The sequence below is a fragment of the Haliotis cracherodii genome, unplaced genomic scaffold (assembly GCF_022045235.1).
Source record: "Haliotis cracherodii isolate W230 unplaced genomic scaffold, xgHalCrac1.p SCAF_14, whole genome shotgun sequence".
Classification (NCBI taxonomy): Eukaryota; Metazoa; Mollusca; class Gastropoda; order Lepetellida; family Haliotidae; genus Haliotis; species Haliotis cracherodii.
Genome location: NW_027266269.1, coordinates 2357734 through 2623651, shown reverse-complemented (window position 1 = coordinate 2623651; position 265918 = coordinate 2357734). Strand labels below are relative to the sequence as shown.

At 41.0% G+C, this 265918-nt stretch overlaps 6 protein-coding genes, 2 long non-coding RNA genes and 2 pseudogenes across 15 annotated transcripts; 2 read left to right on the top strand and 8 right to left on the bottom strand.

The window, feature by feature from the left end:
• Positions 1-22972: 22972 nt before the first annotated feature.
• On the top strand, positions 22973-49517 carry LOC139460935 (collagen alpha-1(XII) chain-like). The gene is made up of 5 exons (XM_071242411.1): positions 22973-23019; positions 25922-25976; positions 39865-40062; positions 41193-41336; positions 48936-49517. Exons 1-5 carry the CDS (start codon positions 23011-23013, stop codon positions 49478-49480), a joined length of 951 nt encoding a protein of 316 aa, XP_071098512.1. The 5' UTR covers positions 22973-23010; the 3' UTR covers positions 49481-49517.
• Positions 49518-56312: 6795 nt separating this feature from the next.
• On the bottom strand, positions 56313-59133 carry LOC139460943 (cell death abnormality protein 1-like). The gene is made up of 4 exons (XM_071242418.1): positions 59082-59133; positions 57552-57890; positions 57065-57185; positions 56313-56580 (listed from the first exon to the last, which is right to left on the bottom strand). The coding sequence occupies exons 1-4, from the start codon at positions 59131-59133 to the stop codon at positions 56313-56315; spliced, it is 780 nt and encodes a 259-aa protein (XP_071098519.1).
• A 3750-nt stretch (positions 59134-62883) lies between these two features.
• Positions 62884-147950, bottom strand: LOC139460911 (multiple epidermal growth factor-like domains protein 6). Of its 2 annotated transcripts, XM_071242391.1 has the most exons (6): positions 147899-147950; positions 147051-147392; positions 135784-136179; positions 67091-67426; positions 64432-64540; positions 62884-63505 (listed from the first exon to the last, which is right to left on the bottom strand). In XM_071242391.1, the coding sequence occupies exons 1-6, from the start codon at positions 147948-147950 to the stop codon at positions 63085-63087; spliced, it is 1656 nt and encodes a 551-aa protein (XP_071098492.1). In that variant the 3' UTR covers positions 62884-63084. The 2 variants fall into 2 exon arrangements, with proteins under 2 accessions (XP_071098492.1, XP_071098493.1); XM_071242392.1 differs by lacking the exons at positions 135784-136179; positions 147051-147392; positions 147899-147950 and adding exons at positions 68766-68831; positions 70250-70330.
• On the bottom strand, positions 78809-98465 carry LOC139460956 (uncharacterized; annotated as a pseudogene).
• Positions 85571-87983, bottom strand: LOC139460963 (uncharacterized). The gene is made up of 3 exons (XR_011652848.1): positions 87671-87983; positions 86911-87001; positions 85571-86226 (listed from the first exon to the last, which is right to left on the bottom strand). It is a non-coding gene; the product is annotated as an uncharacterized lncRNA (long non-coding RNA).
• LOC139460964 (uncharacterized) lies at positions 88062-93261 on the top strand. The gene is made up of 3 exons (XR_011652849.1): positions 88062-88177; positions 88475-88558; positions 92163-93261. It is a non-coding gene; the product is annotated as an uncharacterized lncRNA (long non-coding RNA).
• A 7438-nt stretch (positions 147951-155388) lies between the features above and the next one.
• On the bottom strand, positions 155389-160085 carry LOC139460945 (uncharacterized). Its single transcript, XM_071242420.1, has 5 exons — positions 160052-160085; positions 159435-159494; positions 156914-157246; positions 156370-156478; positions 155389-155711 (listed from the first exon to the last, which is right to left on the bottom strand). The coding sequence occupies exons 2-5, from the start codon at positions 159484-159486 to the stop codon at positions 155468-155470; spliced, it is 738 nt and encodes a 245-aa protein (XP_071098521.1). The 5' UTR covers positions 159487-159494; positions 160052-160085; the 3' UTR covers positions 155389-155467.
• A 4195-nt stretch (positions 160086-164280) lies between these two features.
• Positions 164281-181365, bottom strand: LOC139460906 (serine/threonine-protein phosphatase 6 regulatory ankyrin repeat subunit B-like). 7 transcript variants are annotated; one of them, XM_071242383.1, is made up of 10 exons: positions 181261-181365; positions 173450-173511; positions 172952-173236; positions 171028-171063; positions 170824-170938; positions 170094-170186; positions 169885-169904; positions 169334-169363; positions 168909-168959; positions 164281-168625 (listed from the first exon to the last, which is right to left on the bottom strand). In XM_071242383.1, exons 2-10 carry the CDS (start codon positions 173481-173483, stop codon positions 165075-165077), a joined length of 4215 nt encoding a protein of 1404 aa, XP_071098484.1. In that variant the 5' UTR covers positions 173484-173511; positions 181261-181365; the 3' UTR covers positions 164281-165074. The 7 variants fall into 7 exon arrangements, with proteins under 7 accessions (XP_071098484.1, XP_071098481.1, XP_071098485.1 ...); XM_071242380.1 differs by lacking the exon at positions 181261-181365 and adding an exon at positions 178745-179007; XM_071242384.1 differs by lacking the exon at positions 181261-181365 and adding an exon at positions 177043-177280.
• Positions 181366-196666: 15301 nt separating this feature from the next.
• On the bottom strand, positions 196667-200009 carry LOC139460938 (scavenger receptor class F member 1-like; annotated as a pseudogene).
• Positions 200010-209713: 9704 nt separating this feature from the next.
• On the bottom strand, positions 209714-229769 carry LOC139460951 (uncharacterized). Its single transcript, XM_071242426.1, has 8 exons — positions 229716-229769; positions 228687-228971; positions 227886-228024; positions 226784-226809; positions 223773-223817; positions 220958-221023; positions 212806-219527; positions 209714-212226 (listed from the first exon to the last, which is right to left on the bottom strand). Exons 1-8 carry the CDS (start codon positions 229765-229767, stop codon positions 211120-211122), a joined length of 8442 nt encoding a protein of 2813 aa, XP_071098527.1. The 5' UTR covers positions 229768-229769; the 3' UTR covers positions 209714-211119.
• Positions 229770-265918: the final 36149 nt, after the last annotated feature.

The window sequence follows — 265918 nt, the reverse complement described above, 5'->3', positions numbered from 1 at the left end:
GAATACTGTGTGACTGCCAACTGTTCACAACTGGTAAAGTAGGTACTTTAAAAAAACTCTCAAAGATACTCAGACATTTGAATGCTATATTTACTGTGACGTATGCTACAATATAGGTCATCAAGCTGTACATCTATTACTGTAGTTTGGGTTATTGAACAACTCATGTACCACCGATGGTTAATGTCGAGTAATAAGAGAGAGAGAGAGAGAGAGAGAGAGAGAGAGAGAGAGAGAGAGAGAGAGAGAGAGAGAGAGAGAGAGAGAGAGAGAGAGAGAGAGAGAAAATACCAAAAAGTCCCTGGGAAAACATTTGGTTTTCGCTTAAGCCAAAAACCACGAGTGAGCCTGCGCCGGACGAAGACGGATTTTCGTCGGGGAGCACCCGACGCGGGAGCGGCCGGCGAGGGAGCACCCGACCCGGCTTGGGTCCAATCACTCGGACGAGCGCCCGTCCGACAGCTAAGAACCTCGCCATTTCGGCTTGGGTCAAGCTGAAAGCGAATGAGTTAAAATTTGACGGCACGTCGGCATTATCAGGCGAAAAGATGACTGTTTAGCTTAAATTCTTCAAAATAATATTTCCTACTGGAAAGACACCAGAAGAATGGTTGGTTAAATGGGGTGTAATTAAGCCAATTTATAAGAAAGGTAAGCCATTGTTACCAAACAACTACAAACCACTTCCATTAACACTTGTAAGATGCTTGGGTATTTTTTTAACTTTTCTTGTTGACAATATATTCACTACTTTCATTGAAGTAAATGGATATTATTTTATTTGAAGTCTGAACTGGTTTCAGGAAGAACTACTTTGCAACTCTGAGAGTGCTGGCGCCAGCCTACGGGATGTCAACAACAACCACACCAAATCAGAATCAGTCGTTCGGCCATCAGCTTTCATAGAGTAAGATGAAATGTGGATTAAGAGATCTGGCAGCTGTGTTTGGATGATCTTGTGTGAGAATTGAAGATTTTGTCAAATGTAGAACTATTGAGTAAATTAAAAGTGTCCAAGTTTGTCCAATATATAGTGTTGTCTTTTTGAAAAGTATGATATATGCTATTTACTTTTCACTGATCATATTTCTAAACTTTTACTGTTTCTGGAACTGGTAAGCACAAACTACCAATAGAAACAGGCCGATGGAAAATTATATAACGAGAACAAAAGATATGAATACTGTGTGACTGCCAACTGTTCACAACTGGTAAAGTAGGTACTTTAAAAAAACTCTCAAAGATACTCAGACATTTGAATGCTATATTTACTGTGACGTATGCTACAATATAGGTCATCAAGCTGTACATCTATTACTGTAGTTTGGGTTATTGAACAACTCATGTACCACCGATGGTTAATGTCGAGTAATAAGAGAGAGAGAGAGAGAGAGAGAGAGAGAGAGAGAGATAGAGAGAGAGAGGAGAGAGAGAGAGAGAGAGAGAGAGAGAGAGAGAGAGAGAGAGAGAGAGAGAGAGAGAGAGAGAGAGAGAGAAAATACAAAAAAGTCCCTGGGAAAACATTTGGTTTTCGCTTAAGCCCAAACCACGAGTGAGCCTGCGCCGGACGAAGACGGATTTTCGTCGGGGAGCACCCGACGCGGGAGCGGCCGGCGAGGGAGCACCCGACCCGGCTTGGGTCCAATCACTCGGACGAGCGCCCGTCCGACAGCTAAGAACCTCGCCATTTCGGCTTGGGTCAAGCTGAAAGCGAATGAGTTAAAATTTGACGGCACGTCGGCATTATCAGGCGAAAAGATGACTGTTTAGCTTAAATTCTTCAAAATAATATTTCCTACTGGAAAGACACCAGAAGAATGGTTGGTTAAATGGGGTGTAATTAAGCCAATTTATAAGAAAGGTAAGCCATTGTTACCAAACAGCTACAAACCACTTCCATTAACACTTGTAAGATGCTTGGGTATTTTTATTACTTTTCTTGTTGACAATATATTCACTACTTTCATTGAAGTAAATGGATATTATTTTATCTGAAGTCTGAACTGGTTTCAGGAAAAACTACTTTGCAACTCTGAGAGTGCTGGCGCCAGCCTACGGGATGTCAACAACAACCACACCAAATCAGAATCAGTCGTTCGGCCATCAGCTTTCATAGAGTAAGATGAAATGTGGATTAAGAGATCTGGCAGCTGTGTTTGGATGATCTTGTGTGAGAATTGAAGATTTTGTCAAATGTACAACTACTGAGTGAATTAAAAGTGTCCAAGTTTGTCCAATATATAGTGTTGTCTTTTTGAAAAGTATGATATATACTATTTACTTTTCACTGATCATATTTCTAAACTTTTACTGTTTCTGGAACTGGTATGCGCAAACTACCAATAGAAACACCTTTATCTTTAGAAGCAGTTTTACCTATCATTTTATCATTTCCTAGTCTGCCATTACCAATAAATAGATTTATTTTTTTACTAATTTTAATAGGTTTAAAGCTTAAGTTATTTATTCTTGTTTTGTCCTGTGTTTTGTCCTGCTCTCATGCGTGGCAACCCAAGTTCGGATCTGATTTCATCAATATTCAAATGAAATGCTTCAATTATGTATTCGTGAAGAATTTCGTACTCCCATAGATTATATGTCCGAGCATTAAAGTCCCCAGTTAAAAAGGATTTTGTGTGAAGAAACCGTTCAATAATTTATGTAAATGCATTCTACATGTCCATACAATTTACACATGATATATTGACAAGGTCCCAGCCTGCAATCAAGAATTCTAAGAGCTTGCGGTTTCATCATAACTTCATCTGCGGCAAAGGCTTACCCTTTGTGCAAACACCTGGCATCATCATTGAATTTCAGCAATCCATTTAGATAGTTTGATTACCTATTACGCCATATGGAATCTGTTTCGTTTGAAAATCGAAACAGTTATTCTCTAGCATAGGCGTTTCATATTTCTACAACAATAGATGTTTACGATATGAATCTAGTTGATTACAACATCTGGTGTCACACAGCACAAAATAATAGTTGTATGCCTGTAATGTCTGGGTTACTTTGACATGGACATTTTACACCCCGGACCACACATTTAAGCTAGAGGTAAGCTAATGTTGTTTGGATAATAGTTTACTCAGGAAACAATAGGTAAAATTAGTTACCTGAACAGATGACTTAATAGTTATATGTCCCTTTAAAAGTATACGCGTTTCAACACACACAAATTCTTAACAAACAAAAGTTACCATTATATAATCTGGAAGTTAACTTAAGGAACCGACGTTTACTAAAATATCTGAAAAACTAATGGACCTACTCCAGTCAAAGTTGGTATGATATTATTAAACGGTCATACATAACTGGATATTACATTAAAAGACAATCGGTGCATGAATAGAAAATATGTCTATTTAGCTATCACTGTAATTCATCAACAAACAGACCTGTTCGTCACGTGTGGAACGAGCATTCATTGTAACAGATATCTGCATAATGCTACCCCTGCGTCACAGGGCCATATCACACAGTTGAACCAATCAACTCAACTCGAAAATTTACACGGGAATCACGCACGCACGAATACGGTGTTAGCACTAGATTTCATGATGCGAAAGGTTTCGTTGTTAAAATATTTGAATACTTTAAGGCTGAAAGTGAAAGACGTTCGCCCTTCTTTGACATTTAAAAGTACACGAACAGAACATTTCTTAAACAAACTGCAGTTACGATTTTAAACTCTCATGAAAAACACATGCTCCCCTGCACTTCCCTTAGGGGGCATCTCAAAACAGGATAGGAAATTAAAGTTATATTCCTTTGAAAAGAAAGTTGTCAGGGACGTGATTCTGTGGTCAACACGAGAAACTGAATTTATTTCAACATGAAAACTAAAACAATTTTTTTCTTAAAGAGCATGACTTAGATATTTCAAAATGGACAATTTGTAAACCCCTTTCAAATTTGGATATCAGTACAAAAAGACGAAACAGTCGAAACAAGCAATGTGTGAACGACCAGAAATCATTCGTTTGCGTATCAATTATTTGTGCACGAGAAGAAGGCTATGAGCCTGTCTATTTGGACGAAACCTTGGTTAACGCCTGACACACAGCAGCTTACCAATGGTCTCACCCAGAAACCAGAGAGCGCAAGATCCCCCCTGGTAAAGGGGAGCGCCTGATGGTCCTCCATGAAGGCGCCCACAGAGGTTTCCTCCCTGGGTGTGATCTAGTGTTCATATCCAGATCTACAGGTGGCCGAGACGAAAAGTCAGGTTTTCACTGCGTATGTTGAGGAGCAGCTCCTCTTAGCACTGCCTGATAAATCCTTGGTGGTTATGGACAATGCTCCCCATCACAGTTGTCGAGATCCTATTAACCGTTGTCCAACCTCAAATGCCACCAAAGGTGAGATATGTCAGTGGTTGGACAACAACCACATTGCTCGGCACCCGAAAGCCAAAAAAATTGACCACTACCAACTGGTTCTTCAGCACAAACCACCGCCCTCTTATTTGATTGACAACATGTGGAGAGAACAGGTCACGAATTGCTTAGACTTCCTCCTTACCATTGTGACTTGAATCCCATCTAAACTGGGGTGATTTTAAAAATATGGTCGCACAGCAAAATAAGACCTTCAAGCTTGCCGTGGTCAAGCAGATTGTCTTGAAAGGGATGGGAGAAATTACAAATGTACGTTGGGCAAACTGTGTCCAACATGTTATCAAAGTTGAGGAAGAGTATTGGAAACAAGACAGTATTCGACCAGATACTGTCCAGCCTGTTGTTGTTCATTAAGGTGACAGCACAGACTCTGAATCTGATGACGATGGCATTCATGAGAGCAAGAATAATGCAATACATATACCCCTGTTTCAATACGACATGTAATAGCCCGAATTACCACATGTATGAATTCTTACATATTCGTACATATTCTTAATCATTTCTTAAGAATCTTAAATACGTCTTACTTGATTCCCAAACAATCTTGTAGTTCGTAGGTTTCGTGAGAAAAAAAAAATCATCAAATAATTTCTAGCAATCGTCTACGAATTTCAGGTTTGTGGTTTGTAATACTTGTCTTAATCGGATCTTGTCCACTTTGTGCAATTCTTGGCTCAGAATTTGATTCTCGTTCACCCGAAACAGCCCCGAAAGTCTCGAATCATCTACAAAAATATTAAAATATCTCTTCGAAACCATAAAGCAATGTTGTGTCTAAATGATTAATTACGTATGATATATTACACCTAATAAAATGATGCATGAAATATAATAATGTGGCAAGGAATGATACATTCAGGTCAATAACACTGACCTGAAAAAGAATCCAAAAATAATTGGGTGAATATTATTAAATAACTGCTTGAGACGCCCAAAGCGAACACCGTATTCGTGCGTGCGTGATTCTGTGTAAACTTTCGAGTTGAGTTGATTGGTTCAAATGTGTCATGTGGCCTTGTGACGCAGGGTAGCATTATGCAGATGGCTGTTATAATGAATGATCGTTCCACACGTGACGAACAGGTCTGGTTGTTGATGAAATATAGTGATAGCTAAATAGACATATTTTTTTATTCATGCACCGATTGTCTTCCAATGTAATATCCAGTTATGTATGACCGTTTAATAATATCATACCAACTTTGACTGGAGTAGGTCCAATAGTTTTTTCAGATATTTTAGTAAACGTCGGTACCTTCAATTAACTTCCAGACTATACATGCCATGAGAGCCAGACGCGAATGGGTTTTAAATCGTCCATGCACCCGTCATATACGTGTAACATAGATAAATGTTATGTGCAGTGCTGTGTGGAATTGCATATGATATGTAAACAATGAACGTTTTCATCTGGTGAAACATTTCAAAACACTATGTAATATAAAGTGTTGAAGATATTCTTAAGTTGACCTCAAAATACAGTTTTTACACGTGCACACACCATTAGCTAAAATTTACATATATTTATTATTTTTTTATCTTAAAATACACATTTCGAAAATATATCAACGGACTCTAAAAACCCCTGCTAATCACTACATAAGGGACATCTCAAGATATTAGAGAGGCCGTCAAATCCCTAAGCAAAAGTAAACCTCCAGGTCTGGATAAGATTACAAATGAACATAATATTGATTCGTTATGTAGAACTACAACATGTACCCTATGACATGGAACTAGTCAGTATTTTCTTCAGTACATTCAGTACTACATACATAGGCAACTTGCAGTATAAGCTGCTTTCTCAAATAATGAAAAACAAAATTTCAAAGACTATTGCACGAAGAAGAATTGTTCAACCCACATGAACTGGGCATTAGAGGTAATATATGGGGATTACTAGATCTGTGTTATGCAAATACACTGGCCTAAAAGAAACACATAACAGAATAATCAGTGTTTCATTACATGTTTAATGAAATAGGATTACAAATAAATAATGAAGATACAACAACCAAATTTTACACAGGATGAGGCACATGTTTTTTTACACTACAAACAGTCTTTTAATGTTCTAAGGTGCGTCTATGTCAGTGATGGCACTCTGCCAAATTCAGAACCGGGTGTTACCACCACGAGCATCAATCACAGCTCTGCACCTCCTGGGCATGGACTGTATGAGTCGTCGAATCTGGCGTTGTGGAATCCTTCTCCACTCATCCTGCAATGCATGGTTCAGCTGTTGAAGCGTCTGTGTTTGAGGCTGTCGGTGTCGTACACGTCTGTCTAGCAGATCCCACAAATATTCAATGGGGTTTAGATCAGGCGATTTGGAGGGTCATGGCAGCACAGTAACATTGTTGTGGGCAAGATAATCCATGGTAACACGTGCAGTATGCGGTCTTGCGTTGTCTTCTGACGTCAATGGCGGGAATAAGATGACGTTGAAGGATTTCATCACGGTAGCGTACAGCAGCGAAAATTCCCTGCACGAGCATCAGATCTGTCCTACCATTCACGGATATGCCTTCCGACATCATGACACTTCTACCGCCGTATCGGTCGACTTCAGGACAGTGTCGAGTGTAGCGTTCATTTTTCCGTCTGTAGACACGCATCCTACCAACATTGCGATACGATATCCTTCTCCAATGGACTAGGGTCAATGGTCGAACATTTCTGCTCAATTGCAGACGTGCACGACGATGACGTTGCCGCAGAACGGGCTCTGTATATGGTCTCATTGGCCGTATCCCATGCTGTCTCAGACGATTTCTGATGGGTTGCGCTGAGACTCTATGAAGACCAGGAACATCGTTAGCTGTGTATGCTGCACCGATTGTCCGGTTGCGAAGAAGCAACACCCGGATGAAGCAGTCCTGTACCGCAGTTGTGACCCTGGGTCTTCCACTTCTCGGTCGATCTCTTGTAGAGTTGTGGTGTCTGTAGCACTGCCACAGATGAGAAATAGTACTCTGCCTCACGTTAAAGTGCCTGGCTACTGATGTCTGACTTTCTCCTGCTTCCAGACGTCCAATGGCTCTGTTTCTACAGTCTTCATTCAGTCTTTGCATCATGAGAGTCACGTATACAGAACATCGGAGAGTGATTCACACCAGGACTGCCAATTTTTCTGGTAGAAAACGTTTAACGTATAACTTGTCTTGTAAAACAAGAATTGAAAAGGACATTCCTAACACAAGGCAAAATGTTAACTCCCTAATATCTTTAGGATTAGATAGTTATGATCTTCATCTAATTTCAAGCGTGAAAATATGGCTCAGAATGATACACAAAACCAGCATTCATGGATGTGAATGACCTTTGACATCAAGGGTCTACATACCGATATATTTTACACGTACTGTACAGGATTCTGCTTCAGAATCCATTCTTGCGAACCTTGAACAATTACTGCATATAATGATAAATGCAAACTTTTATTTCTTGGTCGTTTATGCAACCTGAACTATAATAACTTTGCAACACTTATTTTTGTGTGCATCCATTTCCAGCCATGTCAAATCAATGACAATCTGTAAAGAACTTAAATCAACACTTGATAAATACAATTTGGGTAGCTACCTTTGTACATAAGTTCAATACAGCGCTTTCCCTGCAAAATTTAAATGGCTAAATCATTTTAATGAAAATATATGCATATACGAGGAACAATTATGGCTCACAAATGCATAAACAAATCTCTGGCATGTCCCGTTCTAAGATAATACAAACGAAATCAACATATCGTGTACTGTGGCAATTCGATGTTCTGTACCCAGAACACCGACCTGCCTAACAACTTGTTGTGAAAGTCTCATCATGCTGTAAACTTTCTCGAAAGAATGACAGAACTGACATTGGCATACGATCGACCATGACAACCACATTATTTAACATTGTTTAACACTTATTTCAGAAAGAAATGTGTTTTTCTCTTCTCTTTTTGACTCACTTGACGTTACAAAATATGTTCATTTCGAGACGAAACAGGTATGCTATAATGTTAATTTTGGACTGAAACCTAATTTACTCACAGTCTAGATCAACACATCTGTGAAGCTATCATACTTCAATTCGCCTCTTAGCATCTTTTGACATATATCTTTTAGAGGATATCTGTCTCCGTTTTGGTATTTGATTTTGATAAGTTGTGTGGAATTGTTAATATGTTATGCCTTTTTATTGTATTATGTTTGCCATGTGTAAGTGAATATACTTTCATTGTGATCTTCGAAAGGACCACTGGAGGTAGTGAAGAATCTCTCCCTCTCTCTTTAACATGTATTTTATGTATGGGCATACCCAGTTGTATCGACGCTTCTTATTATTTTCATGTGTCAAATATTGACATAACCCTCGTATTATCATTATGATTAGCCAACAGATTAAGGTTGAATCTAAGGGAGTTTTAGCTATTTTAGAGATCTGACACTTTTTAGTGTGCAACATATTTTCAGAATTGTAACAGGCGATCTGAATCTAACACGAATACGCAAAGTTATCTGAGCCTGGGATTAGAGTTATGGGCCGAGTAGAACAGAATGAACTGAACCTGTGCTGAAATGACCCTAGAATGAATTTTTAAGAGATTAATTTGATCCTGCTACACGGACGGGTACACCTCACTGTGCCCTCACCTCTTGTTCTGGGTAAAAGTGCAGTCAGTCATGGTAAATAGGGAGACAAGAGGGGGATTGACTATAGTACGTTTCTATAGGTAACAGGTATACATAAATTTTATTCATTTATACAAAGATTCAGGTAAAATACACAATAACATACATTGCAAGAAACATACTAAGACACTTATTCAACTAAAATCAATTTAATGAAAATGGTTATTGAATTAGTTAAAAAAAAATAACGGTCAACGTCTATACATACATCTACAAACATTGTACAACACATATTCGGGAATTCCCTATCACGAATACGTACAGAAGCGTTCTTTCTCATCATTTAGACCCTTTAATCTTGTACTAAGCGTTTTAGTATACATTGAGAAACATTAGATAGTTTGACTGCACGATCGTTCACGAATATCCTCGCTACGACCCATCCTAGTGAACAAAACGAAGAAATGCACATCCAAACTATGGTAGTATCGACTCGATCAGTGTCTAGGCTAACAGTGACAGTCTACGACAGTCAATGAGTTAACCCCAGCCTCTATTTGACACATCTTTTATCACCTTTCAATTATCTACCAATTGATCAATGGTGACTAAAACACGTAACCGCCATAGGTCCATTAGCAACTCCCCAAATCTCCCCCGTCACGTTTATCGTGTCGGCCATTTTGACGTCTCATACTTGATGTAAATGTATTACGACGCGCTATCATTGTGACTGACTTACTCAGGAAGTTCTAAACAGACCTTTCTCATCTAATGGTGATATCAAGTGTATACCTGTGTTTCCGTAAGATGTTTGTGAAGAGCAAGTTATGCATTCATCCGCACGCTCATGTCACCTCTTTTCTTTTTAACTATCTTATTCCGCGATATAATTGGTTGCTGTAGGGCTGTCAGTGTAAACATGAAGTCACATGTGCTCAATAAAATTGTTTATTACTTGCCCGTGAAGAAGGTTTGATAAACATACAGCTGTATTACACATTGTGTAATACCAAAACTCGTGTTTATGTACTCCCAGAACAAGTTTCACGAACAAATATTAAAAGTTCTTAACATCCCTTGGCTTATTCAATGGCATTGTGTGTGGAGATGATAAATCACTGAGAGGAGCTCACATGGCATTGTTTCGCCGTTCGATCTTGCAACAAAATTCCACAAATCACGTCATCGGGTAAACGTGACGTGATTGTAAACTTTGAGGTGCAAGGCCTCGTTCACATGGCGATTGTATGTGGCGGAACGACAGTAGTTGGTCTAAGTTAAAGTATGTGAGTTGCAATAACCTTAGCGCTCCGATAGTTTTGTGAACGGACGCCTGAATTCTAAAGGTGGACCGTTGTATGGTAATACATTCATAGGTTTTAACGTTTGGCGTGTTTGAAGTATTATTCTGTCAAACTCTATTAGATTGTGATGTGGATCGTGTAGGTATCGGCCTAGTCACACTCAACAGTATAATTCCCCCGTGTAAAACCAATTTTTTGAAACTCGTGAATAGTTGTGGTATCTGACGAGCTTTCGCTAGGTAGATATCAGAACTATTCACTCGTTTTCATTCACTCAGTATAGATCTTGGCCTGCATCCTTTGAGGTAAGAAATTGTGATGAAAGTAAATTGTTAAATAAAACAATAAACTGATAGGGCTAGAGTGGATATGTCATCTTTCATACTTATACAAACACTGAGGGAATAGAGCCAATCCAAGTAATTAACACTTTGTATCCAATCAAGCAAATGTTCATGATGTAGTCGGAGTCGGACAATCGACTCCACCACTGGCAGAGATTTCTTATAATTGGAAAATATTTTGTCGCTTATATTTCAATCATTATACATGGCACATGTACGGTCATATTTGTAAATATCAATCTCAACCTTCTAAACTTTATACTCTTTAGGTTAAATTATTTGTCATATTCAGTTTCATATATTTTATGCTTCTGTGAGTTGGTAGGTATATATAGAGAATCTCACCCGAGTGTCTTTTGGTATCAAATATATTAACACGACTTGATAACCCGACTTGTTTTCCTTTTTTTATCAATGAAAGTATATATATCTGATATCAAAAGAAACGCGGGTGAGATTATATTTATCATCCAACGTCATTCTTCCAACTTTTTCAGTTTGTAGACAGTAATAAGCTGTGTCTTGAATGTGTAAAAAATACTGCTAGCAGCTTCATTAGCAGAGCCATAAGTGATTGTTGTACTGCTTAAAACCCAATTAGGCACAAACACATAGCCCAAACGCATCGTTTGTGTACATTTATTTTTTACCGGCAATGCGCACGTGTTTTTCAGAAATGCGAAGAATGTGAAACCACGTGATGTCATTGCTAGTAGAAATCCACGTGTCACGTGGGTATATAATATGCTTAGTAGCAAGTCAAACATCCACATTGTAAACAACCCAACACATTTGAAATACCGAGACTATGTAAGCAAGCAAGTTGGATGGTCCAGATGGGGGACCACGCACGCCCACGTTGCAAGAACCTTTTGCTGTTCCCGTGTTGCCTTTGGAAACTTGTTGCAGCTTTTCAGACAGACAGGAAGGACATCGGACAGGGAGACTACAGTTCACTACACTGCAGGAAGTTCGGTATCTGCGAACGTTGCACCTCCGCAACCACTAGTGAAGATCCAGTGTAGAATAGGTCTTCAGCAGCCCATGCTTGCCGTAAAAAGCGACTATGCTTGTCGCAGGAATGGCCTCACGGGATCGGGTGGTCAGGCTTGCTGACTTGGTTGATGCATGTCATCGTATCCCAATTCCCTTGATCGATGGCCGTGATGTCAATCACTGGGTTGTCTGGTCCAGACTGGATTATTTACAGACCGCCGTCATATAACTGGAATATTGCTGAGTGCGGCGTTAAACAACAAACAATCAAAAACAATCATCCAACCTCTGCAACCACCACCTCGCAGTAACTTAAACGGCAGTGACTGCTTTGGGTCGGCGGTTGAGCACACAGTGTTACCAGTAGACTTCGGACAGCAGGTAACAGGGCCAAACGACCGTGGAGAGGACAGATGTTGACCGCTGAACTTCGACGGAGACGTCGTTCCTTACGGTGGAGGTGGCTTTGTGTGGGTTGGAATTAGTGGAGACCAGACAACGCCACTCGTCGTCATCAATGAAAACCTCAATGCACAACGCTATAGAGATGACATCATCCGTCCAGCAGTGCTGACCTACCTCCAGCATAAACCCCGATTGTTATGTACAAACACGACATGCCAGGCCCCAGTCGTAGTGGACTTCTTACCGTGAGCGCATACATGTGCTCCTGACTAATCCCCCACAGAACACCTGTGGAACGTCATTGAGAGGCGAGCTAGAGTCTGACCAGACCCTCCGGCAAACAGACAAGAGTTGATACAAGCTCTACAGGATGAATGGAACCACTTGCCACGTGACCTCATCAGACGTTTGACGTTTTCCGTCCGACGCAGTGTCTTTGCATGTATAGAATCACGGGTCGGCCACATTCGGCATTAAAGTGACATTTTTTGTTTGAACGAATTGCAGTGAAAATCTTGACAACTGCATTTTAAACTCCCACTGATTCTGTTTGTCTCGTGTCCGCTATTTAACCACAAGATGTCAAGTTTGAGTTGTTCAATACTTTATGGAATTGTTGCGTTATTAAATATACTTTACCTCAAACTTTTGCTATGTTTAGTTTTTGCAGTCACTTCAATCTGATGCAAAGTTTCTTTCGGCTTCCAGTTTAAGTCTTCGGCCTGACAGGATAAAGTATCAACTACTGGAGTTTTTCCCAAATGTTAATAACGGTGTTGTAAGACATTATTAGATAAAAAATAATATAACTCATTGAATTCGAACTCTTTGCAAACTATGTTCAAGGCTAGTGTGCTTCTGAAATAGAATTGATGGGACGTTCAAGAAGCTCGGATCTTTGACAATTGACCGGGGCGAGTGTTGCCTTTGTTATTTTCCCTCGTGGATACCCGGATGATATCCTTGAAACACATTTGTCGCTTTTATCGATATTCTAAGGGTTTATCAACACATTCACAAACGAAATGAAATATAGTTTGGTCTTGGATGGACATGTAGGAATCTTCAGACTTCGCATTGGTAATCCCATATGTTTTGCATAAAAATATTTAAATAACCTGAAATAATTAATGTTGATGGTATATCAGCAGATCTCAAATGGTAATGACTGAAATGAGTAAATCTATAGCAAGTGTGTTGATGATGCAGTTAAAGAATTCACTGTAATACTTTGTAAAATCGACGACGTGTATATGCCCAATACAATTATTACACAAGAAGTAAGGAAAATAATATACGTTATTTAATGCGTTAACGCAAATGCAAAAAAGTCTAGCCCACGGATTGGAATACGTTCAGACAATTTCGAAGTCAAGTTGTCACATATGTTAGAAAGATTTGCGAACCATAGATACTGCATAAATATAGATGAAACAAAAGATTAATTTCCAGGCTCCTGAGTTTGGAAAAACACTTAAAACATATTAATCAAGCTACTATATAAACTTTTGCAATATGTATCTCCGTCCTGTTATCTATAACATTTAACATGACACTTGTTGAAACGGTTTGATGGTGATCAATCAAACACATCACAAATGTTGTTTTAAACGGTAAAGAATCACAGTTAGAATCTGTCAATGTAGGTATTTCACAGGGATCAGTTCTAGGACCATTGGGGAGTGGTCGGGTAGCCTAGTGGTTAAAACGTTCACTCATTGCGACGAAGACCCAGGTTTGATTCCCGACATGTGTACAATGTATGAAGCCCATTTCTGGTGTCCCCCGCCGTGATATTGTTTGAATATTGCTAAAAGCGGTGTGAAAACATACTCACTCACTCACTCTTGGACCATTATATTTTTCATTTTTTTTATAAATGATCTTGTTGATGATACAGACAGTAACATATGCCTCTTTGCAGACTTTAAGTCGTTATTTATAATTGTCGATGATCCTAACCTAGCAGCATGTAATTTAAATGCTGCATAGAAAGGATCTCCATATGGATGTATGAATGGTAAGTAACGTTTAATCCAGACAGAGAACTGAAACAAAAGGTAAAATTAACCCAAGCCAAAAACCAGAAAGGTACTCAAATAACAGAGGTATCGAACAAACACCTTGGTCTAAGTTTACAGCAAGGTGGCTACTTGTCAAATCATATACATGTAGATAATATTGTACAGAAAGTAAGTCCCGTGATTATTGCTCCAATACTTTCAAATTCTGCTGTCAAGAAAAACGTTAGAGGATATATATTTAACATTTTTACTTACCAATATATCTAACTATTATGAGATAATGGGATAATTGCTCTCAAGAACGAACATGGGTATCGGAAAGGCCAAATGTAGACGAACTGAGAACACTATGTGGAGCTACTGTGGTACCAGTCACCTGTCTCTAGCCTATTTAACTAGCTTTACACCCTTATCCAAAAGATGGCAATATCAATATGTAATCATGTTTTTCCTAATGTCTCAGCGAGTGCTCATTTCAATTTACGAATTTCTTCATATTCATGAATCTACTACCTTGGTCTTGTGCTGGCATTCCCTGCTTCTCAACTTTCTTTGCAATTCGAAATTATCAGAAAAGATTATCAGTACTTCAGCATTGACATATTCACAACACTGACCCGTCTTGTTCCTGCGATCCTGTTGATCTCACGGCAATCAATCAAGTTCTGCTGTGAAAAGGAACAGAGGTCATCCTGGTTGAATCTAATTCAAATAAGAAGAACACTCATACAGTTATTAATGGTTTACTTTCTGGACAAGTTGCCAATACCGAATGCTCATCCTCTTCTCCATGTGCACAGGATATTGAAAACAGGATTAACAGGATCATCATAGGTCCTGAGACCGAACTGTTATCTTCTGGAAACTACTCAGTTGATTGGTCAGCCAGTATTGTTGGGCCTGTGGCTGAGAAATATCCTGTTCATAAGTAAATCTTCCCACGAACGAAAGGACCCCACTCAGAATACTGATGACGGTATAAAGTTCTAAACAACAAACGCTGACATGGTCACTGAAACTATTTGTCTCAAGCACTTATTGCTACAGAATTAATCTGATGATATTGTTTAAAATGAGATTTTCAGAGAAGTTCTGTGTCACTGATATCGCACCAGCATGAAATTTTCAATGATAAAAGGCAGGAACGTGGGGTGAGGTCTACAATTGTTGGGTTATTCATCAGTAACATTTTGCATGTGCGAATATTGCAGCAGAAGATGGTTGCAAGGTTATGGGCGATCAATTTTGGCCAGAGAGTATACATACACAGTTATCCCTTATTGAATATTGAACATATTTAACCAGTATACTGAAGTAAGCATAGGCTCTGTGATATTTGATATTATATCCTCAGACGTATTTTACGCTGGAGCATCACATGATAAAGGTACATGGCTAGATTTTGAAGACACGTACCGCTTCTTGCAGACATAAGAAGATATTTTTTTTCTTATCAGGGTAAAGGCTATACGTTTCCTTTGTACGTAGATGTATGTACGCAAAGCAAACTAATAGGAAGTGGTGTTCACCCTCAATATATCAATAATTGCAACATTAACATATCTACCAACAACTTTGAATTTCTTGATAGACATACAATCGAGGTACAGATCTGTTCCAAAAGTGAAGTACTGATAATCTTTTCTGATAATTTCGAATTGCAAAGAAAGTCACTGATATCGCACCAGCATGAAATGTTCAATGATAAAAGGCAGGAACGTGGGGTGAGGTCTACAATTGTTGGGTTATTCATCAGTAACATTTTGCATGTGTGAATATTGCAGCAGAAGATGGTTGCAAGGTTATGGACGATCAATTTTGGCCAGAGAGTATACATACACAGTTATCCCTTATTGAATCTTGAACATATTTAACCAGTATACTGAAGTAAGCATAGGCTCTGTGATATTTGATATTATATCCTCAGACGTATTTTACGCTGGAGCATCACATGATAAAGGTACATGGCTAGATTTTGAAGACACGTACCGCTTCTTGCAGACATAAGAAGATATTTTTTTTCTTATCAGGGTAAAGGCTATACGTTTCCTTTGTACGTAGATGTATGTACGCAAAGCAAACTAATAGGAAGTGGTGTTCACCCTCAATATATCAATAATTGCAACATTAACATATCTGGCAACAACTTTGAATTTCTTGATAGACATACAATCGAGGTACAGATCTGTTTAAAAAGTAATTTTAAAAATAAATATGTTTTAGTACCGTTTTTGAGCACGCTTTGCCAATCATGTTCATCAGTATATTTTATGCGTGACATGAATTAAGATTGTGGATGGTGAATACACTGCTGTTGCCATATATATCCGAAACCAAAGCTTTACAGGATATATTTACATTTCATTACATGTGTTTTGCCTTTATTAGATGCCTGTAACATCATCTTGTAACACTTTGTTTGGATAATGGGAGTCAGGCATAGAGATAAGTAACTAATACATGTTTTGTAAGCAGAAACAGATAATTGATATCGGCGGCAATCACTACGCACGATGTGTTTAGAAGCAGACATCTTAACACCAAGAAAGTGCTTACACGCCAACATATGTACACTACTGAACGCGGGGGTTCAACTGGTTGCACATGGGTGTGCTGCGCGTGTGCAATCCGTTACGCACGCATGGGTCACTTGTTTTTACATGCGTGTGCCATGTGTGTGATACAGAACATGGTTTCAGTTGAATTTGACAAATATATCAAAATGAATCGTGAGATAACAGTGAGATGTGAGATTGTGGCCCCATGTGCTAGAATATTTTCCTTTGCTCAAAACTCATGTTGTATCTACAAGCATCATGAAACATGATTCAACTCATTTAAACATAATTCAACTTATTTGTGGCGTTGTTAAAATATATCGCCCATGGGCAAGACCCATTGACGAATACATTTTCCTTTGCTGAAAACTCATGTTTTTCTTTTGCAAATATATAAAGGTATGTCTACAAGCATCATGGCATGAATTCGTATGATACACTATAAATACTTTTTGAGCTGTGAGGCCAGGTTCATAAAAGATCGTTACAATATGTACAAAAGGTAAAACTTGTAAAACTTCTATAAAGGTAACATCCAACCAAAGGCTCATTTCAAATAGTAATGTAATGATATAATATGAAGCATATTTCACATGATACAATATAGTTTGCACACAAGTAGTTACTGATTTAAGGAGACTGACAAAAACATGAGCGAAATATTTTAATACCGCCCTAGATTATTTGGTTTAAGTTAAAATCATTTGAGTTATGTGCCATGATGTTTGTAAACACACCTCTATATATTTGCAAAAGAAAAACATGAGCTTTCAGCAAAAGAAATTGTTCACGCCCTTGGGCCAAACCTTTTCGCCCCTAGGAGAAATATTATAATAACCCACAAATTAGTTGAATAAAGTTAACATGAGTTGAATCATGTGTCATGATGTTTGTAGACAAAACTTTATGTATTTGCAAAAGAACAACATGTGTTTTGAGCAAAGGAAAATATGCTCGTCCATGGGCGTGCCAATTGGTCAAACCTTTTTGCCAATGGGCGAAATATTTTAATAACGCCACAAACTGGCTGAACTAAGTTAAAATGAGTTGAATTATGTGTCATGATGTATTCGCTGAAGGCAAACATGAGTTTTCAGCAAAGGTAAATATTCTTGCCAATGGGCGAAATATTTTAATAACCCCACAAATTAGTTGATTTAAGTTACATGACACACCTTTATGTATCTGCAAAAGAAAAACATGAGTTTTAAGCAAGGAAAATATTATAGCCCATGGTCCAAACCTTTTCGCCCATAGGCCACATCTTTTGATAACGCCACAAATTAGTTGAAGTATGTGTCATGGTGCTTGTACACACACTTTTATATATCGGAAAAAGAAAAAACAAAAAATGAGTTCTGAGCAAAGGAACATATTCTCGCCCATTTGCGAAACATTTTCATAATGCCACAAATTGGTTTAATTATGTTAAAATGATTTGAATCATGTGTTATGATGCTTTTCGACAAACTTCTATGTATTTTCAAAAGAAAAACTTAAGTTTTGTGCTAAGGAAAATATGTTCGCCCACTCTTCGCCTATGAGCCACTCTTCGACCACTGGCCGACATACTAGTAGTTTAAATTTTGAGCTTTTATTACAGTTATTTCATTTTTATGCACACATGACAACAGCAGTTTTGAAAATACCTTTGACAGAGACTAGCTACAGCATGGAGAGATTAATGTTATCATTAATCTGAACACATGTAAATTGATATCAACAATAAGCAAATGAACAAGTCCATGGAAAATCCTTTGGTGCATGTTGATGTTTTTTTTATTTTCACTTTGACATATTACACTCTCCAAAACAATAGAAATTCACAGGTAGACCTTTAGTAAATTTATTATACCTCATCAAGTCGATATATTAAACTTAATATCATGGATTCAAATATGAATTTTTTGAGCGCGATTGTCACATGTTGTCTTCGTACAAATGCATTGAAAATTGTTCACTGTCTAGTCACATAAGCCCACAAGGTTGCGCTGAACTCAGTATCTCATGTGACCGCCCCGAGTAGCAATCACAGCCCAGTGCTTCTTCAGATTGTGAAAAGGTTTCCACTGAAGATAGATATCATGCCAAAATGGCCTCACGTTAAGCAGAAACATGTGACTTCTGTAACAACTGTACCAGTTATTTTGTCTAATGGAGGTAAACGCATCATTGTTAATGCCTTATTAGATGATGCTGGTACAAGATCGGACATTAATGCAGACATTGCAGCAGCAATGTGTTTGCAAGGTCAATTACAGAAAATGTTCTCAATGGCAAAGTTGAAACCTTTCAAACAAAACCAGTTGAGTTTACACTTAAAAGCTTAGATGTCAATTTGCAATGTGCAGCTCTTACAGCAAACAGACTTACAGGCAACATGACAACCATTGACTGACAGAAGTGCAATCATAAGTGGAGTCATTTGAAACACATTGAATTCCCTAGCACAGATTATGGATCCACTGTTGACTTGCTAATAGGCATTGATTACCTAAAACTCCATTGCTGTTATGAGGAAGTTTGTGGTAAACCTGGAGAGCCCATAGCAAGGAGGACACCTTTGGGCTGGACACATATTGGCAATATTGGAAAGCAAACACGTCTTCAGACATCTTTTGTAGATGTTTTTTTCACGCATGAGGCTGATATTGAACATGATCATTTGATGCAAACATTCTAGGAACTTGAAGGTATCAGATCTGACTTTCCCTCTACAGTTGATAGGTTGGCTGTAGACAAAGTCAAACGTACACTTATGTTTGATAAAGAGCATTACAAAATAGGAATCACTTGGAAAGGAAAAAGTAAATGTTTGCCTAACAACTATGACATCGCAGCCAGAGAAGAAGCTTTCCAAATGTTGCCACTGAATATGAAAATGTCATCCAACAGTATTTGTCTAAGGAATACATTCGCAAAGTAAATGTGGATGAAATATCTGAAGGAAAGTGATGGCGCAAGGTGCAAGAGTTAGTCAAACAGTTCTGTAAGAGGTGGATGCGAGAATGGATGCCAACATTGAACACAAGGAAGAAGTGGCCAAAACAGCAAAGGGATCTAAAGGAAAAGGACATGGTGTTGGTCATTTCTCCAAATGTACCTGGAGGAGAATGACAGCTTGGCCGTATCATAAAGACGTTTCCAGGGTCTGATGGGCATGTACGAGTTGCTGATGTTCAAGTGGGACAGTCTATTCTGTCCAGACCAAGCAGCAAAGTATGCCCATTGGAATGGAATGAAGAAGATGGACAGGATGAATCTAGCAGGCCATGAAAAGATTGGACATTAGAATTTCAGGACACATGGATTCAAGAAGAAACATATTCCATGACTCAGGGATTCCATGAAACAAATTCTAGGACTCAAGAATTCTATGAAACAGATTCCAGGACACAGGGATTCCATGAAACAGATTCCAGGACACAGGGATTCCATGAAACAGATTCAAGGACACAGGGATTCCATGAAACAGATTCAATGACTGAGGGATTCCATGAAACAGATTCAAAGGCACAGGGTTTCATGAAACAGATTCAAGGACACAGGGATTCCATGAAAGATCCCAGGATACAGAGATTCAAGGATACAGAATACAGGAGAGAGATTCCAGGAGATGGATCGTGAAGATTCAATGATTCAAGGATAATGTGTTTGTGGACTAACGACAGTGCTTTCGGATAGAAGAACTGTGATTTTGTAAGTACTGACACTAGATGTGACTGAAATGTATTTTGTATCAGAAATGAAACTATTTGTTCGCCAGGAATTTTTCTAATTTTAATGCGATGGTGTTTTGAATGTTATTGATCTTTTGAATTTGATGCAATTTGAAAATGTTGGTATTAGATATGTGAAATGAATTGATGCCTTTTTATTTTACTTGATAGACTAGAATCAATCAAGGAGAGGGGAAATGGGTTGGAGAACACCTGTTTCTGGAGTAGAAACAAGACTCTAAAACATAAAGTGCTTCCCGAAAAACGCACCTGAAATCCGCAATTCAAAGGCCAGCTGTGTCTTCCAAATCCATGCACTAATCAGTCGAGTCTGGGTTGTCAAAGGGGCAACATGCACATTGTTCCCAGTAACGGATGTTGTTGGGCTCGGCTGAAAGCTGATCTTGAGTAGGTCAGACTTGTCAAATGGGCAACAGGGGATACTAGTCCCAGTAAGGGACATTGAACTTATATTTAACAGAACCAACTGTCAGCAAAACTTAAAACATTTCTCCACTGTTTGGGAGACGTTTGTAAATAAATGTGTGTATACTTGTGGGTTCATTAAAGGCGTACAATTTAATTTGTCTTGTCATTTTGGATGGTGAATAAATCATCACTTCATTATTGGTTCTGAGCATATATCTTCAGAACTCGTGAACGTTATTATCTGTCTCCGTTAAGTCGAACCGTTCCAACAAATATAGCTGTATGTAAATCGTTTGCGCACCTGCCATTACCATTTGTGAAAACACATATTTATTTTGTAGGCTAAAAGTTCGGGTACTGACATTGATAAAACTACGTGTAACATATGTGGTGATTATTACCAATAATGATGACACTGTCATTCGAAAGAACTAAATACCTAAATATGTTCGTTGCTATTTTGTATGATACATGTTTTTGATTTTATGTCTTTGGATTTATCAAGCTTTAGAAGTTCTATGTAATCCCATTAAACCACCTTACAAAGTATCAATCGGCATGGCAGCAAATACCTTGTGCTAAAACTGTCGATCCTGATAACGTTATTTATTGTGCGTTACAGCTTCCAGCAGTTCCGACATTAAATCAAATACATGCTGTAAACAATTCACGGAATAGGGAATGCACAGAACGGAAACGTTGAGTAAGGTAGTATAAACTTCGTTCGGTAACAATACACGCAAGACCTGAACAACAGGTAGTGAATATCAATGATTGAGTGAGTGACCAAGACCCAAAAATATACAATATAACATATTTGTGCAAAACAAATTGCGTTTACATTGTAAATGAAACATTTCAAATTAAATGAATTTGTCAAAGATAAAAACAGATTCAAAGCAAATGTTTATTTATTTTATTTGTTTTCCAAATTTGTGCAATACAACGTTAATGCACAGGGCTCGGCATGACCAGCCGATTGATAGGACCGGGCCCATCCTACCACCCGTCTAGGCGAAGTAAGGGTCGAAGTGGTGTATTTGGCAAAGGAACGCTATTCCTGGAACCAGTGCCCTCAACCACCAGACTCCCGTCCTCCGCCGACACAGGGACGCAACCCACGGCAAACAGGTTGCCCACTTTGGTCGCCTCTTACGACCAGCAATGGGGTGCTGTGGAAATATTCTACCCCGGTTCCACACTGTGGAAGAGCTTATTAGCGCTACCCAGCACTCAACACGAGGAGGTTGCTCCTCACGAGTGCCTCAGACTTTTGAAAAATCTAGACTTGTTTCATCGAGGACAATTTCATTGCTATAAGGGCTAGGCGGACGTTTAGTAAAATATATGGTACTAGGACAAACATTACTGGTTCTGAGCATATCTGTTCAGAACTCGTGAACGTTTTTATCTGTCTCCGTTAAGGTGAACCGTTCCAACAAATATAGCGGTATGTAAATCGTTTGTGCATTTACCATTACCATTTGTGAAAACACATATTTATTTTGTAGGCTAAAAGTTCGGGTACTGACATTGATAAAACTAACATATGTGGTGATTATTACCAAGGATGATGATACTGTCATCCGAAAGAACTAAACACCTAAATATTATCGTTGCTATTTTGCATGATAAATATTTTTGATTTTATGTATTTGGTTTTATCAATATTTAGAAGTTCCACGTAATCCCATTCAATCGCCTTACAAAGTATCAACCGGCATGACAGCAAATCCCTTGTGCTAAAACTGTCGATCCTGGTTACGTTATTTAATGCACGTTACAGCTTCCAGCAGTTGCGACATTACATCAAATACTTGCCGTAAACAATTTACGAAATTGGGAATGCACAGAACGGAAACGTTGAGTAAGGTATGATAAACTCCGTCCTGTAACATAACACGCAAGACCTGATCAATGAAAGCCGAGAACGAGCAATACTGGTATAAGCTGGTTTACGCTGAAAAGGGAGGAGCTTGATAAAATCGTTCATTCGCATTAATGCCCATGTCAAATAACGACCTTATTTGGACAGAAATACAAAGCTTAGAAGGCGTCAATAAACGTCGTTTTTTTTCCAATGACCATATATGGAAAACTACCACGCCAAGCTATTTCAGAGGCTACACATGTTACACATCAACCATATAAAATCAGTCTGTCACCTGCAGCAGCACCACGCTGGGTACAACTCTTGACAATGGAGAAGGTAAGTTGTTTTCTGTATGTTATAAAGTTCTATGTAAGGTTCACTAAAATATATTCTGCAGGGGAACCTACACTATGTGTGAGTATTTTAGGAAACCCTGAGCCTAGAGCTGGAAAGGGGATGAGTATAGGCTACTGCAGTGGAGAAAGGTTAACAGTGGAATGGAGGTGAATGTTTTATTAAATATATGTTCTGGGATCTGTACGAGACACAATGTTTACCGTTACCCACATGCTTAAAATTTATACTTTGACTTAAATGTTGAATCTCCTTTCCTCACTCAACACATTGAAATTTCTTAACATTGCAGATTTTATTTTTACCTAGGTGTCTATCTTCTGTAATTATTTCAGTGGAATTTGTCTAAACCTGACTTTAACTAATCCGTATCCCAGCTAAATGAACGGCCCCGAATTAACTAAAATGCCGGGCACAAGAAAGTACACATCCTTGTTTGTGTGAATTAAATGAAACAAACAAGAAATGGATATACTCGATGGGGGTGTATTTTGATACGGGTAACATAGTCGTGTTTCGGGCCTTAAGTTGTCAGTGTTTTGACAACTTTATTTTCAGCCAGGTAACGTATTGATAACGTTTGTACTCCAATTTGAAGTATTTCCTTCTTTTGCCGTGTAGCTTACCTTCAATGATCACGAACTGAAATCTGCCTGATGCGGATTTCTTTTTTCTCTTAATTACTGATTGAAATTATGGAACATTTGTGTTATCGCTCGCAAATTCGGAATTAATGTTTATACTCCGTCGCACATCCGGTAGGCTGCTCATCAATATAGATTTAAGCCGACAGATGCCAAGACTCAAATGTAACATTATATTACGGTTATTGACTAATAGAGGAAATTAACTCTTTGTTTAAATCACATATACTCCAGTTTGTTTTATTTCTATCTGCTTGTTGGACTATATACCTACTTGTTAGCACATATACCTGCTTGTTGGAATATATACCTACTTGTTGGAATGTATACCTGTTTGGTGGAACAAACACACGCTTGTTGAAATATATACGTACTTGCTGGAAAATAAAAACTCTTCCAAAAAAGAAACACATAGTTAAAAAATAAGGATATTTATTAAGCGGATGTAAATGTATCTACACAGAATATGCGTGAACACAATCAAATGAAATTAGACACAGTGATCGACAAAAGCATTGTCGTCATTGTCAGCATTAATTCAGATCAGTCATTGCACATGTGTATCACGTTCATGTCGACGTCACTATACACGTTGTCTTCCATCCCTTCGTTGAAGAAGAAAACGTGACTCATCGCTGAACCAAACGCGTCGCCAGTTCCTGAGATCCCAAATCTGTACTCTGTTGCACCATAGGAAACGTAGTTGACGGTGTATACGTCCCAAGACAGGTCCAACTTTTGGTCGCCTCGCTCGAATTCCCACTTCCCTCAGACGATTTCTGATGGTTTGGTCGGAAATTCTTCACATACCAGACACTTGTCCTGCAGCGTCCGTTGCTGTAGCAAATCGATTCTGAAGGTGATGCAACCGGATGTACAGATCCTGAGCTGGGGTGGTCACTCTTGGTCTTCCACTCCTGGGATGATCTTTAGTCGAATTAGTGCGGGTATATCGATCCCATAGTCGGGATATGGTGCTTTGGTGAACGTTGAAGTGTCTTGCAACGGCAGATTGGGACTCCCCTGCTTCCAAACGTTCGGTCAGCTGCAGTTAATCTTGGCATTTATCGATCTCCGTTCACGTCAGAAAATATGTAATGAATTGATGAATTTTATAGTCAGTGTCTCTTCTCTTGCCTCCAAAACACTTTGCACGTGCATTGTGCTGAAAATCTTTTCTGAAAGCAATGTCCGTGCATCCTTTGCATTTTTGCTGATAAACATTTGCAAAAAACAAAAACAAAATAAACATTTTGTGATGTGTTTGCGCGCAATGCACAACAAACATGACATGATTAACGGGAATCAAACATAAAAAATGTCTTACTGACGATTACTTGGGAAAATATAAATCTACTTGGAATTCTCAAAACGCCTATCCGTTTCTTTTTTTGAAGAGTGTACCTACATTTTGGAATATATACCTACTTGTAGGCATATGTACCTACTTGTTCGAAATCATAATTTATGGATAACAACTTATCTAATACTGTAAAGGTGACGTTTCCGTATAGATCCTAATACCGTTGTCAAGCAAGACTGAATGAGGGGCATAGTACAGAATATTTACTATTAACAGTAACAACAATTGCAGACATGAGTTGGATAACATGAGTAAGTAATCATGATCATGAACTGAGGGGCAACAGAAACTGTGGTCATCAGCTGATTTCTTTATATGTTTGATTTATAATTGAAGAAATCTGATGTTAGCTATATGATATAAAAAAGGAACTGTACTGACGCATTATCAGCGCTGAAAGAATACTTGGAAATGGTTGTATTTAAACAATATTACATAATATAAACCTTTGAAAACTTAAAAAAAATAATTCGCATAATATACAACTGCTGATGGGTATCTTCGAAAGATTATCTTTGAAAATAAATATATTAAGATTTTTCGGCTCAAATGTACAACATTCAAACATGGTAGGGGTCATGTCGTTGCAAATTCATTGTGTAGCCTTGTCGTCTATATAATTTTACACAAAATTACCCAGCCACAGATTACATTTTACAAACTGTTGATCAAATAGACATGATCAACTTTGACAAAATGTCAATTACATAAAAAAAAAAAATTCCCCGTCAGTTAATGTGTTATATATCATTTTGGTTCGAATTTTCATATGCTACTGCTGCTGACAGGAAATAAATCTCACCACTTTTTCTTATAAAATATAATTGCAATTATTTTATAGCCGACTTTCAATTGTTTTAAATGTTGATTTTTCAAGGATCCGATAATACTGCTGCTTCTCCTGTTGATTTGTTCCTCGTGCTACAGCCAGTGTAAGTTGGTTACTGTCGCTCACTGGTATCAAATATATCTTGTCCTATTGACACTTTACATGCTATTCTATGGAATAACCAACACCAATTAGTTTGAATTAAATCATTAGCTCATCGAAGTAAGTTGGGTACGAAATATTGGCGTCCACATATTGAATCAGACGTGATCAAAGATCCGCATTATTATGAAAAATGAATGTTAATATAGACCTACTGTAATATCCCCATATCGAAACAACAATCGGATTCAAACCTCTTGAACACATTCAGGTGACATCATTGGTGTGAGGAAAATTGATCAGCTACATCGATCACGTGCCTTCTGAGGAGAAGAACATTACGATGGCAATCTCATTAAAACAGATCTAAGTTCTCGCCGCCACAAAACAAAGATCTGAGGATATCCCATTATAGGGCACATCAGAACGAACTTGCGCGAACTTTGACCAACGACTGAAATGACTAACAAGAAGTCGACATCAGTCGCAGCTTTCGAAGGCAGCTTTCTCGAGCTTTACGGCACTCGTTTCAACCTGGCGACTTCAAATTCTGTCTGCGCATAAAAAATATAATGACGCAGTTCTGGATTAACATTTCTAAAACTAAACAAGCGAACATTTTGGGATGTCTAATATATATGGTTGAGAGTGTATGGAAGTGCTTCCTACGTACTGTGCAACGTCTCCTCCTTTTCAAATGTTAGTAGTTGATAGCATCGTCCTGGAACCGTTCCTGCCTTCTAAATGGTCGGTTTCTGTGATTACGTTACTTCCGGTTTCGGTTTGACGTCATCAGAGGTCACGTGACCTGCGCAGGGCTTTGTGGGTTATGCGCGCTCATCCAAGATGGCGGCACTTCCGTTTCCGGTGGCGCGCGCATCCAAGATGACGGCATTTTCGTTTTCGGGAGGCGTGCGCCTTCAAGATGGCGTCACGTCCGCGTCCAAGGGGTCATCTCACAATCCAAGATGGCGGCTCGGCACCGCAAAGAGGGTGGGGAGGGAGAGGTGGTGTGGTGTGGCAGGGTTTGTGTGAAGATAGTGTGCGGAGATGATAGATCACTGAGACGAGCTTATACACAATCGATGACCCAGCAACTTTGTTGCTAGGCTGACGTCACATCGGCGAAGGATCTTGCAACAAAATTCAACAAATCATGTCATCGGGTATGATGATGTGATTGTAAACTTTGAGGTGCAAGGTCTCGTTCCACAAGGCGATCGTATTGTAGCGCAATGATTCGTTCGTCTAAGTGAAAGTAGTATAGTGAGAACTCATGTCGGTGCTATGCCGACGATCATAGCACTAGTGGCACCAGTTGACACTATGGTGAGTCAGTTATATTATCAAAGATAAGAGAATGGTCTGAAAGACGTCTACTTACTTTGAATGCTTGAAACTCGACTGTTTCCCTCATGGGCTCCCGGCTAGCTGATTGGCTGGGAGGATTTCCGGGTCCTGCTGCTTCCCGGGCACGGGCTGCGGCTCTCGGTTATCTTCGGCAGTAGTGGCGGACATGGCCAACCACCACACTCCCCCCTATTTACAGGAACCTGACGTCTTCTGGGACCTGCGGCGGGGTAGGACCCTATATTCTGCCCTGGTAGACCACCGGGATTTTCAGAGGCTATGACGTTTCATCTTCTATAGAGATATCCACCTCGTAGTCCCAAAGCTCTTCGGGACTAGTAACCACTCCTTGGATCTCCATTTTCAGCCTTAATTTTCCGACCTGGATTACTTCTCGGAAACCTTGGACGCTTCCCAAGTTTCTATTCTCAATGGAGGTCCTCCAACCAAGATCCTTGGACATCTTCCAAGTTGCCATTCTCAATGGGAGTCCTCCAACTAAGATCCCTGGACATCTTTCATGTTTCTATTCTCAATGGGGGTCCTCCAACCAAGATCCCTTGCCCTCTGTCCTGGACAGAACTCCATGCCTGTACGTTCATTTTTCTTGTGGCCCGGTACAAATACCGGGCCCCTGGATATTGCACCAGATGCCCAACAAAAATATCGGGCTAAGATGGCTGCTCACTGCCCAACAAAAATGTCGGGCTGACCTCATCCCTCAACTCTAGGGGATCCTGTAGATGGCCCTGGCGTTGCTGGTGGAGCAGCGCAGGACCTCCTCAACTGGGACCCCTTGGGCCTGGGCCACGAGCATGGCCACATCCCCAATCCTGTGGGGGGTATTGATACCCCCTCCCCCAGGGCTGAGATGAGGGGAGTCTGTCTCCAGGAGCAGTCGATTCCGAGGAATCGACCGGAGACCCTCCTTCTGCCACCGGTCAAACCCCTGCACCAGGGAGTTGACACTAAAGTAAGTGCTGGGGAACTCCGCCAGCCAGGCACTCACATCACTGGCTCTCCCCGTGAAGCTATGGAGATGAACCACCCGGGTGGGTGGTAACTTCTCCTTAACTAGCCTGAGGGCCAAACCTTGCACATCTGACCCGTAGGGGTCACCCTTACTCCCCCTTAGGTGCAGCATTAGGATTTGGTCGTCCGTGGGGATGGTGATGACCTTCCTCAGCACCTCTTCCTGGCGGGCCCACGTGTGCGATGGGGTCGTCCTGTCTAGCCCTACCTCTCCCAGGGCTCTGACATTTGGGGAGGACGTTAACAGGTCCACCAGTTGTCCCAATTGTTGGTGGTCAAAGTCCCCCGCGTTTTTGGGATGGACTCCCACGGCGACCTTCCACTTGGGGTCATTGTCGACCCGGCTGGGGTACGTGGCCGGGTCACAGAAGACTGTGACCCCCCCCACCAGCTGGACCGGCTTCTGGACGCCCTTTTTGGCTCTAGGGTGGTCCAGGAGATCATCGACCGAGAGGCCCCGCCGCTGCCCCAGCAGGTCCCTCCCAGTCCGGTCCAAGTGAAAATGGACATCAATGGCCTCTAGGCCCTGTTCCTCATCCGAGGTGGCCTCCACCTCCGAGCTAGCAGACCAGGTGACCACCCGGCCCGCTGCCTTTGGACTCTTGTCCCGTCCCCCCTCTTTCCGGCGCTGAAAGCGCAGGGTTTCCTGCCGACCCCTTTCACCCACCGGCTCCAACATGGTTCTAAACTCATTTCTCCTGGAGCCCTCCAGCTCAGACAGGAGTGCCACCAGGACACGCCAGTGGGCGAGGCAGGCCAGTGAGTTCACCGGCCGCAATTTGAATTCTCTGGGCACTGACCACTTTTGGTGATGGCACATGGTTCGTAAGTCCTCCGCAGCCTCGGGGGACACCTTACACTCCTCGGGGACCCGGCGACCGCGGTCCGCACGCACTTGAAGGTCTTCTAAGGTGGCCCCGGGACCGACAAGGAGCGACGCTAGGTGACGTAGGGCCCGGACTCTATCCTGGGCCTCTTCCCTGGTCAGCTTTCCACTCCCCGTGAAGTACAGGGGCAAGTGGGCCATCTGCACATGCTGCTTGAGCTTCCTTGATCTGCCAGCCTGGCACCGGACACGCTGAACAGCGGTCCCTGGTCACCCCACGGGAACGCGGGGTAACTCCAGAGGCGCCCGGCCGACGTTGGGAGGAGGAAGTTGCAGCGTTCCTGGGCTGTACGGGCACTTGGAACTCTGGTTCTTGCCGTGGGTGACTGTGTGAGCGGCGAGGGACAGCGGACCGCCGCCTGACGGAGGACCGCCGCCTTGAGGGCGACCATCCCCCTGTCACTTGGCGCTCCCCGCCCTCCGCTCCAGCAGGACAATAGACCTGTAACGCCTTCTTTCTCGCTCCGCCCCGGCTTCCTTCGTCCCACGACTCATTTGAGGAGCTCGCCCGGCCTCTCTTCCGGGCGATTCTCCCCACCTTCTCGACGTCCGTCATTGTTACCCCCTCTCCCCTGGGGTATCATTTGGGGTGGCTGGGAGAAATCAACCAGAGGGCCCTCCAGTGAACTGGCCCGGCCCATCGGTGACTTGGCCCGCCCACCGGTGACTCGGCCCGGTCCATTGGCGACTTTCCCCATTTCACCAGCACCGTCCTGGTTATGTACTTTTCAGGCACCGGAGCTCCATGGAGGAAGATGTCCTTAATGGTCACATTGACCTTCCCTTCGTAATATGGATCAAGGCCTGGGTCCTCCCTCTCACTGCTTGACATGATTTCTCTTTTTGGTGGGTAGTCGTTTTCCTGCTTGTCAGATTCGCGTTGAAAAACTGCCTGCAAGAGAAAGCATCTTGTTTACTTAACCTATCAACCTACAGGTTAAGCAAATTACGTTTTACCCCACCCTACAGGGTGGGCACTCATAGTGTTCCATGGTTTCAGCCTCTTCCAGCTTCACTCCGACACAGGCCCCATGAAACCACCCATCGCACTTATCGCACCCTATCATGAAGGACCCGTCATCTGGCCTCCGACACACACAGAACAGCTCTCTTTCGGGTGACTCTGGACTCGGCTCCTCATAGAGCCAGTCTAGCCCAAAGTCATCCACCGGCCTATCCGGTTTTCTTCTCTGGAGCCAGATGGGCAAGTCCCTGTCTCTACAGGGCTTAATACGATCATGATGTACCGTCATTTCCTTTCGAGGACCCTGGACCACAAACAAGTTGGCGGTCCGCTTCCTCACTATCAAGTAAGGCCCCTTCCACACTGGGCACAGTTTCTTGCATTTTCCCAACACGGTCGCAGAGTTCAGGATGTAGAGGGCATCACCTTTCTCGAAGGTTCGTGTAAGGGTCTTGAGATCATAGTCCTTTTTCATTTTCAACACTGCAGTTTTCAGCCGACTCCTTGCTAGGTCATGAGCTTCCTGCATAGCATATTTGAGGTCCCTTACATACTCGGAGAGCGCTGATTCTTCCTCCTCTGTGGGTTTCCCAAACATCAAATCAGCAGGAATGTTGATTTCTCGCCCTAACATCAGTCGGTTGTCCGTGAAGCCCGTATGTCGGTTAACTGAAGACCGGATGGCACTGGCTAGCTGTGACAAGTACTCATCCCATGAGGATTGGGACTTCCCGATGTGACATCGTACCATTTGCATGAGCGTTCTGTTGTACCTCTCCACCTGACCGTTGGAGGATGGTCGATATGGGGTAGTCTTCGACTTGGTTACTTGAAGTAACTCACAGATAGCCCGGAACAGTTTGCTTTCAAAATTTCTTCCTTGATCCGTGTGGATCTGGAATGGAAAACCGAACCTTCCAAAAAACTCATTAACCGCTGCCCTAGCCGTCCACCATCATGAGGATATACTCGTTTCCCTTTTGACTCTTTGGTAGTGGGCCCACGAAATCCAAGTGTACCCTCTCCATCGGGGCTCCTGCGTGAAAGCATTCCATTTTGGCTCTGACATGTTTGAGTGGCTTTTTGTTACAAGAACACTGTCTGCAGGTAGCAATGTACTCTCGCACATCTTGGGAGCTGCGATACCAAAAATATCTAGCTTTTAGTCGCTCTCTTGTCTTTGCTACCCCAAGGTGTCCAGCTGTAGGCACCTCAATGTCTCCCCCTGCAGTCCCTTAGGGATCATGAGCCTTTTTGGGGTCTGCTCGGTTGGGTCTTCTTTTGTTACCAGGAGACCATGTCTATCTTTTGTAAACATTTCCTTGTTGATCCAGTAAAACTTGGCTGCAGGGCTTGATAAATAGAGTTCCGCGTCTGTGGGGGCTTTTCCTTCTTCAATCCATTCTCGTACCCATCTTAAGTCTGTGTCTTCCTGTTGAGCATTGAATATTTCCTCCTGGGAATACCCAAACGAGCCTGAGGATTCCACATCTCCTTCCTGGGGCTCCTCGACTGACGATCTGACAGTCACACCCCCTCCCCCATCCACTTCGATGGCTACGGTTCCTACTCTTGGATTTGGGTCCTTAGTACTCTCCGCTTCTCCCTTTGAGAACTCCGCCAACAGATCTTCTGTGGTGCAGAAAACTCTGGACGTTACTCCGGGTGGGCACTCTGGTACTTCAAGTACTTGGTTTGATCGAACCCTTGGGGTCCAGCTGGCAAGCGGGATCGTGTAGTCTACCATTTCTATAAAGGTTCCCCAGTTCTGGTGGGCTTTCTGGCAGTATCTACACCCTCCACAGGGCAAGGATTCAATTTCCATTGTAGAGCGGTAGTGTTCACAGGAGTCTTCAACAGGAATCCTTGATAAGCTGTCTGCGTTTTGATGTTTTGCTCCCGGTCGGTGCTCTACCGTCATGTCATACTGGCTTAACTCTTCGAGCCACCTGGCTAATTGCCCTTCAGGAGCCTTGAAGTTCAGCAACCATCGCAAACTACTGTGGTCTGTTCGGACGGTGAAGGGACGGCCCAAAAGGTAATGTCGATACTGCCGGGTGAAACGGATAACGGCCAGCAGTTCCTTTTTTGTGGTGCAATACCGCCTTTGCTCTGGGGATAGTGTGAAGCTTCCATAGCTGATGGTGCGTTCCTTTTCATCTTGTACTTGGATAAGTTCTGCCCCAATGGCGTATTGGGAGGCATCAGTGTCTAGTATAAAACGACCTGTGTTTCTGGGGAGGCCCAGGACTGGTGGGGACATAAGGGCTTCTTTCAGCTCTTCAAAGGCCTCTTGCTGCTCACTCCCCCAGTTGAACGGTTTCTTTCCCGTAATGTTATAGAGGGGAACGGCCATTTTGGCATAGTCTTTTATGAACACCCTGTGGTAACTTGCTAATCCCAGGAAACTTTCCACTTCACTGGTAGTTCTGGGGATAGGCCAGTCTTTCACCACTGTCAGGTCCGCTTCGTTGATCTGGATCTGTCCGGGGCTAATGGTCCTGCCTAGAAATTCGATTTCCCTCTGGAATAGGACACATTTCTTGGGTTTTAGTTTCAAGTTGTAGTTCCGGAACCTCTCCAACACTGCCCTGAGATTGACAAAGTGCCCTGGTATTCCCGGACCGTTCACTACTGCATCGTCGAGGAAGGCCAGCACGATGTCCCAACTAAGTCCGCTCAAAATCAAGGACATTACTCTGGCGTATGTGGCCGGAGCATTGCAAAGGCCAAAGCCCATCCAGACGTGTTCGAACAACCCATACTTGGTAACAAAGGCAGTCTTCTTGCGATCTTCCTCTTTGATCTTTATCTGCCAGTAGGCTGAGTTAGCATCCAGCTTGGAGAACCACTGACTGTCGGCGAGAGTGTCGAGGCATTCATCTATCAGCGGCAGAGGGAACACATCCTTAGAACAAACAGAATTCAGCGATCTGTAGTCTACACACCAACGTACCCCTCCATCAGACTTGCGTATAAGCACTGGTGCTGCAGCCCATTCGGAAGTAGACGGTTGAATGACTCCTGCCTTCAGCAGTTTGGTGAGATGTGCTTCTTCCTCTTCCGCGAACCTGAGAGGTGTTCTTCGCATCCTCTGTTTGATTGGCTTAGCATCTCCTGTATCAATTGTGTGTTCTAGGGCTTTAAAGTTGCCTAGATCTAATTCATCTCGAGCAAACACATCTTGAAACTCGATCAGAAGATCGGCCAACTTCCTTCTGTCTGGTAATTTGAGATGGGTGGAAGAACGATGGTACAGGTCTTCCAGATGTGGTGGTGGACTAGGAAATGGAGTAGATGTGACACTTTCATCGTCTGTCTCTGAGTCAGCGTCCCCTTCATCCTGATGAGAGGTTTCACTCCAGCCCTGTCCTTGGGGATCCTCATCTGGGTTGATTTCCTCCACCTCCAAAGCTAAGCCTACCTCTTGTCCTTCACTTAGCTTGACGGTACTTTCGGAGGGATTTACCATGCATATGATGGGTTCCTTGCCTGGCCCGTGTAGTATTCGGGGGATAAGAACTCTTCCCAAGATGGTCTCGTCGGGTTCCGTCATATACTGACGGAGCTCCTCAGTGAGCGCACACTGGACCATTCGCACGGAGTTTCGGGGAATACTAGTCTTGGATGCCAGCCGGATCCCGCATACTGCGGGACCTCTTCGCGACTTGATCATCATGGGGACTTCCATTCCACCGACAACTAAGACCTGCTCCTCCAAGTTAATACTATTGCAATGGCGAAGGATGAAATCTGCTCCCAGCAACATGTCATCTTCTATTGGTGCCACACATATGGGCAATCGATAGATTTTCCCTTGAATCCTTATTCTAGTCATATCTGTTATGAAGCCTTTCATTTTGAGATCTCTTCCGGCATTCTTTAACACGACTTCTTGTACTGTGGGTGGTTGGTCCGTCAATTTACGGAACAGCTTGTCGGATATAACTGTCATCTCAGCTCCACTGTCAATCACAGCTTCTGTTGAGCAACCCTCTATCTCCAAGGTGATCATGATCGAGGCTTTGTGGGTCAAGGTGCTAATGTTAATCATTGGGAGGCCGGTTTCTTCATCGGTGTAGTACCCTACTTGTCTTATGGATTAGTCAGGAAGGCCCAGGTGTGATAACATTGTTGGATCCGCTGTCCATGGTGTGACTTGATCGGACCCCGCCATTCCTGTTCCCGTGTCAGGGGGGCGTGGTGGATTGCCCATGGTATCCCCTAAATGGTTGAGTGAACTCTGACCTGCTTCAGTCAGTCCTGTTCCCACTCCTTCCTTTTCTTCTTGGGTGAGTAGAAACGTTGGTTTCAGTTCAACTGTTGGGTCCGGGGGACGTGGTGGGTTGCTAAGGGTATCCTCCAAGTGGTTGAGCGTACTCTGGTCTTCCAAATTGGACAGGTGCCCCTCCGACTCTTTTAAGTGGGTGTATTCCGCCATGGGTTGCTTCAGCGACTGGTCCATTTCGACGTCAGGTGGTCTTGTATTCTGGCCTAATGGTGTGATTGGGGGTGAACTCAGGCCGTCTTGTTCATCCCCTGGAAGTTTGGGGAAACCGGTCGAGGAATCATGAAGTTGACTTTCTTCTCGGGGTTAGGACTTCTCTTCGGACAGTTGGCTTTAAAATGTCCCCGCTCGCCGCAGGCAAAGCATCCGTCAGTGCGCCCCGGACTGGGGGACCGGGAACGGACGCGGGCTCTTGATATATTCTCTGCCAACTTCGTCACCAAGTTTTTGATCTCTGTCACATCCTTCTTTGTTTCCTTGGTTTCTTTTTTAATTTCTTCCATGTCCCTCTCCACTTCCCCCATCCGTTGGTCGATGGAACGTCGTTCTCCCACCCGATTCAGGCTTGCCTGCTCCCCTTCCACCAGGACTTGCCTCATCTCTCGTCTGGGTTGGCGCCCGTACACGACTTGGGCATGATGCTGAAAGTGGCGAACTCTGTCTATGGCATCCTCTAGGGTATTTGGTCGCAGGTTGGCCACAAATTGGCTAGCCTCCTTATTTGAACATCCTTGGCAGAATTTGGTTATTACTTGTTGGTCCACATAATAGTCGGGCAGGCCTGGGAAGGCAATTACAGCGGTATTTACCAAGCGTTCGGACCAAGCTTCCAGTGATTCGTCAGACTCCTGGCGCATTGTTTGGAATTTAATCTGGGCTGTTTCGGGTAATTCCGACTTGTCAAACCGCTTCTTCAGTTTTGAAGCCATGGCCTCGAAGGATATGTCTGGTTGACGTCCCTTGCATATGGCGAAATAGCCCAAGGCCTCGTCCTTTAAGCAAAGACAGAGAGTGTCAAACTTTTGTTGGTCGGTCCATCGGTGATTCCTTGCCCAGGTATCTAATTGGACATGAAACGCACTCCAACTCCCCTTACCTCCATATGAAATGGGTGGCGTTTTCAGGCCCGTTCCCCAGTCGGGCCGATCCTGGCGAGGTCTTGGGTTCGCCTCACCTCGTTCACGTTCTTGACCCGACCTGTGCTCCACGCCTTGGGGAACTGTTCGGCCAGCTGTCTGCGCTTCTCTTATGACCTCCCTACTTCGGCCTATTTGTGGGGGTCTCTGTTGGTTGGCGTCGACCTTTCGGGTCCGGTAATCCACTCCAGGAATATCTGCTTCCATATTATCCACTCTATTTGGATGGACCACCTCATTGGCCTGTGTCGTCTCACTGCTCTCTGAATGTTCCATTCTTGGCGGATCAAATGGACTGTTGCGGGGGAACCTGGGTTGTGGCCCTGTATACCCCGATGGAGGTTGATGTACAAATTTGCCCGGTGGTCCTGCAGCCCTGCCTTCAAAGTTGGAGATGACATCATTGATCGAGTTCAACTCCCTCTCAAATCTCCGGTCCATGGTGAACTCCGGTCCAACGTCCACTCCTGGATGTAGATACTCCTCCTCCCTCTCTTGACGTTCTTGTTCCTGTCTTCGCGTGGCCATTTCCCACTGATATTGTTCTCTATATACCCTTTCCCATTCCCACTGCAGAACCTCCAGGTCCCTTGAGTACTTGGCCAAGGGCGAACCTGGAAATTCAGCCCTCTCTACCCTGTCCGTAAGAAAGGGGTGAGGTCTGCCGCCTAATAAGGGGGGTTGAGCGCTGGAGTAGCGCCCCGACGTTGAAGCTTCAAGGCTTGCTGGTAGGTCACGACGGTGGTAATCCGGATGGGGTGGATGGTGTGGGCTTGCCAAGCTGCGGCCCCGGGGGGCTGGTGAATACCCGCCCCGGGCAAGGTGCCCCTCGGACGGAGATGACGTGATGGTACTCCCCTTGCCCTTTATGGAGGCATGCGTCCGATTGATTGGTGACACAGAATCTGCTGAGGAGACACTAGCAGGCGAAGTGGGTCTACGAATGGCTGGCGTTTCCGGCGGTGTGTCCATGGTTATGTTGAAATCCTTCGCTACTTCAGTACCCGGTCTATGATGTCAGCTGACACAGTATATACTCCAACGTTTGTTTTTGCACTCTGCTGACTGGAATTGCCAGGCAATTGTAAATGCTTCTAATAGCAGAATTGGTATACTTCGTACTCAACATACACTTCGATGTATTAAAATCTGTGTTCCCACAGTATGTCGAATCGAAACATGCACAATAACTGTTCCTGTCACTGAACCTCACCTGTTGTAGCTTGCGTGAGCCAGTTGCACATAATATAACATTCAGCAATAAAAAGTCACTATTGATTAGTCCTTAATAATTGAGTGATAATCCGTTATGAATCCCAGAAATGCCAGCAATGTGAAACAAATCCCACACAATAGCTGGGTCGACGATCCTGGTAAGTCGGACAATCAATCGATAATCAATGTTCTTTGGAATTCCTCTGCAGAGTTGCTTGAAGACGAATTGCAGCGAGTCCGGCTCCAAACGATGCAGAAATCACACAGTATAATTTAGTTACATCTCACATGTTATTTCCAAACACATGAGTGGTTTGAAAATCCCGCGCCATGCCCGTATTACCACACTGACATGTCAGTGTAACCTGGGCTCGACGCACGTGGTCGGCAGTGTATACTAACACAGCCACGTGCGCCGATCGACAATCAGCGATTTTCGCTATTAATTCTCAATGACAGCTGCTCCGGGTGTGCGGAGCAGATGACGGGTGCAACTTAGAGACAAGGTGCGACAATATTTCACCTCAAAATCGTTTGAAATGAAGCTAAGAACTACTTATGTCACGTTTTTCAATCCAAGATGGCGGATGTGAAAAAATGACTGATGCGACGACCTGTTCCGTTCGTCGGACTTTTATTCCCGTTTTACGGATTTGTTCACAGCGCCATTATAGTGAGAACTCATGTCGGTGCTATGCCGACGATCATAGCACTAGTGGCACCAGTTGACACTATGGTGAGTCAGTTATATTATCAAAGATAAGAGAATGGTCTGAAAGACGTCTACTTACTTTGAATGCTTGAAACTCGACTGTTTCCCTCATGGGCTCCCGGCTAGCTGATTGGCTGGGAGGATTTCCAGGTCCTGCTGCTTCCCGGGCACGGGCTGCGGCTCTCGGTTATCTTCGGCAGTAGTGGCGGACATGGCCGACCACCACAGTAGGTTAGCGACGATCACCTTATCGCTGCGATCATGTTGTGGAACGGACGACTGAATTCGAAAGGTGAATCGACATGCACAGATATAAACGTGATGTAGGTATGACTACGTGATGTTTTTCGTGTCTCCATGCAAACGTGCTGCCACGCGTGACTACAAACAGACGTTTATAAATATGATTATGTCGTTGTCACTCATTCATCAACGCGTGTAATCCTACATGCGTACTGTCACGCGTCTCTTCAAACAGACGTTTATAAATATGATTATTTATCATATTTATATGGATAAGAATAGAGATATAGATCGATAGACATGCGTGACGTTGTCACTCGTTCATCCACGCCTAGGCGTTGGCACTCGTGTATGTCTAAATGTGTGCTACCATTCGTGTCTCCATGCAAACGTGGTGTCAAGCGTGTCTCCATGTAAACGTGGTGTCATGCGTGTCTTCAAACAGACGTTTATCAATATTATTATTCGTAATATTTATATTTATAAGGATAGAGAGAGCGAGCGAGTATGGTTTTACTCCGCTTTTAGCAATATTCCATCAATATCACGGCGGGGGACACCAGAAATGGGCTTCACACATTGTACCCATGTCGGGATTCGAACCCGGGTCTTCGGCGTGACGAGCGAACGCTTTAACCACTAGGCTACCCGACCGCCCCGGATAGAGAGAGATCGGTAAGCATACGTGGTGTTGTACTCGTGTCTCCATGCGAACGTGATGCGAACGTGATGCGAACGTGATGCGAAAGTGCCGCCATTTTGTGCCGCCATTTTGGATGCGCGCGCATGACCAACACTGCCCTGCGCAAACCGAAACCGGAAGTGACGTCATCACATAAACCGACCAATCAGAAGCCAGGAGCGGTTCCAGGACGATGCTATCAACTACTAATGTTTATCCCACGGATAATTATTCGTGACCAACTCGTGTTATTCCGGGACAAGCTGAATGGCGACTCGTGCCCCTTGCGTGTCTGTTTATAGTACCAGGTTCCGTCTTAGCGCAAACGGGCATACCCAAAACAATTGTAAACTCGTTGCGTAATGGTTCACATATATTTCCCCATATATTTTATATATTTCAGATGCAATTCAAATCACATCGGGACATACGGAATTATACAGAATGATTGAACACATTTATCTGTGTCTTGGGTATATTTTTAGATGCAAGACATACGTTAAATCAAAACTTATTCCTGAGGGATTCTTTGATGAAGAACTCGAAGTCTGATCGGTTTGTCGTATTTTCGCTCATAACATTCATAGATTGGGGGACGAGTCTTCTTGCAGGTTACGGAAAGAGGCGAGAGATGACGAATGCACGGAAGCGAGAGATAGACGATAATTTTGACGGAATCAGTCGTACGGGCCGTAACTGACGTTCGGAATAACGTTTTCGAGGTTGCATGACTACAATATACATTATGACTGTCACTTTCATGATCTGGTAAGCGACGCTTTGATTGGTCGGATGAAAGGTCGTTCTGACGTGTGGGATGTCATCAGATCTTTGTATAGAAATCCCATTGTTCGTGCCTTGAATACACTTGAAACTCTTTATGGCAGCAAACACCCACTGAGTCCACTGAGGCCAAGAAGCCAACCAGCACCTGAAGTTCACAAGATCGGTTCGACAATTGTACAGTTTGTGTATCGTAGTTGTTCCTCAAGACACATGTCCTGTTCGGATTCACCTGTGAAAAGGACAACGGACGAAATGTCGACAACGCCCGACCCACCAGTGGCGATTCTAATTTACCCACAGTTATTACTTAGCTCGCAAGTGTGTACGGACAGTGGAATACGTTGTATGCACTTTTCAACAACCCATGCGTGTCGTAAGAGGCGACTGGCGGGAGTGATGGTCAGCTTCGCTGACTTAGTTGACGCAGGTCATCTTACCCAATAGCACAGACCAGTGCTTTTGGTGTTAATTACTGGTATAAACAAACAAACAAACAAGCTCAAAACCAAATACACAAACATATTTCTGGGCACATCACTCCTTTTAAATCAGTAAACAGAACTGACTGATACTGGCTTGGACTATGTCCCGTTAGATGCAGATCCATGTGAAAACTTCACAGTACTTGACAACATCGAGTCTCGACACCCCACAACGACAGGAAATTCACTCACCATCGATGACAGAAATCTGTCCACTGGGTGGTATGCAGCCCCAAGGAAATGGAAGCTGCTCAGCCGAGACCCTGGAAAAGGAAGCATGTGTGGAAACTCAAGCCCGTTTTACAGAAAGAGTAAGCCATGTGGTTGCATGATGTGACGGTGTGTGACAACACAGTGGTGTGGTTACATGATGTGGTGGTGTGTGGTAGCTTAGAGTGACATGGTGTGACGGTGTGTGACAGCACAGTGGTGTGGTTACATGGTGTGGTGGCGTGTGGTAGCATAGAGTGACATGGTGTGACGGTATGTGACAACATAGTGGTGTGATTACATGATGTGGTGGTGTGTGATTGAATAGGATGACGTGGTTACATAGTGGGGAAGTGTGTTAGTTTGTGCTGTTGTGTTCTGATGTGTTCTGATGTGTGTAAGTTTGTGTTGATGTATGTTGAGGTGTGGTTATTGGTGGTGATGTGTTGTGATGTTTGGTGATAGGTGTTGACGTGTGTTGATGTGTGTGGATGTGTTGTGATGTGTCGTGACGCGTTGTGATGTGTTGCGATATGTTTTGTAGTATGCTGATATGTGGTTATTTGTGGTGATGAGTTGTTTTGCGATGTGTGTTAGTTTATGTTGATGTGTGTTGATGTACAGTGATGTATTGCGTTGTGTTGTGAAATATGGTGATGTGTTGGCGTGTGTGTTGATGTGTGAAGATGTGTGTTGATTAATGGATGTGTGTGGTGATGTGTAGTGATTTGTTGTGTTGTGTGTTGATGTGTGTTGATGCGTTGTAGTGTGTTGATGTCTGTTGATATGTGGGGGTGGTGTGCGGTAATATGTGTTGGTTGGTGTTGATGTGTTTGTTGGACTGTGTTAGTTTGTGTTGATGCGGTGTAGTGTGTTGATGTGTGTTTATGTGTCTGGTGGGTGTTGCCCCCTGGTTCATTGTGTGATGTGTGATGAAGTGTGCGATATGTGTTGATGTGTTGTGTATGTGTTGATGTATGATATGTGTGTTCATGTGTGATATGTGTGTTGATGTGTGTTGATAGGCGTGATGCGTGTTGAAGTTTGTTGATTTTTGTTGGTGTATGTTCATGTGTGTTGATAATTTTTCTGTTTGGTGTTTTGTGCTATCTGCATTCACTGTAGTTACATTATCAGGACACCATTACACGGCTTTCTGTATTTCATCAATATATTTAGTATACTGTATTTACTACTGTACAGAAAGTCATAACTGAGTGTTTGTTTCCAGCACAATTTGGGCCCTCGTCTTTAATGTGTCTTAGGACTTTTGATGGCGCTTGTACCTATGCAGATATGATCAGGACGAGGATGTGTGGCGGCAGAGAAATATATCGTCTCAAAACGATGTCAGTAAGGACAGCATATTGCTTTGGTAAGTCTTCGGGTACTACTTTACTTTGAATTGTCACCTATACTTGTTGGATAGTGCATAGATGATGTCAGCAGAGTAGTTAATCAAGAAAACAGAAACATAAATGCCATGAATTCATCATGCGTCCTATGCGTCCTGATCCTCACCTCCCAACCCCCCCCCCCCCCCCCACACACACACACACACACCCAACCCCATAAACTGTCATAGTGACCACACTTCTTTCCTCACTCCATCATCACTGTGCAATCACACCCTGATTCTCACCCCATCTGCACTGTTAAGGCAATGACGCCCTGATTCTCACCCCATCTGCACTGTTATGGCAATGACGCCCTGATTCTCACCCCATCTGCACTGTTATGGAAATGACACCCTGATTCACGGCCCCTAGAAACTGTCACAGTGACCACAGCCTGCTTTTCTCCACCTTGGAACTGTCATGGCAATCACAGCCTGATGCTAACCCCTCCAAACTGTCACAGCGACCACACCCTGATTCACAGCCCTTTTAGCTGTCACAGCGACCAAACGCTGTTTCCCAGCCCTCTTAACTGTAACAGCGACAACACGCTGTTTCCCAGCCCTCTTAACTGTCACAGCAACCACACCCTGATTCCCAGCCATCTTAACCATCACAGCGACCACATCCTGATTCCCAGCCCTCTTAACTGTCACAGCGACCACACCCTGATTCCCAGCCATCTTAACCATCACAGCGACCACATCCTGATTCCCAGCCATCTTAACCATCACAGCGACCACATCCTGATGCCCAGCCCTCTTAACTGTCACAGCGACCACACCCTGCTTCCCAGCCCTCTTAACTGTCACAACCACCACACCCTGATTCTTATTCCCTCTTAGCTGTCATCGTGACCACACCCTGATTCTCACACAATCTAAACTGTCATAGCTAACCACATCCTGATTTTCACATGACCAAACTGACATAGTACCCACACCCTGATTCCCAGCCCTCTTAACTGTCACAGCGACCACAACATGATTCCAAGCCCTCGTAGCTGTCACAGCGCCACAACCTGATTCCCAGCCCTCTTAACTGTCACAGTGACCACACCCTGATTCCGAGCCCTCTTAGCTGTCACAGCGACCACACCCTGATTCCCAGCCCTCTTAACTGTCACAGCGACCACACCCTGATTCCCAGCCCTCTTAACTGTCACAGCGACCACACCCTGATTTCCAGCCCTCTTAACTGTCACAGCGACCACACCCTGATTCCCAGCCCTCTTAATTGTCACAGCGACCACATCCTGATTCCCAGCCCTCTTAACTGTCACAGCGACCACATCCTGATTCCAAGCCCTCTTAACTGTCACAGCGACCACAACATGATTTCCACACCTTTGAAATTGTCATGGCAGCTAAACCCATATCTTCATCCCTGCGAAGCAGTCATTGCCACCACACACTGATGTTCAACCCTTCAATTGTCATGCTGTCCAGACACTGATGGTCAACCCTTCAACTGTCATGCTGTCCAGACACTGATGGTCAACCCTTCAACTCTCATGCTGTCCAGACACTGATGGTCAACCCTTCAACTCTCATGCTGTACACACACTGATAGTCAACCCTTCAACTGTCATGTTGTACAGACACTGATGGTCAACCCTTCAACTCTCATGTTGTACAGACACTGATGGGCAACCCTTCAACTGCAATGCTGTCCAGACACTGATGGTCAACCCTTCAACTGTCATGTTGTACAGACACTGATGGTCAACCTTTCAACTCTCATGTTGTACAGACACTGATGGTCAACCCTTCAACTTTCATGTTGTACAGACACTGATGGTCAACCCTTCAACTGTCATGCAGTACACACACTGATGGTCAACCCTTAAACTGTCATGATGTCCAGACACTGATGTTCAACCCTTCAACTGTCACGCAGTACAGATACTGATGGTCAACCCTTCAACTATCATGCAGTACAGACACTGATGGTCAACCCTTCAACTGTCATGATGTCGAGACACTGATGGTCAACCCTTCAACTGTCATGATGTACAGACACTGATGGCCAACCCTTCAACTGTCATGCTGTCCAGACACTGATGGTCAACCCTTTAACTCTCATGCTGTCCAGACACTGATGGTCAACCCTTTAACTCTCATGCTGTCCAGACACTGATGGTCAATCCTTCAACTGTCATGTTGTACAGATACTGATGGTCAACCCTTCATCTGCCATGCAGTACAGACACTGATGGTCAACCCTTCAACTGTCATGCTGTCCAGACACTGATGGTCAACCCTTCAACTGTCATGCTGTCCAGACACTGATGGTCACTCCATCAAATGTCATGCTGTCCAGACACTGATTGTCAACCCTTCATCTGCCATGCTGTTCAGACACTGATGGGCAACCCTTCAACTGTTATGCTGTACAGACACTGATGGTCAACCCTTCACCTGTCATGCTGTCCAGACACTGATGGTCAACCCTTCAACCGTAATGATGTCCAGACACCGATGGTCAACCCTTCAACTGTCACGATGTCCAAACACTGATGGTCAACCCTTCAACTGTCATTCTGTATAGACACTGATGGTCAACCCTTCAACTGTCATGATGTCCAGACACTGATTGTCAACCCGTCAACTGGCATGCTGTGCAGACACTGATAGTCAACCCTTCAACTGTCATAATGTCCAGACACTGATGGTCAACCTTTCAATTGTCATGCAATACAGACACTTATAGTCAACCCTTCAACAGTCATGATGTCTAGACACTGATGGTCAACCCTTCAACTGTTATGCAGTACAGACACTGATGGTCAACCCTTCAACTGTCACGCTGTCCAGACACTGATGGTCAACCCGTCAACTGGCATCCTGCCCAGACACTGATGGTTAACCCTTCAACTGTCATGCTGTGCAGACACTGATGGTCAACCCTTCAACTGTCATTCTGTATAGACACTGATGGTCAACCCTTCAACTGTCATGCTGTGCAGACACTGATGGTCAACCCTTCAACTGTCATGATGGACAGACACTGATGGTCAACACTTCAACTGTCACGCTGTACAGACACTGCTGTTCAACCCTTCAACTGCAATGCTGTCCAGACACTGATGGTCAACCCTTCAACTGTCACGCCGTAAAGAGACTGATGGTCAACCCTTCAACTGGCATGCTGTATAGACACTGATGGTCAACCCTTCAACTGGCATGCTGTATAGACACTGATGGTCAACCCTTCAACTGTCATGCTGTCCAGACACTGATTGTCAACCCGTCAACTGGCATGCTGTCCAGACACTGATAGTCAACCCTTCAACTGTCATAATGTCCAGACACTGATGGTAAACCCTTCAATTGTCATGCAGTACAGGCACTGATAGTCAACCCTTCAACTGTCATGATGTCCAGACACTGAATGTCAACCCTTCAATTGTCATGCAGTACAGACACTGATGGTCAACCCGTCAACTGGCATGCTGTCCAGACACTGATGGTCAACCCTTCAACTTTCATGATGTCCAGACACTGATGGTCAACCCTTCAACTGTCATGATGTCCAGACTCTGATGGTCAACCCTTCAACTGTTATGCTGTACAGACACTGATGGTCAACCCTTCAACTGTCATGCTGTCCAGACACTGATGGTCAACCCTTCAACTGTCATGCTGCCCAAACACTGAATGTCAACCCTTCATCCCTCATGCTGTACAGACACTGATGTTCAACCCTTCAACTGTCATGATGTCCAGACACTGATGGTTAAGCCTTCAACTCTCATGATGTCGAGACACTGATGGTCAACCCTTCAACTGTCATGATGTCCAGACACTGATTTTCAAAACTTCGAAATTATATAGGCAACTACAACTTGGATTTAATTCCCTCAAAACCGTATTTGCTATATAATTTTTGAAACTGTAACAGCGACAATATCTATATTTTCACCCCTTCAAAACTTCATGTTGTGCACACCGTGATCTTCACCTCTTAAAATTGTTTTTGTGTCCATAACGTGATTTCCACCCATTAGAAGCATTTATAGTGACCACGCCCTGATTCTCACACTTTCAAAACTCTCACAGTGACCGGACACTTATTTCCAACCCTTCAAAACTGTTTTTGCGTCCATGCCTTGATTTTCAAGCAATCGAAACTGTCATAGAGACAATACCCTGATTCTGACCCCTTCAAAATTATCCTGGAAACCACATTCTGATTTGCACCCCTTCAAAGATGTCATGGTAACCATATTCTGATTTATGCACCTTTATAATTGTCATTGTGGCTGCATCCTGATTTCCACCCCCGAGAAACTGTTAAGGTGATCACATAATTACCTTGACCCCCTCATTACTGTTTTAGCGTCCATACATTGGTTTACACCCATCCTAAACATTCACAGCGAACACATCCTGGATTTCACCCCCTTTAAAAATCAAATCCTGATTTGCACCTATTCGAAATATTCATAACGACCATATTCTGATTTGCTTCTATTCCAAACATTTATAACGACCATATCCTGATTTTGGTACTATTATGGCCACCACAACCTGATATACACCACTTTGAAACTGTCATGGTGAGCCAACCCGATTATCATCCTTTGAAAACTGTCATGTCGTTTGCACACTGATTACCATCTTTAAAAACTGGCATGGCGAACACACCTGCTTATCACCCTTTACAAACTGTCATGGCGTTCACACTTATTACAATCCTTAAATATTGTCATGGCGTTCACATACTTACTACCATCATTAAAAACTGGCATGCCGACCACACCTGCTTATCACCCTTTAAAAACTGTCGTGACGTTCACACACTTATTACAATCCTTAAATATTGTCATGGCGTTCACATACTACCTTTATTAAAACCTGGCACGGCGACCACACCTGCTTATCACCCTTTAAAAACTGTCGTGACGTTCACACAATAATTACCATCCTTATATATTGTCATGACGTTCACATACTTACTACCTTTATAATACTGGCACACCTGCTTATCACCATTTAAAAACTGTCATGGCGTAAACACACTGCTTACCAGCCAATAACAATTTTCATGGCGTTCACACACTTATTACCATCTTTAAAAAATGGCATGGTGACCCAATCTGATAATTACCCGAAACAAACTGTCATGACATTTACACACCTGCTTACCAGCCTTTAACAACTGCCAAGGCGTTCACAAACTAATTACCATCTTTAAAAACTGGCATGGCGTCCACACCTGCTTATTACCCTTTACAAGCGATCATGTCGTTTACACATTGATTACTATCTTCAAAAACTGTCATGGTGACCCAACCTGCTAACAAACAGTCATGTCGTTTACACACTGATTACCAGCCTTTAACATCTGTTGTGTCGTTTAAACATCGATCACCATCTTTAAAAAACTGGCATGGCGATCCAACTATCACCCTTTAAAAAGACTGACATGGCGACAACACCTGCTTATCACCCTTTACAATCTGTTTTGTGTTTCAATACTGATTACCAGCCTTTAACAACTGTCATGGCGTTCACACACTAATTACCATCTTCAAAAACTTTAAAGGCGACCACATCCTGATTATCGCGCTTTAAAAACTATTATGGCGACCACACTTTGATTATAAGAATAGAAAAAAACATGTCATGGCATTGCGATACTGATTAGCAACCTTCGAAAACTGTTATGTATTTGCATATATGCAATATAGATTGTTTTTGTTTGTTTGTATGTTTGCTGTATGACACCACACTCAGCAATTTTCAAGCTTGATTATCTCCATTTAAAAACTGACATGGCGTTCACACACTGACTATCACCACTTCGACACTGTCATACCAGCCACACCCTGAGATTCATCTTTTGGAAACATTCATGACGATGCCTTATTTCCATTATTCGGAACTGTTATGAAACCATGCCCTGATTTTCACCCCTTCGAAACTGTCATAGCGACCACAACCTGATTATCAAGCTTTAAGGACTGTCATGGCGTTCACAAACGAACTACCACCCTTCAAAAACTGCCAAACAAAACTGAACAGTTTTGACTTTTTATAAATTCAAAACTGTTACAGTGACCACATCAAGATTTGCAACCATTCGTAACTGTCATGGAAACCATCCACTGATTTTCACTCCTTCAAAACGTCATGTTGTGCAAACCCTGATCTTCACTTCATCAAAACGGTTTTTGCGTCCATATCTTGATGTCCGCCCATTCAAAACTTTCCTGGTGAACACAACCTGATTCTCAAAGCCTGCGGAACTCTCACAGCAACCTGACACTTATTTTCATCCTTTCAAAACCGTTTTGGCGTCCAAATCTTGATTTTCAAGAACTCGATACTGTCATAGAGACAATAACCTGAGTCAGACCCCTTCAAAACTATCCTGGTAACCATATTCAGAAATTCGCACCTTTGAAATTGTTATGCGACCACTTCCTGATTTTCAATCCTTCGAAAGGATTGTCCACACACTGATTTTCGCCCCCTGAAAACTGCGTTGGAGTCCATACTTAGATGTGCACCCATTCAAAACTCTACTCAGATGTTAACCCCTTCGGAACTGTCATGGTTGTCCACACCCTGATTATCCCCTACCCCACCCTCCACAAAACTGTTTTGGCGTCCATACCTTGATGTTTACCCATTCGAAACTCTCACAGTGACCACACCCTGATTTTCATACGTGAAGAACAATCATGGCGGATATACCCTGATGTTCAACCCATTGAAACTTTCATGGCGACGATGCCAATATTTTCGATCATTCGGAACTGTTATGGAAACCATATTCTGATTATCACCCCTTTGAAGCTGTCATAGCGACTACTACCTGATTATCACCTTTTACAACCCGTCTTGGTGTTCGCACACTAATAACCACTCTTTACAAACAGCCATTGCGTCCAAACACTGATTAAGAACCTTCGAAATATTTACGGTGTTCACACACTGTTTATAACACTTCAAAAACTGTCATGGCGTGCAGACACTGATTTCCACCCTTCTAAAACTGTCATGAAGACCACACATTGCCCTGATTATCACAATTAAAAACAACTTTCGCAATTGTCGCCTCTATTAAAAGTTTTTCAGTAACACTAGTCATAGGAAGTGCACTCTTTACGATTGAGAACTTATTTTGGTAGCAGACGTAGGGGTAATTGCAGCAGCAGCATATGTGGAAGATGCTCAATACATTTAGTGTCAATAATAATTATAAACTCCAAAATGGTCATATCAAGGAAAACCTTCGGTCAAAATATAGATGTAGACTAAACAAAATCGGGAGTTTAGAGCTGAATGGTCGCCATGAAGTAAAAGCCACAAATACTTATGCTGTACTTTCGTATTCTTTTGGCGTTATTCATTAGACAAAACAAGAAATTCACGGTATTGACACCCTCACACGGATAATCATGTCAGACAATATAGCCAACCATCCTCATTCTCCTTAGTCGCTTATATTTACAAATCTATCTATCTATTTATCTATCCATATATGTGTAACATTGTAACAAACAACAAAGTTCCTTCATCTTCCAGCTAGGAACAATCTTTACACATTGTACGTTTGTTTTCCAGTCTCCAAGCTAGACATCCTGATTGTAGAAGATGTGTCGCGCTCCATCGGCAAACCCAACTTTGACGAAATGAAACGATTTCAAGAGAGTATGGTAAACTCAACCATCATAGGCCGTGATGCCGTTAACGTTGCATTGATAGCGTTTTCTTCAAACGCTAGAGTGGTATTCAGATTCACTGAATATAGCAACAACAAGTCGGGGGTTCTGGCAGCTCTCCAGCAGCAAACATACGAAGAGGGTCCCTCTACGAACATTGGAGATGCCATCAAGCTGGCTACAAGTACAATTATAAATGGCGACCGCAATGACGCTGACAGCAAGGTCATCATGTTTACCGATGGGTGCACCACAATGGAGGACCGGGAGGCCATTGCTGCCAGTATTGGTTCTCTGAAAGCCAAAGCTGAGGTATTTGTCGTTGCTATCTCGGAAGTAGATGCCAATTCTACAATCCATCTAATTGCTTCGGGACCTTCCAACGTCATCCAGATTGGCTCCCCTGATGCAGCCAGTGCTGTGGTACAGAAGATGATGGCTCCATAAGGGGAGATGAAATAGCTGCACTAAATGTTATTTCGTAACCAATAAATGATCTGCATATGCTGCGAGTTTGTTGTTTCGCGAGTGATAAGGGGAAGCGTGTGTCAGGGATTCCACGTGTCACAACAACCGTCTTCCCACGATGTTTATCTTATAAACAAATTCTACTGCAGAATAAACCCCACCATTCATTACTGACTGTTTAGTAAAGCAACACCAACAGCAGAGACACTACTGACTGTTAAGTGAAGCACAGCCAACAGTGGCATTACTGACTATTTAGTGAAGCACAGCCAACAATGGCATTACTGACTGGTTAGAGAAGCACAGCCAACTGTGGCATTACTGACTGTTAAGTGAAGCACAGCCAACAATGGCATTACTGACTGTTTAGAGAAGCACAGCCAACAGTGGCATTACTGACTGTTTAGTGAAGCACATCCAACAGTGGCATTACTGACTGTTTAGTGAAGCACAACCAACAGTGACATTTCTGACTGTTTAGTGAAGCATGAACAAAGTGGGAACGTGTTATATCAACCACAAGGGCATGGCTATAGTCGGAACATGGTACACCAACCATAGGACCATGGTTATAGTCGGAAAGTGCTATATCAACCATTAGGGCATGATTGTAGTCGGAACGTGTGATATCAAACATAGGGGCATAGTAATAGTCGGAACGTGTTATATCAACCATAGCGTCATAGTGATAGTCGGAACGAGTTAAATCAACCATAGGAGCATAGTTTTTGTCGGAACGTGTTACATCAACCAGAGGGGCATGGTTATAGTCGGAACGTGTCATATCAACCATAGCGTCATAGTCATTGTCGAAACGTGTTATATCAACCATAGCGTCATAGTTATAGTCGGAACGTGTTATATCAACCATAGGGGCATGGTTATAGTCGGAACGTGTTATATCAACAATAGGAGCATAGTTTTTGACGGAACGTGTTATATTAACCATAGGGGCATGGTTATAGTCGGAACGTGTTATATCAAACATAGGGGCATAGTAATAGTCAGAATGTGTTATATCAACCATAGCGTCATAGTTATAGTCGGAACGTGTTATATCAACCATAAGGGCATGGTTATAGTCTGAACGTGTTATATCAACCATAGGGGCATAGTAATAGTCGGAACGTGTTATATCAACCATAGGGGCATGGGTATAGTCGTTATGTTTTACATCAACCATAGGGGCATGAGTGTAGTCGGAACGTGTTATGTCAACCATTGGGGCATGGTTATAGTCGGAACGTGTTATATAAACCATTGGGGGCATGGTTATAATCGGACAGTGTTATATCAACCATTGGGGCATGATTATAGTCGGCACGTGGTATATAAACCATAAGGGCATGGTTGTAGTCGGAACGTGTTATATAAACCATAGGGGTATGGTTATAGTCGGAACGTGTTATATCAACCATAAATGCATGGTTATAGTGCAAACGAACATGTTATATCAACCAAAGGTGCTTGCGTATAGTGCAAACGTGTTATATCAACCATAGGGACATGGTTATAGTCGGAACGTGTTATATGAACCATAGGGGCATGGTTATAATCGAAACGTGTTATATGAACCATAGGGGCATAGTTATAGTCAGAACGTGTTATATCAACCATATGGGCATGGCTATAGTCAGAACGTGTTATATCAACCATAGGGGCATGGTTATAGTCAGAACGTGTTATATCAACCATAGGGGCATGGTTATAGTCAGAACCTGTTATATCAACCATAGGGGCATTGTTATAGTCAGAACGTGTTATATTAATCATAGGGGCATGGTTATAGTCCGAACGTGGTACATCAACCATAGGGGCATGGTTATAGTCCGAACGTGTTATATCAACCATAGGGGCATAGTTATAGTCGGATTGGTTATATCAACCAATGGGGCATGGTTATTGTCGGAACGTGTTATGTCAACCATAGGGGCATGGTTATAATCGAAACGTGTTATATGAACCATAGGGGCATAGTTATAGTCAGAACGTGTTATATCAACCAATGGGGCATGGTTATAGTCAGAACGTGTTATATCAACCATAGGGGCATGGTTATAGTCAGAACGTGTTATATCAACCAATGGGGCATGGTTATAGTCAGAACGTGTTATATCAATCATAGGGGCAAAGTTATAGTCAGAACGTGTTATATCAACCATTGAGGACATGGCTATTGTCGGAACGTGGTATGTCAAGCCATGGGGCATAGTTATAGTCGGAACGTGTTGTATCATCCATTGAAGACATGGTTATTGTCGGAACGTGTTATGTGAACCAATGGGGCATAGTTATAGTCGGAACGTGTTATATCAATCATAGGGGCATAGTTATAGTCAGAACGTGTTGTATCATCCATTGAGGACATAGTTATAGTCAGAACGTGGTATGTCAAGCCATGGGGCATAGTTTTAGTCGGAACGTGTTACATCTATCTAATTGTTCTCGACTCAGTGAGTTAAAGTACGCCTTCATACAGGGGGATCACTGCTGAGTGCACCATGAAACAACAACAACAGCAGTATTATAAGTGCTGTAGGTACTTAAGGTACTTACTAAGTCAAACTGTGAAGGATGTGGCCTCCACCCTGAACACCTTGCACGCTCACAGCTTGCACTGAATCACATAAACATTACTAGGTATTCTTGGTTGATATAAATATACTGAACCGCAAAAGAAACGTCACCATGGATAGATATATGAGAAACCGTATTTGTCCAAACACAGTAACTATACTTTGAGACATTTTAAAAAGATGAAACTTGGTGCCCGTGGGAATGCCTACTTCTATAAAGTGCTGCCTACTTAATGTCCGACTCCCATATAGTATATGTTACCAATGAGGATACCCAGCGTTTCACATACTATTTTCTCAGTAAAGCTCACTAAATTGACCCGAACATCTGAGGATATATATGTAACTATGTCTACGGTCACCACGGTTTGTCACTAAACCCCATAGATCAAGGAATGATGTTTGTCCTTATCTTTGTCATGTGGGATATGAGTAAAGTGTACTTTCGCTTTCTTTACAATCTGTATACCTGTACTCTATTATTCCTGGTGTAGTGTACTTTAACGACTGTGCTAGCAGTTACATCCTAAACGTATATCTGATTGTGCAAGGTGCACTCCTCATCATCTTTTCTATCCTGATGTGCACTGCGTTATGCTGTGGCCCTCGTATGAGGGACGTATACTACTACACTGTAAGTGTCACGGCAGGACTTCTGTGTATACTACTACACTGTATGTGTCACGGCAGGACTTCTGTGTATACTTCTACTCTGTATGTGTCACGGCAGGACTTATGTGTATACTACTATACTGTATGTGTCACGGCAGGACTTCTGTGTATACTTATACACTGTATGTGTCACGGCAGGACTTATGTGTATACTACTACACTGTATGTGTCACGGCAGGACTTCTGTGTATACTTCTACACTGTATGTGTCACGGCAGGACTTCTGTGTATACTACTACACTGTATGTGTCACGGCAGGACTTCTGTGTATACTACTACACTGTATGTGTCACGGCAGGACTTCTGTGTATACTTCTACACTGTATGTGTCACGGCAGGACTTCTGTGTATACTACTACACTGTATGTGTCACGGCAGGACTTCTGTGTATACTTCTACACTGTATGTGTCACGGCAGGACTTCTGTGTATACTACTACACTGTATGTGTCACGGCAGGACTTATGTGTATACTTCTACACTGTATGTGTCACGGCAGGACTTCTGTGTATACTACTGCACTGTATGTGTCACGGCAGGACTTCTGTGTATACTACTACACTGTATGTGTCACGGCAGGACTTCTGTGTATACTACTACACTGTATGTGTCACGGCAGGACTTCTGTGTATACTACTACACTGTATGTGTCACGGCAGGACTTATGTGTATACTTCTAAACTGTATGTGTCACGGCAGGACTTCTGTGTATACTTCTACACTGTATGTGTCACGGCAGGACTTCTGTGTATACTACTACACTGTATGTGTCACGGCAGGACTTCTGTGTATACTTCTACACTGTATGTGTCACGGCAGGACTTATGTGTATACTACTACACTGTATGTGTCACGGCAGGACTTCTGTGTATACTACTATACTGTATGTATCACGGCAGGACTTCTGTGCACTGGCTGGTTGATCGCAGGTTTGTCTATGACGTGGTAGACTTGTAAACAATAGAGTCACGTACGTATAAAAGCGGCCTTAACAACAAGGAGATGTTGAGGTCATATTCTGACAGAACTGCTTGAAACTAACATTTTTATCCAACTTAGTAGTCATAGACGGCCTTATATCATGAGAATAGAATTGGATGAACTTCGGTCATTTGCATTTTAGAAAATGCAATTGAACGTCATATCAGAAATAAATAAAACACCAATATATGAAGATGAAAAGTTATCTTAACTTTTATAACATTAATTGTTTTGACATGCTCTGTTATGCAAATATATCACAATTAGGACATTTTGAAGAACAACTTAGGAACAATTATGTTCAAGAGTATAAGGTCTAAAATCATATGGCAAATGTTTTCTGTTTTCAGGAAGTCACTGGCACGATGTAAGTGAGTGCAGGTCGTCTACGTTATACAAGATTTCCCTCGGGCCCTTGTGGCCACCTGGCTGATGAATGGTGCCTTCTTGGTTTTGGCAAAACAACCATGTCCATCGTTACTGAACAAAATGACTATACATGTACAATTCTGACATATTTTTTATGTATTAAAACAAACACCATTGCGTTTTGTCGTGTTGTCATCGACCCTCCATGAAAGGGTCAAAATCTGGAATGACAACCCATGTACGTGCGTGGCGCTATTGCGTGAGACAAGGACAAACTGTAGGATTAGGTGTCACTCAAACCAGGTCAAAATGAAAACAACAAATTGTTTAATACATGTGTTAAACATATTAAATCCAGGGTAGAGTTACCAGCATTCAAAGCAATAACACCTTACTGAGGAGTATGGGGACTTACCTGCTACTGCTCCCTGCTTGATTCCCCTGCAGGATTTATGCCATCACTTTGGACACGAGTGATAATATGGAATGCTATCCATTATACAAAAACATCACAAACTATAATCAAAGATCTAAAACACTAGTCGATATTATATACTGTCATGAGTGGCAATAATTGTATACTACTTTACCATGTGGACCCGTGTTTTAACACGAAACTTGGTCACCTTGTAGGCATCCTAACCAGGGAAAAGACATATGCGCTTTGGAAGCCGATTACGGAGCGTGTGATTTCAGCACTTTCACCTGGCCATTTAAATACGATCTACGAATATCATGGATGTTTCTCATGGACAGTAACTAAAACTGTGAAGGAAAATTAATATTCGAAACAAAATCGCAATCATTTATTTGCACTCTATTTGCCCTTGACCTGAACACCACTGATTACCGAGCTGGTATCATTCTCGGGAGAGATCAGCACTTTAAACCACGGAAACAGTTTACAACTATTTGTACCATTGACACAATGGGTGAATTGTTCACTGTCTCTACACCTTGTCACTGGGGTATTGCTACAGACCGCGAGACACAGTAGTTCCAGTTTCCTTCACGTTTAATACATTTGCCTGTCAGGTTTGCTGGTGTCATAAGGATGATAGTCGTTATGCGCCGGAATCTTATCTTAGGAAATATTTCCCGATTGTTCAAAACAATGACTTAGTTTCACATAGGTTAAGCTATACGATCTGGCATGTAGTGAGAATCGCATGAAACATTATTGCAGACCAGCCAACATATTGATATTGTATTTTCTATAGATACACGTGACAAAGACCGATGATAGTGGGTTCGAATCCCATATTTGGCCTGATTATGCCTCTAGATTTGTTAGCACCAAACCATGGTAAACGTCTATCAGTGAAGTGCTGCCCACTACTGATTGAAACAAAACTCGCTCATCAATATGTGAGTGAGTGAGTGAGTGAGCGCCGCTTTTAGCAATATTCCAGCAATATCAGGGAAAGGGACGCCAGAAATGGGCTTCACACATTGTACCCATGTCGGGAATTGAACCCGGGTCTTCGGTGTGTCGAGCGAGTGTAACCACTAGGTTACCCGACCACCCCTCGTCCATATATAAGCCAAGTTACGTGGGCCAATGGTATGCATATCAAAGAGCGTGGCACTGGTTGTGGAGAAATGATATAACCGAGCATGACCAATGATATTGGCTCAATGTGTAACACCTATATATGATGTGTCTGGGTTATTACTGCACACGGTGTAACACTCTCATCTGTTCAGGCATATAAAGGGGAAATTAGATTTTCTATGTTGCATAGAGTAATGCAGAGCAGGCGGAAACAGGTTAGGACTATTTGTAACCTTGACACAATGAGTGAATTGTTCAATGTCTACACCATGTCACTGGGGTGTTGCTACAGACCGCAGAACACAGCAGCTCCAGTTTCCTTCAGCTTTACATGCAGCTATAAAAGGCTCGTCTTTGCTTCTAACATATGCAGATATTGGCCTTGTATTGTCAGCACGATGTTCGCGCTCGTTGAATCACAAGGTATTTAAGGCCTCTAGATCCTTGACTAAAATCTAAAATAATATGATCCAACGTGATGCAGCAATAGTTTCATCCTGCGTTCGGTTGACAATTTTGGGTTTTATCTAAACAAGTTGAACAAACTAGAACGGTGGTCGCTCGCAGCATCTCAATATGTTGCCATTGTGAAACTTGATGCGTAGGTGCAAATCTGCAACTGGTACATCTTCATCCTCTACTTCTATAACGTCATGATTTTAAACACACGACGTAGCACCTACACGCCCACAGATCACTGATGAGGTTCCTGGTTCAGCTGTCTCAGCATGTTCCAGATCACGTGATGTGGTGGTATGCTGCACCGACCTCAGCCCCACATACCCGGAACGACTGTCACAGCCTGCTTGGCCCTCACCAGTGAGCGCATCATACATCTTTACTTCGTCAACAACATCATATTGAGGAGCATCATTGACCCCTGTTGGAGCATGCATGCCGTGGGTAGGCGTGACGTACAACTGAAAGCTGAAAGGTGAACTGATTGGTTAGCTTACTCACGTGATCTTAAAAGTAATTGCATGCAAGATTTCTTCACTGAAGATAAATCATGTTACGAGGAAACAATGGAGCTATAAGTCTCCTGACGGAAAACGAGACTGAGAATATGATGTTTGTTTCTGATATATTTCATTTGTTGTTGTTTTAACCCCATGCTCCGCAAAATCCAACTATATGGCTAAATCGAGTCTGGATCCGACGATTCAGGCAATGATTACCATCATAAGTATCGATCTATGCAATTTGGCTACGATGACATGCATCAACCAAGTCACGAACCTACCACCCGATCCTGTAAGTTGCCTCTTACGACAAGCATAGTCGCCTTTTACGTCAAGTGTGGTTTGCTGGTGACCTATCAAGATCTTACATTGACTTGAATGAGAGATTAAAGTCACATTTGAGTTCAGAATTTGAGTTTTACAACATCATGTCTGTGTCACTCACTCACCTGTCGTTCATCAAGCTTTGACAATAACTGCAGCACCAAGCCACGACAACCATCACAATGAAAACCGCAGATGCTGTAGCTAGCCCTGTAGATAGTGATATTGTCAGTTCCACGTTATCACCTAACAAAGAACAAAGTTAATTTGTAAATGCAGTAGCAGGGGCTTCTTGAACAACTTGGCCCAACCAGGAAAATCGTTAGTATACAAGTGGCAGCTGTAGATAGTGATATCGTCAGTTCCACGTTATCACCCAACAAAGAACAAAGTTAATTTGTAAATGCAGTAGCAGGGGCTTCTTGAACAACTTGGCCCAACCAGGAAAATCGTTACGATACAAGTGACAGCTCCTGTCGACTGTCCGACATTACCACTGTACATGAATATGAACTCTACAATCACACACAATTCAAAGAACCCTTGGGGGAATATACAATATAGACTTGGGGATAGTATTAGTATTGACCTTGTTATATGTCATCCACCTACCAGATTCACAGTCGGTCCCGAAGTAGGAGTCTACACATCCAGACACACAGGAGGAGCCCAGCTGACAATATCCTCCATCACAACCACTTGGACATGCTGTACAGTTACCTCCTGGACTGTCACATGGTATGTTGCATCTCCTGCCTTGATATCCTGGGATACATCCCTCGGTACAACGTCCACCACCGTCGTCTGACTGAGTACACAGGTTATATTTACAATAACCGTCACAAACAGACAAACATTTCTGATCAAAATACCCAGAGTCACACTCAGTGAGGCAATGTCCCGTCGTAATGTTGCAGTCTGAACAGTGTTGATTGTCCATACAGGGGCCAGCTAAAAGTTAAGACGTAATAATTCCGTGAATAGGATTTAGTAGATACTAAGTATGATGTTTATTAAGACTACGGGAAGAAGCTTACAAGGATGATTATTCCTAAAACAAAATATATCAATGTCTTAGATAAAGATGCAGAACTGACTTAACCTAGATAATTGAAACAAGACTAGCTACACCTTAGCACATCCGTGTTCATATCGATAGTTCAGTGAGTGCCGGTTAATGAGATCGGATAATCAGGTTCACTGATTTGGTTGATGAATGCCATTGTATGTCTGTTGCCAAGCTCGATGCCAATGATGATAATCACTGCATTGTCCGGTCCAGATTGGAATATTGCTTAGTGATGCGTTAAACCACAAACGAATGGTTGTTCAGTAGTGAGTACAAATGATTGCATACAATTGAGAAATTTGATGAATGTTTCAGGACTTAGTATATACCTAAGTGTATATACTTTATTCCCGAATAAAAGATCGGGCTTAGGACAGAAATATTTAGAAATTTCAAGTCGACGTTTATGTACATATACTTGTACCTTTATCAAGCGAGTGACACATCACAATGAAAAAACAAAACAAATGCATTTGACATTCATAGGACTATCATTAACTGTGTGTTGTGGGCCCGGAGAACGCAAGGTCGGTGATTTGGTCCCAAGCAACGCCATACCAAAATATATCAAAATACGGTACATACTCTTATCTGCCTGGCACTCGGCATTAAGCCGACAAAACATGTAATGGTCGTTTGGGAGTCAATATAATGTCTCTGAGAGGTTCATTGATGTTAAGGCAATCGGGTAGCTTAGTGGTTAACGCGTTCGCTAGTCACGCCGAAGAACCGGGTTCGATTCCCGACATGGGTACAATGCGTGAAGCCCATTTCTGGAGTCCCCCTCAGTGATATTGCTGGAATATTGCAAAAAGCTGCGTGAAACCATACTTACTCACTCACTCATTAATGTTAAACTGGAGCATGGTTAAAGAACTTGAACACATCTGGACCAGTAAGACAGCCACGCTCAAACATGCTGCTAAACAAGTGAAATTATGTTTCACCCCATCTCCTAAGAAAATCCAGTCTTCATTGATATTACAATATCTGAATGCCATCTACGTATACTAACGTATGCATATTATCAAATAAAAGAGTAGATGAACACTTTTAAGAACACGACGTTTTACCTTCAGTAGCAATTACTATGCATGCCATCCACAACAGCAGCGAGACGACCATCCCGTTGACCTAAACTGCTAAAGAAGACGTAAGTGAGAAATACACATTGCCCATTAATACACAGGGTGAAACAACAATTGCTGATGCAAGGACTTAGGACATGAACGTGCAATGGCTGTACAGAAAACAAGCGAGTTGGTCCAGCAGAGTGTTGTACATGTATACAATCCCCTTTCTTGGAATATACAGAAGATGCACGTTGTTAGGAGATCAATGCTGTATTATGTGCCTGGCATCAGTCATAAGTAGCACACACACGCACACATACACGTACGAACACGCACACACACGCACGCACGCACGCACGCACGCACGCACGCACGCACGCACGCACACACTCCACACACACACACCACACACACACACATCTGCATGCTCGTAGCATACACGTTCAATCACCTCTAGTGCGACATGAAACCCCTTTACACCTCACATATAACCAAAGCATGTACTCACATCACAGTTCGACTGATATACAAATGTTTCCCATTGGTAGACTATGCAGACCAGCTGTATGTGATCAAATGAGGTTCTGTGTCACACAGGCGTCAGGTGGCTGTTGATGGATGTGTTGCACATATAACACCCTTCTTTCACAAACACAGACATGCATGTCTCCCGTTGACGGCTTTATGTCCCCCTTCACAAGGAAGATAAAAATTAATAATGTCACAAACAAATAAGGAAATATTACCCCGTGAATACATAAAACATAAGATTAATCATTATATTAATAACCTGTTTAAAAAATTACTTTTACACAACCTTTCAGTTCCTTGTATTTTGTTTATGTAAAAGATCATATATCAGATAGACACAAAAAGGTGCAAGGTTGAGACAAAGTTTTCAAATTAAACGTTGGAACAGGTCATACCACCTTTCAACTTCATCCCCCTGGTCCCCGACCTGAAACCCCTAAACCAGGTCCACCAGTGAGTGGATCAGTGTATGTTTCATATTGGCTTAATCAGTGTTTCAGTTATACAAAAAATTCATTTCCATAACCACAAACAGCTCTCATAAATGCAGTGTACCTTGTACGATTGATTCTATCTCATAAACATGTGTCCCCGATTCTCGCTGCAGGTTTGTCAGCGTTCCACTGAAGTAAACGTCTAAGACACGCCCACATAGCCTTTCACGCATGTCAAGTTAACGACCCATGACGTTACTGAAATACCGTTTATTATTTCATGAAACTAAAACACGCTAACTCACTGGTGTATGTTGCTTTAGTTAAGGGTTTTAGAGACTGAAGTGGTGGGGGTTTTAGACGTGTACGACCTCAGTGCAAACCTCACAAACTGAGAAACATTATCCTTGAGGAACAGGTTAGGTTGGAAGAAACAAAAATAGGTTCATGGTATGACCCAGGGTGGCAAAGGGATATGGCACTCCCGAGAGCTACAATTGTGCATTGGTTTTTTTTGCCATAGAACACTGGGCTACCCGTGACTTCTCCATACAGAGAGTGAGTGAGTGAGTATGGTTTTACGCCGCTTTTAGCAATATTCCAGCAATACCACGATGGGGGACACCAGAAATGGGCTTCACACATCGAACCCGGGTCTTTGGCGTGACGAGCGAACGCTTTTAACCACTAGGACACTCGACCGCCCCACTTCTCCTTACAACTGAGCGTATCTACTTGACTGTAGATGTACAAGGTACACAACGTGTACAGAAGGAAGTTGTTAGACACTGCAGAACAAAGGATTTGACGATACTGGTAGAAGTAAACCAATATTTAAATCATCGAATGATTTGAATACATTGAACCATGGGTTTATACACTGTACAATTATACTTCCTGGAATAGTTGTGTGTTTTTCTTGATACGTTTTCCCCGCTCTACCGCTGATCACCAAGGCAGTAATCCTGACGAGGTGTGAGTATGAAGTAAACATGTATCAAACACACAACCCCAATGCGCCCCCACTTTGCAATGATTCCTGATAAGACATGATCTCCCAATAAGCTGTGCTCGTTGTGAGACGTTACTAAGGGGATCGGTTGTTTATCACACAATAAATTCAACATCATGACGTGATCAGCCAATAAGCTGTGCTCGTTGTGAGACGTTACTAAGGGGATCGGGTGTTTATCACACAATTAATTCAACTTCCTGCTCAATCTGAATGATGTTTGTTCAGTGAAGTAACAGTTCAACAACGCCATTAGCAGGAGCATAACGCTCTGCCGAAAAAAAGGATACACTTACTCAATACAAGAAGTGTTGCTCCCGTCTGCTCCTCAGAAGATATGAAAGTGTGCAATGTCATATTTTGACATTTGTATTAAGTTAGTTGAAGGGAAAGGCTTATAGCATGGCTTCATCCCTTTTGTTCTGACTGCTGTAAGTATAGCATCGCCTCAAGCCACATGTGTCAGTAAACTGTAGTGATGATTGTTCTGACTGCCGTACGTATAGGATCGCAGCAAGCCACATGTGTCAATTTACTGTAGTGATGATTGTTCTGTCTGCTGTAAGTATAGTTTTGCCTCAGACCATATGTGTCAATGTACTGTAGTGATGATTGTTCTGACTGCCATGAGTATAGCATCGCCTCAAGCCACATGTGTCATTGTACTGTAGTGGTGATTGCTTTGACTGCCGTAAGTACAGGATCGCCTCAAGCCATATGTGTCAATGTACTGCAGTGATGATTGTTCGGACTGCTGTTAGTCTCCGGTAAGTACTGACTAGCCTCAAGACATTTATGTGTCAATGTACTGTAGTGGTGATTGTTTTGTCTGCGGTAAGTATAGCATCGCCTCAAGCAACATGTGTCAATGTACTGTAGTGATTATTGTTCTGTCTGCGGTAATACTGACTCGCCTCAAGACATATGTGTCAATGTACTGTAGTGATGATTGTTCCGCCTGCTCTAAGTATAGCATCGCCTCAAGCAACATGTGTCAATGTACTGTAGTGATGATTGTTCGGACTGCTGTTAGTATAGGATCGCCTCAAGCCACATGTGTCAATGTACTGTAGTGATAATTGTTCTGTCTGCGATAAGTACAGGATCGCATCAAATCTGGACCTGATATAAACATCTGTGACAGTTTAACGCTGCAGGTACTCCATATTGCAGCTACCCCGGTATTGACCTGTCACGCCATTTACAGAAATCACGAGCAAGGATCAAAGTATTTCAATCAAGATGACAAGATGACAATCAGCAATCAGTCACAGAGCGTGACCATCTGATCTCCAGTTAAGTTGTCCCTATGGCATCCATGATGTGATTGTGATCTATTCTAACTACAAAATGGCATATTGAACACTACCTTTGAATTAAGATATTTATTTTGTCAAATTGGTCTCAATCAACACGTCCACTGTTGAAGTACTTAATCAATATTTATAACAAACAGGAAACGAAAATGCTGGATATTCATGCATTTTAATATTTACAAATATTACAATATTTACAAACATCATGGCATATCTTCCGATATGCAATCTGATCAAACTACAGTGAGGTGAGCTGGGTGTATTGGCTCGCTCACGACAGTTGACCACAGATATGTCAAGCCACAGTTTAACACGGGTACCTCACTGAAGCACGGTCACCTAACTCCGAGCCCTGTCTTAATGCGGATGACAAGGCAGGGACACAACATGAACCATGTGTTAACTTCACTTGACATGTATGACATGTATGACACGTATGATACGTATGACAGGAATGCCACGTATGACACGTATGACACGTATGACACGTATGACACGAATGACACGTATGACAGGAATGACACGTATGGTACGTATGACATGTATGACACGTATGACACGTTTGACACGTATGACACGGCCAAGGGACTGAACCACCAACCTTGTGCTCTTCGTACAGATGCTCGATCAATTTGACCTCATATGCCTCAAACTAAGAACAACGCAATGAACAAACAGTCAACAAACGATATTTAAGAAATACTTGATTTCTAAGCATGGGATATTTTGGAATAGATATTGCCGATAACACCAGCACGTTCCCGTTTGCCTCCATCTGCAACGTCATACACAGCATCCTCCACACCACCAGCTTCACCTCCACCTCCACAGTTCCCACCAGGTGACTCACGATCCATGGCCATGTCTTTCAGTGGGATGTCAGTATACCATTCTAGTTCATAGACAGGGGCATCGCCCATCTCGGCAACAGAGTCGCGCACAACGTCCTCTGTCTGTGGGGTGTCAGTATACCATTCTAGTTCATAGACAGGGGCATCGCCCATCTCGGCACCAGAGTCGCGCACAACGTCCTCTGTCTGTGGGGTGTCAGTATACCATTCTAGTTCATAGACAGGGGCATCGCCCATCTCGGCAACAGAATCGCGCACAACATGCTCTTCCTGGGTGACACTGTGAAATAAAAAATAAAATTGATGTCATAACTTGTGGATCCACATTTAAGCAAATAAACCGTGCAACAATATTTGCAACACTATTTGCAACAATATTTGCTTCAATATTTGCAACAGTACTCGTTTCTCAGAGTGTACAGCTACACAACGGCATATCACTTCAATTGTCACTGAAAGGAACCCTCCAATCGAAGTGCACTAAACATTTCAGGATTGAAACAAGCTTCCTTATCACAATGCACTGCTCGGATTGTTGTGTACTATTACAACTGGGGTCGCCTTGTAGCTTAATTACTTCCGTCCTCCTGGCTTTGTGGATAACAATGTCATTGTTCAAATTATTCTATTAATTTCAATATAGAGCTCTGTCCAACTAACTCTTGTTGAGTTAATTTCATTTATTTACTAACAGAACAGTTTGGTACTTCATAGCTACAGTTTATTTATTATAATAGAATTATGATAGTGCGTTGCTCGGTAGAGGATACCTAATAATTCACATGCAACTTCATCCATTCATTCAAATATTTCATCACATGTCCCTTTTATCAAATTTATATATTAGCGTTACTGTTGAAGGCTTAAAATAACCAGTAATATGCCCCTACTATTTTTTTGTAGTTTTACAAAATTACTTTATTTTATAGAACAGTTCGATGATGACAACAACAATCGCCAAGGCGTACATTTAACTGCTATATTTCAGCTGCATCAATCACAGCAGCCTGTACTACTAGAACATGGGCCTTGGAACCATTCGGCTTATGATATGACCAACATCTCACGACGTGGGGGCATGATGAGACAGTCATCCACGTCACACTGACTGACTACCTCATTGATCTCCATCAGTTCTTGCGTCCATAATGGTATGAGGTCCAATTGTGAACCCGAATTTTGGAATATTATGTCTCTCTCACTCACCTAATTCGCCTCAAGTGTTTACTACACTTGCAGTACACTGCCAGGAAGATCAACACGATGATACTGACAGCTGTTGTGGACAGCCCTACAGCTAGTCCCACTGTACCACCTGACAAATGATAACGGTAAAGTAGAGGGATAACGTAGTTCATATCATCAACATGCATCTAGAGACAGCTGCACATACAGAGTTATTAACGTGTATATTGTATTAAACAACATAAGTGCCTGTGACGCCAATATTTTAGTGTATTTTGCAAACAAGTAAAGTTTGGTTTTCAATATTGTAGTACATGTATGTGTAGCCGGGGTAGTGGTATTTATCCGGCTCGGGCCGTTGGGAAACAGACACAGGCAGATGGTGAAAATGGATTGATTGCAAGCGGGTGGCTGCTGTTGAAGAACTACCTGAAGAAAAGAAAGTGTCCTTCCTCCTCAACAGCAGCACATGAAGTCATATATTTGCAAGTTTACAGGTATTATTTATCTTAAATATATAAGTACAAAAGCCATTGATAACCTATAATAAACTAACTTTAATATTATATTACTGTTGTATGTTCATGATAGGATACTTGAAAAGCACATGGGCCAAAATGGACCATGTGGTTAATTATTTTACAAGCAAGTTTTATAATATCAATATTCCATTTACTAATTTAATATTACTTTAAATGATATTATATATATATTATTCAATTTAAGTCAGCACCCTAATATAGATATTAATTTCTGACAGAAGCAGATGAAAACAGATTGAAATATGGCCATTCCATACCTGAAGAAAAGAAAATGTCCTTCCTCCTCAACAGCTGCACATGAAGTGATGAGGAAGTCAGGTATGGAAGGAAGCTACCTGTAGAGGACCAGGGTGGCCAATTAGAAGACAGATTGCATTAAGCATCAAAGGAAGTGCTTAATGCAAGATATAAATAGACTGAGGGAAACCCTACAGGTGTGAAAAATGTCTAAAGATAGACAGAAGGTTGAAGGGGAAGATCTGGTGAGAGATTCCCAGAGACTGGAAAGAAGGGTGTTGAGTTGTTTAAAGAGTTAGATACTAATATTCAACTGTAGACAAGACAAACATTGAACATATAGATGATTATGATGATGATGTATGAATAATGATATAACTATAGGAAGAATATAAGGTACCCTGCTACATATGGAATCAAGTCTCAAAAACGCAACTGCTACAGAAAAGCACGCATTCCATGCATTATTTGACTTTTATGCAAGCCCCGTGCATTTCACTACCCAAGAATGGATACAAAAACACGTGCGTTAACGGGATTCCATATGCATTATTTACCATGGTGCTGACAACAACCACTCAGAAAAAAAACAAAATGACGCAATTATTCAACATTACGAAATTTAGCATCTGCGAGCCATTTGTATGATTGAAGCAGGATCGCAGGCCACGCGTAACCAACAATCGACCATGCAACTTGATTCGAACAACACACCTACGAAATCGATTCCAGCCAGCACGATGACTGCATGAAGCATCCTTGGCCTTCGACGAATATCTTCACAAACCGTACGTCGCCGCCTCAGATGTGCAATGATTGTCGCCAGAATGTTCGCTAGACGTCCCATTGTGACAGGAAACCACCGTCAACCACGTCTACAGTGGTGCAGACAGCGTCTACGCTTGACGGTCATGCAGTGGGGACACGTTCTATTCACTGACAAGTTTCGTTTTCACCTCAGCCACAGCGATGGATGGATTCGAGTGTACCGACGTCGAGGTGAACGTTACGTCAACAATTGTATCATGGAAGAAGATTGGTTCGGGGGCGGCAGCGTTATGGTATGGGGTGGGGTTACAGCAAGACAGAGGACTCGTTGGTTAGTGGTAGAGGGAAATCTCAATGGACAGCGCTACTGCGGCGAGATCATTGGCCCTGTTGTTCTACCGTTTTTGCGTCGTCATTGCCCAGGCATTACCTTTCAACATGACAACGCCCGGCCTTATATTGCTCGACTTGTTCAGGATTCAACAAAACAACGTGAATGCCATACCCTAGCCGGCTCGCTCCCCTGATCTCTCACCAATCGAGCACATGTGGGATCAGATGGATCGGCGCCTTCGATGTCAACCACGTGTTCCACGGACACTCCAGGAACGTCGAAACATGCTCCAGCAGATATGGGCAGATATCTCACATGACTTTGTGCGACGCCTGGTGCAGTCCATGAGACGAAGATGTGTTGCTGGCATTGCAACCAGAGGTGGACACACACGCTATTGGTTTGTAAATTGACCTTAGGCATGTTCATGTGTTTTTTTTATGAAATCACACATTTTTTTAAGTCAGTATGGCAAATTAAACCATTTGAACACTTACAGGAGTCTGTTATCTGTTGCAAACCGAAATTGTTTCAGATTTGGTAAAACAACATAACTTTGCATTTAATCTTATTCAATGTCACAGAAACGCTTGTTGTACTGATATTAATGACGGTATATGACTTGTCTGCAAGTGACAAAGGTGGCGTGCTTGCATGCGTGCGTCAGGGTAGGTGCGGGGAGTCCAATTATTACGCCCGCTAATGAATCAGTGATGTATCAGAAGTTATTTGCAGCTCCCTCGGGTGTATACACTATAGACTTGAGGAGACTAATAATACTGACCTAGTCAATACTTACCAGATTCACAATCTGTCCCGAAGTAGGAGTCTACACATCCAGACACACAGGAGGAGCCCAGCTGACAATATCCTCCATCACAACCACCTGGACATGCTGTACAGTTACCTGGACTGTCACATGGTATGTTGCATCTCCTGCCTTGATATCCTGGGATACATCCCTCGGTACAACGTCCACCACCGTCGTCTGACTGAGTACACAGGTTATATTTACAATAACCATCGCAAACAGACAAACATTTCAGATCAAAATACCCAGAGTCACACTCAGTGAGGCAATGTCCCGTCGTGTTGTCACAGTCTGAACAGTGTTGGTTATCCTTACATTGACCAGCTGAAAGTTAAGATGTAGGTATTCATTAATGTATTTTTGAACATTATGTTATGGATAATAAGCACAATGTTTAACATAATTGAAACATGCCTAACTGTGGTAAATAGATTATGCGACTGATTATTCATTAGCAGTACTATTCTGTTGACTTTGATTTTGAGAAAAAAAATTAATAAATATGGAAATGTAATTATTATTTACAAATGACTATATATTTGAAGTAATACTATACTTTACAACCTACATGTTAATATTGATAGTTTAGTGAGTGTAAACTAGTGAATGGAAACTTAGATATCGAATTATATATCATGAAGTAGAAAACAAGTAGTTAGACAAACTCTCATGTAACTGTTGGTGTATTATAATGACTGTTGTCACAATGGGGTCTGCAACACTCAGCCACCGAGGCCTCCACAAAAATGAATGTCCGACAAAAGCCCCGGTTGCTGAGTGGGTTAGATCGCTGACTTTGTGTGCAGGCGATTAGGTGCCTCACTCTGGCAGTGTGGGTTCGAATCCCGGATGGGACTCCCCCCAACCCCCTGCAAGTCGGAGGGTGTGCACTGACAATGTTGAGACAGGAATAACAGATTAAAATTATAAAAGAGAGGGATTGTAGAAGTTTTGAGATTACCATCGTGTTCCGCGATGCCCTTCAGCTGTTACGTTCATTGCGCAGAAACCTTGTAATAACAGGCTTAGAAACACCAACAGTTACCTGATGGTTTGCTGCACAATATCTTCTCTACTTCATGACAATGTCTGAAACTATGTTGACGAGTTGGGATGTAGAAATAAACAACGTTCATGCCATTTAGGACGAATTGACGTTTTCTGATTTAAATCTCTATTTTACATTTCATGTGTACGATTTCGCAGCAAACGGAATATAGTAACTTTATTAGGTAGGTGATATGTTAGGTTGAAATAATATTTGACATTCACACAACGTCAGCTGAAGGTCGTTCATGCAATTGCCTGACCGCGTCATACCAAAATACATAAAGGGGGCACATGCTGTTACCTTCCGCTCGGCATTAAGTCGATAAAACAAGGACTGGTCAGCTTGTATTCAGTATGCAGTGTCGGAGTGGGGTATCGATGTGATATTGTGACATGGTACCTCAGTGAACTTGGATTACAAAACGAAGTCTGGGCTAGTGCATACACACGTATACACGTTGCTATTTAAATGAAATAGTCTTGAACACGACGATAAACACAATTTAACCTTATCTCGTTAGACAAGCCTGTTTTCAAAAATATCATATACTGATGTAAGGGTAGTACAAATAATAAAGACTGGATTTGCAAAGTTAACAATACAATGTTTTACCTTCAGCAGCAATGACCAAGCATGTCATCCATATCAACAGCGAGGCGACCATTATGATGACAGAATCTGATGCGATAGAACAATGACGTAATCAAGAACACAACAATGAACATACACAACAAAACAACACGTGTTTGATGCCGAAACGTAAACAATAATTGGGTATGCAGACACCAAAGAGTTGCGGAGTTAGGCCAGAAGAGGGTGGCACTTTGTGTACTCACTAGTCTGAGAATATACACAGGGTGGCCATTGCAAGGAGCCGAACGCCTTATCAATACTCATCAGTATCACATTGTTTAGTAGCACTTGTTGAAAGATGGTACCTGCTGTTTCCAATGGCATAAAGGGGATAACACAAGGTCGGCATTAAACCTCATTCCACAATACATATAAATAACACAGACATACTTAGAGTACAACACTTACTTCTAGTACATCATATACTTACAGTACAGCATATACTTACAGTACAGCCTATACTCACAGTGCAGCATATACTTACAGTACAGCCTATACTTACAGTACAGCCTATATTTACAGTACAGCACATGTGTACAGTACAAGCATATACTTACAATACAGCATATACTTACAATACAACATATACTTACAGTACAGCCTATACTTACAGTACATCCTATATTTACAGTACAACATATACTTACAGTACAGCCTATACTTACAGTTCAACATATACTTACAGTACAGCCTATACTCACAGTGCAGCATATATTTACTGTACAGCCTATACTTACAGTACAACATATACTTACAGTACAGCCTTTACTTACAATACAACATATACTTACAGTACAACATATACTTACAGTACAGCCTATACTTACAATACAACATATACTTACAGTACAGCATATACTAACAGCACATCACACATTTACAGTACATCATATATTTACAGTACACCATATGCGTACAGTACAACATATACTTACAGTACAGCCTATACTTACAGCACAGCCTATACTTACATTACAGCATATATTTACAGTACACTATATACTTACATCACAACACATATTTACAGTACATCATATACTTACAGTACAGCATATACTTACAGTACAGCATATACTTACAGTACCAGCATATACTTACATTACATCATATACTTACATTACATCATATACTTACAGTACCAGCATATACTTACAGTACCAGCATATACTTACATTACATCATATACTTACAGTACCAGCATATACTTACAACACAGCATATACTTACAGTACAACATATTCTTACAGTAAAGCGTATACTTACAGTACAGCATATACTTACAACACAGCATATACTTACAGTACCAGCATATACTTACATTACAACATATACTTACAGTGCAGCATATACTTACATTACAGCATATACTTACAGCACAGCATATACTTACATTACATCATATACTTACAGTGCAGCATATACTTACAACACAGCATATACTTACAGTACCAGCATATACTTACAGTACCAGCATATACATACACGGACAGTCTTTGTTGATACAGCATGCAGGCCCGCTGAGTGTGACCCAATAGTCATGTGTATCACACGTGTCTGAGGGGGCTGCTGACTGATGTGTTACACAGGAAACACAGTTTCTGCACCAACACATGGATCAATGGCTCCTGTTGGTGTTACTGTCCTCCTTACCAGGAAGATGAAAATCAACACTGGCACGTGCAGGAAAAGGAAATAATTCCATGCAAATGTTGGATTCTAGACTCTTGTCACAGACATACAATCGTCAACAATCACCAGGAAGTTGAGAATATAACAGGATGGGCACTGATCATGTCATATTGCGTTGAGTCTAGTGGGAAACAATAGCCCAATAATCGTCCGTTCCACACTTGTGTCAGAGGGGCTGGCGATCTATGTTCTGTTACACAACTAGCACATTTCTTTCCTAATCACATTTTACATCCTATTGAAAGTAACACTTACCTCCTAGCCAGGCGGCGGATATACACCACTGTCACGTGAAGAACAGGACATATTTCCATGCATTTGTGTCTAAACAATTTATTATGAACATGATGTATATCATATCAATGGTCTATTTCACAATCATTTACCACAAACAAAATATTCAGGAAGATAATATATTTTTTTTCGTGTAATAATACATGTTTTTTCTTTGCTAAGATTCCATCCTTTTACCACCATGAATATTTCTAATTTAACTCTTCAATCGAGACTAATCATTTTGCAAAGATCAGTTTTATTGTCACTAGACAGACTTCCTTCGTTTCCGGCAACGGTCTCGTGGGTTAGAGAATATGTTTCGTGAAGTTGATTTTGTATATAATGGTATGAAAATGTATGATACAGAATTTTAGTGACATCACATTTTTGGTACACACCTCCTCATCTCTACACCCGCACCTCGCCATCTCTACACCCGCACCTCTCCATCTCTACACCCGCACGTCCCCATCTCTATACCTGCACCTCCCCACCTCTACACACACACACACATCTCTACACATGCCCTTCCCATCTCTACACCCGCACCCCCCCCCCCCCCCCCCCCCCCACATCCCCCCATCTCTACATCCGCAAACATCCCCATCTCTATACATGCCCTTTCCATCTCTACACCCGCACTTCACACCCCACCCCACCCCACCCCACCCCACCCCCCACCCCACCCCCCACCCCACTCCCACCCACCCATCTCTACACCCGCACCCACCCACCCCATCTCTACATCCGCACACCCGCACCTGGCAGAGATGAGGAGATGTGTGGGCGTAGAGATGCACTAACACCTCCTCATCTCCACACCCGTACCTCCCAATATCTACACCCGCTCCTCCTCATCTCAAAATGAACCAGATTGTGGAAGGTGTGAGGATTATGCCCTCTAACTATAGAATACTAAACGAGCTCCCGTCTAATACCAATTTTAGGAAACGAGTGTAATACCTAGTTTAGGTCACGAGTTTCATAAAATTTGTTTTACAAGGGAGCGAGTTTAGTTTTTAATTTATTACTTGCCATTTATAACGTTTTTCGAATAATACTGTTGAGTGTGAATAGGCTGACACCTACACGATCCATAAATCAATTGAGCTTAAAAGAATAATACTTCAAACAAGTCAGAAGTTGAAACGCATGATTTTAATACCATACAACGATCCACCTTTAAGCACTATTCACACTGGCTGTAGTTATCCTTAGATATATTAACGTAGCCAAAATAACACTAACGTGTCGAAATATGTAAAAAAAAACTTGACTACGTGGAACAACGTTTCTATATCGAAGTGTTACCAGGAAAAAGTCCGTCAAAATACCAATATGTACGTTGTACTAGAGTCAACAACATTGAAGTACGAAAAGGGTGCTACACGTCATCTACGTTTTCCTACGTTAAGCTACTTTAGACGACAGTAAAGTACAGTAGCTAGTACATTCAGGTATGCTAAACTACATTTAAAAACGTTACATTACGTTAAACTAGGGTAAACAACGCTCATCTCGCACAAAGTACAGTAGCTAGTACATTCAGGTATGCTGAACTACATTTAAAAGCGTTACATTACGTTAAACTAGGGTAAACAACGCTCATCTCGCACAAAGTACAGGGTATATAAAGAGACATGTGGTGTTCATAATTCTTTCACTTTTGAATTCCTGACAAAACACATATATATTGCATTCCTTTCGTCATTTTGGTCTTGGTTAGGGTTAGGTTAACTAAACTCTAGCTATGAGGAAAACAAGAAACAAGAGAGGTCAAACCCCAGCTTCTAACATTGCTGAGGTTACTGAGGTTCATGAGAATACTGAGGTTCCTGATGTTTCTGGGGTTGCTGAGGATCCGATCTATGAAGACTTGCAGGACAATTTCATTAGCATCAGACCTCAGTTCTCGCTACCGCTAAACAAAAATCTGAGGACATCCCATTAGGCGTCACGTCAGAGCGACCTTTCATCCGACCAATCAGAGCGTCGTTTACCAGATTTTGAAAGTGACAGTCAGACAGTGATTTCTAATAATCCAACCTCAAAAACTTAAAAACGGGGTATTCCGAACGATAGTTACGGGTTTAACGACTGAATCCATACAATCTAGACCATCTTTTAGCCATTCAAGAATATTCTTTTGTTCAGGTTTCAAATTTGTAACAGAGAATTTGTCTAAATAGGTTTCGAAGCGTAGTCGCCAATTTGAAATTAGTGCCGTAAAGCACGAGAAAGCTGCCTTCTGATTGGTCATTCCATTAGTCAGTTTAAGTTCGCGCAAGGCCGTTCTGATGTGCCCCGTAATGGGATGTCCTGTGATATTTGTTTAGCGGTAGTGAGAACTATGATCTGATTTTAATGAGATTGACTTGTAGGATATTGATAAAGTTGATGCCACTCCCCCAGACCCAGAAAGCTCTCAGAGTTGCAATGTCCAGGAAGAGGCAGCTGGCTCAAGCAAAGGCACATGTACATCAGCAATAGTCCTAACCTCATCCACATCTGCTATCACAGACGCAAGCACAGCATCAGCAGCCAAACATTGCGGTTTCACAGCAGCAACAGTGCCCAACGAGATGGATGCCGCCCTGATAGCGTGTTTATCAAACGCAGCACCTGCAGCAGGGACAGACAGAGCGGCCTTCAAGTGCACCTCCAGCACACTCTCTACAGGACTTCCTTCAATTCTAGAATGGAGGTTTTGAGGAGTATATTGACCTTTGTTCCTGTTTGGCAACCATTGTCACCACTGCCTGGAGGATCAAAGACTGTTGATGCTTCCCTGTATTTTTATTTTGTATGTGTGTTTGTATTTTTAACATAAAGACGAAATACAAATACAAATGTGACGCTGTTGATATGATATGATATGAAAACAGCCAAAATATTAACTAAAAGACTTTGTGCTAACAAACCAAAACAACTTGCTTGTTCCTATTAAAAGGCCATTCGAAACAAATTCTGTAAATGTAGTCCTATTTTCAAATATAGATATAATGTAAATTGAAAATATATGTTAGAAGACCCTCACTCAGTTATAGGCAACGCTTAATATAGTTAACGCTGCTTCACTGTATTGAATCGGTCAAATCTTACCCTTTAAAGATTTTCCATCGTTTTGATAGAAACATCTTTGTTTAGTATTCACGCAAAATCTGAGATCATTTTGTCGAAAAATAAGGGGTGAAAAGGAGGGTCAGAACTATTGGGTCGTACTCTACATCTTGGCTGCAAAGATTTAATAGCACGTGCAACAATGGAATGGTTTCATTAGCCAACTCTGCATGGCAACGGCATCATCTGCAATGATGTAATAAGGTTTATCAACATCATCAACTGTAAAGGCTCTGCATCTGGTATACCAAATATTCCCTGTTGTATTGTTTGGTGGAGGGCACAGTGGTTCCATATTTGGCTATCGGAGCTGGACCCAACATCACCAACCTGAATCCATCGGAATTTGTAATCTGCATCAACCAGGCCCATTAATACAATGGATCAGAACCCCTTGTAGTTATAATAGGAAGAGCCTGAATTCGATTTTTCTTTCATGGCGGTATGTTTGCCATCAAAAGCACCCTAGACAGGTGGAAATTGCCATCTTCCTTGAAATCGCTCTGCCACTTGTAACCAATTTTAGGGTTCGATAGGAGTCTTCATAACCTCAGCTTCCATGACATCCAAAAAAGCCTTAAACACGGAAACATTAATCCCTGAGATGGTATTGTGAGCAAGTCTTAAATTATACATCAGTGAGGGGTATGAGTCTCGAGTAGCCAAGAACCTTAATGTCACAGCCAGCTTGAGTCCAGGAGACACAGGATCACGCCATCGGGTCCTATTCTTGGTGAGACGGTCCTTCACCCTTGCTAACAGTTCATGGAATGTCCAAGCGCAGAAAGTTCAGGAAAGCTTCAAGATCCTCAAGTAATTCTTCCATCAGGGCGTCATACTGACCATGGATTGATCTGCGCAGAAGCCAGTCACGAGCCCACCATCTTCTCTGTTTTCTCTGCCTCCCTTCGTCCTCGTCAAATTGCATAAGAAACTGGGCATATCATAGCAGCTCTTTGTTGACAACAGCCCAGAACAGACTCATATTTACTCTTCTATCACTCATGTTGTGTCTGCAGAGTTCAGACAACAAATGATCAGACTGATGTCATCATGTGTAATAAATATCACGTGTATCAACCCATACTTGCTACCTAGTTATCTGTAGTTTATCTTAGTTTAACTTATTTAAACGTATTTTAACTTACTTTAACTTGCATGTGTTAAGAGCACACCTAGCAAGACGTGATATAGCATTTTCAAAACGCAGATTACTGTACAAATACTTAGTTCACTGAAATGAAACGTTCTTTAATGTCAATAAAGTAAATGTAGTGTAGTGTAGTATAACCGGGTCATGTGAAGTTAAACAAAGTTAGACGGACTTGTGCCCCTACTAAGATATAGTTTACCGTAGTTGTTTGCAGATATTTTATGCCTTGATAACTACGATGTTCGTTACGTTTGGCTACAGTATGCCATGGATAAAACTACGGCAAACTACATCTAACTACATCAAAATAAGTTGTTACTACGTTAACAAAAATGTCAGCTTACGTGGCTATCTGTTGTGCATGCACAACAGATAAATCCCTAAGTACGTCTTTTTCACGTTAATGGCTACGTCATGAACATGACGTATTGTTGGGGTCATCGAGTGTGCATAAGCTCCTCTCAGTGATCTATCACCTCCAGAAGCAATGTCGCTGAATAAGCCAAGGGATGTTGAGAGCTTTCAATATTTGTTTGTGAAACGTGTTCCTAGAGTACATAAGCACGTGTTTTGGAATTACACACTGCGTAATACAGCTGTATATTTATTAAACGGGTGATCTCTTCACGGGAAAGTAATAATGTCAAATGTTTTACAGTGGAAGAATAGACTGTTGGATACAATAATGTAGTCAATTGCACTGGAGCCTGAGTGACGATGTATAAGTATAATCACCTATATCTAAATCCCTACCACAGCGACCATTTAGAATAGACATGTCGAGAGCTGCAGACATATTTACAATATATTTTCCGGGATTGTTTACAATGATATCACATGACATTGCATCTATGTTGAAACTCTAATCCAACACCTCTCCATCGCTACACTCGCACTTCCCCACCTCCACACCCAAAATCTCGCAATTTCCACACCCATACCTCCCCATCGCTACACTCGCACTTCCCCACCTCCACACCCAAAATCTCGCCATTTCCACACCCATACCTCCCCATCGCTACACTCGCACTTCCCCACCTCCACACCCAAAATCTCGCCATTTCCACACCCATACCTCCCCATCACTACACTCGCACTTCCCCACCTCCACACCCAAAATCTCGCAATTTCCACACCCATACCTCCCCATCGCTACACTCGCACTTCCCCACCTCCACACCCAAAATCTCGCAATTTCCACACCCACACCTCCCCGTCGCTACACTCTCACTTCCCCTCCTCCACACCCAAACTCTCACCATTTCTACGCCCACACCTCCCCATCTCTACACTCATACCTCCGCAACTCCACCCCTTCCTATCTCTACACCAACAACATCCTTCAGCCTCTGTTGTGTGGTAGTGCCATGGCCTTTCACTGTCTTATCTTTAGTCATGGTCGTCCTTTTGTTGTTTTGTTAAAAAAAGGCAACTTGTTGATGGCGTGTATTGTCAGGTCGAATATTTACACCCAGTCGTCATATTGATTGACAAGTTATGTGTGTGGCGTTAAACAACAAACAGACAAATTATCATCTCACCCACCTCACCCATTACCAATAACATAGTGCATTCGCCTATACATCGCTCAAAACATTGAAATTAGCCTTGTGTAAAAAGGGAGACAACCCTGTACGCCATACTTGAGAGTCCTTGTTTGATTGATGCAGAAAGTCTACCTGACCTTGTTTCTGATAATGTCTGTTTTTTTCCCTGGAACACTTTGTACTATGTGATACACTGAAAAGTGGGGTATGTGCCTTTCCTAAAATACACCATCTCCTAGCTTGTTTGATGCACATTTCTAGAAAGACTATGCAACGGCTTTCCTCACAGAACGTCGTTGTTGTGTAGTAGTGATAACATAAGACAGGTGACCAGGGGGTATGGGATATAGAAGAAAGAAAGAAATGGCATTTACACAACCAATCCAAATCTACAGAGACACGACAAGGACGATAATGATTATGTAATGTACATTGAATTGAACTCATTTTAATTTTTTGAAAATGTTGACAAAACAAATGATAATATACAATCAACTATCTGTATGGTATTGATCCACATACAAAGATACATTATTCTACAATAGGCAATAAGCAATAGAGGTACACTTCATTAAGATAGTGAAAAGGAATTCTTATGAAATGTATTATCTTAATAATAATGTCAGTTTCCATAACTTATTTAGATTGACTGCAACGGAGGTTACAATACAACATGAATTAAATGTACATAATATAGAATTAATTGAATGTAATATATTTCTGTAGTATATAGATACATTTATAACATAAACAGTTTTCATGTCTCAGGCTAAAATGTATATACACCATGCCCTGTGCTTGTCGAGAGGGTCAATAGAATAATATCAGTTCGACCAGCTCGATGAAGTGGTTGATTCCATGGCATTACACACCATCTGCGTGGTGCCATGCTCCTACAATAAATCACTGGATTGGCTGGTCCAGACTCGAGTATTTACTGACCATCGTTATTTAGCCGGAACATTGCTGAGGCGTTAAACGTCAAATACTGCATTACATGTCTTGTGTTCTCTGCCATGAAATAAATAAACACTTTGAGTAAAATCAGTCATATCCCTGATTATTTCATTCAAGTCTACAGTTACAGTAGTAATATTAGTACATGTTTGATGTTGTCAAGATGAAGAAAAACACTCTGAATCAGTGGTACTTCTCACTGACTTCTTGATCGGTCACGTCTCTACTGTCTCTCATCCTGTTATTAAATCACTCTTTATGTTTTCTAAGCTAATCACTTGATTTATTACTTTTGTCAGATTGTTAGAGATTATCACGTGTGTGTGTTTGCGGATGATAATTATCGTGTATTAAGAATAAACATTGTATTTAGATGATACCAGGTGTTCCCTTACATATTTCAGCCAACATATATAAGTAATATGCTATAGGTATAAGATGGTCGGGATGAAAGCATCTCTGAAGAATAACGTGCCTGTGTACTGTCTACAGTTGTTTACACGCAATTGATATACATTCGTATATACAAAGGTTGCTCAAATCAATGCCTACATAACTATGTTTAAGATAAAATGTAAAATCAAGAATGACCTATGAATATTGGTATTGTATTCTAAGAGGACCAGTTTAAAAAACAACAAAAACAAACAAAAACAGGAGTATTAATCTCCTCAAGTAACATAGTTGCAAACTGGCATGGATGAAGTTTGGTGTTTGTTTAGTAACTGTTGAAAACGACTTAATATATGTTAGAAACGACCAAGTATTAGTTTTTTGGACTAGACACTGATATTGAAAGAATGAGTATAACAACTGTGATGGCTCTCCTCAAGACAATAAAGACTCAACACCTGATGTGTGCTGAACAAAATATAAACTTTCTACACATGACTGTGAAGGTCACAAATTTAACTGAAAAGAGTCTACATGTTCAAGTGAAAACTGATCTCGTGCATGTAGTAGAGTATGTTTTACAGAATAGTTTGTCCTGATATTTTGAACACACTGACATTGAGCTCGTCTGTCCCTCTCGTCCCTACTTCTACAATTTATGGATTTGTTTTTTAGATTGTTGAAGGATGGTAGCCCTCATCATTACAGAATGTGATTGTCATGCAAATGGCCAGGGTTCGTTTCCCCAAATGGAAACAATGTGTAGGATTATATACATTGTACCCCTTTGATAAAAAAACCCAACTCATTTAAACTGGTTACTGTGATGTTTAAACAGGATATTGCAATTTTGTACTGTGTTAACAAGGTACTCAAAAGTCCTTTGGGCGAGATAATAGTTTATTTCAACCAAAATATACATCTTATTGTTCTTTCTAATCAATGCATGGAGATATTCGGCTTTCATAGTGAATGTGTACCCAACAGGAATGTGTCAAGGAAACTTTGGGAACATTTTCTTATAAACGCTTCAGTTTCCAGGCACGTGAAGAAAACTGATACAATATTACTTAAAACACATCTGGCACAACGTCAGAGTTAACAAAAATCAATTTTCTTTTAGTAAACAATTATTTTCGTTCAAATAATTCAAAAGTAGGTAGTACCGACATCAAAACGCACAAGGGATACATTGAAATTTATTTGACAAATACAGGATACCGAGTATATGTACATGTCACTTTTACAGTACACATATCAATCAACGTGAACAATTGAAGGTGCATTGGACGAGAAAATAGATACTCACATACATAGGTTATGTGCAGTAATAGTTACATGTATTGAAACAACATTTCTTCTCCGTCAATTGTATCCGGTTAAATATCCATTTATGATTTTATGTATCAAAGGGGGGATATTTAAATTCATGAGTAAATTCAATGTTAATACATTATTTTCTTTTCTTAGAAACAAATATTAAGTGATTATTTCTCTGCCATCGCCTGCTGAACAAGAATGACGATATCGTTTGTCAAACACCTGTAGCAGTAAGGCATGCAGTCCCTTTACCACCAGTGTCTAGTCACACCAGCCACGAACATCTAGTATCAGATGTCTTCTGGACATGCCACATGTAGTAATGTGTCTCCTTGCTTTAGGACATGATCATAGCTGTTGGTTCTGTTTTTCAGGTTGTGCACTAGCCCTCTCACAGATGACTTCTGAGTAGAACTGGTGGGGCTGCATTGCCTTCTTATCAGGGACAGACACTTTACCAACACACGGATTCATCGCCGCAGACAATCGTCTGACCTTCCTGTCTGCCTCCAGTATTTCTATGATTTGTCTGCATCCTACTTTATGAGCGTGATCCAAAGAGATATTCCCTGCATTGTCAACAAGTGACAAGTCTGCCTCCCTTCCTCGAAGATATTCGAACGTAGCAACTTTGCCATATAATACTGACGTCATGACAGGTGTCAAGCCAGCCTTGTCTTTAGCATTGATGTCAAACGAGTCTATGATGTATTTCACCATATGAAGCTGACCATGCTGAGTAGCAAGATGTAGAAGAGAGTGTCCATCCTTGTCCACCAGAGTTTGGTCAGCTCCACGGGACACTAAGAACCGGAACACAGCAATATGTCCTCCACACACTGCCCTCATTAGTGGTGTCTGGTCATTCCTGCCTCTGATGTTGATGTCAAAGGTCTTTTTCTTGAAGAAAGATTCCTTTATGTGTGTTGCTGTATCATGGTCTTTAGTGGCGACATCATTCTTTAACGGTAGATATTCCACTATGGAACTAATTCCACCCTGACATGCTAAATGGAACACAGAATCGCCATGGTTATCCTTCATGGAAACATCTGCTCCCTGGGACAAAAGCAGGTGAAACACACTCCTTCTTCCATAAGCAACTGCATTCATAAGTGGTGTCCAGCCATCTTTTCCATGTACGTTAATGACGAACTTAGGCAGGAGGTTCTTTACGATGGAACGATTCCCACCCTGACATGCAAGGTGAAGTGCATTGTTCCCGTACTCATCAGTCAGGGTGAGATCCGCTTTTCTAGACACAAGTAAGTTGAACACATTCTCCTGTCCTGCCCTCGCTGCATGCATTGCTGGTGTCCGGTCGTTCCTTCCCCGAAGATCGACATCAAATATTGTCAACAGATATTCTACAATAGCTGTGTTCCCTCCCTGGCATGCCATATGTAGAACATTGTCTTTGTATTCATCAGTCGAAGTGAGATCAGCTTTCTGACTCACAAGCAAAAAAAACATATCCTTCCTACCAGACCTTGCTGCATTCATAACTGCTTTCCGGCCATGTCTTCCGGGAGCATTGATGTCAAACTGTGGCATGAGATTTTTCACAACAGATTGGTTTCCACCCTGACACGCAATGTGCAAGACCGTGTCATTATAATCATCAGTCAGTGTGGTATCAGCCTTCTTTGACAACAGTAGTTTAAACAGAGTTGGTTTTGCAAGCAGAGCTGCAATCATTATAGCTGTTATCCCGTGGTTTCCCAGACAATTGATGTCTGTCCCTGACAGTAGATGTTTCACTATGGAAATATTTCCACCCTCACATGCTAAATGGAATACATGATTGTTGTAGACATCCCTCAGTGTGAGATCAGCCCCCTGTGACACAAGCAGTTGGAAAACACTCTCGACTCCACTGACAGCTGCACACATCACTGGCGTCCATCCGTTGTATCCCCGACTGTTGATGTCAAACTGTGGCAGTAGTAACATCACAATGGAGACATTTCCCCCATGACATGCAAGATGAAGGATATTGTTGTTGGTGTCATCTGTTAGTTTCAGGTCAACATTAAGCGTATCCAGGAAGAGTCGAAATAGATCCGCCTTTCCATTTACAGCTGCAGTCATGACTGGCGTCCATCCATGTTTTCCCTGAATGTTAATGTCAAACTTAGGCATTATTTGCACTACAAGGGACATATCATCAACATGGCAAGCCACATGAATGAGGCTGTTGTTGTCATCATCTGTCAATGTGATATCAGCATTGTGTGAAACAAGAAGGTCGAGAGTTTCCTTTGTCTCAGACAATAATGCACACATCACTGGCGTCTGTCCATTGTTGCCACGTGTATTTACATCTGTGTTGGGGAGCAGACTTTCTACAATTGATGTATGTCCATACCGACATGCAAGATGAAGAGGTGTGTTGTTTTTGCTATCTCTTAATGTTAAATCTACTTTTGTTTGGATAAGATAGTCTAAAACATCCTTCTTGCCAGAGAGCACTGCACACATAACTGGGGTCCAGTCATGTCTTTCTCGAGCATTAAGATACAAATCAGACCGAAGTTTCTTGAGTACCATGCTTATGTGTTTTACAGTGGGCAAAGATCCATGCTGACAGGCCAAATGCAGTAAATTGTAGTTGTTGCTATCACATAACGTAATGTCAGCTTTTCTATTCACAAGGATGTCAAAACAACCCATCTGCCCTAAGACAACTGCATACATTAATGGTGTCCAACCATACAGGTCATGCCTATCAATATAACAGTAGGGAACAAGTCGTTCCAAGATATTCTTGCTCCCAGTGATACAGGCATATTGTAGAATGTTGTGCTTAGCAACATCAGACAGGGCAGCTGCTTCTTTGATCATTTCACATAGGCTGTCAGCTATTTCGTTTTCCTTTAACGTGAGATACATTATGTATTTACTGAATGCACCACTAACAATAGCATCAGCCATCCTCTTAGCAATTATTCCACTGTAGGCCCCTGATAAAGGAATGCTGAGCTGGTGTTCATTAAGAGGAGTGTCCATGGCTTGCTGGTCTTGTACATGCTCAAAGAGGAACGTAATACTGCAATGTTTAAGAGTAAACTCTGGGTCAATACTGAATAAAACAGAAGCACAGACATCATAAATCACAGAATGTGAAAATGTTTTGTGTTTCCTTCCGTACAGACTGTGCCACAGAAAGTTCTGATAGCTTTCACAACATCCTTTCTTGCTGCCGTCTTCACAATACTTGAAACAGCCTTGAAGTGAGCCTCTATGCCGGGGTCAGATGCAGCCTCCAGCTGGCTGATGTTCAGCTGTCCTTCGCACAGCAGCAGCAGGATAAGAGCAGCTGACTTGTCGTCCAATAGGCTGATAATCGTATGAAGTTCATGTTTAATATAAAAATGAGGGTCCTCGAAAAAACGTTCACTGGATGTTTGAAAACCAGTATATCTGGAGAAAAGTTTACATGCTAGAGGAAATCCGACAGTTGTTTCCATGAATGCAATAATTTTGTTCACATCAACATCTGTTCTACATTTGTACTGACGTTTGTGTTTCAACCATATTGCTTTCCTCTCCTCGTGTGTATAGCAAAGAGGTGTAGTCTTTGTCAGGATGATCTCTGAAACGGGTTTGAATAACCGCTGGTCTTCTAGCATTGACAGTGCATGCTCAAGGTTGTTAGTTTCAGAAGTAAATATACAATAGATGTTTGAATAAATCATAACTCTCTGTTCCGCTCTTGATTCCTGCCTCAGACTCTCATATCTTCTCTCAGACTTGGACTTACACTGTTCTAGGAGCACAAGCAGGTCATACAGAAAGTGTGTAAGACGAGGCACATCCGTGTATGATCTGAATGTCTTAAACATGTCGTCAAATATGACACACACATCTCTGTCTTTATCTAGAAAATCAGACAACTGCACTTTATCTACATCTTCAACCAGTACCAGCTCATACCCCTGCCTCCTGTATTCACCTCCCAGCATCAGGGCCATGGATGTTTTACCAGATCCTGGAGCACCGCTTATTGTCACATGGCCAACTATCTGCAATCTTTCTTTCACATCTTCAAAGGCCTCAGTTTTAACAAAGACCCTTTGAATATCCCGTATCTTCTGTTCGTGCGTTTCTGTAAAGGTAGATACACACGTTTAAATAATAAGAAACAAAGTGAAAAATTCAGCATTACCAGTTATAAATATGCAAGATACGGATATATACACATGCACACGTTCATAATTATTGTCTCACTAGATATTGGGACCGTGGGTTAGCCGAGTGTTTAAAACTCAATTCCAACATGAATGCAATAGGTGAAGCAAATTTGGGGTGTCCCCAGCTGTGATACTGTTAGAGTATTGCTAAAAGCGGTGTAAATCATACTCACACTCGCTCACTCCCTACATGTATGCATATTACTATTTGGTTACTATTATTATGAGCATGACATATGAGCGTATATTGTACAGTTACATCGCCAGAGCACTGCCTCGTGTGTTACGTAATACACTCAATTTGTTTTCAATAACGCACGTTCAAACACAGCAAAAAAAATGCAGTTTCCGGTATCCGGATACCTGCCGGATACCATCGGACACTTACCCAAAACGCGTCCGGGTATCCGGTGGCAGATACCAAGCCGGATACCAGATCCGTGGTATCCGGCATGGACACCTCACCTGAAAGTATGCAACCTGGAATCCGGGTATCCGGCAGCGGATACCTCACCGGATACCTCAATCTGGGTGTCCAAGGATCCGGCACCGGATACCTCATTCTGAGTTTCCAAAAACGTGTCAAAATTTGGGGATGCATTTTGTTCAATTAAGTGTGAAACACCTAAATATATATTGGAAACTAGCCATGAAAATTGAACATTGCTGAAGGAATCCGGCAGGTATCCGGATGCAATCCTGGTAAATGATGTTAGCCTGGGCATATCAGATAGCTGTAGTAACATTCTGTGTCATTTTAGTTGTAAATATCCCCTTAAAGTTGAGATCTATGGGCATGTACTTTTGGAGAAGACAATTTTTTCAATCTTTTTAGATGTTAAGCTGTTTAATGAACAAACATCAGTTCTAATACGTGTATGATGATATCCTTAAATTTCATGTTCAGACTTCCAGATTGTTCTGAGTGAAAGTATAAACTCATCGACTGTGTGCTCACTTGGGCCTTTGGTCCTAGTGAGATGATAATATGATTATTTGTAAAGGTACAAGTACTTGTTACGAGCATACCAGCTTCATTTAAGTTTGAAACACAATATGCCTCACTCTGAGGGTGACATGTACCAGATTTCATCACACTACAGAGAGCTGTTCCTCAGTTACTGTGAACATTTTTACTGAAAGACATTGAAAGCTAATCTGACCTTCAATATCAGTTGCGACTATTTCAAAAACAATTGTAAATTGCTTCATTCAGTATAACATTGACAAACATATGACAATGATATACAACTATATGAGTAAGAGTTATTTAGACTTCTGCAGGAAAAGGCACATTAGAGAACAAGAGTCATCAGAAAGATGACATAACCCCCCGGCAGATGTCTGTAAAGTAACCACTAGTAAATGTGCATTTCTGTATGTAATGAGTCAACAGTTTAAAGTTCTTTAAGAAGCATACATTGTTTATCCACAAAAGATCCACCATGGTCGCATCCATATGAATGCCAAGTTTTGATCAAATACATTGAATGGTTTTCGAATTCTGCCCCAGAAACGAACCTCATCCCCAATTGAGTCTATGTCCAACTTCATTCCATAAAAATTTAAAAAAATAAAAATTAGAAAAATCCCAAAATATCAAAAGGCAACACTTCAGTATGTGCCTGATAGCTTTGCCAAGTTTCGATCAAATACACTGAATGGTTTTTGAATTCTGCCCCGGAAACGAACCCCATCCCCAATTGAGTCTATGTCCAACGTCATTCCATAAAAAAAAAAATATTTTTTTTTTAGAAAAATCCCAAAATACCAAAAGGCACCACTTCAGTATGTGCCTGATAGATTTGCCAAGTTTCGATCAAATACACTGAATGGTTTGGGAATCCTTCCCCTGGAAAAGGAAATGATTACGGATGGACAGACAGACTGGCTGATCGCTATATCACCCCGTATTATATGCCGGTGGGGTGGGTGGGGGGGGGGTAAAAAGTAAGTGTATGACCTGTTGCCAACTTCTATCCCTGCCCTAAGGAAGAGTTTGGCCATTAACAATTTTTTTGTCTGGCTATGACATTGACCTTTGACATAGCAGATCAATGTGTTATTCCAAAGATGTCCAAGCAATGCATGGTTTCATCCGATAACTGTGGCTATCAAACTGAGGCAAAATATTGGAAAATCCCCATTTACACACCTGGCTAAAGAAACATAAACAACAAACAAATTATCAATTTCTTTTATTTATATGCCTATATCACACACTGAACATTGTTCACATGATGGTTCCTGATGCAGTATGCAATTTCCTCCTATTCTTCAATACTCATAACAGAGTGGGATAACTGTTCGCTTGAAAGCATAAGCAGACCATGCTCACCAGTTCAGAGTTACTTGCCCTCAAATATCCTTTCCCTTCTATATTGCCATGGAAAAACAGGAACCAGGATGAGGGGAGGCCAGATCGGCTCTATCCCTGTTGCATTGTGTTAGTAGAATTGTGAACATTCTATTTGGTGTTTGGGTCCACATTTATAGACAAGTAGTCGCAAACATCATTCCTTTCAAGTGATTACCACATGGCCAAAGACAATAATTTCTTCAACGTCCTTGAAGGGTCCCACTCCGACTTGGCATTGGTTGGTCTTCTCACATTAGCCAGACCAGCCTTTGTGAGTGTGTCCCAGTGTCAATTGGGATATAACTTCTTGGTAGGCCCCCATTGAAATAACAGGATTCTCCTCATCACTGTCTGCCTATCACTTCTGATATCTGGAAGGGTCCTTCCAGACTGTCAACCAGTCATCCGGGTATCTCAAGCTGGACTTCAGTTTCTGCAAAATTATGTATAAAGATTGTAGCAATAGAAAAGAATTGTTGCAACATGTACTTACAGATAAAAGGCAGCAAATTCACTTAATTTATCATCTTTGAGTTTTGTTATATACCAAACATTTGAGATATATATTGTTCCATGCTGATGAGTTGAAACAATCATTAACTGACATCTCTTAAAAATGCTTCCCATACAAGCCAAAGTAATAGATGAGGTAGCAAGTGGGCTCATTGATCGCTCGTAATCGTACCCAATAACGTGGGATGTTGTCCATAACAGTCATCATCGGTGCGTCTGGATCGAGCTCATAACATTACTCACTGGTTTGCCTAGTTGGGATTTGAGATTTGATTATTTATAATCCTTGTCATTTAGCTGAAGTATTGTTGGATGTGGTGTTAAATGAGTGAAATGGGAAGAGAGCCCGAAGTGATGCAGGTCTTACATGTTTACCACTTTGATGAAACCCACAAGCAAGTGTATGATGCTACCCTCGATTCAAACCCACGACCATTGGTTTCTGTCAAGCCCAAGAGATGCAACTATGCACAGCAAGTTGTGGTGCCTTTGATAATTAGGCCATCCATGCCAACAGGTGATAAAGAACAAGCAAACTGAAAAAATATTTGCAGAATAGCTACATGAACATGATGAACCAAACAGAATAATTTCAAATATTTACCACTCACTGCTACTCTTCTCTTGTTCCTCATTGCTTCCCTTTTTCCATTGATGCTGTGCAGATGACTGACTCATTCATTCATCCAGACATTCTGCAAAAATAAGTAGCATTCACATTACAGAATTATCCAAACTGTACATGCTGTACATTGAATTCAATTGAAAAGGCCCCAGTTGAGTTTCCAACTTAGAACTGTCCTTATTAAAATATTTCATCCCAAACATTCAGAGATAAAACATAATCCCATATTTAACAACTGTCAAACAATTATTGGGTCATTCAACATACACTTTACATAGGGAATCACTTGTTGCAAAAAAGATCCTCGCCAAGGTCAGAGTCATTCCATGAAATATTGAATTATTTAGTTATGAAGCTTATACAAAACAAGGACATAACAGTGTAATTATAAAAATATGTTAAGCGTAAAAAAAGTAAAGTCTTTGGTGGCCATTATTGTAAATTATAGTCTGTATTAGCATCCCACAAAAGTTTAGAGTTAATAATCGTTCCTAGATCTTTGTACATTTCTTCATTATCTATAAAAAGCGGATCTAATTTGGATCATCTTGTTTTGACCACAAATCCATTACGCCCCTTATGCAAATCCTTGTCGTCATAACAAACAGTTGACCATAATACTAAAAAAAGGACCCTTGGCGTTTACGGTAAAGTATGTAGAGCAGGAAAATATCAAAATCAATCCGTTCCATAAGATCTCTGCACGGAAATCATAAGGTCACGAAGCCCTGCTACGTACCTGGCATCCGCATTTGCTGCCAATCGCCTTTCCAAATACTGTTGACTTCCGCGTTGTGGATGGCTCAGAGGAACTTCGGCCGGCATTTCCGTGGTGGAGGTGAATGAGAACAATGTATCGATACACGAGGTAAGCTTATCGTAATCAAGCATGACAGTGTATATCGATACACGAGGTTTGTTTACGTCCATGTTCTAAAATGGCGCCCTGGACCGCAGGGGAATATGGGTAAATTGGCTTGTTCCGGGTTAACACAAAGCTGGGCCCCCGTCTCTAATATCACAATATTGTTTGGCGCAAGTTGGCGATGCGCATAGGGAGCCCGGAACCAGTTTAACACGACATAAGCTGGTTCCCGGCTCTCTATGCGCGTCGTCAACTTGCGCCAAGTTATATTAAAGACGAGGCCCAGCTTATACACTGAAAACGATCGGTCATTTCGTCAAAATTGGCCAAATATTGAGATTGCAGCTGAGGTAATGCTGGCAGCTGAAGTGACACATTAAGGTAAGGAATATGTGAATATTACAATGATCACGTATTAAAGTAATTTACCACATGTAAGTCTGTCACATGTGACACATTAACTTTCATAGCCAACATGTAAGTAAATGTATCAGGATATAATTATATTTTTATATAACAAGTAGCCTGTCTATCATATGTTAGTATTTGCTTATGTATATAATGAAGAAATATGTTTACTTTAACTGGATAATTTGTATGCTAATGTGACTCACTGTCTTATTTCATATACTCCCTTTACTCTGTGAGATGATTAATAGCCTCAACATATTTTTCCAGATGTGAAGAATCAAGAACAGCTTTAATGACAGGGAAGTTTTGTATCAGAGATCATCGTGATGTGGAAGATAAGACATTTTAAGGGTATGAACATTTTCACTTGAACTAGCTGAACAATAACCATGATGACAACTTTATCATGGGGGAATTTTGGGTGGTGGGGTAGCCTAGTGGTTGAAGCGTTCACTCTTCGTGCTGAAGACCCATGCAGGTTTGATTCCTGCCACATAGCTGCGATATTGCTGAGTGTGGCGTTAAACATCAAACAAAGCTAACAGCCGCATACATACTCACATGGGGATTCCAGGTTGAAGTTAGTCCCCATCAACATGATCAACCTATGCTAGTTGTAAGAGATAACTTAATGGATCGGCTGATCAGGCTCGCTGACTTGGTTGATCCATGTCATTGTATCCCAATTGTGTGGATGGATGCTCGTGATGTCAATCACTGGATAGTCTGGTCCAGACTTGATTATTTACAGACCACCGTCATTTAGCTGGAATATGGCTGAGTGCAGAGTTAAACAACAAACACCAACATGATTCTACAACCTGCTCTTGTGGATACCATTTTGAGGATCCTACACATAACTTCTTTTCGGGTCTTAACTATTGCAATATGTTCTACTACATGTGTTTTAAACATATATTTTTTTCATTGGCTTATCTAAATGATGCTCAAATACAAAATAATTAATAATATAATACTAATTCTATACTATTGCAAACTATCAGTTGAGCAATAATGTAATCATCTGATTATAATTAGATAATGAAGGAGAAGTCCATATTGATTAAATCTATTCTGAGATAAATGCATGTATTGATTGATTTATTTCAATGTTTTCCTGTACATAATTTTCAACAATTCCATATAAAGCTTTCTTATATCCATGCTGTATAATAATAATACCTATTATTTCTAATAATAGCATAATTTGGACACACAAATAAGTAATGAATGGTATTTTTATAACAGGTGCCACACATGCGGGATAGGTCATTTCACATGAATCATTTTTATGTGAATTTAAATCACTAATATCCATGCTGTATAATAATAATACCTATTATTTCTAATAATAGCATAATTTGTCACACACATATAAGTAATGAATGGTATTTTTATAACAGGTGCCACACATGCGGGATAGGTCATTTCACATGAATCATTTTTATGTGAATTTAAATCACTACAAGCTGATCTGAGTCCTGAAAGGATATGCCTTCGATTCTGTGAAAATGGAAATGCTTAAACATCTCCCAATATTAACCATGCTATTACAGAATCTGTTCACTTGTTTGTGTATGTAAAATATTTTTGAACCATTACATCCATCTAATGATTGTTTGTATGTGTGATGTGCCAGGAGAGGTATATATGTACAAGCATGTGCATACGCGTATAAAAAATATGTATGTTTGGCTAGGTACCAGTATAGGAATTAGTTGTTTTGTGCGACTTGTATATTAGCATCATCATAGTTTCAACAGACAGTTTATGTATATCAAATGTTAAATGTCTTTGAAGGGAGAATTGCATATCAAAACTGACATTATTTTATTACTTATGAGTAGAACTTTTTAAGTATCTGGCAAGATACATTTCCTTGGTCCACAGAAACATGTTACTAGTAAACTGTAAACTGACTTGTCAGTGTGGTTGGAAACTAACTAAGCTGTCACTACTCAATTAAGTAATTAACAGATAATTGAAAGTGATAATACCCACCTGACACTAATTGCCCTGTTAATCCCTAATCCACCATGAGTTGACATTGAGTTCATCTTGCTAATGAGCTGTTGTGAGCGTAACAAGATGATAAACATCAAAGGTGGGGCAGGCTTTGATCAAGTGTTCTGTAGAAGAGATTATGTCATTTGTTTAATGTTTATTTAGGATTAGCTACATCCCTTGATCCTACCAAGACCATACTTGAGATTATCAGACAGTTTTTCTGGATACAACCTGATGTCTCAACTGTATTGGATTCTGCCTTGTAGCAAACTATGTGTGTGACAAGGACTTTGACCACTCTGTGCAGATGCATAACAATGCACTTGGGGTATGATTCAATTGGGGTATGATTCAATTATGTCACACAAGTCAAAGATGGGTTCCACTGTATTTAGAAACAGACGATAGATGCAATACTGTGTAACTTTATAACAATCAAACGAGTATTCAAATAGGAATACACATATTTTTACAATGACCCTTGAAAAGTTCCAAAACCAAATAGAACTACTTAAATAATGATTACACTTGACCAATATATTTGGCAGTTTTTCCCGTTATTGTTAATCTTAATTAAAGATAGGATAAATGATAAAAATATGATAATGATTTTACTCATGACTAATCATGGGCAGATACAGCTTTTTTTACAGCTACAGTATTTATTGTCTTTGGTGGTAATTTATACAGAAATAAAGATTTATTTTCGAAATAAAAAGGGGGGTGCGCACCACAGCACCCCCCCTCTGTATCCGCCCATGCTATTGCCAGCAAGGTCCCCAAAATGTAATATACATATTTTTTAGTCGATTGTTCAGGTGGTTCTTTTCAGTTGATTTTTTTGCATCAGTGTCTATTTTGGCCTACCAATTAATGGTAGATATTAATTATCAATAATAAGTGAGATAATTATTTTCAATGTGGCTCCCATTGCAACTGAAGCAAGGAACGATTCAAATTAAGCCTGATTCAGCTGCTACATTTATATGTTCTTGCTTCTCTAATCAGTAATTCAATCAGTTGTATAGTGACTTGATATTTGGTGAAAATATCTGTTGTATGAAATCCTAATGTTACTTACTTTTGTATTTGAGATGATATTTGTATTTGGTAGCCTAGTGGGTAATGCGTTCTCCGAAGCACTGGGTTCTGTTCCCCACATGGGTACTGTGTGAAAAGCCCATTTCTGGTGTCCCCGCAGATATATTGCTGGAATATTGCTAAAAGCTGTGTGAAACTATACTAACTTGCACACTCATTATATAATATTTTGAGATCACTTACATGACTTGTGTGATTGAAAGTTTTGATAATTATGAATACCGTATTCGACAGAATAAGCGCCCAGGCGCTCTCAAAATTTTGTGCTTTATGCTGGCAGCCTGAAATGTTAATGTACGACAAATATATTTTTCCAGAATGAAATTCCCCATAATTAAGGGTGCATATCACACACGAATGTGTATTATATGCAAATAAATAAGCGTTGTATACATTGATCAATTGGAAAGGGTGCTAATTGGGATTGTTAACTAGCCAATATATTAGCAAATATTCCCGTGGGCGCTTATTAGAGCGAGGCACTTATTACATCAAATACGGTAGTTCTGTTTTTATGTATAAGAACCTATTTTATTGCATTGCATTGCCTTGTTTACCCTTCCTTATGTTTTGATGTAATGCAAACATTTGAGAAAAATTCAGGGGAGCCTGCCTTATGGCACTACAGGAATTGTTTTCAGAAGATCAATTACAATTTTGTATTTTCTGTAAAATTTACTGTTTGCTATGGCTTTTTTACATTGGTTAACATGGTTTGGTTAACAGTTGCTTGATAAACTGTCATTACCTTACTCATTGAGAAACCAACTTTTTACCCTTTGTCAATATATGTGTGTTTCTTATATTTTTAATAACAAGATTTTAAAGATGTTATAAATTGTTTCAGGCACCTGGATTTCACAATGACACCAAATCAGACAAGTCATACAAAGGACTCTCAGGGTGATGAATAATCCTCCCCAGAACAACTAGCAGGTTCACCTCAGAAAGTGATGATTCTGAATGAATAATGCCACATCAGTGTGATTCTGTAGGTTGTTTTATTACGACATTAATCAAGTCTAAAGGAATTAATACCACAGCAGTGAGACTATGTTTATGTGGTGTACACTGACGCTGACTATACACATCTGAATGACTTTTGTGGTTTACTGCACAAACATAATTGACTTTAGATATTCTTCTCCCTTGAAATTCTTCTGAGATTTGACCGATTTGTTTATTTAGAAAATGGCATTGAAGCATCTGTTTCTGTTTTTGAATGTTCTTGCAAACACCTTTGGTTACTGAACCAATGAAATGTCATAAAATCAATAAATATGATTTGTTATCTTAACAACTTTTTTTGTTTTGCTTCTTTAAAGAAATATGATATTGATCATTCATAACATAGGTGCTAACATATATCAAATATACTAATGCCCTGAATGTTTTCCTACAATTAATACAGCTCACTGAATGAAGTTTTTAGTTCCATGTCAGTAGAAAAATTACATTGATATTTTTATGTACCGGTACTTTATTAGGTGTTTTCTGTGGATGCACCCATTTGGGTTAATGATATTCTGTTTCAAACTTCAATGAAACTCGTCTGTCAAGATGTAACAAGTACTGATACAGTTCCAAAATAATCTTTTAATCTCACCAGGAACAAATGCCCAAGTGAGCACATAGCCAATGACTTTCATTTGTTTTGTCAGAGTGAATATGGTGTTATGTCACTTTATGAGCAAAATTCCAACAATATAATGATGGGTGACACCAAGCAATGTACCGATGTGGTGAATCGAGCGCTTCAACCACGAGAAGCTAGAACAAACTGGGAATATGAAGATGAAATGTAAGGATACCATCATACCAGGACTGAATGCTTTTCATTTAATACGCTGAACATCTAAAATGAAATATATATGAATTTGAAAAATGTTTTCACCAAAAGTACCTGCCCATAGATCTCAACTTTAAGGGGATATTTACAACCCAAATAACACAGAATATACACTACAGCTATCTACTATGCCCAGGCTAACATTATTTACTAGGAGAAAGACATCTCGAAAAATTGCATCCGGATACCTGCCGGATACCTGCCGGATACCTTCAGCAATGTTCAATTTTCATGGTTAGTTTCCAATATATTTTTAGGTGTTTCACACTTAATTGAACAAAATGCACCCCCCAAATTGTGACATGTTTTGGGAAACTCAGAATGAGGTATCCGGTGCCGGATCCCTGGACACCCAGATTGAGGTATCCGGTGAGGTATCCGGTGCCGGATACCCGGATTCCAGGTGACATACTTTCAGGTGAGGTGTCCATGCCAGATACCACAGATCTGGTATCCGGCAAGGTTTCTGCCACCGGATACCCGGACGCGTTTTGGGTAAGTGTCCGGTGGTATCCGGCAGGTATCCGGATACCGGAAACTGCATTTTTTTTGCTGTGAAAAATACTTGTTTGAAGGCAATTATATTTTTTCAAGGTTACTGATTCATCTAATTCCTCATGATGCAGTTGTGATACATAGACGTATCAATGCACGAAGAAATACTTGAATAATCAGTTTCGATAAAGGTATCATGTTCTTACCAGACAGCAGGTTTACATCATCCACAAAACTGCCGGAGAAACCATCGTCTCTCTTTACTGCTGGTGAGATAATTGCAATAAGTGGATTATATAGATGTTTTCTGGTTGTTGTTTTTTAACAATTGTACTATATATACACATTAGCATAATTCACTGCACAATACAATGATGTAGACGAATTTTGAAAACATAGCAATTGCAGCATTTTAAGATATCCATTGTGTTCCATGTATTGGGTTACAGATTATGGAACACGATATCTATTCAATTACTTGTACCTAAGACTCTTGGTCAAAAGATCCAAATCCATTAAACAGTCACCTTTCAAAATGCTGGCAAACCTTGCTCCTCCTTGCTTTGCCACGAAGGGTTCTAAACATAATAAATATGACTGTTGGATCAAACATCTGCAACCTAAGCTTGATTGTCAATTTTTAGTTTGCATAATATGTTGTACATTGTTCTGAAAAAAAGATCATTTCGACAACATTTGTAAGACAGACGGTATTGAAGCTTGCGTCAGAATGTTCAACAATCATGAAGACAAATTCTCAATATTTACTTGTCAGTCTCTTATCAAGATTTTTGTTCTAGCCAAAAGCTAATGAAGTCATACTTTTTTTTTTTTAAGGCAATAAGTGCATATGATCAGACTTATTTTTTACTTTGAGTAATTATAAATCGCCTATATAAACACAAATAATAATACACTCTCGCTTTTAGTAGAATTATATAACTGTGTATGCTCACCATATTCACCAATCCTGTAAGCAGAGAATACAAAAAATCAAAACATTTATAAATCAACTGATCAGCATTAATATATTCAGGAATGAGACGATCATCATTGCATATTTGCGCTTATAGTATATGTTGTTTCTATGTCTTTTGATGATTGACCGTACAAATGCGTATTTAGTGACGATGATGATGATGATGCTGATGATGATGATGACGATAATGCTACTGCTGATGATGATGATGACGATAATGCCACTGCTGATGATGATGATGGCGATAATGCTACTGCTGCTGCCGATGGAAATGATGATAAAGAAGAAGACACACTGCCTCACGTTCTATTTCTGTATAATCTTTTAGCTGTAGTGGTTCTTCTCCAGCATGGAATTATAGCTGTCACTGCATTGGTATTCCGCCAAGATTCTCCTCTTTTCCGTTTTCGTCTATAAAGAATGCTGAAGATACACCGACAACTAGTGTTGGTTACCAAAGGATACGTAAACTGTAAAATGTAAACTGTTTTGTTGCAATTCAAAAGAGCAGCTCACCTCAAAATGGTTAATACTTACTACATTCACGAGAATGCGGTAATCTTTACAATACTCTCTTATTATAACCAAAATATTGTAATATCTATGTCGAATGACCTGCATCTAGGGAGCAGAATGAACACTTGGACGTCGACTTACTCAAGAGCTGTCAGCATATGTAATGTTTTCTACAAACAAACAAAAACCCGACAGAATGTTGTGCATTAGTTAATAATCTCGACCTTTAAAATATTTTGCCAGGCAAACACTTACAGTATTAACACTACGACAGCAAGGGCAACCAGGATGAGAAAAACAGGGACAAGTATCGCAGCCAGGTCCGGTGCTGTCTCTGGCCAGGATTCATTCGGTGCTATTGACGATGTGCCTGTGACCCAGGCTTAGGTGAGAAACATAAACAAACAACAAAAAGACATACACTATCATCATCATTCTTCACGTATCCCATAGTTTGTGATTATGTAAAAAATATATAAAGACATTTAGGCAAGAAGTAGGTATCCCCATGGGCACCAACTGTGCTACCCTTCTTGCAGATTCGTGTTTGTTATGCATATGAATAGAGAATTTCTTCTCAGAATGGCCAAGTTGAATCAATGTAATTTAACTTAAGCTTCTGTCAGCAAGTATATCGAAGACCTGATGTCATTTAAAACATCAAATAGCCAATTCCCTTCCACTGATTTAGCCTCTTGAACTAGTGATTAAGGTGACCAATGAGACCTCCCCATCTCTTTAATATTTAGATATATGGATATCAAGTCAGAAAACACTCATCTTGAGATTGTATGACAAGAGGGGTGAGTTCAACATTCCAACAGTCAAATGTGGTGTTTACATTTCACAACGTTTGAGGACAAACGAGTATGTTCTTTCTGACAAGATTACAAAGACCGTGATACGACCCTTGCTCAGAAGTTGTTGAGTAAGGTCACAACATGCAGTGACTCAAACAAATTACAAAAGCTGTGAAAACGTTTTGTGGTAGCTATGTGGAGGACATTTCCAAATTTGTCGCACAAATGTCATAAAATCATCCACCTTATGTTTCCGGGTTTTTTTTGTTTCAAGTAAACAATTGATTTGCTGCATTTGCATGTGTTTGTGATGGGTGCCAACTGTGGAGCTGGATATACTCACCTTTCAAAAACACAGTGATTCAGTAACACATGCTCATAATATAGGCTCACTTTCTTTTGATAAAGGAAAGGGTTTTGTAGCGATTATTTATTGTACTCACGTGTTTTGTATTCCCAGGGAGGCGTTGCCGCCGTCACTGTGACATAAATGAAGTTTGCATTATACATATTCACAGAAACACCACTACCGCAAGTATATGTATGTATGTATGCCATGTTGTTTCACTCCATCAAATTCTTATTGTTTGATTCGCTCGTCACGGCGAAGACCCGTGTTCGATTCCCGACATGGGTACAATGTGAGAAGCCCATTTCTGGTGTCCCCCGCCGTGATATTTATGCTAGTTTGTAAGTTGTTTAACACGGCACTAAGCAGTATTCCAGCTTTATCACGACTGTTTGTAAATACTTCAGTATTTGACATCATGATGAGCATCGCTCTAGTCAAGGATAATGGTACATGCATCAATTAAATCAACGAATCTGACCACCCGACAATCCTGGGTTGTTGAAGATCTATTTTGGCCAGATTCTTCACGGTGAAGATGACTGCAACATGGCCAATGCTGCATTAGGTGTTTTGTGTTTATATGTGGCATTAATATTCCAATACAGCAACAGTCTGTTGTTAATACACATCACCATGCACTATTACAGGTTTAAACATTTAATTTGTTGTCACACCTGGAGTAATGTTGCAATAGTCTCCTGTGTAGTTTCCACTACATCCAAACGCGCAGATGCCATTTTGGCGATTACAGATGTTTCTCAAGCAGTTCTTGCTGCAGGCGTGGTCACAGAGATCTTCAAACCACCCAGGCACACACCCCTCCGAGCACCTCCCTGTCTCCTTGTTGCAGTGCCTGAGGTTTTTTACTGGATGAGAGATACAGTTCAGAGGACATTCTTTGTCGCACTTGTCTCCATAGTTCCCCCATCCACAGCTGTCTTCTCCATATGCCTCAAATACTAAATGTTGAAATAGAAGAACTTTTAAATGTTTCCATTCTCTGAGGTAAAATCGGAAGCTACAGTTCAGTAATTTAAGGTTGACTGAGCTTCAATTTAAGTTAATCAATATAATGGTAAAACAAAAGTATAGCTTTGCCATTTACCATGTCCAACAGTGTTTCATTAGTATTATCTGTATACTGAATACTTACGTTTGCTATACTTTACCTTCCCGGTTCGCCCCGATTATGGTTCTAGGTTTGTCAGCACAATACCTGTGCTCGTGGGTTTCACCGAAGTGGTAAACGTCAGAGACCTGCATCACTTCGGGCTTTCCTCCCACATTAAGCTGACACGCTGTGATATAACTGAAATACTGTTAAAAGCGGCATTAAACCCAACTCACTCACTCACTCACTCTTCTTTACCTCACAAGGATAAGTAAAGAAACCAATGAATCAGTTTCTTCTGATACTGCCATGGTGAATGGTGCATCTACCCCTCTCTGGTGCTCAAGCCTTCCATCTACATAGGGGAATGTAATCTCGTTGCAAGAGGACAACGCCTGTTGACTCCCAGATTCTACCATTATATTGATCATAGTTTTATTGAATGATTCCCTGATGTTATTGTTCTTTTCGATTCCCAAAACGAGCAACGGTGTCATGTTGTACATCTCAGTCATGATGACAGCTAGTTATGCAAGTACATAAGACTGAATGAGTTACAGAGACGATTCACAGAACTGGTATTAAGCCTTATGAAACTATTGTGCAGGTGTAGGGATTTATGAAAACAAATATATACGTTCTATTCATTTTAATTTGGTTTCAGTTGACATGAAATTGATATGAAGAAGTTGAGAGCTGTTTATCATAGGAATTTGAGAGAAAGCCTTTTTAGGCTTTTAAATGTATCAGTAGACCTACACTAAACTCAATATCACACTGAATTGTTTATGTTAAATGGCATTATATTATAATTATTTCAGTAGAATCATATTTAAAGTCCGTATTCACAAAACTGTGAGGCGTCGTCCTTTTAGCGAACACTCGTTGTCATCTCTGATTTTCATTTACACTATCTAATAATTTGTATTACTAATGTGTCTTTCACGCCCAATGGGATACTGGTGTTGACGTTTTGAATTCCAATACTCACTCAATATCAGCAGAACTTGGTAAATCATCTGCATGGCTTCAGGGGACTCGATGTAGTAGCTCCTGCAAGCAGTTACGTTGTTTGCATTTTCAGACTGTGATACAAATACGTCAAAACATTATGCTATCTAGTTTTGTTATGCGGCTTTTTTCTGCCATTAGAGTGAAACAAATTTATGAAATGTGTATACTTTGTCATCCAGCAAATTCTACGAAATGCCTATCAAACGATTCAAAAGCTTTTCCTTTCGAACCATATTATGGTAAAACAATAAAAACTTTAACCAACCACGTATGCTTTACATTAATGTCTCAAATCAGCCAGCATCGTCGGGATACATTTGCCTCACACTCAGTTAACCTTGATTAACCAGATTGCCTTGTTTTGTTGTTTTTTAAAGGGTTTAGAAATGACTTGCTAACATTTGGTTTGATATACTAAACCCCACTAATCTCCAAGTTATACATGTATTAGGAAGTACTGATTCTACTTGATTTATCTTCCTATTCGCGGGATGATTGAAAACAGTGATAGGGAAGTCATTTCTACAACTTTTTCAACCTCGCCCATGACTATATCTATCCACATGTATCCTGCCACACATGAAATGCTTTTTCACATTGTACGAGGGGTGTTCATTATAGATTTCCCCTAAACAATTTAGGGATATCATATTTAGTATAAATTTCACATGTGTAATGATACATGTATCTATGTGTCATGTCTAAATTTGTAGCACCGAACTATTAATCTTACCACTTTTACAACTGTTATGATCGAGTAGGGTGTGACAATGGAGCCAGTAGAATACCGAGCAGTGATTAGGTTTTTATATTTTAAAGGTCGCACACCAAAAGATACTTTCGATTAAATGAAAGCAACTTATGGGGAAGATGCCCCATCATATGACGTTGTTAAACACAGGCATCACCAGTTCAAGTGTGGTCGGACATCTGTGGAAACAGCTGCCATTCCTTGTCGCCCCCATTCAGCCATTGATGAGGACACTAACCATCAAGTGGAGACCGCCATTTGGGCAGACCGACGTATAACTGTTCGCCAGTTAGCACAAGATGTCAAGATCAGTGTAGGGCCTGTGGAAATATCATCCATGACAATTTGAACATGCATAAGGTGTCTGCACGATGGATTCCCAAGTTGTTCACACCTTTCCAAAAGCAGGAACGAGTCAATTGCTCTAAGGATGTTTTGGACATGTGCCCCCCCCAAAAAAAAGGCAGACTTTTTTGACAGACTTATCACACAGGATGAAACATAGGTCCATCACTATGATCCTGAGACTAAAGTTCAGTCGATGCAATTGAAGCATGTGGAGTCACCACCCCAAAATAAGGCACGTGTCCAACCCTCTGCAGGCAAGGTCATGCTCACGGTGTTTTGGGACCAGCACGGAGTAGTGATGATGGATTTCTCGCCAAAGGGTACCACAATTACAGGAGCGTATTGTGCTTCACTGCCGCGGAAATTGCGGAACGCTATCAAGCTTAAGAGGCGTGGCATGCTGACCAAGGGTGTCCGTCTCCTGCAAGACAATGCTCCAGTACACAACCTTCATGTTGCCCAGACATAAGCGCGGCCCTGTGGGTAGGAAATCCTTCCACATCCTCCTTACTCTCCTGACCTTTCACCATCTGACTTCCACCTCTTTCCAACCATGAAGTCATTTTTGAAGGGAAAACATTTCACAGATGATGAAACACTGATTTCTGAAGTCAAGTCCTGTTTTGAGACACAAAATGAGGGCTTTTACAAGCGAGGTATCCATAGTTGCATAAAACGATGGGAGAATTGTGTAACTCTTGGTGGCTACTTTGTGGACACTGACTAATACCTATGCCAAGTTTCATTCCACTAGGTCCATCGGAACTGGGTCAGGGGAAATCTTTATTGAACACCCCTCGTATCAATACGATGTTCTTTAGGGTCCTTCATAGTGTGAAAATAAGTCATGCACTCTGATTATTTAGAGATAATACAAGAGCAAGAACCCGTGTGTCTCATTATCCGCATATATTAAATTAGGAATATCAAAGCTCGCTTAAATAAACTTAATATTTCACTCATTATTTATATATTTACTTTCTAAGTTACTTTCATGCAATTCAATTTTATTCTGTATCAATAGCCTCGACATGCCATCTTTTGTTCCAGACATTAATGGTCCTTTATATCATATCATATCATATCATATCATATCATATCATATCATATCATATCATATCATATCATATCATATCATATCATATCATATCATATCATATCATATCATATCATATCAAGTCTATGTATTTTAGGGGGCGGTCATGTAGCCTTGTGGTTAAAGCGTTCGCCCATATTGCTGAAGACCCGGGTCCGAATCCCAACATGAGTACAATGTGTGAAGCCCATTTCTTGTGTCCCCCGCCGTGATATTGATGGAATATTGTTAAAAGCGCCCTAAAACCATACTCACTCACTCACTCTATGTAATTTAATTTAATTTAATTTAATTTAATTTAATTTAATTTAATTTAATTTAATTTAATTTATGATAAAGACACTGCACTGTTGCGACATGACTAACGGTAAGGGTTCCTACTCAAAGTACATTTTCGTATATCGCCAGGATGTGTTCTGATATAATTAGACTGACCAGTCGGTTTGTGCCTTTTGTGTTTAACCAGCTATTACTCGTATCGATACTTGAAAATAAGAGGATTTATTTGTTTGAATTGGTTTTATTTGTTTTCATTTATGTCCTTGTACCTTGCTTACTGTGAATGTGATAGAACAAATGCTTAGCTTTTGATTTGTCATATACTCACACGCAAAAGAAGTCGAGTATGCAGTATACATGTTATTTATTTTCAACAGTAAAGACAAGAAATACTAATAGGGCAAGACTGACAAAAAAAATGACTGAAGACAGTTTAATGGCTTACACAGTTTCGGGTCAATACCCAAAATGTCAGTCAATACCTGGTGTGACCACCATTAGCATTGATCACTGCCACACATCTCCAGTGCAGAAAGGCCATGGTAGCTCTGGCAACATGAGGACGAGCGTTGTCCTGCTCAAAAATGTGTTGTTGATGTTGTGCAAAAAATGGAACAATGTGGGGTCTGATCACTTGGTCGATATGCCGTTGAGCAGTGACGCCGTGTCCCCGACCTTGACAAACATTCAGAAAGCACATGGGTCCAAGTCTCGTATTAAGTCTAATCCCTGCCCATATCATGATGCTAGGTCCACCCCATAGATCCCTTTCCACAACGTTTCTGTCAGCAAAACAATCACCTTGACGCCGCCAAATTCTGACCCTTCCGTCTGCATGGGAGACACAAATGCGACTTTCATCAGATAATATGACACGCCTCCACTCACGATGACGCCAACTGTGATGACCCTGTGACCACTGGAGTCGTGCTTGTCGATGCCGTGGTTGGAGAACAGGACGACGTGCTGGTCGGCGGGATCTGAGGTTGTTGGAACGGAGACGTCGGATCAGTGTCCCGGCTAATGTGTCGATTATGTGTTCCTATGGTCTGTCGAGCACTTTCACTTGCAGTTAGGAACGGATGTTGCTGGTGTTGACGGGTAATCTGCCGATCTTGTCGAGGTGTGGTGATCCTAGGACGACCGCTCTGAGGAAGGTCATCTGTGGTCTGTGTAGCATTGTATCGATGCAGGAGACGGTAAATTGTAGTTATGTTAAGGTTGAAATGATAGGCAACATCTTGGACAGACTCTCCAGCTTCCAAACATCCGATAGCCTGGTTTCTCTGAATGTGAGTTTGGACTGGTAGGTCTAAGAATCGGCCACAGTTTTATACCCACTACAGTTCGTGACAAGTCGTGCATTTTCGATTTCCTGAGAAATTGGTACATGATAACCACATATTCATTGAAATGGTGCGCTTTGGCGATTGTGTTTTATGTTGCGTTTTTACTCGGGGCTTCCAAAATGCAACCAAAAATATTGATAACCCCATCAGGCTTCAATACATGCTAAAACTCAATTTGTGGTTCCGTGTTTGTTACCTATTTGCTTAAAACCACTTGCGTTTCTTTTGCGTGTGAGTATATATATATTTTAGTTCAGGGATGAGATCATCTCAGCGGGTGTAATTCCGCTTGATTTGTACAGGATTTCCAGCATTCTGTTTTTTAGAACAAGACTCTTAAGTTCCTGACAGCATTAGCGTTGACTATGAATAACAATTAACAAGTTTACTTAGTAAGCTTTGTTAATCTTTCAAACATTTTAAAAGGGATTAAATATCATTTTACAGGATACAGAGAAAAGTCCTCGCTATTTGCTAATGAATATTGGATATGCCTTTATGTAAGATTTAAAAATCCTCTACATATTGCATACCTACAATAGCTGAAACAGAACGCATACGAGCAAGTGGTGATGATTTGTAAACGAGTCATGTGCAGCGTCATAGCAGATTGTGAATAGATGTATTATTAGAACACTTTATGTTTGGGGTGACGAAAGGGGGAAGGGGAGGGGTCCAGCATCTGTACTTATGACAATTATCCAGAACCTTTGAAGATAGAGATGTAGCCATGTGCATAGTCAAACTGACACATGCACGACTACTACTTGTCATACTTAGGGAAATGCATTCCAGCTTGTGAGTTTCGGCATAGTGAGAAATAACCATTGTTATCAGTCACATAATTTGAGCATTTCTCGCAATATTCTCACGTGTCTGTTGCACATGTATTCCCCTTAACCATTCCCACTAATCGCCACCTCATCACAGCACCCGACAATATTCCTTTAACTTTGATTATTATTGTCTGTGTATTCGATTTTGGACTCGTCTGAACATGTGCGATTTCGCCTCAAACTATGTTTGTCTGTCTGTCTATCGACTATAATTAATACAAGCCATTAATACATGATACTAGTTCAACATTGTTAGTTTACTCCAGCGTATGGACACCAATTTATGTCCACGAACGAATCTAATCAGTAACCCGTATGTTCATTACAATTTAGGTATGCATGCTTTCCACGGGAATAACATTACCAGCTGAAGGTGTCATACACCTGTTGTCACACATGCACAGCAATAAACTTGCCTTTCCCTTCAACACTAGCAATGACCCAGTTTCCAGTTCAAGAGGACAACTATGACACATAGCCATGAATCATATTCTACGCAGTATATCATTTCATTAAGAAAACATCACAGCTCCTGGCGCTGTCGTCATTAGTGCTGGAACGTCTCGGTACAAAGCTTAGAAACATCTGTCCATGCATTAGGTTACTCCATAGCGCTGAGAAGAACAAGCAGTATGTTGTGAAAAGATGCCTAGAAGACGTGCATAGCACAAGCATATTTTATGTCAATGTTCTAGATGTGAAGTCAGTAATGACACTCATTAAATGTATGTACTAGATACAAACATTGGTTCAAGCGAAATATTGATACAATTGCACACTCACAAATCCACCATCATGAAAAGTATTATTATCAACGTCCTCTTGAGTATATATATATATCAGCCTTTAGGCACCTAATATAAGGAATGGACAAGTAGCAGTGTGACCCTCACTAACTATGCAGAGTTTTCTTTATTTATTTCTTTTTTTTAAAATGTTTTCATTGTAATTCAGTAGACATGAATGTAACATTGGTACATGAGGTATATACATGTAACAATTCATAGAATATGCAGAGTTAAGAGTGTTGGTCTGTCAAGTTGCCAGTACTGCATCTGGTCTCATCGTGACATGCTTATGAACAGGCGATGATTTAAGTACGCTTACACTGCATTATCATCTATTAAAACTGTACTAACTCTATAATTGGAAGAGTTTCCACCACAGGTGATTGTTTTCATTGTAAGATATATTTGGTTCTTTTTTTATAAACCAGCATATATGCCACGAGAATATCCAATGGCAAGGAAAGGGTCGAAGAACGCATTTTAGAAATCAGTAGTTTCAAGAGAACTATATAAAACTGTGTGCATACTTTCTTTGATATGGTTTCTGTTACATTTCTAACGTTTTTAGTTTTGCTCTCAGTCATGATGAAAGCATCACTATATAGCTCTGTGACATCCTTCGTCCTTAATCCCCTTAGAGTTTATAATGCGCAGATATGACTCTGTCACACTACAACGTTTTAGAGAAACTGGCACTTAGCGGGAAAAGGGCAGTTTGTACGCTGTCATTTCATCGAAAAACCATGATTGTGGCGTATCCATAGCGTATACATAACAAGCTCACCGTATATGTAGCCCATGTCTAAAGCATTAGCAGCATATACATAGCTTATACATAACTTATGACAGCATATAAAAACGTATTTCCAGCGTGTGTCTGGCGTGTTCAACTGCTGGCCAGCGTATGCCCAGCGTATGAGAAAAGTTTGACCATACTATAACGTATACCAGCGTGCTTTTTACGCAATACAACTTATCCCTTATCCCAAGCGTGTTTCAACGTTGTCGGCAAAAATGCTCATAAGTCGCCATACGTTACTGGGGGCACGGGTGGCCCAGTCGTCCAAGGCGCCGCGATTTGCTGTGCAGAGTTGCGTCCCTTAGGCACGCCAGAAGCCTATGATTGTTGATTCGAATCCCGGTTCGCCCCGATTATGTTTCTAGGTTTGACAGTACCATACCCGTGCACGTGGGTTTCACCGAAGTGGTAAACGTCTGAGACCTGCATCGCTTCGGGCTTTCCTCCCACATTACGCTGACACGCCGCGATATAAGAGGAATATTGTTAAAAGTGGCGTTAACCCCTACTCACTCACTTACTCCTATATGTTACTGCTATACGTTGTAGTGAGACAGGGCCAATAACGATGATTGGAAGGAAAGCGTAACTGGATCATATTCTCACAAGGCCGGTGTTTCTTTTAAGAAGGATTCGTTGAACTCTGATGCGCAAAACGAATTTCTTCAAAAGTAACAATCACTTGACCAGTCTTGTATTTAATCTTGTGTCAATGGACTGAAGATGGATACTTTTTGTACACGTATTTGTACATAAACACATCACTTCATAATGCATGATTTATTATGCCTGTCAATATGATCAATGCTCTGTATTAATAACATAACGTCCAGATGTATTGTTGTATGTATTCGTTCACTTACATGGCTTTACGCGACGCACAAATGTACGTCCAGTATGCACAAATGTAGATAATTAAGTTCAGAAATAATGAATTATTGGGGTTCACTTTGTCCGTCAATGTGATACCCTCGTTTAAGTATATTTGTTATATGTTCCCAACGGAAAGCTATATAACGGCTGTGAACCTGTGAAAATGTGGAACATCGCTATGAGTGAGTGAGTATGGTTTTACGCCGCTTTTAGCAATATTCCAGCAATATCACGGCGGGGGACACCATAAATGGGCTTCACACATTGTACCCATGTCGATAAGCTAACCCGTGTCTTCGGCGTGACGAACGACGCTTTAACCACTAGGCTACCCGACCGCCCCGGAACAATGACAATAGATTAATTGTTAAACTAAGGAGGCACATACTTACCCAAAAATAAGAGATTGTGTACGCAATGTAATTCAAATTCAGTTGATGGCGAATATCACTATTTTGTATATGTGTTACATATAATGGCGTGATAAAAATACACCTATAACGGGACTATTGTGTTCATTCAAAAGAAGATAAATGTTTGTAATTAATGTAGATTTGCAATGCCCTGTTAAAAAGAGAAAGTAAGTTGTGTGCACAAACTATGTATATTCAAATGCCTTTTAGTATTGAGAATAAACAGATTGATGATGTACCACGTGGAGCTGTTTTCGAGTTTCGATTTGATTCGCATGTCACGGTGTCGATTAATCAGACGTAACAGTGTTGATGTATACGTAGATTGCATGTCAGGTTGATTATGGGTATTGTGAAAGTCGAGAGGAAGATATTGGCCAGCGTTATCAACTGCCAACCAGGAGGAAAAGCCCTACTGACATGTTAAGTAAAATGTTTGTCATCATCACTTGTCAATGCTGGAGGGAGCCAGCTGCGTCAACAGAGACATACATATACGTGTAGGCTATATTGATTAGTTGCATTTGACTGTGCAGCACTCGTTTAGTGATAACATATCAACATTGTCAAGCTGACATGTCGACCTGGTTTCCCAGTAAAGCATCCCTTACTCAAGGCGTAAAACTCAGTTTACGATCTGACGAACTGTGCCCAGCGACACAATAACATGGAGCATGCACATACAGTCGTGCCCCGCTTATACAGACTTCAGATATCCGGAAACCATGGTTCCCGGACGATTTTCATTCAAAACGAAATAATTACTATATAAATTTACCCGTATATCCGGAAATTCAGTTTCCGGAACCGGACGGTCATTTTCATACACAAAACACTGAAATGCACTCAACATTGTCTCACTTATCCGGACAGTACACTTCCGCTGGTGGTAATATCTTTGATTCGTGAGAAGTCAATTAAACAATTGACACTGAGTTACGTTTGAGACGAGCTTGTTTATTGTACATGTAATCCCCTTCGATAAATATGGCGTCTGTGGAGGTCAGAGGTCAAAGTTGAACTTTATTACGTATTACGAGAACATTACGAGGCACTGTTTTATATCTAGGGATTACCTAGTGTATTTTCTCGTAAACTAAGCCGGAAACAGCAATCAGCTGTACACACGTTTTCTTGGAATCGACCGGTGATTAGGTAAAGACACACCCAATGATATAACTTTATAGGATTTTAAATGCAAGGATCGACAATTGTATCTGAAACTATTTTTTTTATCAGGTGTATATTCCATTATTTTCTTAATTATATGCAGCCTTTACTAAACATATTTAAAATAATAATAATCCTAAGCGAAGCAGCTGATCGCTATTCTCGGGTATTATTTTTTACATGGAACCAGTCTGACCAGTCACCGCCAAGGCTCACGCGCACGTGATCGCGTGATCGTGAGAATTTCATGTTGACATAGAATCGTCAAACAAAAACAAATATGACTTTTAACGAGTCAAAGTATGTCATTTATGATATATGTATCCATTCTCTGTCAACTAAAGTTCGTTTCAAGGCGTCAATAGCGGTATTCTGACCGTGGTTGCTGTTAATAACGGTGAGTTGTGCGATCTTCCGATCGCTTCACACACGATTTCGCCGAAATTAATAAAAACAATATGTATAAGGAATTTTGTCATGAGTTGCATAATTGAAGGGAAGTAACTCTTCCAGTAAGAAGCTGGTTTCAGTTATACGGAAATTCGTTTGTCCGTATAAACGAGGCACGACTGTAATATGTTTAAGATTTTTCAGACACACTAAAAGCAGTGTAGATTAGGAAGGAGGGGCATATTTCGGCATTAACATTTACAGTTAACTGAAGAAAACGTCCACATGTTATACAATATAAACGTTAAATAATGTTCTATGAATTATATCAAATTTATATATGTGTGTGTCCTACTTTGTATCACACGAAGAACATACCATTACAATTATATGTCATTTTGAGAACATTTATCACGAAAATGTTTGATATGGTGAATATCAACCAAGTACTAGTTAGTCGGTTAACCAGACACAATGTTTGTATGCCCAAATATAAATATATATTTGAGTATTTGCATGTTTATATATGATGAATCACCAAGCAAAGTCAGTAAAATACTCCGGTCTTGTAGATGTGTGCATAAAACCACACAATTAAGTATACCATGATCATCCAAAACGTGAATGCTTAACCTTATGAGGGCAGATCATTCAAAGTTAATTGATTCAAGACATAGTTTCCGTTACTGCAACAACTATTAAAAGCAGAACATTTCAGGATTATCATATGCCAGCTAGATGTGATGTTTTCCAAGTTCATTTTCAGCACTATACATGTGTTACAAAATCACCTCCTCTGAAGCTGCAAATCAATATAGCTCTCTACAAATGGTCTCTGGATAACCATATCATATCTGTCGTTCAAAATGCCCGACAAAGTCGCTTTGAGGCGGCCATATTGGATTCGATTTCTTATCTCTTTTCTCAATTTTTCCCCGACATTTTCCAATATGATGGATATACAGTATGTTATGTGGCAGTGCTTTATTGATGTACAGTGATTGCAACTGTGTTACATTCTTTCTGTTGATATTCGGTAGACGTCAATGACATTGTGTCTGGACAGTGATTTGTTGTTAGAAATGTAGCACTATTTAATGTTAGAATTTTTAAGGAAGTTACTATATTTAGATGCAAGTTTCATATGTAAACTTCCAGTATACCGTGGACTGATGTGGAACATTACGTAATATTCTAGTGCTGCACGACTGGAAAGGGCACTATGTAGAAATATCCAGTAGCTAGTTAGAATGTGTTTAAGGGGACAAGACCGTCTTACGTATCTTACATCAGGACCAGCTTTCGTGTGATCACTCATCATCCCTGATCCCATGTTTTGGCCCATCTCGGAAGCCTGACTGCTGTCGTCACCAGGTGAATATGTATATATATAATCACTGACTTTAGCTATCCCCACTGTATTTCATATTTGATACTCACCATTGCAATTAATCATATACTGTCATTGAATATTGTACTACCACTCCATTGTGTACTGTACTCCAATGTAATTGTGTTGTATTGTTTTGTAAACCTAGATGTTTTTGTAATACATTTGTATACCACTTGTTGGTTGTTTGTTGGATTCACACTAAGTTATTTTATGTACAAATTACTGGGTAAACATATTGTTTCAATTTGGGAATCAACAGGGAACAATTATTAAAGGAATGATTTGTTTCAGAATTGCTCCCGGAACTGTAACGTGGAAACTGACATGACAAAAGTTAGCTGGACAAACCCGCCAGCCAGCCATTTCAGCCATTTTGACCAATAAAGCTGTGTCAGTAGCAAAACACAAATCCTTTTGATCGTAGACAAGCTGGATACAGTCTTAATTGTTACAGGTACATTCAAGACTTGTTGTTCCACAAATCCTACAGTTTGTCATACATCTTCAAACAAGCACTGAACGTGTATGTCGGGCGTTCGACGTTTTACTCACCAGAATTATATAGAGTCGACAGCTGGTTCCACGTTTACACCAAACTTCTCGATGAATTCAAGTTATGTCCCCCTATTTCGACATGGAGAAAACAGCTTTCACCTTCAATTCCTCAGGTACTAGCTTTCCCTGTTTTAACCCTAGACATCAAGGTATCCTGTTGCTCAGCAGTGAAGTCTATTTTGCAAATGTAACACATCAATACTGCGTCGCAGGTGTCGCATGATATATAAGCATCGTATCGTCCTGTATGAATAGCGACATCAGGTCAGAGTGAACTAAAAGTTAGTTGGGCCTGCATGATGTAATATACTTATAATTACTTGTGGAAAATATGGTGTATGCAGTAATCCTACAAACCTGCAGGTAAATGTATTATTGTAAACGTTATGGTGTCATGATTCTTGTGACGTCAGAATAACACTATTTTATTTATGACAACATTATCATACATTATAACATGTAGTATAAAAAATTAATACCCAACCCCTCCACCGTCCAGTAAATCCCTTGTCGCATCTGTAATTGCAAACCTGGTGACTTTACAGAATGCCAGTCCGATTCTCTCAGTGGATCCCTTTGCTGTGCTTGTAACGTTTTAAAATGCACTTTCTTCTCAATACTACGGAACAGAAAAATAAACACAAAATAAGACAATTGACCTTTGGATAAATCTAAATAAATAGTCATTTCAATAACGCCCCAAAACAAAACAAAGCCAACAACACAAATCGGTCTGTCATAGTGCAAACGATTATTGTCAACCAAGGAATCACCACTGCTTCGGCAATCAGAATGTGTCCATCTGACGGATGACATTCACCAGGCACCTCTTCATGCTGCTGATCAAAGGTTTTATGTTCAAAACGTTGATCACCTGTCCTTCAAGATGCAGTGCCTGGGTCAATGTAACAAAGGAAGGTCTATAGCTTCCACCTGGCAGCCAAAGTAATCCATAAGGTATATGTGTTTTGGGAATCGGATTTTGGTGCTTAATTAATGTCCATGTGTACATGTAACCTGTGAGAATGAACATTTATTACTATTCCTTAATGGATCACAAATACTGCAGTACAATTTACTTATAACAATTTCCGATAAGCTCATGTACATTACTCAAGGGGCGATGGGGTAGCCTTGTGGTTATATTGTTCTCTTGTTACACCGAAAACCCGGCTTCGATTCTCCTTCCGTGTCTGTGGAATGGCGACAGGACAGATGTGCGACAGTTCCTGCAAGGCTGTGCACTTGATCAGCTGTTTTGTCGGATATGAGTGCATGCACATATGGAATAGTACAGATTGTGTATATGGTGTATTTTGGAGAAGGAAAATGGACGAATGTGTCAGGAGTATGTGACACCAGTTTGTAATGTCGACTCGAGACATCAAGACAGATTTGACGGATCGGTTATTATGTCGAGTGCCATCACTTTGACTGACCAAGCCCCATATTGTGCAAGGAATGTTCAATGGACAGTACTGCGTTGTCCCATTTGCAAGACGTGTGTGTGGACGTTTTGTCTTCAGGGCAACAACGACAGAGCTCACGAATCAGCAGCACAACATCCTTAGAATACCATGACCAACAATGAGCCCAGACTTTTTTCCAGTTGAACACGTCTGGTATACGATAGTAAGAGGCCGCCGACTACGTGAGATGAACTTGGCCAGGTGCTGCAAGAGACATAGAACAGACTGCCTCGAATTGCCACTAGAATCATACGCAATATTCACGGTAGAGTGAATGAATCATGGCTGTATCTACTACTGATCCACAAAACGTCAACATTGAAATTTCAAGACGTGCCCCCATCGTCCTTCAAGGTCGGTGGCGGTCATCACATCTACTGTCATCTTTCACTACCGGTTGTAATGTATTTACAATTCTTTCATTATCATTATTTGTATACAACTATAGCTAAAAAGTATATGTACTGCTCAAAAAAAGAAACACAAAGCCAGATTTGTATGCGGTAGGAAAACGCAATTTTACGAGGAACCGTACAAGGTATTGAAAACGTTGATGAGCGAATACTTGGTGATTGTAGTCATCTCAGTTATCGGTACATAGGAAAAGTCCAATGGTGAAATCAGCTACCATCAATAACACGTATGTTGGAATCTATAGCGGCCTGACATCTTATGCCCATGGAAGAGACGAGTATGTGAATCACATCCTGGGAAAAGGTTGCCCACTCATCCTGCAACGCAAAAGTCAACAGGTGCAACGTCTGGTGTTGTGGTTGACGTCGGCGTAGCCGTCTATCCAATTCATCCCACAGGTGATCTATGGTGTTCAAATCCGGGGATCTGGAGGGCCAGGGAGAACATGAACGTTGTGTGTAGACAGGCTCTTGTGATCCGTGTTGTATGCGGTCGAGCGCTGTTTTGCTGGAAAACACCGTTGCCGTTGGCTGAAATTGGAAATATTTGTTGAGTAGAATTTCGTTGATGTATCGATGAGCTGAAAGATTGCCCTGGATATGAATCGAACCTCTCCTGCTTTCCGACTATTCCCTATTTTTTCACACAGATCACACAAAAAAGCAAAGAGACACTGGCAAAACAGTGTTATTTGGCCTCCCACAGAATATCAAATTTCATAATTATACTGGTACACATGTTGCAACCGTTTATTGCGGCCTGGTATATCAAGTGTTAGAGACAACACAGCTTGAACCACGTGATATTGGAAAATGTATTAAGGTATACCAAGGTGAGGATGACTCACAGTGATGAGGATGACTCACATTGACGGGGATGACTCATATTGATGGGGATGACTCACAGTTATTGGGATGACTTACAGTGATGGGGATGACTCACATTGATGAGGATGACTCACATTGATGGGGATGACTCACAGTGATGAGGAATACTCACAGTGATGAGGATGACTCACACTGATGAGGATGACTCACATTGATGGGGATGATTCACAGTGATGAGGATGACTCACAGTGATGGGGATGACTCACGGTGATGGGGATGACTCACAGTGATGGGGATGACTCACAGTGATTGGGATGACTCACAGTGATTGGGACGACTCACAGTGATGGGGATGACTCACAGTGATGGGGATGACTCACAGTGATGAGGATGGCTCACAGGGATGAGGATGACTCACTGTGATGGGGATGGCTCACATTGATGAGGATGACTCACATTGATGAGGATGACCTGTAGTGATGGGGATGACTCACAATATGTTTCAAGTAAAGATGTAGTTATTTATCCGTGACACAACTGACAAAAACACATTACATTAAAACTGAGGATGAAAAGAATACAAAGCACCAAATTGCTGATAAAACGATCAATATATCAAAGTCACAGATCAAAGAATCACATATCCCACGAGTTAAGAAGCGTAAATTTGTACGTTTTCTATATAAACATATTCCTTAAATCGTAATGAGTGGTTTACACTTGAATGTCATCATACATTGATTGCGTGCATCGCTGCTCATAATATCAATCACTGATTTGTCTGGCTCACGGTTGATTTGTACTAGTGCGGGTCGTATACCTAGAATATGGGTGGGTCGTTAAAACATCAGGCAACCCTAAGCCACAGAAACTCCCAAACCCACCCATCACCGATATCATACTGCACGCGCTTCTGTATTGATCTGAACACCGACTTCAGGCTGAGTGTTAGACCAACATGTACTGGTATGCCACGCCACATGCAAACTGAGGGTGTAATGGGAGACAACTATGTATGTCCTACTTGACAGGTCTTGTAAGACTGACTGACACACACCAATGGGTGGTTTCATCGAGGAAAGAAAAACACGTATTTAAATATGTGAATGTCGTCCCATTATAGAACGCCGTTGTTATGTAACAGTGAAACCGCGTGACTGTGGGGATAGGAGGAAGGCAAGTTTGTAAATTCAAACACTCTGACTCCTGAGTAATGTGCATATATATGCCTTAAACTAAAAATGACCTGTTTTCTTGCCTTGAATCAAATCAGTCACGTGTCTGGGTGGTTCTGTCAAGTGAGCCCGGCACATAGTAACCTGCACTAGTTCAGTTGTATCGTTGATTGACAGCTTCATGGTGACAATCTGACAGGCTGAGGTCTACACCCATGTGACTGGTATGCCACACGCTAACTGACTGTGTAATGGGAGACAACTATGTGTGTCCTACTTGACAGATATTGTAAGATTGACTGATGCACACCGATGGGTGGTATCACCAAGGGAATAGAAACATGTATGCAAATGTGTTAATGTCGTCCCATTATAGAACGTCGTTGTTAGGATTGCCAGCTTCATGGTGACGCAAGTTGTACACGTTTACCTCGGTGAAACACACGGTTACAGGCATGGTGCCTACATTACAAGGATGATGACAAACATAGACATTCGTACCCATCAAACGTAGATATACTACACTATACCTTCACAACATAACACCTGCCATATCTCATCCTTAGACATCCACCTCCCTGCACTTACTCATCACTACAGCCAAGAGCCCCACCTCGAATACTCACGTCTCTCTACACCCTGAAAAAGAACAAAAACAAAACGCAAGCAAACCAACAACAGACGAAGGCATCAACAACGAAAAGAAACAAAACATACAAAAACACAAACAAACAAAAAGCAAAAAGACAAAACAGAAAAACACAAATTACACACATGCACTTATGCACACCATACACGCTTGAGCACGCGCGCACGCACGCACGCACGCACGCACGCACGCACGCACGCACGCACGCACACACACACACATGTTTTCATCAACACGCATGCACTTTTCCATCTCCACACCAACACATCCCATCTCCACACCCACACACCCTGACCTCAACACACATATTTCCTGCTACGTGTAGGAGTAAGATTGCTGCATACGTTGTAAGTATCACAGCTGCAAAGTGTCACCTCAACATATGCGTACCGCGTTTCCCCGAGAATTACCGAGTGGGCAGCCCCGTCAGTTGTTGGAGCTCTTTGTACATATATATGTGCATCTTCACAGAGTGAAAGTAGGACCCGGAAGCAAATTAAGTAGTTTGTATGTGTTATGTTGTGTGTAGGACACCGCATCATAATTGAGCTCTACAGGTTTCTGTTGTAGATATCACTTCTCCACTAATCTACCTTTATGAAAGCAGTCGTAGATTCAGGCTGATTATATCCTGAGTGGATGAAGTCAAGTTAATATAATGTCAGTTGTCATGAATTGTATGTGATGAATGACAGAGATATGAGGCGGAACATTTTGTCCATGAATACTTTGTAAAAAATGAATTTACGATAACACAAACTTGACAAATATTTCCTTGTTCAGCCTATGTTGTGTGTTGGTGACTTCGTGCATGCCGTCTACCCGCAGTCAGTCACTGTCAACACACGGCGTGTACACAAGGAGGTCAAACAAACAGGTCGTTTTAGCACAGCTGGGACGTGAATATGACTATGTATGTAATAATAATGACACAGTATACATATAGAGTTGTTTTATTAAACGTGTATAATGTAATATAAAAAATGCATTCAATGATTAAGATGTACCTGTTGTGTATGTAAAATAAATTTATTTTCTGGGATGTCATGTTTTTCAAAATGCACGTGTTCTTTATACCTTACGGAAACGATAAATATTGACTCAAATGTTGATGGTTATACCGTGTGAATGTTTAGCTGAGTGAGCGACTTTGGTTTAACAGTGTATTATTTCAGTTACAACACGCGAGGAAAGCTCAGTGGTCATTTTGTAAGAGGTTATTTCCAATGTGAAATACAAACGTTAACACAGAAATCTTTACATAACTGTCGCATAAATAGTCATGCGTATTACAGCAGGAAAATAATAGGGAAACAGTACATGACATTCATCAATGGGGATGAATGTAACTTGTTTCAAGTGACTTGTCACAATACTTACTAAACAGATAATATGCATGTTCATACCATGTGAATCATATCACATGAAACGCAGTGACAATACTTTAATTACTTCATGTTTTGTGGGTATATATTTTGATTCATATAGTAATATGCTTTTACAAGGTGAATCACATTTTCGTGTTACCGTAACAGTCCGAAGTAAGTTCTATTGAAAGTGATGTCTGAACTTATTCAGCTACGTTGGGCCATGGCATTTCATACACACATTACAAACAACTTCAACCAATGTCCTTGTAACACAGTTCGGGCAGAGATACAAGTGAGGCCTGGTGAAGGCGAAATATTGCAAACAATTTCCGTTTCCTCGTGACCCTCACGTGACATGTTATAGACGCCAAATGTTGGTAGATATTAACCATCTATGTATGAACCCATGTCAATGTCATTGAACTCACTATATGTGTCATTCGTGTCGCAAAATGAATCAGATATATCCGACTTCTTTCCTATCCCTTTCACTTCCTCATTAATATATCCGCACAGCCCTACCTCCATACCGCACACTCCATTTCGCCCACCTGCATAATCATGTATGTACACCCATAAATCCCCCTCACCCATTTTCACCTCTCTATCTGCTCATCTGCACCCGCCAGTGTCTACCCTATGTCTCCTCATCACTTAATCCGCACCGCCGCTACCCCCTCCCCCTCCAAATGATACACATGCGCGTACTCTCTCTCTCTCTCTCTCTCTCTCTCTCTCTCTCTCTCTCTCTCACACACACACACACACACACACACACACACACACACACACACACACACACACACACACACACACACTCACACACACACACACACTCACACACACACACACACACACACACACACACACACATTCTCCACGTCTCCATTGCCTATGTCCACATCCGTTCCTTTCCATCTCTTCTTAGGTACATCCCCACCAATACATCAGCACCTTTCTCTACACCCGCACCTCCTAACCCCCACACACATACTGCCTGCTTCGTGCAGGAGTGAAATTACTGTATATGTTAAATGTGTCTCACAATTGCGACAAGTCACCAGTAGGACCAACTGTAATTTTTATGGTGTGTGTGAGACGTCTCAGCACAGCCGACCTGTACATGTTTCGGTTGTGTTTCGAGTACTACAGTTTCACCAATATCAGAGCAGTTGTAGATTTGGACTTTTACCTCACAGCATTATTTAAATCGAAGAGTGGATAAAAACAGATGTCGTCAGGCTACAATACAACGGGAGATAGTTTTCATGGCTAAGATAGAATCACAGTTAACAGAGACCTCGAACAGCGTCAATACAAGACTTGGACTTGATGTCAATCGCATTGAGCTAACGATGCGAGGCTGCCTAAACAAATTAACTGTTTCTTCGGGCACATTTTTTATCACAAAATTGAGGATGTCGACAGGGCTTTATAGAAATAAAATCTATAAATAAATCTAACTATTCTCTTCCTTCTGTCAGAATCTGTTGTGGTGCCTACATCATAAATGTTCAATCAGGCACATACTAATAATCAGCATAATAAAGTCATTTCTCCGATGTTGGTAACTGGTATTGACCTATCACAACTGCACACATCATGCATTATACAGAAGCAAAGGGGAAGGGAAATATCATGTGATATGTATTAACATATATGAATAACATTAGTTTCAAACTTTCTCGCAATTTGTGGCTCACAATTTTCCCCAAAATATACCAGGCACATTCTTACAACACTATTGAAATTAGATGTAACACAGTTAGTAATACTCTCGGTATGGCAGGTAGTTTAGTACAGTCGAGGGGGAAATATCGTTCAACTATTAACTGTTGCTGACATCATATGCATCAAGTTAACTGCAGAGTTAGAATCATCATTTGTAGTGTAGTGATTGAGTGAGTATGGTTTCACGCCGCTTTTAGCAATATTCCAGCAATATCACGGTGGAGGGCACCTGAAATGGGCTTCACACATTGTACCCATGTCGGGAATAGAACCCGGGTCTTCGGCGTGACGAGCGAACGCTATAACCATAAGGCTACCCGACCGCCCCCATTTGTAGTGTAATATATATGATGATGTTATTTTTATAGATCTCTCTCTATCCCTCTCCCTCTCTCTCTCTCTCTCTCTCTCTCTCTCTCTCTCTCTCTCTCTGTATATATATATATATATATATATATATATATATTAGGTAAACTGCGGTAATAACGAAGTCAAACCGAAGTTTGTTATGAGCTTACTTACAGCATATATATAGCATATGGCTGGGACTAAAGATAAAGTTCGCTATATCCATCAGTTCATTAAAAGCTTGTTATTTTCAAACGTAGTCTTCTGTAAACTGAACAGCAAAAGAAACGAAATTGTAGGTTATGGTAGATAAGACACTGCAATGTGAACATATTGCAGAAATGCAGCAGTGTCATATCCTTTTGCAAATGTTGCACGTGTAAAGTTACACAAATGTAAATCACGTCTAAGTGTTGTGCGTTACCGAAAACTGCGACTGTCCAAGGTTAAGTCCAGTTTCGATGCGCTTATGTTGGCCCATACATAATATTTAGCACTGCCAGCAACGCCTTTAGTCGTACTTACAACAATAACGTTGGCGACGTACCCAGTGACGTCAAATCGTCTCAGATGAATGTAGATGGAAGCATGCGTGTATGGAAACGTCGAAACTAGCATTATGCTGACTGGTGCGTTCCAATTGATGATGAGGATATAGTTTCATGGTGTGGGTGGATTTAGTTTTCATCACACAGCCTAGGCTACACATCATCCATCAATATATGACTTCAATGTTCTGCAAGGATAACGCCTGTCCCCACACAGCTAGGGTTTGCATGGAATCTCTGAGTCATGACATGGTCTTCTCTGTCTCCATTAAAACATGCCTAGGATGACATTGGACATCAACTTGAAGCTGCTTTGGTACAGTAGTGGCACCAGGCTCCACGGACTACACATGAACTGAATGAGTGCGTGCATGAGTATGGGTTCACGCCAGTTTTAGCAGTATTCCAGCAATATCGGGGCGGGGAACATTAGAAATGACCTTCACAATTTTACCGATGTCGGGAATCAAACCCTGGTCTTCGGCGTGACGAGGGAACACTTTAACCACTAGACTGCACGACCGCCCCCAACTAAATGAGGCTTCTCCGGAATGTCATACGCGTTAATGTGGCTTCAAGACGCTTGTCATATTGAGCATTACCTTTAGCATTCACACAATAACATGTTCTCAAAGTTGTTAACAACCACTTGACCTATCGGATAATTAATTAAAAATGAATAGATTCATTTATATTTAAAGCCTCAATGTGTTTCCAATAAAACTTGTGTTTACTTTGCTGTTTAGTATTATATTATGTGACAGGAGTCATTATACACTCGGCGGAACTCCGCACAAGTTCCAGTTTCCTTCCTATTGTATCAAAAGAAGATTACAACATCAAGTATTAGGTTTCCACTCTGTTTGTCAGCTGTTTCTTTTCAGACTGACCAAAGTTTTATATTCCTGTATGTGAAGCCTGACAGGAGAAATATAAACCAATTCACCCGTTTTAATTTTGCTTCCGTCTGACACTTTCATATCATTTGAACATATTTCCATGAAATCTTGACTTAGGCTGCTTGCCACAAGAGTAAGAAGTATACAGTAAACTACGTCTATAACGAACTCAAAGGGACCTTAATTCTAGTTCGTTATAACAGTAGCTCATAACAAGCATGTGTACAATATTTCCACACAAAATTGATGTGACCCAAAAAGACAGTTCGTTTCATCCTTCAGCTTGTTAAACGTGTGCTCGTCGTTTACTGTATTTCAAAATTTCTCACTAAACTAAGAATATAAACTAATGTATGGCCAAAGCTTTATTTAAATGTTACTTTTATGTTTTGAGCAATATTCCCCTCGACCTCTTGACATCATCATCATCATCATAGCTAAGTGCTCACTGCTGCTACACAAACTTAATACATAATAGTCTTAAAATTCCATTTCAGAAAAACAGGTGTTCAGCCATTGCCTGTTGGCAAACATGGATGAGCTGATTGAACTCTCAGCAGCTTTTCCAAAATCTAGCAACTGAGAGAGCACTGGTGAGTGGATTATATTTATTTTCATGTATTAAGTATGGGAAATTTACTCCAAGTTTTATACATATTGGAGATCTGATAGATTAGGTCTTCAGCAACCCATGCTTGCCGTAAAAGGCGACTATGCTTGTCATAAAAGGCAACTAAAGGGATCGGGTGGTCAGACTCGCTGACTTGGTTGATGCATGTCATCGATCCCAATTGCCTGGATCGATGCTCATTATGTAAATCACTGGATTGTGTTGTCCAGACTCGATTATTTACAGACCGCCGTCATATAGCTGGAATATTACTGAGTGAGGGATTAAACAACAAACCAAACCACCCGATACATGTTTCTGATTGAAATATTTATAAGCATATATTAATATCATGTTTGCCCTATCAAGGGCCCCTGACACTTAATATGGTAATCTTCCAAATGGAATTTCATGCTGACTTACTTTTGATGGACATACAAGAGAGATTGCACACCTAAAACTGTTCTCCAGCAAGATTGGGGGAGGGGGGTTATCATGTGGTTATTTGGGATGTTTATTGGGCTAAATAAATAGGGTGCTATGTCAGTTATAAAATATTTTGTATTGACATAAGAAACAGATTAGGGACCTATACCATCCAATATTGGGAGTTGTTATGTTATTTGCATATATAATTACACATAATTCAATTTATTTATTTACACATATTATAAATTTATCAATTTACTTACTGTGATTCCAATACTTTTAGGGTGGGGCCTTCTGCTTTTAGCCCTTACATTTGGAAAAAGGCCCACATTTTCAAATACAATGGGGCATTTTAACACTGTGCTGTATGGGCAAGTGCGGGTGTAACTAGGGAATATATGAAATTGTCACATAAAGAGCCCATGTCAGAAGATTCCTTGAGTGAACCCTATATATATTAACAGGTGTCAAGGCTTAAAATAATAATATACTCACAGATGTAAGGTGGTGCACGTGAACAGGGTATTGCTTATTCTATTATTCCATTATGTTATCAATAACTTGTTTTGACACACTCGCGAAGTCCATTACTTGTATATGTGAGAGTGCATGCAATGACTTATAATATGCACACTGACATGTTTTGCAATCATTTGTAAACAGAAGGTGAGGAAGAAGCCTGCAGCTGGGCTCTTACAAGCCACTGACAAGTACATGGTGACCGGTGTAAAATAATGGATTCGAGTTCCAGGAGCAAGGCTTAGAAATGGCACAAGGAAAACGCGTACTGAAAAACAGAGGTGTAGATAGAGAATCTGCAAACAAAAGTGCTGAATTGTAACAGAACAAAGAAATAAAAAAAGTTGGTGTTGACAACACATTTTTCACAGGGTTATGAGTCCTTTGTTTTTGAACTTGGTACATATACTGCCCGGTTCTCTTGGACACTACTGAAGTTAATACATGAAACTGTCCGTTCTTATCTAAGATACAAACTCCAAAAGATGGTTTTAAGAACATATTTTGTATGAAGTTATGGCCTTTGCTTCATGCTTTTTTAACTTGATGGTATGGGGAAAAAAGTTTGTCTCGCAAACGAACTTGACGCCACATAAATGGAATTTTGCAGGCCAATATGAGGGGTATATGTTTAGACTGAGTTTTAAATTTGGATTTGAGAATATAAGTTTCACATCCGTCTTGTTGCAGGAAGTAACACTGTTTTCTTGTAATTAATAATAAGGCTCATTATTCTATTTTGCTCTTTGTGTTTAACAATAAGTATTAACTACACATGTATAAGGGTACATAAAAAATAGTACTGTAACAAGTGTAAGCATTTTGATTGTTTTGTTCAGCTAGAAGTATTCATATTACTGACAGTTGGTTTTCAAAGTATTAACTATGATAAAAAAAAATTATTTTTTAACAATTTTGTATTTTTTTTCAGTATTTTTTTCAGTTTTACCTTTTATCTTTGTAACTTTATCATCAGAGCTAACTGCAGCTTTTAGAACTGTTTAGTTTTATGTACCCCAACACTACACTTGGAAAAGGTCTATTGTGGCATATTAAGATGAGATGTTGTCAGTAATGATTTCTGCAGGCAACTACTTAAGATGACATCAGCCTATTTAAGACAGTGGCAGATGAAAAAAACAACATAACATTAACAATTTAAGTTTGGATGTTTTTGACTATTTTTGAAGATATCAATAATTCTAAATGATTATTGCAAATTGTTAGCCATTTGTTTCACACTGAATCTATTTATTTTGAAGAAAATCAAAAACTGCCATCAAATATAATGAAAGATGAAAATACTGAACATGCCATTGTAAATGGGCGAAGAAGAGAAAGGGTGATGAAGTCAGACAAGGCTGATTCTAAACCTGTAATTACTGTCAGGCCAATGTCAACCTAATGCTGTGCCGTTGATTATTGTCGACGTTGGGCCGATGTCCACCCGATGCTGATTCGATAACCTTTGCCTATGTCTGGCCGATGGTGGCCAGATAATTATTTACAATGCTTGGCCGATGTCGATCCGATGAGCAAAACTTCATCGGCCCTACGATGTTTGCTGACCTTGGGCCAATGCTGGGCCGGTGCATTCCCGATGCAGGGCCGATGAAGTTTGCCGACGTTGGGCTGATGTTGATCCGATGAGCAAAACTTCATCGAACCGATGCAGTTTGCCTACGTTGGGCCGATGGTGTAGCCAACGTTGGGCCGATGCAGGGCTGATGATGGCCTGCTAGCTGGGATGCGTCATTATGTATAGATTTGATTAAAAACACAGTAAAGCTAGGACAGTTTCAAATCAATTTATTTGTCTATGACAAAGATACTTTAAAAAAAAAAGACATAGGAAAATACACAAATAATTAAGATTGTGTAACCTATGTACATCAATAATGTATTTATATTGCAGATCATCTGCAGGTAATATGGAACTAAGAATTATATATTTAAAAGTATAAATTAAGTTCATCCAAATAACCGAAAAAATGTCATTGGTTAATTGGTTAACACTGATGTTATACCAAATGTGTTGATGTCTATTTACCATGCTATGTTGGTCAGCAATACAATTAACAAACTCCAGAAATGCTGCATGCAATGGGCCTGTGGCTTCACAGTTTTCTTTGGAAGAATTATCTTTCTAACAAAAGGAGAGGTAATTCAATTTCACCAAGTGCTCTTCATATTTGTTACAAGTGCATACTGAGAAATTCATAACACAAGCAGTAAAGAACGTTCATGAATGAAGCTTACAGACATTGAATGAGCAGTTCACGAACGGAGAGAAGCATATCAATTCATTTTTTTTTATGTGCAGCATATCAGAGAGACAAGAGGCATACACACAAGCATTATGTATAGTTCACAACTGAGCACAGTTTCAATTCCATAATTGACATCTATGCTTGGTATGCACAAACACATAAGTAAACGTGTATTTATTGCTATTCCTCTATACCGTCATCTCGTATTTATACCACACTTCAGCTACTTCTTCATTTTGTGTTTTGCCCCCGTAAAAGTAATTTCACTTCCTTGTAGCCAGGTCATCTGGATGGTTGATATATATCTATCACATCATGTCCAGAACAACTGGCAGTGAGTGCACATCAATCACATCATATTCTAGGCATGTGCATCCGACCTCAGCTCCACATAGCCGGCTCCAGAGGCCTGTTGTCCCTCATCAGTGAGTGCATCATACATCTTTGCTTCATCAACCTCATCATATACTGGAACACCAATGGCCTCTGGTGACAAATGCATGTCCTGGGTAGGCATGATGTACTCCTGGGACCTACAATTCGTTTTGTTTTTTATTGTCTTGCTAATGCGCATTTATGTTGATATCATCTCTCGTATTTGTTTAAAAGATGCATGTTGGCTATAGTTATAGTTCTCCAATTATTTACTTGCTTTCTTAGAATAAATTTAATATGTTTATTGTAGTCATCGTACACTGAATACATTCTAGTAAGCCAAACATGTAAGGAATTATGTCACACAACCAGCACTATTCTATGAGATAGTCATTATCGTAAAGATTTACATCAAAATTTATGTAACGAGACAAGAATCCATGATCTGTGGTTTGGAAGTAGTAGGTGCAATACGTGTTGAAAAAAACCAAACAGAATCGTGACCAAACGAAGAGAGCAAAATGTGTTCCTGGTGAGTTTCAAATGATGATTTTGATTTTAAATTGATTAGACACACTGTCATTTGTAGATATCATTAGCAAAATGAAATATTACATACTCACCGTTTTTTATTCAAACACATGATGAAAGCTGTAAAACCTGTCACCAAGACGCAAAATACTGTAAACAGCGATGACGCCACTATTACAACGCGGACATACCTCGCGTTTTCATCTGAAAACAACAAGAGCTGATGGTTTGTTTTCATACATGTATCAAGATGTTTTATGCAACTTTCCAATACTTTTATCAAAACACATAGACCAATGCAACTTTCCCCGCGATTAAGAAGGTTCAATAGCTTAAATCATTTTACATCATTCCATCATGTTTTGCCATGGGCGAGGTCGCTATTGTCACATCATCATTCAAAATCTGACAACACATATTTTCTGTACAAATTTGAATGTTAACCCTCCAAAGATTTTACATGTGAACATTAATCGGAATGTGGGAGAATTGGGAGTGGTGTCTAAGAGATAGCGAAAATGACAGTTTTAAGAAAAAAAGGGATTGGTAGCCTTCAGAGATAGGGGGAGCGTTAGGTCTAGTATATCGTGGAAGTGGTAGGTCAAAGAGATAGGATAGTTACAGGTTTTTGAGTTGGGGGAGTTGCAGGTTTAAGTTAGTGGGGAATGAGTAGGCCATGAGATGGATGTAACAGTAGGTCTCAGATATAGGATAATTGCAGATTTGTGCAGTATATGAGTCGGAAATCTGTGTGATAAGGCGAGTGATAGGTCTAAGAAATAAGGATAGCGGTAGGTCTAAGAGATGTGGGATTTTAGAAATGTTTGTGAAATGAGAGGGCTATATCTTAGATACACGGGAGTGGTAGGCCTAAAAGACAAGGGGAGTTGCAGATCTAGGAACTTGGGAGAGTAGTATCTTCATAAAGAAGGGGAGCGGTTGGTCTAAGACATAAGGGTGATCAGAGTGATAGGGTGAGGGGTAGTTCTAACAGATGGGGGACTGGTAGGTGAAAGGCATTAGGGGAGTAATAAATCTAAAAGGCAGAGGGGTAGGTTTAAGAACTACATTTTCATAAATCTGTTCAGTTATTTTTCTTTTTTTTTGTGTATGTGTGTGATATCTTAATGCAAATGTTTCTGTGATCAACATGTCACGATATACAGACGAGCGCAAGCGGCATGTGGAGAACACAGCCTATACGTTTATAGGTTTCCAAATTAAATGTTGAAACAGATCATACCATCCTTTAACTGTTTGTTCCTTTGTTTGTTTGTTATTTAACGCCTCACTCAGCAATATTCCAGCTATATGACGGCGGTCTGTAAATAATCGAATCTGGACCAGACAGGGATTACAGTTCGTAGGGTTGGAATTATGGCAATGAAGATGTGGGTTGGAGCTTTGTAGGTGTAGGATTGAGGGTTGCCAGAACTGGGAAGGGTAACAGCTGATAAGGCGTGGTATATGGGGGTAGGGGTGGGGGTGATACATATTGGAAGGCATGGGGTTTTGCGGTTGACATTTAAGCTACAGCTGATAAAGTGTTGTGTCTGGCGAGTGGTGAGCAGGTTTTAAGTAGGGCACGAAATGTGGGGTAGGTAAGAACAATTACATTCTGGTAGGTGTGGGATATGGCGGAGGATGCGAGGGCTGGACCTGTGTGGTCGTGGGATATTGCAGTGGATGTGTGAGCAAAAGGTGGGAAGGTGTGGATATGACAACTAAGGATTAGAGATTGAAAGGTGTGATGTTTGGCGGTGGTTGGTTTGGTCCAAAGTTGGTAAGGTCGGGGATGCGGCAGGGGAGGCGAGCATTAGAGCTGATAAGGTGTGAGCTATTGTGAGGGGATAGGGTTGTGATGATGTGGAGTATGGCGGTGATGATGTTTGCTAGACCTGGTAAGATGTGGATACGGTGGAAAGTATTGAGGGTTGTGATGATGTGGAGTATAGCGGGGGTGATGTTGGCTAGACCTGGTAAGATGTGGATAAGGTGGAAAGTAACGTAAAGTGGTGGATGGTGTGGATTACGGTGGTTGCAGTGGGAGGTAGAGCTGCGAAGGAGTGCACATGACAATAGATAAAAGCTGGAAAGTTGTGAGATGTGGTTGTGAAGATGTAGGCTACAGCTGGGTCCTTTGAGATATGTTTGTATACGAGGGTTACAGCTGTAGATGTGGGATATGGCGGTGGCGATTGATGTATTCTGCTGCAGAATAACGTCGGGGTTAGACGTGACTCGTCCTTTTTTAGCTGCAACTTCTTTGTGTGTCATGACATTTTAGGTTATATCTACTTTTATTTGTATTCTTTTCAAAGTTTCTGTGAACATTTTAAGAGCACCTATACTTTCGCGATGGTCTAGTTTCTGCTGTAATTTTGTCTTTCTGCATTTCAGTTGTTCTATATCTATTAAATGTTCGACACATTTCCCATGTTTTGCCGAAGTGTCTCAGCTCACCCACCTTAACAGCATTGATGGATGAATGGCCTACCGCTATAGAATATCTAGTATGTAGCAGCGAAAGCACGTGAAACCTGCCTGTGGATAAAGCAGTAAGACAAGCATGATTATACAAACACTTCGCCACCTTAGCAATGGCATGTCAATAATGTTCAAACAGACACAAGGCAAGGTGTTGCATATACCCTGCATGCAATTTACCACATTATCATTATTCAGGAATGTTGACATGAAAATGGGAGAAAGCAAATAACATAAGCTGTGTCTTTTTGACTTCAAATAGACCGTGAGTAGGATATTACATGTGTCTGTCTGAGTGCGTCTTTCAAGTGGTTCAAACACACAAGACAATGCAACAGTAGAGGAAGAAAAACACAAAGTTAACAACACTATACCAGTTATATCACTGCCTGCCAACTATCGCTGCCAGAAATGGACTTCACATGTTGTACCAATGTCGAGAATCGAACCCGGGTCGTCGGCGTGACGAGCGAATGCTTTAACCACTAGGCTACCCGACCAACCCAAACACATAAGTATACAAGGATCACATTACAAGGATCTTGACACGAACAAAATAATGAAGTGTGGATGTCTAGTGGGCCACCATGCCATGAAATAACAACAGCCTGCTGGAGTTTCTGTCAATTCTGACATTGATGATGTTAATATATACATATGTGTTTAACATAGCGCCCAGTGAGCAAACGCTGCAATTTCTTTAATGGGGTGGCACTCTCAACTGGTCTTTCCTAATCTGTTGAGAAGTGCACCAGTCGCTCTGTGTCCATGCGCATAATATCATTACAATTCCTTGTATCGACAAATGCTTCTCTCCAGGTCTACACTACCACCCTCCTATTTTGTATTCTCGCACTCCCACTTTCTCTCTCTCTCACATACAGACACACGCACGCACACACACACACTCTCTTTCTCTCTCTCACACATACACACACGCGCACTCACACACATACACACACGCACACGCACACGCACGCACGCACAAACACAATCACACACATACACAATATTTTTATCTTTCTCACATACACACACGCGCCCGCACACACACATACACACACGCAGACATGCACACACACGACACACATATACACACACGCATACACACACCCATACACACAAACACACAAACACAGACACATACACACAGACACACCACCCCAATGCACTCCCACATACATACATCCACCCACGTCATCATCACCCTACTGTGACGTCTGCACACTCACACTTCCCTACCTCGACACCTGCATTGCTCAAGTTGTTAAATGTGTCTTACAAATGCAATAAATGGCTGAACTACCTCAAAATATGCTAATCTTTCCTTCCCGATAATACAGTATGAGCGACCCAGTTAGCTGTTGGAGCACTCCTTTATTGAAACAATAGTAATACTTTCGTAAAGTGAAATGAATTTCCTTGATCCAAGCCATGTACTTGAAGTAAGGCCAACTGCATTCAATGTTTTGTGTGTAGGCCACCTCAAAACGAGGGACTTCCACGTCTTTTCGTTTTGATTATGTGGTTTGTTCTTCCGTAAAGCCAGTGTAGGCCGAGTGATAAAAAGTTATTTCTCATCAGTCCATATTAAAAGGCGACAGTTAGACTGAGATAAAATCATATTTAATGTATTTAGGATTTTTGTTAGAAACATGCAGTTGTTTCATTTGCTGTGCGTATGTACATATGTACATGTTTGTACCGATAGGAGAATCGAGGGATACCATGACAAACAGACAAGGAAGAAGAACATAACTTTATTTCTATATCTACCTGTAAACACAAAAGACTAAAGCTCACTACTTCCGGAAATTGAATACATGACATTGTGCAAATATATACAAACAGTGTATTAACCACGGCACAGGAGCAACTGGTCATGTGTCATTATTCAACTGTAAGCAACATTCTGTTCCTTGTGAGTTCTCCTCTATACTGAATAATATACAAACAAGCACATTTGATAAACCATTGATCTAGTGAGTCACCGCCATTACGTGCACAACGAGAGGCGGATTTGGTGCCTATATCTTGCAGGCTCAGTTATAACCATATTAGTATTATTCAAAATAGAATCATTTCCCAATTGTTGATTAACTGATATGGCCTTATCACAACAAACACACACCACGTATTATACAGCACAGAAATGACAGGTGAACATCGTATGATATACATCAACAGGAAGGAGTGAGTAAGTTTCAAACTGATTTATGTCTCAAACAACAGTATGCGAATTCATACCATGTCACTCATATCAGATAACATACTTTAAGTTATACTTTGGATCTACCAGGTGGTTTTGCACAGTTGAAGGAAGGTTTATCATTAAACCAGCATATGCATAATGTTTCTGACAACACCACATTGTCACAATCTAGTTTCAAATATAGAACCAGTACGTAAAGGAGTGTAAATATACTTGACTATAACGTGCACGCTTTTGAAACGCTATCATCCCCAATTAAAGTGTATTGATATGAACTTTTCGAGTTGTTTTCCATTTCTGTAACTTCAGCTACAATTTAGCAAATGTTAATGATCAGCCATGCGACTTTGGGTTAACACTGTAATATTTCAGCGAAGAAGGCCCAATACCAGTGTGTGTTACGAGGTGAAAGGTTCTGAACTAAATCGTAAAATAATATATCAATGCATTATATTCAAATACACCCTTTAGGTTTATAATCAAAAGCCAATACAAATGATTCAATTAAGTGGCAGCAGCTATAAGTAGCATGGGCCTTAGAATGTTCATACTTGTGTTACTGTTGTCAGCCTCAAAACATGCCATGTCTCTGTTATTACACCCTGAAGAGTGTTGGACGGTGGCAGTAAGTCAGTCTTCACTAAAGGTATCCAACACGTGAGTAGGTCTGTCTTCCCTAAAGGTATCCACCCCTTGGGTAGGTCAGTCTTCCCTAAAGGTATCCACCCCTTGAGAGTAGGTCAGTCTTCCCTAAAGGTATCAACCCTTTGAGTAGGTCTGTCTTCCCTAAAGGTATCCACCCCTTGAGAGTAGGTCAGTCGTCCCTAAAGGTATCCACCCTTTGAGTAGGTCAGTCTTACCTAAAGGTATCCACCCCTTCAGAGTAGGTCAGTCTTCCCTAAAGGTATCCACCCCTTGAGTAGGTCAGTCTTCCCTAAAAGTATCCACCCTGTGAGTAGGTCAGTCTTCCCTAAAGGTATCCACTTCTTGAGTAGGTCAGTCTTCCCTACAGGTATGCACCCCTTGAGTAGGTCAGTCTTCCCTAAAGGTATCCACCCTTTGAGTAGGTCAGTCTTCCCTAAAGGTATCCACCCCTTGAGTAAGTCAGTCTTCCCTACAGATGTCCACCCCTTGAGTAGATCAGTCTTCCCTAAATGTATCAACCCTTTGAGTAGATCAGTCTTCTCTAAAGGTATCCACCCCTTGAGTAGGTCAGTCTTCACTAAATGTATCCACCCTGTGAGTATGTCAGTCTTGCCTAAAGATATCCACCCCTTGAGTAGGTCAGTCTTTCCTAGAGGTATCCACCTCTTGAGTAGGTCAATTTTCCCTACAGGTATCCACTCCTTGAGTAGGTATATCTTCCCTAAAGGTATCCACCCTTTGACTAGGTCAGTCTTACCTAAAGGTATCCACCCCTTGAGAGTAGGTAAGTCTTACCTAAAGGTATCCACCCCTTGAGAGTAGGTCAGTCTTTCCTTAAGGTATCCACCCCTTGAGTAGGTCAGTCTTCCCTAAAATTATCCACCCTGTGAGTAGGTCAGTCTTCCCTAAAGGTATCCACTTCTTGAGTAGGTCAGTCTTCCCTAAAGGTATCCACCCCTTGAGTAGGTCAGTCTTCCCTAAAAGTGTCTACCCTGTGAGAAGGTCTCTCTTCCCTAAAGGTATGCACACCTTGAGTAGGTCAGTATTCCCTAAACGTATCCACCCCTTTGAGTAGGTCAGTCTTTCCTAGAGGTATCCACCTCTTGAGTAGGTCAATCTTCCCTAAAAGTATCCACCCCTTGAGTCGGTCAGTCTTCCCTAAATGTATCCACCCTTTGAGAAAGTCAGTCTTCCCTAAAGGTATCCACACCTTGAGTAGGTCAGTCTTCCCTACAGGTATCCAACCCTTGAGTAGGTCATTCTTCCCTAAAGGTATCCACCACTTGAGTAGGTCAATCTTCCCTACAGGTATCCACCCCTTGAGTAGGTCAGTCTTCCCTAAAGGTATCCACCCCTTGAGTAGGTCAGTCTTACCTAAAGGTATCCACCCTGTGAGTAGGTCAGTCTTCCCTAAAGGTATCCACCCCTTGAGTAGGTCTGTCTTCCCTAAAGGTATCCACCCCTTGAGTAGGTCAGTCTTCCCTAAAGGTATCCACCCCTTCAGAGTAGGTCAGTCTTCCCTAAAGGTATCCACCCTTTGAGTAGGTCAGTCTTGCCTAAAGGTATCCACCCCTTGAGTAGGTCAGTCTTTCCTAGAGGTATCCATCTCTTGAGTAGGTCAATCTTCCCTACATGTATCCACCCCTTGAGTAGGTCAGTCTTCCCTAAAGGTATCCTCCCTGTGAGTAGGTCAGTCTTCCCTAAAGGTGTCTACCCCTTGAGTAAGTCAGTCTTCCCTAAAGGTATCTACCCTGTGAGTAGGTCAGTCTTTCCTAAAGGTATCCACCCCTTGTGTAGGTCAGTTTTCCCTTAATGTATCCACCCTTTGAGCAGGTCAGTCTTCCCTCCAGGTATCCACCCTTTGAGCAGGTCAGTCTTTCCTTGAGTCTTCCCTCAAGGTATCCACCCTTTGAGTAGATCAGTCTTCCCTAAAGATATCCACCCCTGTGAGTAGGTCAGGCTTCCCTAAAGGTATCCACCCCTTGAGTAGGTCAGGCTTCCCTAAAGGTATCCACCCCTGTGAGTAGGTCAGGCTTCCCTAAAGATATCCACCCTGTGAGTAGGTCAGTCTTCCCTACAGGTATCCACCCCTTGAGTAGGTCAGTCTTCCCTAAATGTATCCACCCTTTGAGAAAGTCAGTCTTCCCTAAAGGTATCCACACCTTGAGTAGGTCAGTCTTCCCTAAAGGTATCCACCCCTTGAGTAGGTCAGTCTTCCCTAAAGGTATCCACCCCTTGGGTAGATCAGTCTTCCCTACACGTATCCACCCCTTGAGTAGGTCAGTCTTCCCTAAAGGTATCCACCTCTTGAGCAGGCCAGTCTTCCCTAAAGGTATCCACCCTGTTAGTAGGTCAGTCTGCCCTAAAGGTATCAACCCCTTGAGTAGGTATGTCTTCCCTAAAGGTATCCACCCCTGGAGCAGGTCAGTCTTACCTACAGGTATCCACCCCTCGAGTAGGTCAGTCTTCCTAAAAGTATCCATCCCTTGAGAAGGTCAGGCGTCCCTACAGGTATCCACCCCTTGAGAAGGTAACACGCAAGTCAGGTCGAAAAAAGGCCTCAAATCGCCATCTTCACTCTCAGCCAGGCTTCTAGAAACTGTCCCATCTCGAACATCCGCAAGCGACAACCAGGGGCAGATACCTCTAACAACACGCTTCCTCTCACTGGGATCCACATTTCACTCGCATTTAAATCATATATTGTCAGCGACAATGACATATTAACAACAGCACAGTCCGTCACATGGCGCAGCATTTGAGTTATATATTAGGTTATTGACGCCCAGTGCTTCTGTAAAACGTGTAATGCTAATATTCATACTAACCCCAAAACATCTTTTTTTCAGATGTACATAAACTGATATGAACTTATTACAACAAACACATGTCATGTAGTATACAGGAAGAAAAAAAAAGGAAACATATGATATAGAAAAAAGGGAAGGTATGAAACTGGTTTCACACTGACTCAAACTCATAGCTCATAATAGTATGCATTTAATCCATATCAGATGAAACTCAATGAGTAATACTTTTAATCTGACGGATACATTTGACGGAAACATTATCTATAAACGAGTAATCATATGCTTATATGCTAATAAGCAAATACGGATTTTAACCAGTGATAAGCATAACGATCTAAAAATTTAGTTATATCGAAACTGAACAAGTCAAATTTATTTTCATTTCTCAAAGTTCAGATACTTTAATACGTGTGAGGCAAACACATACAATAATGACACATGTTACAAAGAAAGCTGATAAAGTCCGAGCTGAGACGCGTATAAGGCTTGGCGAAGGCGAAATGACACCGCCAATTTCAGTTGCTATATCGCCCCTCCAGGAACACCACAACTGAACCCATGTCACTTTCATTGACTTCACTGTACATTGCATTCGAGTGTCGAAATGCATCAGGTGCAACTCTCTCCTCCGCCAGTGCATTTGGCAGATAGTCATCTTCATCTTCCTGATGTGTTTCCTCTCTGCAACAGAAACATTTAAAACATGTTGACACTTGTGGCCAATACCAATGTATCTATCACACTTTTAGGATGCTTTCAGTTAGAATGTGCATGTATGCATTCATGAAACAATATATGTATTCTGAACAACTTATATCGATATCTCACTCCTATAGTGAATGAACACTTTCAGCCTATTTCAATGACAGATAATGCTTATAACGTTAAGAAAATATATAATGTGTCTTTTAAATAACATGATTATTTCGTCTCATGACAACTCCTAAAGATATCACCTTTATCTGGTTAGTTGATGAGAAGTAAACATGCCATTTGACAATGGGATTCAAACATCCTGTTGGAGCACGGGTGGCCCAGTCGTCTGAGGCGCGGCGATTCGCTGTGCAGAGTTGCGTCCCTTGGGCACGTCAGAAACCTATGATTGTGGGTTCGAGTCTCGGCTCGCCCCGATTATGTTTCTATTTTTGTCAGCACCATGCCCGTGCTCGTGGATTTCAACGAAGTTACTGTACTGTAAGCTTGTTTTATTTGTTATAGTCATTGTATATTGAAATCAATCTGATTAACCTGGTTAGATAAACATGTTACACACTATGTTGCAGAAAAAGCTATGTTACGTTGGTATTGTATCAATTAACATCATTCGGAATTTTGCTAGACTAGAATACATTATCTGTTGTTTGGAAATAGCATGGTGTTTACAAAAACAGGAATCAGTGAGTACCAACGTTTACAAGCAAAATCACATATTACATACTCACCGATTTCTATTCAAATATTTGGTGAAAGATGTATAAATTGTCACAAAGACGCAAAATACTAAGAACAACGATGCTGCCAGTAATCCAATGCGGACATACTTCCCACTTATATCTGGAAATAACAAGAACTGACGTTGTTTGTTTTTTTCTTGCATGTGTCATGATGCAACATGCAACTGTTGACCATTTTTAAGGCAAAACTCACGGACCTACGAAGTGTCCAATGATGGGACATTTTCACACCATTCTATCATGTCTTTTCCATAGCGAGGTCGACTATTATACGTACTTGGTCACATCATTCCTCGCTGACGACATATGTAGTGTCTGTCCGAATTTTAGATAATTCACTTAAATCCACGGGTGCACTTATTGAAATGTGGAGTCAATATTGTGTAGACATGAACACTTGTTCTTGCTAACACTTCGTTCCGGGAGCACGGGTGGCGCAGGCGTTAAAGGCGCCTTGATTCGCTGTGCAGAGTTGCGTCCCTTGGGCACGCCACAAACCTGTGATTGTTGATTCGAATCCCGGTTCGCCCCGATTATGTTTCTAGGTTTGTCAGCACCATACCATGGGTTTCGAGACCTGCATCACTTCAGACTGTTCTCCTACATTAAGCTGATACAACTGGAAAACTGTTAAAAACTGTTAAAAACGGCGTTCACTACTGTTCGTTCCTGACAAATATTCACTCGTCTTAACAGCAGATTGAAAGTCACATATGTGTTATACGTGTTTTATAATTCGAGCATATTATGCATCGAAAAGCATCTCAAGTACCCGAATGTATGTACCTGCACCTACAGTGTTACTAAGGGGGCTGTAGGTCAAATAAGTTTGAGGAGCGGTAGGTGCAAGATAGGGGACATGGTTGGTCTTTGTGATAGTGAGAATGGTTGGATTAAGTGCGAGTGGAAGCGGTCAAAGAGTCATGTGGAGTAATGGTGGTCTACGAAATACGGAGCATGGTAGATCAAATATATATTGGGAATTGTAGTTTTAAGCGATAAGGAGAGTTGTATGTCTAACAGATGGAAGGGATGGTAGCTCTAATATATAGGGGGAACGGTAGGTCTAAGAGATGATGGAGTGGTTGGTCTGAGAAATAGGATAGTGTTAAGTTTCTTAGTTAAGATATGATAGGTAGTAGTGATTCTAAGAAATAGGGGGAGGGGTTTGATTTAGTGATAGATGGAGTTGTAGCACTATGATATAAAGAAGGTCTGGAAAAAAGAAGTTGCTGTTCCACCAATAATTGGGCGAGTGGTTGATTTAAGTGATAGGGTGAAGTTGGTCTTAGTGAAGGGGTAGAGTTAGGTCCAAAATATAGGGCGTGATAATGATAATACGGGAGCTCTTGGTCTGATCGAAATGGGGTGGTGGTAGATCCAAAAGATGGGTGTTTTGTAGGTCGTAGGCACATGGTGATCTGTAGGCATAATGAACAGAGGAGGTGATGGTGGTCTACGAAATACGGGGCCAGATACTGTAGATATGTAAGATTAAGATATGAAGAAGGTCTAGAAAAAAGTAGATGCTCTACGTCAAATAATCGAGTCTGGACCAGACAATCAAGTGATTGATAGCATGAACATCTACGCATTTGGGATACGATGACATGCTTACCCATGTGGGAAATTGAAACCTGGTCTTCGGCACGTAGAGGAAACGTTTGGCTAGAAGGGGATCTAAGACATGGGGTAGTAGGAGATCTAATACATGCACAGACACTCTGAAACACTGGCAGGGGTGAATTGGTCGGGATCAGAGAAAGGGGTCGAAACTTGTGTAACAGGAGCATTTTGAAGGAGGACTAATGGTTGTCAAGTGCCCGACATGAGAGGTATCGGTTGTGGCTACAGAAACATGTTGAATGAGGGTAAGAGGCCCGGAAGGATTGATGAGGTGGCCCAAGTATAAGATAGATGTGGTGACAAATAGAAACATTTTGAAGGAGGAGTAGTGATTGGTAGGAGTTTTGAAACTTGTTTTCGTGGTTGGTGTAAAATGAACATGTTGAAGAGGGACTTAGCAGGTTTCTTTGTTTATGATTATGGACGTAATTTCTGTCACTTTAACTTCTAAAGTTAAGTCCTATGAAAATACTTCCTATGTGAGGCACCTTCTCGCATAACGTGTAATGCATACCATCATATAAAGGTATCTTGTTGAGCGCATAATCTGACTGACACGTGCACACACCTTATTACAACCAGGCATAAGATCATACCTACCCCGACCGCATCCGTGGTCTAGTGGAAGAGGGTCCGCCTGGAGAGCGGAAGGTTTGGGGTTCGATCCCCGGCCGCGTCATAACAAAAGGGGCTCAAGGGGCTAAAACAAGGACTGGTCGGCTCGGAGTCAGTATACTGTGTCAGAGTGGGGTATTCATGTTAAACTGCGGCATGGTATCTCAGTGAGCTAGCACTATAAATCGGCATCAGTCCGGACTAGTACAAGCAGCCACACAAACACACACACGTACATTCACGTCGCAATAATCTTGGACGCGACGTTAAACTCAATTTCACGTCACCTCATACCTACCCGGTTTTTCATCACAAGTTCCTGTCGTCCTGTTGCACGGCGTACATCCACTTGAACAGCTCTTACATCCAGTCCCGTAGTAGGAGTCTACACATCCAGACACACAGGAGGAGCCCAGCTGACAATATCCTCCATCACACCCACCTGGACATGCTGTACAGTTACCTCCTGGGTTGTAACATGGCTTGCCACACCCCGGACCTTGATACCCTGGGACACATCCCTCAGTGCAATTGCCACTGCCAGTGTTGGAACTTATGCATGTGTTATTTCTGCAGTTATCGCTGCACACAGACATGCATTTCATATCGTAGTATCCAACTTCACAGCCTGTGATGCAGTGTCCTGTTATGTTGTCACACTCTGAACAGTGTTGGTTGCCCTGGCACTGGGTTGCTGAAATATAGACACTATGTACTAATGCTTTGGACACATGTCACATGCAAAAGTAAAAGCAGTAAGCATTTCACACGTGAACCAAACCTACAAGTCACATTTACAATGTCCTCCATAGCAAGCACCTGTTGTAGTGCTACATCCAGCAATGGCCTGATGTTGATGAGCCAAGGATCACTATCGGAGCGGACCAATCATTTAAATCATGGAATCGCAGTTCTGGCGGAAAGGAGGAATGCAATTCTACGAAATTAAAACCTTTGAAAACCTGACAGCACAGGCCCACCTTACTTGTATCCCTATGTAACCTGGAATTGACATTCGAAGCAGCAAATAATGTAACACGAATAGATATTGAAAGTCCATCTGACAGCATAATACATACGTTTAACACCCTGACCAGCAGAATAGATGGTCAAGCAGCCAAAGCAGGTCATCGTCAACAAGCCCATAGTGTTCTGAATAATAGAATAAACAACAGTTTCATGGTACATATACACTTTATGCAAGTCGCCTGAAACAATATATTAAAACAAACAAGCCCTACACCAAAATTATGATTTTGACTGATGTGATACCTCCATGAATGCTGATATGATCTTAGGATTTGCATGGCTACGATTGGTGGATTGATTCCTTAGGAGAGCTATCAGACAAGACACATAAATAACGAGTGTACATGATTTTTATTATATTTTTCTTTCCCTTCGTATGATCTATTTAAACCGAAAGCGCAGGTATCCCAAATCACCGCTAACAATATACAGAGCAATGTGTATACTTACTGCTGTTAGGATGATGGCCATCTTGTAAAATCAGATTAGATAAATGAACACACTCATAACCAGTCTGAAACTAAAACTTAAACATGTTGACGACGAACATAGCTGCATTATAATATAGGGAAGATGATATTGGATCAATATGATTTTGCTACAGAAGGAAATATTTTCTCGGGGCAAAAATATTTCAGTAGCGTATACAGGGTTCAAACATGGCAAACATATTTTTGTTAATACAACCAAGGTTCATAGGAGATAATTAATATAGTAACCTAGTTGACCTTGTATACACCATGTCCATAGCCATGTACGTTGTAGCCTGCAACCTCGGGGTATCGCAGTACTTGTTATGTACGCTAAACGGAACCAAATTTCCCGCGAAACATTTATGATTGTTCGTGTTCTTTATATCAGATGCCATTTATTTTATCTAAATATGCATATCTTTCAGATAAAAGTTCGTTTATTTAAGTACAACCGAGTAAAGGCCGGGCCTCGCGCTCAGTTTGATATGGGAGAAAACTCCATCGTATCGCGGTACAGGGTAAAGCTGTGTATGGAGGTCCCAAGTGATCAGCTTCCATGTTCCCTGTAGTACATTACTACAGGGAAACATTGATATTAATTAAATAGTTTCATTGTTTTGGTCCTCCCCCAAAATGCATAGTAACATGTACAAACATAGAGTCACGACACACATGCAACGCCCGTGTCATGTCAGGGGAATATACAATAACAAAACAGCAATACTTAAACTGGAGGGAACAATTATACCAAAAAAGTAAACCGTGGTAAAAGGACGTGTATGGTGGTTAAAAGAAAACAATTATTGAACTTCATGACTTGCTCAAACATCTTTGACACCTTCACTTGGCGATTTCAAAATATTTCCTCATACGTTTGTTTCTGGGTAATTTACTGACCCAAGTGAATGGCATTTGTTTTGTGAAGAGTGAGTGAGTGAGTATGGTGTTACGATGCGTTAAGCAATATTCCAGCAATATCACGGTGGGCGACACCAGAAATGGGCTTCACACATTGTACCCATGTCGGGAATCGAACCCGGATCTTCGGCGTGACGAGCGAACCCTTTAACCACTAGGCTACCCGACCACCCCGTTTTGTGAAGAGATAGCAATAGTGCTTTTTGAATTATTTAAGTATTACCAGCCGTTGATGTCATATGTTGAAATACTGTCACACTGGTTGTGTAACTTTTTGTCTTAATCTTTGTTTCTTCAAAATATACCACACTTGCCTTTTGACTATATTTAAACCACAACGGACGCATTCGTTTGAGAGAGTGGAAATGTTAAAAGAAAAAGAAAACATATGTTTGAAATCGTCATATTCAACACATCTAGTCGCAGTGTCCTGATTCATCTGAAAGTAAAAACAATCACCTCTCATTTACGCAAGGTAGTTGGGTATAATTTAAAACCATTAGTTTCGTTCCAACTTTCTTCATCCTTGATAGTAAAGCTAATCTTAAGGGAAATGCAAGCCTATAAATATGATATTTGAACAAATGCATAAGTCATGCCTTATGATACTCATTTATATGATGACGCGTGTCATATTTAATGTAAACACGCCTAAAATGTATACAACATACATCCTCGAACAGATAACTGTACACGCATTATGATATTAAATACATTGCAATAGAACAAAAATGATAAGTGGATTTTCAAAGTAAACTGCCCACAATATATACTGTTACTGCAGGGGCGGTCCGGTAGTCTACTGGTTTAGGCGTTCGCTCGTAACGCCGAAGACCCGGGTTGGAATCCTGACATGGGTACAATGTGTGAACCCCATTTCTGGTATCCCCTGCAGCTATATTTGCTGAAAAGTGGTGTAAAGCACTCGATCCTGAGGATCGCTCAAAGCTGAGAAACTTGGCTCAGGTGAAGATGGGTGATGTTTTAAACCTGCGTTTTTAGTGCTAAGTGTTTGGGAAATCCTCACTGACTTGATCAAACAATCACCCACTCTCCTAAGTTGTGTAAATGTCAAAATGTCAATAGAAATGTGAGGTAAAATTTAACTTCAGCAAATCCTTGATTACAAATCTAATATTTCAACCGAGTAACTGAAAAGTATATTAAGATAATGTAGTTAGTCTGCACCACATACGCTGATTTATATTGTTGTCTCCTATAGAAATATTGTGATCGCAATCACACTATGTGTGCTCACTTGACATAGTTTCAATGTGATAGTTATTTACGGTCATGTTTTGTTGTGAAATGTATTTCACCTTCCTTCTCACGGGGAAGTCTGCCTCCACGCTTAGATCCAGCTATCTCTCTTGTGCCCGCCTCATGTATAAAACATCTCGAAACAAGCTGTTTTGAATACATGAATTTTATTGCCAAAGGCACAAATAATATATTACAATAGTATTGATCAGGCTACACGTTGTTTACATGTTATACATAACTTCACATATGTTAGCAGGATGGCACCTGTCTGGTTACAGTACGTGAAGTGAATAGTTAATCAAGCGATGGCTTATATTACATATATCACAGCATACACATTACAATGTAACATTACACGTTTAGATATTGTAAACATATAAAAAGTAATATAATATATACACTATAATAATATCATATAATGAAGCTTATCAAACATTATTCTGAAATCAAAACTATCTCTGGGTGATAGATGAAACATCATGGATTGTTTAGAAGTTTCAGTACATAAATCAAAACAAGCTAACATCAGCAGAGATACCTTTGCACGATGGCTTGCAATGGTACACAGTACTACCCCCTTGTCTGCCACTCAGTATTAGGTACATCTAATATAAGTCTCACATTGTATGCTTCCACGACTGTTGATATCACCCCGCCGGCCGGACAGGCTCACCTGTATGACGAGTGCCCCCGCCGGGCCGGATATGCTCACCTGTATGACGGGTGCCCCCGCCGGGCCGGACACGCTCACCTGTATGACGGGTGCCCCTGCCTGGCCGGACACGCTCACCTGTATGACGGGTGCCCCTGCCTGGCCGGATACGCTCACCTGTATGACGGGTGCCCCCGCCGGGCCGGACACGCTCACCTGTATGACGGGTACCCCCGCCGGGCCGGACACGCCCAACTGTATGACGGGTGCCCCCGCCGGGCCGGACACGCTTACCTGTATGACGGGTGCCCCCGCCGGGCCGGACACGCTCACCTGTATGACGGGTGCCCCCGCCGGCCGGACACGCTCGGGTATCATCACCATTTCATGAGCTATTCATAAATATACTTATGTTATAGTCGGAATAGCATAACGATAGTTTCTTATGAAAGTGTAAACGATGTTGTGGCTTTCATGTGTGTGAACTATGTAGAATTAAATAGTTTATTACATTTTTTTGTTCTGTTTTAATATGCCCACACCTGCAAGGTTGGTGCTTATTACTGAATATTGTTCACTCGAGTAGCATACATTTTCAGTGACCTTTACCCAACTGTATCCAAGCCGTAATAAGGCGGGTCTGTTTAAGCTGATTAAAGGTAACAGACGTATTATTTGTTAAATCTTTGGGGCTGTTGCCGTGAAAGTCGTAGACTATCTGACCACAAGTAGCACTGTGCCCATGTGTAGACGTGCTTTACATTTTACATTGTATAACACTTACATACATGCTGGTTGTGCAGATTGTCTGTTTCGCAGAGGATTGCGCGTCACATCAAATACTATTCGCAACATTTGAATGTGTTAAACCCCCCATATTTGTTCTAAATAGTGGTCGAAGCAGCGTAGATACTCCTCACTCGCTGGGTCAAATATGGGCAGTATAATTATCACATGGCATAGCCGTTGTTAGTGGGTACCTGTTGCATCATTCACGCTGTTGATATGAAGTTATACTGGGCATCTTGCCGTACAATTCTGCTGGCTCTGTCGTCGTCATAACTTTACTGCTCTACACGCCGTCCAATGTCACCACTACCTGTCTTTGCGGCCTGCCATTCATTATTTTTGGGGAGGGTTGGTTGGTTGGTTGGTTTGTTGTTTAACGCCTCACTCAGCAATATTCCAGCTATAAGACAGCGGTCTGTAAATAATCGAGTCTGGACCGGACAATCAAATGATATTAATATCATGAGCATCGATCCACACAATTGGGATCGATGTCATGCATCAACCAAGTCAGCGAGCCTGACCCGATCCCGATCCTGTTAGTCGCCTTTTACGACAAGCATGGGTTGCTGAAGACCTATTCTACCCCGGAATCTTCACGGGTCTTTAGGGGAGGGTGTGGGTGGAGTAGGTGGGGTGTATGTGTTATATTGCTAGATATAAAATGAATTGCCAACTTGTTGTAAGGCATATTTCAGAAAAAAAAATGTGCCAAATAGTTTTAAAAAGAATTATGAGCTGTGAGTGAAATATGGCATGATGAGTTGTTTCCTTTAAACATATCTCACAGTGCTACCAACCATGGGTGCATGGGTCAGCTGACAGTAGTTTGTTATCACAGCGATAAGAAAGCTGTCGTTATGAGCTCATATATTTCTTCGACACGCCTGAATCATCTCTACGAAGGTAGCTTTTGATCTACGATTAGGCATTGCAGTGCTCCAGACACACGATGAACAGTTGTCAAGATTTATTTGTAAGAAAGCAACAGTGCTTCATATAAAGTTCAATAAAACTAACATATTTATTCTGAAATGCAAATAATGCACCTTTCAATACATATTCATGGTCGTGATACACAATTTACATGTGCATGCTCAGCCACTTTTCATAATTTGTTTGTTGGGAGCATGAAACTCGCATACGTGTTATTTAGTGTGAACATCACAGAATGATGTCTAACTATCAGGTGCTCATAAGGTGCTCTTCTTTAACCGTACACAATATTTACATAATGCCACCGCTGGCTGAGAATCGCCATCTACATTATCAACGCACATCACTTTGGAGACGTTATCTACAGCAGGGCAACAGTCAGGCTGGTCGTCCACATGTGACATCTCGTCAAACAAGACAGCCATATCAATATATAACCTTATCATACCCGATATATATCTCACATTTGGACAATACTAGTTTTCTCCATAGTCCCTTATCCCACAACTACAGGGATATAGCCTTCTCTTGCCCGACATATATCTCACATCTAGACAATACTAGCTTTCTCCTTGGTCCCTTATCCCACAACTACACGGATATAGCCTTATCTTACCCGACATATATCTCACATCTAGACAATACTAGCTTTCTCCATAGTCCCTTATCCCACAACTACAGGGATATAGCCTTCTCTTGCCCGACATATATCTCACATCTAGACAATACTAACTTTCTCCTTGGTCCCTTATCCCACAACTACAGGGATATAGCCTTATCTTACCCGACATATATCTCACATCTAGACAGCACTAGCTTTCTCCTCGCTCCCTTATCCAAAAATACACGGATATAGCCTTCTCTTGCCAAATGTATATCTCAAATCTAGACAGCACTAAATCTCTCCTTTGTCCCTTATCCCACAACTACATGGATATAGCCTTATCTTGCCTGATATATATCTCATACCTACACAACACTAGTCTTCTCCTTAGTCCCTTATCCCACATAAACCCAGCTTTAGCTTTCTCTTTCCAAATGTCTTTCTTACCAACAGCCTTCCGACAAGATATGGCGCTGTATATGCTTTAAGCAATTTATTTACACCATAATACGACATTCGCACATATGACACGCACAGAAATCATATAGGCAGAGTTACTGTGAAAGCTAACATGAAGTGGGTAACATAAAGTGACCTGAGCAAGTTTTGTGCAAAGCTGTCATTCCAAGCCGCACGTCACCACTATGACGTCATGTCGCTCGTTATGACACAACAGGTATGACGTCACAGACGTTTACGCTAAAGCCCCCAAATTCAAGTTATCTGGAGTCCTCAGAGCTTAAATACATTATCTTTGGAGAATGCTGCAGTGTTTTCTGCACGAAATGTGTTGCCACACATTTTCTTACAAAAATGTTGTAACGGCAATTAAGCATATTGTTGAACGTGAAGATCTAAATAATTACATATGCCTACCGACAATGACTGAAAAAAGAGTTACTTTTGAATATTACAAGCTTCCACGGTTATGCGGCCCTCAAACCCGCAATTCAATCAGAGGGTTTTATTGTGATTTGACATCCAAAATAGAGTAATTCCCAAATTCATGGACGAATTAATATTAATATTCCTTTCTTCATTAATCTTTATGTTTAAATAAACGTAATGTCATGTACGAGTCCAATGTTTCCGTCACATACCTGAGATAATCGCGGATAATGAGGTCCAGTGTCCTTTTGTCATTACTCACTACACACGCTCTTGTTGATTGAGTGAGTGAGTATGGTTATAGGCCGCTTTTAGCAATATTCCAGCAATATCACGGCGGGGGACACCAGAAATGGGCTTCACACATTGTACCCATGTTGGGAATCGAACCCGGGTCCTCGGTGTGACGAGCGAACGCTTTGACCACTAGGCTATCCAACCGCCCCCACTTGTTGATTGACTGGAAAAGCTGACACTGTGTCTGATAGAGAGCGAAGGCTTAATTGCCCATGCACCTATTTGGGATGTTCCTACCTGTCTTCCCTTCCCATAATACACTAATGAAACCTGCTTATACAGGATCAGTACCCCATCAGTACATGTAACTCACACTCAACCTGGGCTGATATACATAATACTATGTGTATATACGTGCAAGTATAATTTGATGGAGTTGTGAAGGGAGATGGCGTGCTTCACTGTCACTGAACAAACACTGATTGCCTGAGATTGTTTTCTGAAATCATTCGCGTTCAAGATCATACATTTGCACCACACGAACATGACGGAAATAGTTAATGAATATTTGTAACATGGACACAATGGGTACGATGATCAGTGTCTCAGCACCATGTGACTGGGGTATCGCTACAAGCGGAAGCGGCAGTAGTTCCTTTTGCTTGACATGCAGTTGCCTGTCAGGTTTCCTGGTGTCACGAGGATGATATTCACTTTGCAAAACATTCTACATAATACTGAAATATTTCATGAATAACCATGACTAAGTTTCACAGCGTTTGGGCAAGACGACCTGGTTGTGGTGATTATCCCGTGGGACATTATTGCAGGCTAGACAACGGACATATATTTCATTTTGAATTACATTGTCCCTTTGCGTGACAGAAACCTGCGACAGTGGGTCCGAATCCATGATTTGTCCAGGTTATGTCTTCAGGTTTGTCAGAACATCATCTTCAGAACCATACCCATGCTAAACATCTGTCACTGAAGAAGTATTGTCCAATGCGGCGCTAAAACAAACACACTCACTAGTAAATGGGGGACAAAAACACGTGTGTCATACAGTTGCCTGTCAGGTTTCCTGGTGTCACGAGGATGATGTTCACTTTGCAAAACATTCTGCATAATATGGAAATATTTCATAATTAACCATGAATAAGTTTCACAGCCTACCACATTGTCCCTCAGACGTGACAGAAACCTGCGACAGTGGGTCCGGATCCATGATTTGTCCAGGTTATGTCTTCAGGTTTGTCAGACCCATACCCGTGCTAAACATCTGTCACTGAAGAAGCATTGTCCAATGCGGCGCCAAAACAAACTCACTAACTCGTCGTTGGGGGACAAAAACACGTGTGTCAACAAGATTGAATGTTATTAGAGTCGAGCCACACACATGGAACAGAATATTCATCGTGAAATCATTTTCCAACACATGTCATCTATATTTGCATGTTCCAGGTCACGAGATAATAATGTTCTAACCTCATTGCCAGCTGGCACAGGTTGGTTATCCGCCATCCGTGAGTGCATCGCACATCCCTTGCTTCATCAATAAACTCACCATCATCCAGGAACAATGCATCCCTTGCATTTTCATCAATTGCGTGTGAAACGAATATACATTGCAACATGTGCATCTACTTATGTCATGAACTTAAACACTTGATATGCCACTTTCACGCTCAATGGTCACTGAGGTGGTTCCTGGTTCATCTTGGCCTGCGTGTTCCAGGTCACGTGATATGTTAGAATGATGTACTGACCTCAGCCCTGCATAGCCAGAACGCCTGGCACAGGCTGGTTGTTCTCCACCAGTCCGTACATCTTTGCTTCATCAACGACATCATATTGCGGGACATCAATGGCCTCTGGCGACACATGCATGTCCTGGGTGGGAGTGACATACAGCTGAAACCTGCAAGTTGATTATTTGGTCAGAAGAAGTCGATGTGTATGTGTGTATGAGGGTATATGTGTTGGCGTGTGTGTGTGTGCGTTTGTTAGTGTGTGTTCCGAACAATTATCATTACTGTCCTGGCTGCAAGTAAGAGTCTTGGAATGATTTATGTTTTATCTTTAAAAACTATATACTATGCGGTTCAATATAGGCTTTAGATTGACTTTCATGAGAGGCTGCAAAGCAAAGTATTTCAGTTCAAAACATCATGTCACTTTAATTACAGGGAAGGATGCAGACAAATAAATATTAGTCCGTGCATTAATTCACGTGTGTTTATCTTAAAGGACGTACTGGTTGATGCAACTGGACTATTGCTGACTGTGGATCACTCACTCACCTGTCATTTCTTAAGGCTTGGCAACACCAGCACATAGCCAGGGTGATCGTTACAATGATAAGAACAGTTGCTGCAGCTAGTCCCACAAGCAGTCCAACAATTCCTCCTGACAAACAACAAGATTGATTTATACATACAGTTTCAGGATGTGTTTGCAAAACATGTGACACAACACGATTTATGTCACTCCGTTGCATAACCAAACACAGGCTAGCCGAATGTGTATACGTAAGTGTGTGACTAGTCTATGAATAGTTTCCATATGCATAGAAAAAAAAGGGGTAGGAATACAGGTCTTGGCCAGGTGTGTTTTTGACAGAGGTGAGGACAGGGGCAGGGCTCAGTGGAAGGTGTAGGAGGGTCAGGGTCTGGTTGGAAGTAGTGGTAAGTGCTGAAGGGTAGGTGCAGGTATGAACGATGTGGGTCGATGTGCGTAGAAAGGTGAGAGCGGTAGGTGTAGCAGATGGTGTGTGTTGGTTTTAAGACCTGGGGTAGTGATCTTTTTATGACATGGGGAAGTGATCTGTCTACGACACGGAGAGCAGGCGATGTAAAGGACAGTAGGAGGTGCAAGAGATAATGACAGGAAGACAGGTAGTGGAAGACAAGGGTGTAGTCATGTGTTTAAGACATGGGGTAGTGATCTGTCTATGACACAGGGAAGTGATCTGTCTACGACACGGGGACCAGGAGATGTAAAGGACAGTAAGAGGTGCAAGAGTTAAGGAGAGGAAGACAGGTAGTGGCAGACATGGGTGTAGTCATGTGTTTAAGACATGGGGAAGTGATCTGTCTATGACACGGGGAGCAGGAGATGTGAAGGACTGCAGGAGGTGCAAGAGATAAGGGGAGGAAGACAGGTAGTGGAAGGCAGTCGTGTAGGTAGTGGTAGATATAAAAAATATATGAGCTAAAAGTAAAATCAATCGGCAGTTGTTCACCCATATTGTAATGTATGCTATAATATGATATGTTGTCAACAAATGACACATGCATAACCAGTAATCAACGACATATCCATAAAAAATAGTTTGTTCAAGGCAATAACCCCATTCCTGTTATCATTTACCAAAGTTATGAAGCTTGACTATTTACAGTGCCCCAGTGTGTCCACTCCTTTACTTAGCCAGCAGTCTACCAATATATTTAACCACAATGTTATCCGTAGTGGTAAAATGCTGCAGGCAAGAACGACTTCGACACAGGTGGACTTACAGGGCAGGGACAAAAAAGGACATGGGTCAGTGATGTACTGTTAGTTGTAGTGGCTGTGGTGGGTCCAACAAAATGAACCAATGGAGGTGTCGGATCAGGACACGCTCACCATAGAGCGAACACCTCATGCCATAATTATTTGATACTTCTTCATAAATACATGCTTATGATATAATCGGAATCGAGTATAATCCAATACACATCGATACACACACTACAGCAAAGTTTTGATATCACAACCAGACAGATCATGCCTACCTGACTTCTCATTACAGCCAGTCCCGTAGTAGGATTTTACACATCCAGACACACAGAAGGAGCCCAGCTGACAATATCCTCCATCACAACCACCTGGACATGCTGTACAGTTACCTCCTGGACTGTCACATGGTATGTTGCAGCCGATGCCTTGGTATCCTGGGACACACCCGTCATTGCAGTTATCACTACCATAGCTTGAGATCACACATGTGTTTTTCCTACAGTTCTTGCTGCAGGTAGACCTGCAATGCCGATCGTAATACCCAGTGTCACACTCAGTGAGGCAATTCCCGGACTTGGCACAGTCTGAGCAGTGATGGGTTTTCTTGCATGGAGTAGCTGAAAGTTATAGCATAGGTATAATTTAATTGTTTTGAGAATAAAAACAGGTGTGTTATATAACAAGAATAGAACATGCACAACTGTCGTAAATGTGTTCAAAACTGTTTATCTATGACCACCTACATGTACATGCTGATGACACTTCCCATGAAGATAAATATGACTGAAAATATGCGAAGAAAGTTTGTAAAAGATAACCAAAACTGATTATAACCTAACAGCTATGTAGTGATGGGTATGACGTTGACATAAAATAAAGCCTTCTTCTGCTTATGACATGTGGTGATTATTGCCCTATTTTTACTCATAGTATTATTGCAGTGTTGACTTGTAGAGCAGGTAGCCTTACACTTCCCCAGCAGGAGATGCGTCACACTGACATAATGAGGAAGTAGAAACCTGTCTTCACTGATACTACGGTGTAAAAATGCCACGATGTAAATACTAATCATTTAACCATCTGTAAACTCTAGATCAGAAATTATAACATCACATCGCTTTACCTTCAGTAGCAATTACGAAGAAGGTCACCCATATCATCACAGAGGTGGCCATACCGTTTACTGAAACTGATAAGAAAGTTACAAATAGCATACCATACACAAGAAAACAACAATTGTTGGATGCAAAGACGACCCAGAACATGAATGTGCAACATATATGAAGAATACAAAGTGTTACACGGATCAGGAGTGGCATACATGTGCATACTCCCCAGGAAGTTGAAAGTACCAAAAAAAAGATGGAGATTGAAAATGTCACATTGTATTGAATCTTGCGCGGTATTAATACTCTTATATCATTTTATCAACAGTGTGTACTTTAAAATGCAAACTTTACATAATATACATAATATACAGCCTTACCGTTTGTAGCAAGTGTCAACGCCCATACAGTTTAGCCCTCAATCTATGAAGGCTCAATCTATTGTAATGAAACCACACAAAGTACACTATCATCAACATGTTCAATTCCAGCAAATACTTACAGAAGGTCGGGCTCCTACATGGAAGTTTCCTGATGACACATCACACATCACACATCACACCTGCACGTGAAACAAGGATGTTCCGTGTCACACACGTGTCAGAGGGGCTCGTGTTGGGCGTCTCGTTCCACCTTCAGCATCCTACTGTCTGGTGGGGCAGGTGGGACGAGCCAGGATCACCATAGTGATCCGGTCTGATACTTTTCATACAATCTTGCATTTTAACCTCGATATAATATGTTTCGTTGATAAATTGAGACTAGTTATTCTCTGCCGTTAAAGTGTTATGGTCATAATCACGTATGGCTTCCTGTTGAATGTCTAACTTTCTGCCTCATCAGGAAGATGAAAATCAACAGTGTTACAGGAGTAGAAGGAAATATTACCAACAAATGACGTAATAATTATTAGGTTGAACATTATGTCAGTCAACTGTTTATTACACTCATCGTTTCAGCAAATTCTATGTTCATGTTTTAAGTAAAATTTTAATGCAAATACTTATGTGAATTAAGAAAGTTCCTTTGAAATTAACTGTATATATTCTGAATTTGATTATGTTCATGTTGTTTTTACTTTCGTTTGAATAATGTTTAAAGTTCAGCAACTCTCTAACATTGCTAAAGTGGTGCCAAAATGTGTCAGTATGCATGTTACACAATGCAAGTCTTAAAACATCAACAACAACAAAATCATGCTCGTTTATTAATTGAAATTAAAATTTAAACCATATTTATATTAACCCACGATTTCAGAAACAATTTCTAAAATCACTATTTACAACAATATGTCTTTATTTGACTACGTTTTCTTCCTCATTCGACAATCAAAGCAAACTTTATTTGCTCCATCAAAGTCGACAAAGCTCGGGGTAACCAACGACAGCGTGCTTGCCCTCCATGAAAGTATGACTGAAAAGTGACGGGTGACCGCCGCACGCCTTTGCACGTCCATGCTGTATGTGCGCCACATGCGAATGTCTAAAAGAATATCATTCGCGCGAATGTTTTCAGTGTTTGGGCCTGGTTCAAATCCTTCTGTATAATACATCATATCGAAAGTTCATACATTCATGATTACAAGAAGGGAAGCATGCCAGAAAACTATTTTCGTGTGATCGAATCCCAGTTTTTCCGAATTGTGGTTCAATGGTTGTCAGCACAATGTCAGTGCTAGTTAAAAACCCATCAGGACCTGCATTAATTCACACAAACCAGGTTTTCACTGAAATATTGTTTATTCCGACATTGAACCATAACGCCACTCACTGGCGTACCTGACTTTGGCGTTGCAGTGTCGGTCTGTAAACATGTGAGGTGAGGTGAGGTGAAATTCCAAGATTATTACACTTATATAGCGACGCGCATGTACGCGTATTTGTTTGTGTGGCTGCTTGTACTAGTCCGGACTGATGCCGATTTATAGTGCTAGCTCTCTGAGATACCATGCTGCAGTTTAACATGAATACCCCACTCAGACACAGTATATTGACTCCGAGCCGACCAGTCCCTGTTGTAGCCCCTTAATGCCGAACGCCAGACAGAGTAACAACAAGTACCATATTTTAACGTCTTTTGGTATGACGCGGCCGGGGATCAAACCCCGAACATTCCGCTCTCCGGGCGGACGGTCTACCACTAGACCAGGGAGGCTGTAAACATGTGATTTTCTAATGTCACCATGTCGATGCAGTTAAGAAATAGAATGCCTCGATGTGTGATGTGGAAACATGTTGGCGATCTTCCACATGCCACTTGCACTTGTGTGTACTTTCTGAAACTATCGTGATCATTGGACTTTCAGGATGCTCTCTCATTCTCCCTGATGATGACTGATCTAGTAAGTGAGTTGTGTTACACTGCTTTGAGTCGTGTATCAGTATTTACAAGGAACTAATGGGGGAGGAAAGCCCATGGTGATGGTGATGCCGGTCTTAGATGTTAACAGGGAACTAATGGGGGAGGAAAGCCCATGGTGATGGTGATGCCGGTCTTAGATGTTAACAAGGAACTAATGGGGGAGGAAAGCCCTGGTGATGGTGATGCCGGTCTCAGATGTTAACAGGGAACTAATGGGGGAGGAAAGCTCATGGTGATGGTGATGCCGGTCTTAGATGTTAACAGGGAACTAATTGGGGAGGAAAGCCCATGGTGATGGTGATGCCCGTCTTTGATGTTAACAAGGAACTAATGGTGGAGGAAAGCCCTTGGTGATGGTGATGCCGGTCTTCGATGTTACAAGGAACTAATGGGGGAGGAAAGCCCATGGTGATGGTGATGCCGGTCTTAGATGTTAACAGGGAACTAATGGTGGAGGAAAGCCCATGGTGATGGTGATGCCGGTCTTAGATGTTAGAAAGGCACTATGGGGGGAGGAAGGTAATGGTGATGGTGATGCTGGTCTTAGATGTTAACAGGGAACTAATGGGGGAGGAAAGCCCATGGTGATGGTGATGCCGGTCTTAGATGTTAACAGGGAACTAATTGGGGAGGAAAGCCTTGGTGATGGTGATGCCGGTCTTAGATGTAAACAGGGAACTAATGGGGGAGGAAAGCCCCTGGTGATAGGGACGCCAGTCTTAGATGTTAACAGGGAACTAATGGGGGAGGAAAGCCCATGGTGATGGTGATGCCGGTCTTAGATGTTAACAGTGAACTAATGGGGGATGAAAGCCCATGGTGATGGTGATGCTGGTCTTAGATGTTAACAAGAAACTAATGGGGGAGGAAAGCCCATGGTGATGCCGGTCTTAGATGTTAACAATTAACTAATGGAGGAGGAAAGTCCATGGTGATGGTGATGCCGGTCTTAGATGTTAACAATTAACTAATGGAGGAGGAAAGTCCATGGTGATGGTGATGCCGGTCTTAGATGTTAACAGGGAACTAATGAAGGAGGAAAGCCCATGGTGATGCCGGTCTTAGATGTTAACAAGGAACTAATGGGGGAGGGAAGCCCATGGTGTTGGTGATGCCGGCCTTCAAAGCTAACAAAGAACTAATTGGGGAGGAAAGCCCATGGTGATGGTGATGCCTGTCTTAGATGTTAACAGGGAACTAACGGGGGAGGAAAGCCCATGGTGATGGTGATGGTGATGCCAGTCTTAGATGTTAACAGGGAACTAATGGGGGAGGAAAGCCCATGGTGATGGTGATGCCGGTCTTAGATGTTAAAAAGGCACTAATGGGGGAGGAAAGCCCATGGTGATGGTGATGCCGGTCTTAGATGTTAACAAGGAACTAATGGGGGAGGAAAGCCCATGGTGATGGTGATGCCGGTCTTAGATGTTAACAAGGAACTAATTGGGGAGGAAAGTCCATGTTGATGGTGATGCCGGTCTTAGATGTTAACAGGGAACTAATGGTGGAGGAAAGCCCATGGTGATGGTGATGCCGGTCTTAGATGTTAACAAGGAACTAATGGGGGAGGAAAGTCCATGTTGATGGTGACGCCGGTCTTAGATGTTAACAGGGAACTAATCGTGGAGGAAAGCCCATGGTGATGGTGATGCCGGTCTTAGATGTTAACAGGGAACTAATGGGGGAGGAATGTCCATGGTGATGGTGATGCCGGTCTTAGATGTTAACAAGGAACTAATGCGATGAGGGGGTGTAATCCCAAGGTGATGTCGAATTTAGTTGTGTTTACAACAACCTGGCGGGATGCCCCATGTGATGTCGGTCTTTGACGTTAACAAGGAACAAATGCGGGACAAACGTGGGAGGTGATGTCCGTCTTTAACATTAACAAGGAACAAATAAGGGACAAACCAGGGAGGTGATGCCCGTCTTTGACGTTAACAAGGAACAAATGAGGGACGAACGTGGGAGGTGATGTCCGTCTTTGACGTTAACAAGGAACAAATGAGGGACGAACGTGGGAGGTGATGTCCGTCTTTGACGTTAACAAGGAACAAATGAGGGACGAACGTGGGAGGTGATGTCCGTCTTTGACATTAACTCGGAACAAATAAGGGACAAACGTGGGAGGTGATGTCCGTCTTTGACGTTAACAAGGAACAAATGAGGGACGAACGTGGGAGGTGATGTCCGTCTTTGATGTTAACAAGGAACAAATAAGGGACAAACGTGGGAGGTGATGTCCGTCTTTGACGTTAACAAGGAACAAATGAGGGACGAACGTGGGAGGTGATGTCCGTCTTTGAAGTTAACTAGGAACAAACGAGAGACGAATGTGGGAGGTGATGCCAGCCTTTGACGTTAAGAGGGAACTAATGTGGGTCGAACTTTGAAGGGGATGTTGATGTTAGATGTAAATAATGAACTAATATAGGACGAACGTGAAAGTTTATGTTGGTCTTTGATGTAAACAAGTACTTAATTGGGTAGAAACGTACGAGGAGATATCGGTTTACAGGAACATAATGTTTGTTTGATTGTTTGTTGTTTACATCAATCTGCGCAATTACATGCATCAACCAAGTCAGCGAGCCTGACCACCCGATCCCGGAAGACCTAATGTTTACAAGGACTGAATGAGGTAGAAACGTACAAGGTGATGTCGGGTTTAGATGCTAACAAGGACCGAATGAGGTAGAAACGTACAAGGTGATGTCGGGTTTAGATGTTTACAAGAACTGAATGAGGTAGAAACGTACAAGGTGATGTCGGGTTTAGATGTTTACAAGGACTGAATGAGGTACATATAGAAACGTACAAGGTGATGTCGGGTTTAGATGCTAACAAGGACTGAATGAGGTAGAAACGTGCAAGGTGATGTCGGGTTTAGATGCTAACAAGGACTGAATGACGTAGAAACGTACAAGGTGATGTCGGGTTTTGATGCTAACAAGGACTGAATGAGGTAGAAACGCACAAGGTGATGTCGGGTTTAGATGCTAACAAGGACTGAATGAGGTAGAAACGTACAAGGCGATGTCGGGTTTAGATGCTAACAAGGACCGAATGAGGTAGAAAGGTACAAGGTGATGTCGGGTTTAGATGCTAACAAGGACTGAATGAGGTAGGAACGTACAGGGTGATGTCGGGTTTAGATGTTTACAAGGACTGAATGAGGTAGAAACGTACAAGGTGATGTCGGGTTTAGATGCTAACAAGGACCGAGTGAGGTAGAAACGTACAAGGTGATGTCGGGTTTAGATGTTTACAAGGACTGAATGAGGTAGAAACGTACAAGGTGATGTCGGGTTTAGATGTTTACAAGGACTGAATGAGGTAGAAACGTACAAGGTGATGTCGGGTTTAGATGTTTACAAGGACTGAATGAGGTAGAAACGTACAAGGTGATGTCGGGTTTAGATGCTAACAAGGACCGAATGAGGTAGAAACGTACAAGGTGATGTCGACTTTAGATGTTTACAAGGACCTAATGACGTAGAAACGTACAAGGTGATGTCGGGTTTAGATGCTAACAAGGACTGAATGAGGTAGAAACGTACAAGGTGATGTCTGTTTAGATGCTAACAAAAACCTAATGAGGAAGAAACGTACAAGGTGATGTCGGGTTTAGATGCTAACAAGGACCTAATGAGGTAGAAACGTACAAGGTGATGTCGGGTTTAGATGTTTACAAGGACTGAATGAAGTAGGAACGTACAAGGTGATGTCGGGTTTAGATGTTTACAAGGACCTAATGAGGTAGAAACGTACAAGGTGATGTCGGGTTTAGATGTTTACAAGGACTGAATGAAGTAGGAACGTACAAGGTGATGTCGGGTTTAGATGTTTACAAGGACCGAATGAGGTAGAAACGTACAAGGTGATATGCGGGGAGTGCTCATTTGATACTAACTACCATAGCTACTCTTAGGGCTGTGATCACCTACACGAGAAGAATTACGTCTCCAACATTGTTCCAAGGAATGTTTTTCAAGGATAACAGTTATTAATAATGTACAAGCAAATAGTAACATGCTAACTGTTGTATAGTTATCTCTTTATTTCGATTACTGTAGCCAATGCATCTAGTTAAACCATGAGTATTTCATTGGCAGCAAATAATTGAAGTCAAATGTCGAGTGCTGTCGGTGGCAGAGAGCGTTTAGAGTTGTGCACCACTAGCTGCTGTCTGCAAACATCACAGACTTGATCATTCGAGATATTTGGGGAAGCATCAGTTTCTAGAAGACTGGCTGGCCGCTCCAATTGTACACCCCATATTAACTTGAGGGACTGTTTAACGTTGCAGCTATTCCAGCAACTCTGGTACTAAACCGTCAGGGCACGCAGAAACCTATGATTGTTGGTTCGAATCCCGGTTTCCCCCGATTACGAGTCTATGTTTGCCAGCACCATACCCGTGCTCGTGGGTTTCACCGAACTGGTAAACGTCTGAGACCTTCATCACTTCGGGCTTTCCTCCCACATTAAGCTGAACGCCGTGTTATAACTGGAATACTGTTAAAAGTGGCGTTAAACCCAACTAACTCACTCACTCACTCACTGAACCGTCACACCGTTTATTGAAATCACGAGCAACGGCCGTGGCCTTTGATTCAAAATGACAATCAACAATTAATCACATAGCGTGAACATCTCATCTCCATCTTGTTGGCATGCAAGGCATCACTGTGACCAATTCTGAATACAGAACGACGTAGTGGAAGGTAACTTTATTGAACACAACTTCACTGTTCATGTAAATAACATCATTCCATATCGAAACACACGAACAAACAAAAGGCTGGATATGGTTCCATATTTATAGTTATGTAAATAATAATTACACACATCATACTATATTCTACAATAGGCAATATCTTTTCAAAATAAGCTGAGGTAAAAAATGGTTTTACTTTCAAGATATTTGCACTTATATCGCGATGTGCATGCATATGTCCCGAGCTATTCCAGTTTTATAGCGCGAACTCATTAAGATGCCATGCCGCAGTTAAGCACTGGCATTGCAGCCTCAGAGACAATATACTGAATCCCAGTACTTTTCCTCGTAATGCTGAATGCTTGTGTCGAACAACCAACATTCCACAATCGGGGCAGATACTCTATCCACTTTATCACCGAGGGGAAAGATCAATGAAAGAATTGTCATACTGAATAGACAGTGTCATTAGTTACCGAAAGACCTTTGCAAAGCAAAATAGATACTAAGCATGTGACAATTTTGAGTAAATATTGCCAACGACACCAGCAAATTCCCGATTGCCTTCATCTGCAACGTCATAAACATCATCCGCTCCACCACCAGCTGTACTTCCTCTTCCATTAGATGACCCACAATGCTTGGCCATGTCTTTCAGTGGTATCTCAGAATACCATTCCAGCTCCACAACAGAGGCATCGCCCTTCTCGTCAACAGTGTCGCACACAACATCCTCTGTCTTGGTAACACTGTAAAAGTAAAAACAATGTACTTTGATGACATTAACAGTAGGCCCACCTTTACTCATATCAGCCATGCGTCCATATTTGCAAAGTTATACATGTTTAGATAATAATAATAATAATGGTGAACTATATTTGATACATGACTGATTTAATTGTAGGGGTTATTAGCTGTAAAACGACTTGATTTTTTTCGGGAATTTTCTGCCACAAAACATACATTGTTGCTGGGTTTTTGTTGTTGTAATATTTAGGCTCATATTTTTAATTAGGAAAATACAGCCAAGGACTTTTTAGCGTCCATCAAACATGCTTGTCAGGCACCCCATGTCACAGTAACCACGGATATTTAGAAGTTGGAATGCTAAGTAAAGATATATGGATGAACAACTTCTTTATTACAATTAGGAGCGGCGTTTCGGTGTAGGTTCAACTACAGAGTACAGATGACAAGTATATATATATATATATATATATATATATATATATATATATATATATATATATATATATATATATATATATATATATATATATATATATAAAAACAGGTTATGTACACAGAAGGGTAGAAAATATATTGACCGTCCGGTCACGCAAGCATGCATGCACCCACCCACCTACTCACTCACTCACTCACACACTCATGCACTCACTCACTCACCTGTCCTTTCTCAAGCGGTGACGGTACTTGCAGCACACAACCAGGAAGATGACTGTCATGAAACCGAAAGCTGCTGTGGCAAGCCTTACATATAGTCCCACTTTAGCACCTGACAAAGAACAATGTTGATGTGAAAGTTTGATTCATTTCCTTACATCAAGTGCGTGAAGAACAGCCAGCCACTGATAACTGATCATGTGATATTCTGAACTTGTATATTATTACTTTTACTGCAGGGATAAGACGCATGTGCTAAACATGTCAATATAATTATACTATGGATGAGGTATAAAGTAATATGAATACACGTTCGTGACTGATGACATTGACCATTGTTGTCAATATGTTCTTCACTGGTGATGTCCTTTGAATAGGTTTCTTTAAAGGGACACCTTCTCTCATGATGTTAAATACATATCATCGCGTCAAGCTATGTTAATGTTAACAAAATGGCCATGTTTGGATATATACTTAAACGCCTAAAGCATCCCTTAGGAAAGTCATGATATTACAGCCAGACGTACGAAAATACCCGATTTCTCACCACAGTCAGACCCGTAGTAGGAGTCTACACATCCAGACACACAGGAGGAGCCCAGCTGACAATATCCTCCATCACAACCACCTGGACATGCAGTACAGTTACCTCCTGGACTGTCACATGGTATGTTGCAGCCAATGCCGTGGTATCCTGGCACACACCCGTCAGTGCAGTTAGCACTACCAATGCTTGAGATCACACATGTGTTTTTCCTACAGTTCTTGCTGCAGGTAGACTTGCATTTACGTCCGTAATACCCAGTGTAACAGTCAGTGAGGCAATCCCCGGACTCTCTGTTACAGTCTGGACAGTGATAGGTTTCCTTGCACGAACTGGCTGAAAGTTATATCACAGTCGTTATTTGATGGTTTCACGCACTGGAAAATAAGTTCCCTGTTTAGCAAAACTAGGAGATACCTAAGTGACATGAGTATGTATTCCTGAGCACCTACATGTATATTCTGGGGGTTCTTCCAAGGAAAGATCAACAGAACGTTATGCACCTACATGTATATTCTGGGGATTCTCTCTATGAAAGATCAACAGAACGTTAAGCACCTACATGTATATTCTGGGGGTTCTTCCTATGAAAGATCAACAGAACGTTATGCACCTACATGTATATTCTGGGGGTTCTTCCTATGAAAGATCAACAGAACGTTATGCACCTACATGTATATTCTGGGGATTCTTCCAAGGAAACATCAACAGAACGTTAAGCACCTACATGTATATTCTGGGGGTTCTTCCTATGAAAGATCAACAGAACGTTATGCACCTACATGTATATTCTGGGGGTTCTTCCAAGGAAACATCAACAGAATGTTAAGCACCTACAAGTATATTCTGGGGATTCTTCCTATGAAACATCAAGAGAACGTTAAGCACCTACATGTATATTCTGGGGGTTCTTCCAAGGAAAGATCAACAGAACGTTATGCACCTACATGTATATTCTGGGGATTCTCTCTATGAAAGATCAACAGAACGTTAAGCACCTACATGTATATTCTGGGGGTTCTTCCTATGAAAGATCAACAGAACGTTATGCACCTACATGTATATTCTGGGGGTTCTTCCTATGAAAGATCAACAGAACGTTATGCACCTACATGTATATTCTGGGGATTCTTCCAAGGAAACATCAACAGAACGTTAAGCACCTACATGTATATTCTGGGGGTTCTTCCAAGGAAACATCAACAGAATGTTAAGCACCTACATGTATATTCTGGGGGTTCTTCCAAGGAAACATCAACAGAACGTTAAGCACCTACAAGTATATTCTGGGGGTTCTTCCTATGAAAGATCAACAGAACGTTATGCACCTACATGTATATTCTGGGGGTTCTTCCAAGGAAACATCAACAGAACGTTAAGTACCTACATGTATATTCTGGGGGTTCTTCCTATGAAAGATCAACCGAGCGTTATGCACCTACATGTATATTCTGGGGGTTCTTCCAAGGAAACATCAACAGAACGTTAAGCACCTACATGTATATTCTGGGGGTTCTTCCAAGGAAAGATCAATAGAACGTTAAGCACCTGCATGTATATTCTGGGGGTTCTTCCAAGGAAAGATCAACAGAACGTTAAGCACCTGCATGTATATGGAATATAACTGATTAAATCTGAACAGCTAAATACAAAAGGATGAGACGCTAAAAAATAGCGAACACTTATACTACCTAAACAACGTTGTACTGACTTATTTGGCTTTGATACACAAGACAGTTGATATGACCTAAACAAATAAATGATAAATGTGATGGTTGTATGTAAGTGATTGAGCGAGTGAGTTTGGTTTTACGCCGCTTTTTAGCAATATTCCAGCAATATCACGGCGGGGGACACCAGAAATGGGCTTCACACATTGTTCACATGTCGGGATTCGAACCCGGGTCTTCGGCGTGACGTGCGAACGCTTAAACCACTAGGCCACCCGACCGCCCTGTATGTAAGATTAACATAGGACCTTGATGCAGATGGGATAAAGTATGAAATTATGCATGTAATATCTATTAATCATACGTCCAGTATACTCACTAGATCAGCAATATTTACAATACAATGACAACCCCCTTTCACCTCACAACACCATATTCATCAATACAATATCTAAACGGTATTCTAACGTATTGACGTAGCACTCATAGACTAAAAATTGAAGTAGGAAGACATATAAATATAGCTAGATAATTGAGAATATGAGAGCAATGTAATTTAAATGTGAGAGGAGATGAGTTTCATTTCCTGTTAGTTGGTCCTAACTGCGAGTACGAACTACATATATAGAACTGACTTTGTATGTACACCCCACTCAACATAAACCATAAATCATGTCAAACACTGATGATTGTACTCCTACAAGAAACACTGTCAATATGCATTTGTCATGCGGCGACATTAGAATATGATCTGTTAGACATATTTGCAACCACTCCCGAAAATCATGTTTTATGAGCCTGCGTCCTGTCAGTGTGGAATAAAACTTATCCCTATCGAGAGCTCTTTGATTTACCTCCAGTGGCAACTACCAAGTATGCTATCCATATCATCACCAAGGAAACCATTGTGCTGACTGAAACAGATATGAAAGTGAAACAATATTAAGTGATAATGTGAGGCAGTATTTCAGCCATTTCATAACTATCAATGTTATAAATAACAAATGCATTTAAACTATAAAAGCCTATCAACATGGGCCAGTTAAATAACAAGCATATCACAAATTGTTAATTAAAACTAGCATATACAAATGTATCACTATATTTCACAATGATAAGAAAGGGTTGTAGATCGCCAGCAACTGAAGGTACATCACCTTCCTAAAACCACGGGGACTTGCATTACTTTTGCTTCCTCTATGGACTTAAGTGACAAACATTACTCATTACTATACACAATGAAACAACAATTGTCTGATGCAACGCCTGGAGGGATCCAATAGGAATTCAGAAATCAAAGAGTTGTGGACTTTGGCCGTCAGAAAGGCGTGCATGCTATACTCCCCACACTGCTGATCATGCTAGAAAGAGGGATAGCACACAGTTCATTGTGGAATCCAGCACATTTTAAAACCAAAATTACTTCAACATATTTATATGATAAATATTAATATCAGGAGCAGATACTTACGCTATGTTAGGACTTGATGTTTTCCGATGATTTGTGTGTAAACCATGAACCATCTGTATCATACATGTGTCACAGGGGGTTGTGATCCATGTGTTGTCACACGACCAGCAGTCTTCTTTCATACTCACATTCCGCTTCCTGTTGATAGTATTGCCTTCCCCCTACCCCCACACGCACCATCCCCCCCCTAGACCCAACCCCCCTACATCCACCCCACTCTCATCCCCTTTTGTTACAAGGAAGACGAAAATGAAGACTGACACATATAATATTAACATCCATTGGTGATTCACATTATAATTAAAAAATAAAGGTGTCCAGTCTGAAGTTAATGAGCTGCTTCAAAATAACTTTGCACAAAACAGCTATTTCAGAAGTGTGATTGTTATATTTTAATGCAAACATCGAGGACGTTAAGACAACACCAGTTATGATTATAAAGGTTTTTGTTCGGTTTGTTGTTTAACGCTGCACTCAGCAATAGTCCAGCTATATGACGGTGGTCTGTAAATAATCGATTCTGGGCCAGACAATCCAGTGATTGACATTATGAGCATCGATCCACGGAATTGGGAAACGATGACATGCTTCAACCAAGTCAGCGAGCCTGACCACCTGATCCCGTTAGTCGCCTCTTACGACAAGCATAGTCGTCTTTTATGGCATGGCATGGGTTGCTGAAGACCTATTCTACCTCGGATCTTCACAGGTATGAACGTAGAGGAGAAACAGTCATATTTGTTTCAAAATGAACAAAGTAAGAGATATATTCTGAATATTCAGGTGACGTTTTTCAGCTAATACTTGAATAGTTTTGACAATTTGATTAATAAAACAAATATTTGACTTCTAAAAATATATGTAAACGTGTCCGAGGATATCAATATACATTAACATTTGATAGTTTCTCTGTGCTCAGGGTCACAAGAAGGGTCACGGGTTACCAAGGCGTCTAAAGCAGAATTGCGTGCCTCAGGTATGCCAGAAACCTGTAATCTTAGGTTTGAAAAGCAGATTCTCCCGGATGATGTTTCTAGGATTGTTAGCACCACCCCCGTGCTCGTGGTAATTATGTAAGACTTCCGTCACTTCTGACGTTCACAATTGTCGATACTGTAAAATACTGTTTGATCCAGCTTTGGGGGTTGTAATGTCGGCCTGTAAACGTATGGGCCTCTCACGCCAGCAGGTCGATGCAGTAATGAGTTGTGGGGATCTGCTTCAATCATTAATTTAGAAACAGAGGGTGACCATACTCAGGATGTTCAGGACCTCGCCAGTCGGGATGCGCTCACGTTATGTCACACAACACTTGTTCGTTGCTGCTACAAGGAAGATGTTAGCGAAAAGGTGCGCAATTCTGAGCTAGGATAACTGGCGGAAAAAATGCCTATAACTGGCCTCATCCCTCTGTCAAAATGTCAATCTTTCTTTCAAAGACCTCCATTTTACTCTCGATATTTATGTTGTACCTAGTTATACATTGCTGCAATTGCATGTCGATCCATAAGGTTCGTGTACACATGATTGCTGTGTCCAGGCTCATAGGGAAGTTGTAGAAAAGTACATCGGGACGTTGTATCTAGGTACACATGAATGTTGTCGTATCTAGGTATACATGAATGTTGTTGTATCTAGTTACACATGCATGTTGTTGTATCTAGGTACACATGAATGTTGTTGTATCTAGGTACACATGACTGTTGTCGTGTCTAGGTACACATGAATGTTGTCATATCTAGGTATGAATGAATGTTGTTGTATCTAGGTACACATGAATGTTGTTGTATCTAGGTACACATGACTGTTGTTGTATCTAGGTACACATGAATGTTGTTGTATCTAGGTACACATGAATGTTGTTGTATCTAGGTACACATGACTGTTGTTGTATCTAGGTACACATGACTGTTGTTGTATCTAGGTACACATGAATGTTGTTGTATCTAGGTACAAATTAATATTGCTGGACCTTTTTTTATGAAACTCGTGAAATGTCCATAACTTACACTAATGCTTCAAATCAATGTTGTATTTAGGTACATATGAATATTGTTGCGCACAGACTCGTATCTATACTGTTGTACCGAGGTACGCATGCATGTTGTATCTAGATTCATATGGATGTATTGTATATCGGGATGTCGTATCTAGGTACACATGAATGTCGTTGAATCTTGGTATACATGGATGTCGTTGTGTCTATATTCACATCAATATTCATGTCGCTGTGCCTATGTGCACATACATGTTCTTGTATCTAGATGAATATGGAAGTTATTGTATAAAGGTACATCGAGATGTACCGAGGTACACATGCTTGTTGTTGTCTGTAGATTCATAATACGGTTTCTTGTGCACATGAAAGCTGCATCTAGATTCATTTCCTTTGGGATGTCGTATCCAGGTAAACATGGATGGTGTTTCCTCCAGACACAAGTAGGTTTTGTTACACATATAGGAACATAGCGTCGGTGTAAGTACATACTGTGACGCTCTTTGTGTCGAGCGTCGGCGCGGGGTATTGCACACGTGGAAATAAACATGCCTAAACCTGAACTGTGTGATCTTTAGTTTTTTTTTCTCGGAGCACATGGCGTATGACATAAAACAAACTGGAGTTATCTCCCTTGCCTGACAAACATTAAAAGCCCGAAGAAACTCCGGAAGTACTACTCCTGACAGGTGCACACACTCTTTACATTTAAGGTTATTGGACGGATGGGTACACCAGTAACAATACATGTCGATGTTATTGTATAAAGTCACATGTGAATGGCGTATCTAGGAACACTAGATTGTCAGATTGCCTTCGGCCCTTAGCGTACGGCAGAACTGTTGCTTTGAAATGGTACACGAACATAAGCTCATTATAATTAAGTTTTGTCAACCAACCAGTTACCTTACGCAAGTTAACTACAATAACATAGCATTACATAAAACACGTGTGTTCAGTAAGAGGAGTAGGAACACATCAGATTCCCGTTGGCATCAGAGATGCATGGAGATACAATGGTTAAAAAAACGTGGTCACTTAATTAGTTATTTTTACGTATAAGATGTGTTGTTTTGGTCAGAGGAAAGTTGGGTGTAACGAGATTTACCTTAACTTACATCAAAATACTAGCTTCTGATTAATTTCATTGAAGCCCCCTCACTGTCTCCTTCAATTGACTTAGATACGACTGAGTATCATGTTTTACAGATGTAATCATCTATTTCGCGGGACGGAAACCAACGAGTCGAGGCATGCTATTTTCCCTTCATCAGGTGAAAGAAGGAATATCACCAAACTACTTCAACTGCATGAGTGGATACGCTGTTGATATGGATAATATTTCTAGATCTGGCATAGAGGTCGTTTTGAGATGATAGGGTAACTTAAACATGAAATCGTTGGTTCGTTTTGCAGAATGTCCAGGTTTGATTACTCATCGTTCATTACTAATCCTTCACCACATTTCATAGTAGGTTGGCCAAACTTGATACGATGTTGTTTAAGCTATTACAGACGTCGTTTGAGCGAGACGATAATTTGTTAAAATGAAACTATTAGTCGTTCAAACGGGTGGCGTGAATTTAACCAAGACATACAGAATACTAAACGACCTTCCATATTATACCAAGTTTATAGAACAAAACATATTGAATATTTCTGATGTCTGACGAAGGAGAGCGAGTCTGTCACTAGAACTATTCAAGAGTTTTTGCAAATCGATATTACATGACGTAAGTTCAGAGTTTTATTTATTATTTGCCATTAAAGACTTTTTTTTAAAATGTTTTCACTGTCGCGATCTTATAGCAAAATCAAAATGTTAAACAGAATAATATTTCAAATACAGTAAGAGTTGATGCGTATTAACCCAATACACAGGCTTACGGCTGTCGTTGCGATACGGTTATTTTTTGGAACGGGGCCCTGTACCACAAAGTTTACATTCACCCGACGATGTATGGAATTTTGTTCGAATATACACCGGGAAAACAATGCCATATGACGTCATCCTATCAACAGGGGTGCCAGAGTCATCGAGTGTGCATAATCTCCCATCAGTGAACTGTCATCTCCACACGCAATATCATTGAATAAACCCAGGGGTTTGGGGAGTTTTACATATTGTATTTGTGAAACAATATGTACTTAGGCCCTGTAGGACATAACCACGTGCTTTGTTTTTTTACACAGTGTAAGACCTGCTTATTAATGTTAAACAGGGGCATCATTAGTTGTTGTCCCTTTTCAGAGTGCGTAGTACTGCACACTTACTGGCACTCCTGGGGGATAAGACATGCTAAGTCGTGTCCTTTGGGAGTGATAGATTAGAAACACATGTGTCACAATGTCCTTGAAAAACTATGTCAATTGTATCATATTATATTTGAACTCATCTAAAACAAATACAACATATGTTCAACAGATTCAGTGTTATGTGTAAGTAACAGTGACAGTAGTTATGCTGTACAAGTGAAACATTGAATCCTATCTGCAAAATATAAGATTCATACACTAAAGATAAATGGATGTCCTGTACACACACACACACACACACACACACACACACACACACACACACACACACACACACACACACACACATCCATCAAATATTTTTCAATATATTCACGAGAGGATGCGATTTAGGATAAATTGCATACATCTTTACAAAAGTAGTTTTCAGTTTCATAGTGATACATCATAAGATCAGTAACACATGATTTCTTCCAATTGAGCTTATATACACAATTTGGGTCAATCATTTGTAATACATAGACGGATAGGCAGGTGGTCTGAGAGAGTATATGGTATATCAGTACCAATGGTATAAAAACAATAAAACTATTCTAAATGCAACATCATTCACTGGCATCTGATTTCGGCCATTGATGGGAGCAGACAATGTATACAGTATGAGCCAAATGTAATGCTGTGTATCCAGACTCATCTCTGGGGTACAAGTCAGGACGACAGTTGTTGTATGTTTTCAGATTGCACAGGTTCTCTCAACAGTGACGTTTGAGCTCATTCAGTTGTGCGATTCTTCTTGGATTTAAAAAAACCTGAAAGCCTCTGTCCAGATGATCGTTTCATAGGTTTGGATGGTGGTAAATGTTCTATGATTTTGCTGCATCCTATTTTATGCGCAAGAGTCGCCACATCCTCCCCTGCATTGTTCGCTACTGTCAAATCTGCTCCTTGTTTTCTGAGAAATTCAAAAACATCAACTCTCTCATGCAACACTGATGTCATGACAGGTGTCAAACCAACATTGTTTATGGCGTTGATATCAACCGAGTCTATGATGCATTTCACCATATCAAGCTGACCATGCTTAGTAGCAAGATGTAGAAGAGTCTGTCTATTCTTGTCCACCAGAGTTTGGTCGGCACCACAGGACACCAAGAAAATATACACGTCCATATGGCCACCACACACTGCCCTCATTAGTGGAGTCTGATCATCCCTGCCTCTGACGTCGATGTCAAAGTAGCCACTCTCTTGTTTCACAATGGCTCCCTTCCCACTTTGACCGACTACAAAGGTAGCATTATCATTCTCCAATGAAGTCGATGATTGTATGACATCCTTCGGTGCATTACCATCCAGAGGATCGTTTTGTCCACTGAACACTGATCTCGCTGCATGCATTGATTTTGGCGAGTTGTTCTTTCCCCGACGATTTACGTCACGGAGTTTCACAAGACATTCGACAATAGCTGTGCTCCCACCCTGACATGCTGAATGTAGAACATTGTCATTGTAGTCATCAGTCAAAGTGAGGTCAGCATTCTGGTTCACAAGCAAATCGAACACGACCTTCCTTCCCGCCCATGCCGCAAACATGACTGGTGTCCAGCCGTGTTTTCCAGAAGTATTGATGTCAATCTTTGATATCAGAATGTTCACAATGGAATAGTTCCCACCCTGACAGGCATGGTGTAAGACAGTGTTATTATCATCATCAGTCAGTGTGATATTGGCCTTCTTTGACAAAAGTAGTTTAAACAGGGCTGGTTCTGCAATCAAGGCTGCGATCATTATTGCTGTTCTCCCGTGGCTTCCCAGACAGTTGATATCAGTGCCTCGGCGTGCCAACAAATCTTTCACAATGAAAATATTTCCACCAAAACATGCTAAATGTAATACAGAATTGTTCTTGTCATCCCTTAATCTAATATCAGCCCCCTTTGACACAAGTAACTTGAAGACGCTCTCCACTCCTTTGTCAACTGCAAACATCACTGACGTCCACCCGTAGTTTCCCCGAATGTTGATGTCGAACTTTGGCAGTAACAGTTCCACAATGGAGAGATTTCCTCCATGACATGCAAGATGGAGGAGGTTGTTGTTGTTGTCATCTTTCAGCGTGAAGTCCACTGTGTGTAGGAAAAGCGGAAATACATCCATATGTCCATGTACAGCTGCCTTCATCAATGGTGTCCAGCCATGTTTTCCCCGACTATTACATTCAAACTTTGGCACTAGTTGTAGTAACAGAGATGCATCACTAACGCGAGAAGCCACATGAAGGAGACTGTTGTTGTCATCATCAGTCAATGTGATATCAGCCTTTTTTGACATGAGAAGGTCGAAAATGTCCTTCCTCCCAGACAATAGTGCACACATAACCGGTGTCTGTCCATTGTTGCCTCGTGTATTGATATCTGTGTGGGGGAGCAGACATTCTACCATGGTCTTGTTTCCATACCAACATGCAAGATGAAGCACAGTGTTTTTGTGGGCATCTGATAATTTGAAATCAATTTTGTTTTGTTTTATCCTTTCAAATGGCTTCCCTTTTTTGGTAAGATAATCTAAGATATCCTCCTTCCCAAATGCCACTACACACAAAACTGGTGACCAGCCATTTACTCCTCGTCCATTAATATACTGATTCAGATACAAATCCGGAGAAAGATGTTTCTTGAGCGCTTTTTTTACATGTTTTACGGTGGACTTATGTCCATGTTGGCATGCCAAATGCAGTAAATTGTAGTTGTTGATGTCACATAAAGTGATGTCTGCTTTGTTTTTCAAAAGGATGTCAAAACATTCCTCCTGTCCAGAGACAACTGCATACATCACTGGTGTCCAGCCGTTCAACCCAGGCCTATTGATGTCACAGTGAGGAAGAAGTCGCTCAAGGATATTCTTGTTCCCAATGAAACAGGCATACTGGAGAATGTTATGCTTGATATCATCAGACAAGGAAGTTGGATCTGTGAACATATGATTTAATGTGTCAGATATTTCACTTCGTTTCCATATGTGATGCCAGATGTACATACTGAAAGCACCACTGACAATAGCATCTGCCATTCTGTCAGCAATTATTCCATTGTAGGCCTCTGAGAAAGGAATCATGAGCTGGTGTTCATTAACAGGAATACCATCGTCTTGCTGATCCTGTACGTGCTCAAGGAGGAACTTTATACCGCAATGTTTAATAACAAACACTGGTTTAATATTGAATAAGACCAAAGCACAGACATCATACATGATTGAATGGGAATATGCTGTTGTGTTTCCTTCTGTCAAAAATGTTCGAGAGAAGCTCCGGACAGCTGTAGCGACACCCTGTCTGGTTGATGTCTTCACAAGAGTTGTAACTGCCAAGAGGTGAGCCTCTAGGTCTTGGCGGGCATCTTCAGATTCAAGTTGATTGTCTGTACTGGCACCTTTTGTCTTGAGTTGACTGATTGGGCGGGCACATTCCGTATCCAGTTGATTCGCTGGGCGGATATCTTCAGTTTCCAGTTGATTGATGTTTATCTGACCTTCACACAGTACGATCAGAATGAGGGCAGCTGACTTGTCATCCAATGAGCTAATAATCTTTCGAAGTTGATTTGTGATGTAAAACATAGGTTTCTCGAAAAAACTCTCATGGTGCATTTGAAAGCCACAACAACTGGAGAAAAGTTTGCATTCTAGAGGAAAACCGACAGTCGTTTCCTCATAAGCAAAAACATTCTTCACATCCATTTTACACTTATAGCGAAGTTTGTATGTCTGCCACAATGCTTTCTTCTCCTCCATGGTATAAGTCAGTTTGACATCTGATGAACTTTTGAAAATATGTTGACCTCCTAGAGTTGACATTGCACTCTCAAGAGTGTTAGTTTCTGCAGTGAATATAACACAGATGTTTGGTTGATTCAGCTTTCTTTGTTCCTCTCTTTGTTCTTGCTGCAGACGCTGGTATCTTCTTTCTGATCTGGACTCGCACTGTTCCAGGTGCACGTGGAGGTCGTACAAAAAGTGCTCAAGACCGGTCAGATCCATATATGATCTGAATGTCTTAAACATGTCATCAAATATGACACACACGTCTTTGCCTTTTTCTAGATAATCAGACAACTGGACTTTATAAGCATCTTCAACCAGTACCAGCTCATACCCCTGCTTCCTGTATTCAGCTCCCAGCATCAGGGCCATGGATGTTTTACCTTCCCCTGGAACACCGCTTATCGTAACATGGCCAAACGTCTCCAACTTTTCTTTAGCCTTCTTAAAGCTCTCAGTTTTAACAAACACACTTTGGACATCCTTAATCTTCTGTTCCAGTGAACCTGTAAACGTTCATAAATAGTTGTAAACAAATCAAAACGAAGTGTGAAATTCAGCATCACCAGTTCAACTCGTTTGACTCTAATTTCATAGTTTGATAAAGATAAATTGTTTAGTTATAGTATAAGAGTGTCATCTCTGCATCAAATAGTATATTTATTATTATCTAAACAAAAGACCTCAGGTTACCTTTGTGGTACGTACGCGTGCATGTAATCATGCATGAAGGACATACCAGACCAATACTTCTCATTACTAATGTTGATAAAGGTATTCAGTTCTTACCAGACGGCAAGAGCACAAAACTGCAGGGTGAATCAGCACCTCTCTCCAAAGCTGGTCAGGAAATAAAAGTATATGAATATGCTTCCACAACTGAAATGCATATGTTGCAAAGACTTATATGCGAAGATAATATTAATTTGTTAACATATCGTTGTTATTGTTGTTCAGGGTATTCGGCTTACAGTCATATATTCTGAAACATGTGTTCTGCACATATTCCACTCAAAAGGTTAGGGTAATTACATCACCAGTGAACATATTAATTATTAATACACAAGACCTTTAACCAGCATTATATTTACCATGAGATAATGTAAAGTTTACACGGAAAACAAATTAAACAATTGACATTCACTTTGTATTAGCTCACATGACAACATTCATTCATAGATACATACTTTATTTTATATGTATCCCATACTTACTGGCTTCACCTTCCTCTGCCATGAAAGGTTCTGAAACATATTAGATGTGATGGTTAGATGAAGCATGTTTATCCCCCTCTGGATTGTGTAATCTCCATTTCGATATCTAAAGTACAACAAGTAATAGAACCAATACAAACACGCTAAACACCATGTTCAATATACCGAGCTTGTATTGCTAATGTTATTGATGTAACTTAGCTGCGTAGATCACATACCAATACACACATAAGACACACGACAATGTCTCTTTCCAAGTCTATAGTGTCGTAAGCCCATAACTAGGAAACAGTTGATGTTTCTCAGGATTTACAATCTGCTGTTTCTTTCAATCAATGCTTGTGGTAGCAGACAATTTATCTGGAAATGCTGAATATTTATATTCCCTGTCTGAGATGAAGATAAATCAGCCCAACAAACATAATTATGATTTAGTTTCTTCTATCACAATTATTTTTAATGTATGTCAAAAAATATCTCGTTTATACAAACCCAATGATAATACAGTGTCACCTTAAGTAGAATTAATGAGTTACGAGATGTATACTCACCATCTTCACCAGCTCTGTACCTGAAATAAACAAAATCGAGATTATGACAAATGTATGAATCAGCATGTCCGAATTGATAGTTTTAGAAATCAGGGGATTGCCACTTCATATGTGTACTTCGTTGTATTTAGATATATAATTTACTGCACATAGACGTAAGTGATGGTGATGAAGAAGACGTCCTGCCTCAGGTTATATTTCTGTATTACCTGGCAGTTGTTCTCCAGCATGGAAGTATCCCTGTCACTGCATCGAAAATCCCTGTGGTTTCTCCTCTTTTCCGTTTTTGTTTGTAAAGAAATCTGAAAATATGGTCGGTTATTGAGAAATATATGAACTGTAATATGTAAACGCTGTCATGTTGCAGCCCAATATATCAGTCCTCCTAACCTCCTTAAAACTAACCTAACACTTTATCTCACAATGCAAACAAAATAGTATTGAGTTTGCTGAGGTGAGGTGAAATGGAGTTTAACATCACGTTCAATATTACTGCACTTATATAGCGACGTGCATGCACGTGTGCATGCCGATTTAATAGTGCTAGACTACGAAGACAACATGCCGCAGTTTAACATGAATACCCAACCCAGACACACTCCGAGCCATCAAGTCCTTGTTTAGCCCCTTAATTTTGAAGCGCCTGGCAGGGTATAACAAGAACCTCAACATATTTTGGTATTACGCGACCGGGGATCAAAGCCCGTTCCTTCTGCTGTCTGGAAGGATGCTCCGCCACAAGCCCATGTTGTACAGATTCAGACTTCACCAATAAGTTCACAATACTGTTTTAATTTGTAATACACACATTTAGCAATAATCTGGACTCCATCTCCTTGGGTTAGGTACACACTTACAGTATGAACACCACCACAGCGAAGGTTAGGTACACACTTACAGTATGATCACCACCACAGCGAGGGTTAGGTACACACTTACAGTATGAACACCACCACAGCGATGACAACCAGGATGACGAACACAGGGACAAGTATCGCAGCCGGGTCCGGTGTTTTCTCTGCGTTGGATTCACTCGGTGTTGTCGACGATGTGTCTGTGACAAAATACCGTCACGTAATATAAAGCATTAATATTTGCACATTTTCTTAACATATATGAGTCTTAGGTTGTATTTGTACTTACATGTGCTGGATTCCCCGGGAGGTGACGCCGTCGTCCCTGTACAGACATAAATACAGACAACGTCGTCATGTATTCCAAACACTACTACAGTAAAGATGACTAGTCCATCTTGATACACTCATGTTCTAGCTTGATTGTTTTAGAAAATCAGTACATGAATATACTTGTATCTTATATCACATCATATTTATATCCAACTGCAGACACAGATAAAATACAGTAAAACATTGCATAACAGTGTTTATGAGTGTACAGCCCTGTTATATTTGCCTGATTGAAATGGAAACGACAAGACCCTTTCCATATTCAGTAGAAATATCTGCTACAAGCAGAGTCGGTTGTACAGTTCTTACTATATCAGGAGCATGTGTTTATGCATCACTATCAAATACTGATGAAGCCAGGTGGCCGCAAAAAGGTGGGCGTATCCTGCCCCACCAGTGGCAAATGTACCAGAAAACCCGTACACGAGTAAGGCTAAAATCCACACTCCTTTTGTTTATCTTTTGTTTACTCTTGAGATATAATCCAAACTTTAGCCACAATCAGCAATATTCCAGGTACATGACAGTGTTCTGTATATAATCGAGTCTGGACCAGACACACCAGTGTTTGACGATGATCCACGCACTTGGGTTACGATAACATGCATCAACCAAGTTTGCAAGCGGTTTGTTGTCTTGAACAACACGGGTTGCTGAAGATCTTTTTTTTTCAAATCCTCATGGGTTTAAGAGCTAAGCAATCAGTAGGTTTGCATATTCACTAAAAAGTTAAGAAACATCCTTAAAACCGAAATATAACTACCATACCTTCAGAAAGACCAAACAATGAATAACAAAGTGTTTTATTGATTCAGACCAAGTTCAATCACGCCGAGTTACCACCCTTGGCAGCATAAAACAGTCTAAAAGTCAGTCTCCATTTGGTGAACCACCCACAGTCAGTCAGAATCACATCATAAACAGACTATCAATGTAAAACCTCGATTCCGATGTCATGAATGTTCACAGCAATGTCAGTATCGAATGTAGCCTCCACAAGCTCTAATCACGGCCTGACACAAGTGAAGATTTGAAAGAGGTTACTGAAAGCAGCTTGAGGAATTCGTTGCCATTCATCTGAAGGGCCCAAACTATGGATATCGCCATTTAACTAACACTGTTTTTTGTGTCAGAAAATATTAGTGGTCCCTAACTGATTTTGTTGAGCATTACAATAGCAAAACAATACAAAACCATTTTAGATATATCTCCCACAGCAGATCAGCATCAACTATCACTAATTTGAATTAACTTGCTCTACCTGCTTCTGTAATAGAGAGATGTGCCGACCTGGCATTTTGCTTCTATCAGTTGCGTAAACTTCAGAGAAGTCTAACGCCGGGGGCGGTCGGGTAGCCTAGTGGTTAAAGCGTCCGCTCGTCACACCGAAGACCCGGGTTCGCTTCCCGACATGGATACAAGGTGTGAAGCCCATTTCTGGTGTCCCCCGCCGTGATATTGCTGGAATATTGCTAAAAGCGGCGTAAAACCATACTCACTCACTCATTCTAACACCGTTGTTACACCACACCCGTTAAAGGCAGAAACGTCCACACAAAAGTACACCATGAATATCATGCTGGGCATGCCCTCTCACATAATGCACGTGCATCACGTGACGTTTCATAAGCTTTTTGAAGGGCCAAACCATCAAACTATGTATATCTTGTTGGGCTATCATTACATAACTAACCCTGTTTTTGTGTGAGAGAAAATATTAGTGGTCCTTACCTGTTTTTGTTGAGTATAAAATTGCCTGATTTGGAAGCAAGACAATATCATTAAACCGTTTTATATGTGAGAACTATATCCCACAGCAGACTGTTGTTAGTGCAGATGAGCACCATCTATCACACATTTGAAAAAACTTGTTTTCAAACCTCTAATACTGTTGCAAAAGTCCCCTGTGTAGTCTCCATCACAACCAAAGGTGCAGATGCCATTTTGGCGATTACAGGTGTTTCTCAAGCAGTTCTTGCTGCAGTGTTGATCACAGAGATCCTCAAACCACCCCGGCACACACCCCTCAGAGCACTTCCCTGTCTCCTTGTGGCAGTGTTTGAGGTTTCGCACTGGGTCAGGGATACAAGTCGAAGAACAATTTTTGCTGCAGTTTTCGCCATACCTCCCCCATTCACAGTGACTCTGGCCATGTGTTTCCAATACTGAAAGATTGAAAAATACGCAGTGAGGATAACGAAAGGAAGGAAACCGGACAGTATTATTTCACCTCAACTGATCAATGTTTTGGTACAGGGTAATGACAAAGAACAGTAGAATTTCAAGTACTGTACTCTACCGTGTGAAAAGAATGTATTGAGTTGGGAGATATGTTCAAATATGTGACAGCCGAAAAAAAACGTGTTCTCATTACTCACTGACTATCATCAGAATGGGGTAGAGTAGCTGCATGGCTCTGGTGGACGAGGAGTTGGAGCCTCTGCAAAGGAAATATATGGTTTTGTGATACAAACACCAGTATACATCAAGCAGCTTTTAGTTGTGACGATTTATGCTGTTTTATACGTTTTTGTTTAAAACACATATTGTGCTTAAACGTTTACCAAATGTTTGCTCCACGTCATTTGACACGGATGACAGAAATGGTTTTACTAGGTGGTCATCAAGTCAAATGCAGAAATTATGAAAAATAAATATATGTAATGTGTTAAAGGTCATGCATCTCACTTCTTCGGCAATATCATTGGAATACTACTCTCTACTCCTTTTCTTCTTTCAAATAACATTTGCGATATAAAACTCCCATTTTCAATTATATACCGTATTCGACACAATAAGCGCCAAAGGCGCTCTCTAAAAATAGAAATTTAGAATATTATTTTGGTTGAAAGATCGTAAATTTCATGGTTTATACTGACAGCCTGAAATGTTTATATACAACAGATATATTTTTTCCAGAATTTAATTTCCCATCATTATGAATGCATATAATATACGTATTATACATGAATAAATAAGTCCTGTGTACATTGATCAAATTGAAGGGGTGCTAATTGGGATTGCTCACTAGCCAATATATTAGAAAATATCGCCGTGGAGCGGGGCGCTGATTACGTTGAATACATTCATACACACACACGCATCAACACATATCCACAGCGTCCTTGCCCCTGATCCCACAAACAAACACACATTTGTGTCTACTCCGACGCTTTGATGCCTCACAGATAATTAATCTTAACACAAGATAACTCTGGTAGAAATCTCTAACTTCAGTGCATACGAGTGCGTCCAGCTGGGCATGCAAAGGCTGTCTGTTAATCTTTGTAAACAGGTGTCGTGGTACTTTATACCTAACAGTGTCTAGTTTTGATAACCTCTGTGTATTTCATCCAGGTTGATTGTATATTAGAACTGACTAGTAAGTATCAGTGCTGCTAGCATGTGTAGATGCGACTGTTTAGATATACTGACGCTGTATGAGTCTACTTTTAGTAGCCTTGATATTATTACAGCGCATGTATTGCTTGATACTTTTAATAATTTTCACAAATTGTCCTGAAAAAATGACATCCTTACATTGCAAGATGCTGGGCACATTATAGCTCATTTATCACAACACCAGTCAAACGCAGCGGTATGCCCTTATCATACGCAATCACGTGAACCTTGAATTGCCTTGCCATCGATAACGCAAGGTGCATCCATGTCGACACGACCTTTCCTCTCTTGGTTGAGCGTCGTTAAGTCGTCCCACCCAAGCCTGTTTAACCGTCTTCCGAACAATAATACGATCACTTTATCAAAGCTGTCTTAATACTTTAGTCCTTTGAAACCTGACTCAGCAACATATGATTGTGGCATGCAAATAATCGAGTATAGACCATACAATCCATTGATGGACATCGTGAGCATCGATCTATGTATTCGGAACACGATGACATACATCAACCAAGTCAGCGAGCCTGATCACCCGGCCCCATTAGTCGCCTCTTACAACAAGCAGTTCCCTTTTTGGGGGCTGCTGAAGATTTATCTTATCCCGGAACTCACGCATCGAATCAAAACGTAATAGTATATACATGACATGTACATTGTTCAGAAGTGAAGGTGTCTCTCAAGTTTCACCTCGGCGAAACTCACGCGCACGGGTATGGTGCTCACATAACTAGAGAGGTGATTCGAACCCTCGATCATAGGTATCTGGCGTGCCAAAGGGACGCCACTCTGCACAGCGTTGTGGTGCATATTCAGACGAGTGAGGTGTCTCGCACTGTGCAAGTATGGCTGTGAGCAATAGGGACAGTAACACATTCTCCGTCACAGGGCACCTCGACCTCGATATCGTTCCCCTGCAGGTATAACACCGCTGTAACCACAACACATCAACAACGAGTTGCCGTCCTAAACTAAGCCTCCACTCTCGCTGTGAATATCAAGTTGAATGCTCGCACATTGACATTGCATCTATATGTTCAAACAGGCAACTGTAAATGCTCGTGCCATGTATGATACGATGTGTAGTTTACTTACCGATACAACAACGAATGAAGTGCTTCTTCCACGGCTACATGCCGGATCCAGGTCAGACACTCTGCTATTTTAAGTACAACCTATTTCAACCTACATGTATTATACATCAGTATAACCCGTTTGCGTGACATGACTAGCCTGAGCGCTCAAAGAAGTTTATATTCTTTGTGTGTTTGTTGTTAACACACACTCGGCTATATTCAAGCAACATGCGGCAATCTGTAAAGAGTCGAGTCTGGACCAAACAATTCGGAGGTTGACATCATGAGCATCTACGAATGTGCTATGATATTCGCACCTCCCCGTCTCAACCCCGCACCCCCTTCCTCAACCCCGCACTCCCTACCTCACCCCCCCCCCCCCCCCCCACCCATACAAACACACACACACCTCCCTACCTCAACCCCTCACCTCCTGCCTCAGCCCCGCAGCCCCTGCCTCAACCCCGCACCTTCTGCCTCAACTCCACTCCTGCCTTCCTCAACCCTGCACTCCCTACCTCAACCCCTCCCCTTCCACACACACACACACACACCTCCCTACCTCAACCCCCCCCCCCCCCTCCACACACACACACACACCTCCCTCCCTACCTCAACCTCGCACCTCCCTACCTCAACCCAGCACCTCCCTACCTAAACCCAGCACCTCCCTACCTCAACCCCGCAACTCCTGCCTCAGCACCACACCTCCCTACCTCAACCCCACACCTCCCTACCCCAACCCCGCACCTCCCTACCTCAACCCCGCACCTCCCTACCTCAACCCCGCACCTCCCTACCCCAACCCCGCACCTCCCCTCAACCCCGCACCTCCCTACCTCTACCCCGCACCCCCTACCTCAACCCCGCACCCCCTGCCTCAACCTCGCATCCCCCGCACCCCCTCCCTCAACCCTGCACCCCCTACATCAACCCCGCACCCCCTGCCTCAACCCCGCACCTCCCTACCTCAAACCCGCACAACCAGCCTCTACCCCGCACCTCCGTACCGCAACCCCGCACAACCAGCCTCTACCCCGCACCTTCCCCCGCACCCCCTGCCTCAACCCCGCACCTCCCTACCTCAACCCCGCACCTCCCCCCGCACCTCCCTACCTCAACCCCGCACCTCCCTACCTCAACCCCGCGCCTCCCTACCCCAACCCCGCTCCCCCTACATCAACCCCGCACCTCCCTACCTCAACCTCGCACCCCCTACCTCAACCCCGCACCCGTCTCAACCTTGCACATTTACATACTTCCTCAAACGGCGCCTCCCAACTTCAACCCCGCACCCCAACCCCGCGACCCAACCTCAACCCCTACTTCAACCCCGCAACCCCCAACCTGAACCCGCACCTGCCTGCCTCTGCACTTCCACATTTCCATACTTCCTCAAACGGCACTAACCCAACTCAACCCCGCACCCCCCCCCCCCACCCCCCCCCCCCCCCCACACACACACACACACACACACACACACCGCACATCGCTACCTTCACCCCGCACAGTGCACCTCAGTACCCAGATCTTGTCCACGCTGTCGTGTGTTTTTCCCACTCTTATTTAACTGCAGCATTCTCAAGGGGATTCACACATTCATGTTTTGAGTTACCGAGTTACCCTTCCACAGAATATCAACACAGATATCTCAGTTTTTCCAGGTCAGGCGCTTTTCTCGAGAATAGAGCGTGAGCGTAACCTACTGTATGTAGGGGACCCGGCTAGCTTCAATCAGGGAACACTATCAGTTACTGTCACATATATCAGTATTGATGTTCCACGCTAATGATAGATGTAATGGATATTGATAAACACATCTGTAGGATTCAAAATTGTCGCTCTTTTTTAACACAATCGTCAATGTCTGACTACCTTTCACCCCTCTGGGCGATTCTACTCCTTCCTGAGGAGCGACTTGGTCTGGCCAACGATACAACCGTGTACGACAGTCTACTTATAATGTCTCGTCAGGTGACATGAATGAGTGCGTTCTTTTAAACCACTTGCCCCAGATAGCAAAATAGCATAGTCGGTACATATATATGTAGACGGGCGTGGAATCATACCACAGATGACATCCTTACCTTGTCAACTTGCTGACGGGGTTACCCTCTTTGGTCATGTGGACAAGGCGTCTGACCCCGGATCAGAAGGTCCGTGGTTCGAATCCCATCAAGGGACTCGGAAATTTTATGGCCGCTACATATACATCTGTGGTTTGTGGGGGTTCGAGTGGCCCAGTCGTCAAAGGCACCTCGATTCCCTGTGCAGAGTTGCTTCCCTTGGGAACGCCAGAAACCTACGATTGTGGGCTCGAATCCCAGTTCGCCAGAATTATGTTTCTAGGTTTGTCAACACCATACCCGTGCTCGTGGGTTTCACCGAAGTCTGAGACCTGCATCACTTGGTGCTTTCCTCCCACATTAAGCTTTCACGCCGTGATATAACTGCAATACTCACACTCACTACTGGTGTTCATGATTGTGATTATCATTGTAAGATATTATGGTTTTGTAAGGTTTTGGATAGTAATGGTCGTTCATTCCTGATCATGGAACGTCGCAGGTCCATATTTTTCGTGGTTATTTTTTTCTGCTCAATTACAGTACTATCTCAACAATGTAACTAAACACTTAAGCAAACAAATGTAAGACGTTGATGTATTTATCTGTATCTAAAGCTGTTTATCATCCACCCTTATCAAATCTATGTGGCTATCTAATAAAGTGACTGTCGATACACTCAGATCTTGTGTTGTTGTGTGGGTTGTCGTGTACAGTGGTACCTCTATTAAGCAAGCTGATGCCCCTCACTAGCTGTTAATAAATTAACATATTAAACATTTGTATCATTCTATGTGTGTTCATTAGTCAATCCAACACAAGACATTTAATTATCTACCACAGGCTTGACGCGAATGACACCCTGTTGCTGGACAGATATGCTAGCAAAACCATAGTGTGCTTATTTACTTGCTTGGTGTGCCGATGGTAGAGGTCACGTGACATGAAGGCCGACCATACTGATAACAGTCCAGTTGAATGTCGGGTTTCTGTCTGCATTTCACCTTTACCATGCGCCGACAACATACAATAATATACACGGCTCGGTCTATATGAATGTTTCAGTAAGTGTAACATCAGCTGATATATGTCGTAATGGCCGGCAACTTAAATCGTTTAGAGATTTACGTACCTCAACGATGTTGATACCATCGCCTACGCTGCAGCCATGGTGTCCCGCACATTCATTCACCTCTCAGCTCTGTGCAGTGGGGCCGTGGGCCATGTTGCTGTGTGCCCCACATTATGTCAACACTGGCTTGCACGTCACAGTCGCCTCACTGTCGGTCCGAGAATAATTACCTTAGCTTTAGGTTTCCTTGAAAACTTGTTCGCAGCTATGCCCGTGGTTCGAATTATCCGTTCAGATGTACTTTTAGTCTGAATATATTCAGACCTATTGGGACGATGATTTCCCTCTTTTCTTAACAGTGAGGTGAGGTGAGGTGAAATGGGGTTTAACGTCGCGTCCAAGGTTATTGCACTTATATAGCGACGTGCATGTACGTGTGTGTGTTTGTGTGGCGGTTTGTACTAGTCCGGACTGATGCCGATTTATAGTGCTAGCTCACTGAGATACCACGCCGCAGTTAAACATAAATATCCCACTCAGACACAGTATACTGACTCCGAGCCGACCAGTCCTTGTTTTAGCCCCTTAATGCCGAGCGCCAGAGAGGGTAACTACAAGTACCATCGCTTAACGTCTTTTGGTATGACGAGGCCGGGGATCGAATTTCGGACCTTCCGCAGTATTCCAGCTATATGACAGCGGTCAGTGGGTAATCGAGTCCGGACCAGACAGTGATCATCGATCAACGCAATTGGGATCGATGACATGTATCAACCTAGTCAACGAGCCTGACCACCTCCCGTTAGTCGCCTCTTATGAAAAGCATAGTCGCATTTTAGGGCAAGCATGGGTTGCTGAAGACCTATTCTACCCCGGATCTTCACGGGTCTCGATAATAGGCAATGTACGCCTGAGAAAATGTAGCATATGCACCAAAGATTCTAAAGATATACATATATTTATGTTTCGGGGAACAGGGAGAGCACCATGAACAGATGCGACCACCCGATCCCGTTATTAATTATATATGTATATATGTGTATTTGTTGATAATATAGGGGCGGTCGGGTAGCCTTGTGGTTAAAGCGTTTGCTCGTCACGCCGAAGACCCGGGTTCGATTCCCGACATGGGTACAATGTGTGAAGCCCATTTCTGGTGTTCCCCGCCGTGATATTGCTGTAATATTGCTAAAAGCGGCGTAAAACCATACTCAATCAGTCAGTGTTGATAATATATTTCAGGGAAATTTGTTGTAAGGACCAATATCCCCGATGTGTGCTTTTGTTGAGTTCTGGTTGTTGTTTTTGCTATATGCTAAAGCATACATATCCCGGTTGTCTGGATTTAGAAACATGGCAAAGAAATGGACACCAGCTAATGCTAGTTGTTGGATTCGGGACACGTCACTTACTGTATAACAAAACTGAACTCATGCGTGGGATATATGGAGGAAGATCAACGGTCATCAATGACTCTGTGCATATGCGATATGATGAATAAGGTTGGCGGGTTTAACGCAGCTTTGAAGGGCATTCCAGTTAGATCACTGCGATAAAGCCAACGAGCACACGTTTGGTGCTGGAAAACCTAGAAACATCATCGTTGCACTTCGGGATTGGTATCATCAATCATAGGTTCCTGGTGTTCCCAAGGGAGGCAACTCCACACAACGAATTGTGGCGCCTTTGACGACAGGGCCACTCGTGACACAGTATAATAAGGGGTATGACGACTTCATGTAAATGTACCGGTACCCATGGGACGCAACTCTGCACAGCGAATCCCGGCGCCTTAGAAGACTGGGCCACCCGTGCCCCCTTGTACTCAAGCATCAACTAAGTAGTAGTAAGAAGTCTGGTATGCGAGTTGTGTATTTCTCTTTGTCTGTAGGACATATGTTTGTCTGTAAGACAACAACATCTGTTCCTGGTGATCACATAATGTCATATGATATATGTCGACATATATTTTCCAGGTCCAAATGCACGTTCGAGACTGAACTGCGCCACCCGAATAAACAATACACACTGAACGTGGACGTGGAACGCAGTACACAACTACAGCGACGACGACCAAGGACAACGTGACCTGAACTTCGATTTGTGACAGGTATAAATTCCTTATGTGAATTATTTATAGTAAGGTTGGGTGTCAGGTTTCTGTCTATGGTTTATGTCATTGGTTTTATACCACGGAGTCATAGACAAATAAAACCAAGATACATGTCAAAGGCTAATGTGCACCAAACCGAATGTACAACACACCTTTAAGACGGAAGTGAAATGCAGTACACAAACATGTCGTGTGCTGGACATGACGAGCGATAATACTGATACCCTAGAACCACATGTGAAATATGGATATCACGTTGCGTGTCGGGTGTCTGTGAATAACATAACATTATTGTAAACAAATAACATAACCTATGAGGCTGTATTTATCCTTTCCACGTCTCGGAATGTAAATATTAATCAGTGCATTCCGGTGTTTGTGCTTCCCGACCCTGTTTCAGAAGGTGAATTGAGATGAAATATCGCTTGTGTGGTTCATTATAGTAAATGCAGATTTTACTTACCACTGTGATGCTGAAATTTATCCTTTAATCTTTCACCGTGATGTCCCAGGCCTTTCCTCCATACTACTGTGTCCTGGAGTCGCGAGATGTGTCCCAGGTCCTCCATACTACTGTGTCCTGGTGTCACGAGATATGTCCCAGCATGCTCTAGTTCGGCTCTGTTGTTGTGTTGTAGCAATAGAGGATATAACAACATTGAGAGTGACTACTTGTCAACTGTAGTGCGTTTTTGAGGAGATATCTTTATCTCATGCAGACCGAAGGATTAAGCCGTGCTGTTCACTTTAAGTCGTTGTCCTTCAGGTGACATATATATGCTAGTATTCCTCCATAGGGGGGCACGGGTTGCCCAGTCGTCTAAGGCGCCGCGATTCGCTGTGTAGAGTTGCGTACCATGGGCACGCCAGGAACCTATGATTGTGGGTTCGAATCCCGGTTCGCCCAGATTATGCTTCTAGGTTTGTCAGCACCATACACGTGCTCGTGGGTTTCACCGGGCTTTCCTCCCACATTAAGCTGACACGCCGCAATATAACTGGAACACTGTTAAAAGCGAGGTTTATCCCAACTCACTCACTCACTCACTATTCCTTCAGGTGACACATACAGTAAACTACGGTTATAACGAACACGGTTATAACGAACTGACGGATATAACGAACTAGTTTTGGGCCTGTCTGTTTGCTGTAAATATTCCGTACATTTGCTGATAACGAACTACGGTTGTAACGAATTAAAATTAGTGATCCATTTCAGTTCGTTATAACTGTAATTTACTTCATATGCTTTTATTCCTCCATAGGAGAGTACAAAACATGTTATAAGTTAACAGGGAAGAGGAGATATTTTACATGGGTTGTGAGTCACTTTGGAAGTTGAACATATCATACAGTCTGGTTATCACAGATATTTGGACCAGAATGAACTGGTGCATGAAACACACTCCATCATATCAACTGTCAAGAGAGACATCGTGGACATTCACGTAGAACACGTTCAACTGTGTCTGAATGCATTTGACGCATCTCTATTAATTGCGGACGTCCTCTCCTGTTTCAGCATAACCTACCCTGATTAAGCCACTACCCACTAACCCTCTTTTCCCTACCCTCTTCCTTCACACCACGAAACAGTCACCCACAAACTGTATTAACCTCCACACGTTGTACCCGTCAAACACCAGCTCAATCTGTCCTCCCCGCTGTAACCCCACACTTGTCATCTCCCGACCCACCACGTTTCAAACTTCTTACATGTACACAAAACACACAGCCATGTCTGTACAACAGCTTTGAAGATCAATCAATCAATTCAATCCCAACCAGGTCAGTCAGCCTTGTGAAGCCGCCTTCGTCGGGAATGCAACATGGGTGAGTCTACTATGTGTAGGGGAATCAGCATGTGTCAATCAGGGAATAATGTGTCTATTTACAGGAACTAGTTGACCAATATCGTGAACAAAGTTAATATGTATAAATATGACTATAAAAACATGAATGATTTGTTTGTGTTTTTCTGTTTTCTTTTGTTACCAACTACCTTGGGCCCCTTTAGGGTATTGTACATATTTCCGAGAAATGATATGACACGCCAGGCTTGATCTGGTAGTGACATGTCAGCGAGCGACCTTGCACACAGTGATTGGAGCCTGACAGATATATAGAGTCAGGTCACATTTCCCTGCACCAGAGTTGCGTTAATGTCACTTCACATGCCCCAGATAACAAGTGCATTTGGTTGTTCGTTGATAGCTGAGAGCGATTGTCGAGATGTGAAAGGGTGGCTGTTCTGTTTGTGTGTTATTTACCGCCACACTAAACAATATTCCAGCTGTATGACGGCGGCCTGTAATCTACGTATATACGGAATATTAAGATCAACAAAGTCAGCGAACCTAACTACCCGGTTCTGTTAATCACCTATTGTGGAATGGTTGCTGGAGACCTATATTCCTACTGGAATCACCTGGGATGCTGTGACTGTAGTTCAGTGAAAAGGTGCAGTATCACTGATGTTTCATGACTCAATATTGTGCAGAGTTTGCGATCGAACCTTGGGTTTTCCTGGACGTGTTCGGTGGGCATATATTGTTGATCTTGTACAGAAAGGCTTCCATACAGCCTTATCGTGCGATAAAAGTTCGCTGTCCCAGACTATACCCTTACACTGTACATACCATTCGTGACCCTTGAAGATCCAGGGTAGAATAGGTCTTCAGCAACCCATGCTTGCCGTAAAATGCGACTATGCTCGTCGTAAGAGGCGACTAACGAGAGGGTGGTCAGGCTCCCTGAATTGGTTGATGCATGTCATCGATCTCAATTGCGCGGATCGATGCTCATGATATCACTCACTGGATTGTCTGGTCAAGTCCTGAACGCCGTTGTACTAGCTTAGTACGTGCACTGGGGTGGCATATTATACAGGGATGTCGGCAATATCTCTTCCTCTACTTTGATGCAACACATGATAAACGATCGATAAATGCCAGATACGCAATGAAGTTTAGATTCCTCGGTTCGGATACAAGTACAAGTAAAGTTTTAAATGGTTTCTGGAGATGTGTATATTTAATTATGTTAATGCTTCTTTAGATGTCAATAAACAAATAACGCATCATACAAATACATGTTACAGGGGTCGCATCGTGATGGTTAACAAGTAACGACCTTACATAAATCGCCGCAATTAGCTGTACCTAAGAAGAAACGGTTGACTGCTGTAGCTCCAGATTCCTCAGTCGACAAATACACACCATGTAATAGTCTGTGGTGCAAAGTTACATGAATGATTAAAGTCACCGTGTCAGTGTGCCCCTACAAGTACAGGGTGGCAGGGTTTCCCGCTCTGATAGGGAAGGGCAATGTTATATTCATGGCGACCTTGATACAACCTAGCACGTAAACATTATGTGTATCACAAGGGAATGCTGACGGGCTAATCCTACAGCACGTAAAGTGGGCGTTTTTTACAACCGGTTTTGCAATTATTTCCGTACTGCTTTTATTCAATTCAACCTCTGCCTCAGTAACAAAGAGTGTGCCGAACACGCCACCTATAATATACGACACTCAAAACAACAGACACATATGTCAGTGGATATTTAAAGGTGTTCTAATGTACACGAGGCATGACAAGAAACTGGGCATCTATCTTATCACTGTAACTTCTATTGGGCCTAGGGGCGGTTGAGAAACCTAGTGGTTAAAGCGTTCGCTCGTTATGCCGAAGACCCGGGTTCGATTCCCGACATGGGTACAATGTGTGAAGCCCATTTGTTGTGTCCCCCGACGTGATGTTGCAGACATATTGCCAAAAGCGGCGCAAAAAACATACTCACTCACTCACTGTATTGGATTGGGTATAGTATAAGCATGTGTTGTTAGGGTATGTCTGAAGCAGTAGCTGTTGTATGCATTTACCCCAACGACAATAACGCAAGTACCACGTGTTGCAGGCAATCTCCGTATGCAGCTTCGTTGTCAACATTCCACTTGTCGGGACAGCTCCAGGTGACCTGCTGTTTCTCTGCCTGTATCTATTGTACACACGTTGTCAACATTCCACTTGTCGGGACAGCTCAAGGTGACCTGCTGTTTCTCTGCCTGTATCTATTGTACACACGTTGTCAACATTCCACTTGTCAGGACAGCTCCAGGTGACCTGCTGTGTCACTGCATGTATCTATTGTACACACGTTGTCAACATTCCACTTGTCGGGACAGCTCAAGGTGACCTGCTGTTTCTCTGCCTGTATCTATTGTACACACGTTGTCAACATTCCACTTGTCAGGACAGCTCCAGGTGACCTGCTGTGTCACTGCATGTATCTATTGTACACACGTTGTCAACATTCCACTTGTCAGGACAGCTCCAGGTGACCTGCTGTTTCACTGCATGTATCTATTGTACACACGTTGTCAACATTCCACTTGTCTGGACAGCTCCAGGTGACCTCCTGTTTCACTGCATGTATCTATTGTACACACGTTGTTAACATTCCACTTGTCAGGACAGCTCCAGGTGACTTGCTGTTTCACTGCATGTATCTATTGTACACACGTTGTCATCATTCCACTTGTCTGGACAGCTCCAGGTGACCTGCTGTGTCACTGCATGTATCTATTGTACACACGTTGTCAACATTCCACTTGTCAGGACAGCTCAAGGTGACCTGCTGTTTCACTGCATGTATCTATTGTACACACGTTCTCAACATTCCACTTGTCAGGACAGCACCAAGTGATTTGCTGTTTCACTGCATGTATCTATTGTACACACGTTGTCAACATTCAACTTGTCAGGACAGCTCCAGGTGACCTGCTGTTTCACTGCATGTATCTATTGTACACACGTTGTCAACATACACTCTTGTCAGGACAGCTCCAGGTGACCTGCTGTTTCACTGCATGTATCTATTGTACACACGTTGTCAATATTCCACTTGTCGGGACAGCTCAAGGCGACCTGCTGTGTCACTGCATGTATCTATTGTACACACGTTGTCAACATTCCACTTGTCAGGACAGCTCCAGGTGACCTGCTGTGTCACTGCATGTATCTATTGTACACACGTTGTCAACATTCCACTTGTCAGGACAGCTCAAGGTGACCTGCTGTGTCACTGCATCTATCGGTTGTACACACGTTGTCAACATTCCACTTGTCGGGACAGCTCCAGGTGACTTGCTGTTTCACTGCATGTATCTATTGTACATACGTTGTCAACATACACTCTTGTCAGGACAGCTCCAGGTGACTTGCTGTTTCACTGCATGTATCTATTGTACACACGTTGTCAATATTCCACTTGTCGGGACAGCTCAAGGCGACCTGCTGTTTCTCTGCATGTATCTATTGTACACACGTTGTCAACATTCCACTTGTCGGGAGAGCTCCAGGTGACCTGCTGTTTCACCGCATGTAATTATTGTACACACGTTGTCAACATTCCACTTGTCAGGACAGCTCAAGGTGACCTGCTGTTTCACTGCATGTATCTATTGTACACACGTTGTCAACATTCCACTTGTCAGGACAGCTCAAGGTGACCTGCTGTTTCACTGCATGTATCTATTGTACACACGTTGTCAACATTCCACTTGTCAGGACAGCTCAATGTGACCTGCTGTTTCACTGCATGTATCTATTGTACACACGTTGTCAACATTCCACTTGTCGGGACAGCTCCAGGTCACCTGCTGTGTCACTGCATGTATGTATTGTACACACGTTGTCAACATTCCACTTGTCAGGACAGCTCCAAGTGATTTGCTGTTTCACTGCATGTATCTATTGTACACACGTTGTCAACATTCCACTTGTCAGGACAGCTCAAGGTGACCTGCTGTGTCACTGCATGTATCTATTGTACACACGTTGACAACATTCCACTTGTCAGGACAGCTTCAGGTGACTTGCTGTTTCACTGCATGTATCTATTGTACATAAGTTGTCAACATTCCACTTGTCGGGACAGCTCCAGGTGACCTGCTGTTTCACTGCATGTATCTATTGTACACACGTTGTCAACATTCCACTTGTCAGGACAGCTCAAGCCGACCTGCTGTTTCACTGCATGTATCTATTGTACACACGTTGTCAACATTCCACTTGTCAGGACAGCTCCAGGTGTCCTGCTGTTTCACTGCATGTATCTATTGTACACACGTTGTCAACATTCCACTTGTCAGGACAGCTCCAGGTGACTTGCTGTTTCACTGCATGTATCTATTGTACATACGTTGTCAACATACACTCTTGTCAGCACAGCTCCAGGTGACTTGCTGTTTCACTGCATGTATCTATTGTACCCACGTTGTCAACATTCCAGTTGTCAGGACAGCTCAAGGCGACCTGCTGTTTCACTGCATGTATCTATTGTACACACGTTGTCAACATTCCACTTGTCAGGACAGCTCCAGGTGACCTGCTGTTTCACTGCATGTATCTATTGTACACACGTTGTCAACATTCCACTTGTCAGGACAGCTCCAGGTGACTTGCTGTTTCACTGCATGTATCTATTGTACATACGTTGTCAACATGCACTCTTGTCAGCACAGCTCCAGGTGACTTGCTGTTTCACTGCATGTATCTATTGTACCCACGTTGTCAACATTCCACTTGTCAGGACAGCTCAAGGCGACCTGATGTTTCTCTGCATGTATCTATTGTACACGTTGTCAACATTCCACTTGTCGGGACAGCTCCAGGTGACCTGCTGTTTCACTGCATGTATCTATTGTACACACGTTGTCAACATTCCACTTGTCAGGACAGATCAAGGTGACCTGCTGTGTCACTGCATGTATCTATTGTACACACGTTGTCAACATTCCACTTGTCAGGACAGCTCAAGGTGACCTGCTGTTTCACTGCATGTATCTATTGTACACACGTTGTCAACATTCCACTTGTCGGGACAGCTCCAGGTCACCTGCTGTGTCACTGCATGTATCTATTGTACACACGTTGTCAACATTCCACTTGTCAGGACAGCTCCAAGTGATTTGCTGTTTCACTGCATGTATCTATTGTACACACGTTGTCAACATTCCACTTGTCGGGACAGCTCCATGTGACCTGCTGTGTCACTGCATGTATCTATTGTACACACGTTGTCAACATTCCACTTGTCAGGACAGCTCAAGGTGACCTGCTGTTTCACTGCATGTATCTATTGTACACACGTTGTCAACATTCCACTTGTCAGGAGAGTTCCAGGTGACCTGCTGTTTCACTGCATGTATCTATTGTACACACGTTGACAACATTCCACTTGTCAGGACAGCTCCAGATGACCTGCTGTGTCACTGCATGTATCTATTGTACACACGTTGTCAACATTCAACTTGTCAGGACAGCTCCAGGTGATCTGCTGTGTCACTGCATGTATCTATTGTACACACGTTGTCAACATTCCACTTGTCAGGACAGCTCCAGGTGACCTGCTGTGTCACTGCATGTATCTATTGTACACACGTTGTCAACATTCCACTTGTCAGGACAGCTCAAGGTGACCTGCTGTGTCACTGCATCTATCGGTTGTACACACGTTGTCAACATTCCACTTGTCGGGACAGCTCCAGGTGACTTGCTGTTTCACTGCATGTATCAATTGTACACACGTTGTCAACATTCCACTTGTCGGGACAGCTCAAGGTGACCTGCTGTGTCACTGCATGTATCGGTTGTACATACGTTGTCAACATTCCACTTGTCAGGACAGCTCCAGGTGACCTGCTGTTTCACTGCATGTATCTATTGTACACACGTTGTCAACATTCCACTTGTCAGGACAGCTTCAGGTGACTTGCTGTTTCACTGCATGTATCTATTGTACACACGTTGTCAACATTCCACTTGTCGGGACAGCTCCAGGTGACCTGCTGTTTCACTGCATGTATCTATTGTACACACGTTGTCAACATTCCACTTGTCAGGACAGCTCAAGGCGACCTGCTGTTTCACTGCATGTATCTATTGTACACACGTTGTCAACATTCCATTTGTAAGGACAGCTCCAGGTGACCTGCTGTTTCACTGCATGTATTTATTGTACACACGTTGTCAACATTCCACTTGTCAGGACAGCTACAGGTGACCTGCTGTGTCACTGCATGTATCTATTGTACACACGTTGTCAACATTCCACTTGTCAGGACAGCTCAAGGTGACCTGCTGTTTCACTGCATGTATCTATTGTACACACGTTGTCAACATTCCACTTGTCGGGACAGCTCCAGGTCACCTGCTGTGTCACTGCATGTATCTATTGTACACACGTTGTCAACATTCCACTTGTCAGGACAGCTCCAAGTGATTTGCTGTTTCACTGCATGTATCTATTGTACACACGTTGTCAACATTCCACTTGTCGGGACAGCTCCATGTGACCTGCTGTGTCACTGCATGTATCTATTGTACACACGTTGTCAACATTCCACTTGTCAGGACAGCTCAAGGTGACCTGCTGTTTCACTGCATGTATCTATTGTACACACGTTGTCAACATTCCACTTGTCAGGAGAGTTCCAGGTGACCTGCTGTTTCACTGCATGTATCTATTGTACACACGTTGACAACATTCCACTTGTCAGGACAGCTCCAGATGACCTGCTGTGTCACTGCATGTATCTATTGTACACACGTTGTCAACATTCAACTTTTCAGGACAGCTCCAGGTGACCTGCTGTGTCACTGCATGTATCTATTGTACACACGTTGTCAACATTCCACTTGTCAGGACAGCTCCAGGTGACTTGCTGTGTCACTGCATGTATCTATTGTACACACGTTGTCAACATTCCACTTGTCAGGACAGCTCAAGGTGACCTGCTGTGTCACTGCATCTATCGGTTGTACACACGTTGTCAACATTCCACTTGTCGGGACAGCTCCAGGTGACTTGCTGTTTCACTGCATGTATCAATTGTACACACGTTGTCAACATTCCACTTGTCGGGACAGCTCAAGGTGACCTGCTGTGTCACTGCATGTATCGGTTGTACATACGTTGTCAACATTCCACTTGTCAGGACAGCTCCAGGTGACCTGCTGTTTCACTGCATGTATCTATTGTACACACGTTGTCAACATTCCACTTGTCAGGACAGCTTCAGGTGACTTGCTGTTTCACTGCATGTATCTATTGTACACACGTTGTCAACATTCCACTTGTCGGGACAGCTCCAGGTGACCTGCTGTTTCACTGCATGTATCTATTGTACACACGTTGTCAACATTCCACTTGTCAGGACAGCTCAAGGCGACCTGCTGTTTCACTGCATGTATCTATTGTACACACGTTGTCAACATTCCATTTGTAAGGACAGCTCCAGGTGACCTGCTGTTTCACTGCATGTATTTATTGTACACACGTTGTCAACATTCCACTTGTCAGGACAGCTACAGGTGACTTGCTGTTTCACTGCATGTATCTATTGTACCCACGTTGTCAACATACACTCTTGTCAGCACAGCTCCAGGTGACTTGCTGTTTCACTACATGTATCTATTGTACCCACGTTGTCAACATTCCACATGTCAGGACAGCTCAAGGCGACCTGCTGTTTCTCTGCATGTATCTATTGTACACGTTGTCAACATTCCACTTGTCGGGACAGCTCCAGGTGACCTGCTGTTTCACTGCATGTATCTATTGTACACACGTTGTCAACATTCCACTTGTCAGGACAGCTCAAGGTGACCTGCTGTGTCACTGCATCTATCAGTTGTACACACGTTGTTAACATTCAACTTGTCAGGACAGCTCAAGGTGACCTGCTGTTTCACTGCATGTATCTATTGTACACACGTTGTCAACATTCCACTTGTCGGGACAGCTCCAGGTGACCTGCTGTGTCACTGCATGTATATATTGTACACACGTTGTTAACATTCCACTTGTCAGGACAGCTCCAAGTGATTTGCTGTTTCACTTCATGTATCTATTGTACACACGTTGTCAACATTCCACTTGTCAGGACAGCTCCAGGTGACCTGCTGTGTCACTGCATGTATCTATTGTACACACGTTGTCAAGATTCCACTTGTCAGGACAGCTCCAGGTGACCTGCTGTTTCACTGCATGTATCTATTGTACACACGTTGTCAACATTCCACTTTTGAGGACAGCTCCAGATGACCTGCTGTTTCACTGCATGTATCTATTGTACACATGTTGTCAACATTCCACTTGTCAGGACAGCTCCAGGTGACTTGCTGTTTCACTGCATGTATCTATTGTACATACGTTGTCATCATACACTCTTGTCAGGACAGCTCCATGTGACCTGCTGTGTCACTGCATGTATCTATTGTACCCAGGTTGTCAACATTCCACTTGTCGGGACAGCTCAAGGCGACCTGCTGTTTCACTGCATGTATCTATTGTACACACGTTGTCAACATTCCACTTGTCGGGACAGCTCAAGGTGACCTGCTGTGTCACTGCATGTATCTATTGTACACACGTTGTCAACATTCCACTTGTCAGGATAGCTCCAGGTGACCTGCTGTTTCACTGCATGTATGTATTGTACACACGTTGTCAACATTCCACTTGTCAGGACAGCTTCAGGTGACTTGCTGTTTCACTGCATGTATCTATTGTACATACGTTGTCAACATTCCACTTGTCGGGACAGCTCCAGGTGACCTGCTGTTTCACTGCATGTATCTATTGTACACACGTTGTCAACATTCCACTTGTCAGGACTGCTCAAGGCGACCTGCTGTTTCACTGCATGTATCTATTGTACACACGTTGTCAACATTCCACTTGTCAGGACAGCTCCAGGTGACCTGCTGTTTCACTGCATGTATCTATTGTACACACGTTGTCAACATTCCACTTGTCAGGACAGCTCCAGGTGACTTGCTGTTTCACTGCATGTATCTATTGTACATACGTTGTCAACATACACTCTTGTCAGCACAGCTCTAGGTGACTTGCTGTTTCACTGCATGTATCTATTGTACCCACGTTGTCAACATTGCACTTGGCTGGACAGCTCAAGGCGACCTGCTGTTTCTCTGCATGTATCTATTGTACACGTTGTCAACATTCCACTTGTCGGGACAGCTCCAGGTGACCTGCTGTTTCACTGCATGTATCTATTGTACACACGTTGTCAACATTCCACTTGTCAGGACAGCTCAAGGTGACCTGCTGTGTCACTGCATCTATCGGTTGTACACACGTTGTCAACATTCCACTTGTCAGGACAGCTCAAGGTGACCTGCTGTTTCACTGCATGTATCTATTGTACACACGTTGTCAACATTCCACTGGTCGGGACAGCTCCAGGTGACCTGCTGTGTCACTGCATGTATCTATTGTACACACGTTGTCAACATTCTACTTGTCAGGACAGCTCCAAGTGATTTGCTGTTTCACTGCATGTATCTATTGTACACACGTTGTCAACATTCCACTTGTCAGGACAGCTCCAGGTGACCTGCTGTGTCACTGCATGTATCTATTGTACACACGTTGTCAACGTTCCACTTGTCAGGACAGCTCCAGGTGACCTGCTGTTTCACTGCATGTATCTATTGTACACACGTTGTCAACATTCCACTTGTCAGGACAGCTCCAGGTGACTTGCTGTTTCACTGCATGTATCTATTGTATATACGTTGTCAACATACACTCTTGTCAGGACAGCTCCAGGTGACCTGCTGTGTCACTGCATGTATCTATTGTACACACGTTGTCAACATTCCACTTGTCGGGACAGCTCAAGGTGACCTGCTGTGTCACTGCATGTATCTATTGTACACACGTTGTCAACATTCCACTTGTCGGGACAGCTCAAAACGACCTGCTGTTTCTCTGCATGTATCTATTGTACACGTTGTCAACATTCCACTTGTCGGGACAGCTCCAGGTGTCCTGCTGTTTCACTGCATGTATCTATTGTACACACGTTGTCAACATTCCACTTGTCAGGACAGCTCCAGGTGACCTGCTGTTTCACTGCATGTATCTATTGTACACACGTTGTCAACATTCCACTTGTCAGGACAGCTCAAGGTGACCTGCTGTTTCACTGCATGTATCTATTGTACACACGTTGTCAACATTCCACTTGTCAGGACAGCTCCAGGTGACCTGCTGTGTCACTGCATGTATCTATTGTACACACGTTGTCAACATTCCACTTGTCAGGACAGCTCCAGGTGACCTGCTGTGTCACTGCATCTATCGGTTGTACACACGTTGTCAACATTCCACTTGTCAGGACAGCTTCAGGTGACCTGCTGTTTCACTGCATGTATCTATTGTACACACGTTGTCAACATTCCACTTGTCAGGAAAGCTCCAGGTGACCTGCTGTGTCACTGCATGTATCTATTGTACACACGTTGTCAATATTCCACTTGTCGGGACAGCTCAAGGTGACCTGCTGTGTCACTGCATGTATCTATTGTACACACGTTGTCAACATTCCACTTGTCAGGACAGCACCAGGTGACCTGCTGTTTCACTGCATGTATCTATTGTACACACGTTGTCAACATTCCACTGGTCAGGACAGCTGAAGGCGACCTGCTGTTTCACTGCATGTATCTATTGTACACACGTTGTCAACATTCCACTTTTTAGGACAGCTCCAGATGACCTGCTGTTTCACTGCATGTATCTATTGTACACATGTTGTCAACATTCCACTTGTCAGGACAGCTCCAGGTGACTTGCTGTTTCACTGCATGTATCTATTGTACATACGTTGTCAACATACACTCTTGTCAGGACAGCTCCATGTGACCTGCTGTGTTTCTGCATGTATCTATTGTACCCACGTTGTCAACATTCCACTTGTCGGGACAGCTCAAGGCGACCTGCTGTTTCACTGCCTGTATCTATTGTACACACGTTGTCAACATTCCACTTGTCAGCACAGCTCAAGATGACCTGCTGTGTCACTGCATGTACCTATTGTACACACGTTGTCAACACTACGCTTGTCGGGACAGCTCCAGGTGACCTGCTGTTTCACTGCATGTATCTATTGTACACACGTTGTCAACATTCCACTTGTCGGGACAGCTCAAGGTGACCTGCTGTTTCACTGCATGTATCTATTGTACACACGTTGTCAACATTCCACTTGTCAGGACAGCTTAAGGCGACCTGCTGTGTCACTGCATGTATCTATTGTACACACGTTGTCAACATTCCACTTGTCGGGACAGCTCCAGGTGACCTGCTGTTTCACTGCATGTATCTATTGTACACACGTTGTCAACATTCCACTTGTTAGGACAGCTCCAGGTGACCTGCTGTGTCACTGCCTGTATCTATTGTACACACGTTGTCAACATTCCACTTGTCTGGACAGCTCCAGATGACCTGCTGTTTCACTGCATGTATCTATTGTACACAAGGCAGAAGGTTAAGCGGAGTTTTTCTGTTAATTCTCGCCACGTTGAGATACGGTCTTTCCATTGTCCTATTGTTTTACACCCGCCGTGCTCGGTGACGCCAACCTTCAGTAACAATGCAACTCGGGCAGGAACAATTCCAGTGACATCACTCGTTATTAACAGAAGCATTCTTGTGACTAAATACATATGTTTCTGGCTGAGCGGGTTAGGATTTACTAGTCCACTGTCTTACCAGGTGAAATATTAAGGGGTTATGGAAACTAGACGATTGGGTCCGATCAATTCTAACCCAGGACATGTAAATGTATAATATTGTTGAGTTGATGACTCTGTTGCGTTTGTACCGGATGAACTATGTGCAGTTTTCCTTCAACAAATCATTAAATCAAACTCGCAGTAGAACGAAACAGGCACAGTTCTACCCGGAGATACAACCTATTGTGTTGGGCTTTCAAATCGACAAATGTATCCGTTGTCCCTCCCTTGTGCTTGTTAACGCCTTTGATAGAAGCATGTCATTGCTACCAATAACTTGGACCGATGTTCATGATGTCAACCACTGGATATTCTGTTGCAGACTTGCATCAACCTTCATTGTCACATTATGCATGAACATATACGAGAGCATACCGGCATCCAGACACTGTTGTGTTAATGTCTGTACACCATGTGCAATATATTACACTATTAGGAACATCGTTGAAGACTGTGCCAAATAGTTCTCACTTTTGTTTCCAGAATTAACTTCCTACCCGTATAGGGCTAGAATACATTGGAGTGTATTATCTTCTTAAGTTACTTTGTTGGTCACATCACCTTTCAAAACAAGTAAGTAGACGTACCACACAACAATGATATTAGTTGTGTTGGTTTAATGGATACACCTGTTTTTCATCAAAGTTAAAAGAGAAATTATAACAAACAGCAGCATGTGTACAGTGTCGAAAGTTTATTACTATAATGTACAAATATATCACACCTGATTTTTTTCAACCTTTTAAGAAAATAAAGAATTAGTGTGCACTTCTTGCAAATTTAAGGCACATTAGTACAAACACACACATCATTGAGCCGAAGCGACACAAGTCCCTTTTCAGTAAGGTGCTGCAGCCATGATGCTTCTCGTCTTTCGTGTATTCTATACACGTTACATGATTACAACGACTTTGGTTTCGTATAAACATTGCTAATAGACACACGTATTGTCAGCTGGTAGTAAAGACGTATACTGTATAGGGTTGTGGCATGAACGTTCATGGCATCATCATCGATGTGAAGCTCACCATATATACGTCACGTGTGTTTGACGTTGTTGTTGTAGTATAGTGCCGTATACTTTGGGAATAGGGTCAGCTAAATGAGGGCGGAATGACAAACAGAAGATCACCACTGATAAAACCGACGCGGGTGTGCTGGCAAAACAACGACATCAACACCTAGCGGGACCTGGCGATTGGAAAAAAAAGAACTGACAGCTCAATAGACAGTGAACAGTTGTGTATAGATAAGTCATACAACATAAAAGAGGTTACATAAAACCAGCGGTCACAGAAAAACGTACATAAAAGAGGTTACATATAATCAGCGGTTACAGGAACACATACAACATAAAATAGGTTACATATAACCAGCGGTCACAGGAACACATACAACATAAAATAGGTTACATATAACCAGCGGTCACAGGAACACATACAACATACAATAGGTTACATATAACCAGCGGTCACAGGAACACATACAACATAAACTAGGTTACATACAATCAGCGGTCACCTGGAACACATACAACATAAAAGAGGTTACATATAACCAGCGGTCACAGGAACACATACAACATACAATAGGTTACATATAACCAGCGGTCACAGGAACACATACAACATAAAAGAGGTTACATACAATCAGCGGTCACAGGAACACATACAACATAAACTAGGTTACATACAATCAGCGGTCACAGGAACACATACAACATAAAATAGGTTACATACAATCAGCGGTCACAGGAACACATACAACATAAAAGAGGTCACATACAATCAGCGGTCACAGGAACACATACAACATAAAATAGGTTACATACAATCAGCGGTCACAGGAACACATACAACATAAAATAGGTTACATACAATCAGCGGTCACAGGAACACATACAACATAAAAGAGGTTACATATAACCAGCGGTCACTGGAACACATACAACATAAAAGAGGTTACATATAACCAGCGGTCACAGGAACACATACAACATACAATAGGTTACATATAACCAGCGGTCACTGGAACACATACAACATACAATAGGTTACATATAACCAGCGGTCACAGGAACACATACAACATACAATAGGTTACATATAACCAGCGGTCACTGGAACACATACAACATAAAAGAGGTTACATATAACCAGCGGTCACAGGAACACATACAACATAAAAGAGGTTACATACAATCAGCGGTCACAGGAACACATACAACATAAAAGAGGTTACATATAACCAGCGGTCACAGGAACCCAATGGCGGGACCCTTCTCGCCATCGATAACGTCATAATAGGCATGATTCGAATGACGGTTAGTATTAAGTATATATCCCTGTACTGTAGGTAAGTACTGCAGATACTCCACCTCATCTTGCCGCATCTGATCCTGGTGCCCCTCCTGTTCCCTGCAACATGGAGATATGTATATATTTAGGATATTTGTGCATAAACTACATTTTCTCATGCGTACATGACCTATTGTCGTTTGGTCACCAGAGACCTGCGAAGACCCGGGGTAGAGTGGGTCCTCAGCAACCCATTTGCCATACAAGGTGGCTATGCTTGTCATAAGAGACGACTAACAGGATCGAGTGGTCAGGTTCGATGACTTGGTTGATGCATGTGATCCATCCCAATTGCATGGATCGATGCTCATGATATTAATCACTGGATTGTCTGGTCCTTACTCGGTTATTTACAGACCACCGTCATATAGCTGGAATATTTCTGACTTCGTCATTAAACAACAAACAAACAAACAAACAAGTGAATATTGCACAATAATTACCCCGTTGGGGAGTTAACTATCTTCTAATAGCTATGATAACCATTTCCTCCATTGAACATTAAATTACGTTGATTTGATAAGTGGAAAAATGAAGATTTGACGTGCATGAATTACCAGCATATCATGACAAGACCTCAAAAAAAGTCAAAACAAGTAGTAAATATGGTTTGAAGCATGAGTCAATTGGTTAGCCCCAAGTACAATAAACATACTACACACTACAAGGGTCGTGTAGTGACTGTTACCATAATACTGCGACAACTTCACCTTTGTTTGGGGAAACGCTTGCAGTAACAGAGACAGAGTATCAGCAAGATGCCCGACACAAGGAGTAGCAGTGATGGCAACACACACACCTTTGTTTGGGGAAACGCTTGCAGTAACAGAGACAGAGTGTCAGCAAGATGCCCGACACAAGGAGTAGTAGTGATGGCAACACACTCACCTTTGTTTGGGGAAACGCTTGCAGTAACAGAGGCAGAGTGTCAGCAAGATGCCAGACACAAGGAGAAGCAGTGATGCCATCAGCCTGTCATGCACACTAGATCAGCTCTTGTTCCATGTCCTTGAGCAAATAACTAGCGGATGTATCAGGTTCACCTCGATACAGAGCATGGTCATACAGCGCCAGGAACAAGTTTACACTTCAAAATATTAAGGTACATTACACATGTGCGTGGCTCACATGTAGATAATGTGTCTGTGTGGTGTGTTTTTTTAACGTCGCACTAAGCAATGTTCCCATTGTAAAACGACGGCATGCACGCAAACAGTGATTTGTCATGTGTTACTCTCTGTATACCATGACAGACTGGCTTTCGAGCCTGACATCGCGATCCATTTAGGTGTCCTTACTTCCAGCATACGTTGCCGGGGACACATGCATAGTGATGTACTGTATTGAGGAAGTAAATGAGTTAAGCAGTTTTACAAGCGTGACATTAGAAACTGAGTGTTTTGAACAAATTTATTTATACATTCATCTATCCAGCAGGTGTCTGTATAAGGGGAATGTACACCTACGTAGTGTCGCGGTACACGCCCTTGTCATCTGATCAGACAAACAAGAACATCCAGACATACTACACGTGTGTGGTTGTAGTTTTGTCGTAACATCCAGGTGTACAACCATGCATACAATCCCAGGTAGCCACGTGTCTTACATGTTTAGAGATACATAAGGAGGAACATTCAGGTGTACAACCATGCATACAATCCCGGGTAGCCACCTGTCTTACATGTTTAGAGATACATAAGGAGGAACATCTTGGAGTGTGAGTGAGTGAATTGGGTTTTACGCCGCTTTTAGCAGTATTCCAGTTATATCACGGTCTGTCAGCTTTATGTGGGAGGAAAGCCCGAAGTGATGCAGGTTTCAGACATTTATCACTTCGTAGAAACCAAAGTGCATGAGGATGGTGCTGACAAACCTTGAAGCATAATCGGGGCGAACCAGCATTCGAAACCACAATCATAGGTTTCTGGCATACCCAAGGGACGCAACTCTGCACAGTGCATCGCAACGCCTTAGACGACTGGACGACCCGTGCCCCCAGGAACACCTTGGATGAAATGGACACTGTTCAAGGGTAATTCATATGTGAAGGGTTATTATGGACATTTACCTACATTTATATCAAAGCTTAGCACACAAGATTGGTTACAGATATACTCACACGATGCGTGTTTACAGCTGCAATCTTCATCAGTTCCATTGCAGGGGGGACATTCGCACTTCGGACCAACGTATGGAGCGTGACACTCAGTACATTCACCTGTCGTCCTGTTGCAGGACTTGCACCTACTTGAACACGTCTTGCAGCCAGTCCCATAGTAGGAGTCTACACATCCAGACACACAGGAGGAGCCCAGCTGACAATATCCTCCACCACAACCCCGTGGACATGTTGTGCAGGTACCTCCTGGGTTGTAGCATGGTATTTCACAGTCGGTACCCTGGTATCCAGATACGCAACCGACAGTGCAGTTGCCATTGTCATTGCTTGAAAGTACGCATTTCTTTTGCAGACAATTATCATTGCAAAGAGAACTGCATCTTTTACCATCATATCCAGCAGTACACTACAGGCAATGTCCCGTCGTGCTGTCACACTGTGGACAACGTTGGTTTTCCTTGCATAGTTGGGCTGGAGAAACGGACCTTGTATTCATCGGTGAGAATGGAATTTAACCACTTGAGTTTGTAATCACGATACATTCAAATATATTACATAATGACTGAAATAAGTTTATCTGTCGACATTGAAATTAATCTGTAAAACATCAAACGTCAAACTTTCATAGAGACAAACAGAAAAGAAAAACGGAAACGACTGACTCTGTCACTGCCCATGGTCGATGCCGCACGGATGGCCTAGTCGCCTAAGGCGCTGCGTTTCGCTGTGCAGAGATACGTCCCTTGGACACGCCAGAAACCTATGATTGGGGGTTCGAATCCCAGGTTCTAGATTTGTCAGCACCATACCCGTGCTCATGGGTTTCAAGTGGTTAACGTTTTAGACCTACATCACTTGAGCTTCCTCCCACATTAAGCTGACACGTCGCGATATTACTGAAATACTGTTAAAAATGGCGTTAAACCCAACTCACTCACTCACTCACCTTATACAACCTACTAACATTACATTGAGGCCTACTGCAGGTCTAATGAGGTAAACTATCCTCCGTCATTCTCACCTTGTGCAGAAACAAGAGTCGACATCAAGAATAGCATCATTAACTCGGTCATACATGTTCTGAAGAAATAGATGTGATCATGCATATATACAATAAACATGTTTCATTACATTCATGCTGCTAGCTAAGATAACAAACATTTTTTTATGCCACACAATTTAAATATGACACAGCTGCATGTAATGCTACTTACTTGAACCCCGAATAGCCCTTGGATGGGAGAAAACAGACAGCGTAGTTTGTTCGTTGCCCGAGCTTATTCGTGTGACTTGAAATTTCATCGAATTAGTTGGATTCACTTTTTCATTCCTTATTTACAAAAAATTCTTACAGTACGCTTTTGTTGAAATATTTATTGCATTTGAATAAACCCATGCGATCGACATGTCCGTGTTTGTATTTAAAGGTATCCTAACCACCCAGATTCGTCATTAAGGAACAATGTCAGTGCACAGTTAAAATATGAAATGAAGTATATCACTTGTTGGCTGTTTAACGACACACCCGTCAATATTGCACCTTCATGACGGTGATCTGTACATAGTCGAGTCTGCACCAGACAATCCTGTGATTACATCATGCACATCAATTCATGACATTCGGAGTCGATGATATGGAAGGAACCAGGTCAGCGAGTTTTACCACACGATCCAGACCGACATGTTGATAGCCTCAATGTGACATCTGTGTTTTGTGATTGTATATGTGGCATGTATGCTATGTCATGCGGCATGTGGAATGAGATGCTTGATATGTGATATGTGGCATGTGCCATATGATATGTGATGTGTACATTGTGGCATGAAATATTTGGTATTTGAAATTTGGCATGGGATATATGAAATGTGGCATGTGATATGTGGCATGTGATATGTGGTATGTGATATGTTAAATGTGACATGTGATATGTGGCATGTGATATCTGGTATTTGAAATGTGAAATGTGAAATGTGAACTGTGACATTTGGTATCTGGTATTTGAAATATGGCATGTGGTATCTGGTATATGAAATGTTGAATATGATATGTGATGTGTAAAACATGGCACGTGATATCTGATATTTGATATGTGGAATATGATATGTGATGTGTGAAATATGGCATGTGATATCTAGTATTTGAAATGCGGATAGTGATATGTACATGTGAAATGTTGCATGTGATATGAGGCATGCGAAATGTGAAGTGTTGCATGTGAAATGTGGCACGTCAAATGTAAAATATGATGTTTGCCATGTGGCATGTGCTATGTGATATATGAAATTGTGGCATATGAAATGTGGCATGTGACGTGTGATATGTCAACTGTGATATCTGGGTTTTTTTTAAATATGGTATTTGAAATGTTATCTGTGCAATGTGTTATGCCATAGCTGTTATATATGTGATGTATCATGTGGCATATAAGTGTTGCGTGATATGTGGCACGTGATATGTGGAACGTGATATGTCTTATGGCATGTGTTTCAGTTCAGTTAAACGTTCAATTCGAAGTTGTTAAATATACATGCAACAAGCACCATGGTGCCATTCCTGATTTCCAGTGATCCATTCAAGTGAGAGTCATTACCATTTTAACTTTTACACCCAATGCAATATGTTTTGGCGGACTATCAAAACTGGATATTCTCTGGCGTTGATTGATATTTACACCTCTGAGATGGATCGGCAACATACACTGTCATGTATTGTCTATTTCCTGGTCATTCATGTTGAACTGCGCCGTGGTGTTTCAATGGAGGGAGAGAGAGAGAGAGAGAGAGAGAGAGAGAGAGAGAGAGAGAGAGAGAGAGAGAGAGAGAGAGAGAGAGAGTGTGTGTGTGTGTGTTTTGTCAGGGTTACCATATAAGGAATACGACCCTAGACTGTGCAAAGACCTGGTGATTGTGGATTCGAACCCAAATTTAAGCCGTGTTATGATTACTGTTTGTCGGCACAATATGCGTAGTGGTTGCTACATCAAAATACTAAGAGTTGTTCTTGTTGCAAAATAACCCCTAAGTCGTTATAAAAAAAATAATAAAAAAACAATATTATTTTTGTAACAATTGTTGTTGATAACTAGAAAATGAATTAAACGAATAGAACACGTGTCTATTATATCAAGTTAAAAAAAGGAAGTTATCAACAACATGATTTGCCATTTCATATTACCAACAGATGTGACAAACATATTATGGCTCATTTCGGAAGCGAAACATATTTCGTTAAACTGAACATACACACCATATAACGCATGGTGACTGACCACAAGGAAATATCTCCTTCTGAAACCGCAAACATCCCCTGACTGGGACCCTGGCTTGTTTACAGGCCATACATTTATTGTTATCTTCGACTAAGGGTATGGATGGTGTGTTTGTGTGTGATATCTTCAGAAGGCAATATACTACTCTGTATCATGGAGTATTGTACACTACGGCTCGGTGTATGCATGGCGTGTTTGTCTGTGATATCTCCTGGAGTCCATGTCCTGCTCCCTGTATCATGGTGTATTGTACACTACGTCTCGGTGTATGCATGGCGTATTTGTCAGTGATATCTCCTGGAGTCCATGTCCTGCTCTCTGTATCATGGTCTATTGTACACTGCGTCTCGGTGTGTGCATGGTGTGTTTGTCTGTGATATCTACAGAAGCCTATACCCTATTCTCTGCATCATGGTTTATTGTACACTACGTCTCAGTGTATGTCTGTGATATCTTCTGGAGTTCACGTCCTGCTCCCTGCTCATCAAAACCAACCGTACTGTTGAATGTGTGATGTTTCAGCATGGCTTTTTACTTTATTTATATTGCTGTACTCTTCAATTGCAATTCTTCCACCAGGCGAACCTTAAAAGTATATATGTTAAGACAGACGGGAATTCCCATTGGAAATACACGTTCATAAGCTCACCGGGATATAGTTCCACCACGACCCACTAGTCAATGTTGTCCTTCAGGTTGACCATGTTAATGCACGCTATGTTTATCAACTTAGTCAAGGCGAGGAGAGGTGAAACCAGCACTCATACAAGTAAAATACCAACTGCAGTCATTGGGATGGAATTGGGCTAGCTTTGTCAGCATCAATCACGGTACACACCAGTCACATAATGCGGGGTAAAGTTGACTGTTAGGTGCACACCTTGTCCTATCTTATCCTCTTGATCATCTTATTTAGATATCTGTAAACGAGCTAAGTATTTCCATTATTCAAAGTGAGAACAGTAGACCTCTCATTTGACAAACCCTCAATATGTTTAATCTCAGGTTCGGAAGTTCTTGCGGTCATACATGTTATTAAAACACATGTTCCCTAGTGTTTGAGTTCCTACAAGCAATTTCTATAGTTTTCTATGCATTTGTTGTTAAACGCCGCACTCAGCAATATTCCAGTTATATGACGGCATTTCCTATTGAGTTCACTTGCTTGCACATATAATTATGGTGAACGTGTTAAAAGTAAAACCGTCGGTGCACGCGCCTTGTTCCACTATGGGTTACACGGCTGAGACAAATAAATATAAATAGTCAACCAATACTCGTTATTCATATCAGTAGTATATTGAAGATTACAATGTGCATGTACATGTGTGACTGTTTGTTCTAGTCCGGACTCAAGCCTCTTATGTGATAGCTCACTGAGACACCATGCCACATTTTATACCCGTACACATGTCACAGACTCGAGCTGACCAGTCCTTTTATTCATCTTTTGTCATGAGGCAGCACATGGATAGAACCAATGACATTGCACTCTCTCAGTATACGCTCGATCACTACAGCACGGAGGTGGGTGAAGATTACAGCTGGCGGCACGAATCAGAATGTGCAGCAGGGATACACAACCGTCTATTACATTCAGCCTGTCTCTCATTTCCATATTTCCGTCACTGTTAATGATTGTATGACGCCTCAGTACCTTCCTCGGACAGTTATGCTGGTTTGAAAGAGCTTGCCCATTGAGTTAATTATCCCTCTTTGTAGAACCCTATCTCTATCATTCTCCTCACTCCCTACTGATATCCAAGCCGTTTTTAGCAAACCATCACGCATGTCTATCAATGTATGGGAGAGGAGCTAACTCGAAGAGGACGAGAAAGTAATGTTCACGAGTGTATATACAACACAATAATAGTGCTAGGGCGCTGTAGCTCACCTCACCTATGTGGTAAAAATAGTTACTGTCACCAGTGCTACACAAGCATTCTGTATACTGGGGAAACATTATAAAATGTAACTGCCACAGTGTTTCCAAAGCTGCAACAATTGGTAGTATCAAACATATCTCTAGTATCGAATTATCGAACCTTAATTTGCTACTCCATCGTGATGACCTGACTGCCTACTTTCCTAACTCATTCATACGTTTCTCGTGCTTCGGTTGAATTCAGATACGCCAGTGTCGAAACTGCGCTTTGATAATGTGGTCCTGTGCACTGGGCACAGACCACAAATCAGGTGAAGTTAAGCAACGTCGGTCTCGGAGAGTAATTGGATGGGTGACAATGTTAAGCAGCTTGACTCCTGGGAGTTTCTAGGGCTTCGGTCCTGCCCCACACTGAAGCACATGTACCACATGTGGTGTCTCCACAGGCAATTGTTCGAAATGTGCTTCTCTTTATCCAGCAGTGAGTGGGTACCCGGTAGGATGAGATGGTAATGTGGCTGTTAACCTTCTAGCGTTTCACAGGCAGCTTGGCTTGTATACTCCCCATGGAGCTGATAATGGAAATGGAATGCTCACTGAACTATTGACCGGGATAATAATAGTGTAGTGCTATGAGCATCCACTAATTATCCCTTATTATAACTCATTCACCCCACGTTTTCGCGAACCGTCTGTAACACATACTTTTTTCAACCTGCCTTTACACTACATGATGTCTGGGAGAGCAATTGACTCAAGGAGGCAGAGGACGAACTACCGTTGTGGGAGAAACATGTACAGTAAGCACGCAAGGGCGATACCAACGTCGAACCATGGTCTGGGTGTATGAGGGATCGGGACAACACAGACCATTGGACTAGGTCCACACGTATAGACACGGTCAAACACCATATGGTCATCCCAGGTTTCATGCTACTCACACTAAATCACGAGAGAGAGAGACACACAGAGAGAGACACAGGGAGAGGCAGAGAGCTAGAGAGCTAGAGAGAGAGAGAGGGACAGAGAGAGACAGAGACAGAGAGAGACAGACAGACAGATACAGAGACAGCCACTGTAAACAATTACCGTCAGCATTGCTAAAAAGGTCTTAGCAAAAAAGAAACAAGAAGCTGTTTACCCATAATGTTTCTAAATATGCAAACATTATCATATTATTGTTGCTTTGTGCGTCATGGATATATTGTACTGCAGAGTTGGTCAAACATGACATTAAAACAAATCACTTACCTTTTACTTAGCCAGGGAACTAAACGTAATACACTATTTTTAATATTAACGATTTACAAGGAACAAAACGGTATTCTCTAAAGTATGCGGGTACATTTAACAAGAAAATCAAATTTGTTCAAAGAGCAATGGTCATCTAACACCTCTCTGATCTTGACTGGGAATAAACGAATCCAAGTGAATGAGGTAGCAGTGTCCCGATAGCAGAAACCAGACATTCACTTAACACATGTAAGGATTCGAACCGAAACCTTGAGTGACGAGTGAGTGAGTGAGTGAGTGAGTATGGTTTTACGCCGCTTTTCGCAATATCCCAGCAATATCACGGCGTGGGACACCAGAAATTGGCTTCACACATTGTACCCATGTCGGGAATCGAACCTGTGTCTTCGGCGTGACGAGCAAACGCTTTAAGTACTAGGCTACCCGACCGCCCCAAGTGACGATGAATGGCATAGACGAAGATCCAACTGTGATGACGTGAAACGCAAAAGGAAATGTTTTCAAGTTTCCAATTATTTATTGCTAATTGTAAAGTATGCACAAACTGTTGTTACCAAGACATAACAAGATGATAACATTCTGGTCCTTGCTCTGGCATATTGTAACGAGTCCATAACATACAGCATATGGCAAAACTAAAATGAAATATTGACTATACAAATCCCTTCATATCAAACACCATCTACTGTGAAAGTATATGACATATAGTAAATTGTTTAGCGTTGGTTCTGTTACCTTGTTATGCACACAATCAGGGTTAGTTACCCTCAACAGTTATCTCACACCATAAAGGAAGCATTGAATTCATTACAAATATAAATGCAAAATTGTAACACAATATGGTAAAGTTAATGTTAGAAAACAACCTGGTCCTTTCTCGATGCTGACTCCTCATATATCTAGAAGAATGGATTTTTAAGGATATGTGTATGTACTGACTCAGACAATGTTATTGAAGTTAATCACTAATACAATTCCATGTGATATGCCACATAAACCTTTGATGGTGGACAACTGGGACGAGGTTGAGTGTTTATGTTCCATGGTCAATATAAGTCGGAAAATATGCTGACATTCCATTCACCGGCTACACCATCAATACAAATACAAACAGTTTCATATTTACAAATCACAGTATCCAATACATTTTGAACAGGGGACTAAATGCATATGCTAGCGAGTCTTCAAAGCAGTAGGTCAAAGACACATTAAATGTATCCCCCTAAATAAGAATTTTGTTATGACATTTTTTGTGCCAATCATTCAAATTATGACTACTTGATTCTAGCACAGACAGTACTTCTCAGAAGTGTTTTGATATATACAACACACAGAAACAGTTTCACATGTGCAAATGACAGTATTCAACATATTATGAACAGGGAAATAAATATACATGCTAATGAGTCTTCAAAACAGTAGGTCTAAGAAATGCAACCACGCAATTCACATCAAAAGACTTGTTATAGCATTTTTTTGTAAAACTCATTCAAACTATAAATATATCAAATCTAAGGTACAGATTGAACACACGATTATACATGATGTTAGAAATAGAAAGAATGTATACTCCTTCATGTCACAAAGTCATCCCATAAAGGTGGTTTACACTGCATAGCTAACTGTCCAATTAAAAGTGTCACTAGTTGTAAGTTGGCAAGCATGAGTAGAACATACAGTGAAAGGATAACTACAATTGTCCAGTGGTAACAATTAAAAACAGTGCAGCATAGACAGCATATGACAAAGTAAGTATACACTTTAGTATACATTAAGTAGAGTGAGTGAGTGAGTTGGGGTTAACGCCGCGTTTAACAATATTCCCGTTATATCACGACGTGTCAGCTTAATGTGGGAGAAAAGCCCGAAGTAATGTATGCCTTAGACGTGAAACCCACGGGCACGTGTACGGTGCTGACAAACCTAGAAACATAAGGCATTTATCTGGGATACATCAAGTGGGTAGAATGATTGACAACTAATTGTAAAACATCATGTATCACAAAAGAACTAAGTAAAGGTCATTTACTCCGCATAGCTTACTATCCAATTACAAGTATCATTTAGTATGTTGTGGGAGGCATTGGAAGAACGTATTATGAAATAGTTAACACAATTTTCAAATAGTATCATCAATAAATACGCTCTACTTAGTATTATTGTTGTTTATCAGGAAGAATGGGTTTAAGACTATTTGCATGTTCTGGTTCAGTTAATAACGGCACGAGATTGAGTAGCTATGTTTCATCATCAAATCTAAACGGGAAAAGTCGGTAAACATGTTGATTCTCCATTCTGTTTTAAACACAAGCTACACAAAAAATACAACAAATAAAAACAGTTCACGGTTTAAATGAGATAAAGTATTCCACATACTTCGAACAGGGATATAAAATGCATTTTACAGGAAGTTTTGAAAGATGTAGAACTAAGTCACTAAAACATGCTTTTTACAACAACAATTTATCACAAGAAAGCTGTCCTTGTGCACAGAAACAGGGTCAGTTACCATAATAGGCAATCTAACCTCCAGGAGAAGCATTTTGATTTATAACAACATTGGCATGATATTGCCATTGCCAAAACATGAAGACAAATCAAATGTTACGCACAAAGTCAATACACGGTATTATTATTTGATTCTAGCACAGAAGCTATTTTTTTCAGAATAACGGAATCTGATACACCTGCTTCTGGTATACATCACATGGTTGTTTAAAGTGCTGGGCAATTAACTCCATGTCATACAGACGCCAAATAAAGATTATTTACACTGCATAGCTAACTATCCCATTACAAGTATCATGTGGTGTGCTTTTGGAAGTATTGGTAGAAGATATAGTGAAATAATAAATACAATTGTCCAGTGGTAACAATTAAGTAACATTGTGTATACAGCATATGACAAAACCATGTAAAGTAAATATCAAGTAAAGTATATGTTATGTTAGGAAGCCCCTATAATGTATCAGGTGTTACTGTTTGTTTCGTTGGTGTACATAATGCTGCGTATTCACCATCAAGAAGGAGTAAACTGTCTAGTGGTGGCCCTGGTACCTTGAACATGGATTCCTCTACGGAAGCTGTATTTCACACATTGTGATACAGCTGTTTCTGTTATACATGTGCCATGTGTAATGCTTTTGTGATGTTATGTGGCATTGCAATTCAGATTAAGCTTTAAGTATATACAATATTTAGACTAATACATTAATTTATACCTGCACAACAAACAAAACAACATTGAACCTTTTTTCCGGTATTGCATACATATAATGGTTATAGACGTAACTAGTCATAGACTGTCGTTTTTACATAACTACTCATTTTAAAAAACAGCCTTATTGCTGCTGCATTCATCACTGGTATCAAGCCCTTGTCGCAAGTCACACAGGAATTATCTCCGCACGTTTTGTTTCAAACATATTATACATATGTAATGCTTCTCACACAGGATCCCGTGCACAATCCATATTGGTATGCATCCCAATACAAAACAAATGATTTTTGAAAAAAAGTTCTAGTTCCGTTATTTTATCAACACTTATCATCATGGCCACACACAGCCGCCAGCATCACCGGTGTCCAGTCACACCGACCTCGGACGTTGATGTCAAAGGATGGGAGCAGATACCCCACACATAGCTGAAAGACATCATCATGGCTACACGCAGCCGCCTTCATCACCGGTGTCCAGTCACACCGACCTCGGACGTTGATGTCAAAGGATGGGAGCAGATACTCCACACATAGCTGAAAGACATCATCATGGCTACACGCAGCCGCCTTCATCACCGGTGTCTAGTCACACCGACCTCGGACGTTGATGTCAAAGGATGGGAGCAGATACTCCACACTCAGCTGGAAGACATCATCATGGCCACACACAGCCGCCATCATCACCGGTGTCCAGTCACCCCGACTTCGGACACAAACACAAACAAACTAGAAAGTGTTCAAAATATGTAAAATATATACAATCCATTGCCACCATCGTAATTTAATTCTACTACTACTTCAAAACTATAGAGGGTATGACAATAACACAACTAGTACATCCAGAAGCATCAAACTTCTGATTGCGTGGTCCTTGTTAGAATATACGATGGTATTCAGTGTTCATTGTTCGTTGTACACTTCTAATCCGACAACAGCATGAGACACTTGTTTCTGTGATGCATCACTTGTCATTTGTCTTGGCAACTAAATGTAGGACGACCTTCCATGTTATTAACTGTCTCAAACAGTTATGTACACAGCAGAACCTGCTATTAATTTATAAATATAATTTCATTGCAGCTACTCTATGCTGATATTGTCTTTGAAACATATTCGACAAAGTGCACGAAGCAATCATTATGGCAAAATAAATATACCAATTAAAAGAAGTGACTGTGCTTCATGTAAAGTTCAATAAATATTATATTTATTCTGAAAATTCAATAATGCATATTCATGAAGATTTTAAGGGCGTGATTCACAGTTTACACGCGCACACACTTTGAATGAGTTCGTGTTTGTTTGGCCGGGGAGTGATACACAAGGTAGTTTTTTTTCAGTGAGTGAGTGAGTATGGTTTTACACCACTTATAGCAATATTGCAGCAATATCACGGCGGGGGACATCAGAAATGGGCTTCACTGTTGTTTTTATCAAATATGAACAGCACGCAATGCTATTAGGTGCCCATGCCATACATTTGTTATCCGCAAATGAAGGTCGGCCAAGTTAGCAAGACAACCGTATTCGGTTGGTGCATCTACGTAATCGATACCAAACTGCCAGATAAACAGCTCAAACCGTTCGCAACCGACTGAGGGAGCACAATTTCCGCTCCCGACGTCCCATCGATAGGCCCAAATTTACTTTCTAGCTTGGTGTAGACAGCTTCTGAGATTTAGAAGAAAAGACTGGAACAGTATACTCTTCACAGAGTCCAGGTTTCATATTGACAGCTCTGACGGTCGTACACGGGTCTACATGCGTCCAGGTGAACGTGTTAGCGACGCCTGCAATGCTCGATATCATTAGTTTAGGAGTGGAAGTGTAATGTGATGTCGATGCCTCACAACTCAGGCAACTCATCAGTGTTACTGCCAATTGGTACGGCGTACGCTACCGGGACGACATCATTATGTTCTGCCCTTTGTGCAAATACAGGGACGTGACGCCACGTTGCAGCAGTATAGTGCTGTCCACATATTGCACGTGTTGTAACATACTTTCTGAGACGGTATACCATTGACACTGCCATGGCTGTCTGTTTCTGCAGACCACTGCAACATTGGGCCCAGCTTAGTTGGGCCAATCTTTGGTTAACATTAAGGACAGCATTCCCCAGGTTGTTTTAAATCACCAGTTGTCTTTAACGCGCCGCCGCTACCTCCTCTGTATCAACGCAAATGATATTTATGTGGATTCTGTTGAGGGCGTGTCGCTCTGTCTCGTGTTACCAGTTATGGGCTTTGTAAATTAATTTGTTATGATAAAACATCGATCATTTGAAGGACGTTTTGGTGTGTTGTTATTTTCAATAGCATAACATGTACACCACTTTATATGAAGCACAGTTACTTTCCCCCGTTAATACACGTACATGTAGGTGACAGCTCTTACTTACAGCTAGGTATTGTCCATGAATGACTGTTAAGGGTATAATATAAACGTGAAACTGTTGATTCACTCGGAACAACGTTCATAACATAATAGGTCTAATATTGTTGTTGATGATATTATTAGAAAAAGTGAACAAATCAAATGTTATTGTCTAGGAATGACTGGCGAGGGCAAAACTAGTTGAAAATAGGCTTCATCATGTGTATTTCAAGACTTCTCCAATAAATACTTGACAATGTCGTCGTTGTTGCCCCGACGAGCCAAGGTGGTGATGTTTTCTCCTGTATTTGAGACTAGAGACAGGTCTGCCTTGTGAGACACCAGTACCTGGAAGACATCCTCGTGTCCACACACAGCCGCCATCATCACCGGTGTCAAGTCATAGCGACCTCGGACATCGATGTCATAGGATGGGAGCAGATACTCCACACACTGTCTGTTGCCTCCTCGACAGGCCAGATGTAGTAAACTGTTTCCAAATCGGTCTGTCTGAACAAGGTCAGGACTTTGTTGTGAATATGTCTTCAGGTAGACCATTTTTGATTTCACAAGTGTCTTCATCAGTCGATTCCATTGTGTGATGCTCTTGCCTGAATGTTCCTCTAGTCCTAACTCCTTGATGATTCCCCTGCATCCTCCCTGGAGGGCCTGAGTATACACATCATCTCCTGCCCTGTCTTTCAGTGTCAGATCTGCTCCTAGGCCTTTAAGATATTTAAAAACAGCAAATTTACCTTCCACAGCAGCCATTGACAACGGTGTCCAACCAAAGTTATCTCTCAGGTTGATATCAGAATATGATATGACATGCTTCACCATCTTCAAGTTTCCTTCCTCACAAGCCAAATGGAGGAGACCATCTCCATCATTGTCCATCATGTTGACGTCAGCACCATGATCCACCAGGAAGTCAACTACATCAGTGTGACCTCCACACACAGCTAGCATCAGTGGCGTGTGACCCTTCCAACCACGTGTGTTGATGTCAAAGTCAGCAATAACATGTCTAACAATGTCAATGTTTCCACCTCTACTGGCTGCATGGAGTAAAGTACCATTGTCATCACCAGTGAGTGATGGGTTAGCTCTCTTGGAGAGAAGCAGTTCAAATGTATCCTTTTTCCCACTGTAAGCTCCTTTCATTACTGGTGTCCACCCTCTCTTCCCATGACAGTTGATGTCCATCTTTGGCAGTAGATACTCTACTAACGGCTTATTTCCGCCTTCGCAGGCCAGATGAAGAATGTTGTTATTGTCGTCATCAGTCAGTGTGATGTCAGCTCCCTTTGACACAAGGAAGTCAAACACATCTTTCTTTCCACTCACAGTTGCAGTCATTAGTGGTGTCAATCCCACATTTCCTCTTATGTTTATGTCAGTCTTTGGCAGTAGATATTCTACTAAGGGCCTTTTTCCTCCCCGACATGCCAGATGAAGAATGTTGTCATTGTCGTCATCAGTCAGTGTGATGTCAGCTCCTTTTGACACAAGGAATTCAAAAACATCTTTCTTTCCTTTCCTAGCTGCATTCATTACTGGTGTCCGTCCCATATTTCCTCTTTTGTGTATGTCAGTCTTTGGCAGTAGATATTCTACTAAGGGCTTATTTCCTCCCCGACATGCTAGATGAAGAATGTTGTCATTGTCGTCATCAGTCAGTGTGAGGTCAGCTCCCTTTGACACAAGGAATTCAAAAACATCTTTCTTTCCTTTCCTAGCTGCATTCATTACTGGTGTCCGTCCCATATTTCCTCTTATGTTTATGTCAGTCTTTGGCAGTATATATTCTACTAAGGGCTTATTTCCTGCCCGACATGCCAGATGAAGAATGTTGTTATTGTCGTTATCAGTCAGTGTGATGTCAGCTCCTTTTGACACAAGGAAGTCAAACACATATTTCTTTCCTCTCCAGGCTGCATTCATTACTGGTGTCCGTCCCATATTTCCTCTTATGTTTATGTCATTATTTGGAAGTAGATATTCTACTAAGGGCTTATTTCCTGCCCGACATGCTAGATGAAGAATGTTGTCATTGCAGTCATCAGTCAGTGTGATGTCAGCTCCCAATGACACAAGGAAGTCAAATACATCTTTCTTTCCTTTCCAGGCTGCATTCATTACTGGTGTCCGTCCCATATTTCCTCTTTTGTTTATGTCAGTCTTTGGCAGTAGATATTCTACTATGGGCTTATTTCCTGCTCGACATGCTAGATGAAGAATGTTGTTATTTTCATCATCAGTCACTGTGATGTCAGCTCCCTTTGACACCAGGAAGTCAAACACAGCTTTCTTTCCTTTCCAAGCTGCATTCATTACTGGTGTCCGTCCCATATTTCCTCTTGTGTTTATGTCAGTCTTTGGCAGTAGATATTCTACTAAGGGCTTATTTCCACCTTTGCATGCTAGATGAAGAATGTTGTCATTGTCGTCATCACTCAGTGTGATGTCAGCTCCCAATGACACAAGGAAGTCAAACACATATTTCCTTCCTTTCCAGACTGCATTCATTACTGGTGTTCGTCCCATATTTCCTCTTTTGTTTATGTCAGTCTTTGGCAGTAGAAATTCTACTAAGGGCTTATTTCCTGCTCGACATGCTAGATGAAGAATGTTGTTATTTTCATCATCAGTCACTGTGATGTCAGCTCCCTTTGACACCAGGAAGTCAAACACAGCTTTCTTTCCTTTCCAAGCTGCATTCATTACTGGTGTCCGTCCCATATTTCTTCTTTTGTTTATGTCAGTCTTTGGCAGTAGATATTCTACTAAGGGCTTATTTCCACCTTCGCATGCTAGATGAAGAATGCTGTCATTGCAGTCATCGGTTAGTGTCATGTCAGCTCCCTTTGACACAAGGAAGTCAAACACATCTTTCTGTCCTCTCCAGGCTGCATTCATTACTGGTGTCCGTCCCATGTTTCCTCTTTTGTTTATGTCAGTCTTTGGCAGTAGATATTCTACTAAGGGCTTATTTCCACCTTCGCATGCTAGATGAAGAATGCTGTCATTGCAGTCATCTGTTAGTGTCATGTCAGCTCCCTTTGACACAAGGAAGTCAAACACATCTTTCTGTCCTCTCCAGGCTGCATTCATTACTGGTGTCCGTCCCATGTTTCCTCTTTTGTTTATGTCAGTCTTTGGCAGTAGATATTCTACTAAGGGCTTATTTCCTCCCCGACATGCTAGATGAAGAATGTTGTCATTGTCGTCATCAGTCAGTGTGATGTCAGCTCCCTTTGACACAAGGAAGTCAAACACATCTTTTTTTCCTTTCCAGACTGCATTCATTACTGGTGTTCGTCCCATATTTCCTCTTTTGTTTATGTCAGTCTTTGGCAGTAGATATTCTACTATGGGCTTATTTCCTGCTCGACATGCTAGATGAAGAATGTTGTTATTTTCATCATCAGTCACTGTGACGTCAGCTCCCTTTGACACAAGGAAGTCAAACACATCTTTCTTTCCTCTCCAGGCTGCATTCATTACTGGTGTTCGTCCCATATTTCCTCTTTTGTTTATGTCAGTCTTTGGCAGTAGATATTCTACTAAGGGCTTATTTCCTCCCCGACATGCTAGATGAAGAATGTTGTCATTGCAGTCATCTGTCAGTGTGATGTCAGCTCCCTTTGACACAAGGAAGTCAAACACATCTTTCTTTCCTTTCCAGACTGCATTCATTACTGGTGTCCGTCCCATATTTCCTCTTTTGTTTATGTCAGTCTTTGGCAGTAGATATTCTACTAAGGGCTTATTTCCTCCCCGACATGCTAGATGAAGAATGTTGTCATTGTCGTCATCTGTCAGTGTGATGTCAGCTCCCTTTGACACAAGGAAGTCAAACACATCTTTCTTTCCTTTCCAGACTGCATTCATTACTGGTGTCCGTCCCATATTTCCTCTTTTGTTTATGTCAGTCTTTGGCAGTAGAAATTCTACTAAGGGCTTATTTCCTGCTCGACATGCTAGATGAAGAATGTTGTTATTTTCATCATCAGTCAGTGTGACGTCAGCTCCCTTTGACACCAGGAAGTCAAACACAGCTTTCTTTCCTTTCCAAGCTGCATTCATTACTGGTGTCCGTCCCATATTTCCTCTTTTGTTTATGTCAGTCTTTGGCAGTAGATATTCTACTAAGGGCTTATTTCCACCTTCGCATGCTAGATGAAGAATGCTGTCATTGCAGTCATCGGTTAGTGTCATGTCAGCTCCCTTTGACACCAGGAAGTCAAACACATCTTTCTTTCCTTTCCAAGCTGCATTCATTACTGGTGTCCGTCCCATATTTCCTCTTGTGTTTATGTCAGTCTTTGGCAGTAGATATTCTACTAAGGGCTTATTTCCACCTTCGCATGCTAGATGAAGAATGCTGTCATTGAAGTCATCGGTTAGTGTCATGTCAGCTCCCTTTGACACAAGGAAGTCAAACACATCTTTCTTTCCAATCGAGGCTGCATTCATTACTGGTGTCCGTCCCATATTTCCTCTTTTGTTTATGTCAGTCTTTGGCAGTAGATATTCTACTAAGGGCTTATTTCCACCTTCGCATGCTAGATGAAGAATGCTGTCATTGAAGTCATCGGTTAGTGTGATGTCAGCTCCCTTTGACACAAGGAAGTCAAACACATCTTTCTTTCCAATCGAGGCTGCATTCATTACTGGTGTTCGTCCCATATTTCCTCTTTTGTTTATGTCAGTCTTTGGCAGTAGATATTCTACTAAGGGCTTATTTCCACCTTCGCATGCCAGATGAAGAATGTTGTTATTGTCGTCATCAGTCAATGTGATGTCAGCACCATTTGACACAAGGAAGTCAAACACATCTTTCTTTCCACTCAAAGCTGCAGTCATGACTGGTGTCCGTCCCATATTTCCTCTTTCGTTTATGTCAAACTTTGGCAGTAGATAATCTACTAACGGCTTATTTCCACCTTCGCATGCCAGATGAAGAATGTTGTCATTGTCGTCATCAGTCAGTGTGATGTCAGCTCCCTTTGACACAAGGGAGTCAAACACATCTTTCCTTCCTTTCCAAGCTGCATTCATTACTGGTGTCCAACCTTTATTTCCTCTTTTGTTTATATCAGTCGATGGCAGTAGGTATTCTACTAAGGCCTTATTTCCTCCTTCGCATGCTAGATGAAGAATGTTGTCATTGTCGTAATCAGTCAGTGTGATGTCAGCTCCCATTGACACAAGGAAGTCAAACACATCTTTCTTTCCACTCCAAGCTGCAGTCATCACTGGTGTCAGTCCATTATTTCCTCTTGTGTTTATATCAGTCTTTGGCAGTAGATATTCTACTATCGGCTTATTTCCACCTTCGCATGCCAGATGAAGAATGTTGTCATTGTCGTCATCAGTCAGTGTGATGTCAGCTCCCTTTGACACAAGGGAGTCAAACACATCTTTCCTTCCTTTCCAAGCTGCATTCATTACTGGTGTCCATCCTTTATTTCCTCTTTTGTTTATATCAGTCGATGGCAGTAGGTATTCTACTAAGGCCTTATTTCCTCCTTCGCATGCTAGATGAAGAATGTTGTCATTGTCGTAATCAGTCAGTGTGATGTCAGCTCCCTTTGACACAAGGAAGTCAAACACATCTTTCCTTCCTTTCCAAGCTGCATTCATTACTGGTGTCCGTCCCATATTTCCTCTTGTGTTTATGTCAGTCTTTGGCAGTAGATATTCTACTAAGGGCTTATTTCCACCTTCGCATGCTAGATGAAGAATGTTGTCATTGTCGTAATCAGTAAGTGTAATGTCAGCTCCCTTTGACACAAGGAAGTCAAATACATCTTTCTTTCCACTCCAAGCTGCATTCATTACTGGTGTCCATCCATTATTTCCTCTTATGTTTATATCAGTCTTTCGCAGTAGGTATTCTACTAACGCCTTATTTCCTCCTCCGCATGCCAGATTAAGAATGTTGTCATTGTCGTAATCAGTCAGTGTGATGTCAGCTCCCTTTGACACAAGGAAGTCAAACACATCTTTCCTTCCTTTCCAAGCTGCATTCATTACTGGTGTCCATCCTTTATTTCCTCTTTTGTTTATATCAGTCGTTGGCAGTAGGTATTCTACTAACGCCTTATTTCCTCCTTCGCATGCTAGATGAAGAATGTTGTCATTGTCGTAATCAGTCAGTGTGATGTCAGCTCCCTTTAACACAAGGAAGTCAAACACATCTTTCCTTCCTTTCGAAGCTGCATTCATTACTGGTGTCCATCCTTTATTTCCTCTACTGTTTATATCAGTTTTTGACAGTAGGTATTCTACTAACGGCTTATTTCCACCTTCGCAAGACAGATGAAGAATGTTGTCATTGCAGTCATCAGTCAGTGTGAGGTCAGCTCCCTTTGACACAAGGAAGTCAAACACATCTTTCTTTCCACTCAAAGCTGCAGTCATGACTGGTGTCCATCCATTATTTCCTCTTGTGTTTATATCAGTCTTTGGCAGTAGGTATTCTGCTAAGGGCTTATTTCCTCCCCAACATGTCAGATGAAGAATGTTGTCATTGTCGTAATCAGTCAGGGTGATGTCAGCTCCCTTTGACACAAGGAAGTCAAACACATCTTTCTTTCCAGTCCAAGCTGCAGTCATGACTGGTGTCCATCCATTATTTCCTCTTTTGTTTATATCAGTCTTTGGCAGTAGATATTCTACTAACGCCTTATTTCCACCTTCGCATGCCAGATTAAGAATGTTGTCATTGTCGTTATCAGTCAGTGTGATGTCAGCTCCCATTGACACAAGGAAGTCAAACACAGCTTTCTTTCCTTTCCAAGCTGCATTCATTACTGGTGTCCGTCCCATATTTCCTCTTCTGTTTATGTCAGTCTTTGGCAGTAGATATTCTATCAATGGCTTATTTCCACCTTCGCATGCCAGATGAAGAATGTTGTTATTGTCGTTATCAGTCAGTGTGATGTCAGCTCCATTTGACACAAGGAAGTCAAACACATCTTTCTTTCCACTCCAAGCTGCATTCATTACTGGTGTCCGTCCCATATTTCCTCTCATGTTTATGTCAGTCTTTGGCAGTAGATATTCTATCAATGGCTTTTGCCCTCTCATGCATGCCAAATGAAGACAGCTGTCATTGTCTTTATTTGTCAGTGTGATGTCACCCCCTTCTGACACAAGAAGGTGAAACACACCCTCCAGCCCCAGCATCACAGCTATCATTACTGGCGTCAAACCATCCATTCCTTTACTGTTGATTTCACAGAATGGAATTAGTTTGCGTACAAGGTACACGTTTCCTGAGAAGCAGGCATAATGAAACATGTTGTTGCCATGATCAGCTGTCACTGATGTATGAGACAGGAAGGTTTTGAGTTCATCAAGCACCTTATCCACTATAGCATGTCTTTCCAAAATAGGATGCATGATGGACATCCGATAGTTCCCCTCACTCACAGCCCCAGCCAGTCTTGAAGCAATGATGTCATTGTAGGCATCTGATACATAGATGACATGCCTATCCTCATCAGTCTCGCATGCAGGTACCGTTTTGGCCTGAACACGTTCGTACAGGAATCTTATGCTGCAGTACTTCAACATAAAAGCAGGATTGATTCCATAATAGACAAAGGCACAGGCATCATAGATGGATGGGTGTGAAAAACTGGTAATGTCTCCTCTGGTAAAATATGTACCGGATAAATATTTCACACAAGTGGCAATTTCTAGCCGGTTAAAACCATTTACAACACTTGAAACTGTGGACAGATGATTCTCCAGATCTTGATTATTTGATTTAATTTGCAACTCACACAAGTTCAGGCTACCTTCACAAAGCATCATCAGGATCAGAGCAGCTGACCTGTTATTGTTACCTTTGAGCAAAGATTCAAGTTCTCTCCTAAGAAAGGTTAAAGGCGTCTTAAAAAAGTCTTCATATTGATCATGCAATTGGGGTAAACTGAAGAACAGTTTGCATGTGAGCGGGAAGCCAAACAGTTGATCCTTAATGTCACATATTGTGTCTAAATGAAAATTAGTCCTGTTATTGTTATAGCGTTTATGTTTTATAAACATTTGTTTCTTTTCGTCCCTTGTGTAGCGACAGTCAGTCTTTGTAAGGTCAATAATTGAATCTCCTTTGAAAAACACATAATCATGTTCTCCACAGTGTAATTTTCCATGCTCAAGATTGTACAACTTTGTGGTGAATATAATAACAATGTTTCCCACAATTGTGTTGGGATGAACTAAACGATGTTTATAATTTGGGTTTGGTTGTAACGTTTCAGAAACATTAGATTCCATGCGCTCGAGGTAAGACTTGAGGCTATCTAAAATCTGTCTGAGGTGATGTGAATCTGTTGACATTCCAACCGTTCCAAATATGTCATCAAATATGAAACATTGATCTTTGTCTGGCCTTACACAACTTAATTTGAATTCTGAAATGTTGTTTACAAGATATAGTTCATACCCTTTCTTCAGGTATTCTGACCCCAACATCAGGGCCATTGACGTCTTTCCATCCCCTGACGCACCAGTTATTGTCACATGCCTAGAATTCTCTAAATGTGTCCTCACTGTTTGGTAGATAGCAGTCTCTTCAAACAACGCTTCTGTCTTTTGGATCTCCCTCTCCAACCTATCTTTAAGACAATATGGAACAAAACAGTAAACAGAACACGTGGACAACGTAATCGTATATATGCTTAGGCAGAAACTACACATAGTATTCAACAGAACAATGCAGTGTATTTCCTTGAAGGAACATTGGTATGAGGCTAAAAGAGCCATCAGTCACTATATTCAGCCCTCACCAAACATTCATTTGAACACCTTATCAACATATATTCTAAGTTCAGTTTGGTTCAGTATGTATGTTTGTATATCATACACAACAATATATATATATATTAGTGACTACAACAATGGGTGCAAACAATGATAAAGAACAAAGTTTGCTTGCAAGCAGAGAAACGTTACCCCTCAAGTGTGTTGCTTTAATATAAGATACGTGTTTATCTTGCATCCAGAACTAGAACTAGAAACTATAATTGTGCCAGTTAAATATACAGGGCCTTAGTATGTGACTGATTATCACCTGAAGCAAAGCCAGAGATCAACCGTTTAATGGGCAGTGTATATACCATTATATTCACTATATTGCATTCCAAGACCAACCACTTAGCTTGCTTACGTAGAGTACTTCATGATTACAGAACAATTCAAGGGAAAATGTCTTGCAAGAGGAGCATCTGTGTAGGAACACAGTAGTGGCGGTACTACATGTTAATTGGTAATTATAGTTGTAGCAATGATGAATGGCAGCAAATTGATATGAATTTCTACTGAAATAATAGTTATTCGTCTTTGTTTAGACAGCTTTTAAAAGGCTGAATGTGCCTATATAAGAGCGACAACAGGTCCAGACTTTACGATGACATGCTGTTGGTTGCCTGGCATTGTGAATGTAATCAGTACATGGGGGTCACGTGGACACTGACAGCACTGGCAACCATTCGTACCCCCCTGCCAGCATGCTGTCGTCATAAAACCTGGTTTCCTTTATACCTTGTCAGTCTTGGCATAGCGCTAGTATTAATGGAATATGAGTATGAATGTTGGAGCCATCTATTGGGGTGCCGTTTAGAGATTTGTAACACGTTCGTTTGTTATGCTGCGATTTTGCGTCGGATTATATCCATATTTGTGTCACATGTCGGCCTTTAACATTAATTATATGAGTCTTGAATAAACGTGAGCTGCTTGATCAGGGTTACTTGCTCAGCAAAACTTCCAAAATAATTACTAGTAGTTAAGGTATACTTACAGGGCACATTCCCAAATCAGTAATGACAATGTCTGATGCAAGTTCTTATTATGGCTGGTACCATGTGTTCCCGTGTATATTTTCAAGGTGAACAATTGACTTCCCGTTGCATGTTTAAATAAAATGTCGCAACCAGAATACGTACAGCCATAGATAGGTAGTGTGTGACGCATAGCATAAAAAGCCCGCTTCCATAGTCATATTCACATAATTTAGTTAAACATTTTATGTGTACATTAAACCTACCTCTCTCCATGACTCCTGGGTATTCATCCATTGTTTTGTCCTTGCTGGTGGGAGGTACAGGAGCTCCTAGAAAGAGAGAATGTAGCAACATTGATTATGTAAATAAAAAAATAAATATTTGCTTAAACATACACATTCAAGTTATACAATAAATAATATAACACAAATGATGCATACACATCACACTTTGGCCCACTGCAGAGCCTCCGTATATCATAGATACATAATTATTAATTGGTAATGAAACTTATTCAAACTGATGCCACCATCGAAACCCTCATTAAATGCCCACAACTTGCCCACCAGAGACATTATTCATGATACATTGTTTTCACTTTACCAAATATGGTGGAAGACACTGAGATCCATCTGAAGCCACTTTTGTTGTCATAAGAAGCCCTGTATCAAGCCACCCGAAACACAAATTACATGCACTCTCGGTTAAATGCCATTTCTTCCGCTTTGAGTAAATGCATGTCTGATGCAGTAGAATTCTAAAAGGAAAATCATTAGGGTGCAGCAGACGTAATGACGAAGTTATCACTACCCCACTTTTACAGCGCACACCCAAATGCAGAATAACTTTGCCATGTGCCTTCTTACTGCTTCCTAAACATGACCTTCTTACTACTTCCTTAACAATACCTTCTCACTGCCTCCTTAACAAGACCTTCTTACTGCTTCCTTAACAAAACTGTCTTACTGCTTCCTTAACAAGACCTTATCACTGCTTCCTTAACAAGACCTTCTCACTGCTTCCTTAACAAAACATTTGTAACGCTTCCTTAACAAGGCATTATCAATGCTTCCTTAACAAAACATTTGTAACGCTTCCTAAACAAGTCATTAATCAATGCTTCCTTAACAAGACCTTCTTACTGCTTCCTTAACAAGACTTTATCACTGCTTCTTAACAAGACCTTCTTACTGCTTCCTTAACAAGACCTTCTCACTGCTTCCTTAACAAGACCTTCTTACTGCTTCCTTAAAAAGACATTATCACCGCTTCCTTAACAAGACCTCACTGCTTCCTTAACAAGACCTTCTTACTGCTTCTTTAACAAAACATTCTTACTGCTTCCTTAACAAGACCTTCTCACTGCTTCCTTAACAAGACCTTCTTACTGCTTCCTTAACAAGACTTTATCACTGCTTCTTAACAAGGCCTTCTTACTGCTTCCTTAACAAGACCTTCTCACTGCTTCCTTAACAAGACCTTCTTACTGCTTCCTTAAAAAGACATTATCACTGCTTCCTTAACAAGACCTCACTGCTTCCTTAACAAGACCTTCTTACTGCTTCCTTAACAATATCTTCTCACTGCTTCCTTAACATGACCTTCTTACTGCTTCCTTAAAAAGACATTATCACTGCTTCCTTAACAAGACATCACTGCTTCCTTAACAATACCTTCTTACTGCTTCTTAACAATTTCTTCTCACTGCTTCCTTAACAAGACCTTATCACTGCTTCCTTAAAAAGACCTTCTCACTGCTTCCTTAACAAGACCTTCTCACTCCTTCCTTAAAAATACATTATCACTGCTTCCTTAACAAGACCTTCTTACTGATTCCTTAACAAGACCTTCTTAATGCTTCCTTAATAAGACCTTATCACTGCTTCCTTAACAAGACCTTCTCACTGCTTCCTTGACAAGACATTCTTACTGCTTCCTTAAAAAGACATTATCACCGCTTCCTTAACAAGACCTTCTTACTGCTTCCTTAACAAGACTTTATCACTGCTTCTTAACAAGACCTTCTTACTGCTTTCTTAACAAGACCTTCTCACTGCTTCCTTAACAAGACCTTCTTAATGCTTCCTTAACAAGACCTTATCACTGCTTCCTTAACAAGACCTTCTTACTGCTTTCTTAACAAGACCTTCTTACAGCTTCCTTAACAAGACCTTCTCACTGCTTCCTTAACAAGACCTTCTCACTGCTTCCTTAACAAGACCTTCTTACTGCTTCTTTAAAAAGACATTATCACTGCTTCCTTAACAAGACCTTCTTAAAGCTTCCTTAACAAGACCTTATCACTGCTTCCTCAACAAGACCTTCTTACTGCTTCCTTAACACGACCTTCTTACTGCTTCCTTAACAATACCTTCTTACTTCTTCCATAACAAGACATTCTTACTGCTTCCTTAACAAGACCTTCTTACTGCTTCCTTAACAAGACCTTCTTACTGCTTACTTAACAAGACCTTCTTACTGATGCCTTAACGAGACCTTCTTACTGATGCCTTAACAAGACCTTCTCACTGATGCCTTAAGAAGACCTTCTCACTGCTTTCTTAACAAGACCTTATCACTGCTTCCTTAACACGACCTTCTTACTGCTTCCTCAACAATACCTTCTTACTGCTTTCTTTACAAGACAATCGTGAGCAATTTTGGTTTAATGACCTCTGTGTTAGGTAAATGCATTCCCGATTCAATACAACTATATGTCAGTAAGCAATGTGCCTGTACCGTTTAATATTGTACTGCCGATGAATATCAGAATGACCATTGCCTTAAAGTACTGCGCATGGGATGCTTGCGACATATGTTCATTATTTTTGTGTATGCTGGAATAAGCAATCACACACTCATTAGGCTACAAATGAGTTCACAAATAATATATTGTTTTTGACAATCCCCGCTGCAGATGCATCACCTACATTAGTTGATCATTTGCTACGTCCCTACAGCTGCAACAAAGAGTTGCGATTCAAATCTGCTCAGTTAGATTTCCTCTGATAAAGTTAATGAATGTGTGTGCATATGGCATCATTGCAACGACATCGTTATGTTATTTTGATTACCTACTTGGAAGTAAAGGCTCGCATTCAGGAACCTCAGGGTCAGTCACGACTGAAAAAAAGATATAAAAGGAATATTCCACGTAAATAGTAAGGGCATAACATTTTACGACATCACTGTCAAAGCAACATAATCTAAGACTTTTATTCGACGCATCAGTGAAAAAATATGATATATAAAATAGAATAAGGTTCGGTGGATAATCGAGTCTGATGATCAATAATGGCACCAGGCGTTCGCGAAAAGGGTAAAATCTCCTGTCCTACCGGTGACACCCTCTACTCAAACACTTTGTCAAAAAAAGGTAAGTATTTGGTTGTTGTTCGACGCCGCACACGAGACAGACAGTGATACAATAGCGCAATCTGAGTTTTCCATACCCCAACAAGGCAAAACCTGTTCCATCAGCTGTGGAAATCATTTAACAACTCCACAACACAGTTCATCATGGTTAAGCTAAGAAGTGTTCAGTTTCCATATAAGTATAAGTAAGACTTTGCCACTCTCGGAATGTACAATGGAAGGTGCTAAGGGAACATTAAAAGACGCAATTTGTAAGTTGTGGAAATATAGCTTTTGCCTTTAACACTGTATCACTCCATCATTCATGTGGGTTGACATTTAATAAGCAATTAAAGTGAGCAAGTGCTTGGTATTGTAAAGATTTCAATGTATTCTGAATGATGCTCTGTATACATTTGCTCAATAAAAAAACGCATATATGTCATACTAAGGCGATAGCACTATAAGAAGCAGATAATAAAACACAATCTCGTGAAATTGCAATGTATTTCTCAGATAATCCGATGTACAAACGCTTTGTCAGGAATACTCATGGGATGCGTAAAAAAGCATGGCTAAGAAATTAGTCATTCGTTATCAGAAAAGGTCAGAGTGAATTCTAGTGCAAATAAACGGTTTTATGCCACTCTTATCTGAAAATGAGCAGTTGCATGCAATTGAGCGTAATTGTGTGGTCAGGCTGGTCATTGATTGCAATTTGACAGGACTTTGGTATCGTGACGAGGATGCCCCTATCCTGTCCTTCATTCATACCAGTTTATAGCCGGACAATCAATGCTCTCACTGGTCACAGACCTCACCAGAAGAAGAACAACAACATTGTATTGTAGTATCGACCGCTGTACATACAAAATGACAAGGCAAGAATGTAAAAACTCAGCGGCCGGCCTACGAGACACACAAAGAGAATACACAAAACAATATTTATATATATGTACAAACCACATTTAATAGTAATTATGAAAATAACATTCAGAATATTATCCCCGATACAAACGTCCTATATACACACAAACACATCTATTCCCACATGCAGTCCTTCACTCACAGCAGCTTACGCAAACCCCTCAAACACACCCACTCATTTAAACACATCCAAACGCTCATTGACAACCGCTCAGTCACACCCTATTTCTCAACATACCCTCACCTGTACCCATTCCCGCATCCACACTTACTCCCTTATCTGCATTATCAACCATTATCAACGCTTGCTGTTAGAAGATCTGTCGCCCGTTAATTCCTCGTACTGTTACTTTTCGTTTATGTTCAGCAATGAGGCACCTTCTAGTATTGTTAGGATATTTTCTTTTGCGATTTGGGGTCCATAATCATGCTGACATGCCTAAAGCAACCTTTAAGTTATAGCTTTGAAACTCGTATATTCACACACGAACTTGACTAATGAAATGCAGCCATAGAATGCTGATAGCATGACGATAACATGCATATAAATTGAGACAGGATATTTGACAGTGTTCCTTATCTACTTGTTAGTAGCAAATACTATGCATTTGAATGCAGCAGATGTAAATCAAAGTTAAATATGTTTATTGTCAGTTTCAACAAACCCAATACATATACTATTGTGTCACTGGATCAATAGCCATTTTTTACGGCCTGTCGTTGTATGAGAGGAGTGTTGATGTGTGCAGCGTCAGAGAATCATCACTAGTCCGACTTGTTTATGCAAATTGTGTGAGTAAGGAATGTTGCAGGTGGAATAGAACGTGCTTACCAATGACACGAACACCTGCTGGCGTTACATATTTCAAAAATCCATCCATATTATTGACATCACTATATTGCATTTACGCCAAATAGAATATTTTTAGCAAGAAATCGAGACGTTTTAAATTCATTGTTCCAATGGTCAACTTAATCAATCCATTATTTACTACTTTAGCTATAAAAAAGTATGCAAGGTTGATAAGTAAACATCACGTTAAACAGATTAGGAGTTGATCTGAATTCCAGCCTTTTAATCAAGTATATTCAAATGATGGCCTCCCTTAATGGTGCATGCTTGGCATATAATAAATCTGAAACGTCAACGCCAGAAAATGACCTGTCACGTTAACCCGACGAAACAGATTCACTTGGGTGTAAAAGACAAAATATCGGTGAAAATTAGATGCATGGAATTCTGAAAATCAGTGATGGCAGCAGGTGTTCGCTAAAAGTGTAATATAAATGAAGCAGTAAAAGCATCATGCAAACACAAAACAATATATTACTTCAACATATCATTTTATTTTCATTTAGTGTACCTAATTCGTATATTTTTTAAAGGAAACTTTAAAAATGTTGAATGCCGTCTTGTGAATGAGGAAGGCATACACAGCGTGGACAGAGGTAACAATAGGAAAGGGAAATTACATGGAGGGGTGTAAAACACAAAAATGAGGAAAGAATAGATATAATAAACCCCATCCCCTCCAACTCCCCACCTTGAAAACTGCTCAAGGATATCGTAGGAATATTTCAAACACATTTTGAGTTATCTGTGTTGGGCAAGTATAAAACTATGTGTTGCAGACAAATAGACTTCAAACATCATTGTTCTAGAATTACAAGTATACATGCCAGATGTGGGTTTCCTTTGTATTATAAGTTTACAATGACAGTTGTCCATGGATGAGGAGTTGGGGGTTAAGTTGCGCTGTAACGGGCGTGAATACTTGTAGCTGACAATGTTTTATTTGCTGCATTACCTGTTTGGCGACTGGTTGATTTTCTCCTGCAAGTAATAGGAAGGCATCATTAGTTCTACAAGTAGTGTGACATATACAACCATCATCATTATGTGGATACCAATACAAGCATATTCATGTAAATGTCACAAGCAGTAGGCTTATTGTACGGAATCGCTCACTTAGTACTTTGACCCATTGTTGAAATTGTCCTTTATACTATCATGTACCTGAGAGAGGTGGCGACTCACAAACTGCCTCATGAACTTGAACATACCATTGTAAGAGTTGCAATATAAAAAAGACTATCAGCAGCAATGTCGGGCTACAAGGATGCCTTTTCTCACTAGCAAGGTGAAGATAGACGCATAACCTAACTTTTGTTTCATCAGATATTACAGAAATGAACCGGTTTCAGCCAAAACATGTATACGTCATTTGCTTATTAAATTTAGGGGTCTCGTAGTTCCAGTTAGTTAACAACAATCTTATTAGCGCCTCCTGCTTTAACACTGTGACATTTTAGGTTTTAGAAAACAGCTTCTTATTGCATTGCAACCTTAAATCTGAAAGTATAACATCTGGGTACGTCTAGTTTATGGCACTTATGTCACTTCCAAGATCCCCTGATCTGCAAAATGTTTCTTATCAAATTAGGAACATGTAGACATATGATGTGCTATCGACATCCTCGACAGGAACAACAATCATTTACCATCACTTCGGAGTGATATGAGATTTGTAAGACCAGCATTTATCCAATCAATAATATTTGCCACTGCAGCACAAAACATGATTGAGTTAAATATATGTTAAGACTCTTATGTTTTGACTCCCCAAAAGTTATGTTTAACAGATTAATGAGTGATTTTAGCAATCCGTTGCAAATAAGGTGTGTCGGAGTCGGAGTGCCAGACTGTCGAATTAACGGTTCTAAATGGCACTGATTAAGTCGGTTCCCATCATTTGTGTCGGAGAAAGCTGATTGTTGAGCTAACGAGTTTCGGATTAACGAGACTTGACTTTACATCTATACCATGAGTTTCTTGCTCAAATGTTGAAAATATATATCTTGGATATGCAAACCACGATTTCAAGATAATTATATGAAATGTTGTCTTACCTAACGAAGATTGCAAGGACGATCACGACGATGATGAAAATAATTGCCACCAGAGAGATTGTGATTATAACAGCGATGAGCGTCGTTGACAGCCCCGTTGTTTCATCTGCCTTGACTTGGACCTCTCTTCTATGAAACACTGTCAGAAATAAAGGTTGCCTATGTACAACAGTATAATTATGAAGTATAATGGAGTTGCTGCATGTAGCCGGACATTTTCTAATATAAGATGTCAGTGCCATTATAAAAGTGAGCGATATATTCTGTAATTTGTCATATCATACTTAGTTATGTATGTGTTCTAGGAAATATATATAGGATATGCCCGAGTTGTTGACATGCATATAACAACGAAAGCACGAAGTTATTTTGTTTTTGTTTTTCTGTGATATAAGACGAGCTGGTTTTGGTGTGAATTAACTTAACTTGGTGTGTACCACATCCATTTTGGATCACATATGCAATGGACTGTTATATATATCTATTGTTGTTGAGTATGAAATTGAAGAACAAAGAAATAAGAATAAGATTAAAAGAAACTACGTTTGTTTTTTTCTGGCAGTTTGAGCACCACATTCTAAATTGCCACTTTAAACACTTTATGCTGGTCATCAATCAATTCATAGACATAGCAAATCCACACCTTGATCACTAACCAATCGCGTTAAACTTTGACCAATAGTGATGTATGACATAGTCAGTACAGACAATAGCAATGTAGGTTTCCCTACATGGAGCATCGTCACATACGAAAATACAATTGGATTACCAAAATATGGGAAAACGATTAACATGTCACACCTTCAGTGACCTCACAGAAATCCCCTATTTGGTTTCCGCTGCATCCCATTGTGCAGTGTCCATTCCCATGATTGCAGACGTTGTCCAGACAGTTCTTGCTGCAAAGTTGGTCACATTGAGTAGCATACCATCCTGTGATGCAGCCATCGGAGCACTCTCCTGTTTCCTTGTTACAGTGTGTGAGGTTCCTCTGTTGATTAACTTGACAGTTTGGGGGGCAATGTTTGTCACAATCCTCACCATATTTGCCCCACTCGCATGTTGAGACTGCATGAATCAGTATTGCTGCAAATGTCAGAAATAAGCATGGATGAAATAAAGGAAGACACCCATAACTTGCAATGTATTATGAAATTATGGTATGCTTCATTTGGCCAGTTCTTTGCTTTCACCCAGTACTGATTCACCTAGTTTGTTATCTTATTTGTGTGACATACGAGTTATGTCCATTCTTTATAAAAATAGTCATATATTAAGATGACTGTGGTGTACATATATTGCAAAATATTTATTTACTAATAGTTTGATGCATTGAGATACAAGATACAGTTGTCAATTTAAGACAAATATTCGGTCACGAATATCCACCGAAACTGATTCCATTTAGCAGAAAAGGCAAAATGACGCACAGGGGTTCGTAAAAGGGTAGGCATGTCATGTCCTACAGTTCGCACCCGTCATTCACACAATTTGCGTAAAAACCTAGGTATATATTGCCCAACGCTGCACAGCAGTTACACATTGCCTGTAAATCGAAAATAATATCACAGGACACCAACCCGATTTATTGTCATGCCATCATATCTGGAGGAGGATCAGGTCAGGAATAGTTGTTATTGTTGAATGCTTTGCGATCATTTAAATTGAAAATATAAGAATGTTCTTGTGGGTTAAAGAATAAATATAGTTTACTGATGTGACTGTAAGAAAGACATTGTAACTGGGACATATTTCTTCGTTGCATTGAAATAACTCATTAAGTCAGAGCAGCAATTTGAAACACAATTCTGAACAGACGGATTCACTCACCGAATATCAGAACTGTACCCAGGCTCAGCATGACGTGAATATACTTGCGCATATTCTCTCTGTGAAGAAAAGGCAAAACAATTGGAAGTATGCACCCCAATTTCATGATCTGTACAGTGTTATTGATTTTTTAAATAATTATTTAACCCATTAACATGTGACAATGACAAAATGTGCGAAGCATAAATCAGAAAACATGTATAGCCTTTCATTGAAAAAGCGTCCATTATTTAGATCATGTGTAGTACACATACAGCCCAGGGTAATCAAACCCGGGTCTTTGGCTTGACAAGCCACCACTTTAATCACACGGGTACATCTCCGCACCCAAAGTACTCTGATATAGACTGAAGACTTGTGGCAGCAATGTTTTAAAAGAATAAAATTGATAAACATCCGCTCTATCTCGACCCTTGTTCGCACATTATTATTTTATATCCCGATAAGTATTCTCATACATCCACTATTACATGTGATTGGGTCAATGGTGTCATTTGAACTGCATCCTGTACAGAGATCCTCCCTGCCACAGTTCTCCTTTCTTTGCTCCATCATATGCATGTGCCTATGGTATTTGAACTCAAGATTATTGATAATGTGAAAATTCATGATTGCAAATATTCAATGGAACATTGTATTTGCATACACTAAGGCACGATTTCCCAAATCGGTGGTTACATCTGTGTTATATTTTGAAAGCTGGAAGAATGCAATTTTTCGGTTTTCAATTTGTCCTCCATCAGCCACGTCTGTTATAACATCAAATGAAGGTACAGCACAGGACCGAGGTCTACTGCAGGCAAAGTTCTCTGAATGAATTTTGGTCAATATTTGTTTTTCAAGAGGTTTTGGCCGTAGCCATTACGTTAAGGATTCATACATCTCTGATTAATCTTCAGGATACATGCAATTGCAGTTGATTTGTATTGTATAATGAATATATTTGCAAATGCCCTAGACCCTTGACATCAAACTGTCGGTGAGTTAGATGACTCTGTAAAGAAGAAACTATTTGAGAATGTCCCCCGCGGGGAGCCAGTGTAGATAAGAATGTGTTCAAAGCACCCCAGCCCATTGCTGGTCGCAAAAGGCAACCAAATTAGTCAACCCTTTTGCTGTGGGTTGCGCCCTGGTGTCCGTGGAGGACGGTTTCTGGTGGTTGAGGGCCTGTATGGGTGGTAAGATGCGCCCGGTCCTGTCAATCGGCTGGTCATGCCAAGCCTTGTGCATTATCAATTGTATTTGCACAATTTGTATTTCGTCTTTTTTACTTAAGACTTGGCTATGATGATAATAAATGATGTCTTAGTTGAATTTCAAATGTATGTATTTCAAGTATGTAATTTGCTGAGAGTCCAATGCCCAGAAGGTGGTGTTTCTTGGGCCAATCTGGTTGAATAATTACTGTTTTAATTATTCTGCTTGTGTATATAACCCAAGTATCCTTGGTGCTTCAAGTTGGAGTTTAACATGTTTTAATGTCCTTATGACACTCCATGTTGGGTTGGGAGTTCGAATATTGAAACAATATAGATTATTAAACCCCTTTCGCATTATCTAAGGGTATACATGGCATTGCGGGTGAGGTCAAAAACATTAAACGCTTGCGTTCACGTGCATTGTTAATCTGCGATAACCAATCGGAGCCATCCCGCCACAATATCCTTTGTGATGGCCTTTTCTGATGAGGGTTTGCAAGAGATAAAAGGGCGTTTTCTCTGCTTTCTGTGAGATTGAGTTGTTGTCATGAATAATCTCAAGGCTCTTATGGGACAAGTAATCTGTCCGAATAGTCTACACTTTTACCTAAGGCTGGTATTATGTATTGCCTGTGTCCGAGAGAGCCGAAGGTTGACTGTTTTTTGGCAATAAATTCTAGGAGCGATCTGCACGACACTGATTTCCATTCTTGGGTATGAGTTACAGTGGAGATATCAATAGCGTGTAATACTGATACACGAGCCGCCGTAGCCATCATGTGTAATGGCATTTTGGGAATCAAATAACAGGACATCGACAAGTGTATGTTGCCATGCCATGTTGGTGATAGCTTCAAGCCTCCATCAACGGCAGCTTCCTTCAATGTTGTTGTCCTCTTATTGTTATTTGTGTTTTTGACGCCCTCATCCTCTCTCTTCTATTGAACTTGTATACACAGAGCACCGACTTTTTCGCGCCTACATCATTGTATATATGTCTTTTAAGCCTAGTGGTCGGTCGGGTAGCCTAGTGGTTAATGCGTTCACTCGTCATACCGAAGACTGGGGTTCGATTCCCGACTTAGGTACAATGTGTGAAGCCCATTTCTGGTATTGCCAAAAGCGGCGTAAAACCATACTCACTCACTCACTCTTAAGCCTAGTAGCGTAAGTTTGCCTGTTAACAATAGATAAGTAGCAACCTTAAAGTTTCTGAGTCCCATGATGATTTTCTGATCCAGTGTCTGAAGACTTTACAACGTCACCAAAGAGATTTAACCCATCAGAAGCTAAGTCAACTTTAATGATTTTACTACCATAGTGTACAAAGGAAATTCCTTGCTATCACCAAAGTTATTAATAACATTGTTTTTCCTCACTGCATGGCTTCTTTTACACTGGTGATTCACTTCGAAAGTGTTCGCTCGAAGATGAATTGCAATGCATACCAGACAAACGATCGATATACCTTACAAAGGAACAATACATTGAGTCGGGGTATAGAATATATTCAATCATAGCATGCAAGAGGAAAGCAAAATACACGTGCAGCATCAACCAACTGGAGTCATGACATATAAAATTGAACAACTTTTCATCACCTCCCAGTAGGTTACAAAACCAAACATAGTATGAGAGGTTTAAGGTTCAATTCCCGTCATCCATAATGAAAACTTATATCTTGTCTTCGACTTTAGAGCATTGGAGTTTGAAACACCAAGTACAAATTTCATCTATGACTGAACTTATCAGGTCTTACAAGGAAAAAGTAAATCCTCGTACCAGGTCTCAATAGGACGAAAAAATGAGAAATGAAGATATCTACAATACAATAGGCAAAGTGGCAGTCAGTTTCAATTCAAGCAACAGCCTTTCTCTACCCGCAAACTCGCTGTGGTACATATTGTGGTACAGGGACGGTTGCGGGTGTAGTGAGACCTCCAGTGATACTCACTCACTCCCTGCTCTGACCTGTGTTCCAATTTTCTACCCCTCTCCAGCTCTACGCCCATTGTCCTGCGTAACCCTTTCCCTGTTCTACTCTGCATTTTCACTGCTGAACCCCAAGCTGCATCAAACTCAGTCTCGAAAATAAATAGTGTACGGATCATCACGCATAAAACACAGTATCCTTAAATTCGACTAAATAGCACACATGTAGAGGTGCTTTATGGCAAAACAGGATATACAGGAGGTACAACGACCTGCTACTGTCAATATTATAGTAAAAACGTATCTCATAACAGGAAATATTGGTGGCCAGGTAGTCGTTATAGCGTGTAAATATCACAACGACAGCAGTAGACGGTGACCTGCTACTGACAATACTATAGTATACACGTATCTCCGAAAAGGGAATATTGGAAGTATGGTAGTCGTAACAGCTTGTAATTATCACAACGACAGCAGTAGACGATAACCTGCTACTGACAATACCATAGTATACAGGTATCTCCGAAAAGGGAATATTGGAGGTATGGTAGTCGTTACAGTGTGTAATTTTCACAACGACGGCAGTAGACGGTGACCTGCTACTGACAATACTATAGTATACACGTATCTCCTAACAGGGAATATTGGAGGTATGGTAGTCGTTGCAGTGTGTAATTATCACAACGACAGCAGTAGACGATGACCTGCTACTGACAATACTATAGTATACACGTATTTCCTAACAGGGAATATTGGAGGTATGGTAGTCGTTGCAGTATGTAATTATCACAACGACAGCAGTAGACGGTGACCTGCTACTGACAATATTATAGTATACAGGTATCTCCTTACAGGGAATATTTGGAGGTATGGTAGTCGTTGCAGTATGTAATTATCACAGAGACAAATCTGTAACATCTGCAGCTGTTCATGTCCGGGCACGTCATTCTTGTCCAGCTTCTACTTGCACTTGCAATACAGGGTGACCTGCTATTTCACTGTATGTATGCAAGGTACAAACTCTTGCGAAATATAAAACGATATCATGATGCGGCGAGAAGCTAACCTTTAAAAAAAAAATATGTCATAATAACCTACCATATGTGAGTTAGTTGATTAGCAAACCGTTGCCTGGTCATATCATATTACTTCATAAAGCACAAGATTATAATATTTATGAATCTAGAAAGGCATTAAAAGTTACGTATTATTTGTGTAAAACTGTCTAAAAGATGAGCACTTATAAAGTAATATTGTCTGTTAAGGTTACTTTTGTTAAAAGCTGGACTAACAGTTAGATTTCAGTTAGATATCAAATGCATATCAATGTCTAACTATAATGTATCAATTCTACCGACAACCCATCCTGAAACTATGTTGGTCCAACGCTCTAAAGATTCTTGTATCAGTTGAAATAATGTATCTAATGATGAATTCATAGAACTCAATTCCAGAAATTAGGTTCAGTATATTCAACACGGTGACCTGTGTTCTTTTTAATGAAACTTTTAGCTGTGAGCTGATATTTTATACTTTTCAAATCAGCTAATTCCTCAGTAATTCTGTACTGACAGGATGTACTCACTGAATATCAGACACGTGTCTGGTATCATCATGGCCTGGAGGGATATATGTTTGTTCAAATGCTGATTGTCAAGGAGGGATGTCAGTATTTACGAATCATATACCGAAGTACAAAGTAAACGATAACACATGATAAAAAAACCCACAGATATATGTTCTAATCAAACGAGCGTCTATTTGATGAGAGATGATAGGTTTGTCTTTCATCCATAATATTCTTTTGCGATATCACATAATGTGTATGCCATAAAATCAAAGAATCAAAACAGTTATGATAACTATTACAACCAATTTGGTAGTGTTTATACAGTTATGCAGGTTGATAGTTTTATTATAAAAATACATTGAAGATCATTACATGTACGTTAATTTATGTGAATAAAAGCACATATGAAGTGTCTATCTGTGTCAGTATATCCATGGGAACTTTGCTTTGATAGATATATCTCGTGGTTATGGAAAGTGTTTTGTCCTATTTCCTTTTACTCAACAAAAAGTCAGCTCTTGGCAGGGGCACTCGCTCGTGTCTCTTTGTAATGAAACATGTTCTCTATGGTCAAGCTACTGCAGCCTTATTTGCTACAGCTGGTTTTCTGAGTTAAGCTGTTAGGCTCGTGTAATTCCCAAACCTCAACCACGCGACTCCGCATGTTTTCCGTGGCCACATGCCTCTAGACGAATCACAGATTGTGATCTTTGATATTACTTGGCCTAAATAAGATAAGTTGTAAGCGGAGTTGCGAAAATATATACATGCATCGACATGCACTGACTATGTACTTAGTTGATTTGGTAGTCATAGAGAAGGGCATAGTTCAAACAGCCAGGGCATACTCCAGGCTTTTCATACACTATGCTAGTGGGCATGTGTATGTACGGCTGTGACCGTCTCCGTGGTCAAGTGGATAGAGTGTCTGCCCTGAAGTTAGTATATTGTGGTTGTTAGGATGAATTATCACACATCCTCAAATTATACACATATACACATTTAACGAATTTTGCTTCAAAAACATATAGATATCTTTAGAATTTGTATACATAAATCACCGACCTTTTCGAGCCTACAATATAATATTGTATATATTATGTCTCCCAAGACTAGTAGCTTAAGTGTGACTGCAAACAATAGATAAGTAGTGCCCATTAAGTTTCAGGGTCCCGGAATACGATTCGAACAAAGGACCTTCTGATCTATTTTCGGAAGCCTTTTCCACATAATCATTGTGGTTTACCCCTTCAGCAAGCTGACAAGGTAAAGACTGTATCTGTGTGATGACTCCACGCCCTGCTACATACTCCCTCGTCAACTGAATGCGCGTCCCGGCCCGCATAGAAGGGTGCTGAGACTTAACTATGATATGAATGTAGCGACCATAAAAGTATCGTAATGGGATTCGAACCATGGACATTCAAGCTCGGTTATATGTCTATAGGGGCAGAGTGAGTGATAGTGAGTCATAGTGCACGTTGATAATAACAGATGATAACACTGCATTTCGCCAGATATTAATTACATACATTTTGCCTAATATATTACATTTATGTCTTTCAAGAAATGTCCGGGGTCTCATGTTACAGACGTGTGACTTTGAACATAGGATGGAGTTAGTCATAGTGCCCGTTGACCTCGAGGTCATGTCACTGCAGATATAACAATGTTATCAATCCACAACATTACACTGATTTAGGTCAAGTTCGTTGTCGACACAAAGAATTGCAACACCAGAATATTCCCCTATCTCAAGCAGGATTTTGAATTGACAATGAAATTAAAAGGGGCAAAACATACTATACCTCTCAGTTGATTTTATCACATGTTTGATTTCCAACTGATGATATCTTAAGTTGTTGATATAATATCCAAGAAAATAAATGTAATGATGCTTCACTGTTAAAGCATAATGTGATTTAATGGTGATGAGTATCTTCGACATCTTCTTTTTGAAAATATATATTTCTTTTGCAGAAATTAACATTTCAATCATGATAGTTGTCACGAGGGTGGATGCAATTCATGTCTTATGCCAGTCGTCTGTGAACCAATCTATTTTTTATGCAAAATTACCCAGCTACAGTACTTCGTAAAACTGTGGTGGGAATAAGCAATGGTTACATAATCACATTTTCAGTTACGTAAAAAGGCAAACTCTGTTTACTTAATTTCGCAGTCAGTTTATTATTGGCCTAAATTGCTCACCATACATTACTAGTGTACCCGTGTAATTTGTGCACCTCACTCCTATACAAAGGCATGTTTGCTAAACCCGTCCCATTGTTGTAAAAGCGACACATTTCAGTGAACAAAACTGAAGAAGTTGGATCCATCGCAGTTGCGTTCTGCGAAAAGGTGGCAGGTAATTTATATGAGATTTGTTTTTCTTATATGTCCAATTTTCAGTTTGGGGACATTCTTGGGCTTTTACCCCATTAATATTGCTGAGTGTGGCGTTAAACAACAAACAAACAAAAGAAACCCCAAATGGTTTCCCCGGTTGACAGACTTTGACAAAGTCAGCAAGGCTCTTGACCAGCAGCGGTACAGAATGCCTCAAAGACAGATCCAACGTTTCATCAAGACGGTGAGGAAATGTCTCCAGCTGTACTATTGACAATTGTTGTGTCCACGTTAATGATTTTAGCATTGTACTTGTATGACAACAGAGTGTACAGTTCTAATTCCCTGTTATCCCCATAGTTATAAGGTGTCAGTATATATTTTTTTACATGTTCAATTGATGAACATCACACAATGTATAATTATTGCATTATTGTATCATTCCCCATTTTGGGAATCAAACGCAGGCCCTTGGCAGGAAGAAGAATGGCTGTTTTACAAGACAACCTCATCTAGCATTTACAAACACTACTCCCCCGAAAAAAAAAACCAACACAAAACAAAAAAACAAAACAAGCATTGTTCATTCAGTAATACCAACATAAGAACTTATTTCATCGAAAATAAAAAAACACACCTTACTTAATGACCCAAACGTTATAACATGCCAGGCAGTCGTCACACTATAAGTTTGACAGTATTATTTAGTTGGTCGTGATCGTGACTGAAACTAAGTGCAATGTTATGTGCACCATATTGCATAAGTTGCAGTGTGTATCTACTTGTATGGTTTTTAGCAATTATGAACGACCGCCTGGAGCTATGGTAAATACTATTGGATGAATTAATATGGGTACCAAATTGGGCATGAATCGCTTTAGACTTGGTTTGATATTATCTCACATATTGAATTATGTTAACGTTCCCAACCGGGAACAATATGTAGTCGACGCCTCGGCTGTCTTATCGTCCGGCATAACCATTTCGTTGCCGGAGCGTAGCCCGAGAACCATTTAATATGTTTCCATATATATTGTCAGATATATCAAACAGGCTCTGAAATGGTGCCTTTTGATGTTTAGGAATTAAAAAAAATAGTATGTTTTCCTGTGTCAATGACAACAAGTTTGATATTGCCACTGTTCATAGTGGTGTGTTTGTCCTGGCCATATCTCTAAAACTAATAGGTGTACCAGATTGCCAGGTTGTGCCATCTACTGTAGTGGTGTATTAAATATATATCCGTCCTCTGTTTCCATGGCAATACACTTCACTTGACTCATAGCGGCGTGTACCTGACTTAGAAATACAAAGTTGTGAATTCCATTGTATTGTTTTGATAGCCCAATAACTGCTCTTGTATACGGACAGACATATTGGATAGACATTACTTAATCAAGTTGGACTGAAAGTAACATTCAGATGGTTGATCTTTCGAATTAATGGGGGCTGGGGAGACTTGTCATCTTCTGACGACTCTTGTCCAATTTTGCAATAACTTTATACTTGAATCCCTGGTTTCCGAGGAACAGTAGAATGTTAAGTTATTGTTTTAAGTAATGAGCATTTGTTATTCGCGGGGGAGATGGTTGTACTATAATTCTGCACAATATGATGTTTATTAAAATTAAAGCCATGACCCTGGATATTCTTTAACAGAAACACAATGCAAGACATTTGTTGAAGATTTAACAATTTGTTTTTTGGGGGAAGGCATCCGAGTTGTGTTTGTATCGAACATATATCACTAGTTATGTCCTTATATTATATTTGTGCCCTTGCTATATTCAGTGGCCAAGGCATAAGGAGAAATCATGGATAAAGTTGATGTGATTAGTGATATCCAGGGATTAGTTCTTCAGACTCATCCAAAGTTCCGACTTGTCATTCAACAAAAAAGACATAAGGTCACCTCGACCAGAATTATTGTCATTATGCTGTTGTCATGTTCATATTATATAACTGGTGAACAAAAATGGAATACTAATGATAACAATATCAATAGGTATAGTGTGCATATTTCCACTCCATACAGGGGTAGGCTCAAAGTGATATTATTATCAAGTAAATTCAAGTTTATGAGGTTTCAAGGTCATGTGACTCATAGTGACTACACAGAAGAAAATACTTAACAGCAAAAGTTACTGTGACACGATCTAAAACAAGAACCTGATTAAAGACACATCTGACTTAATTTATCTATGTTACACAGAAAATGGACCAGTAAAACAAGTTTACACATTTAATGACACATGTCTAGCACAGATATGACGTTATGACAAGACAAAAATGCAAAACAGAATTGTGAATTCACACGTCAGTAGTGTGTGTGTCTCCCTCTCGCCTGGAAGTTGTTGTAGTTGTAGATATTTTACAGAAAATGTGATTAATGAATACAGGCATAATATACAAGTTTCTCATCTCCTCCTCTTGAATAGTATAGAAACATACTTCTGGCATGTCCTTATTATTAGATTTGAAGAACACACCGATATCATCTCTACTACTTATGCAACTGATTATGTTAATCTAATGTGTAATCAACTTTTGAGTTTGATTGATTCTCACTTGCAAATTTCACTCGCGTATGTTAACATAGGTAAAACTTGAAATTTCGAAGGCATCTATATAAGTGGTATATTGTAACTTTTTATTGTTGACATTAAAGGAATAAGGGCTATACTAGCCTGAAAGGTTCTTAGTTGTTGTAGTCCAGAGAACTTTTGGAGTAACCATTACATTTTTTTAGCATTGACAAGAGAGGGTGAATTCAATTGACTTGTTATTTCATGGATAGAGTTCAACGCGAATTCAGCACTGTCAGTTCAGTTATTACGTGATGTTGTAACTGGACTGGTACAACCATTCCATGCTGTCTTGGGGGTATTGAGGGACATAACAAACATTTATCCAACCTTGGGTCAACGTTTCTTTGCCAACATTGTTCGATTTGTCTATCATCATGTCGGACATAAACATTTGTTCCCAGTGATCATTATGAATGTCAAATATATCTTGACTGAGGTCAGCATGACTTGACAGTCGAGCAGACAGATAACAGGCACAGGTCCATTTACTCTCGAGATGTAAATAGCAATCAGTTTGTGAGACCCGGTAAATCCATGTTCTGGTGTCTGTGCAATCCAAATTCCTCTTTCATGAGGTAAATTTCTGATGGTGTATCGTTTGTCTTGAATTGTGTTCCTTTTACATATTGTACTCACGACAGCAACGCTAACAATACCAAACTTGCCACCACCTTCAAACTAATCTGTAATGCGACCCACGAGGCATGTCACAAGATGTTTGAGATAAAGGTAGGATCTGTTATCTTCACTGAAGAAGTATAACTGCTTTTGTTCTCCAAAATAGACTCTTCAAAAGACTCGAAACTATTGTAAACTTCATATATTAATTCTTGTAATAGTCGAATGGTAATAGTAAATACAATATTATGTCCCGCTCCTCTTGCAACGCATGGTAAAGTTGAGCCTTTAAACGGCACAACAAAGGGTGTCGATATGTTTTCCGATAAGTTCAGTTCACTGTTGACCTTTCCTTGCACAATATGTAGTGGGGTTTGCTCAGTCATAGTGATGCCACCCCATATCATAACCGATCCACCGCCAAATCTGTCATGAGGTATCAGGTTGACATTGGCTTGACCTTCATTTTGACATCTCCAGACACGACCATGACGATCGCACAAGAGGAATGTACCAGCAATGATTAACACAGTTTTGACGTTGTGTACACCATGGACGTCTGTTGGCAATATAGCGGATTATGATATGCAACAAAAATTACGTTCGGTGTATCTTATTTCGGTACTTACTTTATATTTTTTTTACTGAGTATCTCTTGGCTGAGGTCCGACGTTATACATTTGGATAACAAATTTACAGACGTTTCCCACACACCTTCAGGCAATTATACAAACTTTCATGTCTTTTTGGATAGTTAGGTGTTTGTGGAGGAGAGGGAGGACCTGGGGTTCTGTATCTCGATTGTTTTATTTTGGCTACAACTATTATCCTGAAGATAAACACCTCGCAACAATGTCAATTTCTATTATTTTTTTACCATTTTGAAGCATTATTTTTTATCGATAACTTTCGCCAACGATTTACTATTTTTCGATACATTCTCATGCCCCGACCCTCCCTGGAATGTTAATAAAAATGTTCAGTCCCTTACCATGTCAGCCATTCTTATGTTGTTTCCCGCAGTACAAGCCAAAAGGGTATCGGTGTATGGTTATTTGACACAGTCATATGTTTCTTGTTAACAGTTAGTTGGTATTTTACGTTTTGAACAGTGTCCGCAAAACACGACCAAACTGTAAACCTACATGTAGCTGTTTGACGCCGTTCGTTTTGTGTCGTCTTTTGGTCAAGCGAATCTCGAACTATACACATTCACATGAGTAAAAACGACATCTTTCATCCTTTGTAACACAACAGTGAGTTAGTGAGTTAAAATTTAACGTCGCATCAGCATTATTTTAGACGTAATATTATAACATTACCACAAAGTTGAATACACTATTACTACAATATAAAATTGCAAAGTACCAACAACGTAAGATACAACGTAATCACAACGTTAGCCCACAACCTTATAACATGGAGAGTGGTTTGCAATGACCCAGTAGACAGAGTATCTCAAAGCAATCTATAATGGTCCACCCTCCCAGGTAGTGAGCTGGACCAGTCAAAATGAGAGATGATCAAGGTGAAGGTAATTTCAATGGATAATAACCTATATTATGACTGATGAAGATAGAAGAAAGTGTGAAAGAAGAAAGAAGAATATGAACTGGTACATTTTCACGCAATACATACAAAATATATAGGGATATAACTTGATAGCATGAAATACTGCAGGTAAATGAATGATTGGTGGCATGAACAACTCCAAGTAAATCAATGATTTGTGGTATGAACAACTCCAGGTAGATATATGATTGATGGCATGAACAACTCCAGGTAAATCAGTGCTTGGTGGCATGAACACCTCCAGGTAAATCAATGGTTAGTGGCATGAACACCTCCAGGTAAATCAATGACTGGTAGCACGAACAACTCCAGGTAAATCAATGACTGGTGGCACGAACACCTCCAGGTAAATCAATGACTGGTAGCACGAACAACTCCAGGTAGATCTATGATTGATGGCATGAACAACTCCAAGTAAATCAATGATTGGTGACATGAACAACTAAAGGTAAATCAATGATTGGTAGCATGAACAACTGCAGGTAAACCAATGACTGGTGGCACGAACAACTCCAGGTAAATCAAGGACTGGTGGCATGAACAGCTCAGGTAAATCAATGATTGGTGGCATGAACAACTCTAAGTCAATCAATGATTGGTAGCATGAACAACTGCAGGTAAATCAATGACTGGTGGCACGAACAACTCCAGGTAAATCAATGATTGGTGGCATGAACAGCTCAGGTAAATCAATGATTGGTGGCATGAACAACTCTAAGTCAATCAATGATTGGTGGCATGAACAACTTCAGGTAAATCAATGATTGGTAGCATAAAAAACTCCAGGTAAATCAATAATTGGTAGCATGAACAACTGCAGGTAAATCTATGATTGGTGGCATGAACAACTGGAGGTAAATCAAGGATTGGTGGCATGAACAACTCCAGGTAAACACATGATTGGTAGTATGAACAAGTCCATCAGGATCAATGATTGGTATCATGAACAACTCCAGGTAAATCAATGATTGGTGGCATGAACAACTCCAGGTAAATCAAGCATTGGTGGCATGAGCAACTCCAGGTAAATCATCGATTGATAGCATGAACAACTGCAGGTAAATCATCGATTGGTAGCATGAACGAGTCCAGGTAAATCCATGATTGGTAGCATGAACAACTGCAGGTAAATCTATGATTGGTGGCATGAACAACTCCAGGTAAATCAAGGATTGGTGGCATGAGCAACTCCAGGTAAATCAATGATTGGTGGTACGAACACCTCTAGGTAAATAATGATTGATGGCATGAACACCTCCAGGTCAATTAATGGTTGATGGCATGAACACATCCAGGTAAATCAATGATTGGTAGCATGAACAACTCCAGGTAAATCAATCATAACTAGCATGAACAACTGCAGGTAAATCCATGATTGGTAGCATGAACAACTGCAGCTAAATCATCGATCGATAGCATAAACAACTGCAGGTCAATCATCGATTTGTAGCATGAACAACTGCAGGTAAATCAATGATTAGTGGCATGAGCAACTCCAGGTAAACACAAGATTGGTAGCATTAACAACTAAAGGTACATCAAGGTTTGGTGGCATGAACAACTCCAAGTAAATCAATGACTGGTGGCATTAACAACTCCAGGTAAATCAAGGATTGGTGGCATGAACAATTCCAGGTAAACACATGATTGGTAGCATGAACCAATCATGTGTTTACCTGGAGTTGTTCATGCCATCAATCGATGATTTACCTGGAGGTGTTCATGCCACCAATCACTGATTTACTTGGAGTTGTTCATGCCACCAGTCATTGATTTACCTGGAGTTGTTCACGCTACCAATCATTGATTTACCTGGATTTGTTCATATCAACAATCATTGATTTACCTGGATGTGTTCACGCAACCAATCATTGATTTACCTGGATGTGTTCATGCCACCAATCATTGATTTAGCTGGAGATATTCATGCTACCAATCATTGATTTACCTGGATGTGTTCATGTCATTAATCATTAATTTACCTGGAGGTGTTCATGTCATCAATCTTAGATCTACCTAGAGTTGTTCATGCCACCAATCATTATTTACCTGGAGATGTTCATACCACCAATCATTGATTTAGCTTGAGTTGCTCATGCTGCCAATCATGTGTTTACCTGGAGTTGTTCATGCCACCAATCCTTGATTTACCTGCAGTTGTTCATGCCACCAGTCATTGATTTACTTGGAGTTGTTCATGCCACCAAACCTTGATTTACCTGGAGTTGTTCATGCTACCAATCATATGTGTACCTGGAGTTGCTCATGCCACCAATCATTAATTTACCTGCAGTTGTTCATGCTACAAATCATTGATTTACCTGCAGTTGTTTATGCTATCGATCGATGATTTAGCTGCAGTTGTTCATGCTACCAATCATGGATTTACATGCAGTTGTTCACGCTACCAATGATTGATGTACCTGGAGTTGTTCATGCTACCAATCATTGATTTACCTGGATGTATTCATGCCATCAACCATTAATTTACCTGGATGTGTTCATGCCACCAATCATTATTTACCTGGAGGTGTTCATACCACAAATCATTGATTTAACTGGAGTTGCTCATGCCACCAATCCTTCATTTACCTGGACTCGTTCATGCTACCAATCGATGATTTACCTGCAGTTGTTCATGCTATCAATCGATGATTTACCTGGAGTTGTTCATGTTACAAATCATTGATTTACCTGCAGATGTTCAGGCTACCAATTATTGATTTACCTGGTGTTGTTTATGCTACCAATCATTGATTTACCTGGAGTTGTTCATGATACCAATCATTGATCCTGCTGGAATTGTTCATGCTACCAATCATGTGTTTACCTGGAGTTGTTCATGCTACCAATCATTGATTTACCTGCAGATGTTCACGCTACCAATTATTGATTTACCTGGAGTTGTTTATGCTACCAATCGATTATTTACCTGGAGGTGTTCATGCCACCAATTACTGATTTACTTGGAGTTGTTCATGCCACCAATCATTGATTTACCTGGAGGTGTTCATGCCACCAATCTCTGATTTACTTGGAGTTCTTCATGCCACCAATCATTGATTTACCTGGAGTTGTTCACGCTACCAATCATTGATTTAGATGGATTTGTTCATGTCAACAATCATTGATTTACCTGGAGGTGTTCACGCAACCAATTATTGATTTACCTGGAGTTGTTCATGCTACCAATCATTGATTTAGCTGGAGATGTTCATGCTACCAATCATTATTTACCTGGAGATGTTCATACCACCAATCATTCATTTAGCTGTAGTTACTCATGCCACCAATCATTGATTTACCTGGGGTTGTTCATGCCACCAATCATTGATTTACCTGGATTTGTTCATGTCAACAATCATTGATTGTGGTATGAACACCTCCAGGTAAATAATGATTGGTGGCATGAACACATCCAGGTAAATTAATGGTTGATGGCATGAACACATCCAGGTAAATCAATGATTGGTAGCATGAACAACTGCAGCTAAATCATCGATCGATAGCATAAACAACTGCAGGTAAATCAATGATTTGAAGCATAAACAATTCCAGCAGGATCAATGATTGGTATCATGAACAACTCCAGGTAAATCAATGATTGGTGGCATGAACTACTCCAGGTAAATCAAGGATTGGTGGCATGAGCAACTCCAGGTAAATAAATGATTGGTGGTATGAACACCTCCAGGTAAATGAAGGATTGGTGGCATGAACACCTCCAGGTAAATCTATGATTGGTGGCATGAACAACTGCAGGTAAATCAAGGATTGGTGGCATGAACAACTCCAGGTAAACACATGATTGGTAGCATGAACAACTCCAGCAGGATCAATGATTGGTATCATGAACAACTCCAGGTAAATGAATGATTGGTGGCATGAACAACTCCAGTAAATCAAGGATTGGTGGCATGATCAACTCCAGGTAAATCAGTGATTGGTGGTATGAACACCTCCAGGTAAATAATGATTGGTGGCATGAACACCTCCAGGTAAATTAATGGTTTATGGCATGAACACATCCAGGTAAATCAATGATTGGTAGCATGAACATTTCCAGGTACATCAATCATTGGTAGCGTGAACAACTGCAGGTAAATCCATGATTGGTAGCATCAACAACTGCAGCTAAATCATCGATGGATAGCATGAACAGGTAAATCAATGATTTGTAGCATAAACAACTTCAGGTAAATTAATGATTGGTGGCATGAGCAACTCCAGGTAAACACATGATTGGTAGCATGAACAACTCCAGGTAAATCAAGGATTGGTGGCATGAACAACTCCAAGTAAATCAATGACTGGTGGCATGAACAACTCCAGGTAAACACATGATTGGTAGCATGAACAACTCCAGGTGGATCAATGATTGGTATCCTGAACAACTCCAGATAAATCAATGATTGGTGGTATGAACATCTCCAGGTAAATCAAGGATTGGTGGCATGAGCAACTCCAGCTAAATGAATGATTGGTGGTATGAACATCTCCAGGTAAATAATGATTGGTGGCATGAACATCTCCAGGTAGATCTATGATTGATGGCATGAACACCTCCAGGTAAATTAATGATTGATGGCATGAACACATCCAGGTAAATCAATGATTGGTAGCATGACCATCTCCAGGTAAATGAATGATTGGTTGCGTGAACACCTCCAGGTAAGGCAATGATTGTTGACATGAACAAATCCAGGTAAATCAATGATTGGTCGCGTGAACAACTCCAGGTAAATCAATGATTGGTGGCATGAACAACTCCAAGTAAATGAGTAATTGGTGGCATGAACAACTCCAGGTCAATTAATGATTCGTGGCATGAAAAACTGAAGGTAAATCAATGACTGGTAGCGTGAATAACTCCAGGTAAATCAATGATTGGTTGTATGAACAACTGCAGGTAAATCAATAATTGGTAGCGTGAACATCTGCAGGTAAATCAATGATTTGTAGCATGAACAACTCCAGGTAAATCGTCGATTGATGGCATGAACAACTGCAGGTAAATCATCGATTAGTAGCATGAACAAGTCCAGGTAAATCAAGGATTGGTGGCATGAACAACTCCAGGTAAACACATGATTGGTAGCATGAACAATTCCAGCAGGATCAATGATTGGTATCATGAACAACTCCAGGTAAATCAATGATTGGTGGCATGAACAACTCCAGGTAGATCAAGGATTGGTGGCATGAGCAACTCCAGGTAAATCAATGATTAGTGGTATGAACACCTCCAGGTAAATAATGATTGGTGGTATGAACACCTCCAGGTAAATTAATGGTTGATGGCATGAACACATCCAGGTAAATCAATGATTGGTAGCATGAACAACCCCAGGTAAATCAATAATTGGTAGCGTGAACAACTGCATGTAAATCCATGATTGGTAGCAAGAAAAACTGCAGCTAAATCATCGATCGATAGCATGAACAACTGCAGGTAAATCAATGATTGGTGGCATGAACAACTCCAGGTAAATCAAGGATTGGTGGCATGAGCAGCTCCAGCTAAATGATTAATTGGTGGTATGAACATCTCCAGGTATATAATGATTGGTGGCATGAAGAACTCCAGGTAGATCTGTGATTGATGTCATGAACACCTCCAGATAAAGTAATGATTGATGGCATGAACACATCCAGGTAAATCAATGATTGTTGACATGAACAAATCCAGGTAAATCAATGATTGGTAGCGTGAACAGCTTCAGGTAAATTAATGATTGGTGGTATTAACAACTCCAAGTAAATCAGTGATTGATGGCATGAACACATCAAGGTCAATCCATGATTGGTGGCATGAATAACTCCATGTAAATCAATGACTGGTAGCGTGAACAACTCCAGGTAAATCAAGGATTGGTAGTATGAACATCTGCAGGTAAATCAATGATTGGTAACATGAACGCCTACAGCTAAATCAATGATTGGTAGCGTGAACAACTGCAGGTAATTCAATGATTGGTAGCGTGAACAACTCAAGCTAAATCAAGGATTGATGGCATGAACAACTGCAAGTAAATCAATGACTGGTGGCATGAACAACTCCAGGTGGATCAATGATTGGTATCATGAACAACTCCAGATCAATCAATGATTGGTGGCATGAACAACTCCAGGTAAATCAAGGATTTGTGGCATGAGGAACTCCAGCTAAATGAATGATTGGTGGTATGAACATCTCGAAGTAAATCAGTGATTGGTGGCATGAACACCTCCAGGTCAATTAATGATTGGTGGCATGAATAACTCCAGGTAAATCTATGATTGTTGACATGAACAAATCCAGGTAAATCAATGATTGTTAGCGTGAACAACTCCAGGTAAATAAATGATTGGTGGTATTAACAACTCCAAGTAAATCAGTGATTGGTGGCATGAACACATCAAGGTCAATCCATGATTGGTGGCATGAATAACTCCATGTAAATCAATGACTGGTAGCGTGAACAACTCCAGGTAAATCAAGGATTGGTAGTATGAACAACTGCAGGTAAATCAATAATTGGTAGCGTGAACAACTGCATGTAAATCCATGATTGGTAGTAAGAAAAACTGCAGCTAAATCATCGATCGATAGCATGAACAACTGCAGGTAAATCAATGATTGGTGGCATGAACAACTCCAGGTAAATCAAGGATTGGTGGCATGAGCAGCTCCAGCTAAATGAATAATTGGTGGTATGAACATCTCCAGGTATATAATGATTGGTGGCATGAAGAACTCCAGGTAGATCTGTGATTGATGTCATGAACACCTCCAGATAAAGTAATGATTGATGGCATGAACACATCCAGGTAAATCAATGATTGGTAGCATGAACATCTCCAGCTAAATGAATGATTGATGGCATGAACACCTCCAGGTAAATCAATGATTGTTGACATGAACAAATCCAGGTAAATCAATGATTGGTAGCGTGAACAGCTTCAGGTAAATTAATGATTGGTGGTATTAACAACTCCAAGTAAATCAGTGATTGATGGCATGAACACATCAAGGTCAATCCATGATTGGTGGCATGAATAACTCCATGTAAATCAATGACTGGTAGCGTGAACAACTCCAGGTAAATCAAGTATTGGTAGTATGAACATCTGCAGGTAAATCAATGATTGGTAACATGAACGCCTACAGCTAAATCAATGATTGGTAGCGTGAACAACTGCAGGTAATTCAATGATTGGTAGCGTGAACAACTCAAGCTAAATCAAGGATTGGTGGCATGAACAACTGCAAGTAAATCAATGACTGGTGGCATGAACAACTCCAGGTAAATCAAGGATTGGTGGCATGAACAACTCCAGGTGGATCAATGATTGGTATCATGAACAACTCCAGATCAATCAATGATTGGTGGCATGAACAACTCCAGGTAAATCAAGGATTTGTGGCATGAGGAACTCCAGCTAAATGAATGATTGGTGGTATGAACATCTCGAAGTAAATCAGTGATTGGTGGCATGAACACCTCCAGGTCAATTAATGATTGGTGGCATGAATAACTCCAGGTAAATCTATGATTGTTGACATGAACAAATCCAGGTAAATCAATGATTGTTAGCGTGAACAACTCCAGGTAAATAAATGATTGGTGGCATTAACAACTCCAAGTAAATCAGTGATTGGTGGCATGAACACATCAAGGTCAATCCATGATTGGTGGCATGAATAACTCCATGTAAATCAATGACTGGTAGCGTGAACAACTCCAGGTAAATCAAGGATTCGTAGTATGAACAACTGCAGGTAAATCAATGATTGGTAACATGAACGCCTACAGCTAAATCAATGATTGGTAGCGTGAACAACTGCAGGTAATTCAATGATTGGTAGCGTGAACAACTCCAGGTAAATCAAGGATTGGTGGCATGAACAACTCCAGGTGGATCAATGATTGGTATCATGAAAAACTCCAGATAAATCAATGATTGGTGGAATGAGCAACTCCAGCTAAATGAATGATTGGTGGTATGAACATCTCCAAGTAAATCAGTGTTTGGTGGCATGAACACCTCCAGGTCAATTAATGATTGTTGGCATGAATAACTCCAGGTAAATCAATGACTGGTAGCGTGAATAACTCCAAGTAAATCAATAATTGGTAGTATGAACAACTGCAGGTAAATCAATAATTGGTAGCGTGAACATCTGCAGGTAAATCAATGATTTGTAGCATGAACAACTCCAGGTGGATCATCGATTGATGGCATGAACAGCTGCAGGTAAATCATCGATTGGTAGGATGAACAAGTCCAGTTAAATCAAGGATTTGTGGCATGAACAACTGCAGTTAAATCTATGATTGGTGGCATGAACAACTGCAGGTAAATCAAGGATTGGTGGCATGAACAACTCAAGGGAAACACATGATTGTAGCATGAACAATTCCAGCAGGATCAATGATTGGTATCATGAACAACTCCAGGTAAATCAATGATTGGTGGCATTAACAACTCCAAGTAAATCAAGGATTGGTGGCATGAGCAACTCCAGGTAAATGAATGATTGGTGCTATGAACACCTCCAGGTAAATAATGATTGGTGGCATGAACACCTCCAGGTAAATTAATTGTTGATGGCATGAACACATCCAGGTAAATCAAAGATTGGTAGCATGAACAACACCAGGTAAATCAATAATTGGTAGCGTGAACACCTGCAGGTAAATCCAAGATTGGTAGCATGAACAACTGCAGCTAAATCATCGATCGATAGCATGAACAACTGCAGGTAATTCATTGATTTGTAGCATGAACAACTGCAGGTAAATCAATGGTTGGTGGCATGAACAACTCCAGGTAAATCAAGGATTGGTGGCATGAGCAACTCCAGCTAAATGAATGATTGGTGGTATGAACATCTCCAGGTAGATCTATGATTGATGGCATGAACACCTCCAGATAAATTAATGATTGATGGCATGAACACATCCATGTAAATCAATGATTGGTAGCATGGACATCTCCAGCTAAATCAATGATTGATGGCATGAACAACTCAAGGTAAATCAATGATTGGTTGCGTGAACACCTCCAGGTAAATCAATGATTGTTGACATGTACAAATCCAGTTAAATCAATGATTGGTAGCGTGAACAACTCCAGGTAAATCAATGATTGGTGGCATGAACAACTCCAAGTAAATCAGTGATTGGTGGCATGAACACCTCCAGGTCAATCCATGATTAGTGGCATAAATAACTCCATGTAAATCAATGACTGGTAGCGTGAACAACTCCAGGTAAATCACTGATTGGTAGTATGAACAGCTGCAGGTAAATCATTGATTGGTAACATGAACGCCTACAGGTAAATCAATGATTGGTAGCGTGAACAACTGTAGGTAAATCAATGATTGGTAGCATGAACAACTCAAGCTCAATCAAGGATTGGTGGCATGAACAACTCCAAGTTAATCAATGACTGGTGGCATGAACAACTCCAGGTAAATCATTGATTGGTGGCATGAACAACTCCAAGTAAATCAGTGATTGGTGGCATGAACACATCCAGGTCAATCCATGATTGGTGGCATGAATAACTCCATGTAAATCAATGACTGGTAGCGTGAACAACTCCAGGTAAATCAAGGATTGGTGGCATGAACAACTCCAGGTGGATCACTGATTGGTATCATGAACAACTCTAGATAAATCAATGACTGGTGGCATGAACACCTCCAGGTAAATCAATGATTGGTAGCATAAGCAACTCCAGCTAAATGAATGATTGGTGGTATGAACATATCCAGGTAAATAATGATTGGTGGCATGAACAACTCCAGGTAGATCTATGATTGATGGCATGAACACCTCCAGGTAAATCAATGATTGGTAGCATAAGCAACTCCAGCTAAATGAATGATTGGTGGTATGAACATCTCCAGGTAAATAATGATTGGGGGCATGAACAACTCCAGGTAGATCTATGATTGATGGCATGAACACCTCCAGGTGAATTAATGATTGAAGGCATGAACACATCCAGGTAGATCAATGATTGGTAGCATGAACATCTCCAACTAAATCAATGATTGGTTGCGTGAACAACTGCAGGTAAATGAATGATTGGTAGCATGAACAACTCCAGCTAAATCAATGATTGGTAGCGTGAACAACTGCAGGTAAATCAATGATTGGTAGCGTGAACAACTCCAGGTGGATCAATGATTGGTATCATGAACAACTCCAGATAAATCAAAGATTGGTTGCATGAACAACTCCAGGTAAATCAAGGATTGGTGGCATGAGCAACTCCAGCTAAATGAATGGTTGGTGGTATGAATATCTCCATGTAAATAATGATTGGTGGCATGAACAACTCCAGGTAAATCAATGATTGATGGCATGAACACATCCAGGTAAATCAATGATTGGTAGCATGAACATCGCCAGCTAGATGAAAGATTGGTGGCATGAACAACTCCAGGTGGATCAATGATTGGTATCATGAACAACTCCAGGTAAATCAATGATTGGTGGCATGAACAACTCCAAATAAATCAAGGATTGGTGGCATGAGCAACTCCAGCTAAATCAATGATTGATAGCATGAACACATCCAGGTAAATCAATGATTGGTAGCATGAACATCGCCAGCTAGATGAATGATTGGTGTCATGAACAACTCCAGGTAAATCAATGATTGGTTGCGTGTACACCTACAGGTAAATCAATGATTGTTGACATGAACAAATCGAAGTAAATCAATGATTGGTAGCGTGAACAACTCTAAGTCAATCAATGATTGGTAGTATGAACAACTGCAGGTAAATCAATGATTGGTAGCATGAACAACTCCAGCTAAATCAATGATTGGTAACGTGAACAACTGCAGGTAAATCAATGATTGGTAGCATGAACAACTCCAGGTAAATCAATGATTGGTGGCATGAACAACTCGAAGTAAATCGATGACTGGTGGCATGAACAACTCCAGCTAAATTAAGGATTGGTGGCATGAACAACTCCAGGTAAACACATGATTGGTGGCTTGAACAACTCCAGGTGGATCAATGATTGGTATCATGAACAACTCCAGGTAAATCAATGATTGGTGGCATGAACAACTCCAAGTAATTCAAGGATTGGTGACATGAGCAACTCCAGCTAAATGAATGATTGGTGGTATGAACATGTCCAGGTAAATAATGATTGGTGGCATGAACAACTCTAGGTAGATCTATGATTGATGGCATGAACACCTCCAGGTAAATCAATGATTGGTGGCATGAACAATTCCAAGTAAATCAGTGATTGGTGGCATGAACACCTCCTGGTCAATCAATGATTGGTGGCATGAAGAACTGCAGGTAAATCAATGACTGGTAGCGTGAACAACTCCAGGTAAATCAATGATTGGTAGTATGAACAACTCCAGGTAAATTAATGATTGATAGTATGAACAACTGCAGGTAAAGCAATGATTGGTAGCATGAACAACTCCAGGTAAATCAATGATTGGTAGCGTGAACAACTCCAAGTAAATCAATGATTGGTAGCGTGAACAACTCAAGGTTTATCAATGATTTGTGACATGAACAACTCTAGGTGAATGAGTAACTGATAACAAGAACAACATGATAAATTCCAGATAACTCAGTGATGGATGGCATTAATGAAACCAGGTAAATCAATTGTTGATTAAATAAACAACTTCAGATAAGCCAGTGGTTATTGACAGCATCATTGACAGTAAATCAGTGGGTATTAGCTTGAGCCACTCCGCACGCTATCGGAGAACCTGTTCATAGGCAACAGGAAAATGATTCTGACCAACTGTGTTTCGGCACTGCAAAGTACTAAAACAACAGCTCCTGCACCTCGTTGGTGCAGACAAGAAAAAGTCTGGCATGAACACCTCCAGTCTGGCATGTAAGGGTTTTTTTTGGTCTTCATTTGATTTGTCTGTCCTATTGAACATCAACATTTGTTCCCAGTGTTCATTATGAATGTCAAATTATGTATGTTGATATTTTGAGGTAGATAAAGTTCAGGCCAAATAGGTTAAAAAATAGAGTGGACTTAAACTGAAAAACACAACATATAGCTGTAAAGAGGGCAAGGTGACATAACAGTCGAGCAGGCTGATAACAGGAACAAGTCCTTTCAGTCTCGAAATGTAAATATCAATCAGTTTGTGAGAACAAGTAAATCCCAGTCCTGCTTCAGAAGGTGAAATATGATGGAATAACGTTTGTTTGGTAAAGTATGCCATTTACGGATTGTACTCACCACAACGATGCAAACAATAGCACCTATGCTGCCTCTTTAATGCCTGATGTCCCTCCTCTTCCCACTATCGTGTACTGTGACCACGAGACTTGTCACATGATATTTCAGATAATGTAGGCCCCACTATACACGCCGAGATGAATATATCAGCTTCATTTTTAGTTGAGTGTTTATGATGTGCTCGTGTTCTTATGATCGGTTCACATGTACTGAATAAAATACAATTATAAATAAAACGTCGGAACAAGATAACAATATTCAGGGGTTTGGGGGCAGACATTTTCCTCAGGGCCTGATTATGTATGCCTCTCATTGGTACTCCTAGATAGGGAGAATTTAAACGTACATCTCCCAGTTAGGGCTAACCCCCTAAATCTGGTATAATTAAAACTGGGTTACAGAACGCAGTGAAGAAAATCGTCTATCTACACCGCAGCCCAGTCATCTTCACCTGGTATGTAAAACAACCAAACTGGGGATGGGACTTGGCCCTGGGCGAGCCCGAAAACCAGCCAAAAAAAATATCTTGGTCGCACCACAAGTCCACACTTCCTGAGTGTGCAAAAGGAACAGGTAAACAAGACATACCACGAATAAATGACAAGTTTTTGAAGAAGAAGCACTTTCACAAAGCCATGCTAATGTATGCGTGCCTGACAGAGCTGAAAACTCGTGATAAACATGTATTTGACTAATCCTCAAAAATTCTGCCCTATTTCTTGTCTGAATACACAGTACAGAATAGTTACAGTGTGTCTTACAGATCATACTGCGCTTCCAATGACATTATTTACATGTAGCAGAAAGGAGAAAGAAAGGGATTTTGGAGTGTAAGGATCAATTGCTTGTTCATTTGGAGAGGCTACCACCATAACCTCTCAATGTGTTAAATAGAGTTCAGAAAAGCTTATGATTCTGTACCTCACGAATGGGTTTGGAAGTAACTTGAATGTATTGACCTCCCTGAGTGGCTACTTGTTTTACTCAAGTCTTCGCAGGGGCAGGTGGTGACTTCAGAACCCATTTCTGTTCGAAGAGGAATGTTTGGGGGCGTTAATTTTAGTCCTTTGCCTTTCTGTTTGTCATTAAATCTTTTAAGCTGTTTTGCTTTGCAAAGAGAAAGGTTATCATCCTGGATCTTCTCACCACAGATGCCAAATACCCCTTACTCAGTTCTGTTAAATGGAATATCATGGTGGATTCCTTTTCCAATGATATTGGCATGTCCTTTGGACAAATGCAACATTCTTCATCTGTAACGTGGCAAGGTTGAACAGGGAGGATCAGTCAGTTTATTTGGGGGAGGAGACATTGAACATATCTAGGAAGGTCAGGCATATCAAGGTTAGAGACAGTATCCAGAATGCCTATGATACTATAGCAACATTAACGGCTTGTTGGAAACACATCTGAACTCAAACAGTACCTACTCCTGGAAATTATTGAGATTCATCAGCAAAAATGCTTATTCACCAGTATGCATCCCCCTCTGTGTACCAACCTTAATAAACCCACAGCATTTACCGATGTCGAAAAAGCTGATGTACTGAATTATTATTTTGCTTCTATTTGTGATGTTGACAGCAATCAGCCACTTCCGGATTTCAGTCAACGTTGTGAAACCCCCCTCTCTCTCTCTCTCTCTCTCTCTCTCTCTCTCTCTCTCTCTCTCTCTCTCTCTCTCTCTCTCTCTCTCTCTCTCTCTCTCGGATATCAAAGTTACTGAATAAGGAGATAAACATGCTGTGTTTTCAATGTAGAGCTAGGTTACCTGTAGATTTAACCCCGCTAAATTGAATTTGGAACCGAACGCGCATGACTAAATAAAATGTGAACTGAGTTAAGCAGCATAGGTTGAGTTCAGTGTTTTGAGTGGGTTATCGATCTGATTTACAGAATCACCGAACAAAATATGGTGTTGTATATACTCAAGCAGTTTGTTTACACTGTAATACTTCACTCGAACATATGACAGGCATTGAAAGCATATAAGCACGGCAACTTGGTAAGCTAACATGAGGTGGGCATCCCTAAAGAAAACAAATCAAGCTTTGCAAGGCTTTCACTCTACATGTTATTATGACGTCATATCGCTCATTGTGACGCAAAAGATATGACGTCACAATCGTATATGAAAAGCGCCAAAATTCCAATCTCTCTGTTGTCTCTAAAACGTAAATACATTCCCTTTGTTGATTTCTGTCGTGATTTTCTGCACGAAATGTATTGCCACACATCCTTTGAATATCATAGTAACCGCATCTGTGCATTTTGTAACCTGTAATTGTAGATATAGTTATTTAAATATGCCTACCGACAATGACTGAAAATAGTACTATTCTATGAATATTAGCTTCCGCGGTGATGCGGCCGTCAAACCAGGTGTTTCAATCAGAGGGGGTTTATTGTGATTTAATAGCCTCTGATTGACCAAGCACAATCGAATAAATTCCAAATTCATGGTAGAATCAGAAATAAGCGATCTCATAAAGTCACTACCAGGCAATAAATCAAGCGGACCAGATAATATAAACCCTAGACTTTTAAAACCCCTGACTAACAGTTTTGCTATCTCATTAAGCAAAATTGTCAATCGATCTTTAAGAGAAGCAATCTTTCCAGAAAACTGGAAACTTGCTCACGTCATGTCATTATCCAAGAAAGGTGTCAAAGCACTACCCTCAAACTACAGACCAATTAGCTTGTTATCTAGTCTTGGAAACTGCTGGAGACATTAGTTTTTAAACGCTTATACAGCTTTTTCAATATGAATAGTCTCCCGTACTTATAGAATCCGGCTTTGTACCAGGACATTCTACTACCTCACAAATAATAGAAATTTAAAATGATATTGTATTGTATGGTATTCTGTGATGTATTGAAAGCATTTGTCAGCATTTGGCATAAAGGATTGCTTCATAAATTACCAAAAAAATATGGTGTAATGGGCAAGCTATTACTATGGTTAGAAGACTTTATTAGTCACAGGAGACAAAAGGTTTGTGTAAATGGCAGCTTCTCACCAGAGCCGGCGTCCCCAAGGGCTCGTTATTAGGTCCTTTTTTGTTTTTAGCCTACATCAGCAATCTCGCTGATAATCTAGTGAATGTTACTCGCCTTTTTGTAGACGATACTTCCATTGGTACATCATCTCCTCACTTACAAATGATGGAACACAGATTAAACAGTGATCTAGAGCTTCTCAATACCTGGGCCAATAAATGGCTAGTTAAGTTTAACCCGGACAAAACAACATTTATTCTGTTCACTCATTGTAAAAACCGTACTGCAGATATTATTTATAACAATACGGCACCTAGTGCATCTATCTCGCACAAACATCTGGGCGTTACTCTCTCTCGTGATATGAAGTGGACAACTCACATTGATAACATTTGCCGATCAGCTTCCAAAATGATTTGATTGTTAAGAGCCGTTAAATATTTACTTGACAGACCAACCCAGTCCAAAGCCTATCTTGTTTTCATAAGGCCTATATTAGACTATTCTTCAGAGGTACGGGATAACTGCAGTCAAGAACATTCTGAAAAACGTGAAATGATTCAACTCGAAGCCACTCGCTTAATAACAGGACTCCATAAATTCTCCTCAAGATCGAGTTTATGTTTTGACACAGGATGGGAATCACTATCTTATAGAAGGAAATATAAAAAACAAAACTTTGTGCAATATACAGTATTGTTAATTACCTATGTCCATCGTATTTACATGACATGTTACAACCCAAAGTATCAACTATTAGTAGATATGAGTTACGAAATCAGAACAATATGAATTTACCGCACGCACGAACAGTTACATACCAACAATCATTAATACCTTCTATAATCAAATTATGGAATGAGTTACCCCCTGAATACAGAAGTGCAACATCATTATCAAAGTTTAAAAATATGATTAAAACAACCATTGCAGCTCCAACTCCATAGTTCTCAACCGGCAAAAGAAGAGCTGATATTTTACATACACGCCTAAGGCATTCTTGCAGTTCCCTAAATGCACACCTCTTTAAAGTTAATTTATATGATACTTTGTCCTGCTCTTGTGGAAACCCATGTGAAAACAATATACACTTTTGCCTTGAATGTCCCAATTAAACTATTCCCAGAAATATCATGTTCGCTAACATTATAAAAGCTGGAACTACATGTACAATACAAAACATACTCTACGGTGATGTATCCCTAGCTGAAAGTCACAATAACCACCTTTAACAGCATTCAACAATATATACTGTCGACTTATAGATTCAAGTAACACTTTATCATAAATATAGAATATCGCTCTGCGACTACTTATTTTTAATGACTCCATTAGAATATAAACTGCATGCATGTATATGAATACATAGGTATCTCTGCCTTCCTCTGTAAGCATAATGTTTACGGGTATGTATATCCTGGTGTATGTGTGTAAATATGTGTATGTATATATATTTATGCATATACAAGGGTATATGTGTAAGTATGTAGTGTGTGTATGCGTGCAAATATGTACATGTATATAAGTGTATGTATGATTGTGAAATTTATACATGTAGTCTTGCATGTATTAAGATTAATGTGTACATACAAGTAGATTGGGTTTAAATAGGACATTTTTATGTATCCCGTGTTATTCTTGCAAACATTATGTTTTTTTTTATATTCTTGTGTAAATATATTTCTCTTTGTTACTATAAATGTAATATGTGCATATGCATATGAGTATGTGTATGTATGTATGAGTATGTATGATTATGTGTATGTGTATGTATTTCTTTATACGTATGTATATTTATGTGTGTGTGTGTGTGTGTGTGTGTGTGTGTGTGTGTGTGTGTGTGTGTGTGTGTGTGTGTGTGTGTGTGTGTGTGTGTGTGTGTGTGTGTGTGTGTGTGTGTGTGTGTGTGTATAATAAAATAATATAATTATGTAATGTGTATAATATATGCATTTGTATAATCAATGCCTGGACATAGAGAGTAGAGAAAGAGCAACCTTAGTTGGGTAACTTTTGCCCAATCCCGTTGACCATAAATGCCAATAAAATATGTTTAAAATAAAACAGGTAAAGACTCATATGAAAACAAGGCATTCCACAGTTTTCTTAATCAATCAAAATCCAATCGTGAGGTACAGACTCATAAGCTTTTCTGTAGTCTATCCAACACATTGAGAGGTTACGGTGGTAAGTTTTAGCCTCTTTGGGATTCTTTTCTGAACCAGCAATTGATCCTTACATCATTGATTACAATCATCATGTCAATGTGTCCTACACAAGTACAAGGTGTCCTACACGAGTACACGGTGTCCTACACAAGTACAAGGTGTCCTACACAAGTACAAGGTGTCCTACACAAGTACAATGTGTCCTACACAAGTACAGGGTGTCCTACACAAGTACAAGGTGTCCTACACAAGTAACGGGTTTCCTACACAAGTACAAGGTGTCCTACACAAGTACAGGGTGTCCTACACAAGTACACGGTGTCCTGCACAAGTACACGGTGTCCTACACAAGTACAAGGTGTCCTACACAAGTACAAGGTGTCCTACACGAGTACAGGGTGTCCTATACAAGTACAAGGTGTCCTACACAAGTACAGGGTGTCCTACACAAGTACAAGGGTTCCTACACAAGTACAGGGTGGCTACGGAACCTCTGATAGGGAAGGACAACGTGTAATTCATGGCGACCTAGATACAGCCTAACATGTAAAGATAATGCGTATCAGAAACCCTACAGTGACGGATTGTTCGTAGACGAAAAATATACATTTAAGATCATTTATGTTTCCTGTTTGTGATAGCGATTTTAATTTGACCTCAGCAAATTGAACTATTCTTTGTCAATCGCATGTGTTCCCCCTGGCAATTGCAGTAGCCGCATGATGACACTTCATTTCATTAATAAAAGGTTTTTAAGGACCTTGAAACTTGTTGATTACAAAGTTACTGCTGTGTCACCCCTACGTCCTGCAGTACTGTCATAACGTTGGTGTCATCACTAATTTTCAGTGATTGATTTTTTCAAATAAATTCCACAACAATTATCCTCATATTTCAAATCTTATGCGTTTCCGCAGATAATATAGACTGATTACCTTGTGCTGACGTTTTATATTTTGATATTATGAAACTTACATATACAAATCTAAGCTGTATGTTATAGCTGAAACACATCATAATCCGCATTAAGTGAACATTAAGTGACATGTTGTACAAAAACATGGTATTAAGACGCTGAAATATGTGGATTCTAAGAGTGTTCACTACGCTCTACACTCTGTATATTGATACACCAAAATACATACCCTAAACAAAAGTGTAACATATATGGCTGATTCATAGTTATGATCAATGGTATCAGTTTCAACTGCTCCGTCACATACACACACATAGCATGCATGCTATCTTGCACGTAGCTGTGAGTCATCAATTTAGAAAGACGAAACTTGGTGACTCACAAATGAGATGATAACAGCTTCAAGTTTAGTATGTGGCACTGCAATGTGTTGATGTCTTAAAATGCAAATTATATTGCAATATATGTGTTATATGGTTAGGTTTGATTTTAACTGTCTTGAGATCTGACAAGGTAGGGGATTTGGATATAGTTGACTATTATGTCTGTGTCCAAGCTAGTAGTAATCGCATTTATTTTACACGACAGACCCTTGCAACCAACATCGACAATGTCCGTGTTATGTGCTTGGCAGTTTGCCACTCAGAAAGATTGAATTAATGACATAAATGAATAAATTTAATTTTTAAAACATTAATACAAATATTATAATTCTTAGTTGTGAGGAATGACATTGTCATGAACACTGGTAATACTCGTCACATATTTCAGCTTTAGTAGTATCAGTAGTAAACTAGTAGTCTACTCATGCATGTTTTGCAAGGTGGTGCGTAGTTGTTGCACCAGGAAGCAGGATAATGTTATTTTCCTTTCGTTTTTCAAAATAATATATTTTTACAGTTGTATATAACGTATTAATCCCTTCTCAGATGATTTTATATCATTTCAATATGGTGTGCTATTTTACTTCTCTGTGTTTTTCTTGTTTTCTCTTCAGTATGAGGTTATACTGTATCATTTTTAATATTTTGATATTTTGCAATATGTTGTGGTCATCAGTTATGCCAATCAGAATGTGTACGGGGGAGAGTTTATACCGGGACACCGGCTCCAGGGCCCTCAACATCCAGAATCCCTTCCTCTGCTGACACAACCAAAGGCGAACAAGTTGCCTGATTTTGTAAACTTTTTATGATAAGCAGCCATGTGCTTTGGACACATTCTACATCAGAACCCTGCAGGCTTTTGGCTAGGTACTTGAACTCCTACGCTCTGATTGGTGTGTCCTATGTTCACACATAAAATTCATCGATAGCCGGACGAGTTCATTATTCACCACTCGCCACTTTCCCTATCCAGCGAGAAGACTTGACAAATAAAACTAAAAGTGTGACGTTATAATCGGACAATATTTTAGACACCATTAAACAACACCAAGAACCGTCAACGTAAGGTCCCTTCAAGTGAACCTAAGAGGTCTGACACCTGCTTCCAGTTATGTTTTAATATACTGAATATAGATGTACTTAATTAAACAGCAATTAGTCAGCAGTGGTAAGGTATCCATAGGACAAACTAATACATCTTTACACAAGACCAAGGAGCTTCCATTCCAATTTGGAATGAACGTTGTATTTCTTTGGAAAGATCGCTCATTCCAACCTTTCCAAAGCTTGGAAGGATCGATCTTTACAGAAAATCCAAAATTGGATTGGCAACATTTCCAAACATATTTCCAACACAGGAAATGTTTGGAATGGTTTGGAATTGTTTGGAATTGTTTGGAAGTATGTTTAGAAGTGTCATAGCGACTGATTTACGACATCCATTGTCTGAAGAACATTTGATTGCAAAGGCTCATTACCCTGGAGCCATGACATCTATATGCCTTGAAACACTTAATTGCTGTTATTTATTAGATGCTCATCCTATTTGGTAATCCCCATTTTTGTATACATCGACCGTCTGCCATCCTGAACAGGACGTGAAAGTATGTCACTGATGATTTACTGTTTACATTTATAGTTATTACTTACTAAATGTCAGGTGACCTTGGCTATATAAGCCTTGGTCCAGAGAGGGAGGAAAAAAGAAAGGTCTTACCCTTAGCCTAGCTAGGGTTAGGCTGGGTGCTCCGGGGCACCAAAACAACAACCACTACCACCATGTGCTGACCTGGCACATAGTGTCTTCTGTATGTATATATCTACATGTATAAAGTAAAACTATATATACTGCAAGCCATCGTCTCCAAGTTGTCACTTCCTACTGAGAACCATATGTCGGCCTCTTGCATATACGAGTGTGCAAATTATTCATTAATCAACGCCGGACCGACACGCGTTGTTAATTTGGTGGAGCTATCGGGTATGACAGACTTCTTAGTCTGTCCTTTCCTGTACCTCTTTGCAGCATGTCATATGGTTCACAAAACTGTAGGAAGTGACAGTCTCTTATGAAAAGGATATACTACCTTCCTGGAGGCCAATCACCAAGAACGAAGAAATGGCCTTTAACAAGATTGAAGAAAACAACAGGAATCTCTCCGAATCTCTCAAGATTGTGTTCACCTACAGGACCGAAGAAGTACACACGCCTATCCCACAGTGATTCTGACCACAGCCATCATCATGCAGATCCTCCACCATATAGAAACCGCCTCACGGGAAACTACAAGTTGGACACTGTGTACAAGATATCTCATTTGGGACTTACTAATTTGTGTTTACTTACATTGACTCAATCAAGGATATATATTGTGTGACTGTTGAATAGTGCAACCAGGTATGTTTAATCAAAGCCAGTATTTTAATGCCAAAATGTGTCTTTCCAAAATTCAGTTTTGTATATGTGCAATATACTCAAAATTACATTTTGAGTCAAGCTAGATCTTTGAAGCTATTTTGTAGGGAATCTTTGAAATGTCTCCAGGCAACGCCAGACATATAGTTGCCGCTAGGGCTCAGACAAACCTAAGCTGTAGGGTTATCGAGTCACACCTTAAAGCTTGACTCGTAATTTCATAAATATAAACGACAAAATTTGTAATTTGTTACAAGTTATTAATGTGCACAGTTTTGTACAAAATTGAATGTATTGTCTAGGACTTTGAATTCCGATTAGGGATATTCTTGGGTAAGCCACCCCCACACATGTTTATTGTATGTCAGTATTAAGCAATTAACAGCACAGCAGTATTCAGCATTTCAGAGTTTTGATGTCGGAATTAAGGATTATTTCTTTTCTTGGGCATCACACCCACAATATATGGGCATGCTCCGTCAAAGACACGGGAAGAGCACCCATTGTACTTAAAAGGGCAATAGTACCCACAAGTACCGTTTGAGTCGCGCGGTTAAGTTAGACTCCTGGTTTCAAATTTCTTTATGCAAAATATTTGCTGAAATGTTTAATTTGTACTTTTTATGACATAATTCATTATCATTATTCGGTACTGAGTCGCACCGCCAAACCAGACTCCTGAATTTGAATAACTTTCAGTGACATAATTTATTGCATCTGTGCTAAGCGGTAATTAATATGTAGTAAAATTGCACATTACAAAGAATACTTGGTTGATGTAACAAATGTTATATTTGCTATATCGCTGTGTGTTCAATACTTGGTTAGTTTTCAAACTTGCACTAAATCAAACTGGCTAGATGATCACTTTCATATCATCATTGGATAGATATATGTGTACACGTATTTCAACAATATCCTGAACTCATCTAACTGATTATGTTAACATTTTGCACTGTTGTTTTCGTTGGTAAAAACATGTCACACATATCAATTTGGACTCATGTAAGCTTGGGGTCCAAGCTTCACGGAACGGAGGGAAGTTGTCATAGCGACTGATTTATGACTACCATTGTCTGCAGTACATTTGACTTCAAGGGCAAATTACCCTGTAGCCATGTCTCCATAACTTGATTGTCATTACGTTTTAGGCGCTAATCCCCGTTGTTAATCCTCACAAACATTTCATTGTATATTGACTGTCAGTCAGCCTGGACTACAATATCACTTCCCTTTAACTACTGTTTTTTATAGTATGGTATTTATTGCCCTAATTGATCATCCCATGAACTGTGTTGGTTAATCACGCCCATATGTCCAATGTCCAAAGCAATGTCATTGTCTCTTTGTCAGTCCATTGTTGTTCATTACTATATATGTGCTATCATTACACTGTTACTTGGGTGTTAGTCAGGCTTGGTATTCCGAGTGCTGGCATAGGGACGACCTCGAGCAGGATATGCTGCTCGTAGGAAACGCCCTGAGGTGAGCTGGAGCTCCGCTCACCTCTTGTACGCCTGAGCTGGAAGGTCCGCTCACCTCTTGTACACCTGAGCTGGAGCTCCGCTCACCTCTTGTACGCCTGAGCTGGAAGGTCCGCTCACCTCTTGTACGCCTGAGCTGGAAGGTCCGCTCATCGCTGTGTTTGTGTTGTCACAGCAGGTATTCCGCTCATTGTGCAGTTGTTGTTGATTGTTTACATGTTGTACATAAAGCGTTCCGGGACAGTGATGTCGATGTTGTCCTTTTTTCCCGAAGAGCTAATTCCCCGTCAACATGCGCGTTGACAGAAGTAACAAGTTCAAATATGTTTTATTAGTAATTTGAACAATAAAAAGACTACGAATTATCTATTGAGTTTAAACTATATATAATAAATAATAAACTTATCTCAAACATTCACTACTCGTCTGTCTAGCAAAGGGCTTTTACAGTCGCATTCTCCCTGAGGTGAGAGAGAGACTCGCACTTGACTCGACAAGACAATAATAGGTCTCAAGATTAAGTATTCGGCTGGATGGCAGCTGCCATTTAATTATAAAACAGACAGTCGTCTAGACGGCTCACATGTAAGTGCGCCGACATGTGCCTAAGATCATAAAATGGACAATCTTTGGTAACATCTAATTTATTATTGTCTCACGCCAGAGCTTTGAATAATTCTGTTCATTGAACAAATGGAATTAAGGAAGTTATCAATAATTGTTTTACTTAACATAAGATAAGATTATCATGTCAGGACCTACTACAGTCAAAACCATATATTTTAAAATCAATTTAATGACAGACTATGATTTTCACTGTGATAAACTGTGAGAGTGATCATTATTAACGAAACTCATTCTCATCAAAGAATACAGAACAAAAGAAGAACCACATGCATACATTTATTGCCATGCTTCATTCATCACGAAGCAGATTTACATACATTTGTTAATAGCACTTAAACTGTGATAATGAATTTTACCATTGTCCATATTAACCTAATAATAATTATATATACACATATGCAATACCGGACATGCATTTAATAAATAATAATATGGATTTCGAAAATATAAACGAATATATAACGTCCCGGGGGGACAATTCGTCTGCTCTTACTGCCTTCACAAAAACATTCCAGCCCTTAATTACCGAGGCAGCTGTGACGTAATTGCATTACATTCGCTGCATTTAAGATGTGTAATCTGTGGAGTAACTAAAGTAATGGTACGACTGAAATCTTACCTGCATGGTTGTTTTGATAGAAAACTTACGTTTTAAAAACACAATTGTTCTAATATAATGTTTTTAGGTTTGGTTTATAAATACTAGAGAAGTAGCTGAACAATAGAACAATCAGAATAGGAGTTGTGAATAGTGACAAATCTTTATTACATCACTGTGTCAATAATTTTTGTCTGATTCCGTTAAACAAATGTCAAACCATTTATTGCCATGTACGTAGATTTACACAGGAAGTCGGCGATGTCTGAGGCTCCAGGTGAATAAACATCGTTGGTTATGACGGGAGATCAGACGAACCTTGAACCAGGGGCATGCGACGTAATAACACCTGGTCGTAGAACCAGGGTATTGTCTCTTGAACTAGCTAATTGACATTACATATAATTGGTAACTATATTGGTTTTGACACCCGTGTTTCATGCGCATCCTGACGCATAAACAGAATACAGACAAATGAGGCCCCGTGATCAGCGGAGCGTGAACAACATAGATGCCACCTTTCGGCCGT

Bases quoted from the DNA above. Each gene is read 5' to 3' on its own strand.
- LOC139460911 (XM_071242391.1), bottom strand. From the start codon at position 147,950: ATGGCCACCTCTGTGATGATATGGGTGACCTTCTTCGTAATTGCTACT. The intron at 136,180-147,050 runs GTAGGCATGATC...TCTATATTTCAG, and splicing joins TGGCTGTAATGAGAAGTCAG to CAACCCAGTGCCAGGGCAAC. The intron at 63,506-64,431 runs GTGAGTGAGAGA...TTTATTTCACAG, and splicing joins AAACACTTGAGGCGAATTAG to TGTCACCCAGGAAGAGCATG.
- LOC139460951 (XM_071242426.1), bottom strand. From the start codon at position 229,767: ATGCGCAAGTATATTCACGTCATGCTGAGCCTGGGTACAGTTCTGATA. The intron at 223,818-226,783 runs GTAATGCAGCAA...TCTTTTTTTCAG, and splicing joins ATCAACCAGTCGCCAAACAG to TCGTGACTGACCCTGAGGTT. The intron at 221,024-223,772 runs GTAGGTAATCAA...CTCTCTTTCTAG, and splicing joins ATGCGAGCCTTTACTTCCAA to GAGCTCCTGTACCTCCCACC.
- LOC139460906 (XM_071242380.1), bottom strand. From the start codon at position 178,764: ATGGTATCAACATCGTTGAG. The intron at 170,939-171,027 runs GTAAGTACAAAT...ATTTTGTCACAG, and splicing joins TCCCGGGGAATCCAGCACAT to ACACATCGTCGACAACACCG. The intron at 168,626-168,908 runs GTAAGAACTGAA...GAACGTTTACAG, and splicing joins TTTTGTGCTCTTGCCGTCTG to GTTCACTGGAACAGAAGATT.
- LOC139460945 (XM_071242420.1), bottom strand. From the start codon at position 159,486: ATGGTTTCCTTGGTGATGATATGGATAGCATACTTGGTAGTTGCCACT. The intron at 156,479-156,913 runs GTGAGAAATCGG...GTTCTTTGTCAG, and splicing joins CTACTACGGGTCTGACTGTG to GTGCTAAAGTGGGACTATAT. The intron at 155,712-156,369 runs GTGAGTGAGTGA...TTACTTTTACAG, and splicing joins CACCGCTTGAGAAAGGACAG to TGTTACCAAGACAGAGGATG.
- LOC139460943 (XM_071242418.1), bottom strand. From the start codon at position 59,133: ATGGTCGTCTCGCTGCTGTTGTGGATGGCATGCATAGTAATTGCTACT. The intron at 57,186-57,551 runs GTAGGTGGATGA...GTTCTTTGTTAG, and splicing joins CGGGACCGACTGTGAATCTG to GTGATAACGTGGAACTGACA. The intron at 56,581-57,064 runs GTGAGTGAGTGA...TTCACCTTTCAG, and splicing joins CAAAGCTTGATGAACGACAG to CTTTCAGTTGTACGTCACGC.
- LOC139460935 (XM_071242411.1), top strand. The intron at 25,977-39,864 runs GTAAGTTGGTTA...ATGTCCCGTTAG, and splicing joins TTCCTCGTGCTACAGCCAGT to ATGCAGATCCATGTGAAAAC. The intron at 41,337-48,935 runs GTAAGTCTTCGG...TTTGTTTTCCAG, and splicing joins AAGGACAGCATATTGCTTTG to TCTCCAAGCTAGACATCCTG.